The sequence below is a fragment of the Takifugu flavidus genome, chromosome 17 (assembly GCF_003711565.1).
Source record: "Takifugu flavidus isolate HTHZ2018 chromosome 17, ASM371156v2, whole genome shotgun sequence".
NCBI classification, from domain to species: Eukaryota; Metazoa; Chordata; class Actinopteri; order Tetraodontiformes; family Tetraodontidae; genus Takifugu; species Takifugu flavidus.
Window position 1 is genome coordinate 6,978,268 of NC_079536.1, and position 243,793 is coordinate 7,222,060.

General features: G+C 42.1%; 11 protein-coding genes and 2 long non-coding RNA genes across 36 annotated transcripts; 8 read left to right on the forward strand and 5 right to left on the reverse strand.

The window, feature by feature from the left end:
- Positions 1-10,388: 10,388 nt before the first annotated feature.
- Positions 10,389-15,815, reverse strand: LOC130514175 (uncharacterized). The gene is made up of 4 exons (XR_008946944.1): positions 15,622-15,815; positions 10,903-11,029; positions 10,580-10,654; positions 10,389-10,506 (listed from the first exon to the last, which is right to left on the reverse strand). It is a non-coding gene; the product is annotated as an uncharacterized LOC130514175 (long non-coding RNA).
- Positions 15,816-27,110: 11,295 nt separating this feature from the next.
- On the reverse strand, positions 27,111-50,762 carry ofcc1 (orofacial cleft 1 candidate 1). Its single transcript, XM_057013605.1, has 9 exons — positions 50,243-50,762; positions 49,842-49,956; positions 48,737-49,043; positions 43,649-43,740; positions 41,839-41,984; positions 33,032-33,283; positions 31,109-31,361; positions 30,733-30,896; positions 27,111-27,435 (listed from the first exon to the last, which is right to left on the reverse strand). Exons 1-9 carry the CDS (start codon positions 50,404-50,406, stop codon positions 27,267-27,269), a joined length of 1,662 nt encoding a protein of 553 aa, XP_056869585.1. The 5' UTR covers positions 50,407-50,762; the 3' UTR covers positions 27,111-27,266.
- A 79,916-nt stretch (positions 50,763-130,678) lies between these two features.
- Positions 130,679-132,071, forward strand: LOC130514161 (uncharacterized). Its single transcript, XR_008946940.1, has 2 exons — positions 130,679-130,809; positions 131,851-132,071. It is a non-coding gene; the product is annotated as an uncharacterized LOC130514161 (long non-coding RNA).
- A 13,312-nt stretch (positions 132,072-145,383) lies between these two features.
- Positions 145,384-157,312, reverse strand: tfap2a (transcription factor AP-2 alpha). 4 transcript variants are annotated; one of them, XM_057012852.1, is made up of 7 exons: positions 157,135-157,312; positions 152,800-153,219; positions 151,740-151,791; positions 150,415-150,640; positions 149,609-149,727; positions 147,988-148,129; positions 145,384-146,989 (listed from the first exon to the last, which is right to left on the reverse strand). In XM_057012852.1, the coding sequence occupies exons 1-7, from the start codon at positions 157,165-157,167 to the stop codon at positions 146,704-146,706; spliced, it is 1,278 nt and encodes a 425-aa protein (XP_056868832.1). In that variant the 5' UTR covers positions 157,168-157,312; the 3' UTR covers positions 145,384-146,703. The 4 variants fall into 4 exon arrangements, with proteins under 4 accessions (XP_056868832.1, XP_056868831.1, XP_056868829.1 ...); XM_057012851.1 differs by lacking the exon at positions 157,135-157,312 and adding an exon at positions 155,591-155,791; XM_057012849.1 differs by lacking the exon at positions 157,135-157,312 and adding an exon at positions 154,515-155,055.
- A 1,936-nt stretch (positions 157,313-159,248) lies between these two features.
- Positions 159,249-160,809, forward strand: tmem14ca (transmembrane protein 14Ca). Of its 2 annotated transcripts, none has more exons than XM_057012855.1 (5): positions 159,249-159,378; positions 159,739-159,823; positions 160,209-160,310; positions 160,386-160,473; positions 160,642-160,809. In XM_057012855.1, exons 2-5 carry the CDS (start codon positions 159,748-159,750, stop codon positions 160,697-160,699), a joined length of 324 nt encoding a protein of 107 aa, XP_056868835.1. In that variant the 5' UTR covers positions 159,249-159,378; positions 159,739-159,747; the 3' UTR covers positions 160,700-160,809. The 2 variants fall into 2 exon arrangements, with proteins under 2 accessions (XP_056868835.1, XP_056868834.1); XM_057012854.1 differs by lacking the exon at positions 159,249-159,378 and adding an exon at positions 159,394-159,536.
- A 137-nt stretch (positions 160,810-160,946) lies between these two features.
- mak (male germ cell-associated kinase) lies at positions 160,947-169,933 on the reverse strand. Of its 11 annotated transcripts, XM_057012842.1 has the most exons (17): positions 169,796-169,878; positions 169,022-169,282; positions 167,964-168,300; positions 166,975-167,029; positions 166,745-166,866; positions 165,695-165,777; positions 165,099-165,231; positions 164,845-165,016; positions 164,478-164,645; positions 163,732-163,956; positions 163,415-163,593; positions 163,185-163,324; positions 162,976-163,023; positions 162,880-162,906; positions 161,787-161,906; positions 161,573-161,632; positions 160,947-161,393 (listed from the first exon to the last, which is right to left on the reverse strand). In XM_057012842.1, exons 3-17 carry the CDS (start codon positions 168,062-168,064, stop codon positions 161,233-161,235), a joined length of 1,794 nt encoding a protein of 597 aa, XP_056868822.1. In that variant the 5' UTR covers positions 168,065-168,300; positions 169,022-169,282; positions 169,796-169,878; the 3' UTR covers positions 160,947-161,232. The 11 variants fall into 11 exon arrangements, with proteins under 11 accessions (XP_056868822.1, XP_056868823.1, XP_056868818.1 ...); XM_057012843.1 differs by lacking the exon at positions 162,880-162,906 and having other exon boundaries at positions 169,796-169,877; XM_057012838.1 differs by having other exon boundaries at positions 162,880-163,023; positions 169,796-169,875.
- A 601-nt stretch (positions 169,934-170,534) lies between these two features.
- Positions 170,535-176,745, forward strand: plcxd2 (phosphatidylinositol-specific phospholipase C, X domain containing 2). The gene is made up of 8 exons (XM_057013503.1): positions 170,535-170,845; positions 170,946-171,082; positions 171,211-171,330; positions 171,738-171,791; positions 171,897-172,052; positions 172,798-172,908; positions 173,081-173,211; positions 174,042-176,745. The coding sequence occupies exons 1-8, from the start codon at positions 170,743-170,745 to the stop codon at positions 174,199-174,201; spliced, it is 972 nt and encodes a 323-aa protein (XP_056869483.1). The 5' UTR covers positions 170,535-170,742; the 3' UTR covers positions 174,202-176,745.
- A 2,080-nt stretch (positions 176,746-178,825) lies between these two features.
- On the forward strand, positions 178,826-206,428 carry phldb2b (pleckstrin homology-like domain, family B, member 2b). Of its 7 annotated transcripts, XM_057012494.1 has the most exons (25): positions 178,846-179,057; positions 182,170-182,215; positions 183,257-183,380; positions 183,839-183,937; positions 184,173-184,256; positions 189,016-189,135; positions 191,324-191,508; positions 192,002-193,186; positions 195,554-195,931; positions 196,421-196,579; positions 196,713-196,850; positions 197,831-197,959; positions 198,715-198,870; positions 198,990-199,100; positions 199,180-199,254; positions 199,809-199,952; positions 200,058-200,246; positions 200,964-201,107; positions 201,262-201,361; positions 202,125-202,275; positions 203,823-203,913; positions 204,099-204,245; positions 204,413-204,632; positions 204,736-204,821; positions 204,895-206,428. In XM_057012494.1, exons 5-25 carry the CDS (start codon positions 184,232-184,234, stop codon positions 205,033-205,035), a joined length of 4,074 nt encoding a protein of 1,357 aa, XP_056868474.1. In that variant the 5' UTR covers positions 178,846-179,057; positions 182,170-182,215; positions 183,257-183,380; positions 183,839-183,937; positions 184,173-184,231; the 3' UTR covers positions 205,036-206,428. The 7 variants fall into 7 exon arrangements, with proteins under 7 accessions (XP_056868471.1, XP_056868473.1, XP_056868472.1 ...); XM_057012491.1 differs by lacking the exon at positions 182,170-182,215 and having other exon boundaries at positions 178,826-179,057; XM_057012493.1 differs by lacking the exons at positions 182,170-182,215; positions 200,058-200,246 and having other exon boundaries at positions 178,826-179,057.
- A 1,758-nt stretch (positions 206,429-208,186) lies between these two features.
- LOC130513646 (TLC domain-containing protein 4-B-like) lies at positions 208,187-218,554 on the forward strand. Of its 3 annotated transcripts, none has more exons than XM_057012499.1 (7): positions 208,188-208,566; positions 211,374-211,575; positions 212,347-212,436; positions 212,528-212,586; positions 212,734-212,828; positions 216,099-216,172; positions 216,296-218,554. In XM_057012499.1, exons 2-7 carry the CDS (start codon positions 211,421-211,423, stop codon positions 216,612-216,614), a joined length of 792 nt encoding a protein of 263 aa, XP_056868479.1. In that variant the 5' UTR covers positions 208,188-208,566; positions 211,374-211,420; the 3' UTR covers positions 216,615-218,554. The 3 variants fall into 3 exon arrangements, with proteins under 3 accessions (XP_056868480.1, XP_056868479.1, XP_056868478.1); XM_057012498.1 differs by having other exon boundaries at positions 208,190-208,566; positions 211,406-211,575; XM_057012500.1 differs by lacking the exon at positions 216,099-216,172 and having other exon boundaries at positions 208,187-208,566; positions 211,406-211,575.
- A 2,832-nt stretch (positions 218,555-221,386) lies between these two features.
- On the forward strand, positions 221,387-225,414 carry bco1 (beta-carotene oxygenase 1). Its single transcript, XM_057012106.1, has 11 exons — positions 221,387-221,548; positions 221,635-221,763; positions 221,878-222,007; positions 222,286-222,433; positions 222,505-222,658; positions 222,771-222,991; positions 223,095-223,352; positions 223,424-223,529; positions 223,605-223,699; positions 224,802-224,913; positions 225,008-225,414. Exons 1-11 carry the CDS (start codon positions 221,485-221,487, stop codon positions 225,157-225,159), a joined length of 1,569 nt encoding a protein of 522 aa, XP_056868086.1. The 5' UTR covers positions 221,387-221,484; the 3' UTR covers positions 225,160-225,414.
- A 502-nt stretch (positions 225,415-225,916) lies between these two features.
- pkia (cAMP-dependent protein kinase inhibitor alpha) lies at positions 225,917-229,523 on the reverse strand. 2 transcript variants are annotated; one of them, XM_057012109.1, is made up of 4 exons: positions 229,391-229,490; positions 228,903-229,055; positions 227,093-227,279; positions 225,917-226,733 (listed from the first exon to the last, which is right to left on the reverse strand). In XM_057012109.1, the coding sequence occupies exons 3-4, from the start codon at positions 227,250-227,252 to the stop codon at positions 226,657-226,659; spliced, it is 237 nt and encodes a 78-aa protein (XP_056868089.1). In that variant the 5' UTR covers positions 227,253-227,279; positions 228,903-229,055; positions 229,391-229,490; the 3' UTR covers positions 225,917-226,656. The 2 variants fall into 2 exon arrangements, with proteins under 2 accessions (XP_056868089.1, XP_056868088.1); XM_057012108.1 differs by lacking the exon at positions 228,903-229,055 and having other exon boundaries at positions 229,391-229,523.
- A 383-nt stretch (positions 229,524-229,906) lies between these two features.
- Positions 229,907-235,063, forward strand: zc2hc1a (zinc finger, C2HC-type containing 1A). The gene is given in 9 exon segments (XM_057012107.1): positions 229,907-230,048; positions 230,345-230,418; positions 230,827-230,940; positions 231,996-232,137; positions 232,343-232,485; positions 233,038-233,143; positions 233,310-233,385; positions 233,595-233,699; positions 234,140-235,063. Coding segments are annotated over 9 exon segments (906 nt in total). The 5' UTR covers positions 229,907-230,035; the 3' UTR covers positions 234,273-235,063.
- A 2,549-nt stretch (positions 235,064-237,612) lies between these two features.
- On the forward strand, positions 237,613-242,392 carry LOC130514257 (zinc finger C2HC domain-containing protein 1A-like). Its single transcript, XM_057013741.1, has 10 exons — positions 237,613-237,636; positions 237,935-237,962; positions 238,242-238,315; positions 238,897-239,055; positions 240,373-240,496; positions 240,594-240,736; positions 240,920-241,025; positions 241,192-241,267; positions 241,477-241,581; positions 242,037-242,392. Exons 1-10 carry the CDS (start codon positions 237,613-237,615, stop codon positions 242,167-242,169), a joined length of 972 nt encoding a protein of 323 aa, XP_056869721.1. The 3' UTR covers positions 242,170-242,392.
- Positions 242,393-243,793: the final 1,401 nt, after the last annotated feature.

The following is a 243,793-nucleotide window of genomic DNA, read 5'->3' on the forward strand; positions in this document are numbered from 1 at the left end:
GTACGCTCACACAGCCCGAACACAAAGAAATGTACAAAGGCAACACTTCATCGAATTAGGACTTCCTTACTTCTGTTTGGAATCTAATCTGGAGCAAACAGGCCCCAGAGACGCAGGTGAAGGGTGATCTGAAACAGTTTAGATGTGTCCCTGAAAGGATCTCTGAGTGCTGACGGACGCGGATTATCACAGCAGACGGGGAAAGTTCTCTCTCATCACATGAAAATGCCACAGCTTGCGTTGGATCTTTAATGCCTTTCAGTATCCTGCCTTTAAATGACTAAAGTTTACTGTATGTTTATATATTTGTATGTAGAAATAAACAAAATTGGCAGACTTTTGTGTGAAGACCTGAATGTTACAACTTCCACATGCGCAGACTGGAGATGAGGCTGGAGGAGAAGGAGGGTTTACCCTGCCTGAGCTTGAGCTGATGTTCCCTGACACGGTCAAAACAAAGCTTTTGGTTTCTTCACCGCTACGTTAAGCATCGAGGCTGGGGTGTCAGGCTTTACCTGCTTCCTGTTTGGAGGGCTCTGTGGACAGGCGTTGTGACCGCTCCACCTGGTCGGTGTCAGTAGGCGTCAGCGGCAGAGCCTCCAGAGGAGAACAGCTGAGGGGGAACGCTGCACTCCTCTCGTGCTGCCAATGAACTGTGTAACTACAGAAACAACTTTTTCACGTATCGATCAATTTGTGGCCTCTTGCTACATTACACAATGACCTTTGCCCTTAGTTCAGACATGTATTAACATTATTTACTACAAATCACGGTGGAAAAAAAGCATCATATAGATCCTTACTTATTTAGCATCACGATTCTATAAAGGGCAGATGAAGTTTATGGGCACATTTAAGGTAAAACACGAGAAAGTTTCAGGCATCCTGGGCACCTAAAGCATAGTTTACTTGGCAGCAGTAAAACGGGGCTGTATTGAATTCACCATGTACCTTCAGGGTTTATTATTATTATTATAATTATTATCATCATTATTATTATTGTTGTTGTTGTTGTTGTTAATGTACACACTCATAATGAAGCAGAAAATATGTTTGTTGTTACAGTCGACTATTTATTGATCACAACGCTGTTTGGTTCATGATATCGAATTAGGATTGCGAGCCTTTATGGGATGAAGCCACATGACTTTGTCATCACAGGCAAAACCAGCTTACTTCGCATACAGGTAAAATCTAATAAAAAACATTACCGCAATCTGGAAGTCATCTGGAAATCAGCAGCTCTTTTTTGGTTGTTAAATTCCTATTCTCAATAAATAGATTTTCTATTTAATTGCTTCAATATCGATCCAATTCAATGTCTCTTTGTTGTTGATGAAATTTTGTTGTTCAAGAAAATACCAACAACCTTGAATTAATTAAGCTTTTCTATACTCCTGTGAGTAAACACCTAAAGGTAAAACAATATATAATATTTACATGTGCGTGACTTCCTCCAGCCTGAGGATGAGGTTCGGTTGAAGGTCAGCACAATGAGAAGAAAAGTGGAGTGTTTTGAATTGCACTACTGAACCCAGCTGACTTCCTGCACCAGTATAACCACAGAGAGCAGTTCAAATAGAGCCTTTATTAAAGCATAAGCCCACAGACCGCATTGATGGAGAGAAAATGGTGCAGTTCGCCTTTTCAGTGGGAAAGGATTTTTCACTCTGGCTCCCACAAACACACCCGGGTGTCTTTGCACTCTCTGTCCCTGCACTTTTGGAAATAGACAAGGATAATGGAAATTCCAAATGAGAGGGCCGAGTGATCCCGATGCTCTACTCAAGACTCTTTCCTCATCTGTGAATGCATTGTTTTACTGCAAATTATAACCATAAAAAACCTCTGATCCCCCATTCTGTTAAATTAATAGAATTACGCAAAAAAATGTAATGATAGCAATTAAGTCTTGAAAATGCAAATTTTATAGTCAAGGACGATTACCTCATTTATAGCATGTGCTGGAATGATGCCAGACGACGGTAATTTAGATCCGAGTTGCTCACGGTTACATCATGATGAATATGAGACGAACGGGGCCTCATCACGCACCTCCAGTCGCTCAACTCTCAATCAAACGGAGAGGTGAGCAACGTGAACGCTATAAGGGACGACCGTCGAGCAGCAAAGACATACATCAGGAACAACTGGGTGGAATGAAACGGGAAGAGGGTTATGGAGATAATCTGATAGATAAATAAAATAAGGGGATAAAATAGTCTCCCGAACATCTTCTTGAAGCGAGGGTCCAATGTATTCTCTGACAGGTTGACAACGTCCCAGATGAAATCATCATTTGTCCCATTGATTATTTTTTTTTGTATTACAAAGTGAGGATTCCGTGCTCAGCTAACATTTAAATACAAGGATTTTAAAGCACAACTAGAGTTGGCAGAGTAAAATACTTGCGTTACTTAATTATTGGGGGAAAGCAGATGTAATAGCATGAATCATTTATGGAGATATGACTGGTGCCATGATCTGTAAGAGTTTAACATTTCACTTCAGCACACTCTCATTAATAATAGGCTCTTTAAATGACGTGCTCTTTTACATAACGGTCTGGGATGAAGAGGGCAGCGCGCGCATCAAAACTTCATCAAAAATTTGTTAGCACGTCCCTCATAATTTAGCTTTATCGCACCTACTAAACGCATAAGAAAAGAAAGAAGGAGAAAAAGGAGAAGCTACGCTGTTTGCAAAGAAACAAAGGCAGTTTATTCATATCACGATAACATAAAGCTAATAATGGAACTGCACATACTTTGAGTTCAAATAGTGCAAATATTTCTTTTGCTTCCTTTAAAGGTGGAAATCCTTTCAACTAACATTTCCCCCAGCCCTGCCTATTACACAGTCTATTGACACACGTTGCGGCCGAGCTGGACTCTTTCTCAACCCCGTCTATCGGTCACACAGATTGTCCCCCGGTAGGCAGGGGCCTGTGACGTTAATGGAAATGGGGCGACGCTGGGAGCATAGAGCCTGGAGAAGCCTGGATGATCCCTCAGGCCATGGCTGCCACGGGATGAAATAGAGAGACTATTACAGTGGAGTTGTAAAGCCCCACACGCTCCGTGCACTATCATAATAGAATATTGATTCTATCAGAAGCCAGGCCCCGGCCTGTCCCTGCAATGAAGAAAAGAGAACTAAAGGTCACTGTGTAAAAGAACAGGGAGAGAGGGAGGAGCGGAGCAGAATAACGGACAGGAAAGGAAGCTGACGGCTCCTGCAGCTGCGGCTGTACTTGTGTAATAACCCAACCATACAGTTGCAAAAGGAATCTCAAAGTAATCAAGTAGAAATAAGTTGGATGGAGTGTGTACAAGTTGAAGCGATCTTAATTTCTGCTGCTCAGTTAAGCTGCCCCCCCCCCTCCTTTGTTTTGCATTGGCGCATCTGTCTCCATAGCCATAAGTAACAAGGAAGCAATTTCAACCATTAATTGTTGATCAAGGCGGTTGGGAAAAGCGCCAAAGGAAAAAGATGACAAATATGTGCCCACCACGCGAACAGCAGTACAAATTACTCCACAAGCAGGAGACGTTTATGCTTGATTGGAGCAATTTAATGTTTTCTTACAAAAAAAAAGGCAGCAAATCCTGGGAGGACAGTTAAGGAAATGACTTTTTAATCATCCAAGGAGTCGCTGTGCCTTGTCTCTCCTGATGTGGAGCCATTAGGAGAAGCTGCTCAGAGTGGCCACTCTTTGCAACACTTGGACTGATTTTACTTTAGATGACACATGGAGGACCCAAAATCCACATTCTACTAGCAAAGTGGGGACATTTTTGTGTCTAGTGCTCCTTACTTCAAAGGGCTCTTTGAGGATTAAGATGTGGTTTTAAGGTTGAGGTTAGACTTTGGGTTAAAATTAGGACGAGGGGGTTTGTTGGGATGGTTAGGGTAGGGAGACAGATAACCTATTACGTATGCCTGAATGTCCCCACAAAGATAGAAACACAAGGGTTTGTTTAAGTGTGCAGTTGAAATCTATTTGCCATATCGATCCTGCAGTTTCAGCTCTTTGCGATTTGTTTAAAAATTTCAACTTTTATTCGATGCTTTATTAACTTCCAAATCGGTTAAAATTTCATACACACATAAATTTAGAATATCTATAAATATAAAACAAGAGAAGGCGTGTGCCTGCAACCATTCCACTCCATAACCCCGTCAGTGAAAACATGCTTAACAATGCACAATACATTAGGAAATTGACTAATCTTTGCAGTGACATTCTGGCCTGTACAAACTTTATGATAAATCCTGTTTTTCTAGGGCGCTAGGAAAATGTATTCATGAAATTTCAATGTCCAATGACACAAGTCATCCTTTAACATGGGCTTGACGGTAACATAGCGTTGCTCATTTCTATTCCAAACAGGGGGCTTTATTTTAGTCAAGTAATACCCATTTGTCGTGTTGTATTATTTATTTCTTTATTTTAGTCCCACACAGCCCTGGTAATTGAACAGTAGTTTTTGTCGAGGGCCACGGCAAATGAAACTGCTATTGTTGCATCAAAAATAATCAATTTGATGAGTTTTTTATATACTCCCATACTCGAAGTAATGTGATATTGATTTGCCGTCCTGATATAGTACTCTTCTTCTGCACCAGAATGATTATTGGCTTTTGACAGATTCCAGCTCGATCTTTTCTTCGAGCCCCCCATTTTTTCCACTTTGCACAGCCACCTCTTTTGTTCCAATGCCCTCAGCTCCAATTCTCCTCCACAGCCCCACTTTGGCGCATGTTTGCAATGCACTTGGACAATGAAAGACTCTTTCCTTTATTGCTGAACAACAGCAGGAATACCATTTGCCTTGATCAGTCAGCATCAAACCATTTTACATGGGGCTCCATTAGCATGTAAAAGAGTTTGCCTTTTACACACACACACAAACACACACACACACACACACCAATATGTGCATACCTTTAAGTTATTATGCTTCACAGCAATGTGAGGTGTTCTGGAGGGTGGCTCTGAAAAAATCTTATACATTATTTAAATCCAAATCACCTCCCCTGTCCGGCCATGTTATGGATGACAATAATGTTGCCTCTCCCTTTTTCCGTTCCTCTCGCTTTCTCGCTCTCTATGGATCAAACGATCACATGGACGGAGGGGACGGTGGAGTGTAAGGTGAGGTGATAGTGGGTGATGGATGCATAACACTCAGGTGTGGAGAGACAAAGAAGACATATAAAAGCAATAGAGGGAGCGGGATGGATGAATGATGGAAGGAGGGATGAGGAGGGAGAGAAAAGACTGCAGAGGAAAGTTGAAAGAAAGGCAGGCCTCAACAACAAGCCTGTATTGATTAGTGTTTGTAATAAAGAAAGCAAGACACTTGGCCCCTGAGAGGACATGGTTCACTTGGTGCCTGCTTTAACAAGGGCTCCGTGTGTGTGTGTGTGTGTGTGTGTGTGTGTGTGTGTGTGTGTGTGTGTGTGTGTTTGTGCATGTGTGTGTGAGAGAGAGAGTGTGTCCAGATCTAAAGACAGTAAATATGCTGATGCCTGCATTGTCGACACATGAATGCCTATGGATACTGTAAATCAAAAGCAACATGAAAAACTGCATGTGTGTAAGCATGAGCAGCTTTAAATCACTCAGTCTGTGTGTGTGTTTGTGTGTGTGTGTGTCTGTGCATGTTGGCTGTAGGCTGCAAGCTCTATGTGCTAGAAAACACCTCACACATACAATAGGGGCCTGCTTGTGGAAAAATCAATAGTCTGGTGATAGAAATATGCTAGAATGTTCTGTAGGTGTGAGATTGATCTGAGCTCCACTGAGGGTCCAAAACCAAATAATGGTTAGAGGCCAGCGACCTCCAGATCTCCACAGAAAACAATAATTATAAACACGCTGGGTATGCCTGAACTAAGCATAAAGACTGCGGTCAATGAAGGCTAAATGCTAACACTGCAAAGGTGACGGCTAAGCAACAATAATTAGGTTTGTAATAGAATTGTCAGATTTGGACTTTTAAAGTCTGCTTAGCAAAATGACACAATAAGCAGGATTCCCGCTCATTTTATTCACTGGTAAACATATTTTAGGAACACTTCTGCTGAGCTTAAAGTGAAGAAAATACCAAACTTTAAAACTACAATTATAAAACAGTTTTCTTAGGATATCAAGTGTACATCATTGAACAGAATCCAGTTTAGGAAGTTCAGCTTAAAATGGCCGGCAAAACTGTTTCTTTTTACTGCCTTTGATATGTTTATCAGTGTGGCTGGATCCAGACTTGCAGAAGATTTGCTCTGCAACTCTTTGTGTGATGCTTAATCCTCTGAGCAAAAGAAATTATTTCTATTTATTCTATTTATCTGACAACAACATATTTGTATATTCTTTACTAGTTGTACCATTTCATAGTCCAAACGGGGGAGACGGTCTATGGAAACGTCAGCTCTCAATTAAATCTCATTTCTTTTTTATTTTTTGCACACAAGACTTTAGTTCCAAGTATGATAACAAAAGAGCCATGTTAAAATTTAAAATGCTTTTCTAAGACCCTCCAAAATATAACTTGTTCTCTTGTTCCCCACTGGGTGGACCAACCAGCAGAATAGGCTGATATTGCCCCGCCGTCATCAACTGTCACTTTTTAAATGATGAGCCTCCTACAGGAACCAACAGCTGTATGTGCAAATCATGCATATAAATCAATTATGGGGGCCCTATGTACTTTAAACGCAGCCATTAATTAAGCAACGTCAGATGCAATGAAGCGTGAAGTTCATTACATTTTTAGTATTCAGACCTGCTATTATTTGAGGAGCACGTGAGAGAAGGAGATGCACCATTCTACCTAATGCTTAGCAGCATTGCTCCATGTCAGGGAGACAGATTTTAAGAGAAGATCTTGGAGACAGAATGAAAGTCAGGTCGCGCGTGGCTTTCAAACAACTGTAACTACCAGTTTTACCAGGTAAACTGGCCGTAGCATTTGGCTTGTAATAATTTTGTGTTTGCAGAGTGAAATCTAATGATCTTCTCTCTGGGCACCACTAACAGCCGACTGCGTCAAGGAAAAGACGAAGGCTTTATTACAGCAGCTTTGCAATAGTAAATATCATCATTGAATTTGATGCTACATATTCATTTATTTGGTTGCTTCTTTGAATGAATGCGTATCGGCGTCTGGAACACTGATGACAGGAGTGGTTGGGAGGTGGGAGGCTTGAAGAAACCAGGCCCAGCTGCCTGGCATTAAGCAATGACCTCTGCATAATGAAAGCCAGCGACAACATATTTAGCTTATTACAAGGTTGTGCAACGTGACACGATTTGCATATTCATATATTTTCTCCTTCACTCCCCCCCCCCCATGTTTTCTACCACTTTTCTTGAGTAGGTTATCTGCCTGACTGACACCACTGAGGAAGTGGAAAAATAAATAAATATGTGTACAGAGAGGCGCATGATCTATCCAGATGCCGCAGAAATATGGCGCCATGTTGACATCTTGTTACATCCCGACTGTGTGTGTGTGCGTGTGTGTCTGTGTGTGTTTAAGCACCAGGAAATCATGTTCGGGTCAGTGAAAATGAATACAGTATGAACTGGAAAAATCTGACAGGGGTCTGGACTTTAAAGGTGTTTTGCATATTGTTTTGTACATATGCGACTTTAACGGCAGCCGTGGCTTTAATGTAGCATCACGGAGGCCGCCTTTTTTTCATTCTTTTATTTTGTTCCTCTTTTCCGATCAAAGGAGGATTACAATGCAGCTCTTCCTCTCTGCAGAAGACATAATTACAATTTCAACATCAAACAAGAAAAAGCCAAAAATGAAGTCAATAACAAATGCAGACATGTATGCAAAGAGAACAAAGTCCTCCATCAAAAGAAAAACGTTTAAACAAATCACAAAAGCCTGCTGTTTGGGGAGGGTATTTGAATTCCTTTCATTTAGTCAGGCTACCTAATTCAAATGAATGAGGCTGAGCGGTGCCCGCCAACCGTGCCCGGAGAGGCGCCCATCTAGATGTGTACAGTAATGATCATCGCAGCACTTCTGAATGCAAACTGCTTTATGCCGGTACCTGAAGCTAAGGGCCACAAAAATAGAGTAAGTCGTAGTTTTTCTTCCTTTTTATGTTTTCTATTTTTTTTCCTGAAGCATCCCCAGGTCAGCTGGCTCTGCGCACAGGCAGGCACCTACTTCAAAAAGTTGCAGCTCCCTTCTGATAGATCTGCAAAAATGCTTTTCTTTTAACATAAATCAGCAAATGTGCGGAGCCGGGACCTGCCGGCGTGTTTCTCTCTCTCTCTCAGAAGTAATGGCTCCCAGGGATCAATTTGAAATTTAAATTGCAGTGAAGCTGTGTTTGTCATTAACAATCAAATATTTGAACCTTTCCAATATTTGCGCCCTCTTCCATCTGTACCACTGTAACATAGCCAAACAGAACATTTGTGCTCTGGATGCAGCTGGTTGCTGCAGACAGACAGAGCAGAGGTAAGACAGAGCTGGATGGAAATATGAACTAAAGACAGAGAGAATCAGGAAGACGAAGAGCAGCACATCTGCTCAATGTTCATTTGGTGAGCTGATTGAATCGGGGGTGTAGCACTGTCACTGTTAATGGAGTGATGTCTAATTGGAGCGAATCAGCTCTGAGAGCTCTGGCCAGCGTCAAAGACCGACGGCAAGCGCACGGAAAAACTGAAATAAACCGTCGCTCACGTCAGTGACAACATTTAAATTAAAAAAAAAAAGGTTGGTGTCTTGAGAGGTGTGTGTTTGAGTGTCTGGGTATGTGTGTGGGTGTGGGAGTGTCTGTGTGTGTGTGTGTGTGTGTGTCTGAGGGAGAATGAGTCTATGTGTGCTGAGCCTGCAGGGCTGAGACTTTTCAACACAGAGGTTAGGAGCCACTGGAAGGCCCAAGAAGCTCTTTTCCTGATAATGATGGGCCCAAATGGCCACTATTGCACCCCCCACAAGACCCAGAACTTGATCTCTAATAGCTGCCCATAAAGGAGAATCATCATCAATGAAAATGGCTGGTTATCAAGATTTGATTTTAGAGGGGAGGTGTAATAGGTTTGTTATCTATAAAACCTTTTAAAGCCTGACCGTCAGTGACATTAGCCCCATTGCCATTCGGAGATACATGCTAATCATCCCACAACCTTTAATTAAGCAATATGTGTAAGTAGGCAGCTATTATTGCCTGATTTGTGAGCCACTTCATTACACCGAGCAGTTGGAAGCAGACACATATTCAATACAAATCAAGCTGTCTGGAATATTATCCTGCTTAATGTGAGGACAGTATTGATATTTTATCACTCATGTTCTGATGAGGGACTTCAAACATTTCATTTTCAACCACGCCAGGACAACCAGCACCGAAGAAGCTGCATTTAATTAGAAGTACTGGTGATCAGGCAGGCTGCAAACAGACCATCACTGTGGACGTCCACGTTCCTATTTATCAGATGAACAGGTGATACACAAACGTCTGCTGCGATGGAGACACGGACAGTTGATTAGATGACTCACTGATTACATTATGGTACAAGTTTCACCTCTTTTACTTTGATATCGTTCATCTTGCTATGCAAAACTGGAGCCGCACCCACTTCCTCCTACTGGCTCCACACGATGGCACCCTGGGGGGACAAATCATAGGACGAAACTGTGTGACTTCGGCAAACAGCAGGTAGGAAGGGCGTGGCTGTTGGACGTCTCAGGTGTTTGACATGAGACAAGTTCTGCAGAATGTGTCCTTTCCTCTGGGAGCCTGCACACACACTCGGCAACAGTGTGTGTGTGTGTACGTGCATGTATGTGTGTGTGTGTGTGTGTCTGAGGGAGAATGAGTCTATGTGTGCTGAGCCTGCAGGGCTGAGACTTTTCAACACAGAGGTTAGGAGCCACTGGAAGGCCCAAGAAGCTCTTTTCCTGATAATGATGGGCCCAAATGGCCACCATTGCACCCCCCACAAGACCCAGAACTTGATCTCTAATAGCTGCCCATAAAGGAGAATCATCATCAATGAAAATGGCTGGTTATCAAGATTTGATTTTAGAGGGGAGGTGTAATAGGTTTGTTATCTATAAAACCTTTTAAAGCCTGACCGTCAGTGACATTAGCCCCATTGCCATTCGGAGATACATGCTAATCATCCCACAACCTTTAATTAAGCAATATGTGTAAGTAGGCAGCTATTATTGCCTGATTTGTGAGCCACTTCATTACACCGAGCAGTTGGAAGCAGACACATATTCAATACAAATCAAGCTGTCTGGAATATTATCCTGCTTAATGTGAGGACAGTATTGATATTTTATCACTCATGTTCTGATGAGGGACTTCAAACATTTCATTTTCAACCACGCCAGGACAACCAGCACCGAAGAAGCTGCATTTAATTAGAAGTACTGGTGATCAGGCAGGCTGCAAACAGACCATCACTGTGGACGTCCACGTTCTTATTTATCAGATGAACAGGTGATACACAAACGTCTGCTGCGATGGAGACACGGACAGTTGATTAGATGACTCACTGATTACATTATGGTACAAGTTTCACCTCTTTTACTTTGATATCGTTCATCTTGCTATGCAAAACTGGAGCCGCACCCACTTCCTCCTACTGGCTCCACACGATGGCACCCTGGGGGGACAAATCATAGGACGAAACTGTGTGACTTCGGCAAACAGCAGGTAGGAAGGGCGTGGCTGTTGGACGTCTCAGGTGTTTGACATGAGACAAGTTCTGCAGAATGTGTCCTTTCCTCTGGGAGCCTGCACACACACTCGGCAACAGTGTGTGTGTGTGTACGTGCATGTATGTGTGTGTGTGTGTGTGTGTTTGTGTGTGTGTCCAGTGGACATTCCTGCCCTCGGATGCATCTCACTCACTCTTGAAGCGTCTTTTCCGTGTTGGTAACCAGGTGCACTCCTGCACGTGTCTCTGACTGGCAGAGCTCTGACTTGGGGACGCCGCCTTCCTCACGGCGTTGTCACTTCCTTCAATGTCACCAGTGACCTTGAAAAAATAAAAAGTGCATGTTGTAAAGCAGTCATGAAGAAATCTTTGTAAATGTCTAAAAATCTTAAAAAACAGTGTTTTGAGAGCAGCCTGGGGCCGAATGTATCAGGCATATCAAAATACAGGTTCAACCTGGATGAGAGTGACTGAGATTAACACAAGTGCTATTTTCCTTCAGGCCTGCAAGTAATGTTGTCATAAATAGTCTTTTCTGCCTTGGTCCTGCTACTGGGAGTGAACTTGGAGGAGACACAGATATTGAGACTTTATATGACACACTACCTCTGGTCCCAGAGGGGGAACAGCTCACAACGCAGTGCTGGCCTACTTTTGTACAGTTATAAAATAATAATAATAATAATAATAATAATAATAATAATAATAATAATGATGATGATGATGATAATAATAATTATAACTATAATTATAAAAGATTAATACTACCAACTGTGAGCCAGAACACAGATTGGGATATTCTGTAATCTAAATCTTTATTTGGTATAAATGTACGCTACTCTGTGTTCTTTCCACGGCAGCAGGAAGCAGTTGTGCTAAATTAAATGAATTGGCAGCCTCCTGGAGCTGCATGACTTTGATTGAAGAGCAGAAAAATGTGCCACAGTGTGCGTGTTTGGGTTTTTTTAAAATCCAAAACTAGTAGAAACTTGCCAGATAATTACATGGGATGTACTTTGGAGAGGTTCTCCTTCTTAGCAGATATGGCTGCCAGGAAGGCATTAATCTCCTCATGCAACATACAGTAAGTAGCCAAGGACATTCCTCACACATACACACACACACACACACACACACACACACACACACACACACACACACACACACACACACATACACAGAGCGTAGAGAACATTCACTTCCTGTTAAATCATATTCATATTTCTGAGGGCTGCCGATGACCCCATGGCAAATGAAGCGTGGGTCCTCAGCTCCACGCCGGCAAGCAAATGTGCGTGGGGTAATTACAAAAGAGGGGTAGGGGTAGAATTTATGCGCTTTATCAATTAATGTTGCTGCAAGGTGTTTTTCAAAAGGTTAATTCCTTCATATTGTCCACGTGCTGAATTAGGTCATTATTGGCATCATGGGCGGTGGGCTGAGTCATGGCAGGATGAGGAAGGGGAGACTTTGAGGGCATATTAAGATGATAAGATGATAAAAGCGCCCCCTTCTCTGGATTCATCATCTCCGCCACGAGCACTTTGATCTGGCTATTGATTATTATTTTTAAAAAATCTCCAGACTAAATCCAGGCCTAAATATGTAACCGAGGAATAACGTAACCCTTGTGCACACGTGAATCGAAATATAGCTTTAACAGTTTTTATTTATGCCACGTGCCGGAGATGCTTGTCATCAGCGTTTTTTTCTGAGCCATAAATAATTTGCACAGCAAGGTAATATTCAAGCTGGCAGAGCCTTAGTTGTGCATCTTTAATGGAAGTTTTACAGAAGCGGAGCCAGTTTGTGCATATGCTGCAGTCTCCCATATGGAGGAAAGCAGACAAAAGGAGCACAGTTGGTTTGTCCTATCTTTTTAGAAGTCCATCGACAGTTAAATGCTAGCCCCGGAGAAAGGAACGGCACAGGGGGACATAAACCCACTGTGGTTTTAGGAAGGGAGATAATGACTTTGCCTGCATTAATTTCTACATCAGCCATCTTGTTTCTCCAGACAGAGTGTTTATGAGGCCCTCTGTGAAGGTCCGCGGTTATATAGATGCATCTCCCTGCATAATATCAGCCCCGACAGTTGTTGTCAGCAGTGCAGTTTGTGAGATGGCAGCTGTGGAACATCTGTTTATAGGCCACGAGTGTTTGCAAAGCAACACCTCACTTTACCTTTTAATGTCTTTTATTGGAGCTCGCTGATGGGAACATAACTCCAACTTTTTTGGTGTGTTGTTGTGATTCGGCTGGACGATTTTCTGCAACACGGTCAATATTTCAGACACCTGCCGTGGGCAATAACCGGCTCGATGGAAACATATGATGGATCATTAATATTAACTTTCTTTAAACAGAATTCAATATGCAAGTCACTAAAAACATCATTATCATTTTATATTTTACCGCACACCCCCTTGGAACCCCCCCCGACACACACACACACACACACACACACTTATGCGCCATACGTTGGAGGCAATTCATAAAGAGGCAAGAAAAAAAAGGCCTTTCAGTCAACACAAATGAATAATGGCTGAACAAACACCAGAAATATTAAGTTCCTCATGACTCTCACTCTGCTGCAGATCAAACAGGACACACCTCACTGTTCGGTTCCAGAGTCTAACAGTGTCTATAGCTCAGGGCATTTCTTCTAAGAACTGCTTTTTAAGGTGTTCGTTTAAACAAATTTTGGGTGTAAATTTTAGGCTATTATGCAAAGCTTTTGGCCCCTGAAGCTGTGGCCATGTTAGTCTAAGGGAGGAGCAAGTCCCCCCGGGCATCAGTGTCCAGGACACTGCCTGAGAAACAGAGCTCTTAAAGGGAAATGAGCCATCCGTCAATATTTCCTCAGTAAATGGAAACAGACTTCTTAAGTAGCAGGATAAGTCTTTTAACTAATTGAGGTAGAGGATGCAGTCACGGTATTACACTGTTTCTCTACACTCACAAGCAAACTGAAGCTCATGAAACCTACAGTTTCTCTTCTTCTCTATGACTCCCTGTATTTTCAGCCAATAAAACCATCACATAGATTTCTCCCTATTTGGTTTGAAGTGAAGCAAATTCATATTTCTTGGTCCAAATTAATGCTAAAAAAAAAAAATTACGCCCTTATAATGTAACACCATCTCTATAGAGCCAGATTCTGTTCCGATCGATGAATAAGGTAATAAGCCTGGATGGTAAATCCCATAAAGCCACTTTACAATGTCATAAATCAAATAATGGGAGGACATTTTTCATGAGGTCACCGCATCAAACAGAATATTTGTTGCTGTTGTTTTATTCTCAATATTTTAGCTTTTGATTTTCTTGCGCAGATGTCTTCCCTCTCAGAGGAGCTGTCACTTTGGATCAGCAGGCCAGTTTGTACACAGCATCCAATTGCAGTTTGTATATCACTGCAGGAATTATAGAGAGTGACGATAAAATCAAATCAGACCTACGAGTGCCGGGAACCCTTTGGTGATTCACAGCGTTTGCTCTTTTCATAAAACTAGTTCATATATTCAGGGGAGGATTAGTCTGGAATATGGAAAGTGGGGGTCTGAGCTACGAGGCAAAGGGGAATGGCATATTGATACCCTGGTGTTATCGCTCCCCGCTCCCAGCGGGTGAAAGAAGACGCCATCGGCAACTCTCGGAGGTCTCTGCTTGTTATGTTGGAAGGAATGGACAGCAACACCCATGGGACCCAGTGTGAGAAAAAAGAGCAACGGGAAGATAATGCGTGTGAATATGCTTCCCAGGGACAGTCACACCTATCTTTCACTTACGGTGGCCTCTATCAACCCCCCTACACACACACACACACACCCCAAAAGCTAAAAGGAAAGTGTTCTCACAGTGAGGTAGCTTTGAGTGTGAGCATCTGTATTGGTGTCGACGTAGACGATTTGTATATGTAAGACTGGCTTTTTAGATCTGAACATCCCCTCAGACGGTGTAACGCAGTTACACAGACGCTGCCACGCCGTAAGAAAATGCACAGCGCTGTTTATTTATATGAGCGCGCCATCAGTCAAATTATGATGGAGAACCATTAGAAGGCAAGGAGAGCCTCAAAGCTAATTGTTAGCATGTACATCTCCCCCCCACACACACACCCTTCTGACATTCAAACTTCAAATATTAATTTTGTTGGGATGATCCCGGTTTGCTCACGGGCAACTGACAGAATGATTGAGGAAAGGAACGAGTCCTCGCTCGCGCAGCAGTTGTAACAAAGCATTACTTTTAATTAGGCAACAATCTGGGAAGCAGTCTGTCTCTGACCTGCCTGTCTGGCAGCCACTTGGATTAGAAGCAGCACGTAATTAGAATTTGTTGCAAACTCTTTTAGTCTTTCAACCCACATTTCATTTGAATCGTTTCAAACACCACTACATAATGGAATTTTTTGCATCTATATCTAGTGCAACAGTCGTGGGGTCATGTGCTGTTTATTTATTTAGGTCTGTATTTCTTTATCCATTGACTTGGCTTTCTTGTAAGAAGAAGCTCCAGACACAGGACCTGATTGGTTTCTCAGGGCAAATCTTGTCATTTTGTGTTTGAAGAGCAGGTAAAAGAAAAAAAAAAGAAATTACCCGAGGAGAAAAAATAGAAATCTGTAAATGTTATTCACCCTTTCAGACCACAAAGCTGTACTGTTGTCTTCCTATTTCTCTACAGGCAAAATAAGGAACCAGTTTTGGCATTAGTTTCTTTTTTTTCTGCGTTTCACTTGGGAGGGAGGAGAGACTTAGAAAATGGGAAGTGTTTTCTCAACCCCCAGCCTATCTCTCTGTTTACTCCATGATAATTCCTTAAACCATTTAAAGAGGACGATGTTGGAATATTCTCCCCTTCGTTTTTGTCGGTTTAACTGAAATATAACATGTTTATTTACATCCTACCTCAATGATAGCGCCGTCTGGCTGTCGAATAAACTGCCTGTATCGCTGTTTCAGCCCACTCAGGTACAGGGTGTAGACTGCCACACGGGTGCTTATCTCTCCTGCTGATAATGGTCCTCCACCTCTCTGGTGGTCACCGGGGTCTGGAGGGCCCACCGAGGGCTCCTCTTGTGTCCAGACGTGGTCATGGACCGCCACCTGATGTGGGTCAGCACAAAACAATCTCATCTTTTTGACAAAATACCAGCAAAATACCATCCTTTGTTTGTGTGCCCAGCGCACATTCATTTTCTAAAAGGGATTTCAACTCTACTAAAATAAATGAAACTGTTGATTTTGATTTGTTGTATGTTTTTGTGTTGTTCTTTTCTAGGGACATTCAGATGTGTTTATGCTGCATCAATTGATTTTGTATCCTTTAATTACATGAAGCTGCAGCCATCGACGCACCCACTCATCCACTGGATGAGTCCTGTGGGACCTGAGCTGGGGCAGGTAAAGAGGCAGGTTGTGTTTGTGATCATGCACACGTGTGTATTACTCTGGCTACGGGTTGCTTGTGACACTGTCTATGCGTGTGTACGTGCGTGTGTGTGCGTGTATGTGTGTGTTGCAGGCAGGCACACCTGCAATGCCATGCCCCGTTGTGTCAGGGTTAGACACGTGGCGCAATCGGAGCGTGTAACATGTTTTATAGGTCATGTAACTCGAAGTCATCCATGTGTGAAGATCATGGAAGCTCACAGCCGACACCACAGCCGACAGTGTTGGCTAGCAAAGACTTTGTCTGTCTGTCTGATTGCTGCACACATCATCATAAACGCTCATTGTCATTATTTCTATCATATTTAAGAAGAATAATACCATAATATTTTTTAACATGTATGTACTACTGTATGTACTACAGTCATGGAATATAGGTAATGCTCCTACTAATATTTTCCTGTTTATGCTCCAGAACAGAGACAATGACAAGAAGAAGGAAGATTTTCTAATTACTGTAGGTGACCTCTAATTACGGTTGCTTTCAAATATAGCTGAAAACAGATGCATTTGTTCAGGAGGGCAGGGTCAAACTCGGAAGGGCTTTCATTTTGTTCGTGCCCACATTTATAAATGCTTAGTCAAACATGAGGCCGGACGCTCGGCAGGGGAAAGAGGCACATTACCTCTCTAGTAAGGAGAGACGCTGCAAAATCTCCGAACCTCCCATGCCAAAATGTCAAAGAGCTGCAAAGTTCATCATAATGAAAATGTGTCTGTGTTCAGCGTGTGAACGGAGGAGCACGCAGCTCCTCAATGCTAATTAAGAGGCTCATTAGTGAAATCAGCCCAACTGCTGCCTGCCTCTAGCTTGGCCTCAGCCCACATTGAGGGGAAAGTGATTACCCGAATTCCTTAAGTAATCAGCACCTCTGCTAGGCAGCAATCAGTCTGTGTGGACAGTGTGTGTATGTTGATTTGCTGGCTTTTATTTTTTTGGATGAAACACAAGCTGTGTGCAGAAAAAAAAAAAAAAAAACCCTCTCCACGGCTTATTTAAAGTCGCTAACAGAGTATAGGAACATCCTTCGCTGTTATTCCCAGAACGTGTATCTAGAGCATGGATGGGCTATGTCCCAAGATTCTATAAGTCAAGTCTTGTATACTGATAGAAATGTCACCTTGGTTAAATGCACTTGCTCATAGGATTTGTCCTACTGTTAGCTATGCTACCATTCTATGCATATTATAATGTGAAATCCAGTTAGCAAGACTAGACAAAAGCACAAAAAGGTGTTTGTTTCTTTGGGTTAGGGTGATGCCATTTCATGCAACGCACCACGGTTCTCAGGATGGATCATTGCTACAACACAAAATGGAAGCAGCTTTAGCAGCCTGTCTGCTGCACAATTCTCTGTTCTGGTTTGTTCTGTGATGGTGGTATCCTGGCTTCTAGCCCTAGCTTGAGTGCTCTCTCCACTCACCATTGTTCCATTTGATAGCACTAAGTGATTGATTTAGGTTCAATGCCTGCATGCAGCAGGCAGGCCGGCTGTGGGTTAAGCAGATAGCATTCAAGTGGGCTAACCCAATTCAGACCCAATCAAGGCAGGATTTATTGTTGGGGTCTGTATTTAGAAATCTGATAGAGTCTACATCAGTCCCTTGACTTGCATCAAGAGAGATGGGCCTTATTTATTTTAAGAGAGGACTATAAAGAGCAAACCATGTTTTCCAGCGGGGACATAAATTTCGGGATTTGTAGACATTACCGCAAATGAACAGACAGAATTGAAGAGACGGACAAGGGCACAGGAAGTGGGGAAAGTACAGCTCCAGACGGGGCTTCATGAAAACGCACTTTCCCATCTTCTGTATCTCAGTGTCAGCGCTTTAATTTCAGGCAATGTAAAAAAAAGGTCACTACCTTCTATTGAACGTAATACGATCATATATAAAAAAAGGGGGAAATGTCTGGTAAGAGATGTTAGTTTTTTGGGAGAAAACAATAACAATAAAAAGGTTTCAGTGCTCCACATTCTAAAAGGAATCATTTTGTTAATATTGAGGAAGTCACCCCTATTCTTTTTTATTTGAATGTGAGATGATAACTAAATTAGGGGAGGTGATTAATGGAATTAAATATTATTAACCTCATCCTCTACTTTATGTTCACATTTGTGTTACATGTGTGTAACTAAGTATTTGTGAGTGAGGAAAGGAGGAAGGATGGGTAAAGAGGTCTCTCCTCCTGGATAACGTTGGATCCAGACTAGGGCGCCATCACTCCCATGCATACATGCCACCTTTGTCATGTCTCCCTTCATTCCCTCTGTCTAATTTTACCTTTCATTGGCTTGTTCCCATGGACTAATTCAATCATTCTCTTCTTCCTCTCCGCCTTGTTCTCTCATGCTCGCTTCCCCTTCTATTGGTTCCCTTCTCTTCCTGTTGGTTCAGGTTCTCTCAACCCCATTTGTAATGCGCTCAGAAGTACCTCTGTGAAGCTGCACCTCCAGATGAATTCTCTTTAAAGACATAAGCCCTTTCCCCTTTTGACCATCACCCCACTTCCCTCACACACGGGAGGACCTGGTTTTTCTTTTGCTACTGCTGTGAACACAGAGGTGAGCAGTTCCTAGTTCTGTCCCGCTTGGCTTTAATTTTCAGTGGGAAAATAATTAGAATCTCACTTTTGTGAAGAGTGGAGTGAAAATGTAAACAATGCTTCCCTGCGGGCGGGTGCTTCATCACTTTGACAGACGCATTTGAATTTGCCTGGGTGGCGGACAGACTTGGTTATTTATGTGTCAGTCGCACATGGAAGACCCGGCTGTGGTTCCGACTACAGCTGGGAGATGAAGAAGCCTAGAGGGTGGGGGTGCAGAGGTTGGTGCTGGGTGGCCAACGTGGTCTCCCTGCCATTTTCTCACAAAATGACCCCTGTTGAGGTGCAGACTCAGACTTCATGAGACAGCTATTGCACCCCTCTATTGGCTCGTTGTTATTTATACTTTTCCAAAGATCCAGCTTTCATTCAACATGAATCAGAGAAACACTGACCTTAAGTTTGCATTAGTCACTAAAACAGGGCTTCTGCATCTCACCTGTCCCACATCATCTTCCACTCACTTACCTGGCTCAAACTTTGGTCACATGACTTGTCTGAACAAAGAATGCACTTTTTTTATGGCTGATTCCTGAGTGATGAAGAAAAACACCTTTTTTTGTATCAGCAAAGTACACTTATGGAGTTAGAGGAATACTAAAAGGCCAAATACATTTTTGTTCTTTGTTGTTGTTATAGTCTTCTATCACTTGTCCTTTTCATTGCAGACCTTTTTTGCATTTTTTAACACCTCAAAAATAAAAAAAGGCACAAAACAGCTGACCAAACAGAGCAGGAGTTTCTTGATTATTGCTAAAGAATAAAGGTAGACGAATGGTTGCTTCTTTTGTCCACAGATCCTCAGCTCCACACAATAAGGCACATGCGCGGCAACACTCACTGCCATGCTAACACTCTCTACACACATACACACACACACGAGCAGACAAAGCTTCACACAGTGAGGCAACGCATGTGTGCATCTCTGAGGCCTGCGGGCACATGGGGCTAGGCAGCAGGGTATTGGGGGAGGGATAGAAGTGAAGGAACAAGAGGGTTCAGAGATGGGAGGAGGCAGAGGAGAAAAAGGGGTGAGGAGTCTGTACTGCACAGAGGTTCTTTAAACTATAGGAGGTCAGTCGCTTTACTCTGGTACTGCTGCCCTATCTATCAATACTGGACTCCTCTCAAAGTGCCGGGTTCATGCCACAGATTGTGTGTTGGCATGCAAACATATGTGCCAGCTCCAGTTTGTGAACAGGCACACCAACATATATACGCCCCCTGAACTCACATGCTGTTGCAATGATTTAGAAAACTAGACGCACAGACTGTGGTGGAAATGCACAACTCAGAGGCTGCTGTGCACAAATGCACATGCTCATTCACAGATTTGAAGGCATCCGCATAAGCACACATATACACAAAGCCAAGGCAGGCTACAAAACACTGCACATGGCTCTGAACAGACCAAATCATAAAGCATAAAAGCCCGACGACATACATGCATGGATAAGCCAAGCAATGTCAACCATTAGGATAGAAATAGATATGCTATTATTATAAATCTGGCCAATATGTCGAAGGTCGGCGGATATAATTAGAGCAGCTTGAAAATGGCACGGATGCACACTGTCTGCATTGGGGCGTGATTTGGCTGAAGCAAAGGTCTGTGTCTGGTTAAACGCACCACTGGACGAGACAGGCAGGCCATTTGCATGTAGTGGTGCACACATAACCCCAAACATATGCACAAAATAGCCACTACGGTAGAGTAGCTTTATCCCATCAAAGTGTGTGAAGCAAAGATCATGTCTATAAATATGCCAACGTGAGTGAACACATTTTTAGTGCAAAAACACACTATTTCAAGAAAGTAGCACACATCGAATTGGACTTCGAGTAAAGGTAAACAAGAAACAGTCAGAATAAAGTGACGTTAAAAAGAGATTAACCAGGAAGATAGTATCTGTATGTGCCCGAGATAATCCAGAAAATAAGATATGCATAATTTACTGTTACTAATCTCCTTAGTAGAAAATAAAGCCGTCTCTCAGCCTACAGTAAACAACCCAGATCTTCAAATTTTAGACTTCGTCACCCTAAACAGGTCATTTTTTTATGGTTTGCGTCTTGAAGCTTAAGTGCAACTTTATTCCCTGCCTCAATATTGACCCCTGAAATCAGACTCGACGTATTAAATTCATGAATGCATTTAAAGTCGACACACTGATGAAAGTATTGCAAAAACAACAAATGATTAATCAGGTTTTTCAAACGTAAGGGAGCGGACCCAGGTACTTTCCAAACGCATCCAGCATCTGTGGTGAGTCTGTGTGTATGTCCACGTGAAAATGTGTTTCCTCACGTCACATGCATTTTACTACGTTGTGTTCACTTTTAAAAATGTGGGGCGACCGGGATTCATATTAAGATGCTGCAGACAGATGCCAAAGTTGAGGGTTGCCTTTGATATCTGGAAATTTGACTTTGGAGTGGCTTCAAACTAATCAGGCCTTGGAGGCTGAAGGTGATAAGTTTCCAAGTGAGTAACCAGAATAGGGGAGCTGGGAGGACACACGTGCAGATAATTCCCCTCACATAGTTACTATTCCTGTGCACATACATACACTTTGCTGCCCTCTTTAAGGATGTGGCTATAATCCTGTAAAAAAAACAAAAAAACAAACTCGACACCTGTCGCCATCGCCAGACCTCCTGCTCCCCCTCTGGGCCGCAGGCAAAGACCAAGGTCAACTTCTTGAAAGAAAGGGAAGCGACAGTGCAGGAAAGAAGTGACTAACCAACAGAGCGTCGCAAAGAATCACATCCCTCAAGTTTAAGCTGTAAAACCACATATGCCTCATCTCCGTCTTCTCTAGAAAATGGATCGGCATATGTGGGAAGTGCTTCATGGGCCTCGAATTCCACTTCCATCACCTGGTGCTGGTCTACACGTGCAGCATTCGTCACCCCCTCAACTTTCAGTGGCGCTTTGGTTGGTTTGGAACTGACTTTGGGCTTAAAATAAGCACTCCTCATGTTTGCTTTGAATGTGCTGTGGAGTTCATCTGTTTTGTACTCTTCAGGAGCCCAATTTGTTGCCTTCTGTTTCATATTATGGGATGGCAGTGGAGCCCAGTTTAAAGGTCTGATTGAAGATTTTAAGAAGGGGAGGATGGAAAGCGGTGAAAACCTGGCATTCATCTAAATTCTTCCAGTTGGATGTTTTCACAGCTGATGAGCGAAGCTTTTTATTATGAAGAAATTAAAGTCAAAATGTGTCAGAAACAATCTGAAGCACACAAAGTTTTGACGTAATCTCCAAGAATCATAGTGTGATCCTTTTGTGCGACATGGATCCTCTAGCAGCTGCTAAAGGCATCCTTCTTTTGACTCTTTTTCAGTCTCTCTTTTTCCTCTGATGGTAAAGCCTGCTCAGGCCCAGGCTTGGGGAGATAATGACATCCTCTGCCTGGATTAATTGTGAGGGACACATTAAACAATACAGCTGACACTCCCTGTAATTAAACGATTCACACCAACCAGTTCATACAGGAAGATTTTCTCTTTCCTCTTTTTCTCTACTGCTGGAAATGAGGAACTGGGATAAGCTCATACAGTCAAGTGGCCTGGTCTCAATCTTTTGGTGCTGCCCCAGATAAAGGTCGGCATGAAACACGGTGAATTTTAAAATAATCCAGAATTTAACCCCTAACCGTTGCATCAACCACATTCTAAAGGCTCTTTTCTGGGCCTCCCACAGCTCCCTACAGCTCTACGATGGAGACTCAGACAGGCAAAAGTGGACCAGAGATAGATTTTTTTTTTCTTGAATGCCTCTATCAGATTATATCATGTTAAACTCTCCGGTCGGCAAGTTGCTTTTTTAAAAGTCACATCACCAAATTATGTGAGAATCAAATAGGTGGGTGTTTTGATTTCTCTTCCTCTCTCTGCTCTTCTTTGTAAACCGCTGCACAGCGCTTTCACACATTACTGCCCAGCACAGTCCGTGACCTTTTCAGGAACACAGGCATGTACCCTTTGCAGTCATGTCTCATATTGAGCTCCCTAATGCTCTGACTCTGGACGTTGTGCTTGCTGCTGCATTGCTCCTGTCCTTGCCTGCCTGCTATCGCCTGGGGCCATCGGGGCCCTCAGCGCTGTCCACTAAATAAACCCCCATCCGCTGTAATTGAAGAAGCCACTCTAATGTGACATGCACATGCACATGCACCAAGAGGTTTGCATGCATGCACCTACACTTACAACTGCACACACACAGCCGCAGCAGTGTACCAAAGTACATTTTGCAGTAAGAAGATGATTTCACACATGTGCATGGTGACCACATTTCTTATTTGGAAGGGGTCAATGGTGGGTCAGAGGACACTGACCTCTTGCTGAGACACACATCCCCCACACAACACACACACAGACACACAAACACACACACACAGATCCTGGACCTTCCTTCTGACTCTAAACGACCTCTCTGTTCGACTAATGCACTCAGCTCCTCTTTTCCCTTGCTGGTGTTCCTGTGTTACTGTTGTGGGTTTCTGTTGTGGAGCTGAGGGTTCTATTGTTGGGTGACTGACAGTTCCTGTGTGTCCAGTCACAGTCTGCTGCTCCCTCTGTCTGCCTCACTCTTCTTCCTTTACTTTAGTTAGGTTGGTGTGGCAGGTGTACAATCCAAACTGTTGAATAAATCACAGCAAAGAGCCAGAAACAAGTGGATGGACAGATGCAGGATGGCTAGATAGCTAGATAGCTAGATAGATAGATAGATAGATAGATAGATAGATAGATAGATAGATAGATAGATAGATAGATAGATAGATAGATAGATAGATAGATAGATAGATAGATAACATTAAGACTGTGTTTTCTTTTTGAAACAAAGTAATTGAGAGCAGTAAAAAGTGGTATCATCAACTGCTGCTGTAGGTCAAAATGGTGATCATATTTTATATGATTAATAACCAGCCTCCCAGAAATGAGAAGTTATCATTCACAGTCCGATCCGTGGTGTTTCATTCTCAGCAGGTTTACTCGTTACCAACCATGTGGCTGTTTCAAAGCACCTCAGGTGTTCCCAAATTCATTACCTCGACATACGGAGACAGAGGGACAAAGGTACGTAAACGTTGCGAAAACATCTCCGGGGCTGCGGCACAAACCCATTCTTATTCCTCTTCCTCCACCGTCTTTTAATCTCTCCCTCGTTCCTTCAATTATCACAATAGCGTCACCACCGGTGGGGAAGTTCCCTCATGGTGAATTACTAGAAAAAGGGCTTTGGTGCCACTCTCCTTTTTCACTGTCAAGGCGGTGACTCTGACAAAGCAGTTTGCATACCTGCTTAAGTATTACAGAAATGAACACCTCCCTTCCAGGTACAATAATCAACGGGGTGACAGGAGACAATTAATTTAAGTCCATCTGCATCACTGCCTTTACATAATTAATGGAGCTCATTACTGAAACTCTGCTATGATGTGGAGGTTGCTAACACTTAGCAATAATCAAAAAGTTGACTTGTTTATTCCCATTATGGAAGGACTTCACCTTAAACCAGAACTTCAGTTTGAAAATGAAAAGGTTGAGTTAGGGTTAAGTTAATGCTCTCCCCCTCAGCTGTTCTCCACAACACTTGGGGTTAAAGATCGGGAATTCTGATTCATTCTATCCTTTCTGAGGTGGAATTAGAGAGCGGGCAGCTGGAATCATGACTCACTCACCCGCAGATGCTACGGCTGACATCTTTACCTGTTTAAACATCGGAGCTGCTGGAGTGATCATATGGGCTCAGAGAATTCTACAACACAGTTAATTGGTGCCAAAGTAAAAATTAGACGAGGTTTTATGTCTGACTTGTGAAAATTACAAGCTTGACAATGATGGGCCATTTGTGAGTTGGTTATTTAAGGTGGACTGTTCTTCCGCAGCGTCAGTGCTGGAGGGAATTTACAGCACCACAGTCATCGTACTGACTTCTAAGTCACCTCCCATCACAACAAAGTGTCCAAACCTTTTGTGATTAGCATTTTGCATTTAGTTGTGCTGATTTGTCTTCCTCACTTTCAGGTGTTCAGTCAGGATTCTGTGTTCAAACTGCAGCTAATAGTTTGTTGTCTAGATTAAAGATCAGTGTCCCTGAAACTGGTCTACATTCCTGGGTCACCCAGCTACCAGAGGGTCGGGTTACCTGCTCAGTTCCTGCTGACTCTTCACTACACACTGCACTCAGCTTCTGGATTACTCACGTTTCTTGCAAAAAAAAAAGATCTCTAGATCTGCTGATATGACAATGCTGTCTTTAAGACCTCGGAAGAACTGCACAGTAAAGCATACAACTGTTATCAAATTAGACTCAAACAAATACACTGTAATTAGTCACCTCCTATCAGATTTGCTGTAATATCATATCTTTTAATGACAATGCAGTCCTTCTTTATGTTTCTGACTGCAGCAGCTTCTCTTCCTGCCTTGTTTTCCCCTCATGCCTCGCCTCTCTCACCTAAGAAGGACTCGTGGCCCACTGTTATTAAAATTATGCCCTTGCCTCTGATATTAATTGGCTCTGTAATAAGGAATGCATCAGACTCACTATTTAATTGCGAGGGCACATTTGGAATACAGTTTCTGAAATGTATTTTTAATGAAAAACACTACATCCTGACCTAATCATATCAACCTTATTCTATCTAATTAGAGATGCAAAAAAAATCATTAGAGTTGCAAAATATTAGTTTCGGCTCTGTCGGGCTGCTCCTTTGCCTGCCTTCATGAATATATTTTTTTCCCCAGTCTATGATAAATTGTTAATGAGGGAAAATGACAAAAAAAATTTGCATGTAGGCAAATTAGTCTAATAGGGATATGTCTTTGCTGAGTTAGGAAAGTGACCCTTTTAACGGGAGAAAGTGTAACAATAATTATAAAATAATGGCGAGGCCCATCTTATTTTGATGAAAAATGGTTGGCTTGAACACTGTAACAACCATAAAAAGCAATAACCCTAAATTATCATCACACTGCTGGAGAATGTGTTAATGTCTCAGCATTCTATCTGTTTAAAGAGAGCAAATTAGGCAGCATGTGAGTGTTGCTGTGGAAGGAGATGGGCAGTTGTTCAAGGATGCTTCCACAGTGCCACCATGACAAGAGGCCATCAGGAACTAAATGAAGCATTTTCTTAATCACAAACTTGAGGGGTGTAATTCCTTTTAAAGTCTCTCAACACCAGGAAGTTCAATTTTCTCCCAATAAAATGTATTATCATCCCATTAACAGGAGTCACCTCTCCGAGACTGTGTTGCAGTTCATTAAGGCTTTGGAGGAAAAGAGCACTCCCAGTGTTGAAATACCTTCAGATGAGTGTAGGTAGAGACACAAGTAGCTCGTCTCATCTGTTTAGACCAAGTGCTGCGTTGGCTTTATAACTGCTGGCTCAGTTAACCATGTTTAAAGCTAAATATTACGCTTTTGCTTCATTTTGCAAATTGTTGACCTCAGTTTCATAATTCCCACCATTATTTCCTTTATTAAGATTATTATTATTATATTATTATTATTATTATTATTATTATTATTATTATTATTATTATTATTAGTAGTAGTAGTAGTAGTAGTAGTAGTAGTAGTAGTAGTAGTAGTAGTAGTAGTAGTAGTAGTAGTAGTAGAATTTTCAATGTCACTGCTAACATTGAGTAATTAGCCGTATTTCCATTTGCCTATTAAAACAAAATGGCATAGAGTCGCATCTCGTGGTGAACTACATCAGTTCATGGTTCCATTTCAGACTTTTCCAGCTGTGTGAGCTTGTGCAGGAAAAGATCACAGAAGTTAATGAACACAGAGAACATGGAATAATGTGTACCACTAAGAAATCCCACAGAATAAATTAAAAAGGGCTGCAGTTGGTTGGTGCTCTTCCATTTCCCTTATCTCAACAAGTCACATTTTCAATCACTATGCTAAGATTTTAAATCAGGTCTAGACTCTAATTCACTGCCCTTCCCGGTGTCATCGCTGGTACACCTTCACTGGCTTGTCAAACATGCCACAGCTTCTCCCCAGCATTAGTAATTTCATGGGGACATGTGTCTTTGCATAGCAGAATTCTGCAATCTCCACTGTGTATTACGAGAGTGTTTGCTGTGGTATTTGCAGCTATGGTGTGTGTGTTGATGATGCAGTGCTTCTTTATGTTTCCAAAATATCTTTGGAAATTGAAAGCCCGCAGCAAATTTTTATTTTGGTAATTACGCCTGTGTGTAAGTACCTTTGAGATTAATTTACTACCTTGTCAAATTTAATGCAATGATTAAAATGAACTTAGTTTTTACGTTCTGTTAGGTGTCATTACTTTACTTAAGCTACAGTTGGCATCACATGACACTCGTAGGCCAGCAGGCTTCCCATCACAAATCTGGTGCACAGACAGTCTAACAGATATCTGATCTTTGAGCTATTTCAATGGTTAGAAAAACAACCTTTTGCTTAATTTCTCTTTAAAGGTTTAAGAGCAGAGCATCATTTCCAGTCATCTTGCCTTGCGCCGCTCCCCGTTAAAGCCTCTCCATTGTTCTGCTTTCTTAACGATGTAGCTCAGTTCCTCAATGGACACTTCAAGGTCTTGAGGTGTGAAGTAAGTACCCTCTTTGGCTGTGAGCCGCTGAAAGACGTCCAGCATGCGGCCATCATTGTGGAATCTGGAAGGTGAGGCGTGAGACAGGAGAGTGAAAGTGTGAGGGAGCAGTAACTTGGGATGGTGCCAGTTTCTGCCCAATAAGGGTCTCATGAGCTCCTGTCAGGAGCAAACGAACAACAAGGAAAACAAACAAACAAACAAGCACCTAGCAACCAGGATCATATTCTCTCCTGTCATATGGGCTAGTTTCTCTTCAACAGGTCAAATTCCAATGATCCCGGCTTGCTGAAAGAACACATGAACCTTTTTTATTGATTACACAAAGCACGTTTGCAGTGTGAGTGTAATATATCAATTCTCACACAATGAAAGAGAAAAAAGAATCAAACAAATTGGCCTCCGAGTGGGAACGCTTTGTTAACGCAAGCTAACTCTAGCGCTGTCTGCGTATGCCTGTGCGGTTGTTTATCTGTTAATGTGTGGGAGTCCGATCCCGGGATCCTCTTCAGTGGTAAAGTCGAGCTTCAAAGATGGCAGATGCAACTGACGCGCTGTTTGCAGATGTGTCTGGAGAGACCAGCCTGAGTCACATGGAATCGTTTGGCACAGCAGAAGGGGTATTGATTCATACCTCCAGATGAGCTCACATCACCAAAGTGTTAGTTTTCTTTTGCCACACATGGGTGCACGCAGCCAAACCCTAAAAAAAGATCCACCGTGTCTGTAAACAAATGCTTTGGCTGGCCATCAAAACCAGGAGACCTTGTGCCCTTCCATGGAGATTGTAGCCTGTCAGAGGGTAATCAACTCTCAAATAAAACCAACATCAAGGAGAGCGGGAATTATACAAGAAGCTGGTAAAGAGCTTTGAACTCAGCATCATTCCCCATCGCTCCTGGGAGAAGGAATGTTTGTAGAATCTTGACCTCAGACACAAGAATAGCATGGATTCATTTTCACCCTACATTTGAATTGTGCTTCTCATTCATTTATGCGGTCTGTCTCTGGGAGGAATTAACCAGCTTTGAATCTTTTTGCTTTAAAACCGACTCGTTCCCGCACTGTCGGAAGTGCCCTGACTTATATCTGAGATGTGACCTTGATGATGAGGTTTTTCTCATTTTTTTCCCCCTCATTTTTTTCTTCTTTAGCGAAGAGGTCAGCTTAAGGACGTGTTGAAACTTATAGAAAATATCCATGGTGATCTCTCATAGCAACATTGTCAGCTAAAAAGTGGAATGTAATCTGTTATTTGATCATATGTATAATCTCTGCAATCTTTTACAAAATGCTAAATAGCTGACCAAGCCATAGAGCTGATGGTTTTATCTAAGCACTTTGTATGCATTAGTATCTAGCTTATATTTGGTCACACAACAATGGGCGAATTCATGATTGTGGATATTTATTATCTATCTATTTATGGATATCTGAAAACATGTTTTGATGAGTAGTTGTACAGGCAATGACATGGAGAGATATGGTCGTCATAGCTACCCAGTGTCTATTTCCACACTAGATAAGACTTTTTGGAAAAAGGGACATGTTTGATTAGAATTATGTATTAACTCATGTGTGCACGTGAACTGCTGTGCAGTCGACGCCTTTCCATACACAACTTCATAACGAAAACTGAACCTCCGCCTGACCCTTGTGATTTTTGTGGGACTGCAATATCATCAACATCACGAATGTGTTTGGTTTTAAAGAGATGTAAAACACATTGCTGATGCATTTTCTTAAACCAGTGAATTAAAGCTGCCTAAAATGTAATTTAAAAAGGATAAGAGTCCATTCTATCTATACATATAGCCCGAGGGAATTTTTTAGAAATAGGTCACGCTCTATGTCAGAGCCCCTTCCTTACAGCCAATAGGAAACTGTAACCCATAAAATTATCAGCCTTGCTTCAGCCTCCTGGCCTACATTCAATACAAACCCGCGTGGCGCTTGAGTGGCAGAAGTCATTATTCCCTGCTGCTGTTTTAATATTGTCCATTTAGCCAGAGCCCGATAAGCGCACCACTTACTGAAATTAGATGGCACCCTTTCCTTGCCCGCCAATCTCAAACTGATTAATTCAATAAAGGTTTTCTTACATTTTCAGCCCTTAATGGAATTTGGTCTTGTATTAGGGTAGGACAAACACCTTGGCTGAATACTTTTACATTATGCAATAAGCCTACCCTTCTACTCTTTTGCTCCATGTTGCAAAAAAAAAGAAAAAGATTTGTCTATTGTTAAAAAAGTGTAAAAGTCATCCTTTAAACTTGGAATTTGTAGGCAGCAGTGAGTGTTTTAGCCTGCTGGCAGTGTCAGTTACAATAATGTCTGAAGACAAGATGAAATGCAAAGTTTGATTTAAAGACTGGTGGGGAACTGCTTTGGTTTGCTGTCAATGCTGAGAGTTGCATTCTGTAGTTTTGACTTTATAAAAATATATATATACTGTATATACTTTGGAAAATAAAAGGAGGCTCAGTAGACATATCTTAAAATTGTTCCAGGTGCAAAATCATAACAACCCTTATATATGGATGACCTCAATCTGCAACACACACATACACCATACACACACTCACACACACACGTCTTTACACATACAGTATATCTGTGTGAAAGCTGCAGTGATAGCAACCATGAAAAACATTCAGCCTAATCGGATCATGTAAAGGGGGTTACGTGTTCATGCTATATCAAAACACATCAACTTTCCAACCAATTGCGAGGTATGGTTTATGGAAGAGAGGCAGCTGTGCGTACTGCCACATGTGTGTCTGAGTGGAGATGTGTGAGTTTGATGCATAACCACATAAGTAATTCCATGCCACTATAAAATGAAACTGGATTAACTCAGCAGTTGTTTCTATTTTCTGCCATTTTTTCTGTTTCTTTTTCTTTTTAAAAAAAACATTTTCTTCAGACAGATGAGGGAAAAAGATGATGGAAGGGATGGAACATGTCACAAAGCTGCAGGGATGGAAGGTTTGGGGTTATTTCTGAACAGATGCTGGAGTGTAGAAAGCTCATGTGAGCCACAATGTTTCAGAAAAGTGTCTTTAAGTTTGGTAAAATCTCGCCAGAGGCATAAAACGCCAATTTGAGTTGTGTTCTATTCTTTATGGCCTGTTTTGAGCACCAGGATGGTCAGATGTGAAACCCCAAATCAATATTAACTGTAACCAAAATCAGCTGTATTGCTTTTTCCTTCCTTCTGACAGAGTACAGTAGATCGAAACACTGACTTCTAACGATATAAAATTTATTCGCTTGATAAATCCTTCTAAAGTTCTGAGGTTGTAACGCAAACAGTACAATCCCAATATACGGAATAGATGGGGTCATTTATGTATCTCACCTTAGGATGTAAATGAAGAGGATGGTGCCAGAGAGCAGGAAAAGGACAGCATAGAGGAAAAGAGTGATCATCACTCCGGAGACGCCTGATTGGTCAATGCGGTAGAAGTGCCAGTAAAGCTTAGCTGCATCACCCACTGGTGTCTCAGGACTGTAGACAAGATGCTAAAGGGACACATGAGGCATACATTTGACTTAAATGCCTTCATTAGCTGTTTATATTACAACAAAAACAGACATTATTTCTGGCTTACTGTATCACTGTCAAATTCCACCCTACCACCAAAAACCACCTTTTTTGATTGAATCCACGGTCTCTTTGCCAAGATAAAGTGAACTCCTATTTAAAGAGTCCAAGTTATTTTTAAGTGACTTACCCCAAGGACGGCGTCCACTGCAAAGACTGCCAGGGGGTCGAGGACTGTCCACACTCCCTGAGCCATGATAAACTTTGACGTGAAGGAAGGAAGTGAGCCAAATATCTGTTGACAGCCCCATCTGATCAGAACCAGCAGGAACGTTACTGCGTTCAAGGTCAGGGGACCCACCATCACCATCGCCAGCTCCTCCCGGGTGTGAAGCAAAGAACTCTGATATACAATGTCCACAGTGTGTGCGTGAAACTGGAATCTGGTAGGAGAGGCAGCACAAATGGTGGATGAGTGTGAAGTGTGTGCCTGTGTCAATACGTATTGGTTCTCATCTGTGATTGAACTCAAGGACGGCTGCTTGTCCATCACATGTCATCAGAGTGATGACTTTAATGTGCGGGTAAATAGCAACTGATGTCTTAACAGCGCAATCGGATATAATTTAAAAGTTAAGCCAAACCAAAGCGTCAAAAACACACCTGATGCCCTTCAAACGGAAATCTGAGAGCTCCTCCTGGATTCTGCTTTTGCCAGTTAGAGCGTTTACAACAAGCCTCATGAGTTTCTTAATCTTCCCATCAGTCAGGAGGAGGTAAAACCAGTGGCAGCAGAGGAGAGGTCCAGTGTTTCCTCATTAGTTTCCATTTGATTTGCTCCAAAAGCCAAGCATTCAGATCCTGTCCATTAATTTGACAGGGGAGCTTCATTGGTCTTATTTCTGAGGCAAATCTGCTCACACACAATTCCCCAAAAGTGTTTTTTTTTTCAGTGTGAAGAATACCACATCAATGACCACTGCACTTACGGGGAGCTTGATGTTGTACGGTTAACACTCGACACGTGTTTTCCCTTTAGAAACTTCAGTTATGTGTCATTCGGTGGATAAGAGGAATATCTAATCAATCCTGGTGTCTACATCAGATCAGATGCAGTTTCTCTTGAAATGTTTTGGAATGTCCAAACTGCTTTTGGACAAGACAAACTCATCTGACTGAATGTGAATGGTCATTAAGTGCTAAGAAAAGGGGGAACATCCTATTCCGATTCAATTAAATCAATCCTGAACCAATGTTATATGTGTTGCATGTTTTGAGACTCTTTAAGGAAGTAACGCTGCATAAAAAGTAACAACAAACCAAGACAGGACACCCCATAAATAAATAAACACCAGAGTGGCCTGTTGCCCGTGGTGATGATTATCGGTAAGAAGGGCAAAAAAAGATATAGAGGGAGGGGCCTGTCATCAGCCTGGCGCTCTGTGTCCCCCTCTTTCATTCTCTGTCTCTCTCCTTTGCCTGCTTCTGGAAATGGGATCTTTGCTCGGAGGGAGCGAAGCTGAATCGGACATGCGGAAGTTGTCATCCAGTGTTGATGCCCTTGTTTTCTTTTCTTTTCTACTTCCCATGACCTCCCCGCCCTCTTCTTCTCTCTCTCTTCTTGCCTTCTTTGATCAATTTTCAGTAATAATGTGCATACGCTCCTGCCGCTGCACTGAAACTGTGCGTGGATGCGTGTGTGGAGCAGCTTTGTTCCATTCTGATGCAGTGAATTGGGATTGAACAGTGGTGTGGTCTCTTATTGCTCCCTGTTATTAATGTAGCATATCAAATCATAACAAAAAATCACATGTATAATGAAAAAGGGATTTCTCAACATGATGTGGGCGTATCCGGGGTGCCTGCATGTGCGTGTGTGTGTGGGTGTGTGAGAACATTTCTCAAGATACATGAAGGACTGTGAATGCTGTACCGCCTTAATAACGGTTTACCACACTCACACTTCATGTGTTTGTGCACATGTGCATGTTGCCTGTGAGTGCATGTTTGCCCAACAGTATATGTGTCTGCCCTCCACGTTGAAGGATTTAGCACCCTGCGTGTGTGCATGTGTATCATGCATTTGTGGCAATATCAAAGGCAGCAAACTCACTTGTTGACAGGAACTGCTATGGCCTGGAGGTAGAGCCACTGGCTGCAGTAATGCAGGTAGAGCCTCACAAACCACATCAAAGCCAGCAGCGCTATAATGAGGCCGAGCTGCCGAACACAGCCACGCCAGTTCCCGCGCGGTCCTCGTTGCCGTAACAACGGCAGGCCCAGCTCAGAAGGCAGCATGCGGCGAGCCAAACGCATTCGCTCAAACAGGTGTAAGGCAGAGGAGCCACATCCAGGCGGTGTCGGTCTGTTTAGACGCAAAAGAAACAGAAATGCCGCTGGTATCATTTGCAATTTATTCGTACTTTTGGACAGTAAAGCAGGATCGTGACACTCCAATACGCCTCCACTTTTACTTCAGATTCATCATTTAGCTGCATATCAGGTGTAAATCAGTTAATACTTTGCTTCTGAATGCAACATTTTCCTGATGCGGTATTCAAATTGACACACATTCACACAAGCACTCTAATCTACTCTAACACACATTTTCACACAAACAGATCTGAATCCCTTCCAGCAGTGCTCAGCTTTCCTCCACACCTCTGTGCCGCCCTTTGTCAGGCCTGCTCAGCTATTCCCTTTCATATACAGGGCACAGATGGAACAGAAGAGAGGCAAGCTAAAGAAGCAGTGCAAAATAAATGCTACTATATGTGGTTAGCAGGCCTGCATTGAAAAAGTAACACATAAGGCCACGAAAAAGCCTCTCCTTAATGAGTATGCATAGTTATACCTACAGACAAGCATTTATTAAAGCTTAACTTGTCTACACAATCAAATGCTGACGGCCCCCCATTAACTGGCATGCATTATATCCAGGCTAAAGTGGATGTGGTTAGTGCTATAGTTCAGATTACAGAGTGTGACTTAAGGCCTTTGCCTGTGGACATCCTTGAATTTCAGCACTGTCTCCCAGAGTACAGTTCGAATTCACTTTGTAGTGTGTGTCTAGGGAAAACGATGCACTGCCTAAAGCCGCAAAAACAGAAAAAAAAGGGAAACAAACCACAGAATCAGTAGTATTGCTCCCCCGACTCCAGATAATTAAGCTAGGCTCACATCAAAATTCAGGATTGTGTTGTTTCCTGCAGTGTATCAGTGATGAAGATGGTTTTTGTTTCTCACAAAAAAGGGGTTATTGTCGCATTTACATGAGATTAGAGGGCTCTCTGAAGCGTTAAAGCTCTATTTAAAGTTATCAGGTTTATTATGCGCACAAGAGTGATGGACTAGCAAACAACACACAGGGGAGGAGACGGCAGTCATTGAAAAAACTGCTCAGTCAGCAGTCAGAGCTGATTAATATTCAAAGTGTGGCTGTAATAAACTGGAGAGAAGAGCAAAAACCAGTGAGTCATCTACAGGTCAGCTCTGCGAGAGATTTTGTATAGAAAATATACATTTCCTGTGTGAGGTCAGTGACATGTGCTGTACATACAAAGGAATCCATTACAGCTGGAACTGTAATGCTCATATTTATTACTCTTTGAAACTACCTTATTTATGAGGAAGTGACGCACGGAGTATATTCATGGACACTGTTTAGTGTAGTGTTTTTGTTTCTTCCCTTGATCTTTAAAGGACCCATTTATAGTAACATGCACTCAAATGTGTGCAGTCTCACTGTCAAAGATGACAAGTTGTAAAGTAAAAAAAAAATCTGTTTATTTTTTATTTTTTATGATATAGCCAAGAAAGTTTGCTTTCTCCGGGCCTGCAAAAGTGGAATTATACAAGAGACGAAAAAACTGTGTGTCACAGGCAAGATGTTCTCCTGTCAAGTGGCATTAAAGTAAAACGGCAAATCCAACCTGACGCTCGTCTTTCATATAATGAAGATATTGATGATGCATGAAAGAGGAATATTTTTAGACATGTTCTTGTGGCGGCCTCTTCCACAGAAGGCTGATAACATGATGTGAAATCTGTTATCGCCACTGAATTGATTTCATTATGGCACCTCCAATTACAAAAGTAGAATGTGGGCTTGGGAGAGGCAGGAGGGGTAGATGGGGGGGTGGGGGTGATGTTGGGGAGGGGATTTGGGCCTTTTTATCTTGCAGGCACGCAGGATGTTTCATTGCAATATCACAGCATCTTCCCTGAATGGCTAATATCATGTGGCGTTGCAGCCCAGAGAAGAAAAGAACCATTTCAACAGGCATGTATTGCCACTTGATGCCATATTTTAATTGCAATTTATATTATTCGGTGAAATCTGGGCCAGGAGCTGTCGGCTCATTTTCAGCTCATATGTTCGCTTTGAGTTCCAAAGTCACCAAAGCTCAAGGGCGCGCCCCCCCCCCTCCCGGAAACATGCCATTGTGTACCTAACCCTGGACATCACAGCATCTCTTCAGATCAGGTGGGAATGCGGTGAGTTTTCCCAGAATGGATCAGGTTAAGTAGACAGCATGAAAATACAGAGGGACAAAACAAAGTAATGGTTAATGAGGGGTGGGGGAGGTCCTGGGGGTGGCAAATAGGTTTTATATTTTAAGTAGGAGGTTTAGGATGAGAATGCTCCAGGGCTGAAGGTAACCCTCCAACAATGCTGCGATGGCTTAAAGACTCCAGTCTGAGGCCACTCAATGCCGTCATTTTAAGGATTAAGTTATTTTCTGTCCCTTCTTCATATTTGGGCCACAGGCATCCTTCATAACTGCACTAAAAACAGGGATCTCTCCCCAAATAAAGGCCGACTGGTGGAAAAGTGTGTGAAAACAGATAGATCAGAGTGGCAGATACCATTATTGTTTGGTGAGTGCTGTGGTGATTATGGGATGGTGATTATATTGGGTGTCAAGAAGCAGAAATGAAGATATCACATCTTTGTTTGCATAGCTGGGATTTGATCCAGTTTTCCAAGACGTCCTGAAAGACACTGAGAATGCATGATGTGCTGGGAATGGCCCTCATATAAAGGGACCTGTAAGTACGGCTGTTGAGCTGTTGAGTCATCTTTGATATCATCTTTAACGAACTCACACTTGCATTGATGAGAACCCAGCAAACCCAAAACATTGCCGTTCCTGTTTTATCAGCATCAATTATCATTATCACTCTACCACGGAAAAGTAGACAAAAATAGAACTTTGGCAGCAGAATGATGCCAAAGAAGGGACAGGGAGCTAACTGATTATTACTGCTGCTATTACTACTATTAATTCTATTATTACTTATTTTTATAGGACATTCTTTCCTTCTCTGTCTTTCTCACTTTCTAACACACAGGCACACAAGTCGCAAACAGCAACACACACACACAGACACACACACACAAACACACGCACAAACACACACTTACACACACACATACGTAGGGGTCCAATAGCACTTTGTTAGGACAGATTCAGAACCTGAAATAATCCAATATGGGATTCAATGAGAAACTTAAATAGAGATATACAGTAGTTTTAGTAGTAGATTGGAATATATAACAAGCACAACAAAGTGCTTTGGTAATTACTATCATCCTATAGTCTTCTTATTTTAATCAGTTATCCATCATCAAAAGAACCTGTGTGCTGTTGAAATCAAATCACATTAAAAGCATGGCTCATAATCTCGCTGGCAAAGAAGGTGTGAAGGAAAAGATGATCAGAAGTAATTTGTTGAGCCTCCACAGAGACACTGGAGAGCTCCTCTGACTGGAGCTTGTCCTTCATGGGTGTGGCCCTTCCACAGAGGACGTGACTGAGCGAGAGGGGATTAAAACCGTCAGCTCTGGGTGCAGCTGTATACCTTTTAATGCGCATTCCTTTAGGCTCTGCATTAAAGACAAATCATTAAACAAAAGGCCTCAGCAGTGTGGAACAGGTTGTTTCGTTCTCTATTGGGGTAGGAAGGAATGACTGAATCTGCTGTTCATTGATGCACACTCCCTTATTATTGCATCAACAACTGTCTGCAGAAGAGCTATGTATTTATCTATTTGTTAAAGGTGTGCAGCAAGGGTTGTTACATGGACCTGGACAGGTCCTCCAGAAGATTAATTCAGGATACAAATGGATTTGACCTTGGCTCCTGACTTGTGGACAATATCAGCATAACGATGCAGCTGGAAGGAGACGGAGGAAAGAGCCTGAAATGAAGTCAGACGGATCCGCAGCAAAGAGAAAATACTTCTAATAACGGATGAGGGGAGTGTGTGACATGAGCCATGACACAGGGACACACATCCGTCCCTCTGTCCACCATCCATCCATCCATCCATCCATCCATCCATCCATCCATCCATCCATCCATCCATCCATCCATCCATCTTATACAGCTTGATTTTCCCTCAACAGAATCATAAGTTACACATATATGTATATACATCTGTGTGTGTGTGTGTGTGTGTGTGTGTGTGTGTGTGTGTGTGCCAGTGCTGCTGATTCCTAAATCTTGCAATTGACTTGCAATTGGTATTATTTGCAGCCTGTCAGTTGTGATATTCCAGCCACCTCAGTGATGTTTGACTACAAGCTCATATTTATTTGCACAGAACTCTGCACATTAGCGTGTGTTTGTACTGCAGTCCATTAGCTTACATGCATGTACATGTAAAAATTCCTTTAGTACTCTCAGGGAGACGTTTGTTTTCTTCTGCCATCAATTCCACATCTTTGCATCAGTGTGGGGAGCAAGTGATTACAGAATGAAAGAGGGGAGAGGAAGTGAGGAAGTGTCACCTCTGGCACACACAAATTCTCAGGCACAAATCAAAGTCAATCACTCATACACTCCCACATATAGTTCCTGTCACAATCCCCCCCTCACCGACTCCCTCTTTCCCCTTCTTACGTGTCTGTGGGAAACATTCATTTGAGGCAGACCACCAATGGGACTACAGTCGGCTCTGACTGACACCCACATCACTGCACATTAACCAATCACACAGCAACATTGGCCTGTCGGGGAGCTGACAGCTGTGATTTCCATAAAGGAAGCAACGTGTTGATTGTGTGTGTGTGTGTGTGTGTGTGTCTGTGTGTGTGTGTGTGTGTGTGTGTGTGTGCGCCTGAGAGATCCAGAGTGACCCGGGGCACGTCTGGCCACAGAAAACCCAACATATGCATTCGGGCCAAGGTAGCCAGGGGCCTCTATTTCACACACCCATGCGTGCACTTGCACATGGACACACACACAGAGACAAATTCTTGCCCCCTCAATGCAGAATAGAGCTCTGGAAAGCACCCGAGACCCAGGGGTGAACAAGACTGCCATCTCCGCCCACCTCTACTACCAGCATTACATCAGAATTTATTGACCCCTGTGCTGAGTTGAGGTTTGGAGCCGCAACAGGCAGAAGATTGACAGCCTGAAACTAAGTGTTATTTCAGGTGTTTTTCTCTTGTGCCTGGGACCAAAGACCTGAAGCCTGTTCTCCAGCAGAGGCTCCCACCTCCCACATGGAAGTCAAGAATGTCTTATGATCTTGTGTAATTAGCACTCCAAACAAAAGCACATGAACGACTCTTCACTGCTGATCAGGACACTGGAGTGTGTGGCTGTACACACTGGAACAGATGGTGGGAGCAGAAAGATGGAGACACGCAGGGAGTGAATGCTCTGATAAGCTCAGTTGGGGGAAATGGGCGGAGAGGATTGTTGGTCCCCAACGAGGCGAGCTAACTGGGGGAAATTAGGTCAGTGTGTTCACGCCGACTCCACAACAAGAACAGACAGCGCACTTGTGTGCATGTTTTTGCTGGTGCACGTACAGTGTCAGGCTGCACTGCGGTGGTAACAGAGTGCAGGTCTGTTTGGCCTGTTTGCGTGTGTGCTTGGCCTGGTTTAATACAGGTGACAATTGTCATTAGGAATTCTTTTCATAACAAAGTTTGATGAATCAAAATAATAAGCTTTATCTACTCGGACACCCCGTCCCTTAAATTTGCTCTTTTCATCAATCAAATAATTGAAACAGAAAGCTGGGATGTAAATATTCATAACATCAGATCAAGTAACAAAATAGTTCAGAAAATGATAATAACAAACAAAAAAAACCCCATAAAAGTTGAGTGACGTTTTATCCCCAGACGTCTGGCGTCTTTAGGAATAAAAGCTTTGGGGATGCTGGAGTCCCTTCTAGAGTCACTGGTTCTCTGGAGGACGCGGACGCTCTTCTCTTCTAGCTCCCACCCAGTTCTGTCTTCTCTGGCTCCCTTTCCGTCTCCTGATCAGGACAAGTCACACATACTATAATTGATATGAGATTTGGGGGGTATATTTCAATGTAATTAGAATCTTGATAATTGGACTAATTAGATCTAATTGCTATGTGAGGATGACTTTGATTAAAACAGGTTTCTCTGCTCAAAAAGGGAAAAAAAAACATTTTGGGTGACAGTGTTGAGACAAGATGCAAAATTGGTCAGTTGACGAAGTTCTGAGCTCGCCAAAGCAACAAGAGGTGGGCCATACATCTAACCATACATCACTAATGCAGCGGAATAAATGGTGCCATAGTCCTGGAGTTTCCGGTGTCGTGTTTTGGTTCTCTCTCCCTGTTCTCCCTTCCTTTGGTCCCCCCTCATTAGAGTCACCTGGGCAGGGGACTGGGGGGAGCAGCTGGACCAACTGCAGCCAGTCTCTCTTGAAAAGGCCACCGTTGTTTCCCTCATGTGCCAGCCAAGGTGTTACGGGCTGTGCCAGCAGTAGAACCAGTAGTGTCTCCACCCCACCCCCACCCCCACCACCCCAACAGAATGTGCACTCATCTCACACTTTTTCAGCCCTTTTCAGTGCTTTTTGCATCACCTTTTTGTACTTTGCAGTTTTGTGTTTTTTTATTTTATTTAACTTGCTGATCAACTCACTTTCATTGACTTGATTTTCTAGCTGCTGGAGGTCGTCCCTCCGGCTGGACAGACCCTTCTCACATTGCGCCATAAGAAATAATAAAGGTGACCCTTAAACTTAGTGGTTTACAGATGTATGTAACATGTATGTTAAATCTGGCAACCTAACAGAACTCCATCTCCGTGCTATTTTAAATCAAGCTGCTCCCTTTATGTGTATCAAAATGATCACATAAGTCGGGTGACCTGCTCGGTACTTACAAACGTATGGCTAGTGCACATACTGTCGAGCTGGATACGCTGTTTCGGTGCATTGCTTTACATTTATTTAATTTTGTAAATAAAGTGTTTCTGTCAGGGGCATTCTGGAAATGAATGCATTGTGTTAAAAATTTCATGTGATGCCTTCTAACTCAATCTTTGTTTCTAAGCGTTTTACTCAATAATACATGAGCGACGGATTTGCACATTTGCGTTGGGACGCCCCATAAAAACCTCCGCGAGTTCCGTCTCTGGTGGCTCAATAGATGGCAGTAATATCCCTCAATCGCTGCAGTATGAATCTTCATCCACATCAAATCTGCGCACGTGCAGATGTCTTCGCACACATGCACATTCCAGCCCGCACGAATTAAAATAAACCCACAATTACGGCACTAAATAAAATAAATAGTGAACAATCCCTTTTGTCTACATCGCTGACAGTCCTCCAGACGTGTGCAGACTGCAGTGGGAGACAGGAGGGAGGTTCGGACATTCCGAAGGCCAACACTGCCACCTTATCTTTCTAATGCTCTGATTAGGCACGGGGCAACAAGGCAGCCTTCAGCTCAGATATACCGTAATGTGTGCACGTAAAGAGATGAATTCAATGCGGGAAACCATTGAGACTTCTGCTCAGTACACTGTGCACCTATAACCAAACCCGGCGACTGCTCAGAGCTAGAAAAAAAAAAGGGGCAGCAATATGAATAATTGTGAAAACCATTTAATTATCTCCCTTTGTGTGCAGCCTGCCTGAGTTCAGTGTTCATTTTGCGTTCGCGCTCCCTCAAGATAGTCCCTGTGTCGTCATTTGTTGGCAGGATACACTGGTAATCATTTGAATTCCCTCAGTATGTTCAGAAGATGTCAGGGAGTAGTCTCTGATCTTGTTTAATATGTGACCAGCAGCTATAAATTACCAACTCCCAGAAATGAGGAAACATGGGTACTTTTAAATCTCCAGGGAAGACTAACTCTATCTCCCTCTGTCTCCCTCTCTCACCCACATAGACTCTTCCCCAAGTCTGCATCTGTGTGCATTAATTTCCTCTCCTTAATTTCTTTGACATGCAAACAAAAACAAATACCTTTGACTTTTTCTGTTGAAAGAGCTATTTTGCTTGCAGCCTATATGATGCTCTGTGGGCACTTTGTGACACACCTTGTTCTTTCAACACATTCAGACCAGGGCGTTTGAAATTCTTCTATTTCATGCAACTCTATTTTCTCATTAAAATCAAATGCTCTAAGCCACAAAAAGAGAGGCCAACACATTTTTTCTAAAATGCCTCTGTTGCAAGAGGTTGTGCAGCAGCAAACATGCAGACTTGAAGGGAAAAACGTGGCTCAGCTGCATGAAAATAAAGCTCGCCCGACATAGCTTAATTGTGTTGCATTGAAATCTTTACATACACTCCATAGTTTTAGACTTCTGAGTTGGGGAATGTCTAAAAGTTCTCTTGACATTTTTAATTGATTCATTTTTCTTGCTTGAAGCCTCTTTTTTATGACTTGTTGGCAAATGACTACGGAGCAAAAAAACAAAATTAGAGTGACGGCTCAATCTGGGATTCTCCTCGAAAACCGTGCGTATACTGAGTGTATAACTATTCTAGCTGTACAGGAGGCCCATTTGCTTGTCAGCATCTATCTCTGTGAGATAAACTAGTTGTCATCTACATGTTTATTGGTTTTTTCTTTACATCTGAGCTGTGCAAATCTCAGAGTAATGAGTGGAGAGGCTTACTGTAGGGAGAACGTATACTCCTCCATCTCCTCTACGGAGAGGTTCTCTGTCGAAGGCTGCATCTTGTGTTTGTCTGCCTGCCGAGGCGCCGCGCTGCTGCCGCTCATTCTGGGTCCGCAGCTATTTGTCTTCTTGATTGGCTTCTTCTGTGAGGAGCAGAAATCAGGGGGAACACACGCGGATGTCATTTGTAATCAAAGCAGGAAACAGGCTTCTGAATTTATCTTGGGGGATGCACACGGTGACAGTGACAGCGTGCGTGACACTTTGGAGTCTCTCCTTTATCTCAAGCGTGCCTCAAATTGACATCAGACAAGAGCGGCGGCAAAATCGCATACGGCACACCATCATTCAAGTTGAGTTCATTTGGGAAACATGGCGGAAGGGTTAAATATGTGATATTTGGGCAGCTGGCACTGTTTTTTTTTTTCCTCTTTTATACAAGTCACTCACTGTCATAGTCATAAACACAGTAAGATGCAGTTAGGAAGTGAGGTTTTAAATATTTCACCAAGCTACTTGGGAGCAGATGATATTTGTTAAGCCGCCAACATGTTAATGGCTTGCTTTCCCTGCCCTGTCAGCCCCGCCTGGGTTGCCCTTAGGTGGGCTTATTGCCTTCCTGCTTGAAGTTGTGAAATACTCACTGATGTATGCTAATGAGATCCACAGTTGGAAAAAAGCAACCCTTGTCATTCTTCCGCTCCTGTCTCACTCCATCTCACCCCATTTCTTTTTTTTAATCCACATCCCCCCCTCTGTCTCTCCCTCTGAGATAAACTAGGCACAGGAAGTAGTAAATGGGCATGGCCCCATAAAAGCTCCATTCCTTTTCATAGGGCAATCTTTGCCAAAGCAAGTTTGGATTCTAGAGTGATGATCACAATAAAAAGGTGGAAAGGAGCAGGAAAGCAAGCACAGGCGGGAGCAGGAGATATATAAACCCCAATGTTCTCCAGTGTCTCCCTACAATAAATTTAATGCAATACCTTAAGAGGGTTTTTTCGTATAGTGCCGGATTCGTGCCCTATGGGCAAAGTGGTCGCCTAGAGAAAATTCATTTTAATTAGGCCTGCACTACAGGTTGAGGGGGTGAAATCTGATCCCTGGCGCTCTGACAGGGGAGCAGGTTGAAGATCACATCAATTAATCACAAGACAACTTGGTTGCAAACCATAACGTCTGGCTTATTTTTAGCAGATAGGGTGGACACTAATAATTGTCTTTATAGATGAATACAATCTGTCATCAAACTCATTTTTGAGGTGCATTTAATCTTTAGACACAGAAGGATGAGGCTGGGAGACAGAGACAGTATCTACTGCACGAGTGTGATGGTTGGAATTATGTTCCCAAGTTTCAAAATGAACATCCCATCCACAAAAGGCCGAAACAGAGGCGCAATAGCAGCGTCAGACTGGGAAGCCGCAACGCCAGATCAGCACACAAAGTAATTTAATAATTAGCACTCTACAGTATGGCAGGTAACACACAAGCTTCGATTCATTTTGCTCCGTAGTCCTCCGTAGCGCTGGAAGAGGCGTCTTTGGAACGATCTGGTAGAAAAAAAAATTCTGGCTGGCTTTGCTGATTTCACAGAATTTGAGCTACTTTGGCTTGTCAAGCACATCAAAACTGGCTTTGAAGGCTGAAAAATACCTTTTAGTGTGAAATGTATTTTGACAAATGTCAGATAATAAGCCAGGGAGGTGTGTGAAAGGGCTGCAAAGAACGGCAGGAAGGGAAGGAAGAGAGAAAGCAAGAAGGTGCCTATTTCAAGGGTTAGGGAAGACTCGAATCACAGTGTTACCTTGTAGTGAATCGCACCCTCTGCTTTCTCCTGGAATGGATCGCTCTTTTCTCCTGGGTTCCTACAAATGGCTCCCAAGGAAGAATTCTTCCCTGCATTTCAAAGATGAGTGCAGAAACATAAGTCTGTGTGTGTGTGTGTGTGTGTGTGTGTGTGTGTGTGTGTGTGTGTGTGTGTGTATACAGCATATGTATCACAGTTCACAGGTGCATGGTTGCTTTCTTCTGCAAACCACAACTGGTCATGGAGGATGTTTAACAGATATTTAGATGTCAAAATGTGGATAGCATTATTGAAAGCAACAAAAGTGGTCGAATGTTTCTTCATCACCTGGTCAAAGTACTTTTTTCCTTACATGAAGACACTGCATGATGTTTTTCTACTCTCGCAGCTTCTATAGTTTGTCCATTTGCTACATGGTGACAACTGAAGTCATTTCTGTCTGCAACAGTCAGTGCAGAGCCTTTGCATGCAATTAAAAAAGAATAATAGTTTTTTTTTTCAAAGGTAAAAATGACATTAATAACCTTGCCATTGATTTTATCTTTAAAAAATGACTTTTCAAGATTTTTTAATGCAACGTCTTCCCCCTCTTTCCTCTCTCCCTCGCTCTCTTTTTTTGTAATTTAAATGAGCCGCCAGATGTGTGTCTCATGCTTGAAGAGTCGAAGATCTGCATTATTTAGCATATTAACATTCACAGAATTTAAAAAAGGGTTCCTCCATTGCCTGGAGGTTGCAATTAAGTAAACCTTAGCTTGACACTATATATATCTATATATCTGTGTGTGTGTGTGTGTGTGTGTGTGTGTGTGTGTGTATGTATGTATGCATGTAGTATCTCAGGCTGTGAACCCCCCCTTTGGAACATCTATATGATCTATATAAAAACCTGTGACAACATCAGTTCCTTATGCAGCAGGATTAAATGTAATTGCATGACATCAGAATTCTGACAGCTGTAATGGACTTAAATGGCAGAAAGGGTTAAGGCGCTTTTTAAGGGAGTCAGATTTCATACTAGCGCAGATATCACTTTATATTAATACATTTCTTTTATTTAAATAAATAATTGGTCTTGTTTTCTTGTAATTCTTTGATAAATATGACAGTAGGATGATACGCTGCATCCTACTGGGAGAAATGGGGAGAAATGCATGATCATTAAAGGAATGGGTGCTGTTTTAAATATACCAAGCACTGATAGTTACTTGCTCGTGTTTACTGTGTGGTGTAGAGTCAGCACTTTTATGTGTATGTGCTCACACGAACGCCACAGATTTGGATTTAATTTCTTAAAGGACCAAACCACACACAAACTCTCCAGCAAGACTGACTTACTGGAACCAGGATAACGGAGGCAGCCTCGACAGCTAACAGCTATGTCTGTGAACTGCCATAACTCCAGCCTCCCCCGGCCACTCAAGGCCAGCAACAAACTCTTTGTTATCAACCTGTGCTCTGAGCTATGTTTCTGCAAGTGCACATGCACACGTATGCCTTGCATGTGGGGAAGGATGGGGGGGGGACTTATAAACAAGTATGCTAATACGTTTAGTAAAAATAAGAGTTATAGTCCACAACAGCTTAACTCAACACTTGTTTTCGCTCTCACACACAAAAAAGGCCACAGCAAGAAAAAAGCCCGAGGCCCATGATGCTGTCGAGACCCCCATCAATGTGTTAGCAGTGAGAGGCAGCCGGGCTACGATGGCTGTCCTTGCGTACCAAGGCCTCACGGCCGGTCCAAAGTTACTGCGGGATCGAAGGTCATCGACTGGAGCATTACCCCCGAGTCCATGTCATGATTTATGCTAATGTTGCTAAGATACTGTGAGCATTTGGTGCCACTTCAGACAACAGTTTATTTGCCTGTATTGAATTTCAATGGCGGTTCCAGACGCTCTGTGCATAGCAATGAGGATACATTCCTACACCGAAGAGTTTTTCCTCACTCTTTCTGATAAAGTCAGGCTCTCTTGAAAGTCAAAACTATCTTTATCGTGCTCACCGAAACACACACAAGATTCAGGTGTCTTATCATAAGCAGAGGATTTGGACTGAAGACTGTCACCTATGGGTGTGTTTGTCTCTTCCCATGCTTGTCTCTAGCATTCAGCCCTCTGGGCTTGTTTCCCAACACCTTTTTGCATGAATTTACGTGTGTGTGTCTCTACAACAAAGAGTCCAACCATTTGGAATTTGTACATTATTGAATTAATCAGTGGGATGCAGAGTGGGGCTGATTGACGGGGTGGGGGGGGGGGGGGAGGGGGGGGGGGTGTGATGATGTGATGCTGACGCTAAAGGATACATTTTAAAATTCACCCACTGGTGCTCAAGGGAACGAATGATATGATACATTTGTTTGAGGAAAAACAGGCATAAAATAAAGCTGTGATACAGTTCTGGGGGAATGATCCACATGCCTCTAGCGAGCCACCAAAGGCAATCATGATCCTAATCTAATTAGTCATTTGGGTTCAAACAAACCCATTGTAACTGGATCATTCAGTTAATGTGAAAGGTCACTTAACCCAATGATCAGCCTCGAGGTTGTCGCTACATTACAGCCAAAATCATGGGGCTATCCTTGGACAAGTCAGCTGGGCAAAGTAGAAATATGACTGTCTGACAGCAATGGACTAAAATACATACATGCCAACACATTAATGCTCTCCAGATGCTTCAGTCAAAAGTATTTGGTTTTAAAAGTCAGGTTTTGGATGTGGAATAGATGCAATTCAGGCCATGGCTTCTCTGTGGGGATTCATTCATTAAGGATGAAATTCTACAGATCTTCACTATCACCGTGCGTATGCTATTAGAGTGACATGCGGTTTTATTAGTTTTGATTCTGAGGAAAAATTCTGGTTCTTAAGGAAAGTCATGCAATATTGCACATTAGGAAAAGAGAGGGATGGAATGGGAAAGAAATGTCTCCCATTCCCAGACCTGCGAGAGAACAGACGGACAAGGAATAGTCTGTTCTCCATCTACAGCAAGTATGGGATCTTCATTTGGAGTTGGGCTAAAATTGTCCTTTTTGACAGCATCTGACTGCCATAATTTGGTCCAGAGGTAATGGAAAATGAATGGATCAATGTGTACGTAAAGTGCAAATGTCAGAGTCAAAGGCAGATGGGCGAACACCTCGGTTGCGGTGCTGTACAGGACGCCTTTTGATCTTGTATTTTACTGATGGATCAGGTTCCCTCCCTATCCGCCTCACCTGGCTGCGATAATGTTGCTGTGCAGCCATGTACCGTATGTTATAAAGGCCTGGTACCTTTTTGGCTTGGCGGTAGGACATAAATCTCCCAGAGTGCTTAGTGCTGCTCTCTCTGTCGCTCTCTTTCTGGAAAGGCAAGTCAGTTCTTTGGGGACACTTCCCATGTGGGTGTTAGGATCTCTGTGGGGGGGTCACAGGTCAGTCGGTGGAGGAAGCGACAAGCTGTGAAATGTAAAAGACCAATTTCTTCCACATGTTTCAGCGGTGGGAGAACACTCCCGAGCTGTCAGCTAGCATCACGTTTAAAATGGGCCAGGGTGCTACCCAGCAGACCTGTCACAACTCATTTGTAATTAAAAAGCCTGTGTGATGTTTAAAGCAGAGCACCCCAGAAACTTTTGAGAATTGTTAAATAAAGATGAGCTGTGCGTGCGATAAAAAGGAAAAATGTTGGAAGTATTAATAACAAAGTAGGCTAGCCATTTGCCTTTGTAGTAGATCAATACCAAATGAGGCTGTTGGCCAGGATATTATCTCCTGATCTGCAACTAGGCAGAAACCATTTTTTTCAATAGGGGAATGATTACTTACTGTATACCAGATGTCATTAGCTACCTCTGGACATGGTTACAATTGTAGTATAACTCTGCCTGGACCACCAGATTAGCATGTCTACTATATCAGGGTATAAGTGAATCTGACTAGCATACTAAAATATCCAGTAAGAGAGATGAACATTTCTCACAACCAATTCTTAAATGCAGCAATGATCACTGCAATGTCTGCTGAACTTAGAAAACTCATGGCTGTATTCTCTTTTACTATCATCCAAGTACAAGTTCGCAGGCTAGGTCAAAGTTACACCTTGGACAAAAATTACAGATACACCTCACGAATTAACATAATTGTCTTAAATTTCCTTTCAATCAGTGGAACTATTTTCTACAAAAGGGGGTTTAACCATGGCGGATAGCACTAAGAGCATAAGAGATGGATTTGAGCTACATTAATAAAAACCTCATTTGTCTTTTCAGAGTCAAATCTTTAAATATCTGTGTGTTCTACTTGCAGTGTTAATGGAAAAAAAAGAAACTACAAAGACAAACATGCCAACTTGAATAAAAAGCTTCAAAGATGTCCCGTTTCTTCCTGTTAGCCACTCCCTGGTCAGCTGGGAAGTACTTGTGAGTGACAAGTTTTCTAAGCCCCTTTAGCATTTTAGTCTTCTAAAGACATAAATATACAGCTCTCTTTAATGCCACAATCTTCTAAACATGAGCAAAATAACTGTCTCGTTCATCAACTCCCTTAAGTCTCTTGCAGAGAAAACAATTAGTCGACTGTCATAATGAAGATTGACTAACTAATGGCTACAATAAAATATGTACATGCTGGCAGTGAACCATCTTGCTAATCTCGAATTTATAGCATGAGTAGATGTCATCAGCAGTTCGATTATTATCTGAATTGACTAGGTTATTCTAGACAACCAAATCATTTTCTCCAGGTTCTAATTTATTGTTTCCTGTTGGTATCATTTAACATCTGATGGATCTACCAAATACCAAAAATACTTGCCATAGCTTTATATGGTACTTTCCACATTATTTAATTCATTCTATATTTAAGAGAATATTAATGGGGTCTATGTAAGAAAACAGAGTTAGTTTGATTTGACTTCTGTCTGTCAGAGTCGGCCCAGTGTGTCTACCCAGCCCTGCCCTCAAGCATTCACCTCGACGGAGGAGCGTGACAGCTGAAGTCTGCCACTCTTCCCATCCCAGCGCTGGTGACATTAGGGTGACATTTTCTTCCCACTGTGGCATAGTTGGGGGTTTTTATCATTGAATCCCTACCTGGCAGAAATGAGGAAGAGCAAGCAGAATCAGCTGACAGGTGGGGAGAAGACCCTCGGTGAGAATGGAGCGCAGCCCCTGCTGTGCAGCCTGGGCCAGCATGAGACCGTTGCTGAGTATGACACTGGGTTTGGGGACGAAGTGGCTGAGGAAGGAGCTCAGGATGTGATGATAGCTGGCAATGGCACGGCAGGCTGCCTTGGGGTGGCTCATGGTGGGCCCCAGCTCGGGGCATCGCCAGAGGATGAGAAGGAAGTGCTGATGGAGTTCTGAAATCCTCTGGGTCTGTTGAAGAGGTCATCTTTACCTGGACCAGCGGAGACAGCTGCATGTTAGAGGACTGCACGTGAGCTCAGAGAACATCAATCTTATGTTAACATCATCAGCAGTTGTGTTCATGTCATTCCATTCCATCAGCATTGTTTGTGGGAACGCAGCATGTGTGTGCAATTACACTACAGGTGCTAGTGATCAAGCTGCAGACAAAGCCAGCTATTAGTACTTGTCCTAGTGTGCCATGCCTGACAATGATGGGACTGGTATGAATATTGTATATTCTTCCAGGCTGTGTATTGTCAGATGTGCAAGAATGTGGTTAGTTTCATCCCTCTAAAAAAAAAAGGAACTCTAATGCAAACAACATGCCACAGTCAAAGGGACGAATAAAGAGACAAACACAAGACAGAGATCCGTCCAGGCTTTTAATGCAATTAAGATGTTTACCAATCTAATCAATGCATCAGCTTAAATGCATCCGGGATTGTTGGGCACATACATGGTTCCTATTAGCCCCCATGTCCAAATTTGGTATATTTCTGAAAAGGCTTTTTAATCATAAAAAATGACAAAAAAAAATCATTCCCATCTGCCTGAATTCATCATTATTTTACATTACTCATCTCTCACACACACACACGCACAGACACACACACACACAGTCTCTCCTCTCCCTGATGTAGATGTGTGTTTTTCAGGCACTCATAAATAGTCAGAAAGATTCACAGGAATTTACTATGAAATAGAAGAGAAGCATCTTTGAAAGAGACACGCCGTCAAACGTTAGCAAATCACACACACCCGCACACTAACACACACAAAGACACACCTGGAAATACAGGTTGCACAGCCAGCGGTCTAGATCAGAGGAGATTAGTGCTTCCATTTTCCTAAACTGGTCCATACGTGCGCTGGGCTGCCCTCTGATCAGAGGGGTTTTAAACCTTGGGAAGTGAAATACAAGCAGTGATGTCACTGCCAATTAAAATAGACCGAAAAGAAAGTATAGATGGACAGTTGATGCTTTCCTTTATTTATTATTAAAGGACAGAATAAATTGACCATCACCTTGAGGATACGGGTACATAAAAGGAGCAGATATAAAGAAAATTACGTATTAGAGTATAACTACATTCAAAAAACAGTGTAACACTTAACATTTTAGTGATTACTGTTCCTATGGCTTGGTTTAACTTTTAGGAAATACATGTGTTGCGAACTTTGACACACCTGCCCTGGATGTGACAGAGGTTTGGTCCACAAACAGGAAATGCCCCCCAAGCATGGACCGAGCTGCAGACACGGCTGCTCTGATCCGGTGCAGCGATGAGCTGGAATACCAGGACCGTGGAGGGAACGAGCTCGCAGGCTGCCGGTACGGTCTGGAGACACATCCGAGGCGCCACTCAGGCAAAGTTGAAAGCCCGCAGGCACGTGCACCAACGTATGCACACAAATGCAGATGCAGGGACAGAGCAGACACTTGCTTGCAACCACAAAACCAATGGCAAACAGAAAAAGTGGTTACCAAACCGGACAGAAGCCCCCAGGGAGCCACTTTATTATACATCCTAGACATGCAATCTCTTCTGACTTATTTCCGTGTTCCCTTCATATCCCTCTAAACTGCCATTCTTACCCGTCCAACTCAGCCAATTGCTTGAAACGAGATGTTTGAGTGATAAAGACATCAAAAAAGTTGGTAGACAACACGATTGTATCTGTGATCTGGCAGTTACTGAATGCTCAGTGGTGTGTGAGCACCTTCAGTCCAACGGACGACGTTAACGGACAAGTCGCACCAAGCGAAAAGCCAGCAGCTAACGGCGCGCAAATACGAGCTTATTTAGCCGCAGTAAACTGTTGCTCTTTTGGAATGGAAAATGCAGGTAAAGCTTAAAACATGTCAAATGCGTGACCCCATCCAACCTCGAGATCATCAGCTTTTTCCACACTACTCTTAAATGCTAATGCTCAATCTGAGGGCACGAGGGGCAAAACATGGTCGCGCCTCTTAGATTTGGATGTATTGAAAGTATTTATTTTCAGCCCCTTTGTGTAAGAAATACGCAAACAGGCACCTGCACGTTTACAGTATCTGTTTAAAGTGCCTGTAAGTAGACGGGCGTTGGCGTGTGTGTAGATGGGAAACGTTTCCATCAGGTTTGTGGGACGGCACGATGTGTTTTGGAGGAATCCTCACTTCGTGCCTTTGCTGGTGGAGCTGCTTAAGCCATCAGAAATGTCCTATTTGATCCAAAACAGACCCGTGTTGTCTTGTTTTGAAATAAAGAGCGCATGTGTCCACAAAGGGCTTGTGAGGAGAAAAACAGTGACTATTATTGTGCAAAGATGACTCAGTTCTTCCTCGGTGAGCAACAAAAGATTCAAAGCTTTATGAATTTCCATCTGCGTTGACCAGAAACGTTTGTTCATTCGTTTATTTACATTTCCCCCATTTAATATAACAACTATCAATCATAATATCTCACATATTTCTTTTTTTTTTTTAAGGAGGTATGCTAGACTCAAGCGGTCGCTCACTGGCCAACTTATCCAAGATGTCTCAGACTGAGCGACACTCTTCAATCCCAACCCAGAAATAAGAGACAAAAGGGCCAATGAAATAAGAGAAAGCAGAAAGAGGGCGGAAAGGAAAATAAGCTCCTGGCTTCTTTCTACCATCACTAATTCCTCATTTCCTCTTAGAAGGCACAGCCTTTCTTAAAATCACGCACTATAGTGTGGGCACGAGAGGGAAAACATCCCAGCCAAGCCTCAGACAAAATCAGATCAACAAGGACACCAAAAACAGGTCTGTGTGCACAGCACAGTTAGGCAAGACTGACATTAGCTCTTTAGCTCTTTTTTTCTTTGTTCAACTCTAAATCAGATCCTGGTTTTATATTTAGCTCATGCCAGCCTTCGCCCCATGCTCGATGTGAGCTAGAGACAATATCATCTGAATGAATACTCCCACCAGCACATTGATGCTGTCCACATGTGCTGAACGCTCACGCTAAGGCCTTTAGTGTTGCTATCAGAACACAGAAGCAACCCTTTCTGAGCCTGAACAGAACTCTGTCAGATCAGTAGGGACAGTGGCTTCGGTTTCTGTCTAAAGGTTTTCTTTAAATCTGTCTTGCTTTTTACACATGAGGAGTGAATAAACATAAGCGGACGCCTAATCCACTGGTCAAAATGGATCATTTTAAGATTAGAACCATTTCTATGGTTTTCACTTCAGGATCATCTTCAAGACCAAGCTTAGCTTAGCTTTGCTGTTTAAGCTCAGGTGTTAAGGCACTGAATTTTGCACTGCTTTTGGGCTTCAATTTCATTCCATTACTACTCATCATTCTTCCCTTGATCAGTTAAAATATTTGATTTTGGGTTTGATTTGGATTAAATGTTATTTTTAATGTCACCAGTTGTGGTTTACCTCATGTTGTGATCTTTGGAGAAAAACTTAGAGGCTGGTTATTTTAGAGCCTTCATGTTTCGCTCTAAAACAAAGGTTTCGAGAACCTTTTCACTCCAATAAGTACGGATGGACGGATAGACGGGTGGGTAGACAACTGAATTTCAACTATATCATAACAACACAGCAGCAGGAGCCTTGTTCATGACCGTCCTCACCATCATCAGGCTCTGGTTAATGTTCAGGCCTGTGCTGTAGTAACGGCCGAGATGCTCAACTGGCTGCGTGGACACGGACCACTGGTGCTGACTTCTCTCGCTGTGCGGTGCCACAGCCGGACCCCCCAGACGGCTGTGAAGGCTCATGCTGACCGTGTAGAGGCCTCGGGGTAGCTTGTCTCTCGTGGCTCTTAAGCAACGCAAACGCACCTCCACAGTCTGAGGGGTTGCTTGCTGCTTCTCCTGTAACAACACAGCTCAAAGCTTAAAATTGGATTCAGTTATATCAGTTTAAGTATATTTTAAGACACATACATCTTTTAATAATTGTATTACTGTGGAGAGAACAAAAGTATTGTTTTTTTGTATGACCAAAATTCTATATGTCATTCTTCCTGAGCAGAAAAGTCCATAAGTGCGTTCAAGTGTTGAGCATATGCTGTTACTTGTGTTTGCTCAATGGTAAATTGCTGTCTACTTGTAAACATAAATAGTCCCACAACATTTAGTTTAAGGGGTGAGGTTGTAGTATTGACCAGTGTTGTAAATACTCTGTTATGTTGACGCCTTGTTACCAAACATAGCCATGTTGCATTGCAGTGACTATGTTGTGTGAGGAAGTTCTCTGTACATAAGCTTTGTTTACATAGTGAATGAGTGCTTCCTGACCCCACCTTGTTTTCCACTTTTTAGTCCTTATATACAGTAAGTCTATACCTAAGAAAAATCCAAAATACTGAGCAGGCTTTATACCTATCTCAAATAACAATTTAGGGACTAAGTGTCTTGCTACAGGGTACATCAGTCCTGTCAGTGGTAATCTCATCCATTTTTAACCTTCAGGCTACATCTACCGACTTATTTGCTTATTTGTTTTGGTGTCATTTTTAAGGCTTAAGATGAGCAATAGGCTATAATGGCTAGACAGTTTATTTTCTGAATTAGATATAATGAAGAATAACACATATTCAGTGGCGCCATTTTCTAACTAGCATTAAATAAAAATGCAATCATGCTTAAAAAGAAATGCTACCGACATTGACTGTAGAAGGTTCTTGAGCACTTTTTAGTTCAGGTTGCCTCTTCTCTACCTTGATCAGCAAGAACATAATAAGATGTCTTTAAGATTAATGAACATTCTGTAGATGTGTTTTGGGCCCCCAGAATATGATGGCTGATAATTTTGATGACCCCCCAACTGTAATTCCACTTTGATCAGAGTCTACTTATCTATTACTAATTAACAGATAATGATCCTCAATTATTCAAACCAATCCAATGTTCTCTTCCAATTTACCCCCTCTCTTCCTTATGTACTTTGTCCTCGTACAGCTAACCTAGTCTATCATCCACACAGACAGCATATCCTATATCCTAACCTACCCTACCCTACCCTACCCTACCCCACCCCATCCTACCCTACCCCACCCCACCCTATCCTATCCTATCCTATCCTATCCTATCCTATCCTATCCTATCCTATCCTATCCTATCCTATCCTATCCTATCCTATCCTAACCTAGCCTACCCTATCCTGTTGTATCCTACCCTACCCTAACCCTATATCAACTGCGTGTTACTGGTAGAATTTTGAAAGTTGTTTAGTTGACACACTCCACACATGTACACTTTTATCAAGAGTAGCCAGTGTCTGTGGTGAAGGTGTGTGCTAACCCCTTAATCCTACTCGCCATGTTTGCACATATGTAAAAAAAAAAGAGAGAGAAGAAATGTAAAGCAAAAACACCCAAAAATAATTTAGGCAGAAGTGAAATAAGTATAATTGGTGGCAAAGCGGTTTAGCCCACACATCTCATAGATGGGAGGAGGTGATGGCAGCCTCTAAACCCCCACATTGGAATACATTGAGCTTCAAGGAGAGGAGGAGGGAAACAGAGAAAAGAGGAAGCAAAGAAATACAAAGAACAAACATTCATTGGTTGGCGATTTGCAACGTGCGTCCCAAAGATCGGCATTATGAAATCGATCGCATTCTAACGCCAGTGTCGTCGGTGACACAAAGGTTAGGCTAAAAGGTGAAGCGGGCTGGTTTGTTTGCCCCTAGCTTGAGTGGTGCCTAAAGTGCCATAACATTACAGCACTCCTACAGATGAGATCAAAGGCTCCAGCGAGGGATCCTCCATGGTTTTCCTGGCAAGCGGCCTCGCTTTTACTGAAATATCTTTTCAGGGCTTTCCACGCACTGACTGAACACACAGAATCAACTCTTAATAGAGACAGGAAATGCCACGTACAAAAACTTCCTTTCTTTCTTAGTATGGGCTAATATTCAGAGATTAAGCTCCCTCATTATTTATTTTCATTTTAATTAGTAAATCTTAATTAACAATGAACATTTACCCTTAAATTTTTTTGGCTTTGGAATGAAGGAGGGGGTGAAGAAAGGAGAGAATAAATATGACAATCTTTTTGGGACCTCCGGGCAGGATTACTGATGCAGACTGCCTTAGTTATTAAACGCGTTCTAAATTAAATGCCTCCATGAATTTTGCACAGAAATATATTTTCATAGTTTTGCATGCCAAATGTGACATTTTATATTTCAGATTCATCTCGCTGCAGTAATTCTAGGGAAATGTCATATAAACAAAGATTTTGTCATTTACCAAAGGAAATTACTATGTGTGGCAGGTTTGGCCATTTCTTTCTTTTCCTCTCCCCTTCTCCCTCTTTTGCCCCCTATTCTGCCTTTGCTGGTTGTTTCAAGTCAGCAAGCCATAAAAAATCTTTATCTCAGTGAAACACAGCAATTTGGGAGATAATCGAATGGTGACTGGGGGGCACAAACGCCAGTCTGAGGAATTATACCACAATCTCTCCTGCATTTACAACCTTCCTCAAAGCCAGTTGTCACCCTGGAAGGAAAAGCCCCCGACTGAAGATTCATTACATCTTTAAGCCAGCATGGTGGCACGGCAGCCTCATCCCCAGATGCAACACAACAGCACACTCCTCCTACAGCTCATATGCTCACACTAAAGCTGCAGCTTCCCTCTGTCTTTCCCATTTCACCTTTTTGCAGCTCTTCTCTTCCCTTTTTGTAACACCAAAAACTCCTGACATTGCAGTCACAAAATTTGAGTTCTCTTTTCACTTTAACGTCAAAATTGTGTGATTGAACGTTAGCATTTTACATAGAATAACTTTAGCCTTGTGTGTACCTACTGAAATAAAAAGGAATGAAATAATTCAGGTGTTGGATTTTCCCATTAGGGTAATAGGTAATTGCACCATTGGAGTCCTTTCAAACAAACAAGCATCTTTAATATGGTTGCTTCCTGATCAACATGGCAGTTTATCACTTTTTCCTTTTTTTAGTTGGTTGATGTTTATACATCTGACTTTTGTGGATCAATTTTTTCTAAAAAAGATGATGTCATGTGATTTAGGACGCCTGCCTGCTTCATGAGTCATAATATAGCAATCTTTGAAGTCTTGTGCACTTATATATATATATATATATATATATATATATATATATATATAATTTGAGTATAATGTCAGCAAACTACCTCCCGTGGTCTGTAGTTGTGCTGTTGTTGTTGAAATGTGACATGTTTGCCTAACAGGAGCATTTGCAGAAATGGTCAATGTGGGATTTGGTGAGACATTGAGTAACTTCTGGAATTACTGTAGTTATTATCGTTGTTATTATTATTAGTGGTAGTAGTAGTAGTAGGATGTGTCAGGTTCAATTCTGCAGTGCTGATAGCAATCATATCTCACCTGCCACTGGGGGAAAGACACGGAAGAGGAGAATCCTGGGATGTTTGACACATGGCTGCATTTTGCTTCTTCTTGGACTTCCCCCAGTGCTCTGCCTGACAGGTTTCCAATGACTGCATCGCTGCATGCGTAAAGAAACACAAATACAGACACGCAACAAGACAAAAAGCTAACCCTGTTAACTGCCACCTGCATTTTGAACTCTGCTGTTCCTCTTTGTGGCCAACAACAGCTCAATCTAATAACAGCACAACAAAACACTTTCCTCCCTCTCTCTCTCTTTTGCTCTCACCCTGTCTTTCTCACCCTTTCAATTTTATCAGCTGTAATGTAATAAACGCTTGCTTTGCTCAGTCTCGTTGCCACTTCTCTTAATTCCTCAAAATAAAGCAATATCACAGGGGCCCTGGCCTGCCTGTGACTGGGGATAAGATGCTTGTAAAAGGAAGGATAATTCAACAAATAAATGCTCAGCATCAAAGGCAGGCCCTGGTTTTATGGCTCTCTTCCTCCTCTCTGTTCGCCTATCAAAAGTATTACATGCACTTTCATCAGTTCACAACAATGCTCAATGTGCTTCCTAATGCAATTACTCGACCTCCATTAAATCAGAAACAGTGGAAACAAATAAATTACACATTTGTTCCAAAAACCACAAGTCAGCTCTGCATCTCTGCTCTTTTCTTTCTTTCTTTCTTTCGCAGGAATAGGCAGAGAAGTGAAATCATTTCTCATTAAATCTCAGGCAGAAGTAGCCCCAGGTGATGCGCAGAAAGTCTCCCATGTCTAATAGCCACCCACCATTGATATCAGAAGGAATTTGCAGGGTTCAAGGCTGTTGAGAGGAGGTCATCTCGCTAAACTACGAACAACATTCATCTGACAGAGCCGGTGTCCGACTACCACCCACCCATAAAACAACCAAACACAAGGAGAGATACTGATGTGTGTGGTACTTTCTTGATTTTGATCCTGCCAGCCAGCACGGTCGTCCATAATTACTAAAAACTTAAACATGCTAAGCTGACTGCCTGCAGGGCTCACACTGGGAGATTTGATATGTGATCTCTGACTAAAGCGGATGGACCAGGAATTGATGTGCCTCCGTACCCAATGGCATGGATAGATTTCTCTGCCCCCGAGCCAGACTACCCACAATGCAATACCCGTTGACGGGAGAAGCCATGCGGAGAACACATGAATTACATGACTCCAAGGGTGTCGCTGGGAATGCGAGCACTTTTCACACAATTAATGATTACAGTCATGTGACATCAACTGTAGATGTGGAGAGGAATCTGAAATTGTCTAGACTCACCAGCGAAGCTGCGCGCTCGGCCCGGCCTGCAGTGCCTCTTTGGCTGTCTCGTCACTTTGGGAAAGATGCTCCTTTGAAAAATATTACATAATTTAACCCTAAAACCGTTTCTTAACTCTCAAACAGTCCTATAAAGTTGTTGGGACCAACTAAAATTGCCTCACCTCTGGAAATGTCTTAATTTTGCTACTAGAATGAGTATTTTCATCCACACAAAGAGTTTGTCTGTTGCTGGATATATATATTTATATGTATGTATGTTGAACCCTGAAATATGTACAAGCATAAACTACTCATACCTGCATGGGAATTTACCTTAGCGTCCCTAGTGAAGAGGGCCATTAATCTCTCCTTTGTCTTTGCCCACTCACTCCTCAGCCGTCCCTCCAGAGCTGCTCGCTGTAAAATACGTGTAAATACACATGCACGCTTCTCTTTCTTTATGAAATAGTGCAGGGCGCCATAATGGCAGAATTAAGCACAAGGAGCAACTGTAATGCAATCTGCAGGCAATCAATACCGAGCCAGGCCCTAAAGACATGTAGCGTTTGATGAGTATTTCTGCCAGTTTTCCATTCAGTCAGCACATTCACACTCCCCGTTCGGATGCATTGACACTGCTAAGTGACAGCGTCTCGCCCTGTAGAGGCTTTGTATGGCAGAATAGAGAACGAAGAAAAACGCTATTATTTTTAAAATAGATGTGAAATCTCTGGTGGATAATGCGCCTTCAATGGGAGGTGGGTGTGGAAACAGTGGGGACGCACACACATATTACAGCAGAATAAGGTAACACTGATCCCAACTCTGATACAGTACACAGTAGATGCCAATGATTATCCAGTACGGGAGGATGAGTCAACTGTTGCTGTTGTTCCCAAGTGATTGTGAAGCGTTGTTGAGCCATTTTTTTCCCAATTATGTTGACTCTCTTTCCATATAATTAGATACTCCTACTCTCTTTTCAAGTGAGATTACAACTAAAAATACAGTTGATACAAGTTCTGCCCTGTTCACATATGCATGAACGCTGCATTTCTTTGCATTCTAGATTTGCTGACACAATGGAGACCCTTTTGCAGCTCGCATTTCTATTTTCACTGACGGAACAGAAACACTTGTTTTGAAAGGAGCGCGGGATCTTAACACTAGTTGACAATCTCCCCATGAACCTCTGGTGAAATCAGAACCAGTCATGCTCTATTTTTCTTGAAAAGGCTGGATGAAAAAGCTTTTGAACGACCTCAGTAATAATGCACAACAAAGTTCAAAATACAAAAAGGATAAACGATCAGTTCTGTGTTGCACATATGCAGATAAATCAATGCAGGTATTTTGTCATATCAAGTATCTGAATATCATGTCGGAGAAAAATGCTTGAAGATAAAGAAATGGGGCAAAAGGTAAATAAAACATCAGATATTAACACACACACACACACACACAGTGCACAGTACACGTGCATGTGCACATTATGTCCATTAGAGAAAGCCAGCGATACGCGACATAATGGACATGGCTGATGTGCTGGTGAATATGGGATGATGACACAGATATTTCTTTTTGTAGCACTGACCTGCTGCAGTGAAAGGCTGCCAAGCGTGATCATGTCAGGTTGCACATGCTCCCGCGGCTGCTGGGCGTAGTGGGGAATCACCTCTTCAGTGGTCCTCACTGCAAAAAATAACGCACTGCAAAAGTGATGTCGCCGAGTTCTAACATTTCTCAAAACGAAAATATGGCGTTGTGATTTCTATACAACTGAGCACAAAAGGTGTAACCTGCAAGAGTTCATGCAACGTCGCCTATAAAACGCAATAATGACAAATCAAAGGTTAGCTTTACTTTTTATAGTGCTCTCTCTGCCCATTATCTTCCTCTGGGCTTCATGTCCAGCCTCTCCTCCCAGCAGAGTGCCAGCCTCAGCCCCAGTATGCGCCTTGGAGGGCCTGCAGCCCGAGGCAGCATCACAACTCTGGAGCAGCAGTCGCCGCTGAAGCACCAGATCACCTGCCTTCACCCCCAACACCTCCTCCTCCCTGGAGCCTAGCAACATACCTAGAGAGTTCCGCATCGGTGGGCATGCACGAATGGGTCGCGTGCATGTGCTCACACAGACACACATAGGGGATATATGGGAAGCCAGGCCACAGATGAAAACGGGTATGATATATGAAGACAAATCATAATTTTCCCTTTGTTTTCTTCAGAAACCGAATCTAAAAGCATAAATCTATCATCCTGCATTCATTGTAGCCAGATATTCCACTCGACTACGGAAGTTGGCCTTGGAGTTTTCTGTAGTAATCACTTTGCTGAAAGAGAAGCATAACTAAGCGCGACAACTTGTTGGCGTGTCTCAAGAACTGCTGTGCCACCTCGGTGATAGAAATCACGAGGAACTCTCTTGTTGACGTGCACAGTCCAGTTTGTGAACCAGCTGCGTAATGCTTTTCACATAGAGGCTGATGTCAATGTTTCCCGCCTTAAAAGAACGAACAGAAATGCCCCTTTATCACCAGGCCAAACCAAATGGATTCATCACAATAAAAGGGATGGACTGCAGATTTAAGACAGGGGAGGGGAGATTTTCTCCTAATTCCTCTTCCCAGGAATGAAAACACTGGCCACTGTCTTGTTCATTAGCACGTTGCCTTATTCCTGCTGCTTTTTGTGAAATGTTTGGGTGCTCAGAGGCGGGCTGCGAAAGCCGACACAAAAGCCCGGGAAGCAGTCGCAGAATGTCAGGATCAACTGTGACATATGCAGCGCCTGCTCCGCGCCTGCAAAGAAGACTCCAAGCCTACACCGGCGGGAGGCATCCATACAGCAACATAAGGTGATTGTCTGGAAATCTATTGTAGCTCAGTGAAGTGCTTACTGGCAGTCGCCACAGCTGGACTCCAACAGCAAAGAAGTAAGAGCTCTTTTCCTTCCCTGCACATACTGCACGGAGGAACTGTTAATCCAAGATCCTCTTTACTTTTTGTGGGATTTCATGAACATTCCAAGACAATGGATTGGGCTGCTAATCTGAGCGCTACAGCTAAATCTGAGACAAAGGCAAATAATACAAACCGACTAAATTCTACCACGTTGAAACGGGCCTAAACCCATCACTTGCTCTCTAGAATTACAAGGAAGCTGTGAGTCCTGTCAACAGGATGTGGTGCGACTGTCTTCTCCCCAGAACAATGCTAAGATTAAACCAACTGAATAATGCCAGATTGGCTACATGTTTCGGTGAGACGGAGCTAATGAGTAAAGGCATGCCTACGAAACTGAAAACCATGCCAGTGCTTGGAAAGCAGAGACTTTGCTGAGGTTTTGACTGTATATTGTATCTTTGTTGTATTTGTACCAAAGGATGTGCTGCCTGTGTATGTTACCATTTAACTATTTACACATATTGTACAAAATGGAGGTATGTGGGATGCTGGTATTGTAAGTACTTAAGACACTGTAATAATAATGTACCTTTATGTAATTCTGTGTGTGTGTGTGTGTGTGTGTGTGTGTGTGTGTGTGTGTGTATGTGCGTGTACATACTGTAGGTTCCAGGTATGTTTATGAAGGTGTCATCCAGCACAGTTTTTTGCCTGTTTTCACCAGTGTTCAGCATCACTACAAGTAAAAGAAATGACACAGTGATTCGACACTAAAATGATATTAACCTTTGTGCAGCAAAATTACAATTTCAACTCAGACAGTTCAATTCAAATCACATCTTAACGCGCAAACTGCAGTTGTTCGCCATGGAACTGAGAAATTCCTGCCCATCAGAGGAGTAAGAGGGGAATGAGCATGTATGTTAGCTGGCTTGTCATAATGTGATGAGCTTTGGCTTGGCCAAACCTTTGATATTACACGGCGGTGATATCTGAAAGATACAGGTAAAATGGCTTCTCCATTAATAACCATGTTTCATTATAACGTGCATATTACTTGACTCCCAAGAGTTCCCTTTTAATAGGCCTTCTTCGGGAGGGGGCTACCAACTATTGATATGACTCTGCATGTCAGCTAGCTAGGAAGAGAAATGAAAACTGACCAATGAAACGTGACCTTCGTCAATGACAGCGGGTTGGCAGGCAAATCTTGTGATGCCATCACTTGGTGTATTTACATAGATCATCCAGCTGCCTGCTACCAGTGATCTCTCTCACCTCACTTTAATGAACCAAGGAGAACCATTATGGCAGAGAATGGCATACTTAATTCCAGCTCATCTTCAGCGCTGACCCTGGCCGTCCCGCTATGCCTTGGGTCTGTCTGCTCCGCCGACAATGGGTCAAAGTAATTTTGGGTACATTCATTTCCTGTGGAAAGAGCGAGAGAGGAGAGAACGAGAGAAAGACCAGTTGGTAGTCAGGCGGGGGAAAAGAGGCAGGTTCAGGTTAGTGGTTATTAGAAGCACATGAAGCGAAATGTTAATTTTGAAACTGCGCCGTTGAGAGGTTGGGGCAGCAGCTCCTGCCGGATAAGGCAGAGTCCGAAAAGGACGAGAGCACAGAAATGGAGGAAAGTGGTAAAGAAACTGCTGCACCTTTCCACGGTCTGCTCTGGGGCCTAATTAGCATGCCGCGAAAGGTCACGGCAGGCAATCTCTTAAATACGACGGCCATATGTATGTTTGACGTGTTCAAAAGGAACTAATGAGAAAGTCTACAAGCTCAAAAGTACTTCAAATTTAAAAACAATACCTTTTAAATACTTCAAGGTCAGAGGCCTAGAGGAGCGGGCGGAGTAGATCCAAAGAAAAATAACCTGAGCCCATGTCTCATTGACTTCTTATTAGCAATCACTGACCTATGGGTATCAAGTATGCTCCACAAAGTTTATGGGAATCTAATGGCTTTGGGGTCTTTCTATTAAGTGTACACCCCACCAAGAAGCTTTCTTAACCCCAGATCATTCCCATTACATGACTTGGATATGTGACTCCAATTGCACCAGTTGTGGAGTCGAAAAACAAATTGTTATATCCACATAACTTTGTAACCTCTGGTATTTTTCCTACTCCACACTCAAAGTTAAACAGTGAAATACAGTATATGAGAATCAGCATCAATCATTCACTGCCCCTTAATTTTTTATTCATTCAGTCATTTATTCAGTAAGTCAGTCATTTCAATGGAAGAGAATGTTGCATTTATTTTTTAATAAACAGTATTTTACCCCTAAATTAAATTGTGGGGAAGATGAGAAAATGGCTGTAATCTTTACATATCATCTTATTGCGAACACCCCCCCCCCCCCCCCAAAAAAAAAAAAAATGTTGGAAAAACCAAAGATTGGTGTCAGATTTCCTGGTGACCTCGGCATAACATCAAAATCAAAAGCTCAAGAATTTAATGGCTGTAATGTTAGAAAAATTCATGATTAAGCAACACTGAATATAGACTAATGAACCGAACCTTCATTAGCTCCAAAACCTTGAGTAATATTTAGTAATCCACAGTTAATCTGCCTAATTTGCCATGACCTTGGTATGTTTGCCAACAACATAGGTTGGAAGGTCTCTTTCCTTTCCACAAGATACCTACAAACGAACAATTTTAGCAAAACCAGGGCAGATTCAACAGTCTTATAGTACATGTGCTTGTGCTCTGACTTGACCTGCCTGAAAAACACTCGCTTTCCTGTCATTCCTGCACGGCGCGGCAAAGTTGCAACAACTCCTCATGACAATAACTGATAATAATGGCCATACGCAGCGAAAGCAAAATACGCGGCATTAAATCGAGAATTCAACATGTGACTCATTCCTGAGAAAACTGGCACACTTGCAACCTTGAACGCATCCTAATTTGCCATCCCGTTCCTCAGGAGTTCTCCCTGACATACTGAATTATAAGGGGGCATATTCGAGTGCCTGATTGGCCTTAAGCTGTGTTTCGGGGGCGTTGTGAGTACAACACACAGACAGCGGATCGGCTTGGTAGCGTAGTAGCATATGTAAATGCACTCTCCTATGACTCCAGCCCACCACAAGGCATGTAGCCGAGAGTGGGAGTCAAGGCTGACTGTGTCGAGGGTGCTTCTACATTGAGACAGAACACCCACTACCACAGCGTTCTCCAGCGGAGGAAGAACTTATATACGAGAGATGCTTGTTAGGACACGCTCGCTTTGGAATGCAGGGACCCCCGAACGGAGAGAGAAATGGAAAGAGAGGGAGAGAAAGGTTAGATCAGGAACATATCTGCTGTCAACAAATTTGAGGATAATGAAGAATGAAGCCTCACCTCTTTCTTTGGCAGGGGCTTGCAGCGCCATTTCTTTCTCTTGGTGAGCTGCAAGGGTGCTATCTGGCCTGTCACCTCGAATTGCTCTCCCCAGCCCAACTTCAGGAATGTAAAAGGGCTTCATCTTTTATCAACGGCTAGCGTTTTCTGTTGCCGACCATAGCGTCTTTCTATCTTCCCCCTGACAGAATAAGTAGAAACATGAATAAAAATAAAAAGACTGACATGAGGGGGCACAACAACAGCTCGGTGACAGTGATCTGAGGGGGGGGGGGGAGACAATGCAGCTCCCATTCTCCCCCTGTTGATTTTTTCCTTTCCCAGAAATGATTAAGTGCATCCTCCAAGAGTGACACTAAAACACAATTAGGTTCAAATTTAAGAGTCTAGCAAAGGAAGACGGGGGGAAAAGAGGAAAAGAAGAAATTATTAAAATAATTACAAATTGTGCCCTGACAAGCAAGAGCAAAATTTAGCCCAAGGCCATTTGTCTGTAATTAGTTAATTAATCCTTACACAAATTATGAGCAATAACTCATCAAGCAGGACTCACCCATCAGAAATTCAGCCGACTTGGATTTCTTCTGCTTAGGTTGCTGCGGAGCCTTCTGCTGTAACTTCTGGAGGGAAATTGTTAAATGAATAAATTAGCTGCAGAATGAAGATCATCATTTATGATCCGCAACTAACACAGTATTTTAAATATGGGGTGACACTAAAATGTCATTTAATTTACATCGCCGCTAAAGGGGTCAAGCACTAATTGAACAACAGGAGTGGAAAGGAATTTTATCATAAATAGATAAGAAAAGTTGACATGAATGTGTAATGAAGGTCACAATAAAATCCTTCTTTCTAAACTGGATGACCGACCGCTCTCTGCTGGGATATTGATGTTTGGCTTGTGTGTTCTGTTCTTTCAGTGGCTGCAGGGACGCAAAGATAATTTATGCTAACTTGATTTGTCATTCATTGGGGGGGAGGGGTTAGGGCCCAGTCTTGTAGGTGGTCTACATGAACAAAAGCAACTCTGTCTTTCTTTGAAATCAAGAGAACAAACTGTAGTCCCCCAATTGTCTCATTCCTGCAGACGAGCAGGAACAATAAGAGAGATGCAGCCCGATGCAGAGGACTTATTTTCCTTATGGATATGTTTACACAGGAAGAAGAGCGTATGGAGCACTTTACCAATCATTTTATGCAGATTTCAATGATGAACTGTGCTGCTGCCCGTGAACAGCATGTATTTGTATACAATATTTGGTTTCAAAGGAACCATGAAGGGGCAGGATGAGCATGGGGGGGCTTATTTCAGCTCTAAATGACAGAGCAATTAAAATAGAGAGGGACTAGTTCCCGACCAATTTGCTAAGAGGAGGTTTTTTTTTTTTTTTAATCTGTTTTTACATTCAACAAGCCCTACAGCAAGACATTCATTTCTACCACAGAGATTAATGCTTATCTAATTGTAACTTATTTAAAAACCATTTTCTTTTCAACTGGATACCCATCAGTTTTTCTGGGCTTCACATGCTGTGTAGTGTGAGAGCACAGGGATCTCCATATTTCTTTATTTTCTTTCCCCCAACCTCACGGGGCACGCGCACCTTCCTGCAACACCAATATTGTTTGGGCACGTTCACAAATTGAGAAACTCCCCGAAACGATTATCGGAAAATGAATCAAGTCATTTTACTAATAAAAGAAAATGAGCATTTATATTACAGCACAAGAGTGGAGCACCATCGTGCTGTAAACTTTAAATAAGCTACATTTGCATTCATTATGTGGTATTAAAATTTTGATTGTTATTAGGGCCTCGGAACCATTTTAGGCAACCTTAAATTTAAAATAATAGGCCATGCTTAAAGTAAATTCTATTTACTCGATATTGTAGCTTTGTGGTTAAGTCATATTCTACGAACATTTGTGTTGGAATTGATGCATTTTCTTCCTCGAGTAATTAATCCTCATATTATGATAATGAAGGATGATAAAGCACTTTATGTTGCAGATTATTGTTTTTTTCCCATCAGCGCTAAAGGCACTTTGGAGAGATGGGGGGGGGGGGGGGGGGGGGGGGGGGAATCAAAGCACAAATCACATAGAATTGTATCCTAGGCTATAGAAATAAACAATATATTACACAAATATAATTACAGAATAAAACATAATCGAGACTGTCATCACACTGCAATTTTACAACAGCTATGATAGTTGATGTTTGAAATGAGCTGTTCCAAAAAGACTATTGCTTCTTGTGATATTCCAGGCTAAATCTGAAGCAGTTATCCTGTAGAGGTTGGCCCAGGGTTGTCAGCATGCAAAATAAATTCCATCCATGTACTGCAAATATCAATACGTCCTCTGATTACTTTGATTATATTCTTGCCTTAAGTTCAGTTTCTGTGGGGATGAGAGAGTAAACACACAAGGGAAAGCACACAGAAGGAGTACAATACATACACCCCAGGCCTAAAGCTCTGGGTCATTGTCACTAAAAATTTAATCCACACAGCACCATGTGAGCCTCTCTGTCTAGAGAGCTAAGAAAAAAAAAAAAAAAGCCTGGTTCTCATCTCGCTCCCAAGACCCCACTGACAATGACAGCATGCTCCTTGTAATACAAGGACTGTTGTTTAATGTGCCATAACCGGATGGAACGTGCAGATGTTGCATTTCTAAAACGATAAACAACAATTCAATCCAGTAGGGGAAAAAGAAAAGAAAAAGCATCAGAGAGGCTCAGGAAACAAATTGGATTTTCAGACGTATGGCCGTTTAATACTTCTGCGGGAGGGTAAACTGACTGACGGGGAATTCGTACCATTCGCCTGACACATCGCACGGAAGCATGTTACATTCGTGGCACATGCCAGAAAAACGTCGGTATATCAGAGCAGGCGTACTCATCGTGGGAGCTGCGAAGACATTCATACATGTCGCTTTAAGCGGCGCTCCCTCTGCTCGCAGCAAACATGAATGCTTACTTTGCAGTAAGATTAAGACGGGGGAAAAAATCAAACGGGTGACATAAAAAAGTTTTTTTTTTTCCCTCCTCTATTCAAAATGTGATTGTTGTCAAATGGAATCGAGGACAACAGAGCATTGTTCAGTTCTTGTTGCATTCAAAGGCATAGCTAGAAGGGCTTGGGGAAGACCGCGTGCTGCTAGGGGCTGGTGGGCATAGACCAGCTAGAAAGGGAATTTTGCATACTGTACGGATCATCGCCCAGTTCAGCCCAGTCACATTGAATCTGCCATCAACCAATTGTGCTTCATGAAACCGTCAACCCTCATTTACGTCTGCCTGTTTTCTTCCCCACGCAGCTGTAAACAAGACCTGAGCGTCGAGCTGTCTTCCTCTGTCCCTGCTCGTGCTGCCGGCCGCGGGAGCGGAGACCAAAACCTCCACACACAGATTTAAGGCTTAATTTCCTGACGAGCACCCTGTGTGACAAGGACAACCCAGCTTCTGAAAATGATTGGAATGTAAAGCTCATTGCGCTGACTTTGAACTGCGTTGGAAAATCTGTAGGTTAAAGGTTTTGTGTCTATTTGTAGAGGGTTGCGGTGTGGGCTTCACGTAGTGAATATAAGCCTCTACATTTAAACAAAGAATATATGTCAGAAACAGCAGTTGGAAGATGTCAAATCCTGTAATCACATATGACTAAATAATGTTGTTTTCATTTTTTTTACATCACAACATTGCTAAAATTTAGTGCTAAAAATGCCTTTAAATAAATGAGCCCATAGTTAGCATTGTTTTCTACTTGAAATGAAGAGGAAACGTGACCCATCAACAGTTTCCTATTAAACAACAACTGTGTCAGTTGCTCTAGACAGAAAACATAATTAGTATTCAAGCTTAATTAATCTACACTGGCCCCCTTTAAGTGAATTAGTCAATTATTCATGCATGTGTGCTCCTTTGATGCTAACAGATTATGTATGTTGGAGGAAAAAACCTTGAAAAATGACTTTGAAAACTTTCCACCTTTAAATGTCACTGAGAGCTTTTGCGCTGGCTTAGAAATGACATTTGATAATGAAAATGAAAGACAAATCCTTCACAAATTGTTATTATTTTCAGATCGCCATCTTGCATAGTTTAATCCAATCAAGGAAACCCTGAAAATAATTGCAAATCTGCCACAAAATGGATCACAAACCAGCCAGATATGTACTTTTTGTGTGTCATAATCTGCAGTATGGAAATCTGACACAGGTCAGATCAAGGTCTTTCCTTGGATCATGGGAACTCCTTGGGATATTCAAGAGCCTTTTTGTTTTTACCCTTGAGAACCAGGCACTGGCCTCTGCACCCCTCAATCCCCCATTGGAAACCCAGAGGCAGAGCAGAGGAATGCAAAATGTCAATGGTCAGACTGCAGCAGCACCTTTGGAGAGAGAGAGAGAGAGGGAGAGAGAGAGGGAGAGAGAGAGGGAGGAGAGAGAGAGAGGGAGAGAGAGAGTGAGAGAGAGGTTCGAGGCCTGACTGTCCTCTGTTCTGCTACATTTCTAAGCAGGGCCAGAAGTGAAACACAACTCACTCTGTTCAAGGTGTCCATCGCTGCACGCTGCTGGAGAGATCATCACGGACTGACCCCGGACTCTGAACAACGGCGAGGTCTCCAAAACAGAAAGCGGGGAAAGTGCAAATCACCACAGAACGAATTAGACAGATTCTAAAGTTTGGTGGATTGTTGCGATCTGAACCACACGCGAGGAAAAGCCACAACGGACTAAATGTGTTTCAGATCGCCAGAATTAAAAGTGCTATTAGAAGGCTTTTATTAGCATTACTGAAGCACAACATGCTTCCATCCATCTGAGTCTTGCACTATCTCTCTTCTGCTCCTGTTAAAAACTGTTATCGCTGCAATGCATCTCATAGGACAATAAGGGACAATAAACCTAATTCATTACCAGAGATAACACATTATTTGCCCCGATAATTCCAATAGTTTATTCATTTGCATCTGATAGGATATAATTTGGGATTTTTATCGTCTTTTCCTAGGGTAATTCACATGGCTTGCACCAAGTTTCTGCTGAAATAGCAAAACAAACCCCAGGCAAAATGTGAAAGATTATCCCACAGCATGCGAGCTCGGATGAAATGCTATACTTCTTCACACTGAACACTGCTCCACTGGGTGTGATTGAAAAACATGTAAAGCTATTGAATATGTGGTCTGTATATGTGAGGCAAAATGAGTGTTGTAACAAGTGGGCCAGTGTTTTTGTAATTGTTTCAAATTACACTCGGTGTAATAACTCAGTGAAAGCAGAGCCGGTGCGCAGTCCTCCACACATTAGCTGGCCTAAGACCACAGGATATCCGTGCGCCTTATCACAGACTACCAAAAATAAAAACCGCGTCAACAACTACCGTGTGTGGGAGAAAATAGCACGCAAAAGAACAAATGAAGATTGTTTTCTTTCATGTGTTTTAATGAATTAAAGATGACACAAAGACACCCCCACAAAAGAATCCTTGCTTGTAATTAACTGTTTTTCCAAGTTGCTAATAGAGCTGTTTGTGGATGCGAGTGCATGTGCAAATGTTTTTTTACAAGCTGTAAAATGTGGATGCCGAAAGGAAAAAAAAAGGGTGCCTTCGTTGTTAAAACTGTTTTCTCTGCCAGATTTTGGCTCCCTGACCAATGAGCATGCCAACACCACTGTAACCAAATAACTTACTGACTCATTTTTGCATTTGTAGTTCAGGCTTCCTGTCAAAAGTCATATGAGAATATATTACAGCAGTGCCCTGAAATCAGGCACAGTTTGATTTCACTCGCTGGACTTAGCAGCATCGATCCGCAGAGACGCAGATGTGAATCCACAGCAGGATCAGAGTATCAATGAACAATAAAATAAATGTGCACCTCCAAAACTTTTGACTCACACATCACAACACTGTTCCCTGCATTAATAAGAGCATCCTGCTGATAGCAAAAGAGCAAAAAAAAAATACATAAATAAAAAAAAGAACACAACTGTGTGTTGTGAAGTTGAATTTGGACTCATTCATTAAGCTTTATTCCACATTACACCAAGGTCCTCTTTGCACAGTCTTGTCTTTAACCTAAAAACAGACCTAACCTTTGTAAATTGTGCATAATGTGTTGAGCATGAAAATATTTCTTGTGTCTGAGCTCTGCAGAGAATGAATGATCACACCACTGCAGCCTTTCCCTGAAAATGATTGCTAAGGAAACATTTTTTATTAATCCAAACCTCATTTCTTCCCATCTCGCTCTCCTCTGTCATCTTGTTGGCTAAGCTCAATTAGCTCCTAATCTGGAACGACAGTGGGGCCTGTGTTGGGCTAAACAAGGCCCTTCCCTTATTCAAAGGTAAACTGCACCCTGAAATCTTCACTTGACAATTTTGCTTCCTCTCTTTCCATCGTGGATGAGGGATGTAATTCAATAGTCACTAAGGGACACACAGACCATTTCATTTGCCTCCAAACAGAGGCCCGCTTTTGCTGTTTGACAATCTCGCTCAGGATGTTGATCAAAATGAAGGTAGAGAAGAGGCTGACCTGCTCCAGAAACTGTTATGTTCCCTTACAAGTCCTCTCACTTCTGTCAAAGCTACTTCAGACACATCGCCTGCTAACAAAAAAAGCAGCTGCTTTCATTTCTAGGATGAGAAGAAAGACTTGTTACCATCGGCGAGCCGTCTCTTTCCTTCTCGTGGTCAGCTACACTTCAGTCGTCAAGGGGACTATAATGTGGTTCCTAACAACACACATATGCTCACAGTGTCAGGTAACCTGCTCGTGTTCGCTCTCACTCACAGAAACCCAAAGTAACGGAGAAAGTCTGAATTAAATTACACAGCCCTCCAACAGAAAAAGCACATTGCATCTCAGGTTTCAAGAGACTGTCTGGTAGCTATATCGTCGTATAAATTGAGTTATTCCAAAGGAAAAATAGTGGTCGACTGATTAAAGTGGGGTCTGTATGCTATTTGAAGGCAGAGCAGTAGACATAACAGTCATTGTTTAATGGATGCATTAAGTAAATAGTAGAACTTGTGCTGAGGCAGAGTCCCATCTATGTGCCAGTCTTCTGCATCATTGTTTTGTTCTAAGACATCTTCAATTATTAATGGCACGCCTGGCGTGCACTCTTAAAACAAACACATTCGCTTGTTGTTTGGCCACATTCAGGCAAAGTTCTTTATCATCTGTTTTCCCAAAAACAATGACAATGAAAGGAGTCGCCCCGTTGTTGAGAGCCGTTGTGCATATAAAACCTCACAGAAAAGCTCCCCTTGCATTATTTAGACAGGCAACAGCATACAAACGTAAACCAGGAGGTAATCCAGCTGATGAAGTCCCTTTCGCACCAAAACTATTGGGTGTACGCGGCTTTTTAAAAAAGAAAAGATTAAAAGAGGGATGGTGAGGACATTGCCGTCCTCCTACAGCGCACAGCGGAGGTCAGGCTACCCAGGAGATGGGTGGTGCCGTGGCGGTGCGAGTGGTGATGCAGCTTCATAGTACATGCAGCCGGAGAGGGAGCAGAGTTCATCTGTCAATCAAGACGTTCCTCTCCAGGATATCAACAAACAGTGCAAAGGTACCGAACTCAACACAAATGCAAATTTTCCACAATGAAAGCCAGACACAGATGTACAGTCTGGATCCAAACTAGAAAACAACATACAATTCCTTAAATTTCATTAAGTATTACTATTCTGTCATTTTGGTCATTGGATGTTGAGGGAAAAAAAACTAGAAGTGTTTTATTGAAGCTCCAGGGTTATTCTGTAAAAGGCCGTTTAATTAGCATGGTATAGCCACAACAACAACTGGAGGTTAAATAATTCATTTTATTTATTCTTGGCTGCACATCTAAGAAAGAGACGTATTTCTTGTGTAGGAGTCTGCGTTTTGATAGCTACATATAGAACACAGCAGTTATCGGTCACTCCATCTTCTAATGGCCCATCATAAACCATATAGGATCGTCATTGAACTGAAACACAAAGAAGAAGAGGGGCATGTCCATCTTGTCCAATTGCAACCCAATGCCTATCAAATCAACTATGCTTAAATGTCTAACAAGGCACAATAATACATGATTGCACAAACATTTGTAAACCAATGGAGTCTTTTGCTCATTAGGCTGGTTTAATGGAATCTAAATAAAATGCCCACTGATTTAAACCTCCCATTACCTGGCTAAGCTGTCAATCGTTTATGCGATTAAATATAGACTTAAATTTCCATCCCGTCCCATTAATTCTCTGCGCAGGCACAAGAGGGGCTAATGACGTTATCCTTCCTAATTAACCTGTATAGGCACGGGGCTTTGTTCATTCTTCATCCGAGCGTTCATTATTATCGTTACAATCATTGTAGGGCTAACTTATGACGTTGGCTATTCTATCACCATTAATCGGAATTCACTTTTTTTCCCCATCTTTGGTCCTTTGGGGTCATATTTAATTATCAATAAACTGATGGGAATTCTAGAAAAGCTGCCGAGGTTCAGTTGTGGCCGTGACTGAAACCCCATGAGTTCTTACTCCAGGAATATGATTTGACTACTTATGACACGAGGGGACGTTTCTGATTGTGCTGCATTTAGCGCCCTGCGAAGTGCACAGATTGCATGCTGCCAGACTCTGCTTACAGTTTCCTGTCAGCTTACCCACCGAATGTCAGCCTCAACCTATTAGCACAGCAGACTTGGAGGAGATCAATAGCCCTGGTTGGGCCATGTGTCATTAGTTAACCGGATATTGATGAGGGTATTGACACACGCCTAATTAATCTCGGGCCCAGTGCAAGCTTTCATGTGTTTCCTTAATTATACACTTCATCTTAGTCCTTTTAAAACCAGCTGGCAGCCGTCTCCTGTTTGAGTGAGAGTTAGACTCGTATTTATATTTAATATCTTGCTTTTACTTCTCTGTGCATTTTCTTGCTCATAACAGTGGTGATTAACCTGCATCTTTTTTGTGTCGTGGCTGTATGAATATGCTATTTTGGGTGACTTCAAATCTGTGTGCACCTGCATGTGCATGCATGTCTGTGTGTGTATGTGTCTGTGTGTGTGTGGGTGATCAATAGAGCTCTGCATGAGGGTGTGGAGGGGAGAGCACCTGAAGGTGACCCTGACTACTGGCAACACCACAGGGCTCCAATAAGCTGCTCCTCAGCTGCCGTTCTGCGAACCACAAATCTCTAACTTTTAGCCTGCTGCTGTTGGTTTGATTATTGTTTATAGATACAGCCGAGAATTAAAATCTGGCCTGCAGGCAGCATAATTATTTACAGCTGAAAACTCATATCATTACCAGCATGCTCCTAATTGCCAGAAGTAATATCAATGTTAGTTGATTAAGTGCATTTTTTTTCATCTTCACTCTCCATATTGTGCTGAGATTGTTTTCCCTCAGCATTCGGGGTGACACTTTATCTCAATACAGCTGTTATTCAGGCTCGACTTCTTACTTTTACTGCACATTCTGATATGCAACACTGCGGCTTCTTTAGAGCTCATTGATCAATAGCACCAATTTTTTAGGGAGATTTAGTGTTCATTGCTCAAAAATAGATAAAAGAAAAATAAAAAATAAATACATACTGTAGATAAACTGTCTCTGTGAAGATTTTAAATAGATATGGGTGGAAGGAATGGGAGTGTGTCATGGTGACTGTGAGTTAAAATGAAATTCAAATGAAACAAAGAAATTAGGTTTGCTTATTTGTTTGTTTGTTTTGGCCCTCCTACTAAAATATATGTAAAGCAGCATGATGAGAGGACTTCAAAGTAGATGCCGAAACCTTAAAGGCTAGTTGACTATTCAAAGGCTGAGTACAAACATTTACAGGACAAATGAAGAGGAGCCAAAAAGCATCAGTCATGTGATCAAAGGTTCAACGGTCTCTTTTCAAACCTGTGTGTCCGGTTCCCCCTACAGCAAAAGTCAAATGTGCACGCTAAATGTGCTTTTCCTGTTCATGAAACACTTATATAACATAATGTGTGGGCTGTGTGTTTGTCATGGTTATGAGATGTTAGCATAAGGTTTCAGTGGAACTTGGGACCTCATTTAGTTTTGGCTCTCCATGATGATATTTTTGTAATTGGTGGCTTTTTTTTGCTCTGACGGCAGAGTTGGTACAGTCTCTTAAGAGTGGAGCTGAGTGGCAGTCAGAGTCTTTTAAATGAAGCCTATACCTTGGTAAACGATACAGCGAAAGCAGTCTGTGAAGGAGCCGCCGGTGGGGAGGGGGATGTCCCGTCTATGAGGCTGTTAATCAGCGGTGTCCGTCTCAGGCTTCTGGAGTTAAAATTGTGCAAGAAAGTGGAAGAATTATTAAAAGGGCAACACAAATAGTGATTAAAAGCAGGCCTAGGGTCATCATTAGGGTATGAGAAATTGAGAGCGAAGGAGGGGGGGACATTTGAAAAACGTCTTGCTGGTCAGCAAGACGCATCTCGCACTCCTCTAAGACGCGGGTCTCTGACGCGCCTCGATCTTTGATGAGAAGGACGCCTGTCAGCTCGCGCTCGAAACGCTTGAAGACATCTGGCAATTGTCCGAATCAAACTTTCTGCTGTAGAGTACGTTTTCTCCCTTTCTTCGCCAGTGGAACACAACACTCGGGGAGGTTCTGGGGATCTCTGCGAGAGACGAAGACGCCACAGGCAGTAGTGAGTCACTATGGGATCTACCATGAGCCACTGATGCATTTTCATGACTCACACCATGTGATTCATGGACTCCATCTTGTTAGGTTGGTTTCAGCCACGAAAAAATTCTAAATCTAAAGTTAACTAGAAATGTGTAGATTTGTTTGAACAGTGCTTATGTATACTTTTCTGGAATGCTAAAAGTGCAAAATGTATGCAAATGCAGCAACTGTTGTGTAAGATTTTCCATTCAAATGGGAAAAAGCAGCTTGCTGCCAGGTCAAGAAACCCGGACTACCATGGAAATAAAGGTTTGATGAAACAAACCGGAATGTATAGCAAAGAAAACCTGTTGTCTCACTACTGTAAACATGATTGAATTACGACTTCATGATGTAATCGAGAACTTTCCCACAAAAAAATCAGCTCCCCGATATTATGGTGAATATATTCAGAGGCGCCCTCATGGAAAAACTCTTCTCAAAAGTCATTTTGACAGTAGAAGAGAATTTGAAATGTGTATTTTTTAATTTAAGATCAAATATGCTCAAATGTGAGCTTGCTCGTGTTTCCGCTAATACTAAATTTTCTATTGAGGTCATTTGGATGAAAATAAATTAAATGGAAAACAGAGCAGGTAGTTTTCTGCAAAAACACTCAAAAGGAGTAACTGCAAGTGGGAAGACGGCAATTATACTGATCCACAGGGCAAATTTAGCTGATGCTGTATGCTAAGCTACATGCTATAGCTACCTCCACGTCCTCCAGAGAGGACACACACTAAGACACCAGTTGACATGCTGGAGGCCATTTGCAGGCTCTCAGATGAATTAAGGATTAAAGAGGCTCTGCTGGCCAGGTGCAGGGTCGGGTCTTTTAACCCTAAAGACCCGGCTCGCTCTGTAGTGCCCGAGTTACAGTCTTTGTATGAAAGGTGCTATGTAAAGAAAAAAAAGTAAGGGAACACAGACTGACCATTCACTGCCATGCAGAATAAGGCAGTGCTAATAAAACATCAATATCCTGCTAATACAAATGAAAATTATTCATGTTTTAAGTGCCTAATGAGATTCTCAGCATTCATTTCTGTTCCTTTCAGTTGAACTTATTCATATTCACCCTTAGCAAGTAATCAAAGCTGTATAATGTATTTCTTTCCCAATATTGAACTATCAACAGATCAAAAGTCATTCTTCCTGCATACGGTGGTTTTTTTTGTGTGTGTGTTTTAGCGATTGATTGATTTAGTAAGTCAAAAGGACACAAGGTGTTCCGTAGTGAGCAAGAATATAAGAGACCAGGAAGTAGTTTGTCTGGAATGGACTGTTGGAACAGTAGCCGCCGTCCGAAAAATGAGATCAACCCCTGATCCCTGCGATTACTCACTAACTCACGAGTGTGTCTAAAGATCCAGGAAAATGTTTGAAATGCAAATGTCGTCAATGGCCAACTGTGGGTTTGTCTTCAACGGACACACACCATTGATCTTTAAGGTGGCTCACTGGACTGGTCATAGGCTGCTTGTCCTCTAACTTGGCCTTTTAAGTTATTTAAAGGGCATTAACGTTCAATCTGTGAGTTTAGGGTAATCTCTTTTGATCTTTTAATGATCCATTTTCTACAGTTAATCATTCAACACTGAGTTTACTACTGTGTGTGCACTGACAATGAGGGACACATTCAGAAGTAGAAGTTGACTGAGGTAAAAGGCTCAACTTCCCTTTGGCTCTCTTTAACTTTGTGAATGTTTGGGGAATGTCTGAAAAGTTCTAACCAACCAGAAGAGTAAAATATGAATGGCAAAATGTGAACATTTCAAATACCAATGCACACTTTGGAGTTTTAACTGCTCCAAACCTCGTTTGCAAGCTTGTTTTATTTTTAAGGGGGAAATAAATATCATTGTTTCCCATTTACAATGTTCACAGTGTGGAAAAATGAATTTGTGCTTTGTGCAGTTGATGTGGACAGTCAATGTCAATGGTTTACAATGGTTTTAAATCAAATTAATGCATGTTTGAGGCTTAAATAAGTTTCTAAAGTCAATATAAGTCTGTTTACTGTGAGATTAAGAACATTACCTGCTGGTGTGTAGAAGTAGTTTAACCAGATGTGTGGATTAAAGTCAATACCCACCAAGAAATGTTCAGGTTTAGATCTACACACGGACATCACAAATGTCGATCTGCCATGCAAATATTCTATTCTGAAAGATCCATTTGATCAAGTTGTGTGATGTTAGTAATAATTTGATGTTGAATCAATTAAAACTCTCCAGCAGAATGATTACATCAGCTCCAAAATGTGATTCCGTTTGTCCTTGCTGAGCCTCAACGCATTAATCGAAACCCATTTATAGACGCACGGGGTTCCCTTTGCTTCTTTGACTTTGGATGACCAGGAATAAGTTGACTGCTGTGCCTCAATGTTTTAGTCATCGCTGTCTGTCGCTCTGCCTCTGCAAGACAAAAAGAGACTGGAGTGGAAGCTGAGGGGCAATCACAGCCGCGTTGTCACATGAGTGACTGTTAGATGTGGGCCTGTGTGGTGTAAGAGCTGAATATCTCTGGCACGCACCCTTCTAAAGACAGGAGCAAAGCATCCTCTATTGTGTAAAAGTCATATATCCCTCGCAGGCAGCAAAACATGAAAGAAGTTGAGCCATGAACATATTATGAAACAAGATTGGAAAGTGGCAAATTGGTAATTAGCCTCTACATTGCAAATGAGTATTACAGTCTTGCTTATGACTTGCCTCTCAGCTCCCCAAAGCCTCTTCTATTAATTTAGCTCTGAGGGGCCATCCATAAACAGACTGAATAAGCTGTTAGCCTTAAAGACGAGTGCAAATGAAGGCATGGCGAAGTACGCTGAAGGTAAAAGAGAAAAACAAACATCCAATCTTCATTTAATGGAATGAAACGAAGGTGGGTAAAAAGCCTTCTCTTGCGTCATGTTAGCATGGTTAGCAGCGTGACATGGCTTCACACTTTTGAAATTTAACAAAAACTATAAGGGAAAAAAAAATCAAATGCAAAGAGTGTTTTCTTCACTAGGACATAAAACACAACAAAGAAAACTAAGCTTTGGCACTGGCGAAGGGGAAAATGTAAAGACTCATCTGGAATTGAGAAGCTGATATTCGTTCTCTAGGATTGCTGACAGCAATGCGTGTAAAAAGATCAGCAGAAATAGCCACAAATATGTTCTTAGTCTCATTTAAAAAATAAAAATAAAAGCACGGATAACAAATAAAATCTTTACCAATTCTATGTATTAAAGTACAATATGTTCAACATACAATCAAAACTTTCATTAACTAAATGATCACCACAATGATATGATTGATATGATGATATATATACACACACACACACACACACGTATGTATGTATGTATGTATGTATGTATGTATGTATGTATGTATGTATGTATGTATGTATGTATGTATGTATGTATGTATGTATGTTTGGCTCCATCACAATATGCTGATGACAGTCAGTTATTCTCAAATACTCAGCAGAGAGACAAAGGGTTCTTTGGTGATTTGGTTCCTCACTTTTGAAATTCTTTCTCCCTCATGAGGTCATTTTCCTTCAGAATTGATTCAGACCTCTGGCTGTCTCGCATAATAACGAGGTATGGCCCATCATTATCAAATGAAAAGGAAGTTAGATAGAAACTTCCAAATTAATTTACAGCAGAACACACCTTACAGGTAACTTACTCGAGTTTGATGTAATTACTCCACAGACCACAAATGGCTGCCATTGAAGAAAGGCCTACAGCATACAGGGATAACAAATGGCATTATAATGAAGGCGGTGAAAGTCTTAGCTATTCTGATTGATGGTTGGGAGAGAAATATCGGCCTCTTTAGCATGAGCATTTCTTGCAAATACACCTCAGCAACACTAGTATTACTGTCGCAATGTGCCAGTCCTCCCCTAAGCATTGTGCTCATATTCAGATTAGCCAGCCATTAGCTGCAAGTGGTCTTTACCCCCAAATTTAGTCATTTCACAAATTAGCCAATTTTCAACATTTGAAGTTAGCCAGTGGCAAGGGTCAAAAGGTCATCTGTCGTAAATACGAGGTGCAAACCTGCGGTTAAAGGGATTAATAAGGGCTCATTCAAAAGTGCTTAAATGGAGCTCGCAGCATGTTCATCTGAAGGGAGGACTGATATTCCGCATTTCGATTATTTCTCTTTGACCGAGCCGTGCACTGCTCTGACCTTAGCTGAGGATGGCTGAGGTCAGAGCGCGGAAGGTTTTAAAGCCATCTCACTTTCTGCTCCATCCTACATCACGTCCTACATGGCCAGCAGTGGTGCAAAGCCTAATGTTCTGCACTCTGCACCAGAGGGGGGAGAAAGGCTTGTCAGCCTTACAAAACAGACTGGAAATAGAAAGAGGGAAAAAGCAAAGCGAGTACACTCTCCCATCCCTGCCCTTCCACTCCATCGAATAAGCACCAGAGCAGACGGACATATGGGTGACGCTACATTCTTTAAAGAGAGTGAAGTAGATTCCTGACCCTCGCTCCCAGCCCGTCACTCACAAATTGCACGTTAGAATGTCAGACCTCTTCTTTATCAGACAAGTCCACCGTCTGCCAACTCATGGGGCACTGACGTGAAGAGGCTAGCAGAATGTTAAACCTCTCATCTGTGAATGCATACATGCGTGTGTGCCTTTACTTATGCTTGCTAGCTGTCCTATTAGCAGCGAGCTTTTTTTACATGGCAGCAGACAGTCAGACGCACAGGCCCAAAAAAATCAATACAGCGTTGCCTGGACCTGACCCACATATCCAGTAGTAAGGCCAATGGCTGCGTTTCAGAGCCAATGTGTGTGCAGAGAAGTTTGTGAACGCATTTGTTTGGTTGTGACAACCTACGTGTTCCTATACATTCATGTGTAAGAGGCTGGGTGTGTGTGGAGAAGAGGACGACATGTGAAAATACTTGTGCATTCATTAAAGCATGTGCATGCTTGTGTGTCTGTGTGCATGTGTGTGTGTGTCTAAGTGGGTGTTGAGTTAACACAAGCCCTTCCTGCTGCCTGACTTCACTGTCACTGATTGTAAGTGACGCAGAGCTAATAAAAGAGCAAAGCTGACTGTCAGCTGTGATTAGGCTGGCTACACACACAAGACAAAGAGAGGCCACAGCACAGTGGCATTAGCCATGGTCATTAAACCACTTGAGTCGAGGAGATTTCCAGCCTCTCCTGGTAGATTTACCAGAAGGCAGCATATTTGCAAAACAACTCCCGAACCACATTTTACAAATATTCATATTTCTTGATTTTATGAAACCGTTCCACAAGTCCCAACATGTCCAATGAAGTAGAACCATATCAGTCCTAATCTACCTTGTTTGACTGTTTTCAACTTAGCTTGGGTCATTAACTTTTCCAAATATCTCATTTAAATTACTTCAAGCCCTCTTTGCTATAGTATTTTTATGTATATGGCAGGGTTGTGTTGTAGCTATAGCTTAACTGTAGCATTGGTTCGAAGGATTGACAGACTTGACGGTGGTAGGGAACTGACTCTTCTCTCAGGGTGTGTGTCTCTCTTTCCTGGCTCTCCCTCAAGTTTCTTCTTTTTTCCCCAGAAAGGGTTTTTAAAGCTTCGAGGGTCTCAGGACAGAAGGTATCACAACTGTGCAGCTCATAAAGCTCTGAGGCGAATTAGCTTAGTGCTTCTGTGCTCAAAAGAAATTTGTTTTGATTTTTTTAATTAAAAGTGTATATGTTCATCCATCTGTCCATCCATCCATCCATCCAGCCATCCATCCAGCTTTTCATTCATTCTTGTTAGCACTGAGTAGCAAAGTCTGTTCATTTTCCTTCTCTTATTGTATCTAAAGATTAATTTAGATAAACTGCAACTTGTAAAAAGAGCCTGGATCCCTGTAATGTTTCTAGATTAAGAAAATATGAGAGTGATCTCTGTAGTTCAAGAAATAAACATCTGTAAATCATGAGCGTGGCCATTAGAATTGAGATGATACGTGTGACCGAGAATTGCAAAGAAGCTGCAGCCAACTTACAGAAGACTCCTGGCACATCAGCACTCAGTGACACATTTATGAGCAGAGCTAACGGCTAACAGTGGCCTCCAGGATGAAATGGAAGCTTAAAGTGGAATTTGTTGATGATATTGCAGCCCGCAATGTAGAAGCACAGTTTAAGCTAACAGGGTCGATGGGGAAAGCAGGAAGAAAAAAAGGTTTTTGCTTAGATATGCTTAGAAAGTGGCGGCTTGCTTTCTACCAAAGATCAGAATCAGGCGCTGCAGATGTTTATGCCCTGTCCTGCTTTCAAGTTATGAACTTCATAGCATTCTTTTCCAGCTTTAACCATATTATTTATGCCCAGTGATGCATGGGAATATGTCACAGGATGGTTAAATAATCATGAAGCAAAAAACAGCATAGATGTCAAATCAGGGATGCAAATTATTTCCTAGCTGGTTAAAACCAAATCCAGTTTTCGGTATTGGTAATTTGAATGTTTCCTTCACGTCAACCCAAATTATTACTTGGCATCATAAAAGTCAACTGTAACACTGAGAACATTGGAGGGTTTAATTGCTGCCTTTCCTTGAAGTAAAAGGTAAAACACTGAATGGATGAATGCACAGATGGACAGAAGGACGTAAACAGGGTTATCAGGTGACCTAAAGGTTGTAGAGGCTCCCGTCAATGGTGGAAGGTGCCGCTGAAGTAGATGTGTTTTTAATTATGCTTTCCTTTTTATACGTACTTTGGCTCATGAATAGTTCTTCCTACTGCAGTATTTTGATATACAATGCATCCTCTCAAATATACATAAAAGCTGTGAGAATAGAAATTGAGAGAGAAGTCACTTTCTTCTTGCCCTTGAGGCGATTTAGCCCAAATAAAATGACGGTATTGAACTTGAGCACTAAAATTTTCATTCTGACATTCTGTCATTTATACATTCTCATATAGATCTGAAATTTCTGCCTTGCTTTGATTAAAAATGAAGTGATAGCACAAAAGAACCCCTGCCTAAGAACATTAAATCATTTTGTGACATATGAAAGGAGTGAATGATTCATTTTTTTTGTGAGATTCAGATTTTGCTTTTCTTATTTCACCGCAGAAGACACGAGTTCATGAATTCGGCAGTTTCTCGGAGCCTTGGATGCATACATGCAGAGGCATGAGGACACAGTGTTTCACACTCCAAACACACTAGGAAATGTACCCAAACAGACGCTAAATGACTCAGCAGTGCAGGGGGACGGGAGCCAGGGCCAGTTCTTCCATCTTGTGGCCAAGAGAGCGAAGTTTATACCCTGAGTAACGCCCAACAGCTCAGGGTTTGTGTCTTCCCGTCTTGCTCTCCACTATTTACGTGCATTCGGCTTCGTCATCTGTTGTTTTGGCATCGGTGTTTTGGAGGAGAGGACCATTAACCTGCACAAACGTCAGGGGCGGGGCTAGATATCCCGCTCTACTTACCTTCTGCGGGTCAACCTAACTTGGAAAAATGAGCAGAAGTCTTGAGTAATCAGAAAATTGATGAGAGGGGCATCATGAATACATGAGGGGAGGTGTAAACACGATACTAACAGTGTAAACATGATACTAATTTGCTCTGTGGCTTTTAATGAACAGCGTGCGGCAGCTTTCATCCATGCACAGATCGGTGGGATTCAGCGTAGCTTCCAGCAACAGCGAGGGTACGACGGCGAGAGTAACTGCCAACGGATGAGGGAATATCTCTGTGAGCCATCAGCCATAACTGACATTACTAGTTCCCAGTGACTCCGATTAAGTGTTGTCACCGGCTTTGTGGAGATGAAGGCATTCAACGCGGTGGAGAAAGCAACCATGAAAGGCCATCTAATTTTTGGATTAAAGGGGAAAAAATTCCTACGAAGGCATCAACACGGAAATCTCCCGCTGCGCCCTTTGTCAGTGGATAGCAACAGAATCTTAACATTAACAAGAGATTAACAAGATTAATTTACTTTAATGTACAAAACAGGCCATTGTTGAGATCTAAACACTTAATGTTTCATTTCTTTGTTCTTATACTTTAAAACTCAACCTTCTGTTTAATGAGAAAAGGAGAGTCGACGTTAGTCTGGACAGATTTCGAGAAAAAGCAAATACATAGATATGATAGACACTAGAATGCAGGTTTGCGGTCTCAGAGCTCTAAACATTTACAAGAGGTTCATTCTGAGCGGCTCCATCTACTCAGCTAATCAATACAATTAACTTTCCTCCTTCGCCACGATTAAAAGAATATTTTTATTTCCTGTCTGACGCGCAGTGCTAAGATGTTCAAATGACGCTGGAGCATCTGGGGAACAAGTGAAGACGTCATCCCTGCAAACAAATACAGGCATGCTACCTTCTGCAGCTCCCAGATCAGATATTTGGGGCAAAGTGTTGGCAGCTTCCTTCTGGCTGTCTCAGGGGAGTTGTGTTTCGCTTCATCTTCACTGGGAGATAAATGAAAAACCTTTTGACTTTCCCTTCAAGGAGAGCGTGCATGGAGGAGAAACTTTGAGCTATGCCAAAGAAAAACGGGGGGTGGGGGCACGTTAATAAAACAATTTCTTGTCATTATAACTCAGTTTGGGGTTCTATTTTTATGTTGCACTGAGGAACCTGTTGTTTTAGTTGAAATTGATTTGACACAGCAGCCTTTGCCAGAGAGGTAGATTGTTGCATGTTTCCGCCATTACTCAATGTCACTTTTTCATGACATCCCATAATGAAATGTATATTTGCCTGTTAAGACACAATAGCAGTTGCTTATTTACATCAATATTTTCAATGTGAGGTGTAGCTTTTATGTTGCTGTTGTAACGTAGCGGTCAAAAGCCCCCTGAAAGTCTCTGGGGGTTGGATTCTTGCTGCATGATCATTTGCTCTTTATTTGAACTTCTTGTTGGTGTTTCATCAGCAGCTGCACGGTCACACGACAGACTCTCCGTTATTGATCGGACGGTCTTCATAGCTGCCTCCTTGCCGCTCATCTTTGCCTTCGTCTGTCCATCTTGCTGTCAACGCAGCAGCTGACGTCAAACAATTCCCCTTCCTAGAAGGGGAATTGTTTGGGTTTTAGCGCCAGTTGGGTGCGATCTGACGGGGCTTCGGTGAAGGCAGAGAGCGGCCAGTTGATGCACCTCAGCCGTCTCTACAGTGTCTCTCCCATGTTGGAAGCATTACTAACTGAACATAAGATGATGATGCATCGGTGTTTGGTGTTTAAATACATCCTGTGAGTTTTCCAGTGTACTGCTAGTGTTTGATCACGTATTCTGTTTACTTTTATTTGACAGAGCAAATGTACTTTTTTGCAGGATACAAAGAAATCTTGCATTCTCTGCATACAAATTTCTTTCTGTACGTTTAACTAAATATAAATATGAATCATCAGCTGCGTTGTTATCAGGTGTAGAAGACTGAGAACTGTAACACTGCACTAATGGAAACTCAACTCATTACTGCTGCGTTAATTAATTTATTAAGGAGATATGTATAGATTCTCTCGTGGTGGGTTAGCTTAGCAAGAAACATCACTGTATATATTGTGTATATTGCCTTTTTGTGCAATTTGGAAATATTAGTGAAGTTAGATATTATAGACTGGATGTTGGATGGTTGGGACGTGCCGTATATGTCACTACTTTGTTAAAAGTTTCCCTTCAATCAACCTTGTAAACCCAGGGCCTGACCCCCAAACAGTGGGAAGGAAAACCCTTACGGAGCCCTCCTGCTGAGGACTGAGAAGAGGAGATTTGCCAAGGGGGAAAGACGGAAAGAAGAGAGGAAGACACATACATAACACATGCACATGCAGCATGCATATGCAATGGTTATGCTGAAGATACAAATCACACGGAGAATGGAGGTCAGCGTGCAGCTACAGAGTCAATGACAAAACAAGGAAAGAAAAGGCAGAGTTGCCCCAGTGTGTTTGCTTGCGTGTGTTCGTGGGGAGCACAAGTTGATGAAAAAAAAGAAGGCGCGGTGACTTAAACCCGCTTGTTACCACATGCTGGATTCACAGATGGGAAGGTGCTGGGTCCTGTCTGAGTGTCTTTATGGCTTCTGACATTTGGGGTTAAATCAGTCAAAACACTGTCATTCCAACTTAGATTTTCATGAGCACCTTTGCACATTCCCATTAGTGTGAACGGCATGCACTGGGAAAGGGAAAAAGACTCTTTTTTTTAACAGTTCTCATGCGTCACTTCAGGTGTCAGTCATCAGACTTCTTCCTGTTTTGATTCAAATCTTTCCACCGTTAATGAACGCTGGTTAGCCATCTCATCTACTTCCATGTAGCCTTGAATTGAGGTGAACAGCACAGCACAACAATGAGAATGGAAAAACAAAGCCTCCCTCGCACCGTCATTACTATCATGAGGAAAGCTTGACCACTCCTTTTCCTCACTGCATAAGGCTGTAATTATTTTAATGAGTGAAGGCCACCTCCATCATTTCCATCAAAGTGTCCCTAACTGCATGCTGAGAGGGTAAAAAAACAAACTTTAGACTTGCTCAAGTGGAGGTGTACATTCAACTTACGGCAGAGGGAAAACAGCATTAAAAAAGCTCAATGTTCCCCAGTAATCCAATCTCATCACAACAGTCCCTAAATCTTTGTCAAGAAAATGCAATTGTTATAATGTGTTTATTGAAACTTGGGCAAGGTTTTATTTAATCACACTGCACTCTAACAGCACTGGCGGTAGATGAGAAAAACACCCAATCTTTCATCACACCATCATCCTTGGGAAATCCAATTTGTTACTGTTCCTCTCGCGCCACACATGTGATTGTTACATGGTACAGCCGGGAACATGGAGTAACGTGCGTGCATGTGTTGTTTCGGATCTTGTATTGTGTGTCAGAGGAGTTTCATTTTTCTGCTGAGTATTAGAGTAATTCAATGTGCTGGGAAGTGTGAGTGTTTCTTGAAAGGGGAACATGGGTGAGGAACCATTGGTGGAAAATGAGCCTGAATTAAGAGCTCAAATACACACTCGTCATCGGTGATTAGATATGAGCCCTGTTTACTCAGCTGTCATTGGGAGACTCCTTTAACAAAATTGTGCATTTTCAATTTAAATAGTATTTACATGTATTTGTTTATGAGACTATTTCAGTGGATGGTAGATCCTTCATCCTGAATGCATAGTCCCTTTGGGAATGTGGCATGAGGGATGACCAACTATGCCACAGTGCACATTAGAAAAAATGGTGTTTTTGTTTTTTTAATGAGGGCTTTATTAGGATAAACCCCTTGAGGTGAACCATCTCATTTTTGAAGGGTTTCTAAACCCAACTTGCCCTCGTAAGAGCAGCTCGATGACAGAGAAGGACACCAGCTCAACTGTAGCTTGGGATCAAACCCACAGGCGGAAGTGCTACGAGTTATTTCAGACATGGGGTCATATCTTTTTCTATGTGTAAACACGCTGGTGCTGTTTCTGCATGCAGATGGACAGGAGGGCTGAGTGTGAGGATATAATGAGGTGATTAGTGAATTCTTAACTAGCATAAGAACAAATATTTTGCTGATCTGCGCATCTCTATGTGACTATGGGCCATCAAGCCTCCCTAGCTAACCATAAAGATGAGAGGTCAACCAATTTCACGTGGTGGGTTTTAACTACGAGTGGCCCCGATACAGCTATGTTTTAAACTAATAACGCAGAAGAAGCAGCCTAAGAGAAACCAAATTTTCCTGAAGGTTCATTGGTCTTTATGAGGTGGACCACAGTGCGCTGAAGCATTCAGGGGCAGTTGGCAGCTCTGTTCATCAGGATGCAAATAGCTGACGTTTCTGACCTGACAGTGTTTGGAGGATGTTTCTGTACCAGCACAAACACTAATAAAAAGATCCACATTTTATCTTGTTTACTGGGGTTTTATAAAGGAAGGGGTTGTTTGGTGACTGGTTGGATGGTTCAGAGCTGTTTTCTTTGAATGGTGTCTTTTGCATGGTTGGGTGCATGCAGGAAGAAGGCGCTTTAGATTTTTTTGGAAGGTTGGACCCTCTGGACTCAGCCAGCTGGAGATCTCTGAATTAGTTCGGCAGCTTCATTATGCAGCTCTGTCTCCTCCTCTTCCCTCTTCTGTATTGACACACCCCCCTTTCCTTTTCCTGGCATCTACACCTATCCATTCACCTTCTCTCTCCTTATCACCTTGTTTACACTTCCATCTCGTGCTGTCAGAAGCCTTCTAAATTTACCTGCATCTTAGAACTCGCATTTCAACAGAGGAACTTTTTTTTTTTTAAAGATATTAAATATGGCAATCATTGACAGAACTGAAAAATTCCCCGATCAGTCCTCACAACTATAGCTATTAACAACCACCTGCTCTGCTTTCTCTTAAACTCTTCCGATCCCCCCCAATCACCTCACCCCCCCCACGTCACCCATCGCATCTCAGTCCACTCTGCTTCTCCTCTCTGCCTACCTTTTAGATATTTAGCTCCAGGTGAAACAGTGGGCCGACCCCGATGTTGCACCTGTCTGCAAAGCTTTGTCCCTCTCCTGATAATTGCACTTATGTAAATGTGTGTGTGTGTGTGTGTGTGTGTGTGTGTGTATTTCTCTGCTTTTTATCTGTTGCCTATGGTGCAACACAAACCTGCTCCCAACTGACCCCCCCTCACACACATACACACACGAACACACACACGCTTGTAGCCCTGCAGTGATCTTGTTAGCAGGTGTGTACAGTTTATCTCAACATTAGCCACGTTAGCCTAGCTGCCATGCCCCCCAGTGGGTTCCAGTCTCAATAGGAGCCAACAGTTTCTTTTCATTTGAGGAATGAAGAGAGGGTCCATGTTGCACATGCATACATACACACCCACACACACGTTTCGGGGACCTGAGGGAGGGCCTTTAACTGAGCCACCAGCCAGGGGAGCTGGACCAATTACATTGTTAGGATAAATGTAGCATATGCATGGATTGTGGTACTTAACAGACGGCAGGAAAAAGTAAAACCCCTCCTCTTTCTCTCGTCCCTTTGCTCCTCTTTGCTTTGCCTGAGCTTTTTTAAATGGAGGGGAATTTAAAAACAGATTTATGGGTCAGTTAAATATAGTAGGCATAACTGATTCCCCAACCAACTACTCCTACTCTGTTAACTCCCTCCATCCATCCCTTCATTGTATCAACACCTCCCATCTATCCTCCCCAGTTTTTTGTCTCCTCTTTCCTCCCTTTGGTCTTTTATAAAATGATATATCTGTTAAAAAGATGGAACAGTTCCCCCAGTGGAACGCTCAAACACAAATTGACAACCCAGGCCTTGTGGTTTAATAGGCACACTGTATCTCAATCCTCCCCTCCCCTTTCCATCCTTTCATTTATATCGCTCTCCCTCTTGCCTTCCTCTCTCCTATCTCCTTTGCTTTATTCTCCTGACCAATCAGGACTTATTAAATGAAGCCTTAACTAAATCTGAGCTAATGAATTATTCTAACACCTACGATGTGATGGTTGTAATTAATAGGCCACGAACATACACCTTCACACCAGGTTTCCTAAATGAACATCTCAGGCGGGCCTAATGTCTCTTCCGTTTCCACCACTTCGGCTCTTCACCCCGGAATGCATCGCAGGATAGAAATCTGGGTCTGATCTTCATTTTTCTCCTCTTAGGACAGAGAAAAAATACCCATGAGTATATTTTATTATGCTTTTAATAAAATTGAGCGTGCACTTAATTTAGGGTTTGAATCAATTTCTCACTGAGTACGTCTGAATGCTAAAGGCACATTTTTGTGAGAGTGTGTGTGTCTGTGTGTGTGTGTGTGTGTGTGTATGTGTGTGTGTTTACATTTGACGATCAAATAACGTTTGACTTAGAAGCAAAGCAATCCTTTGCCTTTATCTTTTCTATTTTGATTAGAATTTTTAGCAATAAAAATCTTAGGGAGGTTTTGGGGAGGTAGATAAGTAAAAATGTCTTTACCTCACCACACTGAGAGTTGTAAATGCAACGGTTAGCAGGTTTTCGGCAGTGTGCATGGAGGTGCGAATCACGCTCCTTACCAAATGCTAGCCCCCAGCGCCACAACACACACACACACAATTTTTTTTATTCACACACACAGGCACACACTGCCTGCTGCAGCTTTTTTTTTCTGCTAATCCACAGCAGCAGCAGCACAATCTACCCTGGGTTGTGCTGCAGCCGTTCCAAACAGGCCACAGCTTTGCTTGCCTCTCCAGCTACATGCTGTTGCCGGCCGTGTTTGATTTCTGTTTCAGCCGCAAAGACACCGATCAGCACTGTTCAAAGATCTTGTACGATGAAAGCAGATCATTTGACCAAAAAAAGGGAAAAAGACGATGTCGGTGCTAGTTCACACGCTTCGGCCAAGCCTTTCATCCTGAAGCCAATGCGTATGGGGCAAACAGTCAGTGCGCTTTGATTTTCTAACCACTTAAGACGATTCAGTCATGGTTAATCCAGTTTCTCAGACGGGTTTCCCTCCGAGCGGGTAATTATGGCTGAAAAAAGTGTATACAACTACTGCTGTAGTTGTTGTTACTGATCCAACATTGGGTGTTGTAGCTACACGTGTTAATACACAGGTAACACATAGATGCTAACGCACAGTTAATATAAAGCTTTTATATTCCCCATCTTGCTGTTCAGTCATCATGATTGTTCTGGTTTGATTCAGCATCTGCCTGAATTTGCACATTCGCAACGAATCGATGAAATAATGAAAACATTATATTTGACATGTTACAACAAAGTCTGCGCTTTTGATATTTCCAATGAGCAGTAGGCCTGCTGGATCTCTCAGGTATGCTGATTGCACAGTGATATTAGGGGTATTGGCTTGACCCGTGTAGACCCTCAGCTGCTCTGTATGCCCTGAGCATGCAGCCAGAAAGTAGCCCAGCCCTGATGAGAATCCCTATAATTGGACCAAACCTGCACACATGGCCTGGAGCTTCCCCACTCTACATCACCAATGAGACTTACTCCCAGTCAGAGGAAGCAAAGCAGACAAAGACAGCTGACCTGACTGAAGATGCAGCTGCGAAGGATACTCAGCAAAAAGATAGGATTTGGCTTTATCTGCTTCTGGCTAATGGCTGGAAATGAAGATGTTCATCTCACATCCAGATGTTTGTTTTTTAATGCAGATGATGTGCAGCCCTCAGATTCTTGGTTGCAGTTTTCTTCACCTGTTTATGTCAAATTGAAATCTTTTTAACAGCATTTCTCGTATCCATCTCGCTCCGTGTGCTGCTCCATCTCATTATTGTCACTGGGCGTATGCTTGTGTGTCTGGTTCACAACTGCACGTGGGCTCGCTATCTCCCAGCCACACTTCTGGGGCTGGCAGGGGGACAGAACATCCTGAGGGCCTTAACTTTCTCCAGCTCCCCATTCCCCCCCTCCTCGCTTCCTTTCTCTGTCTGTTAGCCTTCCAAGAAGATGCCAGTCAGGTCCTGGGCAATATGTGCACTGCCCTTCTGCCATCTTCCACCTACACTCTTTCTTTCTGCTCACGCCTTCCTTTCCATATATCCGCTCCAAATTTCTCTCTTTTAGCTTGACTTTGCGTCACCTCAACTTTGCATGTTTTTGTCCCAAATTTATCCTCTTCCCAGTATGGCCGATGGAACCCACTATAGCGTTCTATAGATGAGCCCACGGTGATTAGATATATTGTTAGGATGCAGTATTGAGGAATCATATTCATATATTCAATATTGCTTATGTTCACTATTATTATAGGGGTTATGCAAAACTATATTTCAATATCCATGTGTGGTTGTGATGAAAGTGAGAAATGACCATGTGGGGGTGGGCGTGGTGTTCTTGTACTTGCTAAAAATCGAATTTGAAAAGAGGCATTCTATAGGAAAGTGAGGAAAATTTAGGGAAATGAGGACATTTTGTTCCTAACAGGACTATTTGAGGGTTTAGACATGATTAGAGTCGGTTTTGGGTTCGAGTAAGGGCTAGTGTTAGGGTGGCTAGTTGGGGGAGTTGGGGTTGGGGGATATTTGCAATGTTAGGGTAAAGGTAGGGAGCTGGGTCTTTGAAAGTCCTCATAAAGATAGATGTTGAAGGGGGGTGTCGTTAAAAGAAATGTGTTTTGGGATCATCTTTGTAATGGTTATCACATTGACACCTTCCATCTCAGACCCTTAATCAATATCCGAGCATCCAAAACTAAATATAAACACGTGCTGCATGTTCACACCATCGCAAAGGACGAAATGCAGATCTCATGCGCTAACCTAGTTTCTACTTGTTGATAGTAAAAACAAAAATAGAGGGACATTTACGCAATAATCTGGCTGCCTTTTGTCAATTGTTCACTCTAATCAAAACATTGTAAAAGCCACAACATTGAAATAAATATTAATTATTTCTTATGTTGCATTTCTAACAGAACACATTCATTTTGTTGTTGTGTTTTGGGCTATTATTCGGCATAAAATATATGCACACAAACTAAAGGCCAATGTCAGTGGGTGGGATGAAAAAGTGAACAGACCACTGGGTAAATGGTGCGTTGCTACTGAAAATTATTGATTGGCTTAGTAGTTCCAGCATAAAAGGATTGATGTGACTCCTCTGTAGGCCACATCTGCATGGAAACAAATGCATGGAAGCACAACATACAGCAGGACCTCCTTTAAATAGGTCTGATTAATGCAAACTCCTCTAGGGATCAGGATGGAGGGATGGATGGATGTTGAAGAGTAGAAGGCTGGCAACTAGCAACTGCTAGCGCTACAGGGAGAGTGACGAGCGGCAGGCGGGAGAAGGATAGAGAACATCCGGGGGCAGGCATGCAGGAGCAAACACACACACTGCACACACGTAGGGAGGATTTTGACTCTTTAATCTTGCCCTGTGCTGCTTTGATAAGGAAAGAAATCCCCCCCTTGCAACGAAGATAGAGCTGTTCCCCTTTTGTCTTAAAGTTATGGGCATATTTATGCATGAGCTGTTTATTTGTGTCAGGATTACAAATTAATTTCTTTGAGTCCTAGCAAAAAAAAATAAAGTAAGAGCCCAAGTTTAGTGTGACTTTGCAGAGTTTTCGAGACAAAGCGAGTCAGTGCTGATGTCTGCGTATCGATTGCATCTGTCTGTAAAGAACAGCATCCTTGGCTGCAGTTGTATTTACGTACACAAGCCCACGCACATTCCCAGATTCTCATTCCTTTGAGTGTTTCAATCAAGTTTCCCAAGAGCAAGTGCACACCAAACCTGCTGTAGGTCAGTCCCAGTCAAGTGCAAGCCCAGCTCTCATTACTTCCTACCTCGCAATTTTGTTACAAAGTAAATGTACAGTTGCAAAAATAAGCAGGGAAAGTGAATAGTAACACATCTACTCCATCACCAAGCTAACGCCAGTTGTTGAACCATCTGCAGTAGGTAACACTAGCATTCCTTGGGTTTGATCGGTTGTTTTAAGGTTGTGTATAAAATATGACCATAAAACACCCATGTGCTCAGGCTGACGCACTCTGGCACAAATATGTAGCTGTCAAAAGACCAAGCCTCCTGCCAATGTTTGAAGTCCGTGACCTTTTGATCCAGGTTGTCACACGCCGATGTGGAACAGGACTTTCAAGTTGTCGCTGCTTTCTGTCACATTCCAGTGACTGCAACTGAACTGGGGAGTCATTTTTAAACATTATTTCTGTGTCACTGGCAGATTTGAGTGCTTTCGGTGCTTAATACAGACGAATGTCAGCCTATTCACAATGTACGTTTCAACAGAAAGAGACCTGGGAATTTAAAACAAATTTGCGCAAGACCTGGAAGTGCATTTCTTTGTTTCCATCTGCCCACGCTGCTTTTTGGTTTTTATCATACATACCTAAACATAATTACACCAAATGAACTCTTGTTCAGCAAGATCGTGCAAGAGGGCATCTTTAGACGTGTTTACGGATCTGTTTAGACATCTTCTTTTATGTCTTTTATTCCTCTCCTTTTTCTAGACAGTTACTCAGGTACTTAATTTATGACACACCTGCAGTGCATGTGTGTGTGTGTGTGGTGTGTGTGTGTGTGGTGTGTGTGTGTGTGTGTGTGTGTGTGTGCATCGAACTGTGTGGTAAGACTCACACCTTTACTGCTGATGAAGGAATGCTGCTCCCTCTGACTCACCTGATGATTTGCCTCAGACTCCATGTTCAGCGCAGTGGGGGGTGGGGTGGGGGGGTTCCCACATGACAAAGGGGCCAGGAGCCGCGTACAACAGTACCGTCTTTCAGCGCCGGAATGGAGATATCGAAATGGAAATTGATAGATGTTATCTAAATGTTGCCACAACACGCCGCTGCAGGGTTGTTCTCTCAATAATCCCTTTTGACAATAATGTTAGTGAAATGAAGAGGAGCTCATCAAAAAACCAGAGGACACAGCCGTTCGGCCGCCGCGCCACAGTCTGCATCAGACTTGCTGTCGAATGAAGCAGTAAAACTTCAAAACCAGGTTAATCCTATAATCAATGAATCAAGTGTTCCATCCGCTGGCCTCTCTTATAACAGGCGCTGGGTGGCTGGCTCGGATTTACATTTCACAGATGCCAAAACTTCCACAGAGTCGTGGTTAGATAATGTGGAGGCTCTTATTTACATTTCTAAATCTAAACGTGTCTGTCTCCTGATGCGTGGTGTACTATAGATTATTCTATGTGCTGCTTTCTGTCTCCGCCATCCACTTTCCAACCACTCAATCTCTTTTTCTTCCTCTATCACTCTGCATCTGTCTCCGTCTTTCTGAACTGTCAGATGTGTGAATGCTTCACAAGCGATGCCTCCAGAATGCCTTTAGGCTGGCTGAAAGTACAGGCTAATTATGTTGGACTATTCTGGTTACGACGTCTCGGCCCACTGTTACTTGGCTGGGGTTGAAGGACGTGCACTGTTTACGAGGCACACCAACAACAAACCTTCCTTGGTTCTAATTTAAAATTCCAACCTAACCTTTAGTTAGACGCAGATTATTGAAATAGATATCAATATAAAGAGTCAATACTCTAAAATTTGTTACTACAATTTTTAAATGCCCATAAACTTAAGAACAACCCAGGGACACCAGGTTATGATGGCTTTATAATGGAAACTGATGAGATGTTCTGTGTGTCCTCTCATATAGGTAGGAAATAAGTAGGAGAGCATGTTCCTAAAACAAACATTTACTCCTCAAATACTGAGTTGGAAACTCTGGATGGTCGAAAAAGTTGCAGATGCAGTTTCTTGTTCCTGGCTGCCTTTAAAACCCCGCTAAATTGATCAGAATCGGTGTTATATCATTTCTTTCCTATGATTTCAATATTTTTAGAGTCTGACCACAGTCGCAGGGCTTAAAGTAAGCAGTCCTGATGATCCAGCAGGTTCGCTTCAAAACTGAAATGAAATGCATGGAGGTGTTAGTCATGAAAGTCGCAGTGAACAGCGTGATAAACTATCTCAGCAGTTTGAGAAGCCAGGAAATGGTTGCTATGACATCCAGACATCCAAGTAGATTTCAGCCCTATCAGCAACAGATGGGATACTCAGTAGCTTCCAGTTAGTCAAAAATAAAAACTGAAAAGTCCATAGAAGAATAGAAACAAGTAAAATCTGAATCAGTAATGTGGGCCTGCTAAATAATCAAACCAGGTAAGCCAGTAGGAGGGAAACAAGAGCAGCCAGCATGTGTGCCAGCATTCCCTTAGACACAAATGATTTAGGATTTTCTTTTCTTTTTAAACTCTTTTGGCTCCGGTTTCACTACTTTTTTATGGATCGATGAACATCTGCAGGGCTGCTTCAGATAGGTGTCATAATTATAGCTGTAACTGCGCCGCCTCGGCTAGGAAATATGTCAAATTAGAATAATGGAATTCCTATAAAATGCCACTGCTGTGAGATCATACCATCAGAATTTTAATTGTACAGTGTTTTTTTAATCTGAAGTGCAGTTTGCTGTGGACGTAAGGTCAATCTGATGTTTGTGATGGATGTACTAATATTCTAGTTTTCATATTTTAAAAAAAAGATTGCATTTTATCTGGTAATGTTGGCGATTATGTCTACGTCCTTTCTCTAGAGAGTAAGGCATATGTTTGTGATCAGCAACAACACATGGCACCGGAGCGGGATCCTGGCAAAGAAAGGAGGGAGATGGGCCCATACTTCCTGGGCTGGGAAGGAAAAGGAGGAATAAAAGGATAAAGATGACAAAACAGATCCCATATTTATTAAAAGGACTCCGACTGCAGGCTTATGTGTCCTTTTGGGTCGGCGCTTGTTAAAGAAACATACTTCTCATTCTTAGATTTTTATCTGCCGTGGTTTTTTCCCCAACTGTCTCATGAGGAAGCAGGAACGTTAAAATACCTGAGCGAGATCAGCTTTAGAAATGGCTATCGGGTGGTGACAGTTGGGAGTAGCAACAATGCTACTACTCCCTGCAGCCATGTGACAGTGATGTGATCTAGTTTAAACAACAGCTGTTTGTGATTCCTGGGGAAATTAGGAGGAAGATTTCCCTGGAGATGACTGTAACTCACCATCTATGTTAACTAAACAAGGTCTCTGCATCTCAGGTGCGCCCACCTGCTAAAAACACACTTTTATCTTTCAGGCTCTCCCTTGTCTTTCTATCTCTTTTTGGAGAATTGAACATAAACATATTTTCTCATTGCTCTCTGGCTTTCTTCCACCTCTCTTGTCTTTTATCTTCTCTCTTGTTCTTGCGGTGTCCCTTCAGGTTGGATGAATAACACCTGCTGTCATGCATGTGTGTGCTTGAGTGCATGAAGCCTGCCCCGGTGTTGCATGGAAATGATTAGTGAGCCATTTTTATGAGAGTTGTCTGCTTTGCTAGCATGTTCATACTTGCACAGGACTTATACTGCACTTCTCTCCATCCCCCAGCCTTACCCTCTGGCTATCCCTCCCCTCTTCCATAAAAATGGTGCAATCAAACTGAATTAAAGAGGCTGAGATAAACTCTAAACATAGCTGCATTGTGCCCCCTATAAATTCCTTTATTTTACAAAATGCATTTAATACAAGTCTGCTGCTTTGAGTCACACTTAAGCATCATGAAACTTTTTTATAGTAGACTTAAGATGTTTCTGCACTCAAAGGTATTCATGGAGTCCAGGAACTAATGGTGGAGAATCAAAGATAAACAATAAAGACAAGCTGGTGGAGGGAATTATGATACATTTTTCCAATGATGTCTGTGAAAGTTTACAAGAAAGTTGTCAAAAAAGTTTCCAACATTTGTTAACTTACAGTCAAATGGCGTTGGAATAACATGTAGACTGGTAGCTCAACACACACACACACACATTGAAATTAAATTTGACTACCCTTACTTTTGAATGGTTTCAGTGCAGAGTTGTTAGGTGGAAACCAGCTTCCTGCCTCAATTTATGTCATTTACCAGCCTGTAAGAGTGTGAAACTGCCAACATATTGGTGTGTTTAGTTAAATAGCCACCAATAATTGGACTTCCTATAATAGATAGCTATTTTGGAAAACCTTTAAAAGAACTTTAAAACTTGTGGGGTAAAATAGAGTCAAATGATATTTATTTTCCATTTAAAAAAACTTGGGTTTGATGTCAGTTTATTGGCCTCGTAGAAGCATTAATTGGTTATTTTAAAGAGATTATATGGGCCAACCAAAAAGACTTATAAACTGCAGGACATGTTGACTGCATTTGTCCCAGTCTGGATGTATAGGAATGGGAAAAGGTGCAAAAACTTGCAGATTCAAGTTTTTGCAGGTGGAAGTCTGCTATAAATATCAGATCTCTACATCTGGTTTCGGCAGAGATTTGTAATTCAACAAACTGACTGATTTTTAGAACAAATGTGTTCATACTGATGTAAAACACAGTGCATGAAACATTTTAAATTATTAAAAATAGCCCTTAGACACACTTAACCTCGAGATAGGGACGATGTAAAAATATAGCATCTGCGCCCTTTAACTGAGCTGTGATTCTCACAGTCGGCGCTCAGAGCTACAGGCTTTGTTGTCAAGTTCCAGCCACAAAAATAACTCCTCGCACCAGACTGCACATTGGCCACCAGTACTCCCACAAATATGCACTCATTCATCAAATCAATGCATTCCCCTCCCATTCACAGAGATTTCCTCCAGCAGAGAACAGCACAGCAGCAAGCTAGACATGTCTGTTGGAGACTTCACAATGGTTCAGCAAGCAAACATACTTCCCTTAAGGCCCTTGGGACAAACACAGCATCAGGCATTGGGACTCCAGGAATGGTAGCTGCTGTGTGTGAGTGTGTGTGTGTGTGTGTGTGTGTGTGTGTGTGTGTTACATGTTTGCAAGTGTGATTCTGAACTGTTGTATCTGTATTTTGCCTGATAATATTCATATTTTCTAATAATTCACTGCATGTTTGTTTTTTTAGCATTCTTGGCTTGTCTTTGAGCAGAATAAAATAATTTTAGGCTTAAGCACTTTTCTATTGCATGTCAGCTGAGTGGATATCTCTTATGTAACTCTACTGAGCTACACTGAAGTAATGAAGCATTCCAAACCTGTTTTTCATACTTGTACAACAATGATATTGTTGGTTGATTACTGCTCATTGATACTGTAAAAAAAAGTGTATTACTCAGCTTTAAGCTCAGTAATAGTCTGACATGTTGCGGTCAGTTGCAGTTCATTTAATGATGTATTGCTTTCCCAATGCGACACGATTTCTGCTGCTAATCTCCAAAACTTCTCTTTTACTGTTTGAGAGACATGCAGCTATCTTGTGGGTGGGGGTACCACACTGAATCTTGTACAATTCTGGCCTTGTCAAGAACCAAAGGGGGTGCACATTTTTCACCTTCCACGGAGCGACACCTTCCAGAGTGGATCCCCTGTCCTGCCATTCCCCAGGACCCAGATAAGAAGCTCATCTGTCATCCACTGGGGCTGCATTAAATTTTAACTCTGGTTACTGAGTGTAGCCATTCAAACTTTTATCTCAAACCTTCTTTATCTTCTTTTCATTAAGTTCTCAAGCACTAATAGCCTAGCGAGTCTCCGCCGGGGTAAGGATGATGTTCTGAATAATGAAAGCTCATTATTTCTCCACAGAATGCTTGTTAATTCAAATGATGATATTAAAACTATAGTAGCCCTCAGCAGTCGGGTGATTTCTAGCATACTTTATCATGTATCAATATATACTCTGTTTGTCAAAACTGCCCCGAGCCTGGGCTGACATTCTCCTCCTGAGGAGTGGAGTGCTTCAGCCGGGCCTGCAATACTCTAAGGTGACAACTGGCAGAGTTTGTGCCTTTAGGAAAGTGGGGGATGGAGGGACAGAGGCAGTGATGGGGAGACAGATGAAACTGTCATTGTGCTCCCATGTCTATTCAACATTTTTCCATCATGTGCACACGAACACCCCCCCCCCACACACACACACACACACACACACCACACTCACACATTCTAGAATTCACTCATCTGTGTGTCATCCTCATCTGTCTTGCCTGATTCATGTACATCAGGACACATGTGTGCATGTTCACATGAACACCAATTATCCTTTAAATATAACACTTGGGTATTTTATCTTTGATGTTATGTAAGAATTTATGCCATTAAATATTCTACAATATAGTGTTCTTCATGTCCAGAAACTGGCTAGAAATGAGTTTAAAGGGTGGTAGTCCTCTTCCATCACGTTCTGTTTTTTCTAATGTTTCTTCAAGGTGTGAATGGTCAGTTCAACAATCTGCCATATCTGAAGTTGGACAGAATAACTGGATCATTTAATCATTTGATTCATTTCATTCCTTTCAAATTAAGGATACAGTGTGTTTTCTCTTTAAATGTAACAGTTTGAATAGATTCCTCAAATTAGCTCATTACATTACCTGAAGCACAACATTTATAGTTTGGCATCTCCTTTAAGAAACCCTGCGGTTCTTCGCTGGAACAGCATATCTGGAAGGTGTGCCGACAATAACTTTCAAATAGTGTTAAGGGCATCTTTATTCCGGATTCCTCTAGAGAAGAAACCCAGAGGAAGAAAAGGAAGGACGCTTCATTTAAGAAGACCCTTGGGCACCATAGATTACACACTTTGATAGGTTAGCTCCTGGATGTGTCTCGTTAACGCGGGGGTAGAGGCACTCAAACCGCCGTGTACCGTACTCATGCAGCAAAACACAACAAGCCGCACGGACCCGACTTGTTAGTTCACCACGCTGCAGCCTGCAGATTGGCCCTGAGGCTGACCTGCCCAAACTCCTGCTGCAGGCTTGGAGTTTCAAGAAGAAAAGCCGTACGTGCTCCTTCATATAAATATGTGCATGCATGGACTGAGCATTTAACATTCTTCACTTTTCACCTACACTTTTTGCTTTTTAAACTGCGGAGCAACTTTGTCTGACACTGTTGTCTAAATGCCTCACATTTCCATTAAACAAATCTGTGCTTCTCATTCCATCTGGATCTCACTTTGTGGCCCTGTTTTTTTTTTTTTCCTTGAAAGGCTTTTAAAGAACCGTTGTGAGTACTCAAAGAGCGGCAGGCAGCCAGGGCCAGTGGACCTGGGGGCAGACAGCATTAGACTTGCTCACGCTCAGACTGGCACACCGGTCATTACTACAGCTACACTGGCACACCAGAGAGAGGGACGGAGCGAGTCTAAGTAAATATACAGCATGCCAGTGGTGCTTTAGTGCTCCCATGTAGCATTTCTCAAACAGAAGACACAGCATCACATTAAAATTACAAAAATGTAGCCAGAACCTTTGCAAGAGTATAGGCCAAAGTTACAGCTCTTAATACAAATGTGTTGCAATTTATTTTGTAATTTTATACAAAGATTTTTATTCAATAGGTGCCCAGCAGGTAAAAACAAGATGAATATATTTTTCAGTGTGAAGTAGATGGAGCGGAAGTTCAAAATAAAATGGAAGGTACCCCACAACTTTGCACTAATACAAGCTAAAGTGCAAATTAAAATTAGAGCTCAGGAAGCAGCAGTGGCAGCTCAGTCAATATTTACCTTCCGTCTTCATCCTGTATTATTATTAATCCAGGTAAAACATTTTGACTTGGCATGAACAAATACTACTATTATACTACTATATATACTATTTACATAACTTCCACCCACTGAACTTTTATAACGGATATTGTGTGAAAACAAATGCTTGTAATGAACTAAAAGAGAAATATGACGAGTACAGGATTCATAACCTTGAAGGCTCCATTTTACATGACATAGGATGTGGTGGAGACTATAGTTGGCTTCTCTAACAACAGTTTGTTGTGTTTCATTTTTCATAATCTGGTTTCAAAAGCTGCAGACCTCAGCTCCCCCATCTCTTCTGTCTGTTTTCTCCTCTTCCCCACCCTCGACATGCAGTTGAGTAAAAAAGTGTGGAAACTGTTGTCCTACCTGATAATGGATTTGGTGCCCCCCCTGCAGGCATGTGCCATTGGCAGATACTGAATACCACAGTGAGATCAATGGGAGAATGGGAGGACAAAAAGGAGGTAGGGGGAGAAGATGAAGAAGGGATGGGCGGATAAAAACAGAAATCCCACGGCTTCCCCTGTTTGTGATTGAGGTTGGGTAAAGCCACAGCCGTAATCTGTTGTCAAGACACAAGGCTGCTGTAATGTCTTCCATCAGCAAGTGGATTATGTTCAGGAGAATTGTAATTTACACCAGCTTCACTTTTATGTGTCGCTCGGCTTAAAAGTTAATAGCATTTGGCCCAACAATAGCCCAGCCACATCCGACCCGTTCTGCGGTGTACCGATCTACAAGTGAGGTGCCATTGTAGTGCACTAGTACCAACCCGCAGACAAAAGCGTGTTCTCCATGAGCTAATTAGCTGATGCCTGCCTATCTCCACGCCACACATGTCCATTGTTGGTGTCACTACACGCATCTCTGCCCTGCTGTATCTGTACAAGCTATTGTTTGTTCAGGTTCTCTTTGATAATCCTGTGTAACGCCTGCATGTTTTGTCTTCAGCTCACTAGATCTAGAGTCCTGAAGTGACATGACCAGACATGGCGGCAGACATCATATTTGATATGTTCCAAATTCCGGCATTTTGCTTTCGTCTCCATTTTGCTTTAAGATGTGACGCCTTCATGTTCACAACTTAAAGATATTGGAAATAACCTTTAAGGATTACCCTTTCTGAAAGATTATCTTACAAAAACACAAGAAAATCCAATTTTGTTGATAAAAGTGAGGTAGGCATGCAAAGTGTTTGTGTGTCAATCTGTTAGGGTGAAATGGAAGCTGACAGTGTTTTCCAAGATGCTGGGGTCGACCTGCAGTCACATTCCAAAAACACCAAGCTGGGCAGTGACAGAGTAAAGACAGGGAAAGTCAAGCTTCTCAGCTCACCTCAGATATTTTCCCAAGCATTTTTGCCCTTGGGGGAAGCAGGTGTGATGTTGCAAGGTGTTCTCTGTTCTCTCTGCTAGCAGTAAGAAGAAAAGAGACCAAGATCAGTGCAGGGAATAAGCAATGGAAGGGGGTTGAGATGCAGAGATAATCTGATTGAGTAATGGGAGATTTGAGAAAAAACAGCTGTATGTACCAGCCAGGTGTTAACCAACACCTGGAGTGGATAATGTAATTATTCCTACAACAGACAGGCCGATAGCAGTTGTATAATTCTAGACAACAACCAACATTTCAAGAGTGTAACTAGTCACATTTAAGGATAAAGCAGATGTTTGTATCCATTCCATTTTTCTAACCTTTAGAACTCAAACTTGAAGACGTTTAAGGAGGATATGTGTATGTTTTGGGTCCATGCTTGAGTTTTTTTGTGTGTGAGTTTAGATTTAAAATGGTATTTTGTATCTATGTGAGCTTGTATAAATTGATATTAATAATATAAATGCAGCCGGACGCACCGTTGCTTGAACTCTACTGTGTTCTGTCAGTGTGTGCGCAGACAAGCTTAATGTAGAAGATGGAGTTGCCTGATCGGAGCCTTTTAAGTGGAACTTGGGTTGACCTGTGGAAATATAAGGATGATTGAGGACTCTCAGCCACACCTGTTTAATTACCCTCTGCAACCTAACTGTGGCATTACAAATAATATTATGATTCTGACCATTGATATGATGTGATGAAAGCTTTATAGTAATTATATGATCCATAATTCTGGTTGGAAAACATTATCTATTGGAATTTTAGACACGCACACATACAAAAGCTGTCACCATCCATTCATTCTCTTGTCACACCCGAATCCTAATTTAGTCCATAAGTATATGGAGAGAATGGAAGAAAGTGCAGTCTTGAATAAGTAAAACTCCATTCCAGGACTCTGCTCCATTATTAATACACAGCAGGCTGATCTTTGATTAAGCTACTCAAATGTTCTTCCTGTGTGGGATTTTGATTAAGACCGAACTGTGTCTTTGAGTCGGGGAAAGGGGTGAAGCGTTCCTTTTAAACCACCTGAACCATGTTTCTGTTCATCTCTGATCATTGTTTCATGCCCCAAATGCTGATTTTCCTTTTCTCATCAACATCTTCAGTCAGTCAACCTGATCATGTGTCATCCATCAGAACACACACATTTCCTGGATCCCTTTGTTCCAGCTGGGTTATTTCATAAGACTCAGTCAAATATACGTAAACAAACAAGCTAGTTTTGTGTATTTAGTGCATTTTACATCTGCTTTTTACAGGTATGCATTTTAATTACAAAGAAATCAATTCATGGGCATTATTGTATAACCAAATGGGTGGAGCATGTTTGTTTGTTTGATTGGTCTGTCATGCACCTTCTTTTACTATTAAACTATTAGTCTTCCATCAGAAAATGTGTTTTTGTTGTTATCTGGAAAGAGAAACTCTTTTGAAGCAGTCTGACTCAACAGTTAAAGGAATAACCACCTGACAATCTCTGCTGCATACTGCACAGAATATTGAAGACATACTTAAGCTGACCCTTAACCTTTACGGAATTGTGCAAGTTGCCTGTGACTTTACCTGGGAAATCCAAACATTTGATATTTCAAAAGTAATTCCAGCAAATGCAGCATAAATAAAAATGCCATTCACCTGTATACATCAGAACACCTTAAAGGATCTGTGGTCACTAGTTTTCATCCATGTCCCACATATCCCAACACAGCAGAGACAGTTCTTTTCTCAGATGGGGTGCGATGTAGACATTTGGATCAGCAAAGCAGTGCTTCCCTTGTTGCTGAAGCTTCAACAAAAAGCCTTTTAACGCATTACATAGTTAAAATACGCATGTATGTGTACTGACGATTAAGCTGTGATGTTACTGCGTTACCCCTCTGCCTTATAAACACCTCCTCATGTAAAGCTTTCTTCTTGACTTGGGGCTACTTCTGTTCCATTATTCATGGTAGCGGGATTAAAACTGTAGACGCGATGGCTTCCCCCTTCCAGCATCACGTGCAGCCTGCAAGTGGCCAATGGCGTGACACGCAACAGGGCGCCTCACTTGGCCACCCACACATCTAGACAAGTGGGGAGTATGTGTGAGGAGCATGGTATCAATCGGGGAACATCTGTGGCCACTGGGCTGTGGAGACCGGGGACAATGGTGGCCCGGGGGCAGCCGGAGAGCTCTGGCCCATGCCACAAAGGCTAGACACAAGCTAGGGAGCCAACCTTGCACACACTCACACACATGCACATTAAGGGATGGAGAGATGTACACACCATAAAAAAAAACTCCAGACTGGTTCAAACTAAAGCCAAATACACACCAAGTGTCAAGAATATGAAAGCCGGAACCAGTTTTTAGGACAATCAGAAGGGCAAGGAACATTACTTGTACCATAAATAACTGTCAGGTTACAATTCTAATGCCAAGTGATTTTCTAGAAGGCAACTCAATTAGGTTTCCCCAAGTGTTTTGTGTCTATTCACAGATTACAGAAGTAAACCAGCAGTGTCTGAAATATCACACTCATTCTGCACTCTCTGTATTGGGAACTGGGCTGAGTTCTTTTCTGAGAAGCTAAAATTCTGTTTTTTAGCATGATGTCTGGCTTCTCACATGCAACTACAGGTTGCTTGGTTGGGGAGCATCAGTTGTAAACCCAATGCATTATGGGATACATTGAATGCTCTGGACAATACAGCGATTGGGACCAGATGGCATAGACCCTATTGATATCTACTATATAGGGCAGGGGTCATCAACTTGGTCCTGCAAAGCCCACAATCCAGCCGGGAAGGTCAATCTTTATTCACCCTTCTTTCATTTTTACCCTAAACCACGAGAGATTATAAACGCCTACTTTTAAAGTTTAGACCCAACAACTAAAAAGCTTCAAGAGTAAGATCAGGTGTCTAAATCAAATCTCTGAAACAGTTCAACGCAAAGAAATAAAGATCATCTTGACATCATTCACATTTACGTCAGTTTCACCTCTCTCTCATGTATTTATTATCTGAAGCACAAATTATTATTAGTAGTAGTCGTAGTAGCAGTAGTATTGTTATTATTATTATGGTTATTATTATTTTAAACAGCTTTGTGATTCAATTTTAATGTCCTAATATGATGTGCATGGAGAAATTGAGTCAGTCATTGTCATGCTACAGTAAGAGCAGAGAGGTAAGTGATTTTCTAGAAGCTCCCCACAGAGACACATCAGCGCCGTTTATTCCTACAAGCAGAGATGATAACACACATAAACACATATTATCTCGTTGATACAAACACACAAATAGTCACACACCATTTGAATAACATATTCCACAGCTGCTGCAGCTCTCAATGGCCTCCCATGTGGCTTTTGTGTGTTGACATGTGTGAAAAGTGTGGGCACAGAAGCACAGATGTACATGGACACACACGCGCACACACTCGCTCATATGCACACTTAGAAAATCTCCTTACACCATGTGCTGCGATGTCACCTTGTAGTAAAACGCCTGCCACCTTGTCTCACTGTGGTATTTTCATGTCTGGCCACCGCGGTGAAATATGACAGAGGAGTGTTCGTGTGTGTGTGTGTGCGTGCGTGCGTGCGTGTGTGTGTGTGTGTGTGTGTGTGGACCCAGGTGTGTAAATGTCCCATTAGGGATTGGTAGTGCACCGTCTGACTCCACGAGATTCCCAACGTGTAAATGAATATGAACACACACCAGCATAGTACGAGCAATTGTTGGAATTGTGCAATTAGCAGCAGTCCACAGTTTTATATCCTTGAAAGAGCGCACACATGTCTTTAAAGCCCCATGCTCTCAGATGGGCACCACTGTAACAGCTTGAAGGAGTGATAGCAGCACTATCAAACGTCTGAAGAAAGTAAGAATAATAGTTTATTAAGTCATACCCAAAGAAAAGTTTGTGCCTTTAGCATACACTAAATAACAATGTGAATGTGTCATTTGATTTAACTGAGACCTACATTTGATTGATGTCTGGCTATTAGCTTTTCTTTGGCCTTGTCACTGCATTATTCCCACTTTCTTGACCAACGCCGTCCCAGTTTTGTTCATTCATGCCATCATTCACTGGGCAGCACTGATAGCGCTTGGATTTGAAAAATAACAAGAAGAAATGCCATTTTGCTGTTTCTTTTTTCTATAAATTCACACACACACACACACACACACACAGAGTTTCTTTCCACCTGGAGTGTGACACATGTGATGGATCGACAAATGCACGACAAAGACAAGAACAGAGGGCAAAAAGGGTGCAACTGTGGAGCAAAAGGGGGTGATCGAGATGGAGGGGGGATATAAAGTGAGACATTTGAGTTTGATATTTCCACGGCCGTACACTTGTAAGCTCAAGCTCTTTCCTCCCTCCAAGGGACAGGATCCGTTAAGTAGCTCTCCAGTGCCTACAGTTTAGAAAAGGACCGAGGCAATGCTGGACTAATTTAATCAAAGGTTACAGGCCCAGCATAGAAACACACTATTATGGCGATTGTACAGTAACAGGAAGGTGGGGGGATATGTCATTTCACCAGGCAAGGCTTAGGCCCACTACTTTATCTCAGCAGTACGAAGGTCCCCCAGCAGTATCCAACTGCTGCCACTTACACACATTTCCATTTTAGCTAGTGGGCTGACTGAAAACTGGATATGGTAGGACTAGCTGGCCAGAGAGATGATTGAGAGACTTTTATAGCTGTGAGATGGAATGCTAGATTGTCCCACTAGACAATATATATAAAATATTATCTGTAAGATTTGGTTTTCGCGCGGTGAGACAATTTGCAAATCCAGGAGTTAAAAATCTTCTTTGGTTTTTTCGAAAAGCTTCCGCAGAGGGTATTCAACATCTCTGCGAATGCTGTCATCATTCAGTCAAGGTGTAATCTGTTTAGCTGAGCTCGCTGGCCATGTCTCTGCGTAATAAACTGTCAAGTATAAGTGTCAGAGTTCTTCGGCCTTGGGGAGGAACTCTTTGTGTGTGAGAGACAGTGAGAGGTTGGGGCTGCTCAGCTAGTTGACCAATAAAGATAATAGCCATAATCATGTTGAGACATTATATTCCTGACATCATCTTGGTAATTATCATCTAAAGCTCCTCTTACACTACTAAATACTGACTGAATCTGCATTGATTTCCTGTTATAAATTCCAAAAGAATTAACACAGCCAGATAAGCTTTTTTTTTTCCCACATTACCATGAACGGCTGCCCAGTGCACACTGGAGAGTTTAGCTGTATGCAAGGGCACAATTAACACGTGTGGTCTATTGTGAGATTAGGCCCAATGCACTCCCTGAGCCAGCACACACACCAAGCCACAAATACCTCTCAGTTTTAATGATTTGTTCATAACTGTGAACAAAGATTAGAGAGATTAGAGATTATATTCCAGCATGTGAGGAAAACATTGAAAGAAAAGGAAGTAGTCAGAGATAGATAACAGAGATGTGAACAACTGGTGGTGTGGCGTTGCTTCATGATGAGGGGGTTGTCGGCGGTGGAGGTTGGGGAGCAGGCTGGTGTCAGCGCTTGAGCCTATCAAAAAGGAATCAGCTCACCGGCTCTCTGGGTGCAGAAAGGCACATCTTGCCGGCTTTCATGGAACCAAGATTGCTTTCACCTGCATCCCCCGGGGCGACGCACAAAACACAGGTCTCAGCCGGCCTGCCAGTCACATGCGTCCATGCATGGATACACACAGCGATATCATGCTTGACTACAATAAAACTGTAATAAGGCACTGCATGCATACCCAAACATGCAGCATTTTGTGGCAACACTTGATGGTGGAGAAAATCACAATTATAAGTGCATATATTTAGAGCTCCTTTGTTCTTGCGTGTGCATGTACTCGCCAGGGTGTGTAGTTGTCTGGGGGTACGTGGAGAAACATGCGTGCACGTTTGAGTGTGTGTAAATGTCTCTGCAGCAGGTCTGAAATAATCTGAAAGCCGCATTCAGTTGATCTTCCAGGAGGTAGAAAAATGATGTCAAAAAGGCAAATCTGTATTTACCAGCAGACAGGTATCCTTGACTTGACAGCCATACAGTCATTATCTGCCTGTCATGTGTCGCCTCAGGCCACCCTGCCTTCTCCCAAAGCCCATGGTTCCCATGCATCAGAGGCAGCCCTATTAGCTTACCTGCTTCCAATTCAAAGGCCACCGCCAACCAAAAAGACGCCAGAAGGACAAAACAAGGTGTCATATTTATGAATGTGTCAGCACGGGACCTCCTGAAACCCAGGGTGCACCTTGAGCAATGAGCCTGACAACTCAACAGGGGCCTTTTCCAGTCAAGAGAAATGATACCTTCAAAAACACTGTCAGGATGAAACCAGAAGCTGTGCAGAAGAGGCCACTGTGCAAAGGGAAAGCGCTGGTAAATCGCCTCGGTATTACCCAGCCCTAATTAGTGGAAACCCAACCTGTTACAAGGGAGTAAATATCAAATGCTGGATAATGATGGCATGAGGTAGTGGAATTGAACAAAAGACTAGTTGGGTGACAAGTGAAGGATATGGCAATGACAATTACCTCGGTGTTCAGGTGTGTTCTCAGGTATGCGCATGTGCTGGATAGCTGACATCCTCAGCTGTTGACTAAGTCCAGGTGTGAGCACAGTTCTACCATTTCTTCATGTGCATCTGGATTCAGTAGTTACGTAATTGCTACCATTTAACTTATTTAGTTGCTGTTCAAAGGCCAAACTACTGTCAAGGAGTCATAAAAAGAAAATGGGTCCAAATGTTGGATAGTGTCTTATCTGAGGTTGTTTTAAAAAACTACATCCACAGGATTCAAAGATGGGCAATTTCAGTCTTTGGAAGGCCTTTTTCCATAAATACTGGTGCCAGTGCCTTTTTGCAAGTTTGTTTTACATGTCAGTTCACTTCAACATACAATGTATCATATGAATTTGATGAATCTTTTGGGGGAAAAAAGAGGTAAAATATTATGCCGCTCCTTTGAAGACAGATTGCTTCAGTCAGGCAGTCAGCAGATAAGGAACTGGAATCTTTTAGTTGCATAACAGGAATCTTTTAGTTTATCTTTTATTCCCGACGCTGTTGTTTTAGTTGATGATCATCTGCTCCGATGATCCTTCTTTTCACAGTGAGACCCTGGAGAAAGATGGATGAAAGCATGACAGGTGGCAACCTGAAAGGTGTCAAATGGATGGTCAAACGTCATTACTGTTGTTATAAGCAACCAATTCTTTAGTAATGGCTGGTTCTTTTCTTGTGCTTGGCTTTAATTGTCAGGTAATTTGTTGCCCAGTATGTCTAAACATGCATCTTCTTGAATATAAGGCCCCAGGAAGTAAATCAGCCTGACTGTCATTTTTGTTTGCAAATAAGAGAATTGACCCTTTTCTTCTGAATCAAAGAATCCACTATAGTTACCAGAACTGATAGACTGGAATGGAATGAAAAAATCCAATATGCATATAACTGTTTTTTTAATTAATACATTTCAGTTCTGTTTGGTCACCCCCCCCCCCCCCCCCCCCCCCCCACACACACACACACACACACACACACACACACTTACTCTTTCACTGCCTGAGGTCCTAACAAGCTGCTTTGTCTTCCACAGGGGGGCCACGATTCTGGACCAGGACACCTGTCATTCTCCCACGATTGAGAAACAGACAGAAGGGGGGGAGGGGGCGGCAGCAGCTCTATTTGTATGCTATGACTGTCTGATGTTTGCATACTGTGAAGGAGGTGAGTACGGTCTCACCCATCATCCACCGATAAGCATGTGATAAGCAGGATGTCACTCAAAAGAAATGAAAATTGATCCATTAGCTGCACCGAAGATTCAGCAGTCGCCACTTCAAAAGAATTCAAGTAAACAATGGCAACTTTATATCCAAAAGTAAAGCACCATCATAAAATCACCTAAACCTGCCTGACACCATGTTTATACTATATCAGCTATTACAGCTATTTCAAGATTGGCCTTGTCTTAATCCTTCATTTTAGCCTAGACGGACGGACAGACGGGCGGATAGATAGATAGATAGATAGATAGATAGATAGATAGATAGATAGATAGATAGATAGATAGATGATAGATAGATAGATAGATAGATAGATAGATAGATAGATAGATAGATAGATAGATAGATAGATAGATAGATAGATGACTTTTATTCTTAATCTCATTCAAGTAGCAGATGCAGGTCTTCCCAGGCCCCATGTCAATACAGGCACACATACGCGCATGCGCACACACACACACACGCGCACACACACACACACAGCTGCCTCAGCAGGGACAGCCGTTCAACTGTTCTGGAACAGAAGACATCACACGCTCTTGGCTGACTGTCATTTCAGCTCTAGTCCCAACAGGAGTTCCTCCTCTGACTTGTCAACCAGCCAGTCAACACTGCACTGCTGCCTTCTGTGGAAGATCCCAGATTCCCAACGTGCAACCCAAAATCATAATCAAGAAAATCACAATTCTATTTCATTTTCATTGTTTTTCATGGCAGCAGATTATCATGATTATGGGCCCAGTGATTATTGAAATATTGAGCAACAATAATGGTCAGTCAAGCTATAGAAGCTGTATGAAGGTTTCAGAGACCATTGAATATTGCCAATAACAACTGGAGTATTTGTTTCAGCAATGTCTCTAAACTGTAAAAAAAATTCAAATACAAAAGCAAAACTAAATATGTGTCAAGTAATTCTGGCTTCAAAAACTGTCATCTTTGTCTGACTGTTGTTAAAATGCTGTGGAGTTGTGATTTTAAGTTCCTGGCATCTGAACTGGGTTAATGGGAGGCTGTTCCATTGTGTTTCTCCAGTGTAACTAATAATTATAAATACAATGATTATTTAAAATAATGCTCAATTTAATATTTGCTCTATGATGGGCAAACATTGGTTTTGAGTCAATTATGGCTGTCTGTTGCAGCTTGTGAACTCCAGTAGATGTCATGGCAATATATATACAGTAAATATAAATTATTTAATATCCATAAATCTGATAGAAATGTATGCACACAAATAATCTCCATATTTGTTACTAACGTTTGTTTTGTACCCCTGGATTGCACCATACACCTACTATGTGTTACCCTGTGTGTGTGTGTGTATGTGTGTGTGTGTGTGTATGTGTGTGTGTGCGTGCGCGCGCGCTTGGCACCTCTTAACAGCACGAAATAATGTGCTCTGTTGAAATTTTAATCACCTGCAAGTGCAAAACAAGAGCAATGCAATCAGGACCTAATTAGCAGAGCAATTAACACCTCTGTCCAACACTTGGTTTGTGCCAGCGCTCACACGGATAGCTCTTGTCATTGCAGGTTCGGCTTTAATTAGCATTTATGCTTTGATTAAATTTTTATTATTTATCAGTAAACCATTTGTTGTTGTTGTTGTTGTGCTGACACTGGTAGCTCCATTGGGCCACATTACCTTTCAAATCAATGCTCTTAGGAACAAAATGGGTGATTATTGTTGTGTCTTATTAATTGTGAGAAAGTTGACGTGGTCCATGTGCTAAAATCTTGTTTGCAATGATTTGTTTTCATCATTAGAATGTCTTCTTGGCCCACTGACTTATTGTTTGTTTTTTGAGTGTCAATAAAGCATTCTGGACAGTAAATGTTGAGGGACTAAAGTCTTATTTAGAATTACATTAAACATGCTAACAGTCTCAACCTGACGTAAATCAAATGGAATCAATGGCTGGCAGAAATTTGACTCACTGTCTTTGAAATAACTGTAAAAGATTTTGAGACAGAAATCCATGTGTGTGTGTGTGTGTGTGTGTGTGACAGTGTGTGTGTGTGTGAAGACACTTTAACAAGTGTAAAAATCTGCTTTTGGCTGACTTTGTGTCCTACAGTTTGGGATTTAGTGACAGCTGGGTCACTAACTATTGATCAGGCAGAAACTCTGCCAGTGCTCTGTCACGTGGTGAACGGGGATGGATTTGTGCGTCAATGTGTGTCTGACTGTAATCCTCCTGTGAGTTTTTGTTTTAGTCTGCATGTGTGTGTGTGTGTGTGCACACATGCATCAAGCATTGTCCTCATCAAGTTATCAATTACAGCCTGTCCAGGAAGCCAATGATCTTCGCTTCAGCAGGAAAATATTAACGCTCCCCTTGTTGGCAGGCTAATTATGTTGCTCGGCCTCCACACCTAAAACTGTCAAGGTGTCATCGCTGAGAAGAACGTTGACAACCACTGATCAATCCCAAAAGTTGGGAGAGGAAGGAACATTACCTATGTGATATCAAGGAAGTTTTTTTCAGCAGAGAGAAAATCTGTGATTCCTTCAATCCAAGTTGGTGTTTCAGTTTACTAACTGTAATGCGTTTGGTTAGCAACAATGAAAAAAAATGTGTCACAATAATGCAAGACACTTGTTATTTTGCAATTTACAGTGAAGGAAGCCTTTTGCCCTGACAAAAAAAAATCCCACTTTAGGTGATGTCATCATTTCTATGCCAAGTATATGTACTTAAAAATCAGACAATGCTCCCAAGTTTCCAATTCCCTCTCAGCGTAAGACAGCCTGGTTAGCATTCCATTTATCAGATGTCAAACCACGGAAGCGTCTATGGTGGTATTTCGAGTAATTGAATGTGTTGGGGCGCCATACTTGTAATTTGATTTGAACAGATACAGTTTTAGTAGGCCGCGGTGACATCACTTCCCTCTCGGAGTGCGTGCTTTAGCATCAGTGTCATCAGCCTCATTTTGGAATTCAACAGATGACTTATTGTGGAGGGATTGTGCGTCTTGTTTTGCACAGGGCGCCCCGAAACTTCTGTCACATGCTCTATAGAAAACCCATACCGGCATTACAACAGAGCAAAAAGACATTAGCTTACTTATTTTAAGTATTAAAGACAACATATTTTTTAATATACAGAACTCAAACTAACCAAGTTTTATATGCCATATTTAAAAAAACAAAGATACACAACTCAAAGTAAATCTTGAATCTTGAAATCTTAAAGGCTTTCCTGTTTTCCTGCGCCAATATATTGTGACTACCGTAAATACATATTCAAAATATATGTGGGACTTTTTTAAACTATTGTCACTAAACATTAACATTACCTGCCATAAAATCTTGAAACGAATATTGAGAATAATTCTTAAAAAAAATCATAAAATCTTTAAGACAAGTAATGAGCACAGAAGAGGATACAGCTATTGAAGAACAGCCTCAAACATATAACAAAAGGAAATGTCATTATCGGTCCTCTGATCTTGAGACTCTATGCAAAAGTCATGCTTATTTTCCACAAGAGCTCAGAGGAGAGAAAGACAGAGACTCGATACTACCAAACCTGCCCTTGGGGTATCTATGCAGCAACCCGGCCGCGTGTTGACCATGACTCCTCGACGCTGCCTCCCTGTTCCTGCCACAGTTCAAGACCAGAGGTTGGGAAGATCGCTCGTGTTTGACACAATTTTCTCAATTTTGTGCTCGACTGTGACGGAGGACGTATGAAAGCATGCTCTTGTGTGATTTTGAAAGGCCCTGTGCGTGTTAAAGCTCCCTCACAAATGGCTCTGTGTGGAGCGCCGGCTGCCGCTCCCTCAAACGGAGGGGAAATGGCAGAAGTGGAGCCTTTACTCCTGGAGAACGAAGCGATTCCGTCACCTGTTTCCAGCACGTGTGTCAGTGTCATCTGGACAAACAGAATCACAGGTTTGCTTATTCTATCCAGGTAGAAACACGTGATTCTGGTATGACGCGTTGCTAGCGCCCAGCTGTGTTTACCAGGGAGGAATTTGAAAAACATAAATACATTAAACTAAATAATAAGGTCGACTAAACAGAACATGAAAATACAAACTATTAGTTATTTGCTTATCATTCCTACTATTAACAGTGCACATTCCATCTTTCAAGGTTTCATTTTTGTCTCAAATTGTTGGTATTCCCCCTTGATCTGCTAGCTGCCAGCCCCCTGAATACACTATTAAAAAGTCTGGACTCTGGACATAACACAGGGGTCGTAAACATCCAAAGAAACACGCTAGGGGGACAGACGTTGCACCAAAACATAACAAACCACCTTCCAGCCAATCACCAACAAGATGGGTGGGGGAAGGAGGGCATCAGTGTAGCAATCTGCATTCATGACATTTATGGAAACCTTGAGGGAGGGGTTTTCTATTTTACTTCAAATTTCAACAGAAGTGACGTCATGCAAGGGTAATATAACTTTAAATCTGCCTCTGCCTGTGGGTGACTGGTGCTTACTGAAAGGTAAATTGCACAAATGGATCGTTTAAACTTTCGAAATCCACAGTGATTTTATCATATTATTGCTGTTATTTAGGGCCCTTTTAGAAAGTTGAGTAAAAGTCCCAATCACCAACCCTGAGATGTCAAAACCTCTGGTTTTTGGTTACCGGGTCAACCTAATCTGTGAAATTAACTTGCTTTTACATTTAAGCCTAGAGACTGAACGCAGTGGCAGACTTGCCGTGTCTGTTCCTGAGGGGGCCAGTTGCCGTTGACGCCCAGCTACTTAGCAGAAATCTCATTGGGGGAGAATATTCATGTTGTTTTTTGGGTTTTTTTTTTTTTCTTACATTGCTGTTAGAGTAAACCTTAATTATAGAGAACACTAACTTTTATAGCAGCCTACAGGAAATCCCAGTTCATGACTGGGAGACCAGAGAACTACACGTGGGTAAACATAAGTATGCTTTCAGATTAGTCTCCTGGTCATTAACATGATCAATGTGTTGATGATTATTATTATTCTTATTAGTTATTACTATTATTATTATATGGACATACCTGGTGGACAACGACCTGTGAGAGTGCTCCCGGGTTCCTCTGAATGGGTTCTTCTCCTATTCACCTTCCTCAAGAGTGTATAAAAGTGTCAGTGTTGATGAGGCAAAAGTTATGTCATGAAATTTTACTGGGGTCTTTGCAACGACTTGTTACGTAGAATCATCATTGTGTTCAACACAAACATGACCTTTAACCTTTACTGCAAATCCACCTGCCGGTCCTGAAGTCGAGCAAATACATGAGCGTAGAAACCAAGACATTGATACATTGGGTTTTGCTCAGTCTGAACCCATCTCATATGGTTTTAGTAAACACCATCAGTTAGAGATAATGCTACTCTTTTACTTAGTTATTTATCCATTGCATTTTTTTTTCCATTTGTCCATTTTACATTGAGCAAAAATGACTAAAATCTGAGTGATTTAACTAAACAAAAGTGTGTTTCATACAGAAATTAACATTCTTATGTTTTCACTGATAAATTAATCAGATTTAGAGCAAAGACAATTGGGACCTCCTTTTGATTTTTAATTTGGAGCATATTTGCACTGGGGAAATCATGCCTCCTCGTCTCATTTTCACCAGAGACTACATTGCTCGAGTTTACTAACATCATGACACAAGTGGGCCTAGTAACCTTATTGACGAGGAGAGTACGCCAAAGCTATGGTTTCAGAGTATGTAATTACATCATTTACATCAAATATGTCAGCTTGTGGTTCATGAGGAGGTTTCGATAATGTAAATAATAAAGTCTGGATATCAGCAGAAGTTACAAGTTTCCATTTATCACATTGGGATTCTGTAATGTTTGTCAGCTCCAACTTTTTCTTACATCCACTGCGCTGTCTCTCTCATACATTAAAAGCTGTCGTCTCACATTCCATCATCGGAACTTGGTCAGCTTTTTTTCCTGACCAACACCATGGACCAAAACACACCTCCCTATCTATCGCTGCATTTCTCCTCTCCCTACCGAGCTTACATCTCAACTCTTCTCCCTGATCCAAAGAAATGCTGCATCAGGCATAATCTAAACTTGATGAATTTGGATTTAAAACGGTAGTATTACCCAGAGACTAGTTTATCCTGTAAGAGAGTGAAGGAAGAAAACCTGGCAGAGAAATATGGTGAGATCATGGGGAGTGCCAGAGTTCCTTTCAGGAACAGACTCTTCGTTAGCATATTCTTGATTTACAAACACATAAGGATCTGGAGGGGGGGAACGGTGTGGATGCAGAAAGTTTTGCCCACATGCTGTACAGCCTCAATGAGATTACACAGCAATATGTAGGAAGGAATGTGTTGGCTTAATTTAGATGAATCTACACCATTGCTTCTGTATCTTCTTCCCTCCAATGAGAGTGGATAATTAGGGGTGAGAAAACGGGGCTCTGGTTTTTGAAGGGGGGGGTGAAGGTGGGAGGTCCTGTAATCTTTTGCTGAGAAGGCACCTTGTCCTCTCCCCTGTTTATAACACCATCAAAGTTTTGCCTCTGGGGGCTCCCAGCTTCGTTAATAATTTAGGTGTGTGCTGGCCTGCCTGATGGAGGCAGGAAGCCCTCACTTATTGAGTTTGTAAACCATGTGATGATTTACGAGAACACCTATGCATTTGTCATGCTCATTAAATCAAGGCTTGATGTAATCATAAACATGGAGGTAAATTCTGCTTCTCTTTATCACATATTTGCAGTTGTGCTTCGCAGGGCAGCAAGATGTGTAAAGAGATGGAGGCAAGAAGAAATAGGCAATCCAAAAAGAGTGGCTACTTTTTTTCTGTAAATGAATTTGTCTTTATCTATTGCCAATACGTACAAGTTTGCCTTCCGATTGAATAAAATGGGGTGGGTCATTATGCCTAAAGCAGCTTCTAACCCACCTACAATCATTTCATTACTCTGCCACAATGTGTTATATGATGCTTGTAGGCTGATGAATACAATTCTGCTGGATCCTGTAATTGTAAGGAAAAAAGGTCACATTTAATGATACACAAAATATAAATGAATGCATCCACTCCCATTTAAAGTGCTGTGTCAGGTGGACCCAAGGGTAGAGTCAGAGTGCTGGTAGGTGGTATATTAAAGGTTTCACTTGGCATTTTGACATGGCGCGGAGGGTAAGTGCTTCACGCTCAGATGGCAGTCAAAGTGGGCTGTCCTTCATATGGCACCTTACACCCCAGTTTAGTTTATGGAATTGATTGTGATGCTGTGTGGCAGAGTCCCCACCAGGAGATGGGATACAGCAAGTGGCTGTAGGAATGGAATATTCACCGGAGAATTTATGGCTTTTAGAGTGAGTGAAGTTGCGAGCAGCATGTTGAGTGGATGATTCGGCAGCCTCCGTGTGTATGTGTCTGTGTGTGTGTGTGTGTGTGTGTGTGTGTGTGTGTGTGTGTGTGTGTGTTTTGCATGAGGAGCAATGTGTGGTAAAGGTGAGTCGAAAAAAAACCCGTAAAGGTTGGCAAAAGCGAAAGAGGAAAATCAAATTCCAGAAAAAAGAGGAAATGTCAGAGCAATCAGACTGGAACACGGTCTGTAATGACATTCAGATAAGATGGCAAATAATGAAAACAGTAACTGGGGGAAAACGAAGTAAAGTAACCACAATCCAGTTTTGACTACGAGTGCCTCCTCACTGCCATCATGTCCACACTGCTGGTCCACCAACAGGAAGTGTTTAAATGTACACAGGCCAGTTTAATAGGGGTTGTAATCTGCTTGCACTACACAAACTTCTAAGATTAACACTTCATTTTAAATATCCTGAAAGCGTGCCAACTCGAGTGCATAGGATGGCTAATTTCAGAATATTTATTTGATTTCAATTGAGTTCATGGAGGGGTAGATTTGTTTGCTTTACTGGCTTGTCTGGTTTAATAGAGTCAGTTTACAGAACCAATGCAATGGTGTTAACTTTGCTCCGAAATGTACATTATATTATTTAAACCACTTATTGCATATTGCTTCAGGAAGAAACCAACCAGTGATTGCAAATATATCCCAGGAAATTTTGAGAGTAAACTTTTGGTCTTTTCCTTTCCTTGGCATGTTTAGAAATCTACTTGACGGGCATCTGTCACAATTTAAAGGCCTTTCCCAGCATCTTCGCTTTTCTTAGCTTCTTCTCCTTGGGCCTGTTAGGCTGTTGGGATTTACTTGGTCTCATTCTAATGGCTTTTACAGTTTTTAAAGAGATTATTTGGGGATTAGTACCTGAGCAGGAGGAGTTTAGAAAAGTTCAGCAATGCGTTTGATGTCCTGGAGTGTAAACACAACCTGAGGCAAGCTTACAAGGAGGGGCTCCTGTTTTGTTATTCATAGCCGTAGCCCTTAATTGTAGTGGTTAACACAAAAGGAAAAAAGAGCAACATTTTTCTTAAATTTGGGGGGGTTAGGACTATCGTTTGATATAGATTCTATGTCTGTATATCACAAGTACTTTGTGATTACAACCGTTACACCTGTATCGGAGGTTATGGTTCATTTGAAGAAAGTCACGCTGTTAATACTGCACCTTAAATCATCTAAAACAAGCTATGGTGGGGATTCACTACAACTCCTGAGGAAGGATTTGGCAGCTTTCAATGGTTTTCTTCCCTGTTATATTTAAACCTACGGCTCCACTGAGCCTAAGTGCTGAGATGGGCTTCTCTGTTGGCATTATGGACATGCAAATAAGCCTTAATGTGTCCACGAGGCCCTCTAAATGCAAATACCTCCACACTCACTTACAAATGAGTTCTTCTGATGCAGGCTGCACTGAGCCCCAATGTCTGTAGATTTCGGTTTTTATTCATTGTGAAGACATATAGATCTGGAATTAAACAAACACAGTTACAAAGGCCCTTCCCAGTAAACTTTTAGCTGATGCAACTTTGTAGGGGTGAAGTCCAGATTAGTCCTTTTTGGGAGGTAAATGTAAATGTTGTTCCTTATCATTTTAACAGAAAAATTACTCCTTAGTAGACAGGCTCCCTTTCTGAAGCTTGATATTGAACAGTCCATAACATCTCTTGTGTTTACATAAGTAAATGTGTTATATTACACCCCTAACCCTGCAGGTGAAAGGGAAAGGGAGTGCGAGACAAAGATAAGAGAAAAACAGCACATTGTGGCAGTTACTGGCGCTATTACCTTTGAGTCTGAGTCTCAGCCCAGCCTGTCAGAAAGTAAAAGATGAATCAGTAATGTCATTCCCAACTTCAAATGAACCCGCTCTTCCTTTTATTCTGTCTGTGTTCAGTTTTGGCTCATTCAATCTGCCATAAGGGTGACAAACACAACTCAATCGATTGTTGGTGAGATCAGCAAATTAACAGCCATCTTCCTGCCTCCTCCTTTTGTTTCTTCCTTCAAAATGGACAGGCAGTGAAGCAATGGAGCAAAGCCTATAAAAACACAGCAGTCATCAACAAACACAATAAAACCCCGAACTAGAAAGTACTTTCCGAGGCGAGGGAGTATTGCCGCACCACTGTTTTTGCAATTTGGAGTCAGTTTCCACAAACCACTAACTGCTCTTAAATAGTGCTGTGCAGCGTGGATATTCTATGGAAAACTAGGTCCAGGGTCCCACGTGGGGGCCAGACACTGGAGTCACTGACAAAAAACAAGTGGGAGGGGTAAAAAGCAAACACAAAGTAACTATTGAAAAGATCCTCCCAGATTCCTGTCAGACATTTGCATGCATTACCAATGTGGTCTGCATGCATCCTCGCTGGTTCGCACGGCATCTGCACAGATGTAAACAAAAGTCAGCAGTGTCTATTTGCCACATGGACTCTCCACATGTGTTTCCCCAAAACCATCAAGTGTGCTGGCATGGAGTTCTTTCCTAAATCCTCAGTAATGCTTTTACAAAGACACAGCTTGCAATAGCAAGGACAGGCACACTTGGCACGCACACGATTCAGTCCAGGAAGAGCTTGGGCGGGGCTCGATTAAGAAGCCACTTTAAAGCCGTCAACTGGAAAGGATGACAAAAGTGATGACAGGCAGTTCAGCACCACGAATGCTCTTAGACGTGGCCGTTTTCTAACACAGCGCCAAGGTAGATTACGCTGCGGCTTTAGCGTGCGAATGTGTCATGGGTTAGGCTCTAAATGAGAGGATGATGTTTTAGGGTGTGAAAGCTGCGGGTCGGGTTCACCTTTTAAGTGGATCAGCCTCGTTGCAGCACTCAAGCGTCACAAATAATACTCCGGTCCCATCTGCTTTAGTCAAGGAAGCAAGACAATAAGTTAACATCTCTCAATTCAATCTGCAGCCACGTGTCTTAAAAGAGACTAAAGGTCTTTATTTGCTGGATGGAAAATGATGACTGCCGCTTTGAAAAAGTCTTGCCGGGGGTTTAGAGGTAATTCCTGTTTTTGCTTGCAGCCACCATGTGACTTTTTGACCCCAGAAGGGTTAGAGAATCTGGTAAAACTGGATTGCAGAGAGACATTAAGACAAGAGCAAAATGTGGTCAGAGTTGATCCACGGCAACAATGAACCAAAAGTGCAACTCAGGCATTCCTGAGCTAAAGTTCTCCTCATCATCTCTGTTTATTTTCAAGTTGATAGATATAGATATATATTCCTGTAAAGTCAGAATTAAACTCATGGAAAATAGTATTTAATTAATATTTTTTTAAGCAATTTTTTACAATATTAATGGCTCATGTGATTGCTTGCATATGTATGTGTGAGGGTCATGTGACATGCACATACTGTACATGCACACATGCTGTTGCCTTATTCCAATTCTCTGAACCCATCTAGCGGGTAATTTCTCCTCTTCCAGCATGGGGGCAGAGGTCACACATCAAAGCAGCCAATGACGACTGAATGGGAAAGGTTTCCATTTTCAGAGCCTGTGTGAGCTTGCTCCCCTGGATTTGCAAACTTAGACACACTGGATCTTGTCATCACAAACCCAATTAGATGGTATTAACACACATACACACATGCAATCCTAAGAAACAATCTACACGCTGACATTTGAAAGAGATAAGACAACGGTGGAACAGAATTTGTCCTCTGTAGACAATATGCATCATTTAAATGAGCTGTAAAATATACTATCTCGATCACCTTTGGAGAGCTGCCGGTTGCAACGTGTCACGTGTCCGCCATCTGAACGTGTCTTTAGTTCAACCGTGCTGTTGAAAACCAACAAGGAGACTATTTCATTCAGTAAATACACCTAAATTCAACAACCCTACAATGAGATTTCCTGCTCGTAACAGTCAGCCTGATGATTGTTTTTCCAAGAATAAGCTTTGTTGAACTTCTCAAGAACGCAGGCAAAGCGCATGGCATTAAGACCCTATCAAAACTGGCTTTTGATTGTTTGTTCTGCAACCGGCGATATGTAGAGGAATAAACAAGAGGCACGAGTGTGCCACGTTACTGCAGGAGCAGGTGTGCAGTTTCTGATGGGTATTGGCACTGGAACAAAGGTGGACAGTTATAGGAAGTCGTCTTTTCACGCTCGTCTGGGCATAGCCATGCGTGGTGCCAGGTTGGTAAAAAGCGCTGGTGGCAATATTTACAGATTAACGCTCATGGACACATACAGGACAGAGATACAAACACACGCACAAAAAGGTGTGTCTCCTTTGCATTGATGTTAAAGTAGCTTGGTATTTGTGCTCATGCTTGGCTTATCAGATTTCAGTAAAATTTACCTAAGGCAGTGAAACATACTGTAACATACACATACTCACACACACACACACGATAGCCATGACCTCAGCTTGATATCAGTCATCATGAATAATTTCTTTGTTTAAAAATAATAATAGAAATAATAAAAACTTGGCTTCAGACTTTGTAAACGTTGAGTTTTTGTTATTTGTTGTGTATTCAATGTGCGCTACTGTGGTATAATTATGCACCAGAGGCTGAATGCACAATCTGATCTACAGAAAACCTGTTTGGATTTTTTGAACCAATGTAGACGGTCCACTTAATTTTGCTTGGTCAAACAGCTAAAGCAACATTTTTTGCACCTGTGTGTTTCAGCAACCTCCTTGGCCGTTTCATGTCCTGGTTTTAAGAAGGCTTCTATGTAAATCTTGTTCATTTAACAGTACACATGGCAGTTATCCATGCTGTTGTTGCAAAGCCAGGTGAGTCAAGCTTCACCTAGCTGATAGCATCTTATTTCACATCAGCTCTGCCTTCTCGCCCTGAGGCTCTACCAGCGTTTATTTAACTCTAATCATTTTAAGGCATCTTCTCTTTACCGCCATCACTCAAAGATAGATGGAAGCAGATTGAGCAAAAGAGAAAAAACAGAGCAGCAGTGAAGGCCAGACTGGGAGAGAGAGTGAAGATAAAGAGAGATGAGGCACACCTTTTAGATCTTAAATGATGTGCTCTCTAATCATTACTTTGGTAATGTCCTTTTGCTTAGTGACTTTTTTTTATTAACAGAAAGCAGTTGAGACTGGAACAGTAACATGATGGGGTTTCTAAGGGGTGAAAGGTCAAATGATGTAGGTGACAGCCTGGACTTTGAAGTTTCGCAGCAGGTAGCCCACCTCCTCCCACTTTTCCGATCATCCCTGAGGCTCTCTGACTGCCCCGCCCCATCCCACCCCACCTCCATACACACACACACACACACAAACACCCAGTCTGTCTTTTTCAGCGATGCACTCAGCACACTCATCTCCCCTTTTGGTTCCCCTTTACTGCAAGTCATTGAATCTTGTTTTTACTTTTATCCACTCTCATCTTCTCCATCATAAGTGCTGGACTGTCCACGTTTGCCATGATCCAATCACGTCCGTCAGTTTTTAGTGACAGAACTCACTTGTGTGGGGGAAATTTAAAACCCGAGTGAGAAATAGGCCTCTTTGCAAAAGTGCCAAATATGTGTGTCTACATCCATCAAAAAAGTCATGTGTGCACACGCTCAAAGATCTGCATGTGTACCTATCACATACTGTACAGTCACATCACCATGCTTGAAGGTGTTAATCATGAAGCTGCTTGCAAACTAGCACATGACAGTGCCCAGGTCCTTGTGCAAGGCATTTCCCTGAAGAAGTTGTAGAAACCTCCACCAGTTCATCAAGTGGGTGAAGGTAGTCAGTGGGTTGAAAAGACAAGGACGACAGATACGAGGAGCTAAAGAAAGGGGAGGACTACCTGACATGTTCAAGTCATTTCTCCACTTCTTTCCATTTTTTCCTCCATGGTGTTTTTGCTGCTTTTTTTTAACAGGGAATGTGATGATGATTTCTGGAATGGGCCTTTGTCTATGAGTCTAAGGCTGTTATGATGGGAGCTGTTTGGCTGTGATTTGTCCATTTGAATGACAACAAAACAGGTATAAATCATCCTGGGGGATGCTCCGCAGCGCTGATCCCGGGGTCACTGCCGGAGGCACGCATGCATTGCCCCAGGCTGCCTTGTGTTCCCTTTTTAGCCGACTATGCCTCAGAGGCCCAGGGGTTGTGAGGTGTCTAAAACCATCAATCATCTCCAATTCGAAGCTATTGCTACTATTATATTTTAAGGTCCATGAAAAATGAAACCAATCACACATAATCTGTAGTTCTTATGTACAAAATCCCATTATGGCTTTATTGTTAGTTTCTAATTTAAAAAAAAACACAAACCCTGTAAACTATTTATTTTAATCTCAAAAATGTTACACTCATTTATGTAGCCCAGTGAGTTGTCTTCATGCTGAAAGACTAATGGCTGCTCTCTACTAATGCCTCCCTCTGTCTTGTTCTCTCTAACGCTTTTCTCTAACTAATGGACAGATGGCATCCCATTGTTTACTGGGCCAAGGTACAATGCCTTATCGGCCATGGTGGCGGAAACTGGGCTAGTGTTTCTGCTTGACCCAGCTCAATTCTGCCTCTAAAAAAGGAGGAGGGAAAGAAGGCAAGGAACAGTGTGGAGTGCAAAAGAATGGGTGGTAGCTGGAGATTACAGCAAAAATTGTTTTTTTAAGCATATTCTTCTGATCTTTATTTGCATTGGGTTGTAAAACCCAAATCCTCTCAACTCCAGAAGAAAGGTTCAAAGATTTTCGAATGATATTGTGCTGGTCATATTAACTAAATTCATGTTAAAAATATAAATTACACCTAAGAAGGAACACAAAATTAATCAAAACATTTGACTGGAAAAGTTCTCAAATGCCACTCGATTTGCTAATTGGGCTGCTCATTTACAGATTCTTGAACAATAAAATTCAGGACACGATGCCCATTTCGTTTCAAGGTTGGAGACAAATTGTGTAGCATTTTTGTGAAGCGAAATAGATTTGTTCCTAGATCCATTTAGCTGGTGAAACTAAAGGAGTCACTTGTACATCATTGAAGCCCTTAAACCCCCAGTTCCTCCCCTCCTTTTAACCCCTGAGGGTTGGAGACCTAGGGAACTTTTAATTATCTGCAGCTCTGGCTCTCTTCTCCGCTGGCCACTGAATGGTCAACAGGCTTTTTACTACTTACTGTGGCAACAGTCCCTGAATAATAATAGATAATGCAGTCAGCATGCAGAGAGAAGTGTCTTAGGGGGGCCAAGGCTGAGAAAGAGAGACCCACAGACAGAAAGAGAGATAGGGGTATCATTAGATAAGCCTGTCGCTTAATTAGCCCTGCTTCAGAAGCAAGGGACCCCCTTCCTGACGCTCAGAATGGCCATCAGACATTATCCGCGGTCGACAATTTTTTTATGGTCCCAAGCAGACTCCACTGATGGGATTGTTAAGCAGCAGGGAGGACATATGCTGCCAGGATGGGAACACACTGTTGTCAGTCAGTCACACATTGACAGAGGGTAAAAAATACAATTTTATGATGTCGCAGAGGCGGGACCCAAGATGTTTCACTCCAGCTGCTTGTTTGGTGTGGACAAGAGTGGTGGGCAGTCTGGACCCTCACCCACCCAAGTGGCTGTGTTGGGTGACCTCAAGCTTGACAACTTGTTTGGATTTACGGGAAGTGTCACTGCACAAACCAGTGTGGTGTTTTGCCTTTACTCACTGAGTTTTCAGATCTAGAATTGCAATAGAACTGTAGAGAGCATATTTTTCTGTGTGCAATTCAGAGTAAGCATGACTATTTGACAAATTATCACACCTTTTTCATGGAATATTGTTCAACAGCTCAAAAATAAAATGTTAATAATTAGACACAAAACAGTCTCCGCCTTTAGGGATTTGTTTAATTCTTTGTGTTGAAATAATACATTTTATTATCTAAGTCTATTGTACAGACAGAATTCAGACAATGAGGCTTTCCTATTTTAAAAAAGAAAACTAACTCCTACAGCAAGTTACACTTGGGGTATTAATTGAGCAGAATACATATTAAGAGCTTTGAACAGGTAATTTTGCTTATAACTTTGTAATGCTCACTTAGAATTAATTAGTTATAATATGCATTAGCTTTGGCTAAAAAGTCCCCCTTTCCTCACCAAAACACAAAAGATGCATGTTCAGATATTAACACACTTACATACACATACACACACACACACACACACACACAGTGTGGTTGCTGGGCAGGCCGGGCCCTGCACATGAGAGAAACAGCTCCCAGATCTGCTCTGTGTTGTCTGAGTGGTTTATTTTTTATCTCACTGTCACTTTCTGAGCTCAAACATTCACGTCTCATTTCTCTGTCAATTTCTCTTCATTTTTATTTGCAATTTCCTCCCACTAATTTTGTCATCTTTGACACATGTTCTGGCTATGTCACTCGAGTGCATATATTTGCAACAAAGATATGAAGAGTGAGACTTGTGCATATCCATCTTGCTCTGCAGCTAAATGGACAAATATTGCTTGAAAGACAATCTGACATCCGTCTCAGCATTACAGTGTTTTTGCACAAGTTTTAACATGACAGCAATATTTTATACACCTATGATAGAGTGTTTCAGCAACACACCTTGGAGACTCTGAACACTTGGCATATTAGTGAGACATATTTTCAGACAAAGAGAACACACACATACACATTGTCCATGCACAGTCTACTCTCGGAGGAAGCCCATTGTGTAGAAAGGAGATCGATGGAGGGGTCAAGCCATGTCAGAAGAGGTGGAACATAAACAGGCAAAGGATTGTTTTCTGCATCTCATGCTCCTCAGCTGTCTAGAGAGGCTACTGGTCAGTGCTTTGCATCAGGTTGCAACCTTTCAGCACATGCAGAAGACAAATTTTCCCTGCTGTCTGTGAGAAAGCATAAATATAGAAAGGCAAATATCAGAGGATGAGGCTCTAACAAGCATTTAAAGAAACCCAATGTGCAGCCTCTGGTAAGTGCCCTTTAACCAGAAGACGAATGTCACAGTTCGAAACCACATCACCACCATGGTCACGTCGGTCAAATCCCCCAGCATCAGTGCTCGAGGCTTCAGAGCCCTTGGATACCTGATCTTTTTTTCCCTCTTAAATCATTTCTGTATCAATAGCACTGAATTACCAAGGACTATTAGTACTTTATAAGAAAAATGATGTGAAATACAGTTCATAAAAAGGATATCCTGATAAAACATAAATGTTAATTTCATTTTTGATTAGAATTTCTTTAAATCCTACAAAGATCTGCTAATAAAGCATTTAATGAAATAAACCAAGTCGTGACCAACCTGTAGGCCTTCTGAAAAGTCATCCTCACTGTTACAACTACATTCATATGACAACATGCCGATTTTAGGCAAATTAAGAGATTTTAAGCATATTTGTAATGTGACATGATCTGTCCTCCCAAATAGGGTTCTGAACAAATCATCTCCTAACACTGGAAGAAGACAGCCACAACAAACCATAATAAACATTGCCATTTCATCTTTGCATAATCTCTTATAATTCACTGAAAAATTAAATGAAAAAATATGAATATATTTGCAGGTCACTTATATCTGGAAGTGAACAGAACAATAATAACGTGTGTCTCCATCAAAGCTGATCCTGTATTTGCATTGTATTTATTCTAGATTATTTTTGGATGCTGGATCCATCTGATAACTGTGAGAAGGAGCATGTGGCTATCCAGATCTACCCTCCAACTCCAACTCCACAAGAGTTTGCTTTGTCTCACTTTTCTGCCCTGTGTTGGGCACCAAATAGGGTTGGTTTTGTGCATATCAGGCTTAGTTTCCTTGCTAGCCAAAACCTGCACACCTGAGGCTTAACACATTGGGACAAAATATGCAGGCCAAGCTTAGCTCAGCTGAACTGTGGCCAGAACTGCCATAAGGTTAACGAGGCCATGAAACGCAATTATTCTTTATAAACCTACGAACCAAACTAACAACTCATTGGTGTCTCTCATGTGACCCTACAGGTGTCATGTGCACTGTGTCATATAGCGTGCATGGAGCCAGACAAGCACATGTTGTACAATACAAGGAGTTGAAAGGTTACTTGCAACAGTGCAGACGCATTTTATGTCGAGAGTCATTAAATCAGCTGTCAGGAAATGATTTGATAAGAATACCAGAAAATAGGAAGGGGTAAAGTAAAGACAACTCATAATGATGGATTGGTTGAGAGGTTTAGGGGGTTGGTTTGTAAGATATACCTTTTTGGTTTATTATTACATAGACTTCTGTCAATATTCTTACAGTATCAAGGTAGTCTGTGTCTATCTATCTGTCCATCCGTCCGTCCATCCATTCCACTGCTGCAATATGGCCTCATTCACAGTGTCACTATCAGAGCTTTTCCACACAACTATTAGCACTGCACATGGCCAACAAAAGTTATTTTCTTTCATTTTGTTTTTTAGCTGCATTTTATTGCACTTTGTAAGCTGCTCAGCTTCAGTTGTTAAAAGCTCAGCTGCAAGCACGAGAAAATATTCACCCAATAGTTGAGGTCAAAATAACATTCACAGGTAGGCTAACGCCGCTATTTCACAAAGGTGGTCATAGTTGCCCCGACTGATGGCATTTGTTTCCTACTGATTCTCCCAGCCTTCCCAACATCCCCACGACCTTCCCCCTGCAGTCCCTTGAGGATGCCCCTTCCTTTATCAGAGAGTGTGTATGCAAGTGCCCTTTTGCATGTGCTGCATATCCAGTGCAGGTATCAAACTGGGACAGCTGGGTCCAAAGGTAATGGTCAGGTGGCTGAAAGGACTCCTTCAGTAGAAAAAGAGGTAAGATGGAGGTGTAAAGGTCAATGTCTGGGTAGCTTTTTGAGGTGACTGTTCCAAAATCACTCTATCCAGCCTCTTTTACTAAAAAAGGAAAACCAAAGTTTTGTGAATCTATTATTTGAGTCCATGTTTTATTGTGCAAGTAGGTGATTATGTGCACATGTGGTTCTTGGAATGCAAAGATAAAGAGCACAAACAAATGGTGATCAGCCTCTGCCTGCTAATGTTTGGGAGGTCAACATTTGACAGGTGGTGATAAATAGATGCTTGATAGTCTGTTTTCCACTGTGGCTTCTTCTGCATGAAGCCTTGTGGCTGGATGGATGGAACCACCCTCACTTGAAAGATGATTTGGCTAGAAATTGTTAAACAAAGTGTCCAGAGAACACATATTCAACCACCATATAACATGTGTCTTCATGATTCTGCCCAGACCTTTCACCTAAAAAGTCATATACATATGGTGATACATAGTTTGAATTGAATCATCAACAAGATGTGATTCCAGTGTTTGGTTTATTTTAGTTTTATAGCTTAAAGAGTTTTGAATAATACAGCGGTTTAAGAAAATGTCCCTTACAATCTGAAAAATACACAATGATACGTAAACAGGCCCTGGAGAGCACTATAATTTACAGGTTCATGAGCATCGACTTGATGAACTTCCTCTTGATAATCTCACTTAACATTTAGACCATGCAGCACACTTAATTCCACCGATTATATGAAGTGTTGTCTTCCCTGAAACCTGGACAAGGTGGTGATTTCATACTCAGAGGTGTGGGACATTATATCAGGTAGTTTGCTGGCTTCTTCACAGAACACGCCTGAACACGTCTTGATTCAACTGACAGCCTGCACTCAGCAGACAGATCAAGGTGAATCTGCACCCGTGCTCTTCCATTTTTATTTACTCCCCCCCTTGAGATTTGAAGGGAATGGGAGGGAAAAGAAATTATTGTGTTGTCTGTTCTTGTAGCCAACTGCACATTTTGAGTCAGACAGTATTCTTGGTCATGGAAACATTCCTACTCATGTGTCACAAGATGTAAGACCTCCCCAATGCTGTGCTTTGCTGCCAACAAACCCCATTGAGGAAACTCTCAGACAGAGAAAAAGCTTCAAGATTGTCTTCTTCTTGACTCGTCTTATCGGGGCTGTGTTTTATTGTCCCAGCAAGTTTTTTTTTTTTTTTTTAGAAAGAGAAAGGCCTATCTTTGGACTATCATTTGACATCATGTACACATTCCTCCTACCAGATGAACCCTTGTGATTTGCTGTGTGTGTTCTCCCCCTTGCTATGTGACTCAATGGGCTGCTTTCTTCCTCTGCAGCTTCCCCCCCTCCATCAACACACAAATATATAGACTATGTCAGCCACAAAGTCCATTCAGCTGATGAGGACCACTAGCTGTGGGGGAAAAGGCCACCACATGATAGTGGGTATGGCTCCTCACAGAAAACCACCTTTTTCTGTTAAAGGGGAGGGGGGAACAGACATTGCTTTGTGGAGCATGAAGAGGGAGTCTACCCCTTCTATTAAAGGCACTGACACCCAGCTGCTTAAGCACGTCGGCCAAACTGTGGAGCATTGTTCCACGCATGCCTGCTTTAGTCACATCCCGTCCGCGATAGGCCCCCAATGATGATCAATGACCAGGCCTTGTTGGAGTGGCAAATGGTCTTTGGCACCCCACAGGTCCCTATACTGGGCCCACTCATCCTTTGACTGATTGCCCATCACTCTCCACCCTCTCCACACCCCTGGCCTGGAAGAGGCACTCAACCTGTCCCATCAGTTAAAACCCACACGGCAGGTCAGGGTCTCTGTGTTGCAGGTTTGCTGGTGTTGTTGTCGAAAACAATAAGACGCCATTAATTCCTCCACAGTGAGGTATACTTTTTATTGTCTGAGTTTGCTGTGTATAGGTCTGCCAGTTCCTGGGCTTCCCATTCTGTCTCCATTTTATGACAGCTTTTAAAAAGCTAATGTCTGTCATCTCATCTGTTTGGTGCAATTAAATTCTTCTTTTAGTGGTATTGAAAGACGGCCTCAGCTAACACGTCCATCAGAAGAGGAGCCGCATATAGCAGACATGCTCAGTTAGACCGGATGGTCATAAAGGTTATATTAATGGTTTATGTACCCCAGTGCAGCATTGTTAATGGCAAATGGCATTTACTGGGTGCTGCAGAGGAAGGCCATTCAATCCACTGTATGGTTTATCTATCATGTCAAGAGCTCAATAAAAAGCCTTCAGTAATATCAAAGGAGACTCAACACAATGGCTGTACCCCTGGGCTAGGTTTAAACATTCTCTTGTGTTCTATGTAAGAAAATGAATAGTTTATATTTTCAAAATCCGTCTGAAATTAATCAAATTTAATTCCTCTTTGCACCGTGGCTAAGTACATGCACACGGACCCAGACAAACACACCACAGTCGATCAATCTGTGTGTGCGTGTATGTGTGTGCGTGCGCGTGCGCAGGTTCACACACGAGGCAACAAAGCGGTCTGTACGCACTGAAACAAACCCTATTACAAGGGTTGTTTTAAATCTGCATCTGTGGAACAGCTCATGCGTGAACCAGTGGCTGATTTCATGTGCCTATTTGATAGTTTAGGGTCCCTTCATCTGTGGTGATGTCATCAAAGCGAGTCACCACGCTGGAGCGAGACCTCGCTGGCTCTGCAGCTGAGCGATCCCCACAAAGCTGGAATGAATGGCGACGAGGATAACGACAAGGATGATGGAGGTTATCGTGGAGTAATTATTGTGCATGGGGGACTCCGTACAATGTGAATGAGAAAAACAGAGATGTGGGAGGGTGTGTGTGTGCGGCGGGGGATTGTGTCACTTAATGTGTCGCTTGATTGAAGTGTGTAAGGTTCTGAGCTAATTACACCCAGAACCACAGCCTAGGAACAGATGCCGTACTTGTGCATCAATAAATGCTTATAAGTAACTTATTTAGGGCTGCCTGCCATGCAAGGAAATGGCATGACTTAAAGCACAAGTGCCCAGAGGCTATTCCCCAGCTCTTTGTCTTGTCATCCTGCATCTTTTAAATTTATTCACTGCTTCAAAACAACATGGGCAGACAGCAGGGAAGGGAGGGGAGAAAAGAAGAAGAGGAAGGGAAAAAGATACAAATATTCACACGTTGCAGACGGAATTATATTTGTTATCTGAGTTGTCTGACATCAAAGAAATGCTGTCTTTTTTAACTGCAGAAGAGGAGTAGAAGCTTTTTTTAAGGCCAAGCTGACACAGAGATGGTCTTCAAAGTTTTAAGACAAATATTGTGAAATTTGAAAGACAAATCATTTTGACTTGAGCGTAGCAGGATACATTACTCTGAGGAGTCACTACTGTGTCTTACGGTGTTGCAGTAATAGGCAGCATTGCTGGTGCGTTTGGTGGCTTCTGCCTCATTTACTGTTTTATTTGGTGTGAATACAAGGAACCAACTATGCAGCAATGTGCCATCATCTTTGCTCACCACTGTGTGCGACACTGTCAGCACACTGTTAACAGAGTGTTTCATTAGACTCACATCCTGTTTTCTTTCTGTTTTTATAAGCTTGAAACCCTGTTACTCAGATCATGTGTTTGGATCCTGCAGTGCTTTTCAAGATGACTCCTAAATTGTTTCAGGTAAATGACGTGAACAATACTTGAGTCTTTACTGCGGTGCCAGATTATCTTGTGTCCCAAGATGCCATATAGCTGTGTCACCTCTTTGGTGAGTATGTGCTCTTTTGTGTAGTTTAACACTGGCGGACACACACATACACATACATACCAAGGTGCTCACACTGTTACATAACTTTGTGTGCACTTGTGATCATGTTTGAGTGTGTCTGCGTGCAAGCCAGTCTACTCTGCTCTGCCCTGCTCTGCTGTGTGTTACAAGCTTTGCATAAATGCAGAAAGTGCTGCTTCACCCATTATTGTCTGTGCTGCGTGATGTAACAGGCTGAAAGTCCCCAGGAATTCTTGCTGGTTTCAGTTTACCCAGACTGACCAGAGCTTAAAACAAAATGCTAATTCACAAGAGAAGCATGAAGTTTCCCTCCAACCATTTGTTCTCCGTCTGAATACAAGATGTTTTGGAACTGATGATTTTCCAAAAGATAATTAGACAGGTTTGCATTTTTCATGAGATTAATTCATAGCTTTCTAATGCGTGGTTTGTAACCTCACACTGCATATATTCTGGACCAAATTAACATATTTGAAATATGTATGATCCTTAAAGAACATGCCATATGTTATCAGCATGGGTTCACCCATGTGAACACTAAATGCAAATGGCCTGTTTTGATTTGTTTTTGGTATAATAAGGTTTAAAATAACTTTATGTTGGAGTTGTCACACTGGCTTGTCTGCTGATGTTTATTATATGGGCGATGCAATATTCACAGCAATATCTGCAGAACACATGTGCATGCCAAAATCTTAGAACCAAAGTTTTTTTTGGGAACATTTCTTAAGAGAAAAAACCTAGAAAATACATTTTCATTGTATACATACATTCATGTTTGTTTGCATTACAACACACCTGTTCAGGTTTACATGCATTCATTATTTGCACACAAACGCAACGCTGCATGCAATTAGTAGGTGCATTTGTGAGCTGTCATCTCCAGCATGCATAAACAAGCAAGGGGAGGAGGAAACTGTGCACACAAACTGAAAAACATGACTGTATTTTCCATGACATCACTCATCTGGGATTAATAGTGTTAATGTGTCTTTGAGTTTCTTCTCCTCTCTTGTCCAGGGCCGAAATCACATGGCTACAGCAAGGCACATCGCTGTTTTACAGGGGTTCCATGTGGCCTGGTGCCAGAACCTCTGCTTTGCATTTCCTCCCAGGGCTAATTTATCACATCCTTTTCTCGCTCAGTCTTCTCTGGGGGGTGCAAGTGTTCCTGGGAATGGACCCATGCACTCCTGTCTGGTAAAACAGCAAATAATAAATATGCACAGATAAAACAGCAACTGGATTTTTATTGGTGTTCCTGTAAGTCAGTCCATGAAATGGGTGAACAACATAAATCTTTTAACTGTGGCATAAAAAGAGAATCAGAGTGGGGCATTATTTACACTGAAGCAGCTGGAACACACTTTCTGTCAGTGTGAAATAGATCAGATGGATATATTCTCAAAAATACAAAATCTGAAGCATCTAAGCGACTGACGACCAACCCCCTCATAACATGTTGCTTCATTTGGGCAGTGAATAAACATGCATGGCGTATGTGCTTCCTCTCTCAACCCAGCCCTGCTCCCACAGCTGAAACCACAACCAGCACCTCCAATCGCTGTGATCTAATTTCCTCTTTTTTCCTTCTTCCTTTACCTTTCCTGCTGAAATTGATTTCTGCTTGTTTGGTTTGGCAGTAATAAGATCAACAGTAGGATCATGTTTCAGTGGCATACTACTTTGAACCCCGGGCAAATGATTTGTCCAAACTTAATAATGGAAATACTTAGGATGTATTGGGAGATGTAAACAGTAGTTGTAATAAAACAGTGCCGGGAGGTAAGGGCTCCTTTAAGTTGCAAAGCCTTTACACTTATGTTGGCTGTACACACCTAAGGCTGTCCCCAAACAAAATGTATCCCCGTTAAGCGTGCTGAAAAGTCATCCAATGAAAGCTATTTATCTGGAATGCAGTTTAGACCGTAGGACTTTTGCCCATTGACAACTCTCAAAATTGCATTGTGAAGCGTTTTAATCCCATTTTCTACACATAAAAACAGCACTTAGCTTTGATTTTATACTCTGGAGATGAAGACAATTGTATACTACAATTTAAATTTGCAAGTAAAATCATTTTATTTCACATGATAATTATTTTTGTGCCTTTCAATCCGCTGTATATTTGCTTGCTCAAGTGAGAGCAAGTAAATACTTTCTAAACCCATTGTAAATTCCAGCTAACAAGTCAGACCTGTTAGGGATTTTCTCTTTTTAAATGGCCTTTTAAACAACATACATCTTAAAGGACAGCCTCAATAATTGGCTGAAGTGGTTAACATAGTCAACAGGCTTGAGTGAAGTTATGTCACACATGTGAAAGTATGTCACTGAATCCTTCATGAGTTTTGTTAACAGAGTGTCCTCTCACACCTTGTATGCATCGGTCTACTTACATTCCTCAAAGTGAATTAGATTAGTTTCACTCCATGCAGGATGGCTGAGTTACTCCCTGTTCTCTGCATTAGCCTTAAAGTGTATCCATTCAGGAAATACTTCATATCCTTTCCCTGCCAACAGATTTATTCTCAATTTTACAAAAATTGATACCATCATGAAAACTAGAGTGAAACAACAAGACCATCTGAAGGACATCAGACTTTCTCTCTTTTTTTTCCCCATTTAAGCTCACCTGATTGAGTACATTAAGACGACTGGATAACAGGACTAACAGCTGCAAAATAAAAGTATGTATACTTACTGACAAATGGATTAAAAATGAAGTCTATTGAACTTTTAAAAGCAATGTTTGAATGATAAGCCTTAACCATGTGAGCAGATGTGATTTGGGAGAGCACAGAGCCAATAAAGTTTCTGCAGCTGCGCTTTGTGGTGACGGCTGACCCAGAATAGACAAATTCATGGTGTGTTTAGTTTTGTATCATACCCACTGTTGTCTGCCACATGAGTCCTTGTGACCAGGCCACAGAAAGCCGATAAAAGCTTTTATGGTTACGCAGGGTCCTTGATAAGTTGTTTTCCACTCACACACACACATTGTCACTCACACAAGCACACATTTAAACACAGATACATTGAAATAACTAATTAGAAAAAACACATTTAAAATTACAGCATTTGCACGGAAGAGACAAAATAGAAGATTGTGGCACTAATTCTTTACACACACGCTGTCACATACCAGCCAATAAAAATGGCAACTTCAGCTTCTGCTTGTGTTTCCGTACCAAAACTTGTGGATGATACAAGAAGAAGCTTTAAACTAGTTTAAATCTCTCTCGAGGCCCACAGCCACCAGCAGAGACAGAAAACAGCCAATTGGTCAATAGCAAAAAGAATGTAGCGGCTAATTTCTGATTTCCCAAATGCCATTTTTTCATGTTACTGTCTTTAATTTTGCAACTCTGTTGCAATAAACAAATGCAGGACATGGCCTGAAGGGGTGGCAAATGGGCAAAATAGAACCAGAGGCCAAACGACCTCAACAATTGTTACTGCAAGGCAAAGAAATATTGTGGTCGTTTGGTATCATATATTTTGGTCTCTCCTGAACCCACTAAACCAGAAATTTGGTTTAAACGTTAAATCAATCAGATCATGTAGCTTCACATCTGCAGACTTCCCTCATTTCTCATGTATAAGTCAAAGTCAGAGTGTGCAGGAAATAAGTCATCATACTTTTCACTATTTCAACTCCAAAAGTTATATATTTGCATGAGCACATGTAATAACCTTTGAGAATTTGAGCTTTTTAGAAGCAGCAAGGAATGTTGCTGCTAGAAGTGCAACTGTTTTAAAATGGGAGCCAAAATCTGTTGTGTCCTGCCTCTTTATGGCAGCTTTAACTCTGGAGGGATTTTGCTTAGTGAGGACTCATATGGGGAAATCAAAAATCAAACAGCTGTAGAGGGAATTTTCTCAATAAAATATGACAACCAGAAAGAACAAACAACCCCTCTTCAATGTGGCAATGCTTGATTTCTTTAACTCTTTCTCTGGGGGAGGTTACCAACTATGAAAGTTGTTAGAAATAAACAGCAGGAAGACTCATAAAACACCTGTTTCCAGTACAGGGGCCTAAAAGCCAAAGTTGTTAATAGCCAGCCATAAATTGCTCACTCCATTGTTCTGTCACCAGGTTGCAGGTTTGCATTTCTGTGTCGGATTCATGACATAACAATCACTCGACGCCCGCCCTTTTCTACTCTGACATTACAAATCTTTTCATGCATTAAACCCTGGCCAAATGCATATATCGTGCAAATTTTCATTTGAATTTTCAAACCTTTCCAAGTAATTTGGCTATTTTCAGAAATGTTCTCTTAAAAAACACCCTAAGATAAATGGTGCTTGATTTGACTACAATGGAGATTAGTTGTGGCCAGTTCAGCTCTAAAGTTGGTCGACCGCTGATATTAAAAAGAACATTTGCACAGGAAAATGCTGATTTATTAAGCTGAGCTGCTGTTGACCTTATGTTGAGAGTTGGGAGCACCAGCACAGAAGGGTCTTTTTCCTAATCAGTCTTTTGACAACAAACACAAGCTGTTTGGGCCACAGAGAGCAGTAAACGTGAATGCTGGTAAAGGGCGTATTCACATCTGTGCCTACGTAAATCTCCTCACCCCCTTATTTAAAAAATAAAACAGTCCTCTGGACATCTCAGCCTATTTGCTGCGAACCATGAGTCTGACAAGACAAAAGAGGAGGTAGAGAAATTGCAGGTGAGGGTGATTTGGGAGCAGTGAAAAAAGAGAGACAAGCCTGGACGGGACCAGAGGGAGACCTCTGTCCCAGCCATCTCTCACAGTCAGCTCAGATGAGGAGGATCAATGCACTGTAAAAACCTGCACAGCAACAAAAATGGGGGAGGAGGGTCAAAATCTGCCCATCACTCACCTGCAGTAAAGACCCGTCGTTATATTCATTCCCCTTCAAAAATGTCTCCTTGGGAAAAGCAATAAGGGGGATGTAAAGGCTACTAGTGCAGTAACCCTAATGCTTCCCCCAACTTATGAGTTCTTTGTTTCAGCTCATTGACTACAAAACATGACTAGTGGATACATTTTTGTTGCATTGTTGTCTCTCAGAGGTTTTTGTGGTTCTCTCAGGTTCTCTCAGATCCTTTTAAAAGAAACAACAAGAGCAACATTTTTGCAACATTCTCTGCCTGCTTTATGTTGGGAGGTTCTAATAAAAAGCCACCATGTGCCAATTGAGCGCCTACAATTAACAGATTAGGGTGATAAAGAGGTTGCATGACTGCGAGGCACAGGGCCGCCTCCCCGGGCCCTCAGGGCTCCACGATGGGCAGGAGCAAGAGAAGGAGGGTGTGCTGATGATGAAGGACCCAGATAATCTCTTCCTCCCTCCCCTCTCTCTTTCTCTCCCCCTTTTCCTTTCCCTCTCCTCGCCGCCCTACCCGACCCAATCCCTCTCACCCTCGTGCCCTCGAGCACCTTTTGCAAATACCTGCTCAATATTCTAGTTGGTGTTGTTGGGGGGTGGGGGGCATGCGGTGTGTCTGCAGAGGAGAGATACAACACACAAAAAAGCTGCTTGAAACAAAAAGCGGAACATCTGCTAAAGCGATTGCGAGGTAAATATGTTTGACAATTATTGTTTACAGTGACAGTGGTAACAGTTTCAACAGCCAAATCAAAATGCCACCATTTCTCTATTTGCAGTAAAACAGATGGGCCTACAGCGATCCATTAGCAACCTGTCAAACGCTTTGTTCGCAACCTACTTGTGCGTCTGAGCTCCTTTGCTGTGTGACTAAGGAGTGGTATTATTTGGGCACAATGATTACTATCTATTTGCCCGGCATGAATCTGATGCTGACTGCTTATTGTTTGTATTATATTTTTGCCTTGTTCTTTCTATACTCTCTTGTCTTTACTGTTTCCTTTCCAAGAGAGCAGCTTGAGTCCATATTTGCCCCCCCACCACACTCATATACACACATGTTACTGTATTATTAATGGCCATGCTCTCAGTTTTGCACTTTAAAGAACATGCATAACGATTTTTCTCTCGCTGTTTGTTTACTTGGCTGGGAAGATTGCAACACATTTGGGGCATTTCTTGTTATTCTGCTGTGGGTGAGATTATTCAGCAGTAGAAATTATTAAACAGTCGGCTCTTTTATCCTGCCATCTATATACTCATGCTACCTTGGAAGAACAATGTGAGCGCAATGAGTGAGCAGGAAAATCCTGGTCTTGATGAGGGATCCTAATCAAATTGGCAAGTCAAAATAGATATCCTGTTCCAGGTTTGTGAAAAAGACTTTTCATTTGTAGAGAGCAACCAAAGATGGTTCTATTATCCACTTACCCTGTCACTGTTTCTCCCCACCTCTCTAACAGCTCTAAATACGCTCAATCAAATATTGTGTTGAGAATAATTAACCCCAGAGCCCCCATAGGTTCTAATTGATGCCTATTAGAGGGCTGTGTGATTCCTGGATAAACACAGAGGAGAGAGAGCAAATGGCAGCGGTGTGGGGTGGAGGTTTGATTAGTAAGCAAAGTGTGGGAGCGATGCATACCGGGGTAACCAACATTTAATTATCAATGAGGTTTTTGCAACACTTTAGAGAGGCCCCAGGCAGCGTTTTCTTCAGTCGTAGTAATGGGCTCTTTTTAATAGAACTTGTGTTAAACACGGAGCTGCCACTACAAAACTTTGGCGTTCAGCCCTCAGTTGTGGCTGATTTAATTCACTGAAGAGCTGATTTCGGTTTCACATTTTGGAAGTGTGCAGCAGGGCTGACAGTGAGTTACACACACACACACACACACACACACACACACACACACTGCGTTTACGTTTTGTCATTTGCATCTTTTTTATAATTTCTTTAGGAAAGAAAAAACTCTGAAGGTGCAACTCCAACGCCTAAGTGTCATTTTCACATGTGAAAACTATCTTTAAAAGTAAATTCATGTTTTTTTATAGGATTTAAGACCCAGGTCTGAATTACCAGGAGTAGAGTATCACTGGAAACCAGAAGTCCACACTCTGTCATGTGGGCTCCCAGTAACAGCAGTGAGAAGTTTGTACATAGATCTTATTTGATTTCGTAGTCAAGCAATATTGAATTTTATTCTCACCATGAAACTATTAAGATTCTTTTCAAGATATAATTGCCATATGAAACCTTCTGTCATACTATAAACTGGTGGTCACTACTGCTCAATTTACCATGTATGTTGTTGAATATAATGAGCTTGAAATAAATACATGGAAATGAATTCAAAAATATCCAGCTTGGGTTAAGAAGGGCAGAGAGTGGGGCTGGAGCTCAAGCCACATTCTCAAATGATCATTTTTGTCATTAGCCACAGAGATAAAAACTCAAACCCAAACCAAATGTTAAACTCACAACACGAACTTTCAGCGTCCCCCCCCCCCCCCCCCCTCTCTGTCAGTCAACACAATTGAAACAAAACCTGAAGTTTTGTGATGTAATTGAAGGATCATGGGAGTTAGTGCAAATCTATTGCAGACTTCCTCTCTTCTTTTCTGACATTCCATCTGTCCTTAATCTGTGTTTCTCATTACCTTTATCTGTTATTTCTTTTGTTACATTTTGCATCCAACTAGACGATGATGTTATGTGAATAAATGAGACATATGTTTATATACCCAATTATTAGCATACCTGGAAGCCTGGTAGAAAAACTTTAGTTTTTAAATACTGTTATATTCGTGATATAAATATATAAATCCCAGAAAATCAGTACCTTAGTGTTCGGTTAGGTACTTATACTCTCTAAGGCCCAAGGCTCTTCTTTCTGACTGGAGCAAAGGTGCTCAGGGCAAAAGCAAAGCCCAAGTTTGACCCAGTTTTCGGGGGTTCCTGTTAGCAAACGGCTGGGACTCAGGGTAACCCTCCATCAACACCAGCTCCTGTAATTTGGCCGAGCATGTGCCAATCAAGGCAACCGCGATGACAAGCTCGCGATGACACGGCCATCGTCCTCTCTCCTGTCTTTGCTGCCTGGGCATCTCAAACTCCAGAAAACATCCCAGTGATTATGGCATTTCAGTGTCATGTGGCATGTTGAGTTTGGCCAGAGCCTTGAGATTGACAGTGCAGAGACAACATGTTTGTGAAATTCTCTGAGTTTATTGGGAAAGGTTGAAGTTTTTGGCACACAAGTCTCCGGTGTTATTTAATGAAACTTCTTTGTGGAAGCACGCTATCAGATCGCATTTACTTCCGTCCAAAAACAATGAACCATGAGTAAAAATGTTTCAAAAATTACAACTTCCGCGCAAAACTTCAACTGCATTTTAATATTGGCAGAAAATCTCTCTTTTCTTTTTTGAAAACAAAGCCTCGTGAAAGTTCACATTTTTCCCCCTCCAGTTTGAAAATGGCCTTTCCCATTTTCCAGCTGTCAGGAGGGAATCCTTTTTCAGGACCATCATCAGTAGAGAGGAAGAGAGAGAGAGAAAGAGAGAACAACACATCTGACAATCCACTGGCATGAAAGTGAGCCCCTCAAGCTAACAAATTCAGAGAGAAAATTACAGTTTTGCGCGTTTGTGTCAATATGCATGTCAAAAGGTAATTGGGAAATTGTTCTGGAATGTCAAGTCCTGTTGGCAGTGTTTAGCCTGTGGTTAGATCAAAACCATTTCTTCACAGGCTCCAAGAGGCCAGACCCAGCTACTTAGCCCTCAACCGTATGAGACACTCCTTTAAGATAATAGTGTGGCAGCTTATTGTAAAGTTATTACTTTATTATCAGATGCTCAAAGGATCTAGTGAGGAGGGCAGAGAAACTTTATTGTACTCTGGCATTGTTGTCAACGATTGCATTTTTGTAAATTAGTGCTGTGAGTTAAAAGCCACAACATTCAATCAAGCTGTACACGATGCAGAACCAATAAATGATTTACTTTACTTGTGGAAATACAATAAAGTCAGAACATCAGTGAAATGATTACGTTGTTGGCTATATTTAACATGGGGCTTCTTCTACAACTAAAACTGTTGAGAGGCAAAATTACCCCTAAAGAACATCTCTCTACAGTGACCATAATGTTAAAGAACACCACCATCATTGTTTTTGATATTGAATTTGGTCATTTTTTATTTGAGGGACTTGTTTTATTTTCTCTGATTAGCATGCAGCAGAAATCAAGATGAGAATTTAAGGTTTAAGATGATATCATTAACACTGTTACCTTTAACAAGCCTTTAAAAGGCAGAATTACAAAGTAAAATAATATTCATAAATATTCCAGGAAACCCGCAGCTCCACATTTTGGAGATGGTCATATGATCTTTGTTCAGTTGATGAAGTAGTAATGATGTGGCATGTCCTGTCACTTCTGTCACGACACTTCGTAATGCATCTAATTACTTGACTACACTGCACTGCACTGCACTGCGCTATACGATACTATACTATACTATACTATACTATACTATACTATACTATACTATACTATACTATACTACACTGCACTACATGACATTATACTATGTTGCACTATAATATAACATACTACACCATGCTACATTACATTGTACTGTTATATTATACTACAATACACTATGTTATACTATACTATATTACATTATACGATACTGCACTACACTATACTATGTTATGCTATAATGTACTGCACTGTAATATACTATCCTGCACTACTCTGTACTATGTTATACAATATTATACTACACTAGATTTTACTATACTGCATTACTCTACACTACAAGTATACTATACTACACTACACTATATGATACTATGCTATACTATACAACACTATATTATACTATACTACACTACACTACACTACACTGCACTACATTATATCATACTACACTATACTATACTGCACTACACTATACTATACTGTGCAATACTATGGTATAGTATACTGTATACTGTATAGTATAGTACTGAACTAATCAATGGGGAAAGTAGCCAGCTTCATGTGATCTACAGCATAGGATGATCTCTGTCACCTGATTCAGCCCCTTTTTTCTTCACTGCTAACTTTATTGTGTGTATGTGTGTGTGTGTGTATGTATATGTGTATACATACACACACACACATACAATAAAGCAATAAATCTTTTCAAAACATCACATAAATAGGTGTTCCCGACACACATGTTCTAACATGAATTGAAACCACACTGAGGTGAAACAAAATGTCAATAAAATGTTATTTTTCTAAGCCTGTTTTTCTAAGCCAATCATATATATAAATATAGACACACATGCACACATATATATAAATAAAAACAACAGCAATAAACAAATCCTCCTAGCTTTGTTTTTATTTTTCTATATAATAATAATAATAAGAGGGTTGGAGCACAGAGTACCAACTTCATGTTAAAGCGCTCACAACTCACAAAAAAAAAAACAGAAGAAAGAGAATGGGAAAAATAGGGAGAGAGGGAGAGAGATACAGAGACAGAGGCGGGGGTGTGTAGCAATCGTTAAAGGGCCAAACCAGTGAGTTGATTAGGTTGTGGAGAGAGAAGCTGCTGCGGCTTTCTTTGCACACAGACAGAGCCTAAGTCCTTTATCATGGGGAGGCACCGGCGTGGCCCGGAGCTATGGCTGGCCTGAAGCGAACTACCAGAGAGAAGAAAAAAGAGAGAGACGGGGGGGATGAGTGAGAGAGGAGGGGGTGTCTATCATCAAACTTCATAATAACGCTTGGGGTTTGCCACAGCTGCGCGGTGACCCTTTTATTTTGCAGTGATGGAACAGATAGCTCACTATGAAATAGTGTGAATTATCATGTCTATTAATTCAGTCAGACATCCACGACCGCCATTCTCTGCTGCTATCCTTCTGTACCCAAATCTTCCATCGCATTTTATCCATAGAAATATGTGATTCCGGTCGCTCTCTCGATCTTTTTTTTTTTTTAAGGGTTGATAATCGGAAAAAATGCGAGGCTTGGTGTTGCGGCAACGTCCGTCACGATAGAGTTTAGTCACAAATACGCTATGAAATTATTTAACTGTTTCGGGGAAAGTGATTATATAGGCCAAAATATGTTGCATTTATCCCGCCTTTAAATATTCTGAAAGCTTTTATCCTTTAATGGGGCTAAATATGATTCAAATGCAGCGGCCTAAAACAGCTTATTAATATGAGCAGACGTCAATGAAAAGCAGTGTAAAACCGGCCTCTAGCATTCGGGACGTTCTGTGTCATGTATTTTACCTTAATAACAGCTAATAAGAATATCATTCAGAGCTATGATTTCTGTTTTAATGGCCAAATTCGTTTCACTGAACAGTACTTGGTGTTTGAAAGGCCGGAAATCGTCTAATGCGCTGTCAAAAGTCACCAAAAAGTCATTTGCAGTCATCATTGCTCACGCAACCGTTTTGCCAAGAACGACTGCCAACGTGGTGCGCTGTCAATATTAATGAAGATGGTGCTCCAAATATGATGACCTGACAGCAACAACAACACGGAGGGAGGGGGAGATGTGGCTGTGTGCTTATGAAGCGTGAGGGCCTGGTTTGATAAAAGGTCTGAGTTTGATACAGAGAGAGAGAGAGAGAGGGGAGAGAGGAGAGAGAGTGAGAGAGAGAGAGAGAGAGAGAGAGAGGAGAGAGAGAGAGAGAGAGAGAGAGGAGAGAAGAGAGAGAGAGAGATGATTGAAATGGCGTGTGCCTGGCTGACGGGAGCCAGCGAGGGACAAAGCCTCTGCGAAGCCACGGCCACTCGAGCAATTATTCCTCCACGCTGCATTTGGATTAGTGCAATGGAAAGAAGCATATGTTTGGCCTGGGGCGACACTCCCCCCCTGGCTGACTGCAGAGGATGCAGTGAGAGGCACACGGAGACGGGCAGAGAAAGAGAAAGAGGGAGGCTGACTAAAACTCGAAAATAAAAATGCATTAACCGAGTAGGGAACATTAACGCAAATTTAATCCGCTCCTATTTAGATATATATGAGGATACACAGGAGCGTGAAATCGACAGGCTTGATAGGTGAGTGGGGGACAACAATGTGCTGTCACACACTTTTCCCCAAACCTCGCAATTACATGCGTGCAGAGTTTACGAAGCTCCCGGACCCCACTGTTTATTCACGGTCACCTAATGTTTTCTAATCGATTACGGGATGTCTCAAGCAATCAAGGGTGATTGGATGATTTGGTGAAATCACTGACCTCTCTTGGCTTTTGAGCCCTGGTTCGCAGAGTGGGCAGAGGGGCCCACGTAGGGGGTCAACGCCAGGCGGTGGGGTGGAGGTAGAGGGGGTCTCACAGCTCCAAATGACCAATAACGCCAGAGTAGAGGACAATTAGCCATTTCGCGCTTCAGCGCAAACTTTAAAGTCCCATAATTCGATTACACAGATTCCCATATCAAATGACATTTGGAGGAAACCCCGCGTGTTGTCCCAACCACTTATGAAATAGGGAGCTTTCACTGACAGTTTTTTGGTCAAATTTTAAATCCTCTCTCATATATTTTCAAATCTTTTTTTCCTCTATCAATGAGAATTCTCTTCAGCGTTCACCCTTTGCAGGGGCATATATATTCCTTTCCTTAAAACTGCTGCGCAAAAATGATCAGCAAATGCCTCGATCCCCGTTAGAATCAAAGCCCCCTGTTTAAATGTCAGGAGGACGGCGAGGCTTTAATCAAATTCCACTCATACCAAATGTAACATTTTCGGCGGTGCAGTGAACAAATCCGGGCCTTGTAGGCTTTCTGCCATGCAGCTCCGCAGCATTGCATGCAAGCGCTCCGCTGGCGCTACAGGGTAAATTAGGCCATGCAGACTCTCCTGTCATCAAGCACTGACCGCAACAGCATGGGCTGCATATTTCCTGACCACAAACAGAACTTGTGCGCATGTTGTTGGGTTTTTTTTTTTTTTAACATCTATTTGGGAAGTTACCGCGCGTTTAAAACATAAGCGTAGATTTATCATCTTAAATTTTATTAAAATATCTTTCATAATTATTGCAAGAGTTTGTCTTCAACGTGCACCACCGTTTGATTATTCGCGTCATCGCAAACTGTACAAAATATTTTTCAAATATTATTTCGACTCTTTTGTTGACTGTTGACAACAACGGGCCTTTCGCTAATTAATTACCATATACGATAATTAGGTCGTAATTGGTGTAGTTGAGACAAGCAGCACTTATGGACTGAATTAAACAAATTCGGATGACTATTTCTCATGGCTCTTCAAATTCCATTACCCAGAAAGATAGAATTAATGTCCTAGAGATCTTCCCCATCTTATACCAATAAAGCGTAGAAATATCCTCCATTGTTGCGCATAGCGCTATTTCAAAAGCGTTCGTTTCACCCACCAAAACCTGTTTTCAAGCGCACCCCGATAAATATATTAAATAAAATTAGCATTAATGACACACGTGAGGATCTTCCTCTTCGTTAATACAAATGAATGTTTTAATACGATTGTTTTCTCTTATAGTGAGTATTTATGCAACCCCCTTCCTCACATCCACCGTGGCAGGAGCAGCCTGGTAGTCTCTCCCCTTTATGAGTGAGCTATTGTGCCTGAGGACAGGATCCCACACACAAACTGAAGACTGAGCCAACAAAAACAGGGCCTGACAGACAATGCTTCGCTTCACCTGCTCCAGCAATGCGCATCGCAATTATGCCAAGGACATGTACAGTTAGGCTTCATTCACCCTCTTGCAAAACAACTGGCTCAAAATTTAACCAGGTCCAAAAAATGATATTAAATATGGCTGGAAAGGGGATTGACAGAGCAAAGGGGGAGGTGTTGGTGGGGAGTTTACAATATTTTAAACTACATGGTTACCAGACAGTGAAATGGGGAAAGCAAGAAACAATACCAAAAAGCATATATCAGCAGACAAAAATCGCACCCCAGTCAAGATTGATTTGGAGTTGTGTAGGTGCCACTCCATCAATATACAATCAGAATCAAATGCTATGCAACGCTCTCTGCAGCCCTGCGCGTAAAATAAAGGCCATCATCAAAGTTACAGCCTGACTGATATGACTACATTTGACTCCCTCAACCAAAACACAGCAAAAATCCCAGCTGGAGCCGCAGATTCCTTATAGAAGTGCGTGTTTAGATCAGGATATGCGCATGAATACGACACACCGAGCGCCGATTGTCCATTGATTAGCCTACACTGAGAGGCAAACAACATAACAAATATTTGATGCACGTCTCTGAATAAAGCCTTAGCGCAGAATAAAGGCGAGGGTGCTAAATATAGCCTATAACAACCAAACATTGAACACCAGACCTATATACATCTCAAAGGGTTTTAGCTGGAGGGGTGGCGCTGCACACTTCAAACGCGAATATATCCATTGTTGTGCGCCATTTGGCCTGCACAAGATCCTGTGCTCTGAACTAGGGAGTTTAAAGTAAGATATTTTTTATTATACTTGAGGGAAACAATGAGTTCAGCTGCTTATTGCAAGGAGCAATCGTCAGGGGAGATTTAAACTCAATTACTGTGGCCGTTCAGAATGGGGAAAAACACAAGAGCGGAAAAAGAACAGAAAAAAAACACCCGCAGTGACTAAAAAAATGAATAAAAATTCGACATGAAGCGTATCAAATATTTATTTTTTTCTGGGCAACAAAGGACTATAATACATTGACAGGCATGGGAACTATTGCCAGCACATATCTATACAATACAGCTAAAACCGCCTCCAATTTTGGACACTATCGGACATAACAAGATATCAGGTGGTCCCAAAAAATGTGTTGGTTTTTTTTGTTGTTTTGTTTTTTGTTGTTTTTTTGTTTGTTTTTTTGAATGTCTTCCGACATGTAAAAGGGACAATTTCCATTTATTGCTTTTATGGTGCTTCAAGGTGAGAACAAGAGGTGAAACGTATTCTGATTGGCACAACACATAAAAGCTTAGTATAAAAACGAAAATAGTAACACACGAAAGAAAAAGTGTTCTCCTCTTCTCACGTACATCGTGTCAAATTAAAATAAAAACTGAGTAAGGATGACATATAGAGAGAAATGGAAGTTTATTTCTATTAAATTTGTTCACTTGCTTCAATATCGCCTCAACATGCTACAAGAGGGCTGAATTGAAATATCCCAGAGAAATAAAAAGTACCCCAAAAAACTTCTCTTTTCTAAGAACCATAAAATCACATGAAGAACTAACTGAATATTCAAACCCACTAAAACAGGAGGCACCAGATAAATAAAAAAGAAAGAAGTTTCAACAGACGCACCATATTTACAATTCCCATTAAATTACACATAAATAAATATATACATACATGAACACTGATTCCCTTATATAACCGCGAATCGTGTTGAAATTCAAAAAGTTCAAGTTGGTCGCTTGGATAGAGTGAGAGTCTACAACTGAAGTCATGACATGAAGCTCTGCGGGATTTCGCTGTGTTTTTCAAGTTTATTATTCACAATACTGATAAGAATTCATCCTCTTTTAACTTCTTATTTTTTCGTCACAATCGTAAAATTGAGCACTGGGGAGGGGTAGCTGGGTTTCAGTCCATTCGCTGCAGCTCATAAAAATAAGGGTAGTACATAAAAAGTCCTCTGGCAGAGGCACTACACCTTTTTTCCTCGCCGATGAGCTGTTGCTCTACAGCTATTTTTTTCCTCTTCTCGTCTGTTTTAAAAATAACTTTACGCATGGTTCAGATGTTGGAAGGAGATTCTTGCATCGTTTCCTCTTGAATCCAAAAAAGAAAAAAAAGTGAATCCGCGCAAGATCAGGAAGTGGCACGTTTAAATTTATCAACGTATTTATAAGGTATTTATAATATTTATATTGGATGGGGGAGGGCGGGGCGAGACGGAGATTTGTGGGTCGCTGTGGAAGAAGGGCCCCGGGGGCCGGTCCTCGATGATGGTGTGGTGGAAACATCACTTTCTGTGCTTCTCGTCTTTGTCTCCTTTAGTGCCGTTATCTGAGTGACCGTTGGGGTTGTTGTTGAGGTACATTTTGTCCATGGCTTTGATAGCCTCGGTCAGATAGTTCTGAAAGGCTGTGACGGCCGCGCATAATGCAGGGGCCCCGAAACCGTGGGAGATGAGACTGAAATGGGTCAAACAGCTCTGGATTCCCGGTTCAAGAATAGGCTGCGGCCGTGAGTTCCCCAAAGGCGAGCGATCCTGGGACAGCAGGTCTGTGAACTCTTTGCAGACTTGCCTAAAAACAGAGAGAAGGGCGATTTAATGTCTGCGCCGTTTCCCTGCGCGAGGGGGGGGGGGGCTTAATGACCTGATTAAAAAAGACATCCCAGACAATGTAAAAAAAATAAACAAATATTTAAACTGTTCAACTTGTAGCCTAAGTCGTTTAAAAAAGTGGCAAGAGACTAAAATCTCCAGCCATCTATTGACTTTTTCATTTCCATGTGACTAAAAATGCGTCACTGTTTTGTTTTCGAAAAATTAACACTTGGCAAAAGAAAATGAGAAAATGTCCCGCAGCTACAAACAGGTGGAAATTAACCTCTGAGCTAACTGGCAGCATATTTGAAAGTTATTTAAGGGAGTGGGGGTGGGGGGTGTTATCTGGGAATTAAACAGGCAAACACCCAAGAAAACGGGCTAAATTATCCGGACGCGTTTTAATGGAGTCACCTTAATCTTGGTGCATCTAACACAGTACACGGATTCACGTTGTGTATTTTCAAATGTGTTAAAAAAAAATTGCGATGCCTTTTTTTAAAACAGCGCGTCAGTCTCCAGATGAGTGTGTCGCATTAGCCAGTTGGTTAATTAAAGCAGCAGTCTGTCATTGAGATTAAATGTAGGCCTCTGTGTAAAGACACCACACCGGTGTTTCTGATAAAGCGCAATTTAAAAAACGGAGAAAAGCGCAGTGGGAACGCAGATGAGAACCAGAAATAAGTCAGTGTCAAAGCGCACTAACGTCCTCTGAAGAAAATGGCCCAGACATTTTTATTGTAGGCTTCTTGTACATCAAATTCCACTATATGTTTAGAATTACGTGTATAAAAAAATGATTAAATCCACATCATGCAAGCATGGGTGCTCGGTGGGGTATTCGATATAAAATTGTATAAAATAGTATTAAATTAAATCTGCAAATCGCATCATTTTGAGCTTGACAAGAAGCACTGATGACAACGCGCGTGCGCGCCATACGTGCACTCGCAGAAATGTGATAATAGCACTTACTTCGTGGCCAGCAGCATGTTTTTTCTTTGGACTTGTTCGTTTGGGTCGGTGTGTTGACGGTTTACATATTCAGCTACCGCCTTGGCTGGAAACTCGGTTTCGCATACATAACCAAAATCTCTGGCAAGATGTACCGCCTCGCCTGGGAGAAAAAAAAAGGTGCAAGAGAGGGATAAAAAGATTGAATGTGTGTTAAATGTGGTTACAACAAATTCAGACACTTCCTGCTCGAATTAACACGTGATTAGCTCTGGAGCACGGGCCCCGTTTATGCGCTCAGACAGCCGGTTTAGAGCACCTGTGTCTTCCCTGATGAAGATGGAGATCATGATGGTGATGATGATGGGAGCGAAGGGGCCTGCTAGCAGTCAATACGCGTCAGGCTTTATTCACACCGTAAATGAAGAGAACGCATGAAGATATTAACTATATATCCGGGCATCCTGTTAAATACCAAGTCATTGACTTGAAATGAGAGAAAATCCAGCGTAGTTTAAGGTTGATTCCCTGAGTTTATCTTCTTTCTCCTACAAGACTCGTTCGGTTTGGGGTTTCGTTGTTGTTGTTGTTGTTGTTGTTGTTGTTTTGGGTTCTTTTTGTGTGTTTTTTAACAATATATGCGGTTAGCAAAATCCAGTATACTCGTCTTCATTTAATGGAGCACATCATAAGCAATAACAGCACTTAAACAAACGCGTCGCTCATTCACTAAACAACCGGCCTCAATCAGACGCACACATTAACGCACGCAAACACAAACACGCGCGCCACCAGGCCTTATGACCCAGAATCCTACACTTCTCCGGAGTCATTACAATACAGCTCTAAATTTCTCAGGAGCACGATCGTTGCACTCGACTCTTCCGTAATAATGATTAACAGGAACCAATGAACCGTCACAAGCTTTCACCTTTGGAAAACCGCTGCACACCAAATACCACTGCACCCAACTCCGCGCAGAAAATAGATTTCATATTTTGGTTCACTATGTGTGACTGGTCTATACCATAATGAGGCTAAAACGGACAGTCCTCCGCAAGTCGGTGTGGATGAGATGTTTGCGTAGATATAACGACATATATTGAGGGTTTGATGTAAAACAATCAAAAAAAAAAAAAAACTCCGTTAAAAATGAACCAAAATATTCAGGGCTGTATTAATGCTTGAAACAATGCGGGATTAATCAACTCCTCATCCACGGGGGATACAAAGCTCCGTGGTGCCCAATAAACAGGCAGTAGACTACTCAATAATTAACTGGACCTCAGCACAAATTCATGGATAAACTAGGCCAGCCGTGGACCAAGTGTGCAAAAGCGAGGGCCAACGCTGCAAAGCCAGGAGAATTACCAGCACCATTCTCTCTCTCTCGCTCTCCCTCACTCTCCCTCATAGACAGACACACGCACGCACACACACATCCTTCATGCTTTATTACTTGCGCGGCAAAGTCGCTCCACATTACACGGATGAGCGCATATGCTGATTTCCAACACAGGGGAAGAAACGGGGGAAAGAGCGAGGGAGGGAGGGAGGGAGGGAGGGAGGGCCAGATCCCGGTCCGGAGCTAATATCGCGGCAGCTGCAAGAGTGAGAACGTGATTTACAGCGCCAGGCTCACCTTCCACTAGTGACGTCAGCAAGGTGACGTTGGCTGCTTTGCGTCTTCCCGCAGGTAGATTCAAGCCGATTTTATCCAGCTTCTCCCTCAAGGATCTTCCTCCGTTTTTAGACTTGGCCCTGTGGCACCAAAACAAAACACAAATTTGAATATATAAAACGGACAAGTAAGTTTCAATAAATGTATTGAGTCATTTCGGATTTATTTGGGAGCCAAGAGATATTTACCGTGACGTGTAAACGCGTCAAGCATGGGTCAAATGTGTTTCTTTCTGCCTAATTAAAGGATCAAATGCTTGCATTTTCCTTCCTCACCCCTTTTCGTGTCGTCAAGACAAGCTATAGATAATACTAATAAGCCCTTTTCTCCCCAGCAGACAAATACTGTAGAAAATGAATAAATAAAGGTCTTATCACAGGACTATTACTGGCTGCGTGTGTACAGCACTTCAGTCGACAGTTCACTGGAGACCAATGTTTTCATGTGTAATGCCTTCAGTGGGCCTATAGAGTTGGGCTTGAAAAAGACTAGGCCTGCATTAATTTGAGAGAAAGGAGCAGAGGGAGAGAGAGAGAGAGAGAGAGGGAGTTAATATGAAATTTTAAAGACCCCTCCTGCTCTAAATGCAGGCGTTAGGTGTCATGGTTGGTCGATTTTAATTATTCCTGGTAGAGAGAGAGAGAGATGGAGAGAGAGAGCATCACACAGAGCGCTCTCTCTCTCTCTCACACACACACACACACACACACACACACACACACGCACACACACACACACACACAGGTACAGACTGAGCAGCAACTCACCTCCTCAGAACCCCGCCGAGCAAGGAGGCGTTGAGGCACTCGGGCGGCGAGAGGCGTCTCTGCACCTCCGCTACCGTGACCTTGTACTTTGATGTGGAGCTCAGGAGAGACAGGCGACCCGGAACCGAACAGAACACCTCGTTGGGGTTTGTCACCCCTCCAAAAAGCCCGTCCTTGTTTATGGGGATGGCGGAGATATTGTTGTTTTTCGATAAAGAAACTGGACCTATAGGAGAAAGATGAGGGACGAGACAGAGGGAGCGTTGTGAAACCCATTTCATTCATAAAGAAAATGCACGCGAATAATAATAAGAATACGAATACTAATACTACTATTTATAATAATTATAGTAGTAATAATAACAATAATAATAATAATAATTATTATTATTATTATAACGCACCGAGCTCCTATCGTTATTGCACCACCCAAAATACTGAATATCTGGTAAAGACTACCTATTGTGACAAAACGCCGTCGCCCGTGTGTGATTTCAAACCGAGTGGTGATCAGCACAGCGAGGCTTTCCACCGTTCTGGTGTGCAGGAGACAAAGGGGGACTGCGCGCCTTTGGATAGATCACTTGTGACATTAATGGCTCAGGAGAGCCTAATAGAGACAATAGGGGCTAAACGAACTCTTGAGATTGCTAATATAAGAAGGCAATTATCATGTTGATATGCAGATAGAAAGATTTTTGAAAAATAAGAAATGGGAAAGGAAAGAGAGGGAGAGAAAGAGGAAATCGTTCCAAGTTTGATCGAGTGCGCTTTGATTCGACCGGACAAATCTCTTCGAAAACCTTCCCCTCAGAAACCCCGAAAATCTGAACATGTTTTTCCCCACAGCAAATAAGTAAGTGATTAAACATTATTAGACCTGCATTACGGCCGGGTATTTTTATTAGATTTCTTTATCCGCGAAATGGCTCGGCATCTTCCTCCATACCAGGCCTTTGCGCGCTCCATCCTTTCATTTTTTAATGACCGTGCAGACATATATAGGCATGTTCCTTTGACCATTAAAACCCTCCAACGCAGAAGCCCCCCACCAACCTCCTCCGCTCATCTCTCGCTGCTGCCCCGAAACGCTGACAGTAAATTCCATCAGCGAGGGGAAAAAAAAGGTGCAGCCAGTTTTGATGCACTTGGAAACCATGTAATGAAAAATAGGCTACTGCGTATTAGGATCAGTCAGGCATTACCGCATTGCATCGTGTTCTCTCAAGCAGAATGGCTTGCGCGCGTGTGCGTGCGCGGGCGTGGGGGGGTGGGTGGGGGGGGCAAGCAGAAACATGCATGATATCCCGGAGAACATTGCTTACCTTTTTTAATTACAGTCTGGTCGGGAATGTGAACTCCTTGGTCCTCAACAGGCTGTGACACAAAATACAAAAAAAACGTGGACAGATTTAACAAAAAGGAGCAGAAAAATCCGCCTCGGTGCTGTTTTTCTGCAATTATAGGAGCTGTGCAGGAACAAAAGCCTGACACAATTAGCCACAATCACCCAACATGGAGGCTCTGGAGGCCCATACCTGTTATTATTGTCCCCGAGTGTTTTTAGAAAGTCGCGCTGACGGACGCATCGCACTAAAACTCAGACTTAACTAACGAAGCTGCGTCGCCCCATAATCCTGACCTCATTTCGCTTTCAGACTGGCTCTACTCACAAGGAAACTTCCAATCTAGATTAGATGTAATTACGGCAGGGCTGCCTATTAAAGGCCCATGAACTAATTAGAGGATTATTGGTGTTTGTTTCTGATTTTAAACTGGGGGGAATAATCCGTATAAGAACGATGGGTTATTGACAAATTGGCCTCTCATTTATCACGCAACTTTGCGTGATAATCGTAGCTCTAATCTGTACACAATCCAGAACACGCTTGTGTTTTTGGTGGATACAGGATGTATTTATTCATTACAAAATAACTCAAAAAGGATGAAACGCAACGAGAGAAAGCTTTACGGTAAATATCAAATCCATGCTGTTACTAAACACAGGGCACTGGAATAAATTCAATTACATGTGACAATCTTAAATTTTACTGTCAAATATCAAAGTCGTATATATTATCATTTAAAAAAAATGTTTGACGTTGTTTAAGTAATTTTGACACTTTTTGTTTCATTTTTCATTATTTTAGTTTTTTGTTATCATTTATGCATTAAGGTTTAACGCGCCTCATCCGGGTATTATTTAGACAATTCCTATTAATAAAATACTTACGCTAGTATAGAAACGAATAATACTATTGCAGACTGGTTCTCTATATTAGTCTCTCTCTCACACTCTCTCTCTCTCTCTATATATATATATAAGCAATGTGTGATGATCAGGGGGTACGGTAACCGCGGTAATCCAGGTAAAAGCTTTCTCACCTGAACGTCTTCTAAAGAGTGAGGTATTCCATGGATAGGGATAGAGTCCGACAGTCCCGAGTCGAGACCGTGGCCGGACGGTAGGAGCACTTCCCTGCGGTAATCCCGGCACAGCTGGTGGGGCAGGCTGCGGTGCTGGTGCAGCAGGCCGCTCTCTTGTGCCTGTCTCTGGCCCGACCAGCCGGGGTGCTGCGGCTGCGGCTGGGCGTGAAGGGAATTCAGGGAGTACGGGTCATTGACGTGCGAATAAGGGTCCTGAGACTGCGGATAGATAGGCTGGTAGGGTGGGGGGAAGTACGGGGGCTGGAAGTCCGAGTTCGGTGTGTGTGAGAGCGGTGGGGCGCTTGTGTAGGGACTCTGGCCCACGCCGCCCAGTTGAGGTAGCCTGGCTGTCCCGTTGCTGGTGCCGTCGTGACGGTCCTGTCAGAGAAACGACAGTGTTTTATTTTAACTATTTAAATAATAATAATAATAATAATAATAATAATAATAATAATAATAAAAGAGCACGCACACAGGAAAGAAGAAAACTGTTTCCCATCTTACTGGAAAATATGGCCCAGGTGAAAGACAAAAATGGATTTCCGTTTATTTTTACGATTTACTTTAAAATTAAACAACTAATATATCTCAAATTGGACAAAAATGTAAATTAATTTTAAAATCTTACAAAGACTTTTCTACATAAATAAATGACATTGAACAGTTAGCAGTTCGACAATTTTTGAACATTTTTCTCACAGTGCCACAATATTTTTTAGGTTGCTTTTTCCCAAACAAGTGGTTAAACGAAGTGGAGAATAAGGAGATTACAGCCCATGCAAACAAATATAAATATGTGACACGGTGATGCTTCAACTTACCATCGCGGAAAAACTGTGCACTAACATCTAAACGATTTTTGGTGCGATTCAAGAAGAATGTTCAGTTCAAAAAGACTTGAAGCGCTTCACAGGCGAGCAAATGAGATTTGACCAACAAAAAACACAAACCAACAAGGGGGAAAATCGGTGCCCACAGAAAACCAGAAAAATAAATAAATAAAAACACTCTTCTCTCCTGCAAGATCACGATGGCCCCGGCGATCAGATATGTGCCCCAGCGGCAGGACGATAATCCATCAGAAATAAAAGGTTAAATCCCCGCTGCAACTCATTTGGGACTAAAAATGCAGATATTCGGTTGTGCTGGTGGATTTGGGTCGGAAAAGTTCTCTTGTTAAACCCTCTTTCCTCCCTGATCTTCGAGCTATCACAGTGCTATACCGTCCCCTCGGTTGAGCTCATATTAGCAAAAGAGGCGCTTCTTCGTCTCCCTCCTGGACTCCTAGTAGAACGCATTCATGACTATTAATATTACAGAAATACTTAATAATAAGGAAAGAATGGCCGAAAATCGGGTGTGAACTGGAGGACGCAACTCAGGGCAGGAGTCTCCGCTTAAATGACGTCCATTGAAAGGAGGAATCAGTATATCTAATCAGAGTAGGGGAGAGAGAGACGGAGGGAGAGAGAAAGAGGGAGTGAGAGGCTGTGAGGGGAGTGGAGAAAGAGAGACAAAAAGAGGGACATTCTCTCTTGTCTGGCGAATCAGAGAGAGAGAAGGAGGGGGGCGTTTAAAAGGGTGCCAGGCCCAGAGCGCAAAAGTGAAAGAAAGACACAAGAATAGAAGTGGACAAGTGGAAGAAGTAACCATGGAAGGAAAACAATGTGCACCTCCGATTTGGGCGAAACTCCGGCAACAGACGACGCTCTGGGCATTCGGACCGTCCAATTTCTACCACTTGTCCTTTTGTTTTCCACCTCAGACTCCGACAGCGAAATGTCCTCCATGCTTCTGCCTGCCGCGTTAATCCGGCGTTTTCTCTTCAATCCCCCCAAACTGAGAGTCCCAACGAACTTTAACACGCAATAAACGAGTTAGAAAAAGATGAACGCGCCAAGGCTTCCTGGAGCCGCTCGGATCTGGCGCTCTGAACAACTTTTACGCGCGGTCGAAAGATCCTCGCTCCTCTTCCTGCTCACACTTAAACATTTTCATTACTAAATATTTTACAAGTCTAGCATTGCGACGGCATATTTAGTATTTGTTTCCTTGTCTAGTAAGATATGAAGCTTGACATTTTGATAAAAAAGGATCACAAGACGATCATGCAGGTGCGCGGCGTCTGTTTCCCTGTTCTCGGTCGTCTCTGTCCTCACAGAGCGCTACTGAAAACACGTCTGACTGGCTTCTCCACTCCCTTAAAGCTCCCAATTATTGCGGACAAACTTTGTCTAAGCACATATCAAAAGGAAGTTTATTCAGCCCACGCATGTACATTTCCACACGTAATCATACAGCTGAAATCGCTCATGTATTTGATTCTGTTTAAAATGGAGAATATAATATATTTAAATATATTTTAGCAGGATGTGTTGGTAATTTAAAAAACCTTTTCTGATCTAAAAAAATAAAACCATTATTTTTAACCTAGTTTTTATTTTAAAACGCAATTAAACGTCGAAATATATTTTTCTTCTGCATAACATAAATATATTTCTGCATAGCTCCCATAGTGGCACACAGGAAAAAGAACATAGTCAATACGAATACGAACTTTAAGAGAAAAAAAAATACCACTATTGTTTTAAACATTTTAGAAATAAGTAACAAAAACCCCACCAGTGTTTCCATCCCGCTGCTCAATTAAAAGATTAACAGCTGTCAAAAAGTGACATAAATCACACAGAGGCTCATATCTCCAAAATAATTGGGAAAAAACGAAGCAAAGAAGAGATAAATCTCTTACCTCGCAATCTTCATATTTTATGTTATCAGTTAATTTCCAAAGCATTTTCATAGGTTGCTGAAGTGGATTTTGAGTAAAGCTATCGCCTTAGTCTTGTTTTCACTCAGTGAATTGTGCTCCTCGCTCACAAAAAACTACTTTTATTCAAGCTGTGGGGCTGCTGTCTGTCTTGCGCTCTGAGGTCTCCCTCTAATGGTAGAAGTGAGAGGGCTGGAGCAGCTCTGTAATAACTCTGGCACAGGGCCTCATTAGCATATCAACAGCCGTTTGAGTCCCCCAATCTGCTCAAACACAACACCAATGGATATCATTCAGGTGTGGGGAAAAAAAAGGTAAAGAACTCCTCATTTTATTTCTGCTGTGCAGTGAGGGGTTCGTCAGGGGGTCTTTATGTCTGGCGGCTGCAGTGTATTGTCATGTATAGGAACCTACATGCGTGCTTGGGACGTTCTTAGCCCTTCAGATGACACAGAAGTGCACGATAGAATAGAATAATTAAGGTCTTTCATTGATAGGATTTGGCAAAGAAAACTTTCTTGGCTGTGGCTGACACGTTTTCTTGGACTTTACTCCTGTTTAAGACGCGTCACTGTCACGCGCTCTGCGGCCCCCAGTGTTTTTAAACTCTCCAACTGTTATTTTAATCCCATTGACAACGCATATTTTAAGAGGCGGTGTTTCTTTTAATGTTATGTTAAAGATTCGCCTTTCTAAGAACTGGCTACCTGCATGTGAAGTGCTTTGGGAAGGGGTGAGGGGTCGGTGGGTGTCGATTAACACAACAACGTGTCTCTCTGTCATTTGAATGAGCGGCATGATTGCGCCTCTGCCCCTGTCGCCGGCCGATCGCTCACCTCAGCGCGTCGTGGGTCAGCAGACGCGTCGGTTGCCCCTGGAAAGGCGTTGGCCCCTCTCAGGTTTTTTTTATTATTGAAAAAAAGAAAAAAACGGGATTACCATTTTTGGTGGGGCACCTTTTCACAGACAGCTGTTATTAATGAGAATGGAAGAGACGAAACTGGCTGACAATGACAGCTTTTGCGTGCGAGTTTGTCTGTGGTGACCTGCTCTGGTTGTCTCTGTAACTGAAACTAGAGTTTGTATATTCAATCAAGGGTCACAATTCCGCTCAAAAAGAGAAAATATGCGGGAAGACGCAAGGACAAGTTTCTAGTAGGATGCGTTGAGAGTTAACAGCACACCATTTTATTAATCCACAAAAATGACACATAAGTGTGTACAACTGCAGTCTAACATGCACGCAATTCTTCGTGTTTTTATGTCAGTGTAATAAGGTGCACAACAATTTCACCACAAAGCTATATTTCAAAATAAAAGGTCTTATTAACTTCAACTATTATGTGTAAGCTCCTACCGCGCAAAATATTCTGAAGGCTTTAAAGACGTATTCTGATGCTTTTTAATGGTTTTGTGTACGTGTGGTCGCTCACCTGATACAACGAGTCGACATTTTGACAGTTTTCAAGTTTTTTTTCCTCGCTTTTCTAAAGCTGCGTCTTTGTTTTCAAGCAAACACCACATACCTGCCATTCCTCCATTTTGCCCATCATTGACATTCTTTGTCTTCTGCTGCCTTCTGTGGGAGTTCTGGTCACTAGGTACTTTGATGCATGTATCTCATCAATCCCTCGGTCCCGAAGTAAAACTTACCTGGACTGGATCGCCTCACCTGGCCATAAAAACGCTGCGGGGCAACCCGCTGACGCATGCGCGTTAGGACGGGTGTGGACCAGAAGGGAAACACGGTGCGGGATAAGCAGGATAAGTTATAACTGCAGCTTTAAAGTCATTTAAATTGAATGGCTAATAAAATACTTATTTAAATCAAACATAAAGACAGGAAAAACGACACTGTAATCTATAACAACGCAACACAACACGCCGATTCAAGCGAGTCACAAAATAGCCTACTTATATTTAAACGTGACTGAGGAAGTAGAAAATCAATTTTGGTGCTCATTTGTTCATAATAATATATATGGTGAATCAAATATTAAAGTGTCAACCCACAAAGTCGTGAATACCTTCTTTAAAGCCACATAATTAATGCACACTCGTATAAATAATAGACCCGACAAAACAAAACTACACTAACCTAATAGCAAGAGTAACACAATTCATAATAAGCCCTTATCTGACATGAATAATAAAATTTACCTTCTATGCTTCTTCAATTTTTTGATAATGAAAAAAATAAAGAAATCTTAAAGGTTAACTGCCAATATCATTACTGTCACACACAAAGCTACTTAGCTATTGTGATGCTCATTATTTATTTATCCCGTTTATTTTTAATACACTCTTATGTGGACCCCTCCGGTAAAAAGCGAATCAGCCTCCCGCGCCTGTCACACACACACACACACACACACACACACACACACACACACACAGTGAGAGAGAGAAAGAGAGAGAGAGAGTAAAGCAACATGTACGTTTGTAGTGTCCAGAGATGAAGAATGCATTCATAGTTCTTGTATCAGTCTGGGGTCTCTTAAACATCACCACATAAAATCTATTGATTTTTTTTTGTCTATTGTTAACATTTAAAAACAAGTCTTCATGCTTTAAACGCAGAGGCGAGCGCACACAGATACACTTAGACACACACACACAGAGACACGCAAACACAGACACACAACCTGCACGGTTTTAAAAGAGAAAAAAAGGTGGGGGGTGGGGGTATTGTGGGGACCCGAAATGTTGTTTGGGGTCTGAGAGCGGGTTACTCCCGGACAACACCGGGGTCCCTCTGACTATGCGGAATATTTGTCTGGGGCCCGGTTCCACCACAGCAGCCGGCCCTTTGCAACGTTCAGCCCCCCGATACAGACAACTGTGTTCACTGGAAATCAGCAAGGCCGCTGGACAGTATGTTATTACGATTATTATTACTATTGTTATTACTACTACTACTACTGCTGCTGCTGCTGCTGCTGCTGCTGGTGTCAGGTGTCAGATAGGTATCAGATAAAGATGCTCCATCGGGTCGAAATACGTTTCTGCAGACTTTTATTGAGTAACATTCATGTCCCCGGTATCCGTTGAATAAAAAAGGATTCAGCTCCTATTTAAGCGCTGTCCTCCAGACAGGCTATGTCTTAGCTCCACCTTGTGGCTGAAACAAAAAAAATGAATTTTAAAAAACGCGTGCGCACGCATGGAGCACTTCAGCAAATGACTCCAGTAAACTCATGTCGAGGAAAAGAGTCACCATGCTTTTGTTATGTGAGCCTGATATATTTAGTATAAGACAAAACATATTTTGAATCTTATGGATTTTGCAAATAACTAAGACACGCTTTGGCCGAGCGTTCAGACAACACAACAATCCTATATCGCCATCTTGTGGTTGCCGATAATAGATAGAAGATAAGAAACTACTTTAACTCTTGAGAGTTAAAGTAAACTCTATATAAACTCTATATATTTATTTTTGTTTATTTGTTTGTGACGCGCTTTATTATTATTTACCATTATCACTTATTTCCATACCTTCAATTTATGCGTAAAAAGTATTAGTAGTTGTTTTTTTTAAAACAGTGAAATCATTATAGTCATGTTCCTAGTGGAAAATTGGACAAAATTTGCATTCTTCTAAAATCTTTAATGATAAATTCCTAACTTAGGAACAGAGTGTGTCTTCCCAAAGCGTCAAAGACTACATTTCCCAGAAGCCACTCGACGGCGCTGCGTACGCTGATAATTTGGTGTCGGCGGAGAACAAACACCCTTGACTGTGACACAGGACAAACTGGGAAAAGAAGGTTTGCTCTTTTTTGTTTTTGCTTTTCCCCCTTTTATGACGCAGGACTTTAAAAGAGCTATTTCGAATTTGAACATCAAATGTTTAACGTGAATTTCACGTCAACCCTCCGCGCGTAATATGACCGTGTAGGCTGTCCAGGCTGCAGTTGGCCTCATGGTGTGTAGAAGACTTTCACAACATACGCACCAAAGCAAAGGAGCCGAAACCAACCTTATATCGAGCTTCAATGTTGGAGCTTCCGATAATCTTCTTTAATAGCCACAGCATTCAGACAATTACTCTAGTCGTTTGCATCGGGAGGTATTAATGTTGATTTTCTACGCAAATACTAACAATGGATCGACTGTGACTTTGACAGGAATCGAACATGTCTGTGGATTGGATCGGATATGGCTACGCGGCTGTGATCGCATCAGGGGGACTGGTTGGTTATGTGAAAGCACGTAAGTGTTTTACGGTCAACTTAAAAATTGATACCTCACAAAATTATCCAATCACGATGTGTTGTGGTTGTGATGAAATCCATATGCCTTGTCTTTTTCTGTTTCATAAAAATATCAAGCTGCATTTGTTATCCCTTTAAGTTAAATATGTGGTAAATCTAGGGTTTGTTTGTTATTTGCTTAGGATGGTTGGGATATAAACTGCTTCAGACATCACAGTGATGTGATTATCTTTTCAGTTTCATTTATTTTGTACTACTTTGGTGTGACAGAAGCAACATTGTTGAACTTTGAGATGTCAGAATGATACCAGTCTTTGCCTTTGTCTACAGCTGATCCTCAGTTTTGACCCGGGTGTTGAGCCGCTGTGTGTTGTTTGTTTCAGGTAGCATCCCCTCCCTCGCTGCAGGCCTTCTTTTCGGGGGACTCGCGGGCTTTGGCGCCTACCAGATCTCCAAGGACCCTGATAACGTTTGGGTGTCTCTGGGTGGGTAGATGACTTTGCATTTTTGGTTTGCAAGATGTTGTGACTGACCTGTTGCCTCTGCGTTGTGTTGTACAGCGACGTCGGGAACTCTGACTGGAATCATGGGAAAGCGCTTCTATGGATCAAGGAAGTTAATGCCTGCTGGATTGATAGCAGGAGCAAGGTACTAAACACATCGTTGCATGTTGCGTTTGCATCTATTGGCGCAACTGTGTGTATCAATCAGTACTATATTTAATAGATGCTGATCATAGGTCACAATCTAAAGTAAAACTTGTCTCCTCTCCACTTGTGTTGACACGACATCTAATGATTTCTTGTCTCCTTCCAGTCTTTTGATGGTGGGAAAACTTAGCCTGGCGCTGCTCCAGAAACCTCAGCCATCTTAATGGAGGGGCGATTTCTGACGTGCACTTCATTAGCAGTTTCAGCAGCACACTTGAAATTTTGTTGTTTATTGTAAAATGTGAAATAAATCTATCCTGTTTATATTTAAAAATGTGGTTCTTTTGGAGAGAGTTTCCATATTTCTGTGTCTGAAATGTGTGATGCTTTCTCACGTCATGCAAATGGGGGGGGGGGTCAGGCTTTATTGGTCTGAATGATCCTAAAAGACAACAAAAGGATCACACAAAGTTTCTTGTAAACTATTTATCTGTTGTAACAACTCAAAGGTCCAGTAGAAAAGGCGACTATACGACATGTAAAAAATGATTTTTCTACACTCAACGGCAGAGTTGGCTTGCAGTGAATCCTGAAACAAAACTGAAAAACGCCGAGGTCGTCCCACATGCAGACACGTTTCAACTTCATGGCAACTGTCAGGACCAAGTGGTGATTCCACACGTAGTTGGATTAGACTTCCTCTCCAAACTATCCCATAGTGGCATAAAAGCACAGCAGTTCAAGGAGCCTTGCTGAACTATCTATTTCCACCATATTTGGAGGTCCAGTCCACCCTGCCGTGGACCGGCTGTACAGCAGGAGCACTGCTCAGCAGGTTCCCAGCAGTTCTCCCCAGAACTGAGTAGTTGCTCCCTTTCACCTCTGTCCGATCTGCCCTTTTCTTCCAGGCCTCATAATCTAGGAAAACACAAGGGTCAAAAATCAAAGAAATCCAGAATGGAACTAAATGACTGGAGCCTTTATATTCCAGACAAACATACACATAAAAAAACTGGCACAGATACTAAACAGCAACAGACAACAGGACAAGCAGTGTGAAGGACAAAGCTAACTCTACCAGCAAATGTTAGAAATACCTTCATTACTCTCACTCAGACGTGAGTTAGATATGGGCTTATCAGAAGGAGACAGACTGGCTAAAAGAATAAAGAGAGGAGAAAGTTGCAGTTGTGAATCTTTGAATGGAAATAACAAAGCGGCGTGGCCGTTGTTGAGTACTAAGGAGCTGTTATTTCTACAGAAGATAGTGCTGAAGATCAGTGTATGAGTGGGCTGAGTCTAAAAACCTACTTGTATGCTGGCCAACCAAGGGGGCAAGTTGGATTCTCTGCCCCACGGAGCCCACCTCTTTCTTTTGGAATGAAGGCATATAAGCACTAGAGAGGTTGTATTTGGCGCTTACAAAGTTCCCTAAAAGGAAAGAAAGCAATCTTTCATTTCATTTCAGTGTTGCACCCTCGTGGAACATCCTTAAGGGACTCATCAGTAAAACGTAATGTAGAATAATGTAAATAATGTAGTGAAACCTGGATCAACAAAACAAATGTCGTGACCCGACTTAATGTGACTGAGCACGTAAGGGAGCTGCTACATATGCAACAGCTACAGAGGAGCCCATCAAGATTAACAGAGACGTTCCAGTGACACCATCTATGAGATGAGTGAACCTCTAGTGTTCTTTGTTGTGGTTGTTGTGCAACTAAGGATCTATACAGCCAACAGATGTCTTAGATCTGTGCTTCAACTGTGTGTTTACACTCTGGCTCCCCCAGAGTGTTCAGCACTAAGCTTCTTTCACATGTTAAGCAGCAGATGGAGTACAAGAACCAAGCAGGCTTCCTACAGATGGACCGGGTTTCCAGCTTTAGCATGAGAAGCAACCTGAAGGGAAGAAGGTAGGGACATATATCCAGCGCAGCTACATTCAAGTATAAGTGTGGACACGTCTTAGATGCACATCCCTTCTTCCTTGAAATATCTATAGAAAGGATAAATTTCTCCTGTATTACGTATTTCTTTAATGACAGCCTTTCCTGGTGGACTGTCTTTGGGGGGTTTTTTACATCAAAGAAGGAGAAATCAAAAGATCAAAAGCAATGAATGAATCCATCCATCCACCTATCCATCTATGAATCTGTGAATCCCTTGAATAGGCAATGGAAAGAAAGAAACAGAAAAGTAAGAGAAGGAAGGGTAGAGAAGAAGGGAGTCTTGTCATGTCTACATGAGATATGACTGAGGCAGGTCTCATCTCTCCTGTCACAGATGCTGAGGCTCTCTCTAACAGAGCTCTTCAGATAAAGCGAGGTCTCATGTTAATGTAGATAAGCTGAACATGGTGAGAGAAGTCTTTAACAGCTCTCCTTCAGAAGATTGTCCTTACCAACATTGGCTCTGCTGACAGATAATCCTAATGGAGGAGCAAGTGGTTTATTTACATTGTTGGAGGAATTATCCCATAGATCTCGAAGCGTCATACCACTCAAATCTTTGTCCAAGGAAGACGTCCGATTCTTGCTGATCAGCCCTTCAAGCAACAAAGAAGTCACTGTATCACACAATCACTGGACTTCAATATCAATATATTTAAAAGATATCAATATTTTTTGGTGTACTGCACTCATAGAAACCTGCTGTCAGGCATTAAAGCAGAAAATTAAAACTGATGGAGCCACTCTAAAGTCTTACCTGGTAAATATCGGGACTGGCTTAGGTAGTGCTGTCGAGCAGCAGATGTTGGAAGGTTGCTGTCTGGCTGGCTGATCTTAACATGGCTGGGTAACTTTGTGAGGGTGCTGAATGAATAGAGAGGTTCCTGGACCTTGGGCCTACACACAGAAGGGAAGGCAGGTGTCTGAGCATTGCTACACCTTGAACACATCTTATCTCCATGTAAGATACACTGTTAAAGCACTTACAGTGGCTGGTGCTCCTTGAGGCTCCTCTGCTCCTTCTTGGAGGTAGAAACAGACATTTCGGGGGGGTCAAGCTCCTCCCTGCTTTCTCTGGTTTTCGATTGTCCCCAGCGACGACGCCCATTCTTTAGCGTCCCCGTCCCACCACCGATGGTATTCTCACTGCCTGTAGGTGATGGTTTCTACAGTGAAGGATAGGGATAAGCAACAATTAAATCAATCCATAAATAAATGAAAATTACTTGCTCACAAGTGCTGTTTCATTATTATCTTTTACTGAAAATGGCATAAATATTGGATTGGGTTGCAGAAATGCTCACTGCATTGCTGACTCCTCCAGGTTTCTCAGTTTGAGGAAGTGGGATCTGCTGAAGAGGCTGGTGAGGATGTTGCTGTTGCTTCCTGGTGTCGGTGAACACTTTGGATTCAGTGGGCTTGGGCTCGGAGAGCTGCTTCTGCGGGACCGGCCTAGCGTTTTTAACCTCCTGGCTCTGAGGATGGGGTCCTAAGATCTGGCCCACTTGGAAATATGGGTAACGCAGGGACTGGGAAGAAAAATGAAAAGCCACGGAGATTCGGATTCAGACATTTCTTGCAATATGTAGCTGTTCCACCTTTCACCTTTTAAAATACAAGAATAAACAATGATACTGCATCAATCTTTTTGACTTTTTGTTTCAGTTTTTGGTAAAATAATTCAGTAAATTGGAATAAATATTCCTGTGTTTATCCTGTGTTTAGTATTCCTGTGTTTATTCCTGTGTTTTTAACGCTTCTTTTGTAATGGATTTCCTGTAGCTGTGCGCATCTGACACCTGTAAATAATGGAAAAGCACCGTCACTCCTGCTTGACAGATTCCCACTACATCGTTCCCTCGGGGTCATTCAACTGTCTCATCGGAGAGTAAATTATATCTAACAACATAACGACAGTCACGATCAGAGACACACTGGCCATCAAGGGCAGAGTATCAGGCAATGGAAAAGAGTCCCAATAGCATGATTATGGGATCAAATCCCCTAAACAGGTTTCTACTCTATCATTATAAGACTGAGCCTTGTGTACCTGTACTGCAGTGGGTCTTTTTTTGGGGTCCCATTGCAGCAGGTCCCTCATCAAGGCAATGGCCTCATTACTGGCATGAGGGATGAGGGTCTTCAGATGGGTTGGAACACATTGGGGGAACCGGAAATTCATAGCAGAAGCGAGCTGGTAACCTTCTGGCCAATCTGTCTGTTGAAGAGACAGCAAACAGGAAGGTTCTTAGTTACTTTAATGTAGTGTTCAAATATTTTCAGAGAACAATACAAGACCATGCATGTTTGTGAAGCGTCATAAATAAACTAAAAGGAATTTCAATTGAAAACTGAAGGGATAAAATGGATGTTAGATGGAAATAATAATGGGCCTAAATGAAAAGATTATCTTTCACCTTTTTGACAGTGCCCAGGACTTGGCAGATCTTAAAGATCTCATCTACTTCACTGTTTCCAGGGAAAAGAGGCCTAAGAGTGTAGAGCTCAGCCATGATGCAGCCCACAGCCCACAGGTCAATGGCAGAGCTGTAGTTAGAAGAGCGGAGCAGCACCTCTGGAGCTCGGTACCTGAACGGAGAACATATTTAAATAAACTTGCTTAGATGCAAAAGGGGCCACTGTGCAAGAACATGATGAGCAGCATTTTCACCATCTAGTCGATACGTAGTCTGTATACGGAGGTTTGGAGCGGATCTCTCGGGCCAGGCCAAAATCTGCTATTTTGACCAGCTCTGGCCCCATGCACAACAGATTCTCAGGTTTCATGTCTCGATGGAAGAAACCTGTAAGAAGAACAATATCAGTATAATGTCACCCTGACTAGTTAACAATTCAAATCAGCCAGCATAAGTAGAGTAAAGGAGCCGATGTGTATTTGGCTTCAATGAACTCATCTCCTCTCGTTTTCATCTGTCGGCTGCAGCGATGGTGAAGAGTATTCATGATGTAAGGATAATCTTTTTAATACTTAGCAAATTAGATGGTCGAAATCTGGGAGATGCTGCTTTGTTCTTCAATTTCTGTCTTATGGGTTAAAGTAAAGATCTATTGATGGAACTGTCGATGAGTGAAATGACCAATGCCAGTACATATCATATCCTAGAACATCTCTGCTAAGTAAGATGCACCAGAGCTTACATACGTAATGGGGTGGCGTTGGGGTTTAAGCTGTGGCTCATGCAAAAGGTCCCAGATCAAAACAACAACAGAAGAAAGAGAGGAAAATGTATGAGGAAAGCTTCTTACCATGCTTGTGTACAAAAACCAACCCAGACAGCACTTGAAACATCATGTTCCTAATTTCATTTTCTGAGAACATCTTGTTCTCTCTAGGCGTAAAGCAAAGAGAGAGAAAAGAGAGGGGAAAGAGAGGGAAAAGAAAAGGGGAAACAAAATTGAACAAAGAGAAATGATGAAAACTGCATTTGTTGTGGGTGTGTGGACGTGCAGCTCGAGCCTGAGAGGCTGCTGTCAATCCGTGTGAAGAGCGAATGTGCACGTCTGACTGAGCTTCAGTGGGGTTTCTTTCCTGTTTTCAACATGCAGAATCCACACCAACCCATAAAGAAGAGCATGCGAGGAACGAGATGAAGCATTTGGTTCACAAACTGCAAGATTGTCACCGCTCAACTTTTCTAACGTTACCGTACATTTCAAACGTGTCAGCTACCTAATGAATCTTGCAGTATTTGACCATTTGTTTGTGATTGCAGGGCACATTGGGACGACGAGATACCTACCATGTTTGTGAATAAATGACAGGCCTTGTAAAATCTGAAAGCTTATATTTCGACTCACTGACTCAGGGAACAGTTTTTTTCTGTAAACATAAAATCGATAGATCCTGCTCAAAAATGAGGTAAACCTTTGCTTTCACACAAGCAAAAACATGCAAGAATATGTAATTACAGTATCTCCAGAGTCCATTCAAGGGCTTTGTTGGCTTTACAGAGGTCATTTTTTGGTGTGCGCCAATTACAGCGCACAAAATAGCATCAGACCTCTCCAGCAGAAGGTTTCATTCTTTTGGCAGCTGTGAGCAAAGGATAGCCTGAAGGCATGGGCACATTTAGGAAGCATGGTGACAGAAATATAATATATATCACGCCAAAATGACATCCCTTCGGATTATTCAAATTATGAAACAAGATAAATCCTGTCTGCTTTCAGGTGTGTGATTCAGTGGAGACGACGCCTGACAAGATGCTGACAGTTTCAAATTGTAGAATTCAGAGCTTTTCACATGTGGCAAAAACATCTGAAATTCAAACTAGTTCTTGTTTGTTTGGTTTTTACCTGTCCTTCATGAGCTGGTAGAGGTTTTCCTTCATATACTCAAAGACAAAATACAGATGATCGTTTTCTCGGATAACCTCTTTCAGTTTCACCACGTTGGCATGGTTCAGCTTCTTAAGTGCCTGGTGGGACAAAAATATAAACATACGGTACATTAAAAAAGCAAATATGCTCCAGCACTCCTATCAACAGTGCTCAAAGAAATCTGCTCCTATGATCACCATCCATACCTTCACCTCTCTTAGATTCATACATTCCTCCCATGAATAAAACTTCCTCTTCATTCTGTTAAAAAAAATAGGTAAAAATCACACATGAAATCTGAGTGTAATTGCATGTCGTACTGAAACGGCCAACTTAAACGGCTTTTATAAGTCAACTGTGGGTCTTCATTGATCCTTTTTAAAGGTTTGTTTTATGTTAATTTCTGCTAACTTTAAGTTCAAATCTCCTAAGAATCTTCATGTATTCCCATGGTCTTGTCAAACGTCATCAATCTCCGCCCAAGTGCAACTTCAATTCTGAGTCTGCAACCTCCCAAGTAAGCTTCAAATATCCTGGGAGTGTCCTGGATCAAGCAGACAGCATCAGGCCTGACTTGTGTGCTCTTGGCACAGCTGAGTATCCAACCACCTACTCTCCTCATTCACACAGACAGACCTACAGTCCTGTCACTGCATCACTGGCACATACTGTGACTCCACCTAAACTGACGTGAGACTCCCTGGATGTGGTCGTATCCGCTTTTCTTCCCTGGACATCAGCCAGCTTTCAGCCCCACCGTCCACAAATCAGCAACCTGACTCAGCTCTCCACTTTCACTCCTTTTGTGTATTGTCTTGCAGGGTAACCCAACGATCAGCTGGTGGACGCCACCTCCCCGGTTTCTCATCCATTATTGATCCCTGCACCCATGCTGGCGATAGAAAGGGATGTGTGCTATCTCTCACATTTAAAATATAGTAGTTTATATTCCATGCTAAATGTCATACATGACATTAATATTGTTGTGTACAGCTCTGATGTCTGCTCCGTGTCTTTTTTCTCTATAATCTGAAATGTGTTTATCACTTTGCTTGCTTGGCTTTTATTGATAGTGTTACATGCAAAGTGCTAATTTCAACTCTTTTACCTTTTACTACTTCCTACTGCAGCCAGGGTCTCTACAAAGACACGGTTTCGTGAAAAGAGATTTATTTTGTTTAATAAGCAGCCTTACCTCTTTATAGCGACTAGTTCACCAGACTCGTTGCTTCTCCCCATCAGCACGCTGCCGTATGTGCCGTCACCCAGCTGCTTCAGGGTGGTGTAGCGATTCATTATCCCTCAAGAGGCTTTTCATCCACTTGTCCACTTGCTTTTGTCATGAAACCAGTTATGGGCTGTCAGCGATGATTGGTTGGACCAACATATTTTGCCTCGATTGGCCACAATGAATCAAGACTCTTCAGTTAGACAGTTAAAGATGATGCTCACTGATTCTTCCAGTAATCATGTTATTACGCAGGTCAGCTCCTGGGAGCAAACGTCCACCACAAGTTCCAAAATTAGAAGCCCTTCAGGACAGGGAGACAGGAAAGAAATGGAATTTAAAGGCACAGTTTACAGCAACATTTATCATTTAGATCAACAGCTACAGCAGTGTTATAAAGACCCTTAGACGGTGGTTGAGGACATGGCAGATCTGCTCTCACCGTTACCTCTTTGTTTTTTCTGTCAGAATATTTCTTCAAGTTTTATCCAGTTGTCATGGTCTATTGTCTGTATGTTTGTTATTTATTTTGATGAATGTGCATTTTCTTAATCAAATAAATCAATAAATGAATGTGGAATGGTTAACTAAGTCAAATATTTCACTTTCTTTAACAGTTTCTAAATATGTTTCATCACTTAAAGAAGAAAAATGTGCATGAAGTGTGCTTCTCCACCTGTGTGTCTCCACCATGACAACCAGGGACATGACCCAAGGCAGATTAGGCCTTGGAGATGGAAATAGGATGTTACATCACACTCTGTTATCCACTATATCTTCCTCAAACACCTGCATCCTAAGAGGATTTGACTGGCACCTTGAGCCAACGTATGATTTTCACTCATTTATTCAGTGGAGCAATAAATGCTTTCCATCTGATTTATTTAAATAATCCTTTTGGTAAAGTGGGGGTCCAAATGGCAATCTGGGAAGGGAAACAGAAAACTAACTCCAGCCCATCATAGTACATTAGAATAAGTGTGCTCTATTGTAGTTCTCGCCTCATCTTCTTAACTGTTTTATACCTTGTGGGGTCATGGGGAGGGTGCATTTATGAGTGAAGGCAGGTCCATCCCCGGATGAGTTGCCAGTTCATTGCATTGCCCTATGTGAGCATTTGTGGGTTCGGTGCCTTGATCAAGGGTACCTGGGCAGTGCTCTGAAAGGGTTCTGGCACCTTCCCCTATGACAGAACACCTTCCATGTTTTATCTGCAGTGGGGCTTGAACTGAGAACCCTCAGCCCAATTCCCAACAGACTGAGCTACCACCACCCTGTTGGAGTTCCTGCTAATGAAAAATAGACTGCAATAATCTAAAGTGGATTATCGTGCAAGAGGCTTTATATTCATTTAATTAAGAATTAATCAGCACAGTTATAAACATGCTTCTTTTGATAAAGCACATGTCTAGATCTTTCTACTGTAAAGTATGTACATTTGAATGAAACAATAAGCATTAGGACAAGAACAGAGGTCAGTAGAGTTGGACTAATCTTCCACATGGGGCAACCTGTTGTGGAGGGATTTAAATGAGATTAAGATCTTGGCAACCTGACCCCCAAGAAGCTATTCAAGGTCAATAAATGTAATAGTAAAGCCATTCAGGATCATTTATGGATGATAAAATAGCTTAACTGTGATTAAAAAAAATTGTGATAGAAATTGTGGTAAGTTATTAAGATTCTGTGTTTTTTAAATCGAAGGTCTGGTTTAACTAGCAAAAGTTCAGTGCACTGTAAAATCGTCTACGCTCTCGACCTGAATCTTAAGTTGTTGTTCAATTAAGCATAGGACTCACCATTCAGTTGTTCTTTCTCCGGTGTCATGGACGGCTGAACGACGTTTCTTTCCATAAAGTGAACGTTCCGTTAACGCGTGTGGCTGCACGTATGACTGTTCCCATGGAAACAAACATAAACGCAGCGGTTGCTGGGAGCCCACTGATGCGCAATGCATGATGGGACTGCGGTAGCATTCATTTCGCTTGCAATTTATAGCGGTTCTCTTTAATATAAAAATAAAATGTAATATATCACCTACGGATGCACACAAATGTCACAATTTATAAAAACATTTTGAGTATAATTAACCGAGTGTGACTTGTTACCGTCGTTCTAGCTCTGTATACGGTGCAGTTTTTTGTTGGAGCGTGGATATACTGTATTTTAACTCTTTTAAAAAACAAAAACAATTAGCCTCATTATTATAATGGAATTCGATACTTTATATATAATATACCTAATAAAAGACGAAGTATTTATTTTATTTAATATAGCGGTTAGACTGTAATTCACCAACATCGATTCATGACACAGCAAATGAGTAGCCTAAATTATTGCTATTTGACGTATAGACACAATTGCAAGAGTGCATTTATTGTAAGTAGATATGGATTTAAACAAAAGTAAACAAAAGAAATAGCGTCATCGCACGTGCAGAGGGCTTGGGTGTGAGCGTGTTGGGGGGAAGGAGGGGGGAGATAACGGGTGGAATTTTCTTCTAAGAGGATTTGACCATGGATGAAGCTATGTGGACAAATGGTGCACCCTGACGGTTTGCAGTCACTGGACACATAACATGACAACTGGTTTCGGAGTGGTCGGAGTCAGAGGCTGATTTCTGCATTAGTGACATTTCAAGATGATGTATAGCCTTCATAAAGTGGAAGATCACAGGGGTCTGTCACAGTTATGGCACTTGCACTGGCTTTATAAAGGACGCCGTTAGGAAGTCCAAGACTCTGGCATGAAGACCCGACCAGCAGGCATCGGCAGTGCCAATGCCAACTGGATGGGTTCGCTTCCCTCCAAGCTGAGTGCCATGCCTCTTAAACATCTCGCTGTGCCAGGTAAGTGTATCATGCTTACGGATTTTTGGAACCATGAACCTTGACCCCTCCAGGAATGTGTAGCTGTTCCTATCGATGCAACAACTGAGCTGTCATTTAGGCTCCCATGACTCTTTTACCTACTGGGTGGATGTGCACGCTCCAGTGGGACCTGATCAGAAGCTGTTTGTGAAGTACCTGGCCATGGTGTTCAGTGTCCTTGCCAAGAAAGTCATGGTGAAGTGGTCAATGACTCAGGTAATTACTTTAGATCTGTCCAAGTCCATGCAATACGAAATGGATATTTTCAAATCTTGCGTATTGTAAATATTTGCAGGTATTTTTTGCAGTGTGTTGCAATACAGTATCTACTGTCATTATCATAGAATTTGACATTTAGAGAGCAGCTGGATGCAGGAATTCGCTACTTTGATCTCAGGGTATCCTCCAAACCAGGCGAGCCTGGAAATGAGATTTACTTCATCCATGGCCTATTTGGCCACAAGGTGAGCAGTCGAGTACAACCTTCCTATCGCTGTAGGAGCTTTTCCAACTTATGTTTGCTTTTCATCGTGCCACAAGTCAGACATCTTGTAACTCTGCTGTAAACACTTAACATCATTGCGGTTATAATCTCTGTTGCTTGCCTTCTTTCTTTCTATATTTTAGCTGTTGTTAATCTGTTGGAGAGGGGCTGTGTTTTCATTTCAAGGTCAATCAATCAATTTTTATTTATATAGCGTCTTTTACAATCAAAATTGTTTCTAGGCACTTTCCAGAATCCCAGGGCCTGACCCCAAACAAGCAACAGTGGCAAGGAAAAACTCCCCTTTAACAGGAAGAAACCTTGAGCAGGACCAGGCTCATGTAGGTGTGTTGCATTGTTACCTGTGAGCTTTGTTCCATTTCACAGGTGAGGGATGGTTTGTTGGAAATAAACACCTTCTTAAGCAGACACAGGAAAGAGGTGAGAAGCATCTTTAAAGGTATCATTTGGTTTCCAGATGCATCACTATGTCAGCAAATATGCAAAATTACAATATAAATTATTGAGATTTGATGTGTGCTGCAGGTGGTGTTCCTAGACTTTAACCACCACTATGCCATGGACGCAGCGCACCACGTCTACTTAATTAACACGTTACAGGAAGTGTTTGGGAGCAGACTTTGTCACAACTGCACAGTGGACACCCTCACACTGGATTACCTCTGGGACAAGAAACACCAGGTCAGATTAGGATACATGTGCATTTGCCTTTATTATCCCTCTAGAAGAATTTTTAAAAAGCATGCAAGTATTAGACCTCTTCCTTACTAAATTGTTGTATTTCCTTTGACATTCTGTGCATGTGCAGGTGATTACACAGAAGCCCCTCGAACCTGTGGAGTTGGTTAATCCCTGCCACCCCTGACTCTCCTGGACAGGAATTAGTGCTACCTCTTATCCCCTTAACACTACTTCCACTATCTAAGCCGCTTTTCCTCTTTCATAGCATTTATCCATCATTATTTTTTCCATTTCTTCCTCTGTAATATTTGCCTCTGCCCTTCCCCAATATTCCATAACATTTTCTGAATGTCACCTTTTGTCAAAGTTATATTTTTGTTATCATTCCCACAAATGCACACATGCATACTAGCATTGTTAGCATTTACATTTTTCTAATGACATATGGGTGTCACTGAACTGTTGGTCCAATTCCCTCTCCTATGACCTTAATCTCCCTTAAGCTTAGATGGCAACAGGTCGACAGTTTCATTAGCGCGGAAACCAAAAGACTTCTGTTGTAGTTTCACTGTTTGATGTCTGGGTTAGGGCGGAGCAAGCCTCTAAGACTTTATTAAGTGATATAAAGTCATATAACTTAGCCTGAATATTCAGCTTTGATTGACTCAAGGGTGCAAGGTTTTGTTTTGTTACCGCCAGTTATTCAGGGCAAGAATCACTGACTGTTCGATTTCTCTGTCCCCAGGTGATTGTGTTCTACCATCATCCAGCAGCTGACGGTGTCCCGGTCATGTGGCCTGGTAGTAAGATTCCTGCTCCGTGGGCCAACACAACAGAGCCCAGCAAACTCATACAGGTCAGAAGAATTCAAACTCGGCAAAGCGCTCAGCTGACCTACACCGAGCGCTTTTTAATGTCACACGACACAAATTCTGTAGGCATCTTTGGCTTTGGGATTTTTCCAACTGGATATATCAGTTATTGCAATTAAATCATTTATTAATCATGCTTTCTTTGTCTTATTATAGTTCCTCGAAACAACATTGAAGGAAAGAGATAATGGTGGTGCATTTCATGTGTCTCAGGCCATTCTCACACCCAGAGTTAATACAGTGGCCAAAGGCTTGCTTTGGGGGCTCCGTAACTACCTAGTGGAAAGGTCAGTGAATGCAACCAGTTGCTTTCAGGCTCTGACTCTACTGGAATAATTTGTAGCCACAGAAATACGATTTATTTTGCATTATTACATATCCATTTTTCCTTTTATTTTATTTTATTTTTTACTTATAGTCAGCTTTTTTTGGACTAAGCCGAACCGCGGTATTCAGTTTTAGATGTGTCCAACAGAGGGCAGTAAACTGCAAAAACTCGCGGGAACGTTCATGAATACAAAGAAAACCCTAGTTTACATGCTGAGAGAGATATTATTATCAGTTCTTAACAGCTTGACATCAGTATTCAAAATAATGATGCATTTTGGCAAATGAATAGCAAAAGTTATCCTTGTTGAAGTTCTTCTGCTCTTTATAGTTCCAGATTGTTTGAGATGGTTTAATCTGTTTATACTACAGCAGGCTGCACAATTATTGTATTTGCCTGGTCTTTGAGTGTAGCTTCTTTGGAAATGTTCTAACATTATACGATTTCATGCCTTTTAGCATTAACCTTTACAGTTACAGGATCAAACCTAAATATGTTTCACATCAGGTTGTTTTTGACTGAATTTGAAATCAGAGTGGAAATCCTGATTCAGATTTGAACTCACTGTTCACTTACATGTGAGGGAAACAGACGCCGGTGCCAGGTCAAAGGACCTCAGCGCGACAGGAGGTGCCCTAATTTTGCACTTCCGAGGAAATGTCATTGTTTAGCGCCACTGAGTGCAAACTCTGACTTCCTGGTTTTGTTCTGCTGGTGGCTAAGACAGACCATAGTGTTTCAGGTTGGCGACTGGTGATACTGTGTGTCTTTCTTGTCCTTTGACTTTAGGAACCTCCCAGCCATCATGTCCTGGGTTGAAGCGCAGAGGCCTGGGATGGACGGGGTCAACATCATCACTTCAGACTTTGTGGAGCTCACAGATTTTGCCAACATTGTCATCAAACTCAACAATTTGCTTTTGTCTGAACAAGGCCACAAAGCAAGATGACAAATGTTTGAACAACAGGACAAATGTGCGATGGTAATTTGTCGCCTTCTTCTGACCATGCTGGTAGAGTCACACTGTGTGTTGATTTCCTTATACATCAACATTGGTTAATATTTTGTCACATTAAGATAGTCAGGTAAAGGGATGACCCAGACGGGGGGGGGGGGGGGGGGGGCTCCAGCCTGCTTCTTCAGCTGGATGGGTGGGAGGCTTCTAGGTGGCATTCCAGCAAATTTGAAGAACTTATTGTCCAACTAGGGAATTTTGAAAGACTTTATTTTGAAGGGACACTCCAAGCGATAAAAGTCCAAATCAGGCAAAGAACTCAGGGCTGAGTTCACAAGGCAGAGCAGAAGGGATTTGTTTTGCAGTTATAATAAGATTGATTATATCAGTCATTCCACTGCCCTGGCATCATTTCCAGAGTCTTTCCCAACATTCCACTGGAAATACTGGCAGGGGAATGTTGTCCACTGCTTGTGGATGTGTGTGTGTGTGTGTGTGTGTGTGTGTGTGTGTGTGTGTGTGTGTGTGTGTGTGTGTGTGTGTGGTGTGTGTGTGTGTGTGTTGTGTGTGTGTGTGTGTGTATGTGTGTGTGTGTGTGTGTTTCTCCCCCAAAATGTCAAAAAACAAATATAATTTATATTAATGTTTGATGTGTGCAGATAGAAAGGTGGCTGGAACAAAATTTAGGTACTCAGAACAATGTGTCCAAAAACTAATGACTTTGTTGACATCCGATATGAGAAATAAGCAATTTGTGCATTTGTAGTTAACATCTTCTGCATATATTTGTTTCCGTGGTTGGAAAAGTAAGCCACATTGTTACAAGAAAAGCTCCCTGTAAAAGACTGTAACTGCATCTGTTGATGGGTGGTAGGCTTTGAAATGGCTAATTGCAGAGGGGGGCAACTATACAGGAAAAAACAATCCCTTAAAACCTAAACATATATACAGCTATAAATTTTTCTTTATTGTTTAACTACATATATTTACACAGATGCCACCTTTGGGGGAAATAGACTCCGTTTTATTACTTCAACTTGTCCAGCAGATTATATGTACACAGGGCCAAAGAAAGCAGGCTTCAGTTAATGTGTGTTATGGGGCTTGTGTGTGCCCAGTGACATAGAGAGTAGTGAAGGTAGAGTACAATCATTCTACACTCCTCCAGATGGAGTAGGATGAGAGGATGTGAGGGAATGAGGGATAAAATCCAGCTGGAGCACTAACAAACAGAGAAGGCAGACAGAGTTATCTGGAAAGCAGATTTGTTTCTCCTCTCTCTCATGCTTCTCAGTGGAAGTGTCATTAGCAGCAAACTCAAACAAGGAATTCTTCCCCTATCAAATGTTTCTTCTCTCTGCTTTCTGACCCACTTGTGTTCAATTGACTGTGCACATTGTTGAGATAGTTTATCATGGTCACCAAGGATTTTCAGCTATACACAGGCACACACACGCGGAATCTATACAGTCACAAGCACAGGCACTGTAATTGAGGAGTAATTACACATCCCACAACAGAAAAGTTGAGGGCAGCAGCTAAGGGTGATGGAGAGCATTCCTTTGTTGTTTGGATTGGTTCTCTCTCTCTGTCTACACTGTTATTGCCTCCAAGAGTTTCAAAGGAGTAAACTCTAAAGCCATAATGTCATAAAGCACCATTTGAGTATATATTTGCTAGCTGAGGTTCTTGGAAAATTCTGTCCTGTTGCGTCCAGGGCAGATACAAGACAGAGCAAACTGTCCAATGGAGACGTCTTGGCGTCTTAACAGTTTCTAACATGGAAAACTTGCTTTGGCAGCTCATTAGCAAAAGTGCCATTGCACAAATGGCTCCTATGTTGGAGTTGTGCAGGTGATGTTGCAGAGAGTAAGACGACCTATGGCAGTAATCTAAGGTGTTGTCATGTGTCATTACACACAGAGGAGTGTGTGCTCTATTTTAGGTCCTGATGACTACAGGACAGAGACAGCTGCCAAACTAATTACATAAAATGTGTGGATTGCATGACATTAGCCTGCTTTGGGCGGGTTAGCTAAACAATAAAAGACACAACCCAAAAATAGAAGTACATAACTTGAAAAGGAATTGTTTGTGTAAATACAGACCATACAGTAAAAAAAAAAAAAAAAAAGAAGAGCTTTTCTCACAGCAAGAGCTGGTACAACTGGGTAGCTCCAGAGTTCCTGCTCAGCCTCCTGGGATCACATGGCAGCCATGGAATTCACTTGGAATGCTGTCAAACATTCAGCAGGGCTTCTCAAAGCTTGCACTCCAGGATGAGGTCACTAGGAAGGCTTCGGCACTGCCGTGCCGTAGCAGGCAAGCACTGAGGCGTGATGGCTTGGGGACCTCTAGACACACTTGAGCGACTCAAGGTTCAAAGAAAGTGTAGAACAATCGTTATCCCAATAGAGTTTAACTGTTCTTATTTCTTTTAGATCATGTTAACACCTGCCATGGTTTTATGTGACCTCTGTTATGAACAGTAAAAAATGCACAAAACTCTGCCAAATAAAAGGACCCACTGATATTGAAGTGTTGGCACCTCCTTGTGCCTTTGTGATGTCTGGAGACGTCTACATGAGCAGACATGTAACTGAGATTTGCAACATGCAGCATGTCACTGCTCACATAGACTCCAGTCATCATGAGGAAGAGTTCCTTTATAGTGCAGGTTGATCCATCAGCCATCCAACATCCATCCATCTTCTGTCAAACAGCTCAGTCCAAGTCCTCCAGGCTGCTGTAGACAAATTCCTGTGTAAAACAAATTATACTTTTGATCTTTTCAAGTACAAGAAAAAGATTAACACCAAATTTGTTTTCTCCCTTATCCTTCTATCATCATCATGAATTTATCTATCAAGATTATAAGGAGTGGGGTGTATCTTGTAATAAGAAAGCAGGTGAGGCACATCATGGAAAGAAAAAAATGTAAAATGAAAAAAAATACTTTAATGGTTATATTTATTCAGTTATTTGCACATTTCCCAGCTGACCTCCAGTTTTTGATTATTTCTACTTCAAAATCGCTGAATTTTATCCTTTACTGGTCAAAATCCTGACGCAGTGCGGCAGCAGCCAGATGTGCCTCATCATCGATTACGCGCCGACTCGTCTAACTGTGCTAGCATGCTCTGCAGTGAGGCCGTATTGCTGTCTCTCTGCATGTTGCTATGCTAATGTTAAAACACTTAATATATGAACTACATTTTCATAGTTTAGCTGATGTGCTTTTTTCAACAACTGTATATGTGTATAACGTCTTTCTTGTAATGAGCGATCATAAAACGGCTGTCACGAGGCACTAAGTGATGCGTGCAATTCTCCCGCACCACGGTAGGGGGCGGTCACTCGCGATCCCAGTAGTTCTTTTTGCGACTTCTCGCCGCAGAATTAGAGACAGCAAGATTTCAGTAATTAGCAACTCAAGTGTTGCCATCCCTTCATTCCTCCAATGTCTCGACTTATTTTCTAAACAGAGGATTACATATCCAAACAAACATGTTTCTAAACTGGATTTTAAATCGAAGCAGAAGATAACAATTAAAGGAAGACCAACGCCGGGACTAAAGGGTTTGCTTCACACTACGGTACAGAAGAGGACTGATTCCTACTAACATTCTCGTCATTCATTAAACAATAAAATTTCTTCATGCTCCTGATTGTTGGTTCTCTTCAGTGCTGCCAATTATACACATTAAAATAAAGTCTTATTTGACATGTTTTTAATCTCCTGTTCTATCTTTGAAAAGAAGAGGTCGATTAAAAGTGCTCGAAGGCTGATTTGTTGCTGTTTTATTTGGTTGTTGCTTTGTAGGTTTCCCAACTCGCTTCCACTGAAAGGTCCAGCATGTTTTGTAAAATAACACAATAATATTCATTATAGTGCAAGAAGACAAACAAACTCATCACACAAGGTAATTGCTGGATTGGACAGTTACGATTGTAATATGCGTGTGGCCGATAGGGGCGCCAGAGGTTTTTATTCGTGGCGTGTGGTGAAAAATATATAACAGAAGAAATAGTTATTCACATCTGGATTAATGGTCCAAATGGACGGTTGTGGTTTATTGGCCTTCGGTTAGAGGAAAAACGAGTCATCATGTTAGCAGAAATACGCAGGAACTGTAATTATAATCAGCACAGGCTTTGGTGACGCGGAACAGTTGAGGGGCGGGGGTGAGACACCATGAAACTAACTACCCCCCCCCCCCCCCCCCCCGCGTCATTTTAACACATCATAATAATATATAACATAATATAATAATAACACGTCGTCATAATAATTAAAAAAGCTAATTTCTATTTTTCTCCCTCCCTGGGAGAAACAAAAATCATAGTTAAAAGGAGTAGCAGCGGCATGTTCAGAAACTATTGGAACATTCCAATAATTTATTTGACCTTACACATTTACTATTAACAGATTCTCTCCCTCTCCCCTCTCTCTCTCACCTCTGTTCCTCTTCTTCCCCCCTCTCTCTCCCCTTTTCTCCGCCCCCCCCCCCCCCCCCCCCCCCCCCCCCCCCACCGCTCTGTTTCTCATCTCTCCCCGCCTCCCCCCTCTCTCTCCCCTCCCTCTCTCTCATAATACACATATTCCCTCCCCTTGCTTCTCTTCCAGCTGTTGGCACATTCTTCCACCTCTTTGCGATTGTGTGTGTTTGAAAGGAGTGCGGGCGTGTGTCTGAGGCTGGCCTTCACTGGGGGAATGAAAACTGTCGGAGCAGTGACAGAAAAAATATCTATACATTTAAAAAGGAATAGATTTAAAACTTTTCTAGCGGCATCGCCATTGCATCCTTTTTTGCAGGATGACAGAAGTCTCCGGTCCCCTCGCAGCAGTGGTAAGAACATAAATATTTGCTGAAAAGTCCAAGAAATTACTTTTATGATTTCAGGTTGTTCCTGGATGAATTTAAATGTTTTAACAGCTTGGGAGGTGTTCATTTCTATAGGAGACACTTTAACACTTTATAACAACAAATATTTCATGCTCAATCTTGTTTGTGGCTCTATGTACCTATAAGTGCACTTTGAAGGCCTGATTTTAGGGATAAAAAAAATAATCAGGTATGCATGTGACATCAGCCCAGTGCTCTAAAATGTGACAGCATCTGTCAGTGTGTCACATGACCTACATACTCGAATCTTATATATTAAAGTGTTCATTTGGTGAAATTGTTGGTCATATGGTCACCTGTAATGTTTACTTGCACCCTTGACACTCTCCGTGTATAGATTAACAAAAAAAGAGCTGGAGAACACACCTGGAGACTGTGGATGTGGTTTCCCTGCAGCAACACAGACATCATAATAGTGACATACTGTAAAAGTGTGTGTGTCGAATGTTGGAGGAGGAAGCAGTCTCAGCTTAATTTACCAAGTAAGCTAGCTCAGCTATCAGCTCAGACAGGATGTGCTTTTCCTGCTTCCTCTGTAGACACTTCTAGAACCCACAACCAAACCAAATAACTTGTCCATTTGGAGGTTTGCTCCCCCCAAACCAAGATTGTGCAGTGAAGTACGTTCTCGCTGTCTGTGGCCTTCAATGTGGCCATATGGAAGGACACCAGTCTATCAACATTGCCAACATGTTTTCCTTGGACCAACCTTCATTTTAACCCATTTCCTCTGCAGGCTTCCTTGTGTGTTTATCAGGTATGTGTTAGCTGGAAGGTCTAACAGAAGGAGGCCAGCCACTGCCAGGGCTGGAAAATCTCCCTCATATTTCAAATCCTTTGCAGCAGCTCACATCACAGTCTTAGTGCAGAATTGGAAGACCTTGATCCATGAAATGTACAAGTAGCATATGAAGCATTACATGAGGATGACTGGGGTTCTATACACTAATCTAGAGATTTAAACATGTATAGTTCATAAAGATGTAAGCTAAATCATAAAATATTGTGCTGTACAGTTATCTTGGTACACAAGTACAATAAAACGCCTCCATGTTGTCAGAATAGATGTGTATGGTTTATAGTATTCACTAGTTATCGTGGTGTAGTTCAGCGAGCTCTTTTGACCTTTGTCCTTTTTTTCCTATCTGTCCATCTTGGAGACTTTAAGCTGCAATGTGTGACTACGGTGATGTCTGCCCCTCTACAGCTCTCCTTCATATACAACCCTCCAGGGACTTGATCCCCTGCATATGGCAGTGGAATGAACAGGACAATTTCCCAATATAAATGTGTTAAGAAAAAAACATTTTTGATTCACCTGCAGCAAAAGCAGCTTCATTTCTGCAGATGCAAATAGGAGCCTGAAAGAGTTCAGGTTGGGAAAACAATGCCAGTGGATGTTTGTTGTGATTGATCAAAGGCTCCAAAGTCAAGTTGAGTTAATAATCTTACAAGGTTTTCACCAAAACACACACTTCCTGGACAAGAGGCAGAGATTAAAGTAAGTTTATATGACAGAAGAGTTTGTGTTGGGATGTAATGTAGCTGTGGATGGAAAATCACATATAGATTCCATGTTGATTGTTTAGAACAAAGATTATCGCACAGAAAATATGAAGTGAGGCAAAGCTTAGCAAAAGATGACCCCATTTTTGCCGATGAGTTGCTCTGTAGAGGGAGACAGAGAGACTCTCCATATTAAACAGCATCTGTGGTACAATGGTGGCTTTGTCAGGTGGGGGGAAAGGGTAAATCTGGAATGTAAGGGGAGGGGATATGAGGAGAGATAAAGGGATGAAGAAAGAGACGACAGGGAGGGACCAGCTAGACAAAATAACGGGCCAAGACACTTATTGAACAACAGGAGAAACCAAGTGCTTGTGACCCCAGGGGACTCAGGTGGTGTTTTTATCTCACATTTTCCACAAGAGCCCAGGCAATTTTATGTGTTTCTTTTATCTCGGTTCAGTGTATCCTCTGTATCTATGCATCATCTGTGTTTGAATTTAGCCTAAAAGTGGGAAATTTGGGAAGATTTGCAGCTAACAAATCCATGAACTTGCCAACAAAAGTGTCCAGAGCTCAGGTTATTAAGATGCCGACAGTAGCAGCAATGCTGAAGGTAAACAGGCAGACACAAAACAGATGGGAAGAGCCTCAACACAGAGCCGAGAGGACAGAATAAATAAAAGAAAAAGACAGGAGAAGGTAGGACGACAGTGCAGGATGTGGTCTTGGAGCTTTATGAGTTCTCTACCCTTCCATCCCAGTCTCCTTCTCTCTGCATCCTCGTCTTCTGAGCCTCAGCTGTTCCACAGATGGAATCACAGCAAGACTGCTATGTTCCCATTTTTACCGTCATCCTTGTCATTGAGATATTAAATTCATGATCTCTTGCGTCAATCTGATCTCACCCTTGCCATTATTATTCATGCTTTGCTCTTATTCACTCCCATGAGTCGGTGCTAAATGTTCTTATGTACAATTGAGCCATTGTATTGTAACAAAAAATTGCTGCTCATATCAGTAAGAACTAATTACATTATCTTAAAAATCCAAAAATCTCTTTTAATTCAACGTTACCTACATTGACCGTCCCAAAGGCACCTGAATACTCCAGATTAAGCAGGTTCTGATAGCATCTGTTTTGATGTCCACAGATCAAACTTCAGGATAACAGACCTGAACTCTGGAAATCCGACAGCTACAAACAAGCTCAGTTTGAGCACAGCAATGGCAACAACTTGTCTTGACCTGCCCTGACTCACCTGATGAAAGAGGGCAGTGGGGGAAAGGGGTAACAGAATGACGCTGAGGATAGATTTAAGAGAATAGAGTCAATAAATACCAAATTTTCTGCATTTAAAGATTCCTTTTTTGAGCTATATTCACTGTTGTGATTGGGGTCCTGGTTGCTGCCTGTCTGGGAAGCTACTCTGATGTTGCCATCATTTACTAAAGGTTTGGTGTGTCTACGATGGCAATGACAAAAATCAGTGGAATGTGGGGGCTCCTATCCTCCTGGTGTTTGAATTTATTTCTCGTCTGTCTTCAGAAAAGTTGGTTTGAAGACATTCGGGGGTGTCAAAGCAAAAGAGGAAGTAAGTTCAGGGGCAACACAAACACAAAGAAAGCGCTGACTTTAAAGCGCTGCCAATAATTTAGACTTCCTGGTGATCAGAGGCAAGAAATAATGACAGGCATTACAAAGAGAAATCTATAGATAAGGGGAAGTAATGACAGGAAATAGAAACAGAGAGCATTGTTATTACAGTATTAGAGGATCATGAGGGTAAATTAAGAGAACGAGGAGACAGACAGGAAGATGACAGAATGTAGAAAACAAAAAAGGAAATGATTTATTGACACTGTAATCTTCTTTTGGTGAGAATTATTTTGTTTAATCAATGGTGAGTGTGCACTCAACTCTATAAATGCATGAGCAATAAATTCCCAACTCCTTTTACCTGGAGTGAATTGAAGGGTGCTGCAGGGTTTGTGAGGTCTAACATCTTTTAGGAGCTTTTGGTTCTAGTTTTCTTTTGATCTGCCTCTGTGTTTTTATTCTGCTTCACAGTTTTAGCCTCCGTTTTTTCTTTTCCTGCCAGGCTAATCATGAATTTTCTCTTGGAATCCACCTTTTTGATTAGAGAGTTTCCACAGCGAAATCTCACTAGTGGACTCTAGAGGCAAATATGTCTATTACACCCATAAGAGAACATGTTTATTCTCTTTTGTCCCAATTTCAAGAAATGAATGTGTTAGAATCATCACAAACCGACTTCTTATATTTGATAAGTGTCACAGGAATGTCTCATCGTCCTTATGTACTTTAGCTCTTCTAAAGAGATATGATAGGATATATTATACTGCAGTGAGCAATCTCACAAATAAGTAACAGTCATATCTTACACATAATATATACCTTACACTTTACATATATACACAAAAGGAAATGTAATCTACTAAAATCAGGCGTTTTAAGGCATGCTGTTAATAACTGCAGGACTCTGAGATGATCTTCCAGTCAGAGTCTGATGACACCTCTCCTCCTGAGATGAAATTAAGAGAAATGATGGCAGTAACTGTTCTGAAAATTACTTTTTGAGAGTGAGTGTTTCCACCCTGACGGATGCTTGCAGGCTCCACCTCTGGATTTGATTGACACCGGGAAGGGAGTGAAGGTCCAAACAGCTAAGCCCCATCTTGTGAGCCTGGGCAGCGGGAGGCTTAGCATAGCAATCACTGTGCTGCCATTAAAAGAAGGTAAACAGTAAAGAACACACAGTTCAGTAAAGAACACACAGTTCCCCTTTTAGTTCTTCAGGCTAACTACATATATTTCCACAAATCACTGGTGCATGTCCCGAGTGACTGTTATTTATTGTTAGTGGGGTGTAAATTATGGCTTAGTCAACCTTATATGAGGGCAACAATGTGTTCAACCCAAACAACACCCACATAAAGTCGATACGCTGTGGTTTTGCGATATTGTGAACACAGAGAATGCGCTGATTATCTTAGGCAGTAATTACCACAGATGGACTATATGAACTCAGGAGAAGTAAATCCAAGCCATTTTTTTAATAACATGGATGTGTTGAGTAAAATATAGCAAATGAGCACCATTTTTGTGCCTGATGATTCATTACAAAAATCTCTTTGTCAAATATAGTTTGAATTATTCATTTGTTGGTTTTTGCATTTTTTAATTATATTTTCAGGGGTGACGCGCATAGGAACGGACACTGCTCCAGTCCCTCAGGATATCATTGTCCAGGGCCCAGGCATCGAGGCAGAACACTGTCTCATCATCAATGAAGGTCCATGTCACTTCTCTCCTTTCAAGATGGACTGATAATTTTGTCCTCTAAATTAAGACAGTCATTTTATGTATCCTGACACTTGTTCTCTTTGATTAAGAATGATAACATTTGATAGTGAATATAGACCTTTGGTATTCAACAAGAAAACATCAGATAAATGAAGAAGCAGGACAATTATATCCAGATTAGAGCTGATCTGTGTGAAGGTATGAATCTTTTGCATATAAAACAGGAGGGGTGGTGACTCTGGATCCATGTGGTCACCTCTGCAGTCTGGATGGAGCACACGTCATGGTGCCCACACCACTCACACAAGGTGAGGCCCATCACTCATACCGCCTTCATAAGTGTGACCCTAACGAAATAAACACTCTCATATCTGCAGTTTATGTCTCTTTCATTGCCCTTTGAGTCCTTTTACTTCAGCTTCTGGCTCGGGTAGATAGGTAGGTCTTTGTTAGACTTGTGGTTTTCGACTGTCTTTAAATGAAGTACAAAAACTATTGTTTGATGCTATTTTCATTTTACAAATGTAATTCACATTTGTGAATTACACTACCGAATTTTGTATTGATCAGGGTTATATAGAATCTTTGACTTCTGTTTATATGTTCAAGTGTGAATGAAAGAATGAGAGCACTGTTGGCTTGTGGTTTAGTAAAGTTTCATTGTGTGGTTCAGTCGTTTGGGTTAAAATGGAGCTACGCATGACAAAGGGCTGTAGAGTACTTTTGTGTTTGGCAAATTTTCCATAGAAGTACAAGCTTGTGTTGATCAGCACACCACCACATGGTTCTGTTTGGATGGATCTGATGCAGGCGTATCATTGAGGTTTGGAAGTGTGAAGTTCAGATGAGTCACAACTTCCAGCAGCTCGAGATAATTCTGTACTCATCACAATTTGTTGCAGTGGATGGCAAAAAAGCTCAGATGTTTCTTGTCCTTGAGTTCACCCCTCTGACACGGCTGTGTCAGCTCTCTAATATCTCTTGAGATATCGAGATCTTTTTCCTTCATCTTTCCTCTGTCTTTTACTGCAAAGTTCTCCCCGTCTCATGACTTTTCCTTCTGTAACTATTTCCACTGTTTTCAAACACTCCTCCCCCGCTCCAAATGGTTCGTGCCAGCTCTGTCTGTTCATCCTTTCTGTATGTGCTTTTCTCCTTTTTCTCATGTGCTCTGGTCATTTAATGTTAAATATTGACAGGCCTGTTTTTCTTGCCTCAGCGTCTTGCTGGTCCAAATATTGACAACACTTGTTGTAACTACAGATAAGGGGAATGACGTGCTGGGGTGAAGAAAAGGACAAAAAGAGACAAAAGAGGTTAAAGTCAAAAGGAAAAAAGGGGGGGGGGGGGGGGGCGGCAGAACTTTCAGGTCAGCTTAATAACTAAACACATTATATGGAGATGATTATCTGTGTTTAAGAGGGAATGGGTACGGTTTCTCAGATTGACCTTGAATTCAGACTTTTTGTTCTGTAAATAATATGATCTTTATTCTGAACCAAAGAACTCACAATCAGAGACAGAGTAGCATAGGCACACATTGAAGGTCTACTGCTTGCAAAATAATTGCTGTCAAACTTTGCATGTATATATTCACATTAACTTAGAGCCATTTGGGATTAAACACAAACGATTAGGCTACATGTTTTCCCACTATTTATTTGACTAAACCCTGCTTTCTGTCTCCCATACCCAAGATCAATGTGTTAAATATTTGCAGATGACCCAACAGTGGTTACCTTGAAAGAGTACCCCTGAGACTTTTTTAAAGTAACATTTACATTTTTTAAGGTAATCTGCAATCTTTACATGACATAGTATTTGCCTCAAAATTAGTTATGCGGGTCATCAAGACGTCGAAACTTCCTGAGAAGGCCAATAACTTTATAAATAAACTCGGACAATAAGTAGTACAAAATAAAAATAAAAAAACACAAAAAAAAAACAGCTTAAAATTTTTTTTTGCACAGTTTTCGTGCACACTTTGCGATCAAATAGTTGGGAGTGGGGCATTTTAAAGGAAAGTCCAAATAGAATAGAAATATATGGTTTGCAGACAAAGGAAACCTGAGGGGCGTGTCACAAATACCTCAGTGCCTAAAAGATTTACCAACTGCAAATGGGGGTACCGAATTCTAACTCATCACTTGATGTGCGTCTCTAGATGATTTCAGTCACAGCTTTTATTCTTTTTTTATATTTGTTTGTAAATACTCTTTACATATCGGTGGGGATCCATATGTCGGTATGGATTGTACTTTTTTTTTTAAATCGGTAACTGTGAGTTCACCACCCCCCTTTGTTCCGTGAGATAGTACAGTCCTGGACGCTGACTTGTGGATGGTAAATCACGCAACTTTTCTGCCTCACGGAGGGAAGACGTGGTGGAGTCTCTGCTCTGGAGGAGAGGCCACATCAACACGCACAGGGCAGCTGCACACATACCTGCCCTCGCTTATCTGCCCCAACATACACTGATGGTTGTTAGGCATAAGGGGGCAAACTGGGCCGGACTCCAAAGGTTAGTTACGATCTTTTCTACTTTGCATCTAGCAAAAGCATCTCTCTCTCTCTCTCTCTCTCTCTCTCTCTCTCTCTCTCTCTCTCCTCTCTCTCTCTCTCTCTCTCTTCTCTCTCTCTCTCTATCTATCTATCTGATGCAAAAGTTACTCAGGTTACCAACTTTCCTTTAAGAACACACTTTTTAATGATGTTTTTCTGTTAGTGCAGTAATTGAGTCCATTAAGGACTTCAGAGGAGGCCCTTAAATCTTCATTGTAGTCGTGTCCAGCTGACGTTATTGATTTTTCTTTGATAAGCAGAGACCTTTGTGATTGGCTGAAGGAGAAGACAGAACATATGTGAGATTGCATCTGTCAGTGATCACTGGGCACCAGATCTTTGCTCCAGGGTCGATCCACTGAGCTGATCCATGCGTACTTTAAGGATTTGAACAGGAGGCTGTCCTGTCTTGGTCTCTTATTGCTCAGCAGGGGAGCAGGTGACAATCACTGCTCCTCAATATGAAGAGCCAGATGTGAGGGAAAGCTTGATGTCTGCACCATTGACATGTAAATGACCTCGGCGCCTCAGAGTCATGCATTAGCTGATACATTCACAGGCTGGTACCTGCACATGTGACAAAAAGAAGTAGCCCGTGGCGATGAGGATAGGCCGGTGGTTAGGATACCTGACACCTGAAAACAAATCCTGTCTCCTTGTTCTCAACACTATTGTGTCTGCAAGTCGACCTTTTCTCTGGGTCTAGCACATTTTTTGTGTTAAAGTTGTACTTAACAAAACAGACGAATAAGAAAAGCTTACTTTGTCATCAATTTTAAAGGCAGCCGTGTTTTTAATCCACATTCTAGTCACGATGTGATAGAAGGATGGCTAATGCTTTGGGGATATCAGTTGAGATGAAAGACAGAGACGATTCCTTTAGCCTAGAACCATTTTAATATGTTTCAGAGACACAAAGAGAAAGACAGAAAGAGAATAGCTCTGAAGGATCAAGCTGTTTTTTTTAGGACCTAACTGTTTAACCTCTGTACTCAGAGAGGGCTAAATTGTGGCTTTGGAGGCCAATTTATAAAGACTAAATGAATTTTTTGCCCAAATTGCTTTATTTTTCATCTTCTTTCATTTATTTTTACCTAACAGCATTGCGTTTCTGCTCTTATAACATTGTGGTAAGCATGTTCACTCAGATCTACACTTAAAAAATTAGCTCCAGATGTGATAATTCTCACGACATCTGTGTCCTCAAAGACTCTGAGGTCTGACTTTGTAGACTTTTAAATGATCCCATGAATGTACCGTAGGATATACTGTATATTGATGTTTGTTGTTTTTTATGAGGTTTTTTAAGAGGAAGGGTTAGGTAAGGGAAGGGTCTGGCTTTGTTGCAATGGCTAATATGCTTTGCTATGGAAGGAGGATTTTGGTGTCTTAGAACACACAGTTCCATGCACACGTTATGTTGTGTATTTATGTTGTGTTAGAGAGAGGGAGGATGAGAGGATGAGCCAGGGTTTTCTGTTGCTTACACTGGTGGGTTGCAAACAAATTAGGTTGACACAGCGTCTATTTTAAAGGCAGCATATGGTGAGGCCGTTGAGGGTAGGAAATTAGATTTTTACAAGAGCTCACTGCTGTTGATGTGTGCCTTGTGCCAGATTTTGAGCTGTGAGCAATTACACGGAACTATTGGATAGCATATTGACACACACAGTTACTGTATACACATGTACTATATGGATGACCTAGACATACATCACTCATGAGTGTAGAAACAAATCGTTCAAAAAGGAGCTCAGTCCGGCTGGGTAGACTCAGCATGGGTTTTTTAAACTGTTTTTATAGGTTAGTTCCACTAGTACAGCACAAAATTCTCACTCTTGAGAAAAGAAACACTCTTTGGACATTTTAAGGAATTCCCTAGATGGGTATCATATCTTTTATCTTATTTACACATCACCAATATGCTTAGATTTATGTATAATTTTGTGATTCACATAAACTTGAAGTGGTGAGAAAAGAAGAGATAGGAATGAAAGTGAAGTCGTGACTTTTTTTCCATTCAGACTCTTCCATTTGCTCTCGCTCTTGCCTCAGCGGTTGTGTCTGACCTCAAGTCGCAGGAATCTGAAGGAACTAACGGAGCTGGTTTGCTATGATATTTGTCTGAAATGTCTCCCTGGGATCCAATAACCACTTTTCCCATCCTCCGTCCACTCTTAGGGTTCTACGTGCATCAGGCTGGTGTTTTCTCTTCTCGTTCTGCATTAGACGTTGCATATGTCAACAGGAGAACTGTCCCTCTCTTCCTTCCCCTCTGAGATATTTGGACAGCTGTGGCTGAGTGTGTGTATTACAGGGGTTGTGACCCTGACATCTTGTTTAATACCTGGCCCTTTCAGCTTAATTGATAGCCAGAGTAAAGGCAGCCGTCAGCACTAATCTGGCATCATGCCAGTGTGTCTGGCTGTGAATAAACATGCACAGTTCACACACATTTAAAGCTACCTAGTCTATAATTTCTTGTTATTATCTGTTTGTTCCCAGGTTATTCGCTGTGTCTCGGAAAGTCCTATTTCTTCCGCTTCAACCACCCCGAGGAGGCCAGCAGAATGAAGAGCATGCTTCCACCAAAGAGTCCCGTGTCTGCTTTGGCTTATAACACAGGTAGAGTGTAAACCTCTTCCCCAACCTTTGAAGGAGACTTGAACCCATTCCTTTGTTCTTCTTTAATGCCCTTGTTCTTGTGTTCACCTCCCCCCTTCAATCTACTTTTTTTCTCTTTGTCTTATCCTGATTAAACATCATGAAAATTGCTCTTTCCATTCTAAAGTTAGGATGTTACCACTACAGAGGTGTGTGAGGTATGGAGAGCATAAGCTAATATTGCTTTCTGTCTTTTCAGATGTCTTTTACAAACATATGCTCTCACTGTTACACACATGCTGAAGCTTAAACGTAAAGCACATGAAATGCTTTTATCATCTGTTGCCTCCTGGTACAGCTGGATTCTCTTGACGCTTCAGTGATTGATTCCTGTGTGTTAGTGCCATAATCTGTGGACTCTTTGCCCCTCCACACACACACTGTACAGCAGAAAAGAAAATCTGCACCCTGAAAACTGAAAGAGAAACATAAAGCTACAGGAAAAAGCAAGGCATAGAGAAGAATAGTCAAGAGGTGACCAGGGCTGCAGTATAAATCTGCCCATGTATGGACACAAGTGTGTTTGTGCGTGAGTGTGTGTGTATGTGTGTGAGAGATCTTAAGATGCCTAAAATTTTATGCCCTGTTTCTCTCAACCATTTAAGGTTTTTTCCTCACACGTGCTCATATTCACCTTAGCTGCTCTTCATAGTTATTGAATATTTTACTGGTGTATTTTTGAGGCCACATTTTTGGATGGCCGACGTTCTTTTCTCAGTCATCGGAAGGATTTTTTTCTGTGTTGGGATGTGTAGCACTTAAACACTGGGTGGTCTTGGCTTGTACATTATAGCACCTTCTTTTCCACATAAACCCACAGACACATTAAAAACTCTGGGTTATCCTGTCTCAGTGCTTTTGAGGATAAGGAAGACTGTACATTGGAGTCCTTTGTAGAATATTGCACGTCTCACTTCTAGTGTACATCAGCAATAATTTGCTAAGTAAAAATAGATTGTCGGGCTCATTTGCTGTTTTCAGTAGGACGTAAGTAAAACTGACTAATTTGGGGTTTGCGAGGCTCCCCACACTGCTGAAAAGGCTAAATAAAAGCTTACAGAAGGGCGGGGAGCCTCTTGAGGGTCTTGCAGTACATTTTTTTGGTCTTTTTCATTTTCCAACAGCTGACTCAACTCAAGAAAAAAAAAGTTTGTCTTTGATATAATGGATGGCTTTGTCTGAGGTTGTGTTTGCATTCACTGTGTGTGTGTGTGTGTGTGTGGGGGGGGGGGTTGTTCTGCCAAAGATTTGTTCTACTCATAGCTTTAAATTCAGGTGCATACTTCCTCCTCTCTGCCAGATGGAATGCATGACACTGCTATGTAGCCCCCACACAGAAGGGCTGGCAGCATTATCAAGGGCTCAAAAGAGATAAGGGACCATCGAGACACACACTCTATCAGCTGAGGACACACACGCACACACACGCACACACACACACACACAGTTGCTGAAGAGTGATCCTCCAGTACCCCGCACCCCCCCATCCCTCAAGGCTGTTGCTAAAGCACCAACACTTTACAAGTACTGTAAAGCTGCGAATGCCAATTTTAACTAATTGTGTCATTACCTTGACATAGCTCTTGATATATTTTCTCTAACAACATGTTTATGTGTGGTTACAGATGAAAAGCTTGGAGGGGTTGAAAAGGCCTGGTCACCCCAGGTTTGGTACTTGTCCCCAGATTTGGGGAGCCCTGTTATAAGGAAAGCTTTGCGAGAGAGGAGGAGGATTTTGGGGAGTTTATTGGGGAGTTTGGAAGGGAGGCCAGTCTGGATGTGATGAAAGCATGGATCCAGGTTTCAGTAGTGGGAAGGAAGAGATGGAGGGTTCTTTAAGTGAACTAAGATGGTTGGTGTCCTGGTTCATGTGCTGTGGTGGGGATGTCATGTCCATTGTGAGAGACAGCTGATTGTAAATGTGAAGATTTTAACCTGATACCTTCGTATGTCAAGTTTAGTGGAGAAAAAGTTGGGGATGTAAGCAAGGTGTCGTGTGGAGAGGGTGATGTGTTGAGTGAAATTCAGGCAGTGCAGCCTTTCCTTTTTGTTTGAATGAAAAATAAGACCAAGGTTTGTCCCAGGTATAGTCGTTACTTAAGTGTTTATGTCTGTATTTACATATTTTCTTTCCTTTATCTTTCCACAGATTACCAGAAATTTAGCAGTGATTACAGCCATTCAGTGGTGGGTGGGACCAGCAGTGCTCGAGGCATGAGATCAGCCTCCGAACTCCGAGATTTGATGGACACCCTGCAACGCAAGAAGATTGCTCTAGAGAACAGCCTCAGAGCTAACGGCAATGGCAACCCGTCCTACTTCAGTGTGACGCAGGTCGGCCATGTCTTTACTCTGCTTTCTGTGGCATTGATTAAACACAGCTTGCTGTCTGCGCAGTTAGCCGGAATAGTTTGTGTCCTTAACAGTTGAAATTCTCCAAACATTGTCCAAACACAAAGTCCAAACATTGGTTAGCAGGGTTGATTCCTTGGTACATTCAGGAAATGTGTTAAGAACTTCCTGATTTTTAAGCTTTTCTATAATTGTGCAGGTGCTTTTGAAAAGTTGTAATAGTCATTCACTTGTCAAGCTGGAAGAGGTTTTCTTGAAGTCTCACTGGATTGATAATTGCATTGTTCAAGTTCCATTTTCTTATCGAACTGGCTAAAGCTTCTATTGATTGATCATTTTTTGTTTTTTGTTGTTATTATTCTCATTATATGTATCAATATATGTCAATAATATATCGATTTTTATCAAATGATTATATTATTAGCCAAATGTGCATGCATTAAATATTTGCCTCCCTTTTTCATCTTAATCTCAGTCCCCCCCAACAACACCGACGGCCAGCCCTGCCACATCCTCATCAGCCTATCAGGAACAGCCGAGGCGTTTCTGTAGCTCAGACCGTCCACCGATGGCTTTGAAACCTGCGTCATCTCTGTCCCCTGGACGAAGATCTGATCCTTCCTCCTCTCTGACCTACCGCACCTCCACTGGTCGCAACCAGGACAACTTTGCTAGTGACAGTCGCCGACTGCACACCTCGGGCTCCACTACGTTATTGTCCATGTATAATGCCGGAGGCTCCTCCATTTCCGTCGATGGTGGCAACAGCTTGGTCGTCCCTCTTCCGTCCTCCTCAGCAGCACATACTCCATCAGCAGGAGGTGCAGCCAGCATGCCGTCGAGCCCCCGTCTTGGCCGTCGGAGTGGAAACCATGAGCCGGCCGCCAGTCGTACCAGAAAATACTCTGCAGGTTCGCTGAGTGGCATGATAGGAGGATGTCATAGTCGCTCCCTGCCACGCCTCTGCACATCTCCAGCTCCTCGTGAAAACAACAATGGCGACACAGCGTTGTCGACTCTGCCTCCACGGCGGTCTGATGTTGTTGGAGGTTACAGATTTAACAAAGACTTTTACAACAATAATTATCAAGATGAAGGCCCCAACTTTAACCACAACACAGGTAGTTCCAGCAGGAACCAGAATCAGCCTTCAACTCAGGGAGAAGGTGTCGTGTCCATCTGCCTTTCCAGTCCAAAGAACTTATCTTCCACTGGTCTCCCAGTGACTCCCACATCATCCCCCCCTGATGTGACCATCTCATCCAGATCAGGGGGCTCTTCGTCTCCCCGTGTGGCTAAAAAACTTAGTCTGACCTCCAGTACTTCTGTCCACTCCACAAGTTCTAGCCCTTCAGAGTTGGACCAGCTGAACTGCCAAGGGCTTTCCTCAGAAATGGAGTTATATTTAGGGGACAGGGAGAAGAGAGGAGCAGAGCTCAATGGTGCTCTGGGGCTGGAACTAACAGAGAGGACAGGACATGGACCTGCAGTAGGGTTGGGTGAGAGAAGGCAGTCATTTGGAAAGGCGGGAATGACCCCACCTGTGGGGCTTAGGGAGAGAAGGGGGAGTATTAGCTCACTGAGTGGAAAGGAGGAACTAACAGACTATCACCAACGGCAAAAAGAAGAAAGACTCCGTGAGCAAGAAGTAGAGAGACTGGTGAGTTCTATTTGGCAAGAGTCAGTTTTAACATTGATTTTCCCTCAGCTGTTGGTTTAAATGTCACTTTAGGGGTAAATAACATTGTTTATCCTGGGATACAGAAGACTTCTAACATTATCTGTATAATTTGCAGTGATGGGTTGTTGAGACATAAAGGCTTTTAAATTGTTACAATTGCTAAAAGTGAACGGAAATGAAAAGTTTGTTTTTTACTAAGAGGTTGATTCTGATTTGTAGTCAAATACTAACTTGCAAATGATGGATTGAGTGACGAACTCCTACACATGCATAGTGTGGTTTCCAAAGCATCCAGCGGTTAGCCAAGCAAAGTGAACTATTCTTAAACCTGCATTTGGATTGTGTGCGGGCTTGTGGAGGTCCACCCACTGTGGTTTGCACCACTGACGAGCCACAAAACACATCAGTCAGATGCGGTCGAGAGAAAGCAAGGCTATTAAAGGGCAGCGTCGCAGCGTAGCAGGTGGAAAAACACACATTTTCAGCATATAATGACAAGTGGACTAAAACTTTCACAGGTCAGTCATCATATCCCCCTTTACATAGTTGAATTCTGGAAAATAAACAGATCATGTCACCATGAGAATATTTTTCGGAAAGCTGGACAGACTGTCCCCCTAAACCTCACTGCAGATTTTGAGCGTGGCTTTTCTGGAAGAACATTTGCAAATAGAAGACTTCAGATCTGCCATAACCATTTGATAAGAACTGTGTGTCCATGAAATATTTATTTAACCCCAGCAATGCTGCTTTCAATATAGTTTGTCTTACAACCTGCTTTACCAATAGTAGCTAAACAGTGATTTAACAGTCTTTAAAAAGACAGTTTAATGAAATAAATATATATTTTTACTGTTTTTGTTTCTAAATTGTACTTCGAAATATTTTTAACATGAATAGTTGAAATAAATAGTTTTATTCAACTATTGTAATGCTATAAATTTAAGCCAAGAAAACCAAGGTAGTTTTCTCTGTCAACTGGACTGGGTTTCTTCTCTTGAAGACGTTTCGCCTTCTATCCAGACGTTTCGCCTTCTATCCAGAAGGCTTCTTCAGAAGTGAAGGGGGAGTATTAGCTCACTGAGTTCTTCAGAAGTGAAGAAGCCTTCTGGATAGAAGGCGAAACGTCTGGATAGAAGGCGAAACGTCTTCAAGAGAAGAAACCCAGTCCAGTTGACAGAGAAAACTACCTTGGATACAATGACCTGGATGACTGAGAATTTACACAGAAAGCCAAGAAAACATTTGCCCTGACCAAATCTGCCCCCTACTGGCAGTAGGGAGACCTACATTGCAGCGATGTGGATTTTTTTTCCCCCCACTAATTAATATCACAAGGTTTAGGTTATAGCCAAAGTGTACTTTAAAAGGCCTCCCTTCATTTGGATCTACACTCTCTCCCTCTAGAATAGAATATGCTTTTTTCATTATATGGTTAGTTATAGTTGGGAAGGTTTCAAAGAGGCTTGTTAGAACAGAACAAGGCGACAAACTGACACGAGTGTGCATTGGTTCATTCTCTAAGTGAGGCCTTTATACCTGTTTGTGTATGATGTCTGTAATAGAATGCCTTAGCTGGATGACATCTCCCTGTTTTCAACAGATTGAACCTATTTTTTATCTGCCTAACTCAGTTTCCTGTGTTTGGAGTATTTGGACACATTCTTGAACATGTAACATGTCTTGTACTTTTGCTGTCACAGACACAGTTGACAGCTGTTCACCTTGTCATTAACCCGTCTCCCTCTCTTCTTTCTCTCTCACTCCCTTTCCATTCTGTCTGGTTGACTTTTCTTCCCACCTCCTGTCTCAGCCCAGGCTGTTATTACGTAGGCTTGCAGTATGGCTCACATTCTTTTCCCTTCTTGGACGTTACCGCTGGAGCTTCTGTAGCCCAACATGTGTAGTTGCTATGTTTGTGTTCTGTCTTTTGGACGCTGTTGGATGCAGCATTCCTGCTTTTGGGATCTACAAATGATCAATTAAATAAATTATTCTGTTTGGCATCCAAGATAAAATGGCACTGAGAGCATTTTGGACTACACAACAAGGACGATTAAATTAGGGGGAGTGATGTCTGAGATGTTTTTCCAGGTAACGTTTGTACAGGAAACTTGGTTTTTCTTTTCTTGAATGATTGCATTTATTTTAATTGACGAGGAACTGATCAATGGTTAATTTCTTTAAAATCTTATTTGATTGCATTCTTTTAAGAAAATGGCTTAAATTCTGCTGCTTAAATTCAAGCCTGGAGTACAAAAACAACATCCTGAATGCCTCCATATTTGCACATGTTTTACTTTTAGTGTGTGTGTGTCTGTGCGTGTGTGTGTGTGTGTGTCTCAGGAGCGCCAGCGGCTGGAAACCATCTTGTCTCTCTGCTCAGAACTGGGCCGGGCTGAGGTCGATGTGGGTGCCACAGTCACCAACTCCACTTCAGCCGTGGCTGATCTGCGGAAGATCAACCAGGAGCTGCAGAAGCTGCAAGTGACCGACGACAGTGACGATGATGGGCTGTCCGTCTTCTCAGACTCTCTGACTGTCAATGGAACCACAGAGAGGCGGCACCGAGCGTCCCAAGGATCAGAGAATGGTTATTATGATGACCTGCAGGTTCGATGCAGGCGCAGCAGCGGCCACCCAGACAGTCGGGCAGAATCACCTGCTGTTACTTTGCGAAATTTTGCCCCTTCACCCTCTCCACGTACGCAGAGGCCCCACGAGGTACAAAAACCACCCTTGAGTCAAGAATCATTCAGAATAAATATGACAACATTTCACACATACTCTGAAACTACTTCTTATAAACTCAATCCTTTTTTAAATAATAGAACTATGACTGACTTTTGAGATCTGCGAATCATTAATTTTGACTTTTCTTTAGCACCGTGAACGGTTAATGCAATATATTGTGGCTTATTAAGAGTGCGGGGCTGTTGCCGCGTAGCATTGGCTTATCGTGAGATGTGTTTATGCTCCCTTCTGGTTCTGGGAAACACAAGCAGGATCTTTCTGCCTGATACTTGCAAACTATCAACATGACACATCCTTACCACAGACGCCACACGAGATATTTACAGCCCATTTATTAAATTATCGTAAGCTTGGTGTTACTTTTTGAAAGTGACAGCTGGTGTTTGTCCCCTGCCCCCCCTGCATGTGCACACTTTGTCTGCAACAAGCCAGAACAAGTTGTGAATGACGCTCTTTCAGACTCTTCATGATGCTGCGCTACTCCATGGCCGGGACATTAGGCCTTCAGAAGAAGTGAGGAGCATAGAAGAAGAGAGGATCCAGGTGCTGAACAACATTGAGGAGCTGCAGCAAAAAATCAAAGAGTTAGACAACCAAATGGAGGAATCTGCCCGAGAGGTAAAGATTGATGTTTAAAAGAATATTACTTACTTCATCCATTTCCTGTTAGGCGAACACATCTACTCGGTGAAGATCTTGCATTGTTATAGAGTACTTTACATGTTTTGATATAATATCTTACTCATCCAAGGTGGAGGTTGAGCAGGCTCTGGTGGAGGCTGAAATGGACTCAGAAGTAGCTGGTCTTCAGCAGGAAAAGGATGCTATGGAAGCCGTGCACGATAAGATGACAGATCTAGAGACAAAGTCCCAGCAAGAAAAGGAAAAGGTAAATAGCCAACTCCACTTTACTGTGGAGGGGAGCAGAAATGGGATGTTTGTGTGGAGAAGCGCTGGTTTAGATACGAGAAGAGTCATGAAAACGTCTGGAAATAATATGCTCAGGTATGCTGAGCACAGGGGTTGATGGCAACGTTTGGTTCCTTCCAAAAGAGCAGTTGTGCAGGGGCTTTGAAAATATTCTCATAAATGTAGGGGATCATGTGACTAGTTGGTGGCGTTAATCCTCTCATGCTGTCACTGGTCCAAATATATATCTGTTAACACTGCCCTCTTACACCCCCCCAAGGAGGACAGAGGGGGTGGGTGAGGATGTGTCTTTATGGACAGTGGTTTTTGTATTTAACTTAGCTTTTGTATTTGTGCAGTTTTATGGGGCCTGGCTACTGTTTCTTGAGCCACAGTAATTGTATAGGAACATTAACCAGATGCCATCAAGACAATCCTGACTTGTTGATGGTAGGTTGGTCTCGCATTGAAGATTCAGTCTGTGGAAGGAAAGGTGAGGCGAAGTGCCCACACAGGTTAGAGACGCGTGCTCGCTGATACTGTGGCGTTTATAAATCTACTCACATTCATTCTCAGTCATTGCCCTCTAAACCACAACGGAGCAGAAGTAAAACTAATCAAGGTCACACCCCCTCCATTGCTTCAGTTCTAATAAGGTTCTTTCTCTAACCTTTGTTTTTCTCAAGCTTCTATTACACTCCATCCTTGTAGGCTGATCTCCCATGTCTGGTTGCCATAGCGACTAACTGTGGCTCCCCAGTCCCACTAACTCTGCCATCCTCTCTCTGTCCTGTGTGTGTGTGTTTGTGTGTGTGTGGATGTGTATGTATGTGTGTACAATCATTTCTCTGTATGTACACATGAATAAATGTGTACATACATGTTTGTTGTGGGCATGCATGTATGTGTATCTGTGTGTGTGTGTGTCCGTCTGTGTGCCTGCACATGTGTGTACGCCAGGCGAGTGAGTTGCTGCAAGCAGAAAGGGAGAGAGTAGAGAGGTTGGCTCACATTGTTGTTGAGCAGCGCTCCCAGCTGGACAGCTGCCCTGAGGCCACCAAGGAGCCCCTGCAGGAGCAGCTGGCCAGGGTCAGTACACACACTCACACACACACACAGGCATCCATATGAACATACCGTACATATGATTGACGATGTAAAATTGAGGTGCCGTGCATGTATGCTGTTAGTAGGAACCAAGAAGTTCAGTAGATTAGCAGATGTGGCGTGAATATTGAGTTATGGTGACACAGAAATGGTATTTGTGGACTGCTGTTCGTCACTACATGTGTGATGCTTGCACACTTGGCTCGCATGGAACCATTTCCACCATTTCTCCTCAAGCTAACATGCTGTTTGCTGCACGTCCACGTTTCAGTTATGCAGCCGTCTCAGTCTTTCCATTAACTCTTTGTGTTGGTACCAGGGTGTGGTTGTCCTGTAAAGGGTCTGATGAACGTCACGGGGTTGGGGGGGGCTAGACGTGAGCAGCGCGGATGCTGGCTGAGATGGGGGTACAATGACTCGTTCTAGCAGACGATCACATGCACCAATCCAGGGGAGCCTTCTTCAAGTGCATGGGTTTGTGTGGTTTCTTTGCAGATCTGTTCTGTTCTGTCTTTTGGGAGATCGCTCGTGTTGTGCGTCATGTTTGCATGCTTCTTCAAACCTTGGAAATGCTCCTCCAGAAGTTTGCATGACCGACTAGTTGTGAACTTGACAGTGGGGTTGTGAGTCATATTTTCCATGTTAAATGCAAAGGAAATGGGGTTATTTGACCAGTGTATATTCATATGTCCTGTCTGTTTAGCTGCGTGTTGTGTTTTAACTGTGTTTCTGTTTAGGACTGTGAGGTGCTGGAGATGGAGACCAAGCGTTTCGAGGACCTGGAGTTTCAACAGTTGGAGCGTGAGAGCAGACAGGATGAGGAGAAGGAGACACACACACAGCAGCTCCTCCGTGAGATGGCAGACTACCAGCGCAGCTCCGTTAATCGCAAGGCCAGTTCCCTGTTGTCTGTAGGAACATGACATTTAAAAAAGAGTGAACACACAACGTTATCACCTTGTCATTTTTTCTGTTCCACTGTGTGTTGAATATGTTTTTAAAATACTTACAGGAACGACTAGCCACTCTCAAGAAGCAGGCCACCCAGATCACTCAGCAAGCTCAGCGCGAGAAGGAAAGCTTCTTAAAAGAGAGGAGCAATCTTGAGGAAATGCTGCAGAGGGTATAATGAAAATTCCGCTTCTGCTTCAGAAAAATGCTTCTAGGAATTTGCCAATCTTGTTTTTCATTTCATCGATTAGGAAAAGGAGAAACTAGCAACACTGGAAAGAAAATATTTTGACCTCACTGGTGGCCGGGGCTTCTGCCTGAGGGAGGTAGGTTCGATGCCTTTCACCCGCTCGAGGGCTTGACCCTTCTCATTTACGAAGGTCAGGCTTCCCTCCCATGCAGGCCAGGATAGAGGCACCTTTAGCAGTGACTGGTGTGACACCAAGACTGTCATAATAGCCCCTTCTGTCAATGTCTGCATCCTCTCTTCCCTTCTGTCCTCCATTTTTTCCAGAGCAATGCTGAGGTACTGTTTTCTTGATTTAGTTACAGGTTTCCTCTTTTTTAAATGATAATCTTCCTGAGCTAGTTTCCTGTTTCCTCTGCAACTTTCTTTTGTGTCTTGCATGCCAAGAGAAATAATTCATTAATTTTGTCCACATTTATATTGTTTTATATATTATACCTGTGTTAATAAAAGCACTGTGTATTTTCATGCACTTTATGGCTTTTTGAAGTTCAAATCTGCTAAAAATCACAATATCCTGCAACATTTTAACGACTAATTCTTGGGTTTGCCACCAAATCTGAAAACGGCTGACTCATTTCTTGCTGTGCTTCACCCATTTCCTGTGGTCCTTTTCTCCACGATGCTTTCCAGGGTTATGTCACAGTCAGTGAAATCAATGAGCTTTACTCACAGCTTGGGGGGGACCCTAAGCCCGTCACTAAGCCCACCTTGGCCAATGCTTCCCCTGAGTCTGAGATAAACACCAGCGACAGCTCCAAGTCCCTGAAGTATGAGGTGTGTGTTGTGCTTTGAAGGGAACTGCTGTGTGGTGTGCTGCTCCGTTTTCATCCTTCTTTACACTATTTTCTGACACTGTATTCTATTTTCTTCTTTGCAAAGCTCTGTCATTCCTCTTCACCTGCCTCTTGCTCCCCTTCTTCCTTTTCTATTCTGAATCCTCGCCCCTCAGCTAAAATGGTCTCTGTACACTGGCCAGAAAACATGGTCTCATACCGAGACCCCTCTCCTCTCCCTGACTCTCCCCCGCCTCCACTTCCTGTAAAAAAACGCTGTCACCGACCCAGGCAGGTAACGTGTGTGAGTGTGTGCGCGCGCGCGCTTGCATGTATCCAGTTTAATAGCAGCTATGCATTTGTCTTTGTATGTGAATTTCATCAACCAACACAGTTCAAAGTCTCAGTCTGATGGTTTTTTAAATGTTTTTAACCTTTTTATGATGAGCTTAGAAGATAACGCAAAATTAGCTTTTCATTCTTTTGAAATCATTGATACGATTGACCATCAATTGGTCATTGAGTAGGATAGGATTTTGGAAATTTTATCACTTTGGTAGAAAGACCATTAAAGCAGCTGCCCTTGAATGTGTCTCACAGCATCATGGAAGATAGTCAGACAGTCAGACTGGTTGGCTCCAGAGTCTGTGTCGGGGTGGGGGCAGCTGGGTAAATGGAGGAAGAGGAGGGAGGGAATTGACCTGCTGCCATGTGAATGGGTGTCATATTGTCTGTAAACAGTCCCAACACTGTTGTCCTCCGTGCCAGCACTTGTGGACTGTCTCTTTCCCAGTCACATGACTTGGTCGGAATTAACTGTTGTATAAACAATGTAAAATCCTTAATCCTTTATCAGCCTTGTAGAATTGCGCCTTGTTCAAAATATATAAAGAACTGCCTACCCTTTGCTGTTTCTGTATAATCTTTCATTAAGTTGTTAATATTGAAATTGTGAAAGTCCAGATAAGCATGTAAACTCTTCTTCTATGTGGTTTTGTGTCTACTTGAATAGCATTTCCGCTCACTGGAAGAGAGGAGAAGGTCTGACAAGGAAGGCGGCTCCCATCTGAGCGATACATTACCCAGGAAGAAACCCACACCCGCCATGAACCCCCAGTTCTCCTGTGCAACTCTGGGTCGCAACTTTCAAAACAAGGTGCATAAACTCTCGTACGCACAGATGACAGCAGTGGTTGCTTAGCTAGCTTTTTTACTTCACTGTGTTCATCATATCGCATACTTAGGATGCAAGTGGGGCTCTTTTGTATTGAAATTCCATTCTGCTTCTGCTCATTTCTGCACATTCCCAGTCCCACCCACCCTTGGTACAAAGCACCAGTTGTGGCAGCATTCTCCCCAGGATGCTCTCTTTATCCAGCAAGGAAGCCGAATCTCGACGTCTACATAAAGGTACATGACACCTCCCCACGTGCACTGTGACCTAAAATAAAGCCATCTCTGGCTCCATGATTTGAGAAGGAAGAGTGGATAAAAGATGGACCGAGCGTCTTTGCAAGGATTAAGATGGAAGTTTGTGTGTCAGCAGTTTGAAATCAGTTGTTCGTGGCATTGTTAGTATGTTGGAAACGGGAGAGCTTTCTTTCGACACATTAACCAGCCATTTCCCTTCAATAGAGCCCCTCCTGAACCAAAGTTCTTGCTCCTGTGGTTTAATGTAGATTTAAAGCTCCTAAAAGATAAAGAAGGATTTATTACACATAGTTTTTATTCTTTTTCCCCCCTAGGCTGCATCATATATGGGTTTAGTATTTTAAGACAATGGAATGTCTTCACTGTTTGAGTGTGTTTCTGCTCCCATGGGCGTCGTGTTTGTGGCCCATCGGATGGGCGGGTCTGCAGCATGAGGCAGATGGTATCAACTCTTCATCTCTCTCTTCAGCCTCTGAACTCTAATGTTGTCGACAATTCTCTTGCTACTTCTGACAACATCTTTGGACCTACTAAATATATTTTAGAAGCAGAAGCTCGTAGTGTTTAAGAGGGCCATCATTTGCTCACCGGAACCCATAAAAATCTATAGTGGCGGCACTTATTGAGCCAAATTTGAATCCACCTGCTGTCCCAGATGGAATGATTCCGACAGGTATGCAACGCAGATCGACCTTGGTTTCCGCTGCAACTCCTTTCTCTTTCTGGGTTTTTATATTTCCAGGTCAGCCTGCCTCTCGAGCAGCATCCCAGACCAACGTCTACCTTGATGCCTTCGGATTCCGTGACAACCAGGCCTTCGACACCATGAGTGTGGACAGCACCGACTCCATTGAAACCAGCATCTCTGCGTGTTCACCAGATAATGTTTCCAGGTGAGGCATTTGCTGACCGAGCAACTCACTCTGATTCGAGATATTGAATCACTACTGTAGATTCCATCACATCCTAATACACATCACCTTGTATAATATATGATATAATATCTAGGTGTGTGTACACTGCAGCGTTTCAGTGGTGTGTTGCAGGTTTAGCATAAACTGGGAAAGTGAGAAGTGTGTAGCACATGTATCCCGCCTTTCCTGGTCCTTTCTTGGGACATAAAGTCTGTAGGAAGTGTGTGCTGTATGAGTTAAGATGCTTCATTTCAGTTCTGTGGGTCAGGTTACGGAATAATGCGTGTGCTTCAACCCCCCGGTTCCAAAGAACTGGGCAAATAGGAGGTATATTTGGGGTCCCCCTATTACGGTATGCACTGAAAACATGTGTTCTTACTTTTCTTTCCCCCCTTTTTTGCAGTGGTTCCCTCTGTCCCCTCTCCTTGTTTCTCGAAATGGTAGAGTCTCTGCTCTGCAGATGCATTTTTGCATCATCCAAAAGTAGCGCGGCTTTTTTTCTGGAACACGTTGCTTCATAATGTTTCACCTGGAATTTACTGGCTCTGTGTTGGAACATGGATCCATGCTGCTTGAAAGCGGTTTTATTATTCATCTTGCCAATGATGCCTTGTGTTTTCTCAAGATGCAGGAGGAGTAAAAGTTACAGATTTGAATAGATTTGCGATGAGCCAGTCTATAATTACTATGAGTGCAGTTTCCTCTCCTGGATGGAGGTAAGAGAATGGCGCTGGGATGAAAGGGTGACTCTTAAACCAGGCTCGAAGAAACAAACTGTTAAAACCAAATCAACAGCTTGCCGACTTCACTGACTTTTCCGCCAGTCTGTCAGTCATGTGACTGAATGATAGTCTGATCATTTTGTGTAGCTAGTAAATTTCAGTTTGACAAGCTGAGAACAAGAGGAAGACGTGATCGTTTCACAATTCTGTCTTGATTTCTTTTCCATCGATTTAAAAAAAAAAAAAACATCAGGCACTATAGGGTTAAATCCCTCTTTTGTCTCTCCTGCGTTTCTACCTCAGAGTTAAGAAAGTTTCCATGACAAACATTTACCGACTGTAGTGGTACTGGGGAACGCATTTCATCTGCAGACCATCTGCAGTCTGGGGGACCTTAAATTGGGATATCTTTCAGTCAGGAAAAGGAGATGCTTAGATTGCTTCTCCTTCCAAATGCATTTCCGCACACATAAACAGAAGGAACCTCAGGAGAGGAAGCTTCCTTCCCGGGAATGTTTATCTGAAGACTAAGCTCATATCTGCTAAATGTGGAGGTCTGAAAAATTCAATGTAATGGAATACGTTAGCATCTCTTCAGTCGCCTTACAACAACACTGACCAACACATATTGTCTGAAAATAGTTTCACTGGGGTAAGAAAAATGGATCCAACTTCACGCTTGCTGCTAATCTCAGCAGCTGGGATTGATTAACTTTGCAGCCGCTCCAATACATGAGGTAGTGATTTAGCTCCATCCCAGTTTATATTATCTTTTGGTGATTGTTGTGTGTTTGTGTGCTACAGTGCCAGCACTGCCAACATGGCCAAGCTGGAGGAAATGGAGCGCCTGCTGAGAGAAGCTCAGGCCGAGAAAAGAAGCCTGCTTGAGCATAAGGTCACTCCAAGAATACGCGTTGCTTTCTTCTGTTCATTTCCTAATAAAACAATAGAAATGAAGCTTTTCTTTTTTACGTCTCATTGAGATTAGTGCCATTGTTTTTAGATCTAATGGACTTAAAGCTGTAGCTTTAATAGCCAAGTAGTAGGAAAAAACCCACTCAATTTCTCCTGCTTGTTCAGGAACGAGAGATGGACATGCGAAAGCAGGCCCTGGAGGAGGAGAGAAAAAGACGGGAGGAATTGGAGAAGAGGCTTCAGGAAGAGACGAACCGGAGGCAAAAGCTTATCGAGCGTGAGGTGAAACTGCGAGAAAAACAAAGGGCACAGGTGAGAAAAGTTACATAAATACCCGGATGGAACATTTATTCTTTGGCTTTCAAATTAACCTGTTTTTTATTTTTTTATTTCATATTTTCAACATGGCAAAATGCTCTTCCTGAAGATATGTGCTGGTTCTTATCTTTTCTGTCTTCCTGTATGATTTTTATTTCCAGTCCCGGCCGCTGACCCGGTACCTGCCCATCCGGAAGGACGACTTTGACCTGCGGGCTCACATTGAGTCGGCGGGCCACAGCGCAGACACGTGTTACCATCTGTCCATCTCTGAGAAGACCTGCCGTGGCTACTTGGTCAAAATGGGAGGAAAGATCAAGACCTGGAAGAAACGGTGGTTCGTTTTTGACCGCAACCGCCGCACACTCTCCTACTATGCAGGTAAATTGCACAGCGGTGCACTTGTAGGTGTGTTTCGATGCACCATATCTTTTAAAAATGGAACTTTGATTTGCGTTTAAATGTCCTACTCTACATCTGGCAGATAAACACGAAGTCAAGCTGAAAGGAGTAATTTACTTCCAAGCTATTGAAGAAGTCTATTACGATCACTTAAAAAACGCACATAAGGTGGGTTTTAACATTTCTGTTCTGTCTTTAAAACATGCCCAGTCTCACTGTTTTCTTCCTGTCTCTGGTCCAGAGCCCAAATCCCTCTCTCACCTTCAGCGTAAAGACTCACGACAGAGTTTATTATATGGTCGCTCCCTCTCCTGAAGCCATGAGGATCTGGATGGACGTGATTGTTACTGGTGCTGAGGGCTACACCCAGTTCATGGTGTAGGAAATAGGTGGCAGTTTTCAGCTCATTAATATATTTTTGACCTTTTTGAATCAATAGACTGCAGTACAGTAGAAATTGTATTAATCTAAGACAGCAGCCTTGAGTTATGTGATAAATGTGCATCATTTCACTCAGCTCTGGTGCCAGATCCGCAGCGTATACGATCAATCATAAAGTATTGTCAACATCAGCACCGGTCTAGCACTGATGCTAATAGAATGGGCATTTCCACCTTTCTGGGCTACAAGAAAAAGTGCCATAAACAAGTAAGTTATGGGCTGTTTTTCCTCAATAGCTGGCGTTCATGAATAATAATGCATGCTCGTTCAGTTGAACGTTGAACAAATATATTTTGATGTATTGTTTTTATACTCTCAATTTTAAACTGTTATAACTGTGATATTCTCAGGTTTTGATGATGGACAGTTCTCTTTAAATCATATAACTGTGTAAGTCTGGGGCCGCAGAAGTGCCTGTTTTGTAAGTTTAGAACAAACTTACTTTCAGTTGAGGCCGCACTGTTTTTATGTACACGTTAAAACTTGGGTGCACTTAAACACTCCTGAAGGTTGTTGTTGCAGATGTAATCATTAACTATTATTTCTATATTGTTAACCTGGGTTTACAGTAGTGAGTCCATAGGATAAAATGAAGCTTGAAACAATTATAAATATACATATTAAAACACATAAACCTACTTTTAAAAAAGTGAGCTGAAAAAAATAAAGTAGCAACAATATTGTACATTTTGCTTTAAGGCTCTAGTCTAGTTTTTTATGGGTTTATAGGTTTTTTATAAGATTGACACAATTGTCTCCATTTTATAACATTTTGTGTGAAAACATTTTGTAATACTTAATCAATTTCTAATAATTGCATCTCAGCGGTACCTTTGCTCCCTTTTAGTCATCAGTTGTGACTTACTATTGTGCTGCTTTGCCCAAACACCTTTATTACATTGTTTTATCACCACTAAATCTGTCCTTAACCTTTCAAGCTCCTTGATGCACGTTTCTTTTAACATGTAAAAATCCACCGATCGGTGCCTTTGTTATCTTAAATCCTGACATTATTCTTTTTTGGGTTCTGTTGACCAAAGTACACAAGTATGTGTTGTAAAATGTTTCGGTGGCCTTTTTGCTTTTAATTATCTGGTCAGGACGATGACATCATTTTACATTGGAAGCAATTATCGTCTACCAGTTACAAGGGCTGTTACATTGGAAGCTTCCTTCAGCATTTTTTAAAATAAAATTTTATGGTGATTATACTGTATTTATACCAATACATGTATCTTCTATTGTTACGTTCTTAAATGACATCATTATGTACTGTTTTGAGACAATTCAGTATGCATCCACAAAAATAAACTATATTGCTTTAGTTACCTTCATTTACTTCATGATATCAGTTCATGTGAGATTTATAATTGCAAACTGTACTTGCCCAGTCAAACAAAACTTGTCTGTCAACTTGAATATGATGTGAAGTTGATGAGGAAATGTTTTCTAACAGAGACATAACTGACAATATTGTTGAAGACTGGAACATTGCATCAAATTGATTTATCATGGGACTGATTTGGGGGTCACTATTTGATTCGTTTGTTGTGGCGCCCCGTGTGGCTGATGCTGGTACTGTTAGTAACCGCACTAAGTTCCACATTTTCTATGTTCTGTGTGTTTTGTCAAACTTCAACAAAATGGTCAATCATCAACATTAATCACCTAGTGGCCAACAAAAGACCTTACAAAACATTTTCTGGTTTGTATCGAATGATACAAAATAGAAACTGATTTTAGTCAGGCAGTCAGTGCTGTCAGAGATACACCTCTATGCAGCTCACATGCTGACGTTATGAGTAATTTGGGGGTATGCTGGTCTTAAATCTTCCTCTTTGGACAGGTTTAATACTCAAATCATCTTGGCAAAAAAGTGCATTAGTGACACCAATGTGGAAACCTGGTTCCCCACCAGAGAAACTGTAGTTTTAACATCCAAACTGCACAAAAGAACGGGAGATTTTCTCTAGCTGAGGCATAGGTTTGTAGTAGAAAGAGTAAAAGGAGAACAGTTGTGATCAAATTATTCCCAAAAAATGATTTGACTTTCATTTCAACTTGTAGCATAAAGTATATTCTTGAGGACTCTTGCTGGTCAACACAGACGAGTTTCCCCATTAATTGGGAATTAAAAAAAATATTTTAAAACTATTTTTTTTTTTAAAAAGGGCAATATTTTACCCCAAATGCACTGTGGGATATAATTCAACAATAATGACATTTCAAAATCAATTTGTGAGCAAAAATGCTGTGCAACACTGTATTATTCTTATTACTGTTATTATTATTGTAGTTGTTGTTAACTTCTTCCGGGTTCTATTTTACAATATCTCACAGTGCATTCTGGGTAAAACACGAGACAACTCTTGGCGAACGAGGCGTACAGCTCCATTTCCGCAGGCTTATACAAAACACGCCCCAATAAAATACGCCCACACCAAAACACGCCCCTCCATCGTGGCCCCTCCAGTGCTCTCCTGCTGCCAGTGCAACGGTCACGGCTGCGGTACTGTGCGTGTGTTCAGTGGGAGCGTGTTTAGTCGAAAAGCTGTTTTTAGAAATAACAAGTCATGTTATCAGTTACTCAGATTCGTTTACAATGTGCGCTTTTAATCGAGACATCTCATAAAAAACGTAAAAGAAAATAAATAGAGGTTGAGATGAGAAATGTATTAATTCTAAACATGTTTCATGTGGCCTTAAAGAGGCCATATATCAGGCTGCTTCTTATGGAAGGCTGTGCTGTGTCCCTGTAATTCACACTATAAAAACAATTACATAAACAGAGCTAAAAAGCCTACAACCGGTTTGTTTCCTTTTTGTGCCAGTAGTGTAGCTTTGTGTAGTTTTAGCTGTTAATTTTAAAAGAAAGAGTAGAACTTGTCATTTAACTTGTCATCTGGGGGAATTATTGAGAACGCTGCGTCCTATTTTGCATAAATAAGATCTTGCTCCTCTGTGTTTTATGATATATCCTAGAAAAAACTGCAAGACATGGCTATAAATAGCCCCCATGTGCGCGCGTGTGTGTGTGTGTGTGTGTGTGTGTGTGTGTCTTTAAGAATTCAGCTGTAATTTGAGAGAGGGAGAGCGGGAGAGCGAGAGAGAAAGCTTTCACACCGCCCACCATCAACCTCTCTGTCATCATTTTTTGCAATCGAGCGACGAGTTACGGGATCTGATCTGATCCGATCCGATCTGATCTGCGCTGCAATTATGCGCCTTTCTCCTCGAATGCGCAGCTCAGTAAACACTGGGAAACTGGTCCAGGCGCAGAGCCTCGCCGCCGCCGCATAACCCACTACTTGTTAGCGTGTATGTGCGTGCGTGCGTGTGATCACCAAGAGGCCCGTCTTGTTTATCCGGAGTGAGCCGACATGGCTCCAGCTCAGCGTACTCGGCTTTGCGATCGACCCCCAGAAACCAGCTGAGGAAGCGAGGCGCAGATCATCTCCATGAGCCTTCAACGGTTTGTCCATTTATGTCTTACAGTTTTCCCCACACAATTGTGCTGTTTTTTTTTTTAAATCTCACAACACATTTCACGAGAGTCGGAGGAGCGATGAATTAGCGGTACCGTGATCGTTCGAGGCAAACATCTGTGGCAGTGATCATGATCTATCGACTGTTTGTCGCATCTGCCGGGGGGCTTCACCGTACGATCCGGTCTAAATACATGTTCGGTGGCACAAACTCGGCCAAAAATACGTGGGGGGCTATTCAGATTTCCTTTATTTGTCCCACACGGGGAAATTTACAGTACATTTACATTAAGAATGGGAAGGGGGAAAGGTTCACCCCATGCGCAGGCGCAGCTAGTTTCATAGGCGGTCAACAGTTCTCCAGGTGGAGATGAAGAAGATTATTATAAATAAAGCCCCTATTAATACCCCACCAGCCACCCCCACATCTGCTTTGATGCAGGACACATCATCCATACACGGGTACTATACACGAGGAAGCTAGGACTTAGTGGAAGGATACTTTTTTTTAGCAGAGTAGTTACACGGCAGTCATTACAAGTCATGAATAGATGCTGCAAAATGACTGTCCGGCAAGTTGGTCATAGATCTGGATGATGGATCAGACTGTGATCAGGTTTGAGCTGGACTCTGATAGTTCAGATTGCAAACATCCAGTTTTTTCTCCCGACAGGAACTCGGCTGCAGGTGGATTTTAATGTCAGCAGGTGTTGTTGTTGCTGTCTACTTCAGCTGTTTCCTTTTACTACTCTCAAGCTGACCTCTGTACAGTTTGCCCTTGACTGGGGGGCAAACATGTTGCTAAGACAAAGCTTTGCTTGGAAAGAATGACTAAAGGTGTGTTTTACATGCACATCCAGCCAGAGGCACAATAGAGAGCCTTCTAAGTGCAACTCTAATGTGTTTTGGGTGCGTTTCAGCCACTAACTGTCCACTAACTCCATATAGCCAGACAATAGAGGACGACTCTGGACTGGCCTTCATGGTCCCTGCTGGCTTTTTCTTTGCCGCTGCAATAAAAGCTGGAAAAGAAAGACCTCCAAGGCCGTATCTCCCAGGAGGGATGTGTGTGTGTGTGTTTAATAGACTTAAATGTGCTTTTAATGGAAACATCTCCAGGCTGTAAATGTCCAAAAGACCAGGCCGCATGCAAACATCTAGATGTAGTTGCACAGGGACTGGCTGGCGGTGGATCTGTGCCACTGACACACATTTTCTAACAACAAGGCCTTTTGGATTTGGCTCTATAGATTGATTTGCGCGTGATCCAAAAATGTTGAATGGAACTTTATCAGTAGATTCAGGTCATGGGGGAAGTTTTATTGTAGAGCTGTTTCTTTACACCGTCCAATTATGCTCCCATCATTTTCATTTCATGCTGCTCGTGTTCTTGACTTTTACTTTTGCTCTTATCTTTCCAAGATCATGACAATGAAAGTATAACAATGATCTGATTGTAAAGGTTTTAACCATTTACACAGGATGTCCTTGCTGACAGATAAAATAAGGAGAGCTGTCTTCTATTACGTGGAACGAGCTAACCAGATCTATTCCTTCACTCCTTCAGCATTAAACATGTGTTTGTTCAAGTCCAGTCTTCGGTGTTGCACCTCAGTTCATACAGCCCTGACACAAATCTATATTTTACAAGCAAACACTGCAAAGTCCAGGATGGGCTGAAAGAGAACGTTCATTGGGCTGTTAGATTTGATGAGCGGTGCAGAAAGTGACCGTTTTGGTCCCTGCAAAAGAGTGCGTCTTGTTGGAGGCTGCTGAAAGGACAGTGGCTGTTTTCTGCACACACATGGACATTTGATCCTTCTGTCCTCTGTCTGCAGACCTGTCCTTCCTCTGTAATGTCATATGAGTAAGCTGCCTATTCATGTTTACTGAAAGTAATTCAACAGTCTTTGACCATTATATAGTATCTCTCAAGAGCAGTCGATACTATCCCACCGTCTCTGTCACATTGTGTCTTGTATATAAGGCCAGAGGCCCCGCCCAATTGTTCCTGTTACACACTGACAGAAGGTGTGAAACTATGGGAGATTCATTCACCTCCATACTTTGTACCGTGTCATATGACTGGATTCCTGCTCATGGCCAGTTGTCATAACCGCTTTGGTTTTTTTGCCCTGTAACCTTGCTAAGCTCCGTCCTGTTGCCTGGCGACTCCTGTCTCAGCTATAACACAACTAAGCTAAAATCTTAACTCACAAACAGACCTTTGAAGTTGTCAGGACCAAGCAAAATGTCCTGGTTTCTCCAACATGTCCTCATTTTGCTAGTAGAACACGTTATATGTGGGAAGATCACACACATGGAGGATTAACCAAGAAATTAAGGGGTTGGGCATCAAGGGGCCAGACGGGGCAGATGCAGTTTCTGGGAAGATGTGTAGTAATCTTAATAAGCTCAGCGTGACCTTTGCCAAGAAACTAGTCCCAGCTGTACAGGTGCCTGTGCACATGCTGTAAATGTTGCGCTATATCTGTTGAACATCCATAGGATTCTGCAACTTCTGGGCCCTTTGATCTCAAAGGTCAAAGGGACTCTGCATCCAAGCAACATACTACTGTACAGTCCAACTCTTTTCGGCAATATAGCAGCTGCCCTCTTGGAAGCTTGCATTGATTCACTTCAACCGCGGTTAGAAACTGTGGAAACAAATACAAACTAGAAGGTAAGATAGTAAAAGACACTTTTGTGTGTCTTTTGGGGGTTGGGCCAGAGGCACACACTCACGATTTTCATGCATTTGTCTCGTCAATGATTTATTGTCTTGCCTGTGCAGAAGAAGCATGGGTAACATCTATTTCTCCGCAGCTGAGGCGCGTGGCCATGGACCCTTTCAGCCAGCTCATCTTCGTCATCTCGGTGACCAGTTTCCTCATTTTCCAGTGGCTCTTTCACAAAGGCAGTCCTTGGGTGTCCAAGCGCATCAGCCCCGGCTTCCTCAGCCTCAGTGACAAGCAGAAGGTGGAGTGGAACTCAAGGTAACCCTCGAGAGCTCTCTGACCACAATGAGTTTGAGCTGGAGTGTCCAAACCAGTCCTAAGAGGGCCTTATGTCCCAGCCAATCCTGCTGAGTTACGGCCCTCGTGGGACTGTTTTGGACACCCCTGTCTCAAACCGAGTCCATGTAAAGCAGTAGGTGGAGCTGATGTTTAATCCATCTCCAAAAACACAATCAGCGACAGTCTGCCCACATGTTTCCTGTCACGCTGCTCCCTGACTCACCAGAACTGGTTTTGTTTGGTTCCTGCTGTCTGATAAGGCTCTAGTATTTGAACATAAGCTGCTTGTGTCGTCTTATCTGCCTATAATGTTTCTGTGTCTTCAGTCCTCACAATGTAAAGGGCATCAACTGGGCATTAAAGTATAGTTTGCTTCCCTTCTTTGTGCTCTGTGGGCCAACTCTTACATTTATTAATGTATTTGGATATTACAGCGGGATTATCCTTGTCACATTAAAACAACACAACTGTGATCTCTGTAATAGATGAAGGAAAATGAGTCAGAGTGCACGTTCACACCAATGATCGGAGCGTTTGATCAGGCTAGAGCCCCTCATCCATTGTTATGGGAACATGGCAGATAGTCAGCAGGGACCTGCCTCAGATAATCAAATCAGATCAATCCTTTCCAAAGATGAGACTTTAATGATCTATTTAAGATTCCTGACTTTGTTGAGTCCTTTTCTCGGGCTGTTGACAAGGCCCCCCTGTATCTCATTTTCTGCTCTAACTGTTGATTGTTCATTCCAGGACGGTGTCGACGTTTCACGCGATCCTGGTGGGAATCTTCTGCCTTTGCATCCTGCTGTTCGACGATGCTGTCAATGAAGACCCAGTCTGGTGAGAATCATGCTTTCAGTCAGTTTAACGTCTTCCCACCCCGGGTGGACCGGTGCTCCATTAAACCCACTTCAACCATTTGGTTTTACAGGGGAGACCCTACATTGGTGAAAATTAACGTTGCCATCACAACAGGCTACCTCATATCTGGTGAGAGAAACACACGACGAGCTGTTCAAGTGTCCCCAAAATGAAATAAATGTGGCAACTGTAGGATCAGATTGATCCAAATGTTCAGACATGTTCAAACTGTAGGTCTGCTCCAGTGACACGCCTCCTCTACTCTTTGTTTTCCAGATCTGCTGCTAATATTTTACTATTGGAAGGCGATAGGAGACAAGTTTTTTGTAATTCACCATGTGGCAGCATTGTATGCTTACTACTATGTACTGGTGAGTGCCCTATTGTCCAATAGCAGAACGTGCAGGCAAGATGGGAAGGAGACGACCAAGAGTGAACAGCTGCGCCCTCCCACGCTTGGCCTTCCAATTCAGCATTACCAGATCCACACCTATCATACTGATATGAGAAAGGCCAGGGTAAGGTCAGAGGTCTTAGATAAAGAAGCCCTGAGGGGGAGGGAAATAATCAATGAGAATACAGAAATAGAGTCAGATATCAGTGGTATGGATGATTTGGCATCTTTTTAGGATTAGATTTAAAACTAAATGAGATTCAACCTATGTGCTCAAGAATATTATCAAAATGTACAAAGAGTATGAGCAAAAGTGTCAAATACTATATATACTAATGGCACTAGAAATAAGGATTTCTTTTTGAGGCACATAAATGCCAGTTTTTATACCTTGAATTATATTGCAAACCCGTTAAAGTAAAAGTGGTTAAGACCTAAGGAAGCGCACCTTCAGGACCGGCGCTGTGCTCCGATCAGGAGCGCCGCCGTTACCTCACCCCCATCAGACGCGGCCAGTGGAAACGTATGGGTGCGCGGCGTCGGGCCAGATGAGCGCTGCTGTTCACTCCTGGTTCAGCCCAGGTCACCAGGGTCTGCCAATTATTACAGAGATGAATGACGATGGTATTTTTTGCATGGAATGCTCAAAGATTAACCTGGCTGACGACCCCGCCTCCCCCTCCCTAGCCCCCCCCCCTCCTCCCCCCACCTTGCTCCTACAGTTTCCGTAGTTGTTTAATTTTTGTTGTTGTACTGACTCCCTTTACTGTTCTGCTGAGCTGCCTCAGCGCAGGTGAATGCGTCCCTGCGCCCGCCGCATGCATGCCCTTCCAGCTCTACGCAGCCAGCCTTTCTTTTCCTGCATGACCACAAACAGTTTTTTTAAAAACTGTCAGTCATTTTTGGGCCTACATGAAACAATAAGAGGGAAAAAAAAGGCCTTTTAAAAAACAAAAAACAGTGTCATTGAACTGAGACCGAGTGTGTCTCCCACCAGTTACAACTTCACTGCTCCTATGACACTTTTTATTTCTATTCTTTATCATTTTGCTGTCGTTAAAGTGTCAAGAAGGTCATTTTATGCCTCAGGACTTCCTGTCCTGTCTCTTTAACTTCGAGCTCACATGTAGTCTGCTTAGCTTTGGCCTCGTTCTTGCACTAAAATGGAATCTAAGATTTTTCCATTCCTATCGGCAAATGACAACACAAACAAGAGCAAGCAGGATTTTAGGTTTCCAGCTTGTGTGGAAGCCCTGCAGTTCAGCTTTACTCTTCATTGTTTTGGTGATGATGCATATATCCTTTCCATGTTCGCTTAAGAATAACACAACATAAAAAGAAGTTGTTTCTGAGCGGAAGGCCATACTGTTACTGGACACTCATGGCAGTTTTCCTCACACTAGGTCTTAAACACCTGTAGAATAACCGAGTCATCGCTTCCTATTTCTTACTATTTCAGTGAAATTCAACATTTAACTTTGCAGTCATGATGTGATTAAAAAATCTGTCTTTTATTTCTTTTAGATTTAATCTCATCTTTGTCAGATTCATGTCGAATGTGTTTTAGTGGCGTGTTTAGTGCACAGTGAATGCTACAAGCTTGTGTATGTAATTGTTGCCAGATTAGCAACTAAATGCTAACAAACCTTAAAAAAGGCAAAACCTGACAATTTAATGCAGTCATTTTCTAATGCAAATACAAATTGTATGCAGACATATGTCCTTTTGCTTGATGGTACATTAAGACTGGAATTATTTAAAATGGAAAAAGGTAAATCAGCTGCATGTAGTCTTCACAGTGTTGTCTTGCTTATTTGCTTCTGACTGTAGTGGTGTTCTTTCCTTTCTAATATATCTGTGTGTCTGTCCTGTCTGTGTTTGTCCTCTGCTGACATTAACATAAACGCCCCCCCCCCTCAAACCCCACATGCAAAAACTACGTGTCATCCAAAATGAGCAGAAGGTTTGCGTGTTGCCGAGGAGGCCGAGAGCAGGTCTAGATGGGGATTTCTTTATTCCTGTCTTGTCTGCTGCTTTTGCTGTTGTGTTGCACTGAGCAGATATGATGCCCAGTCACAGTATGGACTTACCAGTTCCTAGAGGTACTAGCATCCTCCTGCTGGCTGGAAAACAAAAAATGCACATGTTTGTGTCACCTGTAGTCTGTTTCACCGAGCAGCTCTTATTTCAGAAGGATGGTAAGTTTTTCTCCTGCCGTGGACGTATGTCCACCAGACAGCTTTTTAAAATCAATGCAGTGATTTATTTATTTTTTAACTTTAACCGATGAGCTGAAATAAACATACAAATCACATTTAGCTTCTTTGTTGCAGAGAACACATGAAAACCATTATTTTGGGGGGGTTAATGGCACAATTATAACCCTGTTATTCTGTTGTAGCCTATGTGCTGGAAGGTAGGTTAACGCCATTTCAGAGTGGGAATCAAAACGTTGTGATGATGGTTGATTAGGAGACATTGTGCCAAGGAATAAGGAGCTCATTTCAGCTTTGCGTTCAGTGCAAAAGGTGCTTTTAAATGTCTCGAAGATGATCTCAAACAGAAAACAACTTGGGATTCGGGCCCTGATCATTTAGAGAATGGCAGGTAACGGTTGCTTTTTTTTTTTTCCTCTGCATGGCTTTCTGTTGCTCAATCCGGTCTGGTGTGTGTACAGTTGTTCGGTGTGTACACAGTGCAGTACAGTGTTGTGTGACAGTTGACATTTGTGATATCAGCTCTCTGATGAAGTGCTAAACGTCAGCTTGCAGTTGTAGCGGCATAAATAGTTGCCACATCTGTTTTTAGTCTTGGGTGCCTCTGTGAAAAGGTTGCTGTTTGATACACACGCACACACTGTATTTTCCTGCATGGTTTCATGTAATTAGGATTGATTTTCTAATTGGCACAAAGATGTAGCTACATTAGTCAAAAGCATTCGTTGTTTTAGCGTCTTTGCTCTGTGCTTGGGCTTAGAAAACCTACCATTGTAAATGACCAGGCTAATTCTGGCGCTAACGGGTGAAGGCTCTTTTGTTAGATCTGACAAAGGGGTCTATATTTGGTAAGGACATCTAATTTTAGGCCAATTTCACACATTGGTGTACTGAAATCGGAATCCTCACGTTGCTTTGGCTCTGCAAGCTCGGCACTGGCGTCACTGTTGTTGATTCAAATGCTTTGCTGTCTTCTTTTTTTGTCCCTTTCATGTTTCCGTTGTCTTCTTGTTCTTGCCTCATTCTTCCAGGGCCAAGGAATGCTGCCTTATTTTGCTAATTTCCGTCTGCTTGCTGAGTTTTCAACGCCGTGCGTGAACCAGCGGTACGTACCTGCTCACAGATGATCAGGGCTCTGTTGCATGCTTCCTTTCATCCCGTTAGTTCGCAGAGATCATCTTAATGTCCATTTAGACTCCTTTGTTATTAACAGCATGTTATGTTTCAGCTGGTTCTTCGAAGTGCTTGGTTATCCCAAGACCTCTCGGCCCAATATGGCAAATGGCATCGCCATGGCAGCAGTGTTTTTCATGGTCCGCATTGCTGTCATGCCAGTCTACTACACTCGCATGTATGGCGTCTATGGCACGGAAGCCTTCTACCTGGTGCCGTGGGGTGGCCGTGTAGCCTGGATCTGCTCCAGCATCTGCCTGGACATCATGAACATTATGTGGATGCACAAGATCGCGCGCGGCTGCTACAAAGTTCTGCGTTCAGCACGCCAAAGCAACGCCGCTAAGCCTCAGGAGAATGGCAAGACAGATTAGCCGTGAAACAAAGACACCAGCTGCCCCGGCGGTGGGACGCTTCCGCTTGGGAAACCATGCCTGGACTGACATCAGAGGGCTGAATGTGAAGACAAGTCATTACTGAAATGTACCGATGGACCTCTCAGCTGGCCGACCTTAAGCCATGAAAATGACCTCCAAGCAATATTGTCTGTGCATGGCCAGCTACTTTCCTCTGGAACACTTTAGCGTGATAAACAGATGAGGTCATCCTGGGATAATATACAGTCCTATACACACATTTTCAAAGCTTAATCTCTTCAACAAAAGACCGTTTTTGCTATTTTCAATTTTTGCCATTGCCTGAGCCTGAGGATGAAAAAAATGATTTGATGATGATGTTGGTGAAACCTTGAAACCTTGAAGCCCTTCCTCATGTGTGGTTGGTGCCATAGAAATTGCCTGAAGAGGCTAGCAGCCTTCCTGGGACGGGAGCTGTGTGGTTGGTGCCATCAGAAGGAAGAGAATTGTGCTCACCATCTCCCACTCTTGTTAATTTAAGCGTTTCTGCGGAGAAACCAGCCTTTTTTGTATTGAACAGCCTTTCAGCGGTTGGCTTAGATGTTATCGATGCGCATGGGCACCAGCACACTGATCTCAGTTCTTGATTTTGTGCTGCTGGGGTCATTTAGCTCTGTTTTTTATAACTTAACATGTGCTGAAAAGGGAAATCTGAATGTCACCTCTGCCACGTTTGGATACTGACATGAAAGTAATAGATGTGCATTCATGCTAAAAGCATTGCTCTTTTACTTTCCCCACATTTTGCAATAGAATATTATATGTTCTTCCCATTTAAGATACCTTTTTAGTTTTTAAAATCTCCCCGTCTTCAACTTTTGCAGGAATGCAAAGTCAGGCTAAAGCTAGCATGTCTTTTCTTTAAAAAAAAAAAATACAATACATATTTCAGGTCTTAATACATGTAAATGTTGCCAGTATCTATTTATTGTCACTGCGAGCGTGTTGTTTGTGATTTATGGTCCATTCACGTAGGTCTTTTCAGCGGCTATGAACAAAGTTAGGTTCACATGAAATGTGGCATTTTCAACATTATACTGACGAGAAAAGGGGAAAGTCAAAATGCCTTTTGGTTTTAAGTGTTAAGTTCCTCATCAAAACTGGTCTAACGCGCAGGGATTCTTCTTCTTTTGTTTTTAACGGTCTGATTATCGGTGAAGCTGTTAAGCGGTTTTAATAGTCTTTATTCCAAAGATTCGAGTATTTTTCTGTCATTGCCGCCACACAGTGAAGATGTTTTAGATGGACAAAAAGGGAATTTGGGTTAATAGGCCATCAGGAGTGGACGGTTTGGGATCAGTAACTGTATGAACGAGCTGAGCAGGTTCCATTTCTACTTCAGTGGACTCAAAAGGAACTAGTGTCTTCTAGTGGCTTCGTGTAAGGTCATGCATGGGCAAAATGATCTTCATGCACACTCTATATCTGCATGTGGTATTGCATGGAGGTTGCGCTGTAAAGAAAGTAGCATATACATTTGACCAATTTTGTTTCTTGGTACATGTACATAATGTTTGCTTCATACTTGTACTGTTCTGCTTGTACCGTGCCACATAGTTTAATCCACTGTCGAGGATAACGTCATATTTATTATAGCAATGGGCCGAAAACATGGGTAAGGAAATACTTGATTACTCAGCACAACTTTTACCAATTTGGGGAGTGCAAAGAAACATTAATCCTATGAGCACTTGGCATTTTATGCATTCTTTAATTTATGAATCCAAGGGAGGCAGACGGAGGAAGAAACGCTGATGGTGCCAGCAGCTACTGACGCTTGTGTTGGTGTTTCTCTTCAGACATGAGTCACGGGAGTGTTTAGTGACATTCTATGAATGTATCAGACAAGACAGGGGTCACTTTCTTTTGTTCTTTGCAATAAATACCAAATTAACTCATTTGTGTTGGATTTATTTTCGCAAACATCTGTGAATTCAGAAGAACCCTGAAGTAATTTTAGCTCTATTGGTGAAACAACAACACTCAGTCAGATGAGATATTGAAAATTATTAACTAGGATTAAAGTTTAATTATTTACATTTTCATTTAGCAGCTGTGCAACATGATTTTGTAAAATCAGAAACTTTTTAAAATAATAACTTATGCCATTTATTTCTGAGAATTAATTTTTAACCAAAATCCTTAAATAAGTCATTGGATTTTTATTTCACAGACTTAATTTTAATACTAATAATTACTATTATTTGATTATTTGGCAGTATCCCATTGAGGGGCCGGTACCAAAGAGGCCCTGGTGGTTTGAGCCGCATTTAATTCTCAGGCCATCCAAAACCAGGAGAAACACGAGTGTGATACAGCCAGAGTGGATCCAGCTGATCCCACAGCTGTGTGACAAAGTAGCCAAGATTATTAACTTATATAACCCAAAAGTTTTGATCCTGATTGGAGACTTATTGTTTACACAATTTTACAAACATGATGACTATTACACCATCAAAATCAAATGTAGTGCTTCAAAATTGACACTAGAGGGAAACAATCTAAAGACAGGAGAGGAGAAGAGAAGAGAAAAGGGGAGGGGAGAAAAGTAGTACTCACCCACCTCTGTCAAACCGCTCTAAAAAGGTCGATTCTTCAAATTGTTTTAGTTGAGAGGAGGGCCATGTGATTTAATCGTGCAGGAATATTGCGGCAAATCGACCCGGCCATCAGCGCAGAGCAACAAAATAACACACACAAGCACGGACTCATAGAACCACACAGGAGCGCACTGACCGACACAAACACGGAGGATCCTGCAGGGGTGCAGAGGTCAGTGTTGCACCAGGGAGCTGACTGAAGTAGAGATAGATAAGAAAGAAGACAGCTCAAAACATTACAGAAATAAAAGGAAACTGTAAAAAAGTAAGGACTATGTCCAGGGAAGATCAAAGGTCCCGCCTCTCAGCCTGGAGAGGATTTTCCAGGTTGATTGTTAAAAGTAAGTGCTGTTTTTGAGAGTACCGAACTTGTTTCCAGGTTTGAACCAGGTTCCAGCATATCGCAAAGACGGATGATCCATCTCACTTCTTCTTTAGCCTGGAGGGTAAAAACTTACAGAGGAGGATGGTGCACTCCTTGGGGGCTGACACGACACGTGCTTGATGGCCCTGCTGAGATTCACCAGCAGGCGATAGATTTCTCCAAGGATATGTACAGAAAAGAGTTCTGGGAGGAGCCTGAGGGGGAGCTGTCCTTCTGTAGGAGCTACCTCAGGTGGGTGAAAAACGCAACAGGGAACTGGAAGCTCCACTGTCAGCTGAGGAACTGAATGTGGCCCAGCACGACCTGGGTGGCGGGAATGTTGGTGGCTTCCTTCAGGAGTCCTTCTGGCCAGTTCTCAGGGAGCACCTGTTGCATGTCCTGAGGGAGGGTCTGAGCTGAGGTCAGCTTCCACTGAGCTGCAGAAGAACTGTCCTCACCCTCCTCAAGGAAGGGGCTCTGCAGGACATGCTGGCAATCAGTGTCCTTACTGTGCACCGATTGCAAGCTGCTGGCCAGGTTGTTGGCGAGGGATATCCATGAGGACCAGATTTGAAAAATCACCCCCCTCTCTCTCTTTCTCTCTCTCTCTTCTCTGGAGCATCCACAGGTTTATTTTCATATATGGTCAATGTCTGGAAAGATGACTTTAGGATCTCAGCCTGTGGCCACTGCCCTAACTGAGGTGTCAGCCCCCCACATCATAACTCTCTTTCTCTTCTAGCGCTCTTACGGGCATTCAAAAGTTGGCCCCTGGAACCTGTTTGTAATGAGGTCAGAAGACATCAGCGATGACCCAAGTAGACTCACTCCTGCACTTTCCTTAACTTAGATGTAGGTATTGAAGGCAGCACTCTCCTGGCCTCTGGTGCCACCATTAGTCTCAGAGTTCTTTTAAAAACATGTAAGGCCAGTAAAGGAAGACGAAAGGTTGCTCGATCATGTTTTGCTTTTATTAAATATGCAGGACCCTCTTTCAAAGAAATATTAAGATGGGTACATAATGCAGTATCTGATTATCTCTCAGGCCTGATGTCTGCTGAGTGCTGATTTTTGACAGTGTTGTCAGTCTTTAAAGTAGACTTTGGTTTAACCTCATTGACCCTGATGATTCAGCTTCAGATTTAGATTTGAACTGCAGCGCTGTCCCTGTGTTTTTCCCCCTTTTTCCAGTTCAGGTAGGGACATAGATATCCAACTTTCATTTGTGCCATAGTGATGACGAGACAGCGATGAGCTCAGGTGACCTTCTGTCCGTTAGCCCGTCTCATGTTCTAATAGCTCATGGACAGAGATAGGCTGCCTCCTTTCTGGGACGATTAGATAAAGATACTGAAATGTTCCTGCCTCTGAGCTGTGATGGTGGATTTTACAACCTTAAGCAATTAGGGACAAGTTCTAGATTTCTAAGAATTGCAGACACACATACGTGCATCTAAAGAGCTTTTGGCTGCATTAAAAATGCTGATCAATAAGACTGCCTGACTAATTTAGGTCAACGTAAATCAAGATAAGGCTGTAAACACTAACATTGAGGACAAAGTTTAATTAGAGAGAATATCACTTAAGGTGTAATAGCCCCAATAAAAACAAATTATTATCTGGGCATTTATCATATAAATGTAAAGACTTAAAAAAACAACAACAACAGTCTGGCAAAAATATTACATCACAGCTAAAATCATTTCCATCTGCCTGACCAATAGGATTTAAGATGAGGGGTGGTTACCTCAGGGCAAAGATAAGAATGACAAAAAAAGAAAAAGCCTGAGAGGAAGGGCTTTGCTCTGTTAGAGTGTGGCACATTTACACACTCGCCTCTGCACCCTGCCACTTCTCCGTCAACATGACCACGAACTTCACAGTGAACGCGGTGGAGAGCCCCGAGGAGCGCAGGGCTGAAGTCAAAGGTAGGAGCACTTTACTGGTAAATTCCACTCACCAATAAATCCACACAGCCTGCTTAAACAATAGAAACACAACATTGTGGTTGCAGGCACCATCCCCAGCTGGCTGCAAGGCACGCTGCTGCGTAATGGCCCAGGCATCTTCTCTGTGGGAGACACCAGCTACCAACACTGGTTCGATGGGATGGCCATCATGCACAGCTTCACCTTTAAAGATGGTGAGTCTTTTTTTCATTAACCAGCCATCAAGTGATGTGAAAACTATCATTTCACTTGTGATGTAACGAAACGCAAATGGAAAGTAACTGTTTTTGTCATTGTGGTGGCCACAGGTGAAGTGTCCCACAGAAGCAAATTCCTTAGAAGTGACACCTATAATGCAAATATGGCTGCTAACAGGATAGTTGTGTCCGAAATGGGGACGATGGCGTATCCAGACCCAAGCAAGAACTTCATTGTCAAGTAAGCAGCTTTTTATTAACCAATAATTGCAACTTTTGAATTTTTTCCAGTTCTGCAGAGATTAACTTTAATCAGTTATCATTTTATGACTCAAATGTGGTAGGAATTTGGAAAAAATGAACACAAAGTGTTTTATTTCAGACTACGGTAATAGTTTAAAATCAGTCTTAAAACAGACGCTTATTTGTATCATTGGTGTATGCTACAGAGTTTTGTGCTCGCTGTGTTCCCTGACTCTTCTCTTCTCAGTATTTACATTAATATATCTTCTTTTGTAGGGCCATTACCTTTCTCAACCATACAATGCCTGACTTCACAGACAATGGTGCCAGCAATTTCATCAAATATGGAAACGACATTTACGCCACTTCTGAAACCAATTACATCCGCATGATCGACCCTGTGACGCTGGAAACCAAAGACAAGGTATGAAAACCTGCTCCACAGCTGGCCTGTCTCCTCTTGGAGATCATGCTTTATCACCTTGATTGCCATAGGTGGACTACATGAAGTACCTTCCAGTGAACCTGGCATCATCACACCCCCACTATGACAAGGAGGGCAATGCCTACAACATGGGAACTTCAATAGCAGAGAAGGGCAAGACCAAATACATGCTGTTCAAAGTTCCTGCTGCTACAGCAGCCAAAGGTATTTGACCCTTGTTTGGGTTGTGACCTCTTTCATTTTCAAGCTATTTTGGCAATTTTTGTTAGTTCTAAGGGTTTCTTGAAAAAAATAATGTTGGTACTGAACTCTGCAGACCAAGGCAAGAACACCCCTGCTCTGAAGAATGTAGAGGTCATTGCCTCTGTCCCCTGCCGGTCGATGCTCACACCCAGCTACTACCACAGTTTTGCAATGACAGACAACTACTTCATCTTTCTCGAGCAGCCTTTCAAACTAGACATCCTCAAGATGGCCACTGCATACATGAGGGGAGTCAACTGGGCGAGCTGCCTGAAATTCTGTCCAGAGGAGAGTGTAAGCCATCATTGACAGAACTCTGATTTATAGCCTATAAATGATGCATTCAAGGAAAGATTGACCACCATGATGGATTTTGAACTCCTTATTTCCTCACCAGACTCTGATCCACCTGATAAACAGAAAGACTGGCAAAGAGGTGGAGACCAAGTTTCACACAGGATCAATTATTATCTACCATCATGTCAATGCTTATGAAGAGGATGACCACGTGGTTTTTGATGTCATCGCCTACAAGGACAATCAGCTCTATGACATGTTCTACTTGAGCAAACTGAAGGAAAACACTGGGAAACCTGATGAAAACTACTCCAAACCCAACTACAATAGATATGTACTTCCTCTAATCTCAGACAAGGTGGGCGCAAGAGGTCACGTGATAATTGTGCTCATGTCTCCACTTTGACCTTTTAAAATGTGGCTTTGCAGGGCATTGCGGTTGGAGAGGACTTGGTGAAGCTCCCAAACACAAGAGCCACTGCTGTGAAGGAGAAAGAAGGCAAACTGTTGTGCCAGCCAGAGGTGCTCTGCGAAGGTAAAACCACCGACAATTCACATATCTTAGTTGTTAGCTAAAATTTAGACTAAATGTGTTTGTGCTTTTTAACAGGCTTTGAACTACCCAGAATTAACTATGACATCAATGGGACAAGGCACCGTTTTGTTTACGGGAACTGCGTTGAGCATTCAGTCGTGTCAAAACAGGTAAGGTGTTCTGCACTGTGCAGTATACTGTGTACAGTGTTAGCATTAGCTAGGCAACCGGAACAAATTCCATGTATTTTCTGCCTCCTCTTCACTGAGTGCACTTATGCACCAAGGTCTGTGAAACAATACCAAGAAGCAATAAACACAATGTTTTATATCTGTATATTGTATATCTCACTAGATAGTCATGCACCATAAGTGTTAATGGCACTCCACACAGGAAGGTGTGAAAGGAACAACCTTGGTTTAAACAATTGCATATTTGTGCACTTTCCCACTTGAGACAGACTCAAATAAAAACACGGGGCTTTTGATCTTCAGTGGGAATATTAGCCATTTTGGATGGAAGTGAAAAACAGGATGAACAAAGGGAACAATGCAAAATCTTCCTTTGAGGGTCACCTGCATTGGCCCCAATTTAAATAAGTAGTATTGTGCCATAGACTATAATCCAACTGTGTTTTTCCTACTAGTTTATGAAACAAAGACAGGGTCAGCTCATCATTCTATCTATAATAGGAGAAGAAAGCTTCAATGAGGAACAAATATGACATGAAATGTGAAAAAAAAAACAAGTTGTCTGACTGAGCGTGATGTCGAAATGCCATAAAGGAAGTGTGACTGTATGTTGGGGGAAAGGCTGGCCCTGAACATTTCAGTAATCAGATAATAGTGGACAAAGGTCACCATTGCTGTGGCATCGCACGCTTCAGAAAACAGCATTTTATGAGCCCCATATATTGAGAACTGGGAGATTATCGGATCTGGTAAAGATGAATAGTTGATAGAGCTCCTGACTGTGGAGAAGAATGGAGATGGGTTACTCACTGGTTAGAGACCAGAGAAAGAACACATTCAACCATCAGAGCTAAAATTATTTTACAGGTTCATAATCGGTTGATGTAAGAAGCATAGTGATATTTCATCAGATCAATCAAAACATGAGATTTGCTTCAAAAAGCATCGTGGCTCATATCAATGATTTTATGATTATGTGTTTTTTATGATCAGAGGACACGGTCACAGATGACTGTGGGTTTCTTTGGCTGCTGCACTCGATGCACTTTATTGCGAAACTTACTGTCTCTTCTCTGTGAAGATTGCAAAGTTCGACACAGAAAGTAAAGAAATGGTTTTCTGGACTGAGGAAAACTGCTGGCCGTCAGAGCCTGTGTTCGTCCCCAGACCAAACGGGGAGTCAGAGGACGACGGTAAGGACGCGGTGCAGCCGCATCACATCACCATCACGTGATGAAACAGTTTCTCCTCTGATGAAACCTTTTTTTTTTTTAATTCCTTTTACAGGTGTGGTCTTGTCATCAGTGATCAACACCAACCCGGGCCAGTCATGCTACCTCCTGGTCCTGGACGGCAAAACGTTCAAAGAAGTGGGTCGAGCATACGTTGGTGCCAAGTTGCAGAAGGACATGCATGGATATTTCATCCCACATGCATAAAACCCCTGTCTCCCAAGGCGTTCCATTCTTTCTGGTGTCTCTCTGGTAGTTATTTTACCCCACATTTTTAAATATTATGGTTTATTGATAGTGCATGGATCAATACAATTAAAATGCCCGTGCGGTGTAATTCCCATTATTCTGTTTTAACACTGATGTTATTACTCCTCACTGAAGGTTTCTCATATCTGTCACTATGTTTTTATCATCAATTATCGGTGCTTTAGGACATTATGATAAATTATTTTGACCTTCTTTCGACTCTCAGTTATCTTCTCAAAGTCTACTGTGTTCACCTCAGGGTTATTTGGGGATCTGCACCTGTTTTATAGGGACATATATATATATATATATATATATATATATACCACCCTGACAATTGCTAATTTCCCTGATGGACACCCCCTAAAGGGATCAATAAAGTACTCTTGAATGCATTTTGTTCAAAATAACAATATCTTAGGTCATAGATGACAACGCTAATCTTTGGAACTAATTAACAGTGTAGTTTTCAGTTATTTGAGGAATCACAACCTTGCGTAATACATCACTAGACTGACTCGCATTAATAGTTCATAATCCAGAAATAGTGAAACGGAATGTTTTTACTGCGCTTTTTTTACTTTTGGGAGCACATGGTGAGTTGTTACACATTCCTGTCATCTCTTCCAAAACTAAACACCACTGGGTAGGCTTGGGACAGACAGACGGACGGACGGACAGACAGAGGCAGAGCTACCATTACATCACTCTCAGCTGGGATCTTTATAAAGTTTTACTGAAGAATTTCAAAATTTACAAGTGTTTTATAAAAGAAAAACACCAATAGTTTAATAGTTCCAACTTAATAGAAACAATATCACGATGCATTATCATTTAAGTGTACATGAGTGCCATCAGCATGGTAGCTTACATTAGTAGTTGTATTCACTGTAAACCAAGCAACACATCAATACTGAAATTCAATGGCTACATTAAACGCTCCATTTCCAAAATCTAGAAAGCATGTTTTCCTAAGATGGCACCCCCTAACAAAGGTTACCAAAGCAAATGATACCATATATCTCTTATTCATCAGATGTCAAATGAACCTACAAAACATTTTTATGTCCAGTGAGGTCATATGAAATTCAGTGGAGGAAGAGAGCAAAATCCATTGGCTAAAATAAATTAAACCAGTCAATAAAGAGTACCGAATGAGGCAACAGGAGGGGAGAAATGTTAGTGTATGTTCGATCATTGCCAGTTTCCCAGTATTTCAACTTCACCAGATAAGAAAAAATAGATTTCTGCCTGTCCTCCAATTCCCTGTCTTAGTTGTTTTGGTTATTAACATTTCACTTAAAATCTTAAAACAGCAAGGAAAACTAAGGCCTGTGGAGGAAAGCAAAACACACAGCACAGGATCCAAGCCATGGTGCCCATAGCCAGAGATCATAATGGAGGACGGCGTCCATTTAGGGAGCAGTTAGAGCAGAAAGGAAGTTTGTCCACAAATTAGCTGCCGTCATCTTGAGTCTCCTTCTTTTTTGCTGCCGAGACCTGACTCTTCTCTGTGTCTTCTCCTTCATCCCCTGACAAACAGAAAGAGTCAGTTGTGTGCATAAAAACAACACAATCAAATAAGAGAAACTCTTGTATGAACTGAAATCTGGTTTCTACATAAACAAAGCTTTCCTGTCCCTCATCTATCGATCTCAGCAACTGCACTGTAATCTATCTGCATGTGGAAGAAAAATCTATAGCCAACATCTGATGAGTTCTGGCTCCCCCTGGTGGTCGCATTGAAGAATATGACGTTATTTCCAAAATCCATGGTCAATGTTGGCGTTTACGACAATGCACGCCCTTAGCTAAAGTAGTTATGAGTTAAAGCATTAGTGAATTCAGTTTCCACGTATGTTAAATAATCAGGCTCTCTGAGCTTTCTCACCTGACTGGTTGATGCTGAGCTGTGCCAGACCCTCTGACAGCTCAGTGGGTCCAGTGGATCCAGTGGGTCCAGGGACTGCAGGGATTTCATGGATCGCATTCCTGCGGCCTGATCGACGAGAAGCAATAAAGTCCTCATAGGTCGCCTCCACATCCGTCATCGCTAACACATCTCACCATAGCAGGGTCTGCCACACACACACACACACACACACACAAAGGTGTAATGCAGCGCTTCTCAAATAGTGGGGCGCGCCCCCCTGGGGGGGGCGGTGCGATGCCAGGGGGGGCGCGTGTGACCCCGGAGAACATGTTTTTTTTTTTTTTTTTTGCCGTACTAGAATAAAGTGTAATTGCAATCCCGCGCGCACACACCACAGAGCAAGAGATAGGAAGTGCAGTGAACAAACCACCAAAAATACTTAACAGTGATGAAAAGAAAAGCGGAGAGAGACGGAGATAATGAGACATACGAAAGTCTCCCGAAAGCTAAGACGAGGAAATATGACGAAGCATTTATAGCGCTTGGCTTCACTGTGACTACGGTGGGAGACGAGGAAAGACCGGTGTGTTTACTGTGTCTAAAAATGTTGGCAGGACAGCATGAAGCCAAATAAATGAAGGCGTCACTTAAAGACATTACACCCCAGTCACGCTGATCAGCCGCTTGAGTTTTTTTTGGCAAAAACGTGCCGAATATTGGCAACAATCATCCCGCTTTGGTCTATATTTCTTTCTTTTTTTGTTTTCTTAATATTAATAAGGATACAATGCTATGCAGAGGTGTACTTATAACAATTTCATAGACAAAATGATACTAATTATAGTCACGGCCGGGGTTGGGGGGGGGGGGGGGGGGCGCAAAATGTTTTCTCTTCCTGGGGGGGGCGTAACAGAAAATATTGAGAAGCACTGGTGTAATGGATGAATCAATTGTAAGTGTCGAAGGTGTGCTTCGCGCCCTTGTTTAATACATGAACTACTTATTTTATGAGCTAATCCCTGATTAATCTGTTTTAATCTGTGTCTACTGGAGAGAAAGGACATGGAGGGAGGGCAACAGGACCGGAGGACAGATTTTTTTTTTTTAAGCACAAACCGTGTGAATACTGGTGTAGGACTGAAAGCCAAAAATGTCGTCAAAAGGATAATTATGGCAAGTGGAAGCGAGGGGGCACTATATTGAAACGTCATCCTGCCAGTAAACATGGAGCAAGTCAATGTTGCCACGGAGATTTAGGTTAAACCCCCACGATTAATATTCAAACATAATGTATCAGTCTGACAGGAATCTGCCCCATTTTCTTGACTTAAAGTCCATTAGTCTAAGATTGTAGTGATTTATGATACAATTTAATGAGGACAGTTTGAAAATGCTCACTCAGTTACTCAGTTATTTGGGAATAAAAAGCTTGAGGCTCACATGTGTTACTGTTTGTTTGTGTATTCCTGCTGCCTCCTTGTCCATCATTAGAGATGATTCCCATTCCCATAACCCTAACTCCCAACCTCAACCTCAATCCCCACCCCAACCCAAAGTCCCCTAACTAACCCTTTACCCCCCACCATGATGATCTAATCTGCAGCTGTGTTTGGTTATAATCCATTAAATATTCATTTGGCTAATTCTTTTGGCCAATTTAAAGGCAACTTTGCCTGCCCATAGTGGAACCTGAGCTCAGTCGAGTTGAGCAACATGATTTGCAGCAGAAGCTAAAATCAAACGTTACCGAGGACGTTATGTGACGGCCTGCATTTATCTGTTAGCAAAATGGTTGGATGGTTAAATTTTGGTGACGTTCTCAAATCACCATCTGGATTCAGGGATTTCTGGAGCTCCAGAAAAACAATCAAAGAGCAAATGATGATCAAAGGATCTGTGGGACTTTGACTCTTGATCTTCCAAGGACCAAGGCCAAGCAGCTCATTTGCCTTATCTCACTGTAACAGCTCAAACCAGACATCTGTGGGAAAATAAGCATAGTTAAGGTCTGCACATTGATTGCTTTTCTAGTATATTATATGTCTAGTTTATCTATCTATCTATCTATCTATCTATCTATCTATCTATCTATCTATCTATCTATCTATCTATCTATCTATCTATATGAGAGACTCTGGAAGGATATTGACAGTATTTGACTATATATTTTAAAAACACATTATGAACTGCTCAATATGTGTGTAAAGCCTACTCATATTGCATTAACGCAGACGACGCTATCCACACAGACATTTTTTAGGATTGTTGTAGTACAGGGCCATATTGCTAATATTGATGTCATTTTTAGCCAACTACCTGTTTGGGGTTTAAGGCTTTCCCGAATATTCGCAGGAACCAAACCAGCTTGGAGTCCACTTTCCCCACTTGCACTCGCGATAGGATTTAACAACGCTCCTTACTATAGCTTCCGGGTATGAATTTCAAATTAAAAGTCGTATTTTGGGACGCGATAACGTTCCATTTAGCCCCTTGATTATTATTTTAAAAATACATTTCGTCAATTATTCCGCGGGTCAGACTCAAAGTAACCGTTTAGGGCATTTAAAATCGTAACTTTAAGCGAGCGAGGGAGGGGTGAGCGCAACATCTGGCTGTGAACGACTCCATTCAAACGTCACAAGGCTTCAGTCTGCCACACAGATTCTCCAGATGTTGCCTGCTCTTGCACGCACACTGAGCTCTTTGTAATCTGTTAACCCTTTGCAGTTGATTTAGGATTCAGTCCAAATTAACCATTAACAAGACCTAGCATAATAACTATAAGACTATGAGTGAGTGAGATTAGTATCACGACCAGAATTTTTGTCAAATCAGCTTGGCAATGTTAATGTAGCGCAACTGAGATTTTGGTTTTTGCGAAGCCGGAAGTGAATAACTAATTTCTCTTGCTTCCGCTGCTCTTCTGTGGCCGCCCCATAACAACAGAAGTATCAAAGAATCATGATGTATGAAGGTGAGTGGAGCTTTCGTAAAGGAATTATTTGGGCTCAGATGTAGACGCATCAAACAGATACACAAATCTATTAGATAAGAATGACTTAATAGCTACTCATATTTTTCCATTACCCATATATTTGAGATCACCAAAATGCTAGGTAACATCAAGAATGTAGCTGAGCAGCTTTATGTAGCTAGTTAGCATGATGCTACATAGCGGCCTGTCAAGTCGTCATTAGAGCTATTAAAGGATAAATACACACACAAATAAATAAATATATATATATGATCACAATGAATCTTAATTCACAGATGAAAACACTCCTGCCAATAAGGGTTACGAACAATGCAACTCGTGTAAAAGATATTTCAACCCAACCGTCCTGGTAAGAATACTTATTCCTTCATGTAAAATATTTGGTTTTCTTATAATTTATATAGTTATATTTGAGCGTAGAAATAATCTGCAATAAGTGTGACAATCTTTCCCACAGTTCCCATCAGCTGATTGTATCAGCTGGTTGTCGGTTTCTGGTACTCCGGGATCTTTTATGCTCCTATAAATAACTTTTAATGGGAACTATTAATGAAGTGGCAAAGCTTGGTTTATGTTTATGTGATCTTAAATCTCTCATACCCTCTCCTCCCTTCCAAATTCTTTACCTATATACAGTGGTGTGTCAGGAATAAGGACAAAATAGCACCAAACAAATAGGAAAATATGACTGCTCAGAGGAATGTTCTTATGCGTGTGAAGCAGCAGGCTACATTCTAAGGTTTCTATCGTCCTACAGACCCGGCATGCTCAAATTTGCCAGTCAGTGGCCAAAAAACGGAAGGTGTTTGACTCAAGTCGACAACGAGCCGAGGGCACAGACATCCCTACGCTCAAACCTATGAAACCAAAGGTAAGGTGCTTCAGTGGATGAAAATGTTACCTGGCAAAGATGAAAAATCTAAATTTCATGTGAGTGTCATTCTATTTAAACATTGTCAGTAGCACAGTTCACGCACTGGAACCGGGCTATGTCACTTGCCATCCTATATAATCTTTAAAACATTTATGGCTAGCTCTTTACGCTTTTGTTTTCTTTAACTTCAACAGTACTGATCATCTTACCTGCCTCTTCGGTTGCACCAGTTGGTTTAACTTTCAATCCTTTTTTATATCCCAGCTGTAATACCACAACCATAATGACATAAAGGATCACTCATGCTCTCATTTTTATGGGACTCATTAACTAAGGATGAAACATATGTTACATGTAATGATGAATTAGTACATTTTGAGAGGCCTTTCTCCACTGCAGGTTGCATTTAATCACAATTAGGACTTAAACAATCAGACCAGGAGGATTCTCACATTGACCAGAAGTCACGTTCCCAGTCCTCTAGGTATTTTCTGTTTGTGGTTAAAAGATCTGAGAAGTGGGTGGCCTGAAATCACAGACCTTTATTATCATGAAGGATGATGGTCTCACTGGAAGCCCTGAGCTCCAGCAACCCCTGTACACCTAGATTTCCTCTCTGGCAGATCACAATCAGCGCTGGTCAGGCGGAGCACCTCACGGCCCAGGGCTCTGTCCTGAGACCTCTGCTCTTCACCCTGACTCATGACGGTGTCCCCAGGGTTGACACTAACTATTGTGGAGTTTACATGTGGCACAACAGTCAAACACAATTTAAAATAAGCTTTATTTGTCACGTGTGCAGTGAAAGGCGTTTAAAAAGATCGTCCCCAGGTCAACTGCTTGGAAGCAAGTATGTCATATATCAACTTAATGATGTTGTGGGAGGCAGGGGGGATGGGTGTGGGTGCACGTAGGTGTGTGTGAGTGGGTGGGGGGGTGGCATCATGCAACTGGCCCTATTGTGAGAGCACCCTAGTTGTCGAAAGCTGCAGAAGTGTGTGGGTTGTTGTACACCATCTATATAATAATTCTCTACATTTCATGCATTCCAGCCGGAGCCCCCTAAGAAACAATCAAACTGGCGCAAAAAACACGATGACTTTATTGCTACCATCCGGGCCGCCAAATCAGTAGCTCACATCATAAAGGATGGTGGACCGTTGCCACCACCCCCTCCTCCCACGTATGACCCAGGTAACACAGATGCATGTGGCAGGGGTCACCAAGCCAGAACTACAAGGCCTGCTTCCGGGCTGGGTTTTCTGTCCGACCCTACCCATGACAGCACCTGGATTGTGGGCCTTGTGGGACTGGGTTGAAGGCCACTGATATAAGGGATAGAAAGAGAAGAATGAGAACATTGCTGCATGTATAGAATGTGTATCATCTTTTCTTTTAGACTACATCCAGTGCCCCTGCTGTCAGAGGAGGTTCAACGAGAATGCAGCAGAAAGACATATCAAGTTCTGCCAGGAACAGGCGGCCCGTATGCCCCAAAGGGGCAAAGTAGCAGATGTGAAAAAACCTCCTGCTCGCACCCAGGTAGCACCATGATCCACTCAAATTCTTTTTCAGTGAAACAAAGTGGAGCCAGCTAACCAATGTAACCAGTGAGACAAGAATGTAAACTAAGCCTCTTATGTTGACCCTGAAGAATTTTTTGTGGCACTGGGAATACATTTATATCAAATTATAAAATATCAAATTTTAAGCTTTGATATTTAAAAGGCTCAACATCAGAGAGAACCCCGAAACTTTGCCTTAACGAGACATAATCAGCAGGGTTGACTTCACAGAATCACTTCATTTCTCAGAAATAGTTCACTTATTGTTTGTCCCTGTGACTCTGACCACTGTATCTCTTTCCCATGGACGGTACCGTGGTAACGGCAGAGTTACGTAACACCTTGTTCAACATCAGCCAATGTTTTGCTCATATTTGGCTTAATTTGCTCAGAAGTTTGAAATTCTCAAATGCACTCCTGATGTGGTTTCTGAGGCCTCAGTTTTACTAATGTCAAAGGATCAGGGTCCTACTGAGGCATCCTTTTTAATATCTTTGTGCAGCATTGCCTTTTAATTGTCTTTCTTTAGTACAAGCCTCCTGCACTAGTGAAGAAGGCCAACCCAGCTGCTGCACCCACCGTCCCTCTGGCCTCCTCTCGTTTACCCCAGCGGTCAGGCCTTTGACAGCCTGCTGGTGAGGGAGCAGCTACCTCATATTTACGAACTTTGGTTCTCTTTCGTTTCATTCTCCTCGGGATCGTCCTCTCACATGGACGCCTGTTTGTCCTTTAGACCACAGTGAGATGGAAACACTTTACACAGGCTGATTTTCTTATTCATTTCTTTGACTTCTGCTCCAGGAATCCCCTCTAGTAAGGTCTCTTATCCAGCATCCACAAGGACTAATTCTCCGGGCCTCACAAGTCCTGCATCAGGGTCAGCACCCACACAGAACATCTAAGACTTTCTTTTTATCAACATTATCTGGATTCAGATCTTTCACATCAAGTTGCACTAAGGTGTTTGAGCTTGTCTGTATTTTTTGGTGCATCAGGCAGCTGAAAGACGCTTTGACTTGTGTGCTGGTGTACTCAGTGCGAATAGAAATCTAACCCAGAAACACATTTTTGTTGTTTTGTCATCAGCATAGGAAATAACAGCAAAATGATGAACTCAGGCAATCGAGCTGTGAAAAGCACTCGATCTAGAATAAGTCTGGACAGGAAGAAAACGGACTCCAGCATGTCTAGGTAGGCCCAACACGCTTGCATCATAAAGGTAATAGATCAACTAACCAACCATCCCGCTCAGATATGTAATATGAAGACATTATATCCTGAAAGAATTTCTCTAGAGATGACACAGCATTACACAGATACACGCTTTGTTCATTCCAAAAACAAATAATACAGTGCTTAATGAACACTTTATCAATCTAAAACTGCAGATAACAGGTCTGGCATCTTGTTTATTAATATGTACAATATGCATTTGCTCAGTTTCACATGGAATGGCGGCATTATCCATCCCTCTGTGATCAGTGACTCGATTCATGATTGTCCTGTTTTTAATGCTTTAATAAAGAAAGTATCACACTTAAATCTGGCTGCATAGTGATAGCATCTGAGTAGAGTAGACCAACACTCAGTGGGCAGAGATTGTTTTATTAACTTGTTTTTTACATTTTTAGGGAAGATGTGGCTGAGAATGAGCTCGAGAACGGGGGGATGAAGAGCAAGTTTTGTCACGGCTGTGGAAGCAAGTACCCTGTTGAAACTGCAAAGTTCTGTTGTGAGTGTGGCGTCAAGAGGATGTTTATTTGATGGATGTCAGCAGAACAGGATACAAGGACTTCACTGTCCATGATTAGAAAATAAATGCTTGATTGACGATAAGTGCTGAGGTGAAGAACTGGGTGTAGATTTTCAGCTAGTTTTCCTCTTTTTCCTTCCAACAATGCATTCCATTCAAGCGCAATGTGGTCAACTACTGATAAGAAGAATAAGTGGTTTGAAATATGGTGACTTTGAAAAGAGATTTTCTTTTCGTTTTTTATTGTTTTTACAGGAAATGGTCCAAATTGAACAAGCTTGTAAAATTCAACCTTCTTTTTGGATTTAGGATTGTTACAGTTAAGGGTCAATCATTTCTAGACAAATGTAGCATTGACTTCTCCCTTTATATGCCCGCTTATTTTATACTTTTTTTTCTTATTTATTTTCTTTTTAATAATAATAAATAACAGCACCTTTTAATTGCATACTCAGAACTGTACGAAGCCTACGTGTACCTGGATGTCACCAATAGCTTTATCCTTGACAGTGTTCTTATTCAGTCAGTATTCAATGTATTAATTTATGAGAATATACACCAACTCTATATTCACTTTACATACCAAGTATTGTGGATTTCTTTACGCATAGAAGACACTATTAATGTTAATTAATTCTGTGGTCAGACACTAAAAAGAAAAGCTTCAACATGCTGTTAATTTTAGATGATCTTCAGGAATGTTTATTGGACATGAACTGAAATGCTGAAACATTCCAGACAGGCTGACCGGTTGTTTTAAGGCAATGAACTTGTTTATCCAATAAATAAATGTATCAGCTGATTTCATGAGTGTTTTTGAAAGATCTTACAAATATAACCATTCTGTAAACACGTTGAGGTAAAATTAATATATAAAACACTGTTAAAAGTAAAGATATCTAAAACACATCTGCCCTGTCAGATAAAAACTTATAGATTTACTCATTTTACAAACCAAAATTAGCTTCATGGTATTGAATTTATCATTCCCTGGCAAGAACAAAGCTGGTGTGGAGATGTTTCTTTATTCTACAATGAATTCATATACCCCGTATGGGTTTAATAAGCAGGCATCATTTCTTTGAGGCACCAACAGAGGGAGCCAGAGCTGATATTCCAGGCGATGTCCTTGTAATAGCTGCAACTAAACCAAAAGTGAAAGTAAAAGAACATTTAAGCAGCCCAGAGTCTTCAAGCCAGTTTTCCATATGTACCTTTGCATCCTCTAACTATGGGTCCCATATAAAGAGGCTTGTGGGGGGGCCTTCCTGGTAAATATGACGAGGCATCAGTAGTGCAGAGAACAGATTGTGTGGCGAGTCTGTAAAGACTGGACATTTGTAGGGAGAGTTCAGTCCTCCAGTAGAGAAGAAATGCACTATTGTTGGCTGGGAAGCTAAAAGAGAGTGACAGCTTCCTGCCCAGCATAACCAGTTTGACTACACAGGAAAAAAAGCACAAAGTCTGATTTCAGCTAAACATGACTGATCACAAAGGGCAACAATTTAGTGCCGGTCTGTTGAGGCCTGATACTCCACATAAGCTTTGGTTTGTTCTGTTCTTTGGCTCTTCCATATCATTTTAATATCACCCCAAAAGAATTGAACATAAACAGCTGGATGCTCTGTGAAACAAAAATTAGGACCAAATTTAAACCCAAACTTTTCAAGTTAACACATTTTGTCCCCACATATCCTCCCGTGACTGCTGTCGGTAGCAGATCTTCCCAGGATCAGCATGGTTCACGGAGTCAAATGACCACATGCATTAGAAAGGTCTCGGCAGTACTTCAATGTTGTTGTTTACTTCAATGTGTAAAAAGGGAAATAAACAACATTGAGTTAGTGTACCTTGAGCCAACCTGGCACTCTGAGCAGATCAAAATATTCTGGCTATACCTTCTGTTCCCTGAAAAGGGGTAGTAAAACGTTACATAGCCTATGGAAGACACCTCCATCCTCACCTTTGAGGCAGATGCTCTGTGGTGAGACCAACAACAGTGACGATCACTCACAGATCCCCATTTTAACAAAGCCCAGGAGGATTCTGTGTCCCTGGTAAGTGTTCCCCTCCCTTCCTGCTTTATTTGGATGCAGTCTAACCTTTAAACCACCCAGAGTGAGCTGGGGATGACAGGAATGTACCAAGAGGGAATGCCACTCATTTGCTTTGCAGAAGACAAAAGGAAAAGAAGTGCAGTCTTAAACAAACAAAACCTCATATCAACAGACTTATTTGGATCAAACTGGACCACAAAGAGCCTCCAGCACCAAAGCCAAAGGCTTTATTATGGGCCTGAGCCTGCAAACCCCTTATAAGGGAGAACCTGGCTCGCTCACCTTCTCGAGCACCAACAAACTGGAAATGCATGTACAGCAAAGTTCCAGTCCACATGTGCGCTAACGTTTCCATCCAAACATGGGTATTGGGTGTTTGCTCTGGATGCAAACATCCATTTCTACCCTGCCAAAACCGCTACCACCAATGGGGGAAACCTCCATTTTTTCACCAGAACACTGCCTCTGGAGAGAAGGTCTGGTCCCAGGTTGAAGCAGCCTGGAAGAGAGGGTGAGACAGATTCAGCAAAGGAACAAGTCTTTCAAATGGGTCTTAGACCAGAGGCCCTTTGTCCTCAGGCACAGATGAAGCCACGTCCTTCAAGGAGGAAAAGTGGAGTTCTGCTGAGCCACCGTCACCTTAACCAGTACTCCCAGAAGCTGGGACACGTGTACACAAAAGCCCGGCTCTGTCAATGCCCTCCTGGCGGACAGGACATGATGATCCTTCTCATGAAGGGAGAAGCCACACCCTGAGGTGAGTCCCACTCAAAATTGGGAAGACTGCCGGTGGCTAACACCAACAGGGCCAGTTCTGCTAAATTAGTCAGCTGTAGCCCGTAAGCGAAGCTAACTGGCAGCACCTACTTGGATTGACTCGGAGCGGTGTTCTCATCTCTCAAGGTGAAGAGTGTGAGATCTGAATAATGACGTGCATAGACATACATGGAGGAAGGGCCTGACAGAGGTTACCAAAGGTCATTTGTCTTCAAGGTGACCAGCAGGCCGTGTCAGGTTGTGATAACCTTAACAGCTTCTGAGGGAACCATCTGAAAGGGAACTGGCTACTGGGGATTATCTTCTTCACCCTTCAGGCTTCTTGTTCTATGATAGGATTCATGTTTTTATAAGTTGTTGCAAATTATACATATATGATCAAAGAAGCTTTGACAGCGGATCTAGTGATCAAAGGTCTCACGAGCTTTTATTTCAAGCTACAACCAGTGCAACTCTGGTTGCATTACAGGTGCAATCAATATCACTTGTGGTGTTTAACTTCAACCAGTCAGCAACAATGGAAACAAATACAGACATCAAGGTAAGATATTAATGAGACAGGCCTGTGCGTGACTGCATGGAGTGTGAAGGGGAGGAACAGTCAGGTTCTGTGGAACTGCGCAGTTGTACTCTGTTAAGCCTTAAAGTTGACCTTAAACGTAGGCTTCATTAGCATGACCATGAGTTCCCTAACAGGTTTGTTTCGAGGTTAAAAAATATCCCACTGTTTTGGTAAATCATGGCAGCTAAACATTGTTAAGGTGGAACAACAGTGAGAGATTTTGGTTCTTGTGAAGCCAAAAGTGAATAACTTTTCTCTTTCTTCCTCATTACAACAGAAGCATCCGGAAATAACGGAGTACAGAGGTGAGAACAGTTGTCACAAATGAAAATGTGAACCCATATTTTCCATTTTGGTTGGAGCTCAAGCTAAAAGATTCTAAGCAACATCAGGCTGAAAATGTGGCTGAGCAGCTACAGTACATGGGACGAATTAGCTATGTTAGCATGCTAACTAATGGCCCAGGCAATAAGTCATAAGAGCAATGAGAGAAAAGTTACACACAAGGTTGACACACATAGACGTGTGTATATATGTAGCCTACGTATATACAGTTCACACTCACTGTGACCCTTAATTCACAGATGAAGGAGATGCTTCCACAGAGAAATTGCTTCAGTGCAACACCTGCAACAGGTCTTTCTACCCAAAAGTCCTGGTAAGAATAACTGCTTGGTTGTGTTAAGCATGTATATTTTTATTACGTGGTATAAGTTGGTAGTTGATTTATGTTCCTATAAATAACTTTCAGTGGGAAAGTACATAAGTGCTTTTTAAATCCTGACCAATCATCATCTCTCCACCCATCTGAAATCTAAAGCATTATCCCGCAGGAGCCTATTCTACCTAATGACAAATTAGACGGTTCCACCAAAGACCAATGCTTGAATGTTTAATGACTCGCACTGGAATAATCAATTACACTTTTCCTAAGTTTCAATCTGCTTTATGTTGGTCTTTCACTGTAAAGTAATAATGTATGGATTTTTTTGTGTGAAACATTCTGTACATTATGGCCATAAAGCCCTCAGTGAGCTGAGACCTCCAGCAAGCAGCTCATTTCCCCACACATTGTGTAAGAAACACCATGTTACGTAACATAGTAGCTTGCTTTATGATCAAAGGCCTTTGGCCTGATCTTTGGAATATCAAAGTTCAAAGACCCTCAGGAATCCAGAAAATCACCAAAATGTAATCAGCTCTCCCTTGGTCCATTATCAACGTACCAAATGACTGCTAATATGGAGCAGCGGGCTAGATTTTGAGGTGTTTATCTACCTACAGGAGAGGCATGCTGTCATTTGTGAAAACGCGGCAAACAGAAAACGGAAGGTGTTTGACTCAAGTCGACAAAGAGCCGAGGGCACGGCCATCGCCACACTCAACGCTTTGAAAAAGGTAAGGCGCTTCAGTTATGGCAGTTCCTTATCATGATCGCAGAACATCTATTAAAACGGAACTAGATTACGTGCTATAATCTTCAATCACAATATTTATGGCAGGCTCATTAAGCTGTTGTTTTATTCCACTTCAACAGTACTGTCCATCTTAACTGTCCCTTGGGTTGTAACACATCACTATAACTGAGTTATAAATGACAGGTTAGCACATTACACTTATCGTGGGCTGCCACGCCCAACTATCCACACTTCTCTCCCATTGGCTCCCATCTGGGAAAAAATGTTTGAAAACTGAAAAAGCCCTGCATTTAACTGTTTCCAACACTGATTCACCAAATCAGATGGAAAAAAACACTGAGGGCGCCTTTATCCAACAAGCCCAGACACGATATCGCTGCTAAGTGTTTGAAATTTGTGTTGGAACTGGTGGCAACTGTACTTTGAATCGTTATGAATGTCAGATACTCTTGCCAGCTACTGTGGTGGCGTGGGGTGGGGTGTGTGGGGTGTGTGGGGTGCCAGGGGCAGAGGGCCAGTCCCACTTTCTGTGGGATTATCTACTTTGTTTTGTCACTCTTCACAATGTTGGTTCTGGACTCAATAAGTCAAAGCTCAGTACACATTAAAGGACAATTCCAGACAACATCAGTTTGGGTCTATAGTTTGCTAATATTTTATCTCAAAGAATGAAACTGAAGATTTTTTATTGCTTTTGTGCATTAGTTCTGACTCACCAGGACTCACAAAGTTAATCTAGACTATTTTTGACAACGGTCAGGTGGGTAATGAAACACACCAGCGGGTCTGTTTACTTCAAGAAAGCAGACATGTTTATAAAAGTTGGCCAGGGATCAAGCACAGGCCAACATAACCACTTTACCAGCAACACCATGGTGAACCATACCAAACGATCTCTTGTGGAACTCTTGATCTCTTCGCCATTCAAGCAGGAACATCATATCATGTACTTTCTGTGAAAGCTACAGCATCGCCATATAAACCATTCTGACCACGTGCATTTGTGAGCATCGTGAAGGCTGCAGATGAGAAGAGGGGTGAGGACAGCAGGAACAATCTCAGGGACTTCCCTCCCTTCAGGACAACAATTACCAGGGGCTTCTCATACTCCCAACATGGGCTCTGGAAATGTTCTGCAACATTTGGTGCAGAACCACCAGGTTCCACAACAGCCATTTTTGGTTAAATTCTCATCAAACCCCTTCAGGTTTCACTGCTGCTCTTTTTTGCAGTCGTGCACACTCACTGTAAACTGAATGACAAATAAACTACATTCTCTACATTTCATGCATTCCAGCCAGAGTCCCCTAAGAAGCAACCAAACAAGGATATTATTGTTAACCCCCGGGTGGTCAGAACATGCTCCTCCATCATTAAGGACGGTGGACCAAAATTACCCCCACCTGCCACACCTGACTCAAGTAACTCAAGTGTACAAAAGCTCAATATTTATATCGTGTGTAAAAGGGGAAAAAAAGAGGATTTCTTGACTAGAATGTGTACCATCTTTTCTTTTAGACTACATCCAGTGCCCCTACTGTCAGAGGAGCTTCAACAAGCATGCAGCAGAAAGACATATCAAGTTCTGCCAGGAACAGGCTGCCTGTAAATCCAGGAAGGAGAAATTAGCAGATGAAAACAAGCCTCCTGCTCGCACCCAGGTAGCACCATGATGCACTCAAATTCTTTTTCAGTAAAACAAAGTGGAGCCAACTAACCGATGTAACCAGTGAGACAAGAATGTAAACTAAGCCTCTTATGATGCTTTAAAAGGATCAGGGTCCTACTGAGGCATCCTTTTTAATATCTTTGTGCAGCATTGCCTTTTAATTGTCTTTCTTTAGTACAAGCCTCCTGCACTAGTGAAGAAGGCCAACCCAGCTGCTGCACCCACCGTCCCTCTGGCCTCCTCTCGTTTACCCCAGCGGTCAGGCCTTGGACAGCCTGCTGGTGAGGGAGCAGCTACCTCATATTTACGAACTTTGGTTCTCTTTCGTTTCATTCTCCTCGGGGTCGTCCTCTCACATGGACGCCTGTTTGTCCTTTCGACCACAGTGAGATGGAAACACTTTACACAGGCTGATTTTCTTATTCATTTCTTTGACTTCTGCTCCAGGAATCCCCTCTAGTAAGGTCTCTTATCCAGCATCCACAAGGACTAATTCTCCGGGCCTCACAAGTCCTGCATCAGGGTCAGCACCCACACAGAACATCTAAGACTTTCTTTTTCTCAACATTATCTGGATTCAGATCTTTCACATCAAGTTGCACTAAGGTGTTTGAGCTTGTCTGTATTTTTTGGTGCATCAGGCAGCTGAAAGACGCTTTGACTTGTGTGCTGGTGTACTCAGTGCGAATAGAAATCTAACCCAGAAACACATTTTTGTTGTTTTGTCATCAGCATAGGAAATAACAGCAAAATGATGAACTCAGGCAATCGAGCTGTGAAAAGCACTCGATCTAGAATAAGTCTGGACAGGAAGAAAACGGACTCCAGCATGTCTAGGTAGGCCCAACACGCTTGCATCATAAAGGTAATAGATCAACTAACCAACCATCCCGCTCAGATATGTAATATGAAGACATTATATCCTGAAAGAATTTCTCTATAGTTGACATCCCAGCACTACACAGAAACACGCTTTGTACAGTATTGGAAAATTTTCAACTGTTCATTCCAAAAACAAATAATACAGTGCTGAATGAGCACTATATCAAACTAAAACTGCAGATAACAGGTCTGGCATCTTGTTTATTAATATGTACAATATGCATTTGCTCAGTTTCACATGGAATGGTGACATTATCCATCCCTCTGTGATCAGTGACTAGATTCATGATTGTCCTGTTTTTAATGCTTTAATAAAGTATCACACTTACATCTGGCTGCACAGTGATAGCAACTACACTGACACTCAGTGGGCGGAGATTGTTTTATTAACTCGTTTTTTACATTTTTAGGGAAGATGTGGCTGAGAATGAGCTCGGCAACGGGAGGATGAAGAGCAAGTTTTGTCACGGCTGTGGAAGCAAGTACCCTGTTGAAACTGCAAAGTTCTGTTGTGAGTGTGGCGTCAAGAGGATGTTTATTTGATGGATGTCAGCAGAACAGGATACTTTATGAAGTAAGCATTGTTTATTTTAGATAGTCTTTAGGTGCAGATGTAATCCAAACCCCATTTCCCATATTCATCTCTCCTAAACTGAAATATTCCAACAGATCTTCTTGGCTGACTAGTTTGTCGAAGGGAAGTGTTCCTCTATATTCATTCAATAAACTGTCAGTTGTTGAGAGACTGTGAAAAAGATCACACAAATATTACTGTTTTGTAAAATAAAGACTTAGTATTGTATACATTTAAAATATATCTGCTCTATCATAGAAAAATCTCAGATTTTCTAAAAAAATACACATTTCACAAAACCATTTGCTTATATTTTAGCTTAAATTTTATATTCCCTGTCAAGAAAAGAGCTGCTGTACTTGATATGCTTCTTTATACTACAATAAATGCATATACTGTATCCTGCATGGTTTTAATAAGCACCGACAGAGGGAGCCAGAGAGCTGGTATTCCAGGCGATGTCCTTGTAATAGCTGCAACTAAACCAAAAGTGAAAGTAAAAGAACATTTACGCAGCCCAGAGTCTTCAAGCCAGTCTTCTACATGGAGCTTTGCGTCCTCTAACTATGGGACCCATATAAAGGGGCCTGTGTGTGTGTGTGTGTGTGTGGGGGGGGTGGGGGGGTGGGGGCTATGACTAGGCATCAGTAGTACATCAGTGGCACAGTTTGTGTGGCTTTCTTGGAACTTCTCCAGGAGTCTGGACGAAGACTGGACATTTGTAGGGAGAGTTCAGTCCTCCAGTAGAGAAGAAATATACTCTTGTTGGCCGGGAAAAAAAAGAGAGTGACAGCTTCCTGCCCAGCATAACCAGTTTGACTACACAGTACAGGAAGAATGTCCAGTTTGCCCTCAGCTGTGTGGCAGCCTTGAATTTAGTATTTCATAGCATTTAGTAATGGAGGACACAATTGCATTAGCTTTGCAGAGTCTTCTTGTCCAATTTTTGTTTTTTTGTTTATGCGATTTCCTCGGCCTCGCTGTCTTCATCGACACACTCGTTTTGGTTGTTGTGGTCTGAAATGAAGATGGATTTTCCGATGACATTTGGAACACCAAAGAGAAGACATCAAAATGAAGCAATGCCTGTTCTGCTGTCCCTCAAAGACTCAAATTCTGATTGTGCTCAAACCCTGATGCTCTGAATAGGTCACGGATTGTGCTGCTCTGTGACTCAGACCACAGCTATCAGCTTGAATCAACAAATTTATATGAATCACACTGTCACCATTATTTTTGTTCCCGTTTTATATTTGTTCCATCTGATAAAATGAGTAAATATCAAAAGAAGACCCAAATATGGGAACAGAATTAGTTTATTTGTTAGACACCATCAGTTGCCATTTTTCCACTGTATAGTGACAGCTCATGAGTGAAGCATCTGTATATTTATACTTACGGCTGGGCCATCACAGGGGCACCCTATTGAGCGTAAGACAGACTCGGTCAGTCTCTTCGTCTGGGCTAGATTTAAAGTTATCATTCTGCAGGCTAGCTTGTGCAGGGTGTTGAGCTCATCCTGCAGAAAAACGACCAGAAAGCTTCGCTCGTAAAGTGTCGAACAAATTCAAACACACTGAAACCTCATATTTT

Coding starts and splice junctions, on each gene's coding strand:
- LOC130513646 (XM_057012499.1), top strand. CDS start 211,421: ATGGACCCTTTCAGCCAGCTCATCTTCGTCATCTCGGTGACCAGTTTC. Junction 212,437..212,527: donor GTCAATGAAGACCCAGTCTG/GTGAGAATCATG, acceptor TTGGTTTTACAG/GGGAGACCCTACATTGGTGA. Junction 212,829..216,098: donor ATGCTTACTACTATGTACTG/GTGAGTGCCCTA, acceptor TCATTCTTCCAG/GGCCAAGGAATGCTGCCTTA.
- tfap2a (XM_057012849.1), bottom strand. CDS start 154,631: ATGGAGGACATTTCGCTGTCGGAGTCTGAGGTGGAAAACAAAAGGACA. Junction 153,220..154,514: donor GAGTTTCGCCCAAATCGGAG/GTGCACATTGTT, acceptor TTTCTCTGACAG/GACCGTCACGACGGCACCAG. Junction 149,728..150,414: donor CTCGGCGGGGTTCTGAGGAG/GTGAGTTGCTGC, acceptor TTGGTGCCACAG/GGCCAAGTCTAAAAACGGAG.
- phldb2b (XM_057012491.1), top strand. CDS start 179,025: ATGACAGAAGTCTCCGGTCCCCTCGCAGCAGTG. Junction 189,136..191,323: donor TGCTTTGGCTTATAACACAG/GTAGAGTGTAAA, acceptor ATCTTTCCACAG/ATTACCAGAAATTTAGCAGT. Junction 204,633..204,735: donor CACACTCTCCTACTATGCAG/GTAAATTGCACA, acceptor TACATCTGGCAG/ATAAACACGAAGTCAAGCTG.
- mak (XM_057012839.1), bottom strand. CDS start 168,064: ATGAATCGCTACACCACCCTGAAGCAGCTGGGTGACGGCACATACGGC. Junction 163,024..163,184: donor CCAGTCCCGATATTTACCAG/GTAAGACTTTAG, acceptor TGTTGCTTGAAG/GGCTGATCAGCAAGAATCGG. Junction 161,907..162,879: donor TGTCAGCAGAGCCAATGTTG/GTAAGGACAATC, acceptor CTTTCCTTTTAG/GGAACTTTGTAAGCGCCAAA.
- tmem14ca (XM_057012854.1), top strand. Junction 159,824..160,208: donor GGTTGGTTATGTGAAAGCAC/GTAAGTGTTTTA, acceptor TGTTTGTTTCAG/GTAGCATCCCCTCCCTCGCT. Junction 160,311..160,385: donor TAACGTTTGGGTGTCTCTGG/GTGGGTAGATGA, acceptor TGTGTTGTACAG/CGACGTCGGGAACTCTGACT.
- pkia (XM_057012108.1), bottom strand. CDS start 227,252: ATGACGGATGTGGAGGCGACCTATGAGGACTTTATTGCTTCTCGTCGA. Junction 226,734..227,092: donor GCTCAGCATCAACCAGTCAG/GTGAGAAAGCTC, acceptor TCTGTTTGTCAG/GGGATGAAGGAGAAGACACA.
- LOC130514257 (XM_057013741.1), top strand. CDS start 237,613: ATGGAAACAAATACAGACATCAAG. Junction 241,026..241,191: donor AGGCCTTGGACAGCCTGCTG/GTGAGGGAGCAG, acceptor CTTCTGCTCCAG/GAATCCCCTCTAGTAAGGTC. Junction 241,582..242,036: donor ACGGACTCCAGCATGTCTAG/GTAGGCCCAACA, acceptor TTACATTTTTAG/GGAAGATGTGGCTGAGAATG.
- ofcc1 (XM_057013605.1), bottom strand. CDS start 50,406: ATGTGTCTCCAGACCGTACCGGCAGCCTGCGAGCTCGTTCCCTCCACG. Junction 49,957..50,242: donor CTCTGTCACATCCAGGGCAG/GTGTGTCAAAGT, acceptor TCACTTCCCAAG/GTTTAAAACCCCTCTGATCA. Junction 31,362..33,031: donor ATAGCAGTTCCTGTCAACAA/GTGAGTTTGCTG, acceptor CTCTCCTACCAG/ATTCCAGTTTCACGCACACA.
- bco1 (XM_057012106.1), top strand. CDS start 221,485: ATGACCACGAACTTCACAGTGAACGCGGTGGAGAGCCCCGAGGAGCGC. Junction 222,659..222,770: donor TGCTGCTACAGCAGCCAAAG/GTATTTGACCCT, acceptor TGAACTCTGCAG/ACCAAGGCAAGAACACCCCT. Junction 222,992..223,094: donor AATTCTGTCCAGAGGAGAGT/GTAAGCCATCAT, acceptor TTTCCTCACCAG/ACTCTGATCCACCTGATAAA.
- plcxd2 (XM_057013503.1), top strand. CDS start 170,743: ATGAAGACCCGACCAGCAGGCATCGGCAGTGCCAATGCCAACTGGATG. Junction 171,792..171,896: donor TAAGCAGACACAGGAAAGAG/GTGAGAAGCATC, acceptor TGTGTGCTGCAG/GTGGTGTTCCTAGACTTTAA. Junction 172,053..172,797: donor TCTGGGACAAGAAACACCAG/GTCAGATTAGGA, acceptor CTCTGTCCCCAG/GTGATTGTGTTCTACCATCA.